The sequence below is a fragment of the Pinus tabuliformis genome, chromosome 3_2, assembly GCF_031772625.1.
Source record: "Pinus tabuliformis cultivar Carrire ecotype Pingquan chromosome 3_2, CPIR1, whole genome shotgun sequence".
Lineage (NCBI taxonomy): Eukaryota > Viridiplantae > Streptophyta > Pinopsida > Pinales > Pinaceae > Pinus > Pinus tabuliformis.
The window spans coordinates 196881094-197169451 of NC_142302.1; the positions used below are offsets into that span (position 1 = coordinate 196881094).

At 39.3% G+C, this 288358-nt stretch overlaps 2 pseudogenes across 1 annotated transcript; one reads left to right on the plus strand and one right to left on the minus strand.

The window, feature by feature from the left end:
- Nucleotides 1-16435: 16435 nt before the first annotated feature.
- Nucleotides 16436-18383, plus strand: LOC149180437 (putative L-gulonolactone oxidase 4 pseudogene; annotated as a pseudogene). The gene is made up of 2 exons (XR_016256697.1): nucleotides 16436-17383; nucleotides 17484-18383. The product of XR_016256697.1 is annotated as a putative L-gulonolactone oxidase 4 pseudogene (transcript).
- A 24826-nt stretch (nucleotides 18384-43209) lies between these two features.
- On the minus strand, nucleotides 43210-209009 carry LOC149180438 (protein argonaute 1B-like; annotated as a pseudogene).
- Between the last annotated feature and the right edge of the window lie 79349 nt (nucleotides 209010-288358).

Here is a 288358-nt window from a genome sequence, read left to right on the forward strand (position 1 = left end):
AATCCTACATGCCCGGCAGTGGGAGATGAGTGCAACTTTGCCAATATGCGAGTTTTGAGGGTGGATGTTGGAGATATCAATACTCGATCCTTGTAGCGAAGAATCTCATCCTTCCAAGAGTAGCCAACTGAGGCATTAGGATCTGATCTCATGTTATTAATGAGTTGGGAGAGAGGGGTGTGAAAATCATTCCTTGCAGGCTTCTTCAATCCAATCTGGTATGGGAAGAGAGGTTGATAGGAGGGTGCTTTCATCCTCAAATTGGCGCGATAAAGCATCTGCTACTACATTGTCACGCCCTTTATTGTAAATTATCTCATAATCATATCCCAATATTTTGGCTAGCCATTTGTTTTTCTGTGGCGATGATAGAAGTTTCTCCAAAAAATATTTGAGGCTTTGATGGGCTGTGCGGATTTGGAAATGCTATCTCAATAAGTATGGTCACCAAGTATCTACTGCATGTAATATGGCCATCATCTCTTTCTCATAAGTATATTGTCCCAGATGTTTCCCACTTATTTGTTCGCTGGTGAAATCCAAGGGTCGACCTTCTTGCATTAAGACAACACCAATACCAGTACGTGAAGCATCACATTTAATCACAAAAGATTTGGTGAAGTTTGGTAGTGCTAATACTAGAGTGGAACACATGGCCTATTTGAAAGCCACAAATGCCTTTTGTGCTGCATCAGTCTAGAGGAAGGAATTTTTCATGAGAAGGTTAGTGAGGGGTCTAGCAATACGACCATAATTGCGAGAAAATTTGCGATGGTAGCCAGTGAGACCCAAGAATCCCCTTAGACTCTTCAAGGTTTTTGGTTGGGGCCTATCTTGCATTGCCTGTATATTTTTGGGATCAACCCTGACACCTTCACGACCCATAATGTGTCCCAAATACTTGACTTCTTCCATGCTGAAAGAACACTTTGACAATTTGACAAATAATTTTTGATTCTAGAGTAGTTGCAAGATCATGTCTACATGACGGAGATGTTTTTCCTAGGTTAGGATGTAGATGAGAATGTCATCAAAGAACACGAGGAAAAAATTTCGAAGATATGGTTTCAGCAAGTGATTCATGAGGCTCTGAAAAGTGGATGGAGCATTACAGAGACCAAATGGCATGACCAAGAATTCATAATGGCCTTCATGAGTGTGGAAAGTAGTCTTGGGAATGTCTACTTCCTTCATGTAGATTTGGTGATAGCCATAACAAATATCTAGCTTGGTAAAGAATTGAGCACCACGTATTTCATCAAGCAGATCTTCAAAAAATGGGATAGGGAATTTGTCTTTGACAATGAGCTTGTCGAGGGCCCAAAAGTCCAGGCACATGTGCCATTCCCCATATTTCTTGAGCACCATGACCACTGGTGATGAATAAGGGTTGATGCTAGGACAAATAACACTTGCTTCAAGGAGTTCCTTGATGATTTTTTCAATTTCATTATTTTGGGATAAAGGATATCGATATGGGCACACATTAGGCAAGTGGGCCCCTAGGACCAACGTGATGCTACGATCATGTTCCGATCTAGAGGGTGGAAGCTGTTTAGGTTTGTCAAATACCGGCTGGTGGTGGTTTAAGACTTGTTGCATCTTAGGATGAATATGAAAAGGAGTAGATTCTATGCCCTAGATAGCATTGAACTGGGTGATGACTCCATGATGGCCCTTTTTCAACAACTTTTCCATTTGATGTGAGTTGATGATAGAAGGAGCCCTTGCTTGGAGTCCACGGAGTGTATGAATGTGGTCATTCTGCTTAAAGCTCATATAACTCCTGGAAATCCATTGTGATTGGGCCTAGTGTGTGAAGCCATTCAGCACCCAAGACAATGTCACAACCACCCATGTTAATCACAAACATGTGGGTCTTTAGGTGGTAGTCTCCTCTTTGAAGTTTAATATTTTCGCATTGGCCTTCACATTTCATTGTACCCCCATTAGAAATAAGGACCTAGAAATTAGAGAATTCCCTTACAAAACAATGAACAACTTCAGTGACTCACTTATGGATAAAGTTATGAGTGCTACCACTATCAATCAATACTAGTATAGGGTGATGTTTAAGAAAGCCTCTAATTTTGAGAGTTTGGGGCACAGAAATGCCCGCCAAATCATGTAGCGAGGTAATTGGTTCATATTGTGTAGCTATGAGATCATTGTCCTATTGGGTCTCCTCAACTTCATCCTCTGGCCCCTCAAGGGGTGGGGCTTCCTTAGATGAGCTATGATTAGTAATATCAATTTGAAATAATTTTGGCTCCTTGCATTTATGCCTTGGGGAGTATTTGTCATCACAGTACTAGAAAAACCCTTATTTTCTTCTTTCAACTATTTCTGTTGGAGACACATTTTGAACCTTAAGTTTTTGGTTAGGGCCCTGAGCTTGGGTGGACCGCCTATTGGCTATGAAATTTGAACGAGTAGACTGGGTAGATAAGGCAAGTTCTACCTCGACAACCTTTTTTCAAGCATCTATCCATGTACGAGGGTGGTGCATTCAAACATGTGCTTGGATGGCTTCTTTGAGACCACTGGTGGAACACTCCAAGTAGAATTCATCTCCTAGACCTTTTGTTCTAAAGGCCAATGTCTCAAAGGCTGCAATGTAGTCTTTTACTGTGCCTATTTGTTGGAGCTTAGTGAGATGACCCAAAAAATTAGATTATCTACCAAAGCGGTCACAAAGGGATTTTGAGAACACTTGCCACATTATGTTCCCGGGATAACATTTCCGATGCCACTGCCACCATTGCCATCTTTCTTGGTCCAAGTAAAGGGCTCCCACACGTAGTTTAGTTTGATCATCATAGATATCATTCAGGGTGAAATATTGTTCCATTTGTGCTACCCATACTACCGGATTAGAGCCATCAAATTTATACATGTCTATCTTGGGTGGTCAAGGGTGGGAATGTTGATCATTTCCATGGAAGTGAATATGATGGCTAAATTCTCCTTCAAAGTGTTCATCGATACTAGGCAGCTCCTGATGATACCCCGTCCTTCTTTTGGTGAATTGTCAAAGCATTTTTGTAATTTTGTCCAGTTGTTCCCTGAATGTCTCCAACGTTGTTTCAAGGCAATCAATATTCTCATTGGCCATGACTTGAGCTCTGGTTTCTACCATGCATAGATCCTGGTTACTTGAAGTCACGCCCAAAAAATTTGGGACTGCCCGAAAATTGAGGCTGACCAGTGAATAGTACCACTGCAATTAGCTCGTTGTCCTGAATATTATGGGCTAAGTCTCTTGTATGCGTCCCGGGGAGGACTCTGATTTTTTTTATTTATTTTTACTCCCCCTAATCAAGACTGCAGTGGCCAAATTATAAAAATATTGATCCTGGGTAATGTCCTGCGAAAATCGGGCCCAGATTGTAGCAGCACCAAGCCTCACTACGCAGAGAGTTAGATCTTCCTACGAAAACCCAACCATTCGATGTGTGTTGTACTATGGCAGAAGAACCCTAACTGGTGGATCTAATTGGGGTGGTGGCGACATAACCCCAACTACTAGATATGAATTGAACTGTGGCAGTAGAATCTCAACTGGTGGATCGGATCTGGGCGATCTTTAGAGAGCCGAGGGAACTATGGTCACAAAGGAATGTCAGGTGGCACAGATTGAAATATACATAAGGGTCCAGCAATAGTACTCGGCCTAATCTTTTAGGGCACTAACTAAGGAGTATCAACCATACCCTTAGCCATACTACTCAACTACCCTATCATACACGCGAGTAATCTTCCTGAGTGTTGTTCTCAGTGTACGGTAGCAGCAAGATGGACGATGACTTATCTATGATGAGGTTTTATGTGAGCCTACAGGGCTTTCGATATACCTAGAGGGTACATGGAAGTGCAGTCCGTGCGTGGTTCTGTCTAATGCGCTACTACTCGAAGGGGTACCCACAGGGGTTACAAGGGAGTCCAACAAGTGTGACCACCTCTTTTATTTCCTACGTGCATGCCTCCCAAAATCCGCAGATTTATGCGCTCAACGACAGATCTTGTGGTTTAAATATGCCAGAACACGTATCTAGCCTAAAACAAAATTCTACAAAATAGAGGTACCACTAGCCTTATAAAGTGCTATGATACCAATTGTTATGCTCTTGACCTGCGAGAACTTCTAGAATGCCAAATATGTGAAGAAATCAAACCCAAAACATAGAATAAATGAGAAAAACAACAAGTATTTTATTATTCAGAGATAAAAGAAATGTTCACTTGCCCCTTTGAGGGGGAAACCTCCAGTAGGTAGAGCTCGATTACAAAATAATCCTTGACATTTCTCAATGGGGAGTCTCTAGCCTCTATATAGGATTCATACATACAATACCATGGGTCATTACCATAGTTCTCTCAATGTCATATATCTAATACAATGGGCTTATCACATTATTTCTAACTACTTGTGGTCCCTTACATGATGTGGGTTAACCACTTTATTTATTAACTATGGCCCGTTTGCAACTAACTGTGGTCCCTTTCTTTAATGCGAGTCAACCACTTACAATTATTAATACAAGCTTTATTGACTCTTTAACTATGACTATGACTCGACCCTATTGGGTTTATTACATAAATAAATGGGTTAGGGTTGGACCCTAACACTACTACTTCTGTCGGGGAAGAACATTTTTTATATTTAGCACATTTAGATGAGACTTGTCATGATGTTGTTCTAACCAAAAAGGCCAAGAAAAATTTATTAAAGTCAATTTTGATAAAAATGTTAATCCTTGAGTTTTTACTAAATTTGACTTGGTCCTTTTATATGATCAAGAACATGATAAGTTAGGACTTTGTAAATTCAAGACTATGTGGCATGACCCTTACATCATTTAATGTGTTTTGGAAAAAGGTTCGTATGAGATGCTTGATTGTGATGGCATTACCTCATCTAAGCCCAGAATTGGACTTTATCTCAAAAATTACTATGCTTATATTTTTTTACCTAGATACTTTGTACATTGTTGTACCACATATATGATGTGTTGCAATATTTCTCCTCTTTTGCAAATAGCTTTTTCCTTTATGTTTCTTATCTTGCATTATTTTTAGTTTGTAGATGTCAACATCCCCTTTACCTTATGTTGGTTTGGTTGACGGTGCTAATTGTAGTATTCAGAATCTTTCTTCTGCTACATGGGAAATCTATACGCCTATTGATAAGTTCGTTAGTCTACATGGAATATGTCTTGGTCATACAACTAATAACATTATGGAATATAGTGCACATAACATTATGGAATATAGTGCACTCATTGAATTGTTATGTGAATCCATTCTTCTTGGTATTCGTCTAGTAGTTGTTAAACTAGATTCTGAACTCACAGTACTACAACTGAGTAATGTCTATTCCAATAGAAGTCCTTCTATTTTAAGAGTATTTTTAAGGGTTCATTTCTTGGAAAAAAAATTGAATGCTTACAATATCAAAACATTATGAGAATTCTAAATACATTAACTAATACATTGACCATCTATGTATTAGATAAAGATGTGTTGAATTTATAAAATCCATAACATTCATACATTGTACAAGATAGGTAACTCAAATAGAAATAGTCTCCATAGATAGCTTTTTCAAAACAAAAGTGTGTAAGACACATGAGGCTCAATGCCTTTATTTATCAAGTACATATTGATAGTATCAAAAATATAATCTAGATCTAAATCCTTGGCACGACGTTCATGATAACATATTATTGCTCGAGCTAATTTTCGAAGCAACCATCTTATTCAATCAAAAAAATTCCCACAATATGCCTTTGATAGTGGCGAGGCACATAAACAATCTGTGTATCTGGTATACCTCGAGTGAATCCCTCAAGGTTATGCTCAATCTACTTGAGTTCTTCAACTACTTCACGATTATTCTCATCCATTATAATTGGATGACCACACCTCTATGGATGTGACATCCCCACTGGTCTAGTTGGTCCAACATATGCGTGATAAATCAATATTAGTCTTGACACGAAACCAAAACATTTGAGAATGAAAACACATAAAAATCAAATATGTTAAAAAATCCTTTTAGTTGAATCGTCCCACTACATCGCTAGAGGAAGTGTTAGGTTTGGATCCCTTGTGAAATATGTCCACGCGTATGGACAATACTCAATTGTGATTTGTTTCTCTCGCAACCAAATGAAGAAAGTAGGAGAAAATGTAACCAGTTGGTCGCCATCATGGTATGCCATCAAATCTACCCATCTCCTCATTCAAGGCTCTCTGGGCGGAGGCCTCTCTACTCTTATCCTTTGGGGACCCAATAATGGAACCCTCTCTGTAGGGAAAAAGGACATTAAAATCGATCCATACTCAAACTATTTTAGTCGACTTTTTCTACACCGGGTAAGCTATTCATGTATGTTTATTAAGATTCCCTCACACCAGTTAAAAACTATTGGTGCCATGCAATCCAAAGCATGCATCATATTGTCCTTTGTGGCCAACGAAGGAGCTACACTCCTTGTAATGTGACTGATAGTAAACAAAATGGTCTTAAATGGGAGATCTCTTACACCCTTCATCTTGATCTTCCCACTACTAGTTCTAGTTGATCTTAGATGAAAATATTAATTGACATATTTTTTAGTGGGTTCACCACCACCCTAATGATCAACTAAGGTAAAATTGGATCCTCTCTTTGAGAGAAAAATCAATAAATAGATATCATCTACCTCAATCATGACATCATGTTCTCCAAACTTGAAATGTTGTCCATCTACATTCCACATTCTCACCAAGAGATCTAATCTAGCTCTCATCCTCGGGATCACGAAGAATTTTGATAAATAACATTCAGAGAGTGCCTACATAGTATTTTCATCATTAGCAACAATTACAACTTGAGCATTGTATTCACTCCTTCCATTCCAACATATTTTTTGGTGAAAAGTATGTCAACATCAAGGAAAAAATATGTTAGATTACAAACATTGAAAATTTTGAGTATTTTTGTGCTAAAAATTAATTTTTTCTAAAATATTTGTAATCAATGTAGCTGGATTTTTCTACACAGTGCATCTCAACACATGCCTCCCTTATGGGCTCTACGTCGATATTGGATCAACATAGTTCCCGATAGGGGAGACCCACGACAATTCGCGAATGATTTTCCCCTTTTTCAAAAGAATGCAAAATGAAAATTTCATTGTTAAAATTCAAAATAAAAATATAGAAATGGAGAAGAGAGTAAGGGCTCTTAGCTATAAAAAACGGTGTTTGTAATCATCCACTAGTTTGTCTGGAATCAACTCCTAAAAATTAAAGGGTAAAAGAGGGTTTTTTTTCTCTAGAATTGGGTAAATTGAAATTTGTTAAAATAAAAATTACTTTTTACATTTTATAGACATAAAAGGCATTTTTTTTTACCATTTATACCTAATTATCAATTATTTATCCTATTTTAATCTACCTTTTGGGAAAATATGATGATTTTTGGCCTAAATGTGTAGATCACATGTTGAATTTGTAATAATTTTTTGGCATGACTATATTTTTATCACTTTTTTAGGCTCATTAAAACTGTATGAAAAGGGAACCCCCTTAGAGTTTTTTTTAAGCTCTTTTCAGACTCTTTAAATATGAAAAGTTTTTTGACCAAACTCGTCTTCTTTCACACTTGTTAAAGTATTTGAAGGGACATCTATTCAAATGTAAGTTTAACCCTTTTCAGACTGAGTAGACTAAGTGCGAAAAATGAATACTTTAGTCAACCATGACTAAAAGAGTTATCACGTGTATTGTTTTACCCTTTTTCATAATCAAGAGACTAAATTTGTGAAAAATAACATACTTGAGTTTTTCTTTTTCTTTTTCTTTTCCAAAATCTCTAAATATGAAAAAGACATCAAGTTATCCCTTCATCAGAATAGTAAAATATAAACTATGAAGGACTCATCCATCATGATGAAACCAAACCACTCCTTCCTAGGGTTCATTGAAATACTTCAGAGGACATATATGAAGGATGAGCTTATAATTGAAGCATATGTTATCCTCCTCAAGCTCATGTAAAATTAAGAGGTACTTGCTTGAAATGGTGGGGGAAATTTTGGAAAGAAATGTATCAGTTATGTGTATATTTAAAAGGAAGAAAATCACTCTTGAACATGACACCCCTTCCTTCTTTATGTCAGGGTTAGGAAATCCACTTTCCTCTTGTTGAAGATACCCTATTGAAAATCTTCATATTAGTCTATGGTCTCATTTTTAGTCAGTGCTACCATGACAATTGTCATGTCATCAATATGTTCAAGAGAAGTTCAGTCTATGTCTAAACTTTTGTAGTCCTGCCTTCTATCATGTCGAATGTCCTTGAGTCAGTACTGAGTCACTCTGCTTTCTTTTACTTTAAATCTTGATACTTGTTTAATGTCGTTGATGAGGGATACATTAAGGCCCTCCAATAATTGATCACACTTCCTATTGACCTCAACATGCTATGGAGGAAGTTAATTTAGAACCATCCAGTACCTTTGAGCATGCATACCTCAAAGGCAAGTTTCCTGACTCTTGATGACAAGTTTACATTACTTGACCTTCGATCAAATGATTCTATGAGTGTTCGCCTTCAGATCATTTATTCACACTTCATAGAATGCACTAGAGTACCTTGAGGGCCATTTTCATTATTGGTGGTTCCTCTTGCATATGTTAACAAGTTTTACCATTCATTAGTAATCAGATGGTTTTTCCCATGTTTGACCTCAAGACATTTATTCACAAGGTTAGACTTGTATTTTGATAGAGATGAATAACATGTATCTTATCTATTATATCTTGGTTGCGTATAGTTTTGATATGACTATGGAGTAGATCCATGATGTATTCCTGGTGGCTATGTTCATAATAAATCATCCAATCATGGATCCACGATGTATGTCTAGTGGTCGTGACTTCGCTTCATTGACATGTATCTTTTAAATTATACTTAGAGTTAGTTGTATTCTAAGTATGGGAATGCCTACCAAAGATGATCATATGATTTTATTTTGTTATAATATTTTGATTGTTGACTTACAAGTTATCAACTAGTTGTTCCTTGATTTGAACCTTCGCATGATAAAGCACTTCAGTCATCATACCCTTTTTACTTTGTACTTTAGGGGGGAATCTGTTACACATTATTTCATTGCATCTAGGTAAATGACGTAAAAATTGGATCTTTCACTCTTCGAGAAACTATTTCCACCAATCCCTGAAGAAAATGGAAGAAATACCTCTCCATGAAAGATAAGTATCCTAGCCTAATTCCTTAAAAAATACTATTTTTGAGATAGTCACAAGTTTCCTCATCATGAACTACGATGGTGCAACTTGTATATCTAATGTGTCAATGTTGCACCTAATTGCACTATAGAGTGCATCGATCTTTTAACATGGGTTAAAAAAAAGTCACAAAACTTCCATTCTAGAAGCTTCATGGAGGTATCTTTTCGATCGATGAGGATATACACTTGAATCCTTACTTGAGTGGTTCTCATCCCTACTAAAGTGGATCTCATCCCTTCCACTGTGGATCTAATCCTTACTTAAGTGGATATCAAACTTCCATACTTGGCCTATAAATATAACATACTCAAAAGGAAAAGGGGTTGGATTTTGAACTCTTGAAATACACTTTCACTTTGTTAAAGTATCCATTGAATGATTTTCAATGCAAGGTTGGAGATCTATCAACATTAAGGCAATGGTTGTAATTGTTTCCTTTCATTTTTAGTACAAAATATGTTTCTTTCCCACGTATGTTGTCTCATTGTACATATGTTTGTAATGAAACTCCTTGATCATCCATTTAGAATATGTTGATTATTTTATATGTCAAATACTTCGATTAATTTTTTGTTGGTGACGTTACAGGTTTTGGCTTAGGGGATCAAAGGCAGAATGAGAGCTACAACAAACAAAGAACAAGCAAGGACAAACTTGATATTACCAAGTATGTCCATGTTTACATTTTCAACAATATTTTATGGAAATATTGTATATTTTTTTGCATTTTTTATAGTGTTTGGTTTCAAAACCTATGGAGATCACTCTTGTCTACAAGAGTGATTTGTCTGTCAAAGACAACTACACTACAATATTTTTGTAATCGACCACCCTTGAGTTAGATTCTGAGTCTGAGGAGTTAATTGCTCAACGTAATTCATAGCAATATTCAGTCAAACAAATGATCAAGAAGAGGACTCCATTGTCCAGATGGTTTGTCAACTTACACAAACAATAAGCACCATAGTGACCCTTTACCCAAACATAAATAAATCACAAGGATTTTCCTAAGTCTCAGTGTAGTATTGCTCAGCTCCAGGAGAAAGCATACATTATATAGGTGGTTTATTAGTTGGATTTTCTAGGCAAGCACTACATGAATCTAGAGTCTACTATACAGGTGGTTTATCAACTGACTGAGGAAGCACATAGGTGGTTTATCAACCCCAAGGAAATCACTTAGTGGTTTATCAACCCCTTTTCAACAAGCACTTTGGTATCTCAACCTTCTCACAAGCACCCTAATGATTTATCATCTCAATGAGCAAGCATTAAGTAATTCAATTCTCCATTGAACCTTCATTTCCAAACCAATCACAAGCACATACCACTGGCCTAAACATAATTACCAGGAATGTTATTCCAATTATAGAGCATTGGTTAGAGGATGTCATTTCCCCCTATAGATTCTTGTTCACCACCACTCCTGCATTATGCGTTCTTCCACCTTTTTCCCTATGCATATTCCCTTTTTTGCTTGTCCCAACTTGCATGTTGACTTTTTTTCAATGCGTCCTACAAGAAGAACAGGAACAACATGGGGCCTCATTCTACATAGACGACCCATAATCCTCTTTAGTGTTTGTTGTGTAAACCATTAAATTTTTCTAGAAAGATAGGTAGGATGCCAAATAAAGGAAGTGATGTAGTTTAGGTTAACCACTACACAAACAAGCTCTCCTCCTCAAATCTTTGAATCTCAGTCCACTCCTCCAGGCATAATTATATTTTTACATAAAATCACATAAGGAATTTCATATAATGATATTTACATAAACGATAGAAAAAAGGCTCCCCAAAGTGTGGCTAGAAGGCTGCTTATCCTCCAAAGCTCAAAAAAATATGTTAATTAAAAAAAAAATTGGAATATTTCCTTGACTAGTATACAAGTGAAATGAGAGATAAATAAAATAACATCTTATTATTATTGATTCAATTGTTATAATAAAATAATTCTCATTTATTTATTAAAAAGGTAGTTCTTCACCTAGTTTATGTGACTTGCCTACTAACTAATGACCAAATTTCGATCATTAAATTCACCATTACATTATAATACAATACTTACATTATAATACGATACTCTTATATTATTGTTGTATGTAACCATACTACCACCATTCCAATTCATACTCAGCGAACATTGAAGAAGGATTAAAAAATACTACAGCACTTATGAGTATTTGTTGAAATCTCGTAGCAAAACCATCCAATATACTCAAAATCATTAACTTGATATATCCACCTTTTGACACAACATAAACTTAGGCTTTAAGTGACGAAAGTAATTGAGAATATGTTTTTTTATCATAATGCCTGAACATAATTTTGTGATCGTTCACATCAGTGTCAAAATATTATCTTGAGAATGTATAGTGGGATGGATTATAGTTCTAGTAAAACAATCCTTATAGCAAGAAAATTCCGTTTTTATACATCTTCCAAGTTTTTTAACCAGTAATAAAGGATAGATATAAAGACACTATTTAGACTAAAAAAATCCATGCTAATATAATATAACCTTGCTGTTTTGATAATATTGTTTGTATTTAGATTCTATTTCATATCAGTTTATATCAATTCCACATACTCCCTTAACCTTCAAATAGGGAAGTGCCTTGTATCATCCCATCACCATCCATTTTAATTAATAAATACGGTTAAAAACACTGTTAAGAGGGAAACAAATTACTAGCGCATTATATAACCCTGGTAGACAACCAATACAGTAATTTCAGATCTCGCTGTATGGAAAAAGGTTACTCCTTTAGTTATATCCATAGAGGGAATCTATACACCTAAGACATATACTCGTCCGAATCCTGCGATGCCAATTTCATATTAGACTGCAAATAATGATCATTGTCATAACATAATGATTATATTGGTCTGTTCCACTTATTGGTTAAACCCATCCATGTGATGGAAATACAAATCATTCATAACAGCATCAAAGGTAGAAAGCTTATAAAAAGCTACATACCTTTATCTCTCTATTTTTATGAGAGATTTTTTGGCATAATTTACAAAAAATTTCATTTGTCTACGCGTTTTGAACCAACCAATGTGGTTCATTGTCAAAACAAGTTGAAGAATCAGATCTAGCTTAGCATCTTAAATAGTTAGATTAGAAGAACACAATGGCTATAATTCATGACCAGATAACGGCTATATTGTCTAACAGTTAGATTTGACCAGGATAGAAAAACCGGATCAGGGGCAAAAACCAATATTTGAATAAAAGTAAAGGAACAATTTATAGTTATAAATATATATTAAACTAAATTAAATACAAAATAAATTAATATAAATTATTATTTAATTATAAAAGTTATTATAAATAGTAAAGTAATTAATAGTTAGTTATAAAAGTTGTTAAATATATAAATATTAGTTAGTCACATTCTTAAAAAACGAGTTAAAAGGACCATGTTAAAAAAAAAGTTAATAATAAATAAATAAATTATTATTATTATTATTAAAAAAAAAACTCGGATGTGGGTGTATCCCAATAACATTAATGGACACCATTAGGATTGCCGGCGCGAGGACTTGTCAGGCGGTGAAATGCGCTTTGATCTAGGCTCATCGCAGACGAAACCTGGCCAGCGTGCATGTTGCAATAAATGGCCCATCAGGCCCAGAGCTGGAAACAGTTGAAATTCGAATGGTGCCTCCTGAACCTTTAGTTCATCCCCCGCTCCTTAGCTATTGTCTGCCGTAGGCCAAATTTTCTTGTAGCAGAACAGCTACAGGGAGACGATGTTGGCACCTCTGTTGCATTGATCTTGGAAATGGGCACCATTTCTCCCACTCCAAGCTCTGCCCTGTAAATCCTGCTCAGGAGCCCTGTTTTCACAACCAGTCTCCCCTCTCGACCGCTTATCCAGTTGATTTGCTCTCCAACCTCACGGGTATGGTCAGGCACCAAATGAGGAGTAGCTATGGAGGAACTCGAGGTGGCAGCGCTCGCCCTCAGGCAGCGCAAAGCTCAGCTCCCCCCTCTCCTCCTCAGCACCAGGAAAACCCGCCTCCCCCCAGGTCACCGCTTAGACATCCCCATACGCGCAGCGGGCGGGGGCAAGGGATGGCATCAATGGCTCCACCCAGTGATTTTAGGCTCCATTCTGCAATTTCACAGCTGCGTCCTGGCCCTGTCCCTCATGCTACCCAATTCAGGTTCCAAAGCCGTCTGAATAGACCCATTATAACTGCCAATGTGACCATCGTCTTAACTGAAGAAGATGAGCTGAACAGTGAACAAGCAAGAAATTCTGAAGAGCACTCACAGGAGGTGAGAATTCCGGAAATGGGAAGGGGTCATGAGAAAAAATTGAAGGACGATGGCCAAAGCTCTAGTCATAGCAGAATGCATGGAGGAGAAGCTCATGAAGGCGACATATAGCGGGCTGGTGGCAGCTCTGTAGGTGCAGCTTTGACGGTGGGGTTTGCTGGCAGCTCAAGTGGCACCCAGCATGCAGGGGAGCCTCCAGGTGGTGCTGAGAAGGGCGATGTGGTGAAGAAAGGTGTAGAATGGGACCAGTATGCCTGCCTCGTGGTCGAGGAGACACCTGACGAGGAAGACAACAAGTGACGCCACGTGGCATCCGTTGCCACCCACGAGCCAGATCTGCCTTCTGCTGATGACGGGTTGGTCCAGTCATTTGATGTTTTTGCTGTTTGATTGTCTGATCAATGGTTTTGTTGTTCTGTTGTCGAGTCCAGAGGTGCTGAGTTGTATCTTTTTCTGGGATCCAAGTTCGAAGTATGGGTGTCCGTTGATGAAAGTTCAAGGTTACATGTTGGTTATTTTTGCAATGTCAAGCGGGTTTCCCCAATTTGGGGCAGTTTCGACTGTTTTGATGAACTCTAGAAACAAAGGTGGAGGTGGGGCCTCGATGTAATTATATTTTTTGTTTTTATTAATAGAATTAGTCTTACATAGAAAAGAAAAAATATATATAATATTTAATTTAATAGTTATTTATAAAAGTTATAAATATGAAAGAATTAGAGTAACCTAAGGGTAAAAAAAAAAAAAAAATTAGTTTATTAGCGCTTAATTTATGCTATTAAGTTTATTTTAATTAAGAATAAAATTAATTAGGATGTTATTTTAACCCTTAATTAAGCTATTAACTAATTTTAAATTTTGAATTAATTAATTAATTTATTGAGGCTTAGGTTACTCTAATTCTTTCATATTTATAACTTTTATAAATAACTATTAAATTGAATATTATAATTTTATTTATTTATTTAAATAACTATTATAATATTATTATTATTGTTATTTATTTATTTATTTTAACATGCTCTTTTTACTCTTTTTTAAAAGAATGTAACTAACAAATATTTATATATTTAACAACTTTTATAACTAACTATTAATTACTCTACTATTTATAATAACTTTTATAATTAAATATTAATTTATTTTGTATTTAATTTAGTTTAATATATATTTATAACTATAAATGGTCCCTTTACTTTTATTAAAATATTGGTTTTTGCCCCTGATCCGGTCCTTCTAACCGTTTTCCGGTCAAATCTAACCGTTAGACAATATAGCCGTTATCTGGTCATGAATTATAGCCATTGTGTTCTTCTAATCTAACTATTTAAGATGCTAAGCTAGATCTGATTCTTCAACTTGTCTTGATGATGAATCACATTGGTTGGTTCGAAACGCGTAGACAAATGAAATTTCTTGTGATTTACGCCAAAAAATCTCTCATAAACTTAATATGGATCACAGAAGCCTCAATTCAATAATCCCTATTTTTGTTCATAGGAATTAGAACATAACACATTTATTCTTGTTAATTATTTTTCCTAACTATAAATATAATTATAAATATTATGAATTATCATAATTTAGTTATCAAATTAGTAAATTAGTAAATATTATTTTTGAGAATGAAAAAATTATCATAATTTAGTTATCAAATTAGTAAGAAAACAATTATTATTGACTATTATCTGTAAATGTAGATTGACGATGAACGAAAGGTCTTTCTATATGTGATTTATGCCAAAGCTCTTCTTATAACTATTAACATAATTATACATATATATAAATTGTATATAAATTTAATTATGCATATTTATATATTAAAAAGTAAATTATTATTATTTTATTTAATAATATTAATTTTTATTTTATGTAGGTGTATCCATTTTGAAATAATATTTCTAGTATTTTTATTTAACTATTGATAACTATTAAGTGGATGGTATAGATTTAATTTATGTGAAATATTTTAATATAATTTTAATAATAATTATAAATCAGAAATAAAGATTTATCTCAAAAGTAATTATTCTTTTTTACTTTTTAAATTAAAATAAAATATCTTATAAATATATGTGATATTAACGTGAATTATGGTTCTTTAAATATATAATATTAATAAACCATAATATTAACTTGTAATATTATAACAAAACCTATTTACAAATTAAAAAATTCTATAATAAAATAAAATAAATTAAATTGCATAATTTTCAATTTTACAATTTCAATTTTACTCATTTTACTTCAATTATTTCCAATTTTATAGTAAAATTATTCATCAATTTATGAGTTTTATATAATATTGTTATATAATTTTTTTTCACTGATACACCCCAATCTTATAATATCTATTAAAAATTTGCAGTTACTCCAACAATAATTTTAGATACTTAAATCAATGTGAAACCCATAATTGACTAAAACTAAATTTGTAACTTCATAACTAATTTTAAAGAGTAATTTACACTCCATAGATAATTTGCAATCCCTAATTCGTAGATTTACATTGACCTCCAAACTCCAATCATATCTTGAAATTAAAGGAAAAACCGAGGGGAGGGTTAATATGATGATCCCGTTTTCCACGCTGTCAAGGAGTTTGTTGTGATTGCAGCCGTTAGGGTTTCCAGGTTTCATGTTAGGTAAGTACAGTTGACGAAAATTAACCCTATCAACTTTACCGCTGTCCTACGTGGCTCCTCGGGATTACCGCTCTTAGGGTCGTTCTATCGCGTGGGTCGGGCCTCGCCCGCTTACTGGAATGTCTCCGACCATTTATATATATACATTACCCATATCATCCGCAAATCATTCGAACAAATGAGTGGGGGAGAGATGGCGTTTTCTCTGAAAAAACCTGTCACACGTATGGCCTTGTGGGTGTGCATCTTGGTTATCGTTTATTTCGTGACACCCGGCGTGGAGGGATGCACCATTTCTCCTCCCACAGTTGTATTTTCAAGAGGAGAAGCGGGGTGCGAAATCTTCAACAACCAAGGCTTTTGGGAAGACCGGGCCCCTTGCAGGGCGGCCGCCGCTGTCTTTCCCACAACCGAAGGAGAGCTAGTGGCCGCCGTTGCCGATGCCGTGAAGAGAAAGCAGAAGATTAGCGTCGTTAGTGGTCTCGCTCACAGCCACACCAGACTAGTTTGCGTGGGGAATGGGGGGCTCATCATCAGCACCAGAGACTACGCAGCCACCCACAAGTTAACCAAATTGCCAAGACGATCACGGTGGAGGCGGGCGTTGTTATGCGTAATCTGCTGGACGAGGCCGCTAAGGCGGGTTTGACATTCCCCACCTCCACCTCCTGGGATGGAGTGTCGGCGGCAGGGTCCGTGAGCACCGGTTCCCATGGCAGCGGCCTTGTGGGTAAGGGTTCCGCCATCAATGAATACGTTGTGGCCATGCGATTGGTCGTCCCTGTGACAGCGTCGGAGGGTTACGCGAAGGTCATTGAATTGACGGAAAAAGATGAGGATCTCAAGGCCGCAAGATTCGCTCTAGGAACTCTGGGGGTCATCTCCAAGATTACCTTCGCTCTGCAGCCCATGTTCAAGCGCTCCGTTTCGTTGAGGTTGGAGGATGACGCTGGCTTAGAGGGTCGTCTCGAGGGCTTCCTCAAGAAATATGAATTTGCAAATATTTACTGGTATGTTGGCCATGGAAAGGCTTTCATGGGACAAATCGATAGAGCTCCCCTAGACATGCCTGGCGATGGGATCAATCGTGCCTCGTACCAGCCCTCCACGGTGTTAAATGTCGAGACAAGCGCTGCAAATTGTGAGTAGTACACAGTCTATATAATTATTGATTGGATATTGATTTGTGAATATTATACATCTTTAGAGTTCTTTCTTGTATTGATTGTTTGGGAATACAGACGAGGCCATCCAAGTAGCGGAGGACTCAAAGAAGCTGTGTAACACAACGGGGAGATCGATGAACAACCGGGTCAGCAGTGGCTCCGGGTTTCTGAACGATGGGGTTCGTTTCACGGGGTATCCCGTGGTTGGATTCAACCATCGAATGATCGCCTCGGGCGGATGCGAAGACTATCATCAGAAGCAGGAGAATCAGTCGAGCTGCACGCCCACCCAGATCGTAGATAAGAACCAGACCATCTGCTCCTGGGATCGCCGAGCGCGCGGAAGATTGACGTTCGATCTGGAAATCAGAGTACCCCTCTCGCGAGCTCCAGAGGCCATCCTAGACATCAAGAAGATCAGAGCTCTGAATCCCGAGGCTCTCTGTGGGCTCGAAGGCTCTGGAATCGTAATGCGTACGATCAAGAAATCGGAGGCAGCTTATTTGGGTCCTGCGGAGGATGTTGTGACATTTGAGATCATTTACCATCGGTCTCAGCAGACCTACGTTCCGACATGGAACATGGACGTTTATCAAGAGATTGAGCAGATGCTGATCGAAAAGCATGGGGGAACTCTGCACTGGGCGAAGTCCGGGGGTCATTTGTTCCAGGGATTGGCGGAGAAGACTGTGAATTTGCAGCAGTTTTTGGTGGTGAAAAAGAGGCTCGATCCCGATGGCCTCTTCTCTAACGAATGGGCTGATGGGCTTCTTGGTATTGGAAACCAAAAGGTGGAGCTCTTGAAGGAGGGGTGCGCTCTGGAGAAATTGTGCAAGTGCCAAGAAGATATTCATTGCGCTCCAAAGGCCGGCTACCTCTGTAAACCTGGCAGAGTATGGACCAACGCTCGTGTTTGCAGAAAGAGCAATTAATTCGATACTTCCCTTACTATTCATATCTTAGACGAGAGGCCACGAAGACCTTACTGCCCCTGTTATGGCCGTTTTTACATGACAATAGTACAATAATATTATTATAAATACATGTTTCAAAATACAATCATAATCCACCCACTAGGTTTTTTCCACTATATTTTTCAAGTAGCCAAAGTGTGACCAACTTCACTACGTAGTAATAATGGGCATTATGAACAAATTGAGGTATTATTGCCATGGATGCCACCTGATTGGTAATAATGGCAAAGACCAGTCATATTTTTAGCTTTTTCAATTATTTATTTTTATAAACCAGTTTCACATAATTGCTAAAGATAATAAATTTAAATTTATTTAAAAATAAAAATAGTTATCTAATGTTATCTGCTGTTTGATCGAAGCAACGAATGAGAATGAATACCCACTCCGTATTTCACAAGTGGGATGTTACTCCATTAGTTGACAGTTGATCTCAATCTCTATCAATAGTATAAGATAATCCATTTCACATTTCACATTACATATATAAAATTATTATTACATGTAATTTATGTGAGGTTTTTTACGAGTATTATTAAAAATAAATATATATAGATTTAGTTTAATTTTGAAATAGTCTATTTTATTGGAATTGGGTGATACAATTTCAAGTAAGATTATAATTTTGGTGTTTTTAAAATATTTTTTGAATGCATAAATAGATTCAACACTCTCAAAAAACTCTTATGGTAGTAACAACTTAAATTACTAAAACAATGAATTATAAAAAAAATCTTGCGACCTTCCCTATGCCCCATCGACATGCCTTCCAAGGGGTGATGTATTATCAAGAGCAAGCTTCTTGGGCTCACTCTCATACCCACCACCACTTGGAAGAAACAACTATCACGTATTAGCCTCATTTAGGATGAGATAGGTCGCATGGAATGTGAGGGAGACTCTGCATGACATCAACTTTATATATTGAGGTGCTCACCAAGTTGGCTTTGGCTAATTGGGTGTTGGATGTAGCATACACATGATGTTACTTCAACTAATACATGTACAATAAAAAAAGGAAAGTGTAACAAAACAAGGAGTTTAAAAAATGGGAAGAAAGATAAACAAATAATCAATCTAGATAGTGGGAGAGCACCTAGTCAATACAGGGAAAGTTACATTACTCTTGGAGGTGTTTTCCCCATCAAAACACCTTTCACAATGAAAATTGTATCAAGGGAAAGCAACAAATTCTTAGGGAAATAATTTGAAAAGATATTACATCAGTCATTATGATACAAGATACCAAGATCTTAAGTGAAAGAATTATTCAAATGGCCCCCCAATGTTAGCAGGGATGTGAGTCTGTTTCCATTGATGCTAAAGGAAGTGCAAGGGGACTAGAAATACTCGGTAACCCCATATACTTGTAAACAATTTGGAGTTCATCGCAAGCATAAATACCATATGAATAATCCATTAAGAAGAGTTGTGATTCTTAGGAAATAACTTCAACTCATTAAACTATTGGAGGAGAAGACGGGTGCGATCATAATATTGGAACTATAAGTCAAACAAATTAAGGATCTCCTTCAACAGTTTCGAGAAACCAATATACCAATGGTGAATGGACCTTCTAAATAGAATAATTATCGTGGAAGGAAACACTAACTTACCACTAGAATAGGTAGATTCATTGTCTTAGAAGCCCTCTTGGAGTAGGATATATTTATTAAATCCTCCATACTTTTGAGTATCATATGTGATCATTTCCCTATTCATTTGGATTTGGATATTAAAGTGACACCCCACAATCATCCCTTCAAATTTGAAAGTTTCTAGTTATTGATGGGCCTCCAAAGTAGGTAAATTATGTTTCCCTTCAATCCACTCACGAGCACATAAAAAATATATTGAACCAACCTTTTGCACTTAATGATACATTGTACTAGCTTAATGGCTTCTTAGAAGATTCAATGAGGTTTTCCATATTTTATGTGTCTTGACATGTTTATCATGCAAGATTTGAAGAGAAATTACACAGATTTCAAGAAATCTAGCATTGGATATATTTTTGGGACTTTTTCCCTATTGCAAGAGATTGTCAACTCAATTGGCTAAGGGCATTTAATGCTCCTTCCTGTTGCTGTGAGGTGGAATATGAACAATATTCCATTTTCTAGGATTTTTTGGAGGGAAATGCAATCCTCCTCTCAAGGAGTTTTCTCCCCACTCATTGTTAAATAAGAGACTCGAGTAGCCTAGTAAAGACATATAGAAGAGTGTGAATAATAGGAGGAAATAATAGATTTGTATTTCCAAACAAGTTTTACAATTCTGCAATGTGAAACTAGTTTCCCAATGAATGAAAGCAGTGTTCTATTTTAGCTCATAGTTTGGCTTTCCTCCAAGGTTTCTGAGGATACTTGGGTTGGGCACACTATAGGAGCTCTAGAGCCATCCTATATTTTTATTCATCATATGCTTAAATATTCATTTTCCATCATTTTTGAAGGTTACCTTTGATAGCTCTTATGCATGGTTAAATAGAAGATTTTATGAACATATTTTTTGTAGGTTATTTGTGTATTTGTCTATAGTAGGATCATTAGTTAATATGATTTCAAATATTTGTTTCCATTCCTTGTAGATAACATATAAGTGCACAAGTGTGCTTTCCATTCATTGTATATAGTATATAAGTGTGCAAGTGTGCTTGCTTTCATTGCAATTAGCATAAGTTTTCATGCCATTTTGCATTCATCAAGTCATTTTATTCAACTATTTTTTTCTTGTAGCAGAATTTAATTAGCTTGATCTCTATGCATATAGCCTTCTTTTGAATGCTTTCACATTCATAAAAATCAACAAAAGAAAGAGATAGTACCTACTGCATATTACCGCTCAAACTAGTAGGGCTCCTATAAGGCAACAACTAGGTCAAGGACAACAATGGAGTGATAGCCCACTGCCACCTCACCTAAGGCTCCCTGTTCTTTAAGGACTTTCATCGATGGGAGGAGACCCGATATAATGAGGATCACGAAGATGAGTGGATCAATGATAGGGTGAAAGGTGATCCTAAAAGCTTATTCACAAGAAATCTCTTGGGATCCATGGAATGTTTTTTTATTGTTAGTGGAGGCCCATGACTCTCTACACACACCCTACATGTGCCAATGTATCCCTCGAGAGGATTAGGACCCCATATAGGGAGACCAAACCCAAAATAGAGACCATAGGTAATCCTACATAAGATCCAATGTGTCCCCTTGTCGTTTAGTACACCAAGTCATTAAAGAAATCAATTAAAAGAGTTTATAAACCATGGAAAATAGGTAGGCACTTCATAATGGCATGCCCTTCCATAGTGGGCTTTGGCATGCGTAAATGTCTCCAAGCTCAAAGGGGGTTTAACCGAAAACCTTATTAGGTGGTTTCCGCTTCTAAAGTGGGTGGTATGTCCATTGTACATCCTTCAAATGGTGGTGGTATGTGATAAAGTGATGGAATGGAGTAGGGTATTGAAAGGGAAAAGTTAGGTCACATGCCATGGTACAAGGGTAACTAATGAAAGGGAAGCCCATACTTGGGAAAATGGTGTGTCAGAGGGAGAAATCATGGTACATGAGTTATCCCAACCTTGATTTTTCCACCCTTCTTCATATGCATTTTTCCTTTTATGATTTTTCTTTGGTAAACTACTTGGGGCTCAAGGGAATGAGAGAATGATTTGTAAAGCATATCAGTGGATACCCCTTTTAAGGTGGGGTAGTTCATCATCCAAAAGGGGTTGAGACAATCATGGGTTCTTGAATGATAGAGGAGACTCATCTAGGGCCTATAGGAACTAGGGTGACAGCCATGGAAGGGGGTAGAGATCATGTATTGGCTTTTTCCCATGTGCTAAATGTGTTTGTCCCGACCATCTTTTGCATTCCGTGGTACAATTTCATGTTGAATGTGGCCAATTTTTATTTTTTTTCATCAACCTTAGGCCTCTTTCTAAGCCTGACCCAAGGTGTAAGTAAGGTGAGGGGGTGGTTGACCCTTTGTGGACCCAGTGGAGGGATGTGGACCCAGGTGAGAGGAGTGATGAATGAGATTATAATGAGTGGAAGGGGGGTGATATATTTGGATTAGGGAGTGGGACTACGTAACCAAAATTAGGTTTTCCCATGTAGTACCATCCCTAAAGGCCAAAGGTCAGTAAAAGAGATCCCATGAGACTAAGGTCTAGGGTTAACATACAAAAGAGACCTAGGGGATAAGAGCACAGACCTAGTCGACTCTTTCTGCCAAATACTCCCATTAATTGATTCACAAGAGTTTCCATGTTAAGTAAACTAAAGCACTCAATCACCAAATGACAAGGCATACATTTAGGTTTGAGAGGCCCACCTTCAAACATATGATCATGACAGATGGGTAAGGAACCACATGGATGGCTTAAGTGGTGGAGAAATGGCACAATGAGATAGCTAGTCGCTGCAAGGGATTGTTTGATGTTAACTGAGGACCATCATGGAGAGAAAAATTCTCCTAGGGATATCACCCACAAAATGGTGGTAACAGATGGCTCGAACTAAGACATGATCTCTCAGATAAGTGGGAAAAGCTACTCGAATGGGAGGTCATGAGAACAAAAAAAATATATTGGTTACCGTAGACCTGTTAGCTGCACATATTAAAGACTAAACACACAGTGAAACATGTTTCTATGGTGTCTTATGATCACCCATGCTCAGTCTTAGGCCATAAAATCAACATCAAAGTAAATATAGTGCAAATTTAATCTAATTTCATCTAATTTTCGATGAGAAATATCATATGATGTTAGTTATAATGATAAAATGAGCATGCAATGCATCCTACCCTAACATGTATACGACAAAGCTAACATTAAGTGTAATAATAAAGACAATGTAGCCAACATATCATCAAATCAATATAAATATTCATGCTTATATTATTACTCATGCACCAAATCCCAAAGCGAATTCAAGCCCAAACATATGGAGGATGTTGTGTGTGGGAGGTGGGAAAATATGGTTTCCATGTGCGGTAAGAGGAATCCCTAAGAGAAAGAACACTAGTCAATATAAAAATGTGGAGCCTTCCATCTACGTACAAAATGGTGGAATGAATGATTATCTTTAAGAACTTATCACAATCATTACTCATAATATTGTGCTTTATAGTTGCCCCAAGGTTGTGATGAGAGGAGAACAAAGGATGACGAAAAGAAGGATTGCAACAAATAGGTTGCTAAAGGTGATGGTGACATTGGAGAGGGGAGATCATGGAGTGATCAAAACCCTGAGGGTGTGTCCAAGGAGTTAAATATCAATGAGGGGCTCTTCCTTGACACTATACTTGGAAGGGGGGAAGGGATCATGGTCACTTGAGATCATATGACAAGGGGTGAGGGAATAACTTAATGAAGACTCAAGATGATGGACAATAGGAAAGGACAAAGGGGAAGGTGAAGTCTCAATGAGATCCCTTACCTAAAAATCCAATTCTAGAGGCTCAAGTGATTTGAACATACTCCCAGAATCATGAGGAATGTAGGTATGAGAAAGGGCTTTACCAATCTTATCATTGTTGGTATCAAAGATAGATTCTTCCCAAAAATGAGAATCAATCATCTCCAATTGCTCCCTTTCATGCAAGGGAAAATGATAATTCTCCTTCCCTAGGTTATCGATGGATATGTCATCATAAAAAAATGCTCGGGACAAATGGATGACCACTCTAAACCTCATCCTCCTTGTCGGTTTCATAAATGGGAGCACAGTCAAATTGAGGACAAACAATTTCCCATTTCTCCTTTTCAATGTCATTTTCCAAGGGGCTAGTGGGATCACCTTCCTCAAAGTTCTCAAAAGGAGAATCATCAAGAGTATTATCCTTGAGAAAGGTAAGGTTAGTCTCAACTTCACTTTCCATAGACTCACTCTTTCCTACACACATGTTATTGGAATCTTCTTTTTCATTGTGCAAACCCAACGATGACTCGTCTTCATGCTCATTACTTAGATTATCAGTTCTTGATCATGCTCGATGAAGGATTCCTCTTGGGTGCTTAATGTAGGGCATAATTTAAAGTGTCTAAGCAAGTCATCAACAAAATCCTCAATAGATGAGATGATCTTAGTTTCATGACCATGCAACCATGAGTTATGATCACCGAGAGATCCCATGAACAACAACATAAGGACATCCTGGTGAACCACTTTTTCTTTTGAAGCATGTGCATTAAATATTTCTACATGGTCAATTATGGAGACTGGATTCACCATCAAACACTAGCACCCCCCATACCATCCTTCATGTGACATGATTAGGGTGGTTGGGGATGCTAGTGATGTCCAAAGAAGTAAAGTCATCAAAGAAAGACAACCTATTTGAGATATACATGTAAATTATGTAGGATTCACCAAGGTGAATTTAAAGATGCCTAAAAAAATGCTTGCTTCACCCTACAAGCATTTCCCTTAAAGTTCAACTAAGAACTAGTGCTTTGTTCTTCCAATGGAGTCGCTAATAATGATGTGTGAATATATCGTATGGGGAACAAAACACACAAGAAAACTACTGGGTCAAGGGAAACAATGGAGTGATAGCCCATTGTCACCTCAGCTAAGGCTCCTTTCTCTTTACGGACTTTCACCGATGGGAGGATGCATAGTATAATGAGGATCACGATGATGAATGGATCAATGATAGGGTGAAAGGTGATCCTAGAAGCCTATTCACAAGAGAGGCTCAAATGTATGGCTGAGAGGCTCATTCTACATCCCAGTATGAGGGGATGTGTAAGTTTGTCCATTCATCCATCACTCTCTAATATAAAAATAAAAAACAAAAAATATGTTGTAAATAGAAAGATAATGTCAACTATAATAAAGAAAATGAATATGATGTAAAGTAGTTAGAGGTTAAACACAATGTGAGTAAGATGTTTAAATCTTATACTTTTCAAAAATAGTTCAACAAGAGATTTAAATAAAGTATTTGAAGATATATGTTAACTAATTTATGTCGATATCAAATTCATATATATATATATATATATATATATATATATAGATATAGATATATATACAAAAACAAATTGTTAAAATAAAATATTTTAATGTTGTCTATATAAAAATATTCAATGTGGGTTATCAATAAAATATTCTAATACCAATTAATATTGACATATACTTAAAAACATCATAATAATAAAAAACCATTTTAATTTGCATGGTAAAATGTTTCGATATACGTGTTATGTAAAATATTTTAATGTCAATTATGTATATATTATATATCATTTAAAAAATATATGTAAATATTGTTGAAACAAATTAAGTTTTTATGGTTAGTACTATATATACTCTATTTAGAATTAAAAAATTACAATTTACACAATGACAAATAACAAGTTGTATTTTTCACTCTAAAGAAGTTAGTGCATGAACAAATTTGATCCCTTTCGGCTCATGTTAGATTCGTACTTAAGATGGATCTATGCGATGAAGGGATTAGGGGAATTCCAAGGGCTAGGGTTTGACTATATGACTTGTCAAGGAGATTCCTAGCCCCTAAAATCCTTGTGGAAATTTGGATTCCAAGTGGTCTTTGTGGATTGATCTTTAAAATGTAATGGGACCACACAGGGTCAAGTGGACCTAGAATTAGGTCAAGGGGATGGAATTGATAAACCAAAGGTGTGCTTGAACTAATTGAGGGGGAGAAATGGATTAAAGGAGACATTTTCTATGAATTTAATGTAATAACCCCAATGACGTCACCAATGAAGGGAAACCTAGGGCAAGAAATAGTCCTCGAGCTAGGGCTTGCAATACCTTGAGATTCCACCATCAGATTTGCTTCAAATTTGGAGGGCCTCCGAAGAAATCACCAACGTAGTTGTGGACCAAAACAAAAGTATTTGGATGGATAGATTGTGAGATAAGTGATGCCCTAGGTGACCTATGTAGGCTAGGCCTAGAAATAAAGGGAGAAGGTGAGAAAAATATGCTTGAAGGTGATCACCTGTGGAAGACCAGTGCCTATTATTTTGGGATAAAAGGATTCAATCAAATTCCAATGATTAGGATGGTTTCATTCAATCAAGGTGGCCTCTAGAACAATTTCGGATGATAATTAGGGCATGAGGAAAATTGCTTCAAGGCCTTTGTGCTTTAATGTGCAATATGTGATGACTTATCAAGATAAATTTCATTGAAATATATCTAGGAACATGCACTTATTCAAAGATGGCCCATAACATGATGTAACACTAATAAAAGACAAATTTATACTCTTTCACCATAGAAAAGCAATGAAATTTCGGCCTAATATAGTGAAAATCCCAACATCATTTATGTGACATAGAAAAGAATGAAAAATAGCATTAATATAGCACTTACATATGATAAAAAGTATATCCAATCATAATCATATTCTAATATAGAAGCTCCATGACAAAAATGAAGATATACAAACATAAAAATTCATCCATCCATCCAATTTCGTCCTGCAAAAAGAATAGCGGAAATATATTAAGAGAGAATGATCAATACAAGTGATGATGAGAGAATGATGTTGGAAGAATCACCGCACATCTATGGAATCCGTAATTTCCACCCTGGAGATCCTAGTTACTGGTTTGGAACGTTTACCAACACCTGTGGGTTTTGGTGTAATAGAAAACCTCTTCATGGTAACAGAGCTTGGACCCAGGTTCGATTCCCCTGAGTTACATTTGGGGGGGGTGTTGGAAGAATCACCGCACCTCTATGGAATCTGTAATTTCCACCCTGGAGATCCTAGTTACTAGTTTGGAACATTTACCAACACTTGCGGGTTTTGGTGTAAAGGAAAACCTCTTCAAATGAATGAACTCATCATCTATTTATACAACATGTAATGAATTCGATTTACCTTATATTGGCCTAATTTATCCCCTAGAATGAAATAAAGTGAAAAATAACAAGTACTTTTGGTGACAAGCCTACCAAATAGCTCGATAATAGAATAAGTATCTCAAGAGGGGAAAATTATCTATAACATGTGTTGTTGGGCCTTAGAGGAGACCTAATGAAGTCCATAGGTGCCATAATGTGAAATAGGACTTCAAAAATAGTGGACAAGTGATTGGCCCTTTATTCTCCAAGTAATAAACTTGTGGTGCTCCCAAATGGATGTGGGGGCACACAAATGTCCTCAATGGTCTTCAAACAGATCAAATATGCATGTAGACCATCTTCAAGGACTATGATGATGATATAAGTGATGCCACATCATCACATAGACCCTGGACCATCTACCAAGTGTATGGTGTAACAGTGGAGTTGACAGGGCATGGTGAACTAGGTGCATATTCTTTGACAATAGGTGAACCATGAGTAATATTTGAATGAATCTAGGGATCTATGGAATGATGTATATTGTTGTGGAGGTGCATGCCTCTCTACACACACCCTACATGTGCCAATGCATCCCTTTGGAGGGTTAGGACCTCGTATAGGGAGACCAAACCCAAAATGGAGACCATATGTAATCCTACATAAGATCCAATGTGTCTCCTTGCTCTCTAGTACACTAAGTCACTAAAGAAAACAAGGAAAAGAGTTTAAAAACCATGGAAAATAGGTGGTCACTTCATAATTATAGGCCCTTCCATAGTGGGCTTTAACATGTGCAAATGTCTCCAAGCTCAAGGGGGGTTTAACCAAGGACCCTATTAGGTGGTTTCGACATCTAAAAGGGGTGGTATGTCCATGGTACATCCTTCAAATAGAGGTGGTACGTGATAAAGTGATGGAACAAAGTAGGGGATTGAAAGGGAAAACCTAGGTCACATGCCATGGTACAAGGGTAGCTAATGAAAGGGAATCCCATACTTAGGTAAATGATGTGCCGAAGGGAGAAATCATGGTACATGAGTTACCCCGACCTTGTTTTATCCACCCTTCTTCATATTCCTTTTGCCTTTTATGATTTTTCTTTGGTTAACTGCTCGGGGCTCAAGGAAATGAGAGCATTATGTGTAAAGTATAGAAGTGGATAACCCTTTTAAGGTGGGGAATTTCATCACCCACCAGGGGTTTGGACAATCTAGGTTCCTAAATGATAGAGGAGGATCATCTAGGGCTTATAGGAACCAAGGTTATAGCCATGAAAGGGGGCAGAGCGTATGTATTGGCTTTTGCCCACATGCTAAATGTGTTTTTCCTGACCATATTTTTCATTTTGTGGTACAATTACCTATTGATTGTGGCCAATTATGCCTTTTCTTTTCTTTTCTTTTGCATCAACCTATGAACATCATTCTAGGAGAGACCCAAGGTGTGGGCAATGAGAGGGGGTGGCTGACCCTTTGTCGAACCACTAGAGGAATGTGGACCTAGTGGGAGGAATGATGAATGGGATTATAATGAGAAGAAGGGGGGTGATATATATGAATCAGGGAGTGGGACCATGCAACCAAAATTCACATTTCCTATGTAGTACCATTCCTAAATACCAAAGGTCAGTAAAAGAGATCCCACGGGACTATGGTCCAAGGTTAACATCCAAAAGAGACCTAGGGGACAAGAGCACAAACCTAGTCCACTCTTTCCGCGAAACTCTCCCATTAATCCATGCCCAAGAGTTTCCATGATAAGTAAACTAAAATACTAAATCACCAAATGAAAAGGCATACTTTTAGGTTTGGGAGGCCCACATTCAAACATACGATCATGATAGATGGGTGAGAGACCACATACTTGGTTTGGGTGGTGGAGAAATGGCACAATGAAAGAGTTGGTGGTTGCAAGGGACTACTGCCTTTTAGCTGAGGACCATCATGGGGAAATTTTTTATCCTAGGGATATCATGCACAAAATTATGGGTAACACTGCACATACAATTTTTGCCCCTCTTAAGTTTTTATGAACCCTGGGTAGATAATTAAAGTTGACCTTGGGAGTTGCAACATTTTTGTTGCAATAATAAGGGCCATCACTTTTTGGAGTTGTTTCAAGGAGATTTCAAAGTATGTACTTCCTTTTTTTAGTTGATTTCCTCTTTACTTAGTTTCATCTCTTGTAAAAAGAAAAAAAAACCCATTAGAATCTTCTTTTCAGAAAATAAAGAAATAAAGAAATAAATTCTTTTCTTTTATGCCTCAAAGAATCAAGGACAAGAAAGGATATTTCTACCAAGAACCTCCACTTCCACAAAAATCTAGTCATTTTCAATTAGCTGAGCCTCCTTCCCTATCCATAGGGACCTTTGTGTCCCTTTTCGATAAGAAAGAGAACATTAGAAGAAGAAACACCCTCACACCCCACCAACACTATGTGTTGGCTTGTTTAGGCCTGACCTAGGTTCGGAGGTGATTTAGCCAAACAAATCCCGGTACTACTGGCCCGTTTGGCAACAGTCCGTGGATCGCGAACTGAGGTCTCACCCAAAGTAGTATGGGAGGGTGCTAGAACCAGGTTTCTACACCCTAGAGATGCCTGATGGGTTCAAGTGGTCTGCAGTTCGACCCTGCATGCACGTCACTACATGCTCTTACCCATTCCTCGCAGCTGGATGTGTTGCCTTCACGCAGCCCTACTCGGGGACCGAATAGTGTTATTAGCCAAGTCCTTACTTGATCTGGATTTAAACAGGAACACAAGAAATTATAGCGATAACCATAAACACAGAGATGCAACAGAAATAATACTTTATTTCATTAATGTAAAATACTGAAATATGCTTACAAACAGGAATGGAAATAAACCAGCTAGGGCGATGGTAACTTATCTCTGAGAAGAGACTTGGTGGCTACATGCCTCTGAACTGCCTTACAATGAGGCTCAAGGGAATTTTTATTATTGAAAAATAAGAACAAACCCTAAACAACCAAAAACCTAACCCGAGGAGATATAACACCAAGGGTTTATGGGCCTCGTTGGGGTGAGTTGGACAACCAACTTCCCGGGGTTGCGACTTGGTCATATTATCTCCGTTTGACGTGCATGATAGCCCATTGGAAAGGTCTCTCCAAGGACTACGACGGAAAAGATGATTTTAGATAATAAAAAAATCGTTCACAGTAGATTTCCAAAAAAACGTCGTTTAGGGCCTCAAAACGGCTCCAGAAGTTTAGGACCCGAGAAACCGCTAAAAATAGTAAACTATGCTATAATTAAGGAAACTGAAAAACTAAAAGAAGCAATGGTGGGGGTCCAAGTGGAATTGGTGGGTGGCCACCAATATCCACCTAGATCATTACTAGTAATCCAATATGAGTTGATTCACTTAGCTTATTTGTGTGCTTCCAGTTATACTTAACAATATTCACAATTCATACAAGTGTGTGCAGTAAAGAAATAGTATATTCGCAAATGATATCAAACAGGTAATAACTCAGAATAGATACAAAGAATTGGTAACAAAAACTTTATTTATTAATCTCTTCTCTAATTACAGACTCGACTCCACCCTGCGCACTCAGTTGCAGACTCTACTAGGCCTCTACACATTCAGCTGCAGAGCCTTTTCCTACTGTACGACCTAAGACACACTTCGCACTTTGACTTAATCTCTAAGACCTTTCATGCCTATTTTCTATTAGATCCGATGTCTCTTTACAACTTAGAGCCTCTCTCTATTTATAAAATCCCATAGTCTACGGACCATGGGTAGGCCGACATTACATTCAAAACTTAGGACGGACAACCCTCTGACTCTTACATACATTTCACACTCCGCGCCTGCAATTCGCAGAGTCTTTACAACCATATCAAGTCAAAAATTGGGCTTTGAGCCCCAAAACATGCATTGGGGGGATTCCATGCACAAAAAGCCCCCAACACAAACATCGTGATTCACCCTCAAGTCACTCTGTCAGTGTGGTGATCTTGGTGTAGAGTCCCTCCAACTATTCTCAAACTGTGTTGACAGTGTGTTGCTGCTTGTTGAATCTGTTGCATCCTCTATTATGATACCTACGTGTCTGGATTGTTTCCCGACATCTGTACTGACATATGTTGTGTATTTTTATAGTCCCGCACCTTTTTCTGGCTCCTCGGAGTGTGAAGACTATGCTTCGGCCGACTAGTCAGATAATCGGCCCAACCGTGTAGGGCTTCAAGCGGCTGCCATTTACTTTTCCTGGGAAGGGTTCTCCATTTAGTTTGACTAGTTGGACTGTGTCTCCATTTGTGACCTCCTTAACCATGTATGGTCCCAGCCAATGCATTTTGAATTTTCCTGGAGATTTTTCAAATTTACTGTCATACAACAGCACTAAGTCATTTAACTTGAAGGTGTGCAATTTGATATGGCGGTTGTGCTAGGATTTTCACGCTGCTTTTGTACATGTTGATGAAACCCAACCAAGAACCTGTAGGTTTTAACCCTGTACAGAAATTACCTGCATATGAATTCTTAAACAAAGAAAATAAACAATGCGAGAGCATAACCCATAAAACACATATGCACAGAGATTTTTCCGTGGATCCCAAAACCGAGACTACCAGCTTGATTTTTCATTATGTTCCTTTCAATGTTACAATACATATTTATACATGCCGAAGCATCCAATACCATGGATCGAAAACCATCGCGTCCAATACCATGGACCGAAAACCATCGCGTCCAAAAAACATGTGCGAAAATCATGCACAAAACCATAGGTGGGTCCGCCCAACCTAACATATGGTCCAAAACCAAAATTTTCGGGGGGGGGGGTTCCCCAAACCCCATAAAGTGGGGTTACGGGTGTCCTTCAAACCCCCTATTAACTACGTGGAAAGAATATAACACAACCCAACAATCTCCCACTTGTTGTTTTTTTTCCACAGGGGGCCACAGGAGAGCTTAGTCATTTTTTCAGCCCTGAGATTCCCATTGCTTCTCTACACCAAGAGAACTTCTCAGAGCTCACAGATTTTGTCAATGCATCTGCAGTATTCTTCAAAGTGTCCACCTTTACCAGCAACACCTTTCTGTCTTCTATCATATCCCTCACAAAGTGATACTGAACATCAATGTGCTTTGTCTTTGAATGATAAGCAGGGTTCTTTGCCAAGAAAATTGCACTTTGGATGTCACAGTCTATTCTTATAGCTCCCTGCACTAACCCCATACTTGAACACAATCTCTGCAACCAAACTTCTTCCTTGCTTACATGAGTGGTTGCCATGTATTCTGCCTCTGTAGTTGATAATGCCACTACAGATTTTTTCTTACTCATCCAACTAACTGCACCTCCAAATAGGTTAAACACATACCCACTTGTAGATCTTCTTTGATCCAGATCTCCAGCCCAGTCTGCATCAACAAAGCCATGAATATCCAACACTATGTCCAATCCTGGTCTTCCTTGGTAGCACAAACCATAATCACTAGTGCCACGCAAATACCTGAAAACCCGCTTCACTGTTGTCCAGTGCTCCTTCTCAGGTTTTCACATAAACCTGCTCAATACTCCCACTGCATGTGCAATGTCTGGTCTAGTATAGACCATTGCATACATCAGGCTACCCACTGCACTTGCATATGGAACACGGGACATGTCCTCTTCCTCTTCTTGTGTCTTGGGACATTGTTCAGCAGATAACCTCACACCTACAGGAATAGGAACCTTCACCGGTTTACTATCCTGCATATTAAACCTCTGGAGTATTGTCTCGACATACTTCCTCTGGTTTAACCAGAGCTTCCTCTTTGACCGATCTCTTTTAATTTCCATGCCCAAAATATAGTTTGCAGCACCAAGATCTTTCATGTCGAATTTGGAGGACAATTGGGTCTTCAAATCCTGGATAATTTCTTTGTCATTTCCAACCAGCAACATATCATCCACATACAAGACCAGATAAATAATACAGTCACTAATTAATTTAAAATACACACAATGATCTGCTTTGCTTCTGGTGAAGCCAAGTCCCCGTATAAATGTATCAAATTTCTGATACCACATCCTTGGTGACTGTTTTAACCCATACAGAGACTTCTTTAACTTGCATACCAGTTCTTTCTTACCCTTCACCGCAAAGCCTTCAGGTTGCTTCATGTAGATTTCCTCTTCCAAATCCCCGTGAAGAAATGTTGTCTTCACATCCATCTGTTCTACCTCAAAATCAAAAGCAGCAGCAACAGATAAAAGTAATCTAATAGAAGTTACCTTGGCAACAGGAGAAAAAATATCGCCAAAATCAATTCCCGACACCTGGGAATAACCTTTTGCTACCAACCGAGCATTATATTTCTCCCCCTTTCCTTCTACATTTGTCTTCTTCTTGAACACCCATTTGCTGCCAATGGGTTTCCTTCCAGCCTGCAACTCCACTAGATCCCAAGCCTCATTTTTGTGCAAAGATGCCATTTCATCGACCATGGCCTCTTTCCAGAGTTTTCCATCCTCTGAATCCACTGCTTCCTTCACAGTTCTGGGATCATTATCAGTAACAGACAAAGCAAAATTTGAATTGAAAGTAGATGGACTATACCTTTCTAGCTGCCTTCTTTCTCGAACTGATCTTCTCACAGCCGGAGTTTGTGGCTCTTCATCTTCTGATTCCTCCTCTGCTGCAGAGTCTGATTCTTCCTCCTTTGGCTCAAACTCTATCTTCTCAGGTTCCTTTGGTTGGACTTCATATTGAATAACATCTTTTACCTCTCTGAACAACACATCTCGGCTATACACAACCTTCCGTGTGACTGGGTTCCAAAGCTTATAACCCTTTAAACCATCCTTGTACCCAATAAAGATGCACTTTTGAGATTTACTATCCAACTTGGTTCGTTTCTCCTTTGGAACATGTACATATGCATCACATCCAAATACCCTTAGATGTGAAAGAGAGGGTTTCTTACCAGTCCATACTTCTTGTGGAGTCTTATCCTCCAACGCTGATGAAGGTGATCTGTTGATCAGGTAACATGTAGTATCCACCACCTCTGCCCATAATTCCTGTCCTACCCTGGCACCACTGAGCATGTTTCTTGCCCTTTCCATCAATGTCTTGTTCATTCTTTCTGTGACTCCATTTTGCTGAGGTGTATATGGAGTAGTCTTCTGCCGTGCTATACCACACTTCTTACAAAATTCTTCAAATTCCTTGCTGCAAAATTCTCCACCATTATCTGTACTCAGCACCTTTATCTTCTTCTCTGTCTGATTTTCCACCAGAGCCTTAAATTCTTTAAACCTGTCAAAGACTTCAGATTTCTTCTTAAGAAAATATATCCATGTATTCCTTGAGAAGTCATCTATGAATGATACATAGTACACAGACTTACCCAGTGATGGAACCTTCACAGGTCCAAACACATCACTGTGCACAAGCTCTAATATCCGTTTCGTCCTCTTACCACCAGAGGGGAAACTCACCCGATTCTGATTCCCATATACACAATTTTCACAGAAATCAAAATCCAGAGAGCTATTATTCATACCTTCTACCATACCTTTACCATGAAGTATTCGAAGGCCCTTCTCTCCAATATGTCCAAGCCTTTGATGCCACAACATGGTCTTCTCTCCAGAGACCACTAGATTCTCTACTCCATTTTTAGGAACCATAGAACTATTGCACCCATCAACAACAGTGCTACCTTGCAGCTTGTACAGAGTTCCAATCTGAAATCCCCGCATTAATATCAGTGCTCCTCGAACCATCTTGCAGGTATCTTTCTCGAACACCATCTTTACACCTGCAACATCCAACTTGCTTACAGAAATCAGATTTCTGGCCAATGCAGGGATATGTAGAACACCCGGAAGTGTTCTAACCCTTCCACCTTGCAACTTCAACTTTACTTTTCCCCGACCAATGATTCTAGCCTTCCTATCATCTCCTAAGAAGACATCACCACCATCGTATTTCTCATACTCGCAGAACCACTCTATATGGGGAGTGAAGTGAAAGGATGCACCTGAGTCAATCAACCATGCCTCATGATCTACATGTGTACTTGAAGAAGCCAAGTACACATCCCCACCTTCATCTGAGGTGGTTTTCACCTCTACAGAAGGAGCATCATCAGATCCCTTTCCTTTATCAGGAGCTTTAGATTTACAATCCCTTTTGAAGTGCCCTTCCTTTCCGCATTTCCAGCACACCACCTTTGTAGGTTTTCCTGGAGATTTAGATCTCCCTCTAGATTTAGATCTCCCACTCAATGACTTATTTTTGTTTCTGTTCTGGGACCGTCCTCGTACAGACAAGGCATCACCATTCTGGTTGTCCATATTTTTCCGTCTCATCTCCTCCGTCAGCAAGGCTGAGACTATTTCATCAAACTACAAAGCAGTTGCATTGCTACCTATTGCAATAACCAGACTATCCCACGAATCTGGTAGAGAACACAATAGACTGATGCACTTATCTTCATCTGAAATTTTAATATCAACAGATAATAACTGACTTACCACAGTATTAAATGCATTCAGATGCTCTGTCACCGAGTCTCCATCTTTCATCCTCAGGTTATACAGCTTTTTCCGCAGGAACAGTTTATTCACCAGAGACTTAGATTGGTACAAAGTCCCTAACTTGACCCTCAAAGCCTTTGCCGTAGCTTCCCCTGATACATTAAGCAATATTGAATCCGAGACACACAATCGTATTGTGCTCTTTGCCTTCCGATCCAACTTCTTCCATTCTTCATCGGTCACTCCCGATGGTTTAGTACTCGGATCTACCGCGATCCACTGATCTTTATCCACCAACAGATCCTCCATCTTGAGTTTCCACAACTCGAAATTCTGACCATTGAATTTCTCAATCTCTATCTTTCCACTGCTCGCCATCTTCTTTCACCACCAGAATCGATCTCGTAGATCTCCCACTGAATAGGGTCTACCACAGGCCCGAGCGAAACCCCTCAGCAACAAAGGCGTCCCCTTGAATCCAAAACAGCTCTGATACCAAATGTAGGTTTTAACCCTGTACAGAAATTACCTGCATACAAATTCTTAAACAAAGAAAATAAACAATGTGAGAGCATAACCCATAAAACACATATGCACAGGGATTTTTCCCTGGATCCCAAAACCAGGACTACTAGCTTGATTTTTCATTATGTTCCTTTCAATGTTACAATACATATTTATACATGCTGAAGCATCCAATACCATGGACCGAAAACCATCGCGTCCAAAAAACGTGTGTGAAAATCATGCACAAAACCATAGGTGGGTCCGCCCAACCTAACATATGGTCCAAAACCAAAATTTTCCGGGGCGCTGCCTCGGACCCCATAAAGTGGTGTTACGGGTGCCCTTCAAACCCCCTATTAACTACGTGGAAAGAATATAACACAACCCAATAGAACCGTTCTTCCTCAAGTTCTTCAAATCGTGCAAGCCTTTCCTCTAAAGCTTCACGGTCCGTCATCCCTGTGAGCGCTGCTATGCGCAGACTAGGTACGATATATTCCATCGACATGACATCTTCCATGCCATAAACTAACCGGAAAGGTGTTTGTCCCGTCAGTTTCTTGCACGTTGTCCTATAAGCCCACAGAACCACTGGTACGCGCAGGTCCCAGTTAGTGCGTCTCACATGGTGGACCATGTTCAATACTTTGCACACCTTGTAAAAGGATTCTATGTGGATCATTATTGGTGTGCTTGGTCTTTCCCAACTTCATTGTTCGTGCCCTTGTCTTTCCCTCTCTTGCTTGTTGTTCCTGTTTTCTATCATGAGGACAGTGTGCGTTCATGCAGGTTGCATACCATATGCATGTACCCATCCGGAGAGGTGGGCGCACACATTGTTTCATCCATCATAGCCAACTTCCATCCACAACTGAGGCTTTCCAAACCATATAAGCATCACCATTCTGCATTCATGCTAGTTCTCAAAACTTCTTTGATGCATACCCCACCATCTTGCAGGCGTAGCGCGCAGTGCCCATTTCAAAGCGTAAAAATGATGTTGTTCTAGAAATTCTATTTCAAAATTGTTTAGGAATTCATCCACCTCTGTCAACCCATCATACATAGGCAGATCCCTTACCTCTGTTTTCATGCAGCACAATGATCTTACCATCATGTTGTAATTGAGCGTGGTTACCTCATGTAACCGGTTCTGCCATCATTCTATTTCCTCATCTGAATCCGATGTGTAGGAGCTTTTGTGCTCCCACGAAATCCTGCCATCCACTATAGGATTCACCCAATCCTGTCCTTGAGCTGTTATCTTGTAGATACAATCTAGATCATCATCGCTCTCGTCGTCGCGCACTAGCTTTGTGTACCGCGATCCTTCCGCAAGGCCTAAAGGTACCACTATGCACAGTGAATTTTTCTCAAAAATCATTTTGCACTTCTTTAAGTTTATCACTCCATTCATGTCAGTGGACCAATCAATTCCCAATAGCATGTGATAGGGATTGCTGTCATCGACAATCTATATCACTTCAAAATCTGCAAGCGTGCTCGCACCTCCGATGTCTACCATTATTCCCTGCAATCTTCCCATCGGTAGGATCTTCTTCTGGTTCACCATTCACAATTGAATAGGGGACCATTGCAACGCAAGCCTGCCCACGCGCTCTGATGTCTGCTTTGGCAATACATTCGCGTCTAATCCTAGATCCAGAATCACTTGATCCATTTCATATTCCCCAATTTGCGTAGTCAATCTCATCTCCCTTCTTGTTCGTGTTGTGTGCTTCTCGAGCTTCCAGACTACGTGCGGTTCATGCAGTCCCTTTACAACCTTGTTGTCGTGCAACAACTTCATGCATGTCTCTAGAAAGGTAGTAAGAATTGATGGGTCCATCTTCGGTTCTAGTTTGTCCTTACTACCTGAAGTGGAGGCCTCCGTGAAGCTCTTCTTAGCTTCCATGAATGTCTCCTTCGTGCGCTCCAAATCGAATTCTGGTTCCTTTGTCGGAGCCTTGCAAACCCAAGCACTCCCTTTGGGTTACTTGCCCTTGTCATCTCCTGTCGTAATACCGCTTTGGAGCATGAGGTTTACATTCAGGTCCTCTTCGCGTGGCTTAGACCTCATTATTTGTAGGTTCTGAGTCGGGGAAGGCTAGAGTATTCCTTTATCGCGCAACCTCACTATTAGTGTAGGGTAGTCCTCTGTCTCATGATCAATCTACGTACAATAAAACATGATGCTCTCGTCAGATTTGTACAAACGTGGGCATATTTCCATGGCCCTCCGTAATTGTAACAAATCAGCTATCTGTGACCCCTTCCTGGTCCCATTCCACCTCGATCTCATCCACACCCTTGAAATCCAGTGCGCACCATCCCTATATTTTGATCGAGGGCTCACGTTTCAGTCTACACCCTATAGGTAGGGGTATGATCCATCATCAACTCATAACTTCTGTAGGTGCACTCATCATGGCCTACTGATCTATAGAAATTATAGAACAACTGCTATGATGTTTGTGTATGCTTCTGCAAGAGATGACAATTATACATAGCATGTTTTCCTCCTATCTGACAAATCGTGCACCATAATGCAGGCAGCATGCTCGGTCCTACTTGTTCCTCTAGTCTTAATGGCATTGGTGCTCCTCCCGCCAAGTAGTTCATGAAGACTAGATAATGGTCCTTGTCATGCCCCTGTCCCTTGCACTTTATGCACCATACCTCCTCCCACGCCTCTAGCCGAGTTGTCCTGTCCTGTTTCAAACTTTGCATTTCGGGACATAAATTTTTCAATTGTACATGGATTTGTTGGACTCCCAGGCTAGGATCTTGTATTGGGGTCTCGTGCAATCTCATTGCAATCTCCAAAGCTTCGACCTAGGTGGATAACTTCTGTTGCAACAATGCTGTCCCTAGATGCAGCGTTAGTGACACTAAAAACCATGCACAGTGCTGCCCATCTGTCAAGGTCATGTTGGCTTCACAGATCATGTGCTTCATCCTCTGATCCAGTTCCTAGGTGGTCTCACCTAGAAGCATCACAATTTCCTTAAACCTGTTAATCGACTATGTCTCTGATTTCAGCCTGCTAAATTCCCTGTTCATCGCAGCTTGGATATCTGCGATCCCTATGTTTGGATTGTCACTGGAGTGCTTAATGTACCATGTTAGTGCGTGATCTTGCAATGCACTTACTAGTGTTTCCCTCTTTATATTGTCATCCATGACTCCTTGTGCTTCCCATAAAACTTTTACCATGAACCAAAATTGGTTCGGATCTTCGTTCCCTACTCCTCTGAATACTAGCAATTTTTTCGCGCTCACCATATTGGACTATGGTGGTGGCGGAGGTGGTGTGGGCACAGATGGAGGTGAATATGGCGAGATTGGTGGTGGTGTAGGTGTAGGTGGTATGCACTGAATTTGCTGCCTTATCAGACTGATCACACTTCTTGGTGAAACTTTTGTGAGCTCTTCCTCGCTTTCTTGCTGAGGGAAAATCAAGGGGCTATTTTCTATATTTGTGCTACCTTCGTTTCTATAGAACCTCCCACTTCACATAGCCCCAAACATCAATTTATTCACATAACCCACTATTCACACAATATCATTTTAATCCAAGTGTTCAAATATTTAATGCACTTACATCGCAGTCGTTTGAGGAAGCGTCATTCACCTCATTGTAGCTAATTAATGTGTCTACCATGGATTTAGTGATAAACCCTTATATAATTCGGTCAAGCCAATGGTCCACAGCACGTGCAATATTATCTTTCAATGCTTCTAGTCTACGCACCGACTCTGGAGTCCACACAATCAGTTTTTCGAGTCTACACCTTCCTTGACTGTCTTCTAGCTTCGCGATCCACTTGTACAACTCAGAGGTGAAGGATTCAAAGAAATTTCATGTATTTCCGTATATAAGTAGCAGTCTAACCACTGTTCCTTTGATACTTACAGATTCCTATTTTCATGCACCGTGAACTCGTGAATCTTTCTTAACAACCACCCTTTAATTTCTTTCTTCATCGGATTCCAGTGACACGACATTAGACATCCCTTATGCAGATCCTGATCCCGACAATAGAACCATTTGATGGCTTGTTGGGGCCTGACACATGTTCGGAGGTGATTTAGCCAAACAAATCTCGGTACTACTAGCCCTTCTGGCAATAGTCTGCGGAGCGTGGACTGAGGTATCACCTGAAGTAGTATGGGAGGGTACTAGAACTAGGTTTCCACACACTGGAGATGTCTGATGGGTTCAAGTGATCTGTGTTTCGACCCTGCGTGCACGTCGCTATGCACTCTTACCTGTTCCTCGCAACCGGAGGTGTTGCCTTCGCGCAGCCCTTCTCGGGGGCCGAACAATGTTATTACCCAAATCCTTACTAGTAATCGGATATGAGTTGATTCACTTAGCTTATTTTTGTGCTTCCAGTTATACTTAACAATATTCACAATTCATACAAGTGCACGTAGTAAAGAAATAATATATTCGCAAATGATATCAAACAGGTAATAAATCAGAAAAGATACAAAGAATTGGTAACAAAACCTTTATTTATTAATCTCTTCTCTGATTACAGACTCGACTCCACCCTGCGCACTCAACTACAGTGGTCCATGCACTCAGTTGGAGACTCTACTAAGCATCTGCGCACTCAGCTGCAGAGCCTTTTCCTACTGTACGACCCAAGGCACACTTCGCACTTCGACTTAACCTCTAAGAGCTTTCATGCCTATTCTCTATTAGATCGGATGTCTCTTTATGACTTAGAGCCTCACTCTATTTATACAATCCCATAGTCCGCAGACCATGGGTAGGTCGACATTACATTCAAAACTTAGGGTGGACAGCCCTATGACTCTTACATACAATTCGTGCTCCGCGCCTGCAATTCGCAGAGTCTTTACAACCATATCAAGTCAAAACTTGGGCTTTGAGCCCTAAAACATGCCTTGGGGGGATTCCATGCCCAACACTATGGATGAAGTTAGACAACTAGAAGTGTTTACATTTCCCATTATAGAAATATATGGAGAAGCTAGAATGAAAAACATTAACCCATCTATGCTCTCAAACTTATATGGGTTGATTACAAAGGATGCTGACACTTTTATGTTTAAGTTTATTGTGGTGTGCCAGACTGATAATTACACCAATTGTGAGCAAAATCTCTAGTTCTTTCCTTCCACTTTGTAGGACGCAACCTTCTGATGGTTTGTGATCCAAGAAGGAATAGAATCACCTCATGGGAACTGATGCATCAAGATTTCAATGAAAAATACTGAGATTACTGCAGAGAAAGGGATACCAAAGAAGAAATATTTAAAATGATCCAAGGAGAAAATGATCCCATGGAAGACTTTGATGACATGTTCCATTTAATTTATAGAAGGGCGCATAATTTCACTTTGGACCCAGACTCTTTAAAATCAGTTCTATTGCACAGAGTCAAGGAAGGTCTAATGGAAACTCTCAACTTGTTGGTCAATGGATATATTTATTAACTCAATTATGATGACATTAAATAAGTAATAAAAAATCATTCAAGAGCCACTGGAAAGAGAGGTAGAGAAAGAAAAATCTCAATGAATCCCTCCTCCTTGATTACTAAGAATTACATAGTAGGTATGTTATAGGAAATGAAAACCAATATATTATAGACACATGCTATGCAGATGGACACTTTTCATATCAAAAGAGAATAGGAGGAAGAAGACATTGCATTAGTCATTCTTCCCCTTAATGCACTAAAAGAAATCCTAGGAATCAATGCCCTTTAAATATCATAGAAATATAGTCTGCATGCGAGAAAAACCATTCCATTGATAAATGTCCATATTTGCTAGTTTTGAAGGTTGTGTACTGAGGAGAAAAAGGGTGCATGGAGAAATTTGTTATTTCAACCAAAAGGGGCCACAAGCTCCAAGGAAATTCCAACAAGGTATGAACTTCCCATGTCCTTTCAATATTAATTATAATACTCACTATCAACTGTGGTTCCCTCCTAATCCTTGACCCTAATCTATGCCCACTCTTTGGCCATATCTTCTTCAAATTGTTGTTCCTCCACTAGTAGAGAAATAAAAATTAGTGACTACAAAAACTACTAAAAATCACATATAAATGACTATGTTTGGTCACGTAACGATTAGTTTCTAATTTACGGTATCTTATCTCTATGACCAATTTAGTTGTATTTAACTTAGTTGTTAATTGGTTGTCTTAATTTTATCATCTAGTAATATATTTAGTTGTGAATTTGGTTATTGAACTAGTCATTAATTTCCACATTTAATAGTCAAACATACAGATAAATGACTATTGGAATTGATAAAATTGTGACTAAAAACAACGACTAAAAAAAGAATATAAATGATTATTAGCGACTAATTTATAGTATCTTATATTGCGACCAACATTTTGGTCATTAATTGGTTTTAAACAATGAATAAAATTTTCATATAAATGGCTATTAGTGGCTAATTTACAATATCTTATCTCGTGACCAACATTTTGGTCATATTTGTTTGGTCATTAATTGGTTTCCTCAAGTGATCATGTAATAATATATTTGGTTGTGAAATGACTAATTTAGTAGTTTCTATTCATTTCATTTAATTTCATTAATAATCATTATAAACGACTAATTTGGTCATTGTATATTCATTTTATTTGTGTTCATTATTAATCAACATAAATGAATTAGTATGATTTTGTGACTATATTAAAAAAATATCATACAATATTCATGCTCATCTAATATGAAAACACACAACACAAATGTTCACACTAAAATTTAATTGTCTCTTCAATCTAAATGACCACAACCAGTTAAAAAATGTCAAATAGTACAAGAGGTGAAAAGCAAGTGATTAAATGTGATCGTAAGTTTTAATCTAGAAATTTACAATTTGAAAGCATCATAGTGATGCATTTGGCATGTCACTCAATTTCCTACTCAACCCAACAAAGGGATTGGATATATAGAACTTAAAAATGGCAAACATTTGTGTACAAAATATAGCAATAAAACATTACTCTCCTGACATTTTCTTTTAGAGCTAGCAATGACCAAATTCTTGTTCTTGTAGGTACATGAGTGCTTTGAGAACCTGAACCAACTTGAGTCATCTAACTACTAGGAACACCACTAGATAAAGAACCATTATCTGATGTTTCAAGCTCCATATAAAACCAAGTCCAAAATGCAGCCAGATGGGTATAATATGATGGGGGTACTGTAAATAATAACAAATAAAATATATGTCAAGGACAATCTCCAAATATATGAACCAAGTATATATTCACGATTTAGCATTGGAGACCTACCTATAGGAATTGAGTGTACACACCTCGCATATCTACCACAAACCAATCAATACAAGTCAACAGGAACCCAATAAAATATTCAAGGAATTATTTTTTTTCTAAATCCGTCTTAATTTAAGGACAAAAACCAACTCCCATTTTTCAACTAGATGAGCAAAAGCATCATTTTTTTGAATTTGAAAAGCAACCAATGCTCCAGAACAAACATAATTTCAAACAATAATTAATATTTATCTTAAAACCAACTACAACTACATAGCTATTTATATTTTCCATCTAGAACATCCAAGTTTTATCCTACTGCTTAAACATGAATATTGTAACCTGAAACTATAAAATTTTCTATATATAGCTTAAAAATTAATAGTTAGAGTAAAGGTCAAAACCGATAAGAAACACACTAAAAATGAATTATAATATTTTGTAAATAGTTTATCTTATCTACACAATGCATTAGGTGTAAAGAGGATGAGGTAGAGATATATGTGTAATAGAGATTGTTAGTTAAGGATTGCAATCCATCAACTATGAATTTGTTTTCACCCAAAGAACATGATAATGGGTAGGTCTATTAGCTCCCTATAAACATCATAAACAAGGATTGGTTAATCTCCCAATCAACATGTTCAATTTTGCTAAGTTGGAAAACATAATAACATATTACTCTCAGAATATATCAACCTATTACCCAACCAAATGGAAAACATAACATCAATAATACCTTAATACCAACATGGCTATAGAGGTAAAAGTCAAATTATCTTGGATGGAAAATTTTGAAGTCAATTATAGTGCTTGGTAGATCATAAAAAAGAACCATAAGCACTAACTCATCTGTAAATTGAAAGGAATCTTACAATAGAATTATGATCAATAGAGGACTATCATACACAGTATTTGACAATTGATAGTTGTGTATTCCATAACAATTATCTTCTTACCTGACAATATGTTTCCACTCTTGTCTATAGAATTTCTATCTAGATGGTTGTTTGCAAATATTCTGGTATGGTGACATTTTTGAACCACCACAAAAGTAACTGGAGGTTCATAATTTGGTTCAAGAGATGCACAAACCTAACATTACCACTAGAAAAATTCAACTCACTGCATGGAGATAGTTGTTTCAAGATGGATAAGATGGATAATATGATAAGATAATTTTATTAATATCCAACACATAACCACAAAATTAGATCAATGAGAGTAAACAAATACATCCAATGCATGTGAAAAGAGGGACTAAAAACTCTTAGATTAATCCTTAATTAAAAGAAGGTAAGGAACCAAGTGCCTTGTTGAAGCCCAAAGAAAGATTCTTAAAATTGGTTTGGCACCAAGTTCCAACTAAGTTTGAATCATGTAACACTAAAAGTAGCATCAACATCTAAATAATTGAGAGTTATTTAAACAAGAGGGACTTATACACCAGAAAATATTAACCTTTCGAATAACATCTAACTCATATAATAGAACTTGATAAACTAACCCTTGTTTACTCTATCTACTCCATCTTTGAAAAATACCAAGTTTTCAATTGTAAAATCACAAAATTGAATTAACAAGCTACCAACCGACCTTGCTGTATTTGTTTTTAAATAAAAAATCTTGCAAGGAAATCAAAGGATTCTTCCCACATTTGTGGATTCCATCCCTAAGTAAACTCATTGGCATAGATTATTATTCCTAAATTAGGAGGGATTCAAACTAGGCACATACATACTAGCATGAACCAAATAATCAAGTTAACCATTGAGATCCCATAGTTAAAATTATTACCTGTAAAATATTATATGCTTTGGCTTGTCTTTAGTATTCATTTGAAATCGAATCAACAATTTCCTGAGAGAATCGATATGATTTCATATTTTAATTTAGAAGCCAAAAAACCATATAGGAATAGAAAGAAAAATATTATAAGAAGAGATGTAAAAGAGAAATTTAGAAAGTCCCCTCCATTTCATGCTTGCAAGTCTAATTCATTCAAGCATGAAAAACACTGAGTCATGTTTGCACATACTTTCTGTTTTTAGTGATAGACGAAAAGATGTATACTTTCTCATGCCTCCAGTTGCAACCACTAGCACACAGTCCTACCAAAGTTTAAAAAGATCCTGAATAAGCTCTTGACAATGTGCATAAGAAAAAAATAAGCATGCATATTTGGTGACTTTTCAATGACCTCCACGGTCATAGAGCCTCACAATAAAGAAAACAATATCATGATTACAAAAAAAATCCAAATTCAACTAGTGGATTAAAGATGGAAGACATTTCATAGAAGGTAATTCATTCCTAATAGTTTTTTAGGAATTTGAACACTAAATTGAACCATATATATGAATAGGAAGCCAAAAACACACAACATTGGCTCATACAAAAGTCCTTAACACATTACAAAAGAAAATTACTCAAAACATAGAATTTGTTTGTATAACTAATAGCCTGAAGAGGCCCCAATGTAAATAAGAATTCAAATGACCTGATATGATCTGATCATTGGCCAGAAACTACTTGTCGGAGCCTAAAATATTTTAATGTTTAAATAAATGCTAGAGTCTAAAATAGTGTACTAACATGCATGGCATGCAAATGTTTTTGAGCTAGAGGTAACTTACATATTAGAGCTTAATATTGCACTATATGTACTAAATCTGAACATTTCTAACTCCCATTATATCAATTGTTCTATAAAACATATCTACATGTTTTTTACCATTGTAATCCTTTCTTCTAAATAAGGTTTCAATTACATGCAAGTGATTGATATTCACGGTCCTCTTTTAAAATTCCAAACTAAAGAAACTTTAAAGGAATACATCTACCAAGTTCATCAGACTTATTTACAAAGAATAGGCTTATATTTGAGCTAGCAGAATATAACTCCTCGTCCCACATTTACCCACTTTTACAAAATATTCATGGTAAACATGAGCTGAGTGTCACTATGATATGACCCAACCACCACGTTCGAGTTATGGAATTGGGGTCGATGAACTGACAAGTTACAACCATCCCATTGGGACTACAAACCACTAAAGATCTTGCAAACCACTACAGGTGTTCAATATATGAGCTGGAACTCTTCTTCACAAGAGAAACTCCCTAACTGCACCTTTGACATTGTGCATGCAGTTGGGAGGCTATAACCACACCCATAGGCCTGCCTTCCTGTGGTTATGACCCAAATTCCTCTGTTCAGTGCATGTGATCATGAGACCTACTCCACTTTTTTAGGCTAACCTCCATACCACTTCACAAAACTGCTTGTAACCTTCCAGAATCAATGATGATAACAATGCAAAACAATGAAAACTTGAGAAAGATCTTGACCAATACATATCTAACACAAGATAGACATTTCGTCAAACATATAGTAAACAAATAAGCTACATCACATGAATCCATATTTGATCATATACTTATGAACTTCATGTTAAAATCACCAAGAAGGAATAATTCCCTCTCAAGTTAGCTGCAACAACACTTGTTAGCCCATGCATTCATCAACCATCCATTAACTTATCAGATCATGAACAAGAGTCATAACTAGAGGACATATTAAAACCAGGCATATAACCAAAATAGAAACTATGACAAATAAACCATAAGATAACAATAATAACCAGTACAAGTTCTCATAGATCACAAATAGGAAAATAACTCATATTAACATATGAAAATTCCAACCAAATCAGGGACTTCGACGTATCACCTGACCATGGATTGGGTTGAACTAGATCTCTCTTTCAACCAATCACCCTCACATCATATTCCAAGCATGAATGTGGAATCATATGGGTTAAACCAAAATTAAACCAAAGAAGATTTAGAGAGGTCACACCACCTCAACCCTCAACCATAGAAATTTCACCTAACCTGTCCAAAAATCACTAATACAAAACTAGATTGATCTCTATCCAAGTTGTCTAGGGCTCCAGAGCATTTGTCCCAACCCACAGGCTCCAGGGACTAGTAACTCAACCCACAACCTCTAGGGAACCCAATTTGTTTCAAGGCTCTAGATAATTTGTTCCAACCAATAGCCATAGGAAACCAAAGAACCAACCAAAAAAACCAAATGGGGAACCCACTACAATGGAAACACATAACCAAGAAATCACATGCATATACCATGCATCCAAAAACTAGGAAGGAGATCACCCATGTGACTTGTTACCTAAAAAGTAAGCCTATTGTAGTTGTTGATCCAATTATCTTATTTTTCTTCCTTTCTTTCCTTTCCTCTCTTTATCCAATCCAAGTGAATGCTAGAATGCTCTAAGGATTCTCCAAGAATGCTATAAGTGTGCAAGAGTATGAGAGAACGAGAGTGTGAAAGGAGAGAACCAAAAATGAATTGAAAAAGGTTGTGAACTATTTCTTTGATGCCTTTTTATTATTAATGTCTCATTTTTTTTCATTTTCCCTCTAATTTCCCTTGCATGAAAATTTGTGTCTCTTCACTTTCATTTTCTCCTGTTCTCCTTTAGTTTTGTAATTAAATGCCATTTATTGCCTATTTTCCTTTGCCAATTTCCATATCCATTATGAATCCACAAGTGATGCCCACTATAATGTTTTCCCACCATTCATCTTGGAATATGTGTCCCATGACCTTGGTCTTATTTTATTTACATGGAAAATCAACCAGGGGTTGTTACAAACTCCTCCCCCTTGGGGGAACACCATCCTCAATGTTCAGTGATTCTTATAACCAAAAAAACATGTTTCCTATGAATATTAATAACACAACTCAATGCAACATTTTCATCATACTAAACTGAATAAACCATGAACACCATACAACATACTTGAGATTTATAACACAACTCGATGCAATATTTACAACATACCACTTATTGGAACTTTATAGAAAAACTCATTGCAATATTTACAATATACATACACATATATAAATATAAAGCAAAACGCATAAACCGAACACATCTACGCAACCAACAAATAAATAAGGATACAAAGCCCACATATGATCAACGGTCGCCCATATAGCTTCATCGGGCCCAAAGTGATTCCATTGCTCTTTAACATGCTCAATTTCTCGGTTCTGGAGTAGGAGTTATTTCTGCTAAAAAATGCACTAAGGTTCTGATTGGAACTCTCCTGCTAGTTCCACCTACAATATAAACTAATCAATCACATGATCAACATCCTACACATATGTATTAAGCAATGAAACATGGAAAACATCATGTAATTTCATTGTTGGTGAAAATGTAAGTTGGTAGACCACTAGTCCAATCCTTTCAAGGATCTCAAAAGGCCCACAATGTTGAGGTGATAGCTTGGCACATGACCCAATCCTCAAGCAACTCCTCTTAGGCTTAATGCAAAAGTGTAACACATGCTCTCCAACCTAGAACTCCTCGAATTCTCTATGTTGATACACATAACTCTTATGCCTATCCTATGATACATTTATATTCCTCTTAAGAACCCAAATGTCCTGCTCCATCTCAGTCAACATATCCAGTCCAATGAACACCCTATTCACTGGATCACTTCAGCTGATAAAAGTATTATAACTTTTCCCATAAAGAGCCTCAAATGGACTCATCTTCAAGGACTCCAGATTCCCATTTTTTTTATGCAAACTCTATGAGTGGATGATATTCATCCTAGTTCCTCTACTTATGCATGATATACATCACCCACATATCCTCAAGAATATTGGTAACCCTCTTTATCTTCCTATCTATATCAAGATGATATGATGTGTTGAAAGATAAATTTGTCCCCAATCCTACAAATAACTCCTTCCAAAATGTAGAAGTGAAGTTGGAACCTCTGTCTGGTATAATCTTCTTGGGAACAACATGAAATCTTATTATCTCCCTAATGAATATCTGAGCTACCTCACTAGCTTAAATAGTAGATTTCACTGCAATGAACTGAGCTACCTTGCTCAGCCTATCAACCACAACCATGATGGAATCATGTTGCCTCAATGTCTGTGATAAACCTGTAATGAAGTCCATAGAAATAACCTCCCATTTCCATTCTAGAATCAGAATAGGCTGCAACAAAACAACTTTATTCTTACACGTTGCTTTCACTTTCTAATAGTCCAAAAATCTTGCGACAAACTTAGCTACATCTTTCTTTAAGTTCATCCAATGATAGAAGATCTTAACAAATGTCAAAGTCTTATGGTATCCTGAGTGGCCTGAATATGGTTTGACATGAAACTTCCTTAAGATAAACTTCTTGAGCTCACTAGTATCTGACACATAAACCATATTCTTGAAAATAACCAACCTATCTACCGTGAGGTGATACTCCTCATCGTCACCTCCACGTTGTTGTTTCAATCTCTTTAATTGGTGGTACCTCTCATCATTTTGTTCTTCATATAAGATCTGCTCCTATAAATTTGTCCCATATGAACTCACAACTAGAATATGATTCACTTGCACTCTCCAATTGAGAGCATATACAACCCTATTCTCTTTTCCCTTGATGTACCTGATCTCAAAAGTCAAACACACTGAGGCTAGCCAACCATCTTGCTTGCCTGGTGTTACACAGTAATTTGTCACTGCCTTCACCCCAGTCCTTCTACTGTGTCATGTGTCCCATTGAATCATGCTCATACTGAACAAATGCTCTCTTATATTGCCAAGTGACCCACTTTTCCTAAGTTTTCTGCCTCATCGCGATCATGGACTTAATATACGCAATGAACAACGGTTGTAAACAGTCTAGCCATGCTTCTAGCACATAAGTACATATGTTTCCCGCGATGGTTCAATTTCATGGTCCGGTGCAAGGCTACTTGCTATCTTTAGCGACGGTCTGACTGGATACATTGCCTACTAGCGATGTTAGCGCTAAAGCTTAGTTATAAACTCACAATGATCCAGATTGGGTGAATTCATTCCAACAGTCGGCCTTTTGGATATCTCCAAACCTAGTCGTTGGCATAGTTTGTGTCACCCTTCCTCCTTTGGTATGGCAGTTCCGTCATTTGTGCTACCTTCCTTGGGGATAAGCTCACTCTTCCACCTTTCATGGAGACTCCTTCTCCTATTTAAACACTCACCATTACTATGATTAGCTAGTTGGTAAATTCTTGGATTGGGTAGTACTGTTAGCGTTTTTGAGTTTAATAGATAGCTGGTGTGGGTGTGGAAAGTGTGGGATTGTTGATAGCTTGTGGAAGGTTATGAAGTGCCCTTAACTTTGTGCTAAAACTTATGAGTGAAAGAGAAACTTTGTATGTTGGCAGATCCATCTTCAAAGAGTGAATGCTTGAGAAATACACTGGTTGGACTCTCTAAGAAGGCTTGTGATGTCAATACTTTGGTTGTAAGCTTGCTCTTATTTCATTATTAATACAATCAATGATGTTTTCCTATGTCTTGTATGTAATTTACTTGATTTCTCATGACTTCTTGACTTTGTGAGTAAATAGATCATTGTTCTTTTTCGGTTACATGCTTTGTTGTATTTCCTTCGCATTGTTTTAGGTTGATCACTCATTGAGGAGAAAGAAGCGGAAGCTAGAGTAGCACAACGGAAGTCCATCGACCACTGGTTGAGGTAAGCCTCCAACTATGATTATTTAAGGAAATCTATTGTTGATCTTTCCTTGTTGTGACTAGACCCACTCTAGGGCTAGAGGGGTTGCCTTTGTCTGTAGAGGGAACACTTTCCTGCATCACAAGTTGGCGACTCCACTGGGGAGTCCTTTGCATGTTTCTTCTCTTGTTTACTCTTGTTTTGATTTTGATTTGGTGTCTTTTGAATTTTGGGGATAAACTATTAATCTTTTGGGTCACCTAGATCGATTTGGGGAATCACTCTATTGTCTGTCAGATTGACTAGTTTTTGTTTGGTAGTTTTTTGTTTGATTGCCATTACTTTTAATATCATCGCAGAAAATACTTTAACAGTCGCGACGTTGTTGCCTATTTATAGCTTTGTACTCGCGATGATATCGGGTTGCTATTTTAATTTCCGCGACGACTCTTGAAATCGAATCGTCGCGGAGAATAGGTGTACTTTCGCGACCGTCTCTAGTTGTCAGTGTAACACTTGCGACGATTCTTGTAAAGTTTTTTTTACAATTTTACCTCCTGAATTCATCAATCTTGTTTATCCCCTATTGTTTCTTGTCTCCCATTAGCTTGTTTTAATTGCTTTTGGTTAGGGTACTATCTCTTTGATTTCATTGAGTGAGTCTTGTGCTTTTAGACCATGTGACCTAGCCTTTTAGAAGTTTCATTGAGAAACCGTTTGCTTGGGTTACTTGTCTATTCAAGGTTCATCCACAACCCTATTATTGATTTTCTTGAGGCTTTTTCACTGCTCCTTTTCTTGCTGGTTGATTTTTAGTGTCGATTATTGAACCAATTTTTTATGTTGATTCAATTTCCTTACTACCAAGCATAGATCACAATTGTTTGGATCGATCAGTTGACACTTTCTTGTTTGTCTCTTCAAATTCAAAAAAAAAAATCAAAAGTTTGCATTCATTTAGCATACAAAAGTGAAAGTACATTTGCATTACGAATTTTCATGTTTGAGAAACTGGAAAGCGAATTTTGAATCTTTCATTAGTAGTATCGATGCATCATGAGATTAGTGTATTGATGCATTGTGTTTCTTAGTGTTTTCATTTACTTGTCTTGGTTTTCTTGGTTTGGGAATGATCTCTCTACCCTCCTGTAGGTAGGTGTTCATTGAAGTGAAAGATTCTTTACTCATTCTAGCTACATCCTAGGTTTTCGATATACATACAGTAGGGCTTAGAAATTGAAACATAATTCAAGATCAACTCTAAAATGAATTGAATGAACTTAGCAATGCATTGGAACATAAGACACACTATTTAGAGGTCTAGGCTAGAGACATGCTCCAGCATCGTTAAACCTAGTCACTATTGCTTTCACTCAAGATTGGGTGATTCCTCCTTCTGTAACTTAATAGCAGTCTGGTACGGAATCGTGCTCCGATGTACCATCGATTATATGTTGGGGAACCCCACTAGGTTATCATCCTATATCCCTAGAAAGCTATGTCTGTCACCTTGCAAACCGTAACGCACCAAACACAACATTCAGGAAGATTGACTGTCGTATGGAATGTCCTTGGTTTTCATATGATCGCCAAGGTGTATATGAATTTTTACGGGATGTTTGGTAAACCTTTTTCTTAGTTTCTCTAGAGCATTCACTTTCTTTCCTTTTCGAACTCCTTAAAAGAAAAGATCCATCTGAGAACTTGTCCTTTCAGGCTCATTAAACTTTGAAAGAGATAGAGTCACCTTTTCGTCCTTTTCTCGACTCTTGAAACATGAAAAGGTCAAGTTTTGTTCCTGTGTCATAAAAATTTACTGCCCACGAAATATTTCTGGTAACAATTCACATTCTTAGTTGTGATAAGAGTGTTTCTCAGGCTCTTTCCTGATGACAACAGTCCCTGAGTCCACCGATCAAGGTCTTCCCCTAGATGGGAACCCTAGTTCGTTTCCTTCTTTTGGCAATGCCACTGCTCCATATATGGCAACATTGTCGTTGCCTGGGTTAACCATCAATTTGCCTGTTTGGTCGTTTTAAACCTCAGTGCTCCTGAGTGTCATGACTCCTGTTCCACCATCTCCTTTGTCTGAATCACGACACGTTGATTCCAAGGTTGAGCTTACACCTTTTTCTTCCCCTATTTCTTCCTCCTCCTCTCCTTTGCCTGGTGAAATTTCCACATCTAATAACCAGGAGACTAAGAAGAAGAAGAAGAATATGAAGAAGAAGAAGAAGTCTGATAAATGTGAGGCCACCTGTGCAGCTATTGCTCTGAGTACATCTCAGGTCGGACCACCTTCTGCTCCTCCGCGGAAGGTTAAGTTTCCTTTTAAATTGTGCAAGGGTGACCATCTTCTTCATGATTGTCTTGGTATTCCTAGGATCTTAGAAGCATGGTCTCATGATCTGGCTCATCCCTCGTCATCCTTTGAAGCTCATGGCGATGCTACCCTATCAACTGGCAATGGTAAGAAGACAGGGAAGATTCAATTCCCCTGTAGGCTATGTGAAGGCAACCATCCCCTTCACCTTTATCCGCTCATGGATAAAGTTTCCTTTGTTTTTAAAGTCTTACAGCTTCTTCACCCCAACTTCCCATTGGTTATCAGAGGCTCTCTTCAGACCCTCTCCCCGTTGACAAAGAGATTGAATTAGATTCTTCTCTTTTCCATCCTCCTCTTTCTGAGCCTGGCTGTGCTAAGCCTGTTCTAGACCAACCATTAGTCAGGGAGAGTGTCAACTTGGGTTCACCACCTGTTGATCACTCTGTTTTGGAAGTGCATTATGCTCATGTTCTTCTCGTCTCATCAGATTATCCTGAGTCTGAAAACGACCCTCCTATCCCTGCTGATCAAGAGGGTCCTCCTTCGGTTCTTGTAGATTAGGGGGGCAATCATACGATTACCCCACCAAGTGGTTCAGTCATTTCCTTTTACTGGAGTCACTTGACTACTTTTTTCCTTCCATCCTATGTGCCTTTTCAGATTACAGTACATGCCTATAATAAGGCAGTACTTGGAACTGTCTTGGATGAGGGTGCGTCTGTCAGTCTTATGCCTTCCACTACTTGGCAAGCTTTGGGCTCCCCACAGCTTGTGCTAGTCACACAAAATTTGTTGGCATTTGACGGAGGAACCAATCAACCTTTAGGGATCCTCTCGAAGCTTCTTGTTACTTTGGGGGGCAAAAATTTATATATAGACGTCATGGTTGTCCAAGGTGTTTTAGATTTTAGTCTTCTCCTTTGCTATGACTATGTTTATGCCATGGGGGCCCTTGTCTCTTCAATTTTCTGTGTGGTTTGTTTCCCACACGACGGAAGAATGGTGAACATAGATCAATTGTCATTCTTTAGTCACCCAGTGCCTTCTGTACCACCATCATCCCCAATTGGTTCTTATCTGCAAGCAGTGCCTTCCTTGCCACAGGTCAATTATGTGGCTACCCATTCTGTCTCTGCCTCTGCTAATGGTCATGCAGATGGTCTCGTACATCATGTACTGGGGGCATTGGAACTTGATCTGTCATTGGTGAATCATGACATGTATTCCTTCCAGAGTGCATTTCTTCCATCCTGCAAAGACCTCTTGGGAGCCATGTTCTCATATGGCCCATGAATAGGAGTTCTGAGGATGGTTCATTTCCTGTATCAGCCTCGTTAAAAAATGAAAAAGGATGTTCCGAGGATAGTTTTGATCTTGTGTCAACCTCGTTAAAAAATGAAACAAGGAGTCCTGAGGATGGTTCATTTCCTGTGTCAACCTCGTTAAAAAATGAAAAAGGAGTGTTCTGAGCATAGTTTTGATCTTGTGTCAACCTCGTTAAAAAATCAAACAAAGAGTCCTGAGGATGGTTCACTTCCTATGTCAACCTCGTTAAAAAATGAATCAAGGCTGAGCATAGTTCCTTGTCTTGTGTCAAGCTCGTTACACAATGAAACAAGGAGTCACGAGGATAGTTTGTTCCTGTCTCAACCTTGTTAAAAAATGAGACTAGGTGTCACGAGGATAGTTTGTTCCTGTGTCAACCTCGTTAAAAGATGAAGCAAGGGTTCAGAGGATAGTTCTTTCACTGTGTCAATCTCATTAAAAAAATGAAACAACTCCCTTTCTAAATTGAGTCTTTGATTAAGATCTCGTAAAATCCAAATCGAGTCTTTCCAAGATCTCGAAATTGAACCTTCATTCCATCCATCTCGTTGAATGCAATGAAGCTTGGGGGGCATGTACCTCGATTTGCGTCGTTATTTTGGGGGCATGCGAACTCATAAAAAGCATAGTTTTTCGTTTCAAGCTTGTGTAAAAATGAAACCAAATCCAAGCAGAGTTCTCCATGGTTCAAGCTTGTGTAAAAATGAACCCATACCTAATTTACATCTCATGATTGTCATTTTTATCCGCTAAATTTTGCTAGATGAGCCTTGGTTGTTTCATTCCATCACCAACATCTCTTTGGAAAATCATGTGCTTTGAATTGTATGTTTTTCCTTCCTAAGGAACTGCAGCGATAAGTGGTTTTATTAGCCCTTCTCTTGACCATTACATGTTTTGAGCAATTCCACCATTGCTGGAACCAGTTGCTACCCTTTATACCACTCGTTCCTCTAGGACGAGTCACCTTTAAGCTCTTTTCTGACTCGTAAAAGATGAAAAGATTGCCGAGTTTTCCCTTTTGACTCGTTAAATGGAACAAGAGGCGGTATACCTTAAGCTCTTTTCCGACCGTATAAACACGAAAAGATTGCTGAGCTTTTGTCGTTTCAAGTTACAAAACGACATGGTTTTGATCTCTTTTCTACTTTTTCGGATCGGGGTCACTAATTACGAAAAGTACTTCTTGATCGTAATGGTCAAGTAGTTCTTTTGAGTATTGTTTTATACTTTTTCGGGCTTGAGAGACACAAATTTACGAAAAAGGACCCCCCTGGAGTTTTCTTTTTCATGTATTTTTCAAACTCTCTAAACATGAAAAAGACTCTGAGTTTTACCTATGTTGGACTTGTTAAACCCTGATGACATTAGACTCGTCACCATGACGAGACTCGAGTGTCTCCTCCCTAGGGCTCGTTAAACTATTACTAGGTTGGATTCGACTGAAGGTCGAACTTATTTTACAAGCATATGCTATCCCCTTCAAGCTTGTTTTCAAAAATAATTGGGGTACTCACCAGCAAATGGTTGTAAATCATCATTGATCATCTATGGCAGCTAGTCACTCTTGAACATCGACACTTTTGCTTCTTGTCGGGTTGGGACATCCATACATCATCATTTATCCTTCCGCAAGTTTGGGTTTCCATTTAGCCTCATTCCATCCGATCTATGCTGTCTCCATCAAGCCTCCGATCCCTTGGTACCTAAATGCTGCCACCCTCCAGAGTCATGTTGCCGACATGTTCAAGAGTATAATCCTTCTGCAGTTTACATCCTTGCCTCCTCCTGTGATATTCTGTTTTTCCATCTACCATTTGTCCCTTATCTCGTGTCGTTGATGGGGGAAACATTATGGCCCTCCTACAATAGGTCACCTCCTGTCGACATCAGCTCATTATCCAGGAGATTGACCTAGAGATCCCCTTTGGTACCTTAGAGCTTCCATGCCTTAATGGCAAGTTATTCACTCCTGACGATCGACTTTCATCATTGGTCATCGATTGGGTGATTCCACAAGTGTTCGACTTCAGCTCTTTCTTCACACTTCGTGGATTGTACTAGATAGTACTTTGAGAACCATTAGCCTTATTGGTGGTTTCTCTCATGCTTGTTAATAGTTTTCATCATTGACCGGTAATCAAGCGACTTTCTATCATGCTCGACTCTAGCACATCCATTCGCATGCTAGAATTTGTACTATGATCGGTTGGATTCATGACCTCGATCTCAGATTACACATGTTCAGGCTGCGTGGATTGGTTCGTGATTACATGACTCATTGATGGATGGCTACGACCATACCTGAGTCTTCATGGATGGCTGCGACCATACCTTTCTTATTATCATGGTCTTATTAGTTGGATGGTTGCGTCCATACCACAGACCTAGTTCGCATGTCTTTTGGATGGTTGTGCCCATGCCTAAACTACATTTATTTCACTATCAGAGATATCAGTTGTACGTGCATGCAGGTTCTTCCAGATGGTGTTCCAACTCAGTCAGTTTAATAAAGAATTTCACCCCTCCCACTCTCTCGGGCTTCATACTTTAGGGGGCATCTGTTACGCAGTAATTTGTCACTGCCTTCACCCCAGTCCTTCTACTGTGTCATGTGTCCCAGTGAAACATGCTCATATTGAACAAATGCTCTCTTATATTGCCAAGTGACCCACTTTTCCTAAGTTTTCTGCGTCATCGCAACCATGGAATTAATATACGTGATGAAAAACAGTTGTAAACAGTCTAGCTGCGCTTTGAGCGCGGAAGTACATCTATTTCCCGTGAAGGTCTGATTTCATGGTCTGGCACGAGGCCACTTGCTATCTTTAGTGATGGTTTGACTGGCTACATTTCCTACTAGCGATGTCAGCACTAAAGCTTAGTTATAAACTCACGATGATCCAGATTGGGAAAATTTGTTCCAACAGTCGGCCTTCTGGATATCTCCAGACCTAGTTGTTGGCATATTTTGTGTCGCCCTTCCTCCTATGGTATGGCAGTTCCGTCATTTGTGCTACCTTCCTTGGGGATAAGCTCACTCTTCCACCTTTCATGGAGACTCCTTCTCCTATTTAAACACTCACCATTGCTATGATCAACTAGTTGGTAAATTCTTGGATTGGGCAATGCTGTTAGTGTTTTTGAGTTTAATAAATAGCTCGTGTGGGTGTGACAAGTGTGGGATTGTTGATAGCTTGTGGAAGGTTGTGAAGTGCCCTTAACTTTGTGCTAAAACTTATGAGTGAGAGAGAAACTTTGTATGTTGGGATATCTATCTTCAAAGAGTGAATTCTTGAGAAATACACTGGTTGGACCCTCTGAGAAAGCTTATGATGTCAAGTATTTGGTTGTAAGCTTGATCTTATTTCATTATTAATACAATCAATGATGTTTTCCTATGTCTTGTATGTAATTTAGTTGATAGCTCATGACTTTTTGACTTTGTGAGTAAATAGATCATTGTTGTTTTCCGGTTACGTGCTTTGTTGTATTTCCTTCGCATTGTTTCAGGTTGATCGCTCATTGAGGAGAAAGAACCAGAAGCTGGAGTAGCGCAACGGAACTCCATCGACCACCAGTTGAGGTAAGCCTCCAACTATGACTGTTTAAGGAAATATATTGTTGATCTATCATTTCTGTGACTAGACCCACTCTAGGGCTAGAGGGGTTGCCTCTGTCCACAGAGGGAACACTTTCCTGCATCACACCTAGAATTCAGATTGGGTTGGTCAAATAAGTAGCTCAACCCACTATGGTCACTCATCAAGATGAACCTCCTGCCAAGAAGATAATGTCTCTACATATTCAATGCATGAACAATAGATACCAACTCAAGATCATGAGTCACATATCTTCGCTCGTGCTCAGTTAGCTTTCTTGACTCATAGAAAACCCCTTTTCCTTCTTGCAATAGGACTCCACCAAGTCCTTCCTTGCAAGAATTTGTACTTCGTACAAACTCCTTATCAGGATATTAAATCCTCAAGATTGGAGAATTTGTAAGAAAATTCTTCAACTTATCAAAAATATCTACACACTATTCAATCCATTCAAACTTCTTCCCTTTCCTTTACAAATATGTGATAGGATAGCCAATCTTTGAGAAGTTCCTAATGAACCGTCTATAATAACCTACTAGTCCCATGAATGATCCGACCTCATCTACATTCCTAAGAGTTGGCCACTCCATTATATATTCAATCTTTTTTGTGTCCGTTGATATCCCCTCCTTGGAAACAACATGTCCCAAGTAATGAATCTGAGACTAAAATAAACTAGACTTGTTGATCTTGGCATACAAATGATTCTCTATAAACAATCTCAACATTTCTTCCAAATGCTTTGCATGCTTTTCCTCATTCTTGGAGTATATCAATATATCATCAATAAACACTATCACAAATGTTTCCAGATAAGGATTCCACACATTGTTCATCTAACACATGAAAGTTCCTACAACATTGGTAAGACCAAAGGAAACCACCACAAACTGATAATATCCATACCTCGTACAGACTGCAATCTTGTAGATGTCTTCTTCTTTGATGTGTACTTGATGATACCATGATCTCATATCAATATTTGAGAACACTTCAGCTCCCTTTATATGATCAAAAAAATCATCAATCTGCAATAATGGATACATGTTCTTAATAGTCAACTTGTTCAACTTCTAGTAATCAATGCACAAATTGAGAGTACTATAACCACCCCTCCCACATTTACCCAATTTAACCAAACTGCTTGGGTAAACATGATCTAAGGGCTACTATGACATGACCCAACCTCCTAAGTAAAATTAAGGAAGTGTATTCAACAAACTGGAGCTTTACTCACCTTCCTTGGGATCTATAGGGCACCTTGGTGCTAGACAACCACTCTAAGTGCCCAAACCTTGAGCTAAATTTCCTTTTTAGCAACTTGGGCCCATAACTACATTCATGACAAGGCCTCCATGTAGTTATAGGCCTCTAACCACATACATAATCCTACTAGGGTGCAATTATGGCCCAAAAATCCTACTTCAAAGGGTGTGGTCCGAGATTTTGAGCCACCATTTCAGGCTAGCCTCCAGACCACTGCCCAAAAATTAGTGAGACTTTCCAAAATGATAAATATGTAAACAACCTCATGAAAATTTCATGTAATGAAAGTTAATAAAGGAAAAACAAGACCACGGTTAAGGGACATGCATTCCAAGTTGAATGTTGGGAAAATATATCCTAGTGGGTATCACTAGATGTGTTTATGGATAAGGAAATTGCAAAATGCTAAGCCAAAGGCATTAAAAGGAAAAAAGACATTTTTGGCACGTTTATTTATGAAAATAAAGGAAAATAGGAGAAAATTCAAGTGAATGGTCACAAGTTGAATGTGAGGAGGAAATTGACAGAAAATAATGGAAAAAGAAGAAAATAGAGGCCTCATTAATAGAAAGGCTTCTGAGGATCAATTGGTAACCTTTTGTCAGTTCAAGTTTTGGAGCTCTCTCATTATTCTCTCTCCCTCTCACTCTTGGTCAGTTAGAGTTTTCTTAGAGCACTCTAGCTTTGGATCAAGGAAGGAAAAGGTAGAAAAGAGAAAGGAAGGAAATAAAGGATAAAAGAAGGAAGAGTAGGATCAAGCAACTTCAATAGAAATACTTGCAGGTAACATATTTCATGTGTGATTTCCTAGATGGTTTTGACATGCATGGATTTGCATGTTTGTGTATGGTTCTCTTTCTTTTGGTGTCATGGTCTTTTCGAGTTATGACAATGGTTTTCATCCTACTTTCCTTTTCCAAATTCCATGGTGTGTTGGGATGTTTATCTCAGTTTTGAGCTTTGGATTTGCTGGATGGATTTCAGAATCCAGGGGAGAGGTGGCCTCAAGGTTCATTCCCAAAGGCCTAGGAATACCTTGACTGATTTTGGCGAGATACATGGTAAAGACTAAGGGAGGAGTCTTGGTTTAGGGCCTAGTGATCCCGATTTGGATTACAGTAAAGCCTGACAGACTGGTCTCAATTTATAGCCTAGTGATTTGGGTTTGGATTGCAGTAAAGCCTGAGAGACTAGTCTAGGTTTAGGGCCTAGTGATCCAATATTGGATTGCAGCAAATCCTAAAGACAATGAGACAAAAAATTTCTCAAGGATAGTGATGGATTTCGAATGCAATTCCAATTTGGTTCAGTTTTATGATCGAAGCACCAATTTTGGTGTGATCATGGTTTGGTTAGGGTGGAGATGGTTTAACCTCTAGATTCCTTGGTCGTTTTTGGATTGGTTTGTCCATGAGATCTCACATTCATGCTTGGAATATGGCATGACGGTGATTGGTTGAAAGAAATATTTGGTTCAGCCATGTCTACGGTTGGGTGCTACATGTTAGTCATGAGCTTGGTCAGATTTGCCTATGATTAATGAAAGCTAAGTTCTCTTTCTTTTGCACTTGCTTATATGTGGATTTAATGGTTGTTATATCTATCTTATTTACATGGATTTATGTTGGTTATAATCATGGTTTATTGGCTGGCTCATGTCATGATTATTTCATGTATTCGCTTCTAATTTTTAAAATGATGGATGCAAGACCTAATTGATATCATTACAATTTAAGGGAGAAGGTGGTGATCCTTCTTGTCATGATTCAAAAGAGTTTTCAGTGTGTTGATGGTGTTGGACCTGCCAACATTCAAGGGATTATCCCGGTATGAATTCCCAACTAGACCTCACACTGTTTGGTGTGGGAGTCCCATCTGGTATGATAGGCCGGTTGCCATTATCTTAAGGATTTGCCTCAACTCTTGCTTTTCAGCACAAGAGAGTGATTCACTTTGTCTTCGAGAAGTGAGGTTCACGTGCCTGGTGAGTGTAAGTGTACTTGTGTTAATGGTTCTTTCACTGTGAGGGGAAGAAGGTGAAGGTGAGTTCTAGGTTGAAAGGGATCAGTCCCAATTCGGCTAGGAACACACAACACAAAGGACATACACAACTTCTAGTGGAGCAGTCAACTCAGATGTGGCAGTCACAACATACAAGGTAAGATAACACGTACATCACTCACGGATTGGTCCGAATGAGTGCAATGGTTGTTACAACAAGGTTCATGTGAAAGGTCTATCTGATGTCTGACAGATCAATTGACATGGAAGGGGACAACATTAAGAACATATACAACAAATTTCCATTAATAGATTATGCATTACAATAAATGAATTAGTTAATATGTAGAACACAGGTTAAAGAAACATGCATTACAAGTGTTAAAGATCAGTCTTACAACAAATACAATACATGTGTGAAAACATGATGGCCCGTTAACAGGCTTCTGAATTAAGCGAAAGTTCCAAGACACATCATTACACCATACATCACTAAACCCGTCATCGGGGCGTTGGAGCCACTACTTACTCCTAAAAGAAAATATTACAGACTTTCTTGGCTATGTGGGATGAGCTGAGGTTAAAATTCCTTTCATGTACAAATGAGGGGGGTATTTATAGCGAAGGGTGAAATTGAACCTTGTGGTTGTTTGACTACCCTCATGATCATTTGAATTCCATGAATTTTCGACTTACATGACTCTATGTTCAACAAGTGGGTCTCTTGGAATTCCACGTTACATCAGACTGATTAACAACGAGCCCATAGTGGAAATGTGGGCAACATGACTCATGACTTGACTCTACATGACTTGACATGACAATGCTGGTACATTCGCGCTACTGCTAGAGTGCATGTTGAGCTACAGTGCTGCTGAGAGATGGATGTCATCATGGTGTATCATATCTTCACCTCCACATGGCGAAGTGTGCAGATTCTTTGATGGTCCTTGGTTCACTTGATGAAGTTTTATCTTGTTGTTATTTGCTTTCATGTTGGAAGGCTTGACAGGATCACTTGTTCATGAAGGTGCATGTTCGTCACGTTGGGTTTATTTATATTATCATATATTTCTGGGTTAGATCTATAACAAGATCTGAATATAGAAATTATTCACTTTATTAATCAAAACCATTAGGGTAGGGCAACACCATACATTCACTCCTTAGGAAGGAGAACACTCCACAAGCCATATGCCTGTTCATACAATATTCCTTGACCTCTCTTAATGGGGAGTCTCTAGCCTCTATATAGGCCTCATACATACAATACCGTGGGTCATTACCAAGGTTCCCTCAATACCATCTATCTAATACCATGGGATTATTACATTATTGCTAACTACTTGTGGTCCCTTACATGATACGGGTTAACCACCTTATTTATTACTATGGCCCATACCATTATTACATTATTCCCGTGGGTACCTCCCTTTGTACTCCATATTATCCCTCCTAGGTATAATACAAATTGAAAACTATCCCATAGTGGAGATGTGGGCAACATGACTCATGACTTGACTCGACATGACAATGCTGGTACATTCGCGCTACTGCTAGAGTGCATGTTGAGCTACAGTGCTGCTGAGAGATGGATGTCTTCATGGTGTATCATATATTCACCTCCACATGGCAAAGTGTGTGGAGTCTTTGATGGTCCTTGGTTCACTTGATGAAGCTTTATCTTGTTGTTCTTTGCTTTCATGTTGGAAGGCTTGACAGGATCACTTGTTCGCGAAGGTACATGTTCATCACGTTCGTCCACTTTGCATTCTTCATTTGTTCGTCCATTGGTGAACCTTTCCATCTGCATTTGCTCCCTGCGTTCATCTCGTTGATCATCTTGACGTGTTTGTTGGTGTACCTATACTTGTAGCCACTAATGAAGAGACGACATCAAATCCAAAACCTCCTAGTCTACCATGACACATGATCATTCAGATGGAGGTGATCAGGAGAGGTAGAAAGGCTGTGATGTGGGATGATGGCTCTGGGCAACTTTTGATGAAAATTGTGCAAGAGTCACTGAGAGATGGAAACAGACAATCTGAGTCAACAATGACTTTCTGCAAGGTTTGGCTCGGCTGGGAGGAAAAATTGTGCAAATTTTGGGAGGGTGAGTCCAAGTTGTAGGAGGGAAAGGTAGGCATGCTCTGCACATTTTCTGGAATTAATAGTTAGTAGGGGTTGGATAGCCAGATTTGCGCAATTTTCTAGAGGAACGGGTTGGGCTGCATGAAGGTCAATAGGCAATGATTGCGCAATTGTTTTGGGGAACTGCCCGAGAGACTGGCATATAGAACTGCACAATTCCTAGAGGTAACTGCCAATTGGCTATTGGGGTCACTAGCAGCCAGAACTACACAATCCCCAAAGGGAACTACCAGTTGGCTGCTGGGGTCACTGGCATCCATAACTGCGCAATACCCAGAGGGAACTACGAGTTGGCTGCTCAGTCACTGGCAGCAGAAGCTACACAATTCCTAGAGGGAATAGGCAGTCTGTTGTTGGAAGCTCCTAGCTAGGAAAATTACACTAAGGTTGGGATACTGGCGTACTGATCATCTCTGTACAATTTCTTAGATGAGTTGATTGATGGGTAGTGGGAGGCCTACTCATGAGCACTGCGCAATTTTTGATATGAACAACTAGTCGACTGTCCGGGTGGCCAACATGAGTGCTTCTTGAGTTGCTTGTGGGCAGCACTGCTTGAAATAACTAGCTTGGTGCTTTCGCTTTGTTATGGTTGACAATTAATCAAGTTGAAAGTAGGGTGATGGTCCGACTATCAATGAGGAGTTTGGTCATTAGAACTTCAACACAAAATATTAAGTGTGTGAATAGTAGAAATATCCATAGGTGATCATATGATCACAAACTCGCATGACTTGATGACGAAATGACTGAACCATCCAAACACACATGTCCAACATGACTCACTGACGGTGCAAGCGACAAGCGTGACACTCGTGATTGATCATTCATGATCGAGACAATGCTTGCACGATAATGAATGTGACTCCATGTGTGGATGTGATAGATGATTTCATGGCGAACACAACAAACACATACGAAGCAAAGACTTTGAGCATAACCAAAACATGGCCATAAGCATGATTTAGATGTCAACATGTAGAGACTTGAGTGCAATAAACAAGCAAGGCGAATGTAAATACTCACACGAGCTCATGGAGTGAACCCTAGTGTGTGCATTCATCAAGTGAAACTCTCCAAGGGAGGCTTCGAAATTGGTGCAGGCCAAAATTTTGGAGGGTGGTTGTAGCTGCTACAATACTTGGCGACACACTAGGAGAACTCCAGCTTCCCTGTTTTGGTTCATTGCTAGCACATGGCCTTCGTCTTTTGGGGAGTATTGAATCATTGTGTAGGTTACTTTAGTTTCCCCACTTACCCCATGGATAGACATGGTTCACCATTTTCCAACTCAATCAAACACAATCAAAAGTTCAGCTTAGATCTCAGTGTTTCGAATATGGGAAGGGTAGTTTAGTTCGCTAGTTGAAGATTTTCAAGGTATAAGTTTTCATCTCTAGTGTTTCTCCACTATGAGCAGGCCTAGACAGTACCTCGATGGAGTCACACAGGAACACACACATTGCTCCATTGCCGGCGAGCCTGGTCAGTAACTCAGTGGAGTTGCATGCTTTACCTCTCTATGTAAAAAGCGTTTCTCTTATTTCTCCTTTGTATTATTATTATTATTATTTTAAGAGAAATTTGCATAGGCACTTATTTATTTTTGGGGCAGAAGAGGGATCCAGACTTATTGAGATCAAAAGAGGTTTCTCCTTCAAAGAAGCATGTAAGACCTCTGACATAGGTTTGCTTGTTTAGATTTTCCCCTTCTCCATTTCTACTAGTTGGGTTAGCTTAAACACATTAAGAAGAAGGCTGAGTACAAGCATGGGGCTTCCCAGTGTGGACACAGGTTCACAGTTGGACCAAATCTTCGTTTATAAATGGTTCATATTTTCCATCAGGACTTCATCTGCTGAAGGTTGTAACCAAGCACAGAGAAAATGGACACAAGATGGGCCAAGTGCTATAGTGTCACAAGTCTCTTCAAATTTCAACCACATACTCTCTTCAAAAGATAGAATGTAGTAGTTGGCAACACTTATTTTCAAAAACAAAAATAGTAATATATCAAACAAACAAAATGAACATGAATAAAAATAGTAAGCAAAATCAAACAAAGCGAAATAAAAGATAATAAGAAAAACAAACCAAATGAAAACAACAAAATAGCAAGCAGATTATGTACATGGCACGGGCGTCGCCCAACCTACTGAAACTAGTGTTTGAGGACTTGGCCGTTGACAGGAAGATTATCAATCCTCCCATTAAGTGATTGCAAATGATATGTGTGTGAGCCAAGGTTCTCGTGGACCAGTGTCGGTCCACCAGGCTCTTCTACTAGAACCTGAAGACCTTTAAGTGAAGACAACACCACTGTTTTAGGTACTGTGTGCAACATCAGCTCAGATGATGGCACAGTGTAGTTGTTTTTATTCCAGGAAGGATTCAAGTTTCTGAAGTCAATGAATAAGAGGATCTTGCTAGATTTATTATTTGCAGGATTTAAATTAGAACAACAAGTATGATGACGAAATTTTCAAGTAATTCAAACACTTCAAATGTTAGTCAATCTTTTCAGCAAAAGGAGGACAAACAACATGTATGTGTTACCTGTTCTTAGCCAAAATGGATTGTCTCCTCTTTTACCTGGAATCTCATGTTGTATTGCTTGGGTGCAATGGGTACTCAGGTCATCATCTACTAGTGTAGACCCATCTCGGTACTGTTTGATCAAGTGGTCAACAATTCTTTGTTGTTGTAGTGTGTAACTTGTACCAAGATTGGCCATCTTCGGATCATGGTGAGTTCCTAGTTTTCTCTGTTTGTTCATGGTGTTGGTCCTTTGTGTGTTTAGCATGAATGCTTCAGCATCATAGTTTGTGACTTCAAACTTCAAAAAACTTGAAATCGCGCATGGTTCATTATTTTGGATGGTTGAGATACACTCAGTCCTTGAGCCATTATGTGTTCCTGATTTTCCAAGGCTCATGGCCCACAGCTTGTCTCTATATGGACCATTCGCCGTGCTGGTACTACTGCTACTACCATTTTTGCTACTACTACTACTATCATAAAAACAAACTGTACAAGTTTCGTTATCATCAGTTGTCTGAGGAAGGAGTCCCAATTGCTTGTTTGATGAGGTTGGGGTTGGTCATGTAAGATAACACTCCATTGTCTTTTCCAGGAAGCAGTTGCCAAACATGAGTTCTGGGAAGGCAAATGGTTTGTTCTCGTTGTTAAGGGGAGTGACATTGTGTTTCATATACCTCTCTGATAACACCCAGATCTGGTTTCATTTGACCTTGTACTGAAGCCACATGTGAGACAAGTCTATGGCAAAGTATCCATTTAGATTGTTGGACCAGTCTCTGTTGAGCAGCAGACCATATGCTTCTGGCACGTCCACAATAACCATGTTGATGCACTGGTGGACTTGACTATTATGGGATAGTCAGATGATCATGTCTTGTAGTTCACCAATGGCTAGTACTGATTTTATATCAATTTGGATGATTCTTGTGGATGTTTCGCTCCATCGTGCATTGATCTTCTTAGCAATGGAGAGCAGCATGACATTGGTTGCCACGCCAGAATCAAGCAAGAAGTTGTGGACATTGTAGTTGAAAACTTCGAATGAAAGTAGTAATGGGGGGGAAACATGAATTTGCTTCTTCCATCCAGAGTGTATTGAGCACAATGGATAGTGATCCAGATGTGTGATTGCTCCCTTGTTTGTGGAGGTCGTGTTGTCTGTTGTTGTTTTTCCTAATGCGCACGGCAGGATATCTTGCTGACTTTGGACTTTGTCTAGTTCAAACAAACTGATATTCGCTCATGTTTTCTTCATGTCATCGACTATGTTGTAATCCATAGGTGGTAGGCTCACCAAGGGGTCCAGGGTGGAATGAATGCTCATGTTGTCTGGCGGACAGTTCTACAATTTGCTACATATGGACATGCTCTTATCCACCGTTGTCTTCCCAGACTTGGTTTATGTTTGTTTCTTTGAGGCAGCTGGTGGGTCGGCCTTCTTTATCCACTATCTCACCTTCTCTTGCATCTCCTCAAGTGTAGGGGGAGCCCCTTTGCTCCTAAGATGGTAAAAATCACTTTTACTTTGGGGTTTCTTCTCGATGTTCGTCTTCGAGACTACTTGCGAGCACTAGTATGTGTTCACCACATGCCTAGAACTTGGTGCTTCATTAGGTGCAACCTATTCATTATCATCAGTGTCTTCCGACTACTCCTGTATGTCTCCATCCACATAGAGTGTATGAGTACAGACAGAGATAACAACTAGCTTCCAATCTAAACAAGAGTTCTCTAGGTGAAATTCTTTACGGAAGGAACAATACTTAGGATCAACACATTGATCGAGTTGGAACATAGGCTTTTGCACAAATTTGGAACCAAACCAGTTTTTGCTTGATGAGTCAGTTGATGAACTACTTGCATGTATTTGTCTGGGCAGATGAATATTCGTGAATGTCTCTATATTCCGTTGCTTGAGTTCAGGCATTTCGGTGGTCATGTTCTTGACAACGTGAGTGAGGGTCTCAATGTCAGTTTCTTCGTCTCTGCCTTTTCTTGTCGTTTCTTGGGGATTTCTTCTCACATCCTTGGATTCTTTTGTTGATTTTTCATCCTTGATGACTCCAATGGTGCGTAAGTCTTTCTCAACAACAATAGCCTCTACGCAACTTTCTAAAAGTGTTGGCTTTGCAACTCACTTAACGAACTACACAATGGTGGTTGGTAGTGCAGACATGTAATAGTTGAAAGTGATGGAGTCATGAGGTTTGGTGTCTACTGCAAATGTGTTCAAAATATGCATAAACCTTTGATTGAAATCTTTCACTTTCTCTTTTCCCTCCCTCAGGCTTCCTAATTCTTTGAGTAGCATGGCTGGGGTCTTATCATCAGCAAAATTTTCAAGGAATATATGTTTGAAAGAACCCTAGTTTTGTATGGAGTTGGGTGGAAGGCTGTGATACCAAGAAGCTGCATGGTGGTCCAAGGTACTTGGAAACAATCTACATGGTATGTCATCATAACGTACCTCAAGGGTCTGCATCTATAGGTAGAAGTTGTCTAAGTGGTCTTCTGCCTTCACCGTGCTGTCAGGGTTGAACGTGGTGTTCATTCTCTCTGCTCGCTTTGATATCTTGTGTAGAACAGTCAAGAGATCCAATGGTCCCTGAGTTATCCATTCAAGATTTGGGTTAGCCATCTCTTCATCCTCTTCATCTCCTTTGAAATATGATGGTTTTGGATCTGAGTCTGTCGGCTCGTCTCCATCTCCACTTCCTCTGCTGCCTTCCCCTCCACCTCCTATACCATAGTTTGATCCCAAGACCACAAGAGTGCCTTGTTCATCTTCAAAGAATATTGGAGGTTCCTCTCTGACTTCAATAGCTTCTTCCAAACCTTCAAGAGTAGCAAGGAATTCTTCTTCCACCAATGATACAACAACCCCTGTGGGAGTGGCTTTTGGCTTCTTATATGTATGTGGAAGATATTGTATGCCTGGGATCAGTCCGATTGCTTTCACAAACTGGTGAGTGATGGGATGGATGGAGAGAAGGTGTTTATATGAAATATCGTTTTCAATTTTGGGAGGTGAGGAGTAACCAACTGATGAGTCGTGAGAGAGGGAGTGCGAGTTATTGCCTTGACTAGATGGTTGATGAGTGAGTACGAGGGGAATTTCAGCCATGATCAAATGGCTTCCCTTCTTCTAGCGCCATAAATGTTGACGGTGCTGGACTTGCCACCATTCAGGGGGTCACCTCAGTATGAAGTCCCAACTAGACCTCACACTGTTTGGTGTGGGAGTCCCATATGGTATGATGGCCTGGTAGCCATTATCTTAAGGATTTTCCTCAACTCTTGCTTGCCAGCATAGGAGAGTGGTTCGCTTTGTCTTCGAGAAGTGAGGTTAGCGTGCCTGGTGAGTGTAAGTGTACTTATGTCAATGTTTCTTTCACTGTGAGGGGAAGAAGGTGAAGGCGAGTTCCAGGTTGAAAGGGATTAGCCCAAACTCAACTAGGAACACACATCACAAAGGACATACACAGCTTCTGACGAAGTAGTCCACTTAGATGCAGCAGTCACAACATACAAGGTAAGATAACATGTACAACTCTCATGGATCAGTCCGAACGAGTGGAATAGTTATTACAACAAGGTTCATGTGAAAAGTTTGTCTGATGTTCGGTAGAGTAGCTGACATAGATGGGGACAACATTAACATCATATACAACACATTTCCATTAATAGATTATTCATTACAATAAATGAATCAGTTCAGATGTAGAACACGGGTTAAAGCAACATGCAGTACAAGTGTTAAAGATCCTTCTTACAAAAAATACAATACATGTGTGAAAACGTACTGGCATGTTAATAGGCTTATGAATTAAGAAAAAGTTCCAAGACACATCGTTACACCATACATCACTAACCCCGCCAGTAGGGCGTTGGAGCCACTACTTACTCCTCAAAGAAAAGATTACAGACTCTCTTGGCTATGTGGGAGGAGCTGAGGTGAAAAGTCCTTTCATGTATAAATGAGGGGGTTATTTATAGCCAAGGGTGAAATTGACCCTTGTGGTTGTTCAACTACCCTCACGACTATTCAAGTATTCACTTCCATGAATTTTTGACTTACATGACTCCATGTTCAACAAGTGGGTCTCTTGGACTTCCACGTTACATCACATTGATTGAAAACGAGCCCATATTGGAGATGTGGGCAACATGACTCATGACATGACTCGACATGACTTAACATGACAATGCTTGTACATTCGTGCTGCTGCTGGAGTGCATGTCGAGCTATAATGATGATGAGTGATGAATGTCTTCATGGTTTATCATAGCTTCACCTACACATGGTGAAGTGCGCAGAGCTTTTGATGGTCCTTGGTTCACTTGATGAAGCTTTAGCACGTTGTTCCTCGCTTTCATGCTAGAAGGTTTGACAGGCTCACTTGTTCACGAAGGCACATGTTTGTCGTATTCATCCGCTTCACATGCTTCATTCATTCGTCCATTGGTGAACCTATCCATCTACATGTGCTCCCTTCATTCATCCCGTTCATCATCTTGACATGTTTTTTGGTGTACCTGTACCTGCAGCCATGATGAGATGACATCAAATCCAAAACCTCCTAGTCTACCATGACACATGATCATTCGGATGCAGGTGACCGGGAGAGGCAATAGGGATGTGATGTAGGATGATGGCTTCGGGAAATTGCTGATGAAAACTGGCAAGAGTCACTGAGAGATGGAGATAGACAATCTGAGTCGATAGTGACTGTCTGCAAGGCCTAGATCGGCTGGGAGGCAAAATTGCGCAAATTTTGGGATGGACAGTCTGATCATCAGGAGGGCAAGGTAGGCATGCTCTGCACATTTTCTAGAACGAACAATCAGCAGGGGTTGGATAGCTAGATTTGTGCAATTTTCCATAGGAACAGGTCGGGCTACATGAAGGGTCAGCAGCAGAGATTGTGTAGTTCTTCTGGGGAACTACCAGGGAGACTGGCAGCCAGAACTGCACAATTTCGAGAGGGAATTGCCAGTTGGCTATTAGGGTCACTGGAAACCAGATCTGCACAATTCCCAGAGGGAATTTCTAGTTGGCCACTGGGGTCACTGGCAGTCAGAACGACGCAATCCCAGAGGGAACTTCCAGTTGGCCGCTAAGTCACTGGCAACAAAAATTGTGCAATTCCTATAGGCAACAAGCTATCTATTGTTGGCTTGGAAATTGCACTAAGGCCAAGAGGCCAATCTGCTGATCATCTATGCGAAATTTCTTAGTTGATCTGACTGATGGGCAGTGGGAGGTCTGCTCATGAGCACTACACAAATTTTGAGATGAACAACTGATCGACTGTCCGGGTGGCCAGCATGAGTGCTGCTTGACTTGCTTGCAGGCAGTGCTGCTCGAAAGAACTAGCTTGGTGCTTCTACATTATTCTGGTTGAAATTCGATCAAGTTGAAAGCAGGGTGATGGTTTGGTTGTCGGTGAGGAGTTTGGTCATCAGAAATTCACTAAAAATGACTAATTGTGTGAACAGTAGAAAGATTCATAGGTGATCATACAATTCAAACACTTGCATGACTTGATGACGAAACGACCAAACCATACAGATACACATGTTCAACGTGACTGACTGATGATACAAGCGACAAGCGTGACACTTGCGATTAATCGTTCATGATCGAGATGATGCTTGCACACCATTGAATATGACTACGTGTGTGAGTGTGATAGATCCTTTCATGGTGAACACAACAAACACATACGAAGAAAATACTTTGAGCATAACCAAAACACAGTTGCAAGCATGACTTAGACATCAACATGTAGAGAATTGAGTGTCATAAACAAGCAAGGTGAATGTAAAGACTCACATGAGCTCACGGAGTGAACCCAAGTGTGTGCAGTCATCAAGTGAAACTATCTAAGGGAGGCTCTGTGTAGGCCAAAATTTTGGAGGGTGGTTGTAGCCGCTACAACACAGTCATTGATGCTCTATTGTATCCTAGACCTATAGGTTGCACTGATGCCAAGTGTTTAACAGAATTCCAGTCATGGTTGGGGATGGTCAGAAGTTGATTTTTGGTTTATTAGTCTTATCATCATGTGTTTGATGGATTATGAAAGCTACAACAAGTTCTGGGCAGTGGCTGAAATTCTGGGCTAGAAAAGTTCCTTAAATTTTACGTATGTTGACACAAGTCTATTGGGGGAAGTCCCTGGACACTGGCTTGCAGGACTTTAAGAGCATGTAGACTTCCTTAGATGCTGGCATACTCATAACATGAAAGTTTCCAGAGATTAAGAGGTCTAAAAGATCAGTGGGACCCAGGGGTAGGATGCCTGAGTGGTTGAGATTTCTCTTGGGGGTGTTGTTTCTGATGTGGAAGGTATGGTTAATGTGTTCCATCGATTCCATTTCCTTAAGGTCACTAAGGTGTTTGAATCCCATCATAGTGGCCTCTCTCATTGTATGTTTACGCTGGTTGGCTAGTTACTTGGGTAGATGTGGGAGAAGGGTGGTGACAGATTGGTATCAGAGCATGGTTGTGCTCTCCTTGGGTGAATATGCTTGTCATGCATTCATGTCAATTGCACATGTGCGATTCATACTTGAATGATTGTTTCATATGCATGGTGTTGGTCATGGTCATAGTGATGTCACCATGGGAATAAGGATGTCATTGTGTGGTGTTTTCATGGGCATATGATTGGGTGCATGTTTTTTTTGTTTGCATATGATCAGTATATAGTGATATGGTTGTGTTGTCATGTATGAGGTCATGGTATGTGTAGTTGATATAATTATGAGTTGATGATCGGACTCTAGCTAGGCTAATGGTTACATGGTTATATGCTTATGTATCATATATATATATATATATATTATGTTATACATGTATCATGATGATTTGATGATCTTGTAGATCAGATATCCTCTCCGAACTATGGTAAGGTACATTGGTTTATTGTGATTTTGTTTAGCTAACATAGTATGCCTTGTAGAAGCAAGATTAAAATGGCTAGCAAAATGGTACACTACAAAGAATCTCCCTATTAATGAAGAGAGTAGTGTGGTGTTGGGCACTCTTTTGATTTTGCAGATACATTGAGAAGCTTGAAGGAAGAAATAAGGAGTTGTAAGGCAAAAAATGACAAAATCATGCAGGCACAAGAGAAATAAGTAGAGGTTAATGGAATACTACTTTAGAGTTTGTCATAATTGCAGTGAAAGGGACCACTTTGAATTAGCCATGAACTAGAGGATAGGACTAATGGGGCATATGGTAGTAGGTATTATGGTGGTCGTAGGTCGCACAAAGATGACATGATTGAAGATGGAAAGCTGTTGGACACTCCATATAGGAGAGGTGATGGACATAGGTACTACTCTAGTTCTGGTTTAGACATGCTTCATGATCATCATTGTTATCATCCTTACAAGAGGAGAGACAATGGATTCTTTCCGAATGAGTTTAAGAAATCAAATCCACCTACATTTGATGGAGAGAGGAATAAGTCATAGGATGCAAAGGCATGGTTTCTTGGTATGAGGAAATTCTTTAGATTGCATGAATATTCAGAAAACATGAAAGTAAGGATAACCACTTTTAGTCTTAAAGGTAAAGAAAATATTTGGTGGGAATATGTGAATAATGTTAAAGGTACACATGAGGATGATTTCACTTGGCATGAGTTTGAGAGACTCTTGAAGAAGAATTATTTTTTGGATAGATACTTTGATGACAAAGACAAGGAGTTTTATGAGTTGTGGGTGTGTTACATGACAGATGACGAGTATACTAGTAGGTTCTTGGAGCTATTGAGATATGCGCCTTACCTCAAGGAGGAGAAGGCCAAGGTTTAGAGATTTATCAGTGGAATACTAGTAACACATAGAGACCGAAAGCCTATATCATTGGAGGAGGCCATCTAAAAGTTGAAACATTTTTATGAGCAATAAACACACAATGTTGATCCTAAGCATGACTTGAAATGAAATGAGAAAGCTAAAATAAAATGGCCACCAAAGTGGTGAAGACCTCAAGATGCAAGTGAGAAAGAAAAAGTAGTCCCTTATAAGAAGTTCAATACAACTGAGAGGGGACATGGAGAGAAGCAGACTAGAGGCATTGGTAGAGAACCATTGCAGTGTTGGATATGTGGTAAGGATCATCATAAGAGGGATTGTCCATAGTATCAGATTGGTGGTAGAACCTAGATCTATAGTGCTCAAGAGGCACATACAGTTGGTGATGTTGGTCATATCATTCCTTGGATCTATGTAGTTGTGGACAGCATGCAGGTGGATCATCAGGCATATATCATTGAGATGGATGGAAAGCTTTGTGATCAAGTTGTTTCTATTTTGATTGATCTTGGATCTAACTATAGTTATATTAATCCTGACCTCGTGGATAAGTGTGGTTTGAGAAAAGAAGTGCATGCAAAATCTTGGTGGGTAAAATTGGCTACAAGTAAAAAGAAGAGAGTTTACCATTGGGTAAGAGCTAGTGCAATTGAGTTAAATGGTATGCCTATAGTAACACATATGAATGTACTACCATTGGGATCGTATAGTGTGCTTTTGGGTATGGATTAGTTGTACCTTCACAAGACCAAAGTGGATTTATTCAAAAATTCCATTGAGTGTGTGGATGATAATGGGGAAAAGAGAACTTTGTAGTTAAACAAGAAGCCTACATCAATGAGGATGGTTACCATTATGCAGGGTAAGTGTAGTTGCAGGAAAGGTTGTGTGTTATTTTACATAAATAGTTATAGTGACAAAGGTAAGGAAGTTGAGGAAACATATGCTTTAAGTAGGTAGTTAGTTCTACAAAATTTTCAGGATGTGTTTCCTGAGGATATTTCAAAGTTGCCACCTCATAGGGAAGTAGAATCTTCTACTGACTTAGTGCTAGGGGCTGCTCCAACATCAAAAGTACCGTACAAGATGAGCATACTTGATTTGGTAGAGTTGAAATTGCAGTTAAAGGAGATGCTTAACAAGGGATAAGTTAGGCCAAGTGTATTTCCTTGGGGTGCACTAGTGGTGTTCATAAAGAAGAAGGATGGTACTCTCATATTGTGCATTGATTACCAACAACTGAACAAGGTAACGATCAAGAACAGGTACCCATTGTCGAGGATCAAGGATTTGTTTGATCAGTTGAAGGGAGCAACACTGATCTATAAGATAGACTTGAGATCGAGATACCATCAAGTACGCATCAAGGAAGACGATATCTTGATGACTACATTAAGGACCAAGTATGGGCATTATGATTTTTTTGTAGTTCCATTCCATTTGACTAATGCTCCATCTACATTTATGTGTTTGATGAATAATGCATAAGTTTTTTATTGTATTCATTGATGACATATTTGTATATTCTAAAAATGAGGAAGAACGTGACGAGTATTTAGCAACAATTTTGATATTACTAAGAGATCATCAGTTATATACAAAGCTTAGCGAGTAAAACTTGTTTCAGAAAAAGGTGCATTACTTAGGGCATGTCATTTCCAAGGAAGACATAGGAGTAGATGCAGAAAAGCTAAGGGCCATCATGGAGTGGGAAGCTCCTAAGAATGTGGATGAGGTGAGTTCATTCATGGGATCGGTAGGTTAATAGAAGAGGTTCATCAGGAAATTCTCATGCATTTAATATCTTATCACATCATTGCAGAGGAAAAGTAAGAAGTTTGAAGGGATGGAAGAATGTGTAGCTAGTTTTGAGTGACTCAAGTAGTTGTTAACACATGCACTAGTGCTAAACATTGTAAATCTGAACAAGGAGTTTGTAGTGTGTACAAATGGTTGCAAGAGAGGACTTGGTGGAGTTATCATGCAAGAAGGACATGTAGTGTGCTATGAATCACGAAAACTAAAATGAGCATGAGCAGAACTATCTACAACATGATCTTGAGCTAGCAACGATCATACATGCATTGAAGATGTGGAGGAACTATCTTCCTGGAAGGAGGTTTGTATTAATGAGAGATCACAGTGGGTTGAAGTATCTGTTTGACCAGCTAAATATAAATGCTATCCAATCTAGATGGGTGGCCACCCTTAGTGAGTTCGAGTTCGAGATCAAATACATCAAAGGAAAGGAGAACCAGGTTGAAGATGCTCTTAGCAGGAAGGTACAGGTAAATCCTATAGCAGTTATGAGCTGTTATGGGACATAGTTACATGAGAGGATCTTGTAGGTAGGACAATGGGATGACAAGTACATGGATATCATGCATAGGTTACAATGGAGCACATGTATAGTTATAGGTATAGGTGTAGGTATAGGTACTAGTATAGGTACAGGTGTGAGTGTAGGTACAGGTGACCAGGATGCAGGCTATCATCTCATGGTAGATGGTTTGGTGAGATTCAGGGACAAGATCTATGTGTCAAATTGCAGTGAACTCAAGAAGCTTATCTTCAACAAGTTTCATGTGAAGTCATATTTGGGTCACCCAGGATATCAAAAGACATTGACAATGGTGAATAAGTTCTATATTGGCTGAATCTAAAGAAGGAAGTGGTAAAGTTCATCGCTAGATGTTTATATTTTCAGTAGGTAGAGGAAGAATGTAGGCATCCAAGTGGTCTATTACTATCTATTATGGTTCCAGAATGGAAATGGGAGGTCATTTCTATTAGTGCCTAAATCTACCTCAGGCTGAGAAAGGCAGGTCTAGGGTAACATCAAACCACACTTAACCTGGTAGCTAGCCCTACCAGGTCGGGAGAGGGCTCTCTCCTTGTCAATCTGAATGATAAATATCAAAGAAGGCTTGAGATGACTAATATGAATACTAATTTTAGGCTAGTTATGTTTTCTCAGAGGATTTTGATTGATTTTAATGGTTGGTTGCTCGATCAGATGGGGAAGACAACTTTGGGTATAGGAAATCAACTCATATTTGTAGAGGTTTCTGTGGGGCGAGGTAGGCAAGTGTTTTAGCACTTTGAAATGAGTGTGTTGGTCAGTCTAAAGACTGGTGAGGAGTTGGAGAGGGCATGAAAATGTCACAAGTCCTCTTCAAATAGTAGAAAACATTCAGAAACTAAATAAACCCCAAGGCAGAGCATTGAAACACCAATGGATTCCACCTTTACACTTGATTCATTTAGTTATTACATAATAAGAGAGATGATGGCACACATAAACATCAGATAAAATGAATTACAGAGAAGAAAACAATGCTAACTCACATTACCACAAGAATCCCACTAAATGTTTCAAAACCCTGGTTTATTTCCTTGCCAAACTAGAGAAGTGATGTACAATAGTGCTCAATGCATCCACAAGAGTCCAACCTTGACAAATGACTAAGAAGTACAAGATATAGGCCTCAAACCACCCATTATAGACATTAGGGGTCGAAACCATGAGTTAAGTATTTGTTTCAACAAGATCTAAACTAGGAACTGAAAAATAGGTAGTGGAACAGCTTGCCTCTAAAACTATGGAAACTGATTCATCCAGTTCAAAACCACCTATATATGAGGTATCTACCTCCTTAAGTCATTTTTCATAATTTTTAAATCAAAGTACATCAATTTACATCATAAAAGTGACCATGATAGAGAAAAAGTCAAACTGGTAGAAAACTAGGCGAAATTTTGAGCAAACAGGCAAAATTGGCAAATTTTCCTCTTATGCGTAGCGCCATTTTTCCTGCTTTTTCCAAGCCACTTTTGGAAGGCTTCCAGAAGTCCAAATTAGGTACCGGATAGCTCATTGGAAAACTTGGTGAGTCTACTTTCTGGGAAAACTTGCATTTGTTGATTTGGAGTCCATTTGCCCCTCCAGAAATGAAATCTCCCAAGACTGCTTCCTGTGTGGCAAAAACATGTCAGAAAGGGCATTTTTAGGTGTTTTTGGCCCTTTTGGAGGTCCAAAACTTGTCAAAAATTCCTAGCCATTTTTGAGAATGCATAATTTTTCATTCTGATTCCAAATATGGTAGCCATTTTGCAAGAAGATTCCTCCATCAAAAGTGTAGCGCCGATAGTGCTACACACCTGTCAGAAAAACCTGTCTTTTGCCTCAAAAATGCAAAAATGTCCAAAACTTCACAAAATTTCTTGAAATTTGGTATGAGTGATATTTTTTAGGTTCTATGCTGGGCCAATGATGCTTCAGCCAAGATCTTGAGCTTAACTTGCTCTTTTTAGCTCCTCAAAGCTCTCTTTAACTTGGTTTTTAGGTACCTTATCCTTGTCTTACAAATTTTTTTCTGGGCCAAATAACGGTAAGCCATGTGTCGCAACATGTTCTTCTCCTTGTTGGCCTTGTCTAGCAGCTTCTCAAGGTGGATATTCACTCTTTCCAACCATGATTCTCGGTCAGCCTCTATTTCTTTCTCTAGTGAAGTTAGCTTGATTTTCCTTCTCTTTTCCAATTGCCGGTTTTCCCTTATGTTTTGCAGCTCCATGTTTGTTTTTTTGTCCTCCAATTTCTTGTTCTGTTGCTCAAGGTAATTAATAATCCATTTATCCCTCTCAAGGTTAAGAGATAAGGCTTGGATCTCAGCTTCTTTCTCCTTGATGACCATATCCTTGAGTCTTGAGCCTTGGGAGCCCAAATCAGTGTCCTCATCCTCAGCCAAAATGAAATCTCTATATTGGCCTTTAGAAGGCCCTTCATCATTCAATGGTTTCTTTCCTCTATCTTGTACCTGCTCTGCTGAAGAAGAAGGCAAAGCCCCTTTCACCCCGAGTGAAGATAGCATTTTCTTGTTGTCTGGAGAAGAGAACGAGACCCCTTCCACCCCTGGTGGAGATAATACTTGTTGGGCAGCAACAAATAGTATCCTTGTTCCTTTCTGATAAGTGGCAAATATTGGCACACCTATAGGTTCAGTCTCATGAACATCTGGCTAGGTTGACGACCCTCCTTCCTCATGAAGCACTGATGGAGTTTCCTGAGGGCTTTTGAATACCTCATGTGCAATGAAAGTATCCCATGAAATATTCAACAAGCTTAGATGATGCAAAATAACAATATTAATCAATGAGAAATGGTAAATGCTACTGAACTGCTGAGGAAGAAGTTTCCTTTGCACATATGTAGCCATCTTCTCAATGTTTCTACATATGAAATACGGGAGGTTCATCATCCTCACTCTAGTGAATTGCATCAGCAATCTAACATGGTAAGTATACAAATGAGAAAACCTCCCCTCACAGGTGAAATATTTGATAATGAGCTTCATGAGTGGAGCATAAGTGTCTTGTAGGTATCTGAAAGGAAAGACCCTACTAATTTTCTTTTGATAACTAGCCTTGATGTAAGGCTCATAATGCTCTTTGCCCACAGGCTGTCCTTTGTTCCACTGTTCACCCACATTTGGAATACCTGTTGTTGCAGCTATGGTTTCAGGTGTCAAAGTGAAGGAAACACCTGCTAAGTTCACTTGGCCATTGTGAAGATGAAGGACAAATAGTCTAGCAAGTTCATGGTGGTATTTCACCCTCTCCACCATCTCACAAAATTGGTAGCCCGACTGATGTTTAAAACATGTTACTACAAGAGGGAAACCTAGTAACTCTATGAGTGTGGTGGGCTCCTCCCAGATGTGTTTCCATCCCTTATGTGGTTTTCTTGGTGCATGTACTTCTTGGGAAGAATCACTCACAGTTTCTTCATCCCTTTCATAAGCTAAATCTGTTTCCTTATTTGCAAATGTGGAGTGTAGAATGATGAGTACGAAGAGATTTTCTTGAAATATAGGTGACTGTTATTTTCTTCTTTGGGATTTGATGGGTTGACTGATAATATAAATGCAAAGGAGGGTTCTGATGATGGCTGTAGGGTTACTAGGGAATGATAGGTTTTGGGAAATGAAAATTAGGGTTTAGGGAATAGTGGGAAATATGTATAGGGTTTAGGGTTTGGTGATAACGGGGTAAGGTAAGTGTCAATGGGAGAGGGAAAGGGGAAGGAAATTGGGAAAATTTAGTGCAAGGGGATGGGATGTGGGAAAATCATACAAGGGAGTAAAAACAACAAGAATGACAAAAACCCTAGACAATTTTGCAAGACAACTTTGAAGCAACTAGGGTTTGATTTTTCACCATTCAAATCACTATGATGGATGACAAAATCTCTTGCTATGGAAGATGGGAGGGTGTACTTACTTGAAGAGATGCTAATTGCAAATTTATAGGCTTTGAAAATCGATGGAAAGAGTTTTTTGAGCTCGGTTGACAGGTGCACTGCACCAATGCCCAGGTGCGTAGCGCCTAGCAAGTGTGTAACATCCATTTAAAATACTTTGGAAAACTTGTGCCCAGTGCATAATGCCTGGCAGGTGCATCAAACCGAGAGAAAACTTGAAATTTGCTGCAACTTTCACTTATTTCTCCTCAAATGTGATTTTTCCTCTTTCTCTCTCTCTTTTGCACAAAATGAGGTCTTCTAACACAAAGGAGCACTTTATATACATTTTGACTTTAGTTTTTCATTTAGAAAAAACCCACTTTCTAAAGTTTCCTTTTCACTTTTCTTTTAAAAACCCTATTTTTGCAGTTTGGCTCTTTTTTTCCATTTGATGGACAAATGCTTGGATGTTTTTGTTTCTTTTACAGTGGCTAGAGTTGGCAAGGTGACCAAGGGCTATAGATGATGTTTTATTACATATGAAAACAATAAAATTACATAATATTTTTACATGAAATAGAAAAACTATGTTTTCACCTCAAAACAAAGTTTTGAGGTAAAAACCCTTTATGGAGCAAATCATCAGTAGAATTTGTGATTTTATGAACTTATTAGACATTCTCATGTGCCTGCGGACCTCTTATTAAACTTTTGAAGACCATGGTGGCAAACCCTAGACCTAATGAGACATGAAAACCCTAAAATGACTTCTGCAAGTGTAATGATAAAAAAATAACTATAAATGACCTGTACATGTGAAAATAGGCCAGCAGGTAAAGACCATGAGGGAAATTTGATAATGAACCACTTACACTAGTTGATCCATGAACTAATGGAATGCAGTTGATCGAATGGGACACCTAAAATGCATGCAAAAAGAGAATTTGATCATTGATGGAAGGATGAAGATACTGACACTAATATTGGCTCCAATGAGGATGGTATCTCCTTGGAGGTGCCAAGAACTACAAATCTATGGAAAGAAGACAATGCCTCTTCCATTGGGTTATGGAGTCAATAACTTCAGCAAACTAAAACCAATATCTTGACTGAAAACTGACTCAATTACAAGACTGAAAATTGGTTTAAAACTGACTCAAACAACCCACACTAAATAACCCAAAACTGACATCAGAGCTTCAGTTTTATAGCCTTCACTTTAGGCCCCAAACTGAATGAATGATGACAATACAAACCGACTCTAAAACTATCTTGAAACTGACTAAAACAAAAAATGACTCAAGACTTACTTAACTGAAATAAGTACTTACAAATATTTTTAATGGCAGCAAACCATCGAGATTTTATGGTTTCAAATCAAAATGACAACCACCTGCCTACTGATGAAATATGTACAATCATGTGAAGTGGGCTTTCCAATGTAGCCAATCCGGCAGATGGCCACATACTGAAATTCTGCTCTCACTTTCCTTGTGTAGATAGGACGATGTACATGTAGGCAACTCACAAAAACAACTGAAACCAAGGCTTATGCTAATGAACTAGGCAACATTCATCTTCTCTAATGCTTGCAAAATAATGTCGAAGGGATCTGGAAAATCTTGAAGCACTAGCTTGTCTTGAGATCCAGCAACAAAAATACAAGTACTCCCTTCATTTTGATCTGAAAGAACAATTGGTTGATGAGTGATAGGAAGGCATAGAGAGGTATAAGCTTCTACTATCTGAATGTTAGCTATGGATTCCTCAAGCATGAGAAATTCTGGCATATTGTCTCTCTTAGGCTCATATTCCTCAATTTCATGGTGTAGGTCATTCTTAAACAAAAAATAATCTTCAAGATTATCAAACATGACAACCTTATTATCTTCATGAAAGAAAATATTATCTGTTCGTTGATCTATAAATCTAATTTCAAGACTGTCATCATTTTCAAAAGAAGAAAAAGTTTCACCATCACCTTCTTGACCATGTGCACACTGAAGACCTGCATAAGCTTGGGTTGTAACCTGAACTTTCAGGAGTCAATCTGTTTCATCTTCAGACAAAGGAGATAATACTTTCTGTTTTGTTTTTCTCAAGTGATTATTGTATTATTGAAATAACATGAAAAACATGAAAAACTTGAATGACAGTCCTTAATTCCCTGGTCTTCTGAAATTTGAAAACACTGTTGATCATCTTCATATGACATGGCAATCAATCAAATATTTGGAACAAAAATGAACCATTCTGTTGTAGGAAAGTGGCGCAGGATGAAGGAGAAGATGATGATCTAGACTGTCGACCAATAAGTAGGACCAGTAGCCCTTAGAAGGTAGCAGGAGCTAGAATGAAAGCCCCATCGGCTTGAGTAGGGAAAGATGTTCAAACCTCTGCCTCCTCAAATGGCAAGAATAGGAGAGAAAGATGTGAAAACCTCCATTACCCAAGCTAAGTTAAGGGCCCATCCTTTACACCTAGAGAACATATTCAAACTCATTTTGCCTCTCCTGATTGTTGAGCCCTGCCTTCCTCTCCCATTGGTCGAGCAACTCAAGTTCCTCTCCCTATCATTTACCACTGAGTTATCAAAAGAAGATTTTTCACTTACTTGAACAAATATCTCATCTTGTTTTTCATAAAATGACTGGATTACCTCCTCATGAAGGCTTTGTGCTAATGAAATGAGAAAACTTGGGTCAATAACTCTGTCTTCTTCATCCCAAATGATCTCAATAGCAGAGCTCTTCTTCATGGGATTCAGAACAAGGTACTCTTCATCATCATGATCTGAAATAGCTGACTTGAATTTATCACATTTTGAAATTGAAACTTGAATTTACTGCATGCTGTCTTCTTCTATGGACAGATTTGAAATAAAACCTTCTCTTTCATCATTTTCCATTGTACTAAGATTTTGATCCTGCTGCAAATTTTCCATAGCATCTTGATAAGTATCCTCTAAGTTCTCTTTATGCTGTTGAAAAGGATTTTCGTACAGAGCCTCCATGATCTCATCATCCATGAAGTCATCATCTTCATAATATTTCTCAAGGTTTTCATTAAAACTGTAAACATGTCTACAACAGTTCTGAACTAAATTTAATGATGGATAATATTCTTTATACCTTTCAAAGAACATGGCATGAAAATCCTTTAAACAATAAATACAAGTAGGCAGCAAACTTTCATATCAAGATCGGGCTTCACCTTCTAGAATGACCATGAATATCTTCATCAAGAAATCTTCAGGAAAATCAACCTTCGACTTGCAAATATGTATGTGAAATCTAACCAGATGTAAAGCAACATCCTTCCTATCATCATCTTTAAACGTAGGCAAATTCCTTTACCAATCTACCTCAGGAATTTTATTTGGAAAACTTGGAATGTGATCTCAGCTCATGGGAGCATACCTTCGAGCAACAAATCCATTTTGATAACAATGAATTCACCAAGAAATTCTTTAGGCTACTGGTTCTTGAAGAGTGGAGTTGCCATAAAAATTCTGAACCTTGAGATTCTTCGACACTAGTGTTGCTAGGTGAATGATTTCAACCTTTCGGTGTCTGATCACTGTCCACCATCAACAATCAAATCTAAACTTGATACAATTTTGCTGAGGAACATAAAACTATGTTCCGCAGTATAGTCGCCACTATGTTAGTGCCTAAATCTACCTCAGGCTGAGAAAGGCAGGTCTAGAGTAACATCAAACCATGCTTAACCTAGTAGCTAGCCCTACCAGGTCGGGAGAGGGCTCTCTCCTTGTCAATCTCAATGAAAATTTATCAAAGAAGGCTTGAGATGACTGATATGAATACTAATTTTAGGCTAGGTATGTTTGCTCAGGGGATTTTGATAGATATTAATGGTTGGTTACTAGATTAGATGGGGAAGGTAGCTTTGGGTCCGGGAAATCAACTCAGATTTGCAAAGGTTTCTGTGGGGCGAGGTAGGCAAGTGTTTTATCACTTTGAAATGAGAGTAATGGTGAGTCTAAGGACTGGTGAGGAGTTGGATAGGGCATGAAAATGTCACGAGTCCTATTCAAACAGTAGAAGACATTCAAAAACTAAATAAACCCCAAGGCAGAGCACTGAAACACCAATGGATTCTACCTTTACACTTGATTCATTTAGTTATTGCAGAATAAGAGAGATGATGGCACACATAAACATAAGATAAACTGAATTACAGAAAAGAAAACAATGCTAACTCACATTACCACAAGAATCCCACAAAATGTTGCAAAACCCTGGTTTATTTCCTTGCCAAACTGCAGAAGTGATGTACAATAGTGCTCAATGTATCTACAAGAGTCCAACCCTGAAAAATGACTAAGAAAGTAAAATATATAGGTCTCAAACCACCCATGATAGCCATTAGGGGTTGAATCCATGAGTTAAAGAGATGTCTCAACAAGATTTAAACTAGGAACTGAAAAATAGGCAGTGGAACAACTTGCCTCTAAAACTATGGAAACTGATTCATTCAGTTCAAAACCACCTATACATGATGTATCTACCTCCTTAAATCATTTTTCATCATTTTTACATTAAAGTACACCAATTTACACCAATTTACATCATGAAATTGACCATGAGAGAGAAAAAGTCAAACTGGTAGAAAAATAGGCGAATTCTGGGCAAACAGGCAAAATTGGCAAATTTTCCTCCTATCCGTAGCGCCATTTTTTCTGTGCATAACACTTTTTCCAACCAACTTTTGGAAGGCTTACCGAAGTCCACATCAGATGCAGGATAGCTCATGGGAAAGATTGGTGAGTCTAATTTCTAGGAAAACTTGAATTTTTTTATTTGGAGTCCATTTGCCCCCCCAAAAATGAAATCTCCCAAGACTGCTTCTTGTGTGGCGAAAAAGTGTTAGAAAGGGCATTTTTGAGGTGTTTTTGGCCCTTTTGGAGGTCCAAAACTTGTCAAAACTTTCCAGCCATTTCTGAGCATGCATAATTTTTCATGCTGATTCCAAATATGCAAGCCATTTTGCAAGAAGATTCCTCCATCAAAAGCGTAGTGCCGATGGCGCTATGCACCTGTCAGAAAAACCTGTTTTTGCCTCAAAAATTCAAAAATGTCCAAAACTTCACCAAATTTCTTGAAATTTGGTATGAGTGATGTTTGTTAGATGCTATGCTAGGCCAATGATGCTTCAGCCAATATCTTGAGCTTATCTTGCTCTTTTTTTCTCCTTAAAGCTCTCTTTAACTTGGCTTTTAGGTACCTTATCCTTGTCTTACAAATTATGTTTTGGGCCAAATAGTGGTAAGCCATATGTCGCAACATGTTCTTCTCCTTGTTGGCCTTGTCCAGCAACTTCTCAAGATGGATATTCACTCTTTCCAACCATGATTCTCGGTCGGCCTCTATTTCTTGCCCTTGTGAAGTTAGCTTGATTTTCTTTCTCTTTGCCAATTGCTGGTTTTCCCTTATTTTTTGCAGCTCCATGATTGTTTGTTTGTCCTCCAATTGCCTGTTATGTTGCTCAAGGTAATTAATAATCCATTTAGCCCTCTTGAGGTTAAGAGATAAGGCTTGGATATTAGCTTATTTCTCCTTGATGACCATATCTTTGAGTCTTGAGCCTTGCGAGCCCAAATCAGTGTCCTTATCCTCAACCAAAATGAAATCTCTGTCTTGGCCTTCAGAAGGCCCTTCATCATGCAATGGTTGCTTTCCTCTATCCTCTACCTACTCTACTAAAGAATAAGGCAAAACCCCTTTTACCACTGGTGAATATAGCATTTTCCTATTGTCTGGTGAAGAGAATGAGACCCCTTCCACCCCTGGTGGAGATAATACTCGTTGGGCAGTAGCAAATAGTCTCCTTGTGCCTTTTTGATAAGTGAAAAATACTAGCACACCTATAGGTTCAGTCTCATGAACACCTTGCTGGGTTGAAGGCCCTCCTTCCTCATGAAGCACTGATGGAGTCGCCTGAGGTATTTTGAATACCTCATGTGCAAAGAAAGTATCCCATGAAATATTCAGCAAGCTTAGTTGATGCAAAATAACAATCTTAATCAATGAGAAATGGTAAATGCTACCGAACTGCTGAGGAAGAGGTTTCCTTTGCACATATGTAGCCATCTTCTCAATGTTTTTGCATATGAAATAGGGGAGGTTCATCATCCTCACTTTAGTGAAGTGCATCAACAATCTAACATGGTAAGTATACAAATGAGAAAACTTCCCTTCACAAGTGAAATATTTGATAATGAGCTTCATGAGTGGAGCATAAGTGTCTTGTAGGTATCTAAAAGGAAAGACCCTATTGATTGGCTTTTGATAGCTAGCCTTGATGTAAGTCTCATAATGGTCTTTGCCCACAAGTTGTCCTTTGTTCCATTGTTCACCCACGTTTGGAATACCTACTGCTGTAGCTATGGTTTCAAGTGTCAAAGTGAAGGAAACACCTGCTAAGTTCACCTTGCCATTGTGAAGATGAAGGACAAATAGCCTAGCAAGTTCATGGTGGTATTTCACCCTCTCCACCATCTCACAAAACTGGTAGCAGGACTGATGTATAAAACATGTTACTACAAGAGGGAAAGCTAGTAACTCTGTGAGTGTGGTAGGCTCCTCCCGGATGTGTTTTCCTCCCTTATGTGGTTTTCTTGGTCCATGTACTTCTTGGGAAGAATCACTCACAGTTTCTTCATCCCTTTCATAAGCTGAATCTGTTTCCATATTTGCAAATGTGGAGTGTAGAATGATGAGTATGAAGAGATTTTCTTGAAATATAGGTGACTATTGTTTTCTTCTTTGGGATTTGATGGGTTGACTAATAATATAAATGCAAAGGATGGTTTTGATTATGGTTGTAGGGTTACTAGGGAATGATAGGTTTCGGGAAATGAAAATTAGGGTTTAGGGAATAGTGGGAAATATGCATAGGGTTTAGGGTTTGGTGATAAGGGGGTAAGGTAAGTGTTAATGGGAGAGGGAAAGGGGAAGGAAATTAGGAAAATTTAGTGCAGGGGGCTGGGATGTGGGAAAATAATAGAAGGGAGTAAAAACAATAAGAATGAGAAAACCCCTAGACAGTTTTGCAAGACAACTTTGAAGCAACTAAGGTTTGATTTTTCACCATTCAAATCACTATGATGGATGACAAAAGTTCTTGCTATGGAAGATGGGAAGGTGTACTTACTTGAAGAGATGATACTTGTAAATTTAGAGGCTTGTAAAATCGATGGAAAGAGTTTTTTGAGCTCGGTTGATAGGTGCACCACGCTAATGCCTAGGTGTGTAGCGCCCATTTAAAATACATTGGAAAACCTGCGCCCGGTGCGTAGCGCCTGGCAAGTGCATCGCGTCGGGAGAAAACTTGAAATTTGCTGCAAGTTTCACTTATTTCTCCTGAAATGCGATTTTTCATATTTCTCTCTCTCTTTAGCACAAAATGAGTTTTTCTAACATAAAGGAGCACTTTATATACATTTTGAGTTTAATTTTTCATTTAGAAAAAGCCCACTTTCTAAAGTTTCCTTTTCACTTTGCTTTTAAAAACCCTGTTTTTGTATTTTGTCTCTTTTTTGCCATTTGATGGACTAATGCTTGGATGTTTTTGTTTCTTTTGCAGTGGCTGGAGTTGGAAAAGTGACCAAGGGCTATAGATGATGTTTTATTACATATGAAAACAACAAAATTACATAATATTTTTACATGAAATAGAAAAACTAATTTTGAGGTAAAAACCCTTTATGGAGAAAATCATCAGTAGAATTTGTGATTTTATGAACTTATTAGACATCCTCATGTGCATGATGACCTCTTATTGAGCTTTTAAAGGCCATGGTGGCGAACCCTAGACCTAGTGAGACCTGAAAACCCTAAAATGACTTCTACATGTGTAATGATAAAAAATGACTATAAATGACCTGTACATGTGAAAATAGGTCAGCAGGTAAAGACCATGAGGTAAATTTGATAATGAACCACTTCCGTCAGTTGATCCATGACCTAATGGAATGCAGCTGATCGGATGGGACACCTAAAATGCATGAAAAAAGAGAATTTGATCACTGATGGAGGGATGAAGATACTGACACTAACAATTTCCATGGATTTCATTACAGGTCTTCCAAGGACAGGGAGACAACATGATTCTATTATGGTCATGGTCAACAGGTTAAGCATGGTAGCTCACTTCATTCCAGTGAAGACTATATATTCATCCAGTGAGGTGGCACATGTTTTTATCAGAGAGATAGTGAGATTACATGGTGTTCTGAAGAATATTGTGTCAGACAGGGATGCAAAGTTCACTTCCAAGTTCTGGAAGGAGCTATTTGTAGGCTTAGGTATAGAGTTGGCCTTTAGTGAAAATTATCATTTGTAGACAGATGGACTGATAGAGAGGGTCAATATGATCTTGGAGGATATGCTGAGGATGTATGTGATGTACTAGCAGAGGAGATGGGAAGAGTATCCTCCATTGGTTGGGTTCTCATACAAAAATGGCTATAAGGAGTTATTGAGGATGAGTCCTTTCAAGGCATTGTATGGGTGGAGTTGTAATACTCCCATCTGCTGGAGTGATCCAGTGAACAACGTACTTATTGGACTAGATATGTTGGTAGACATGGAACAATAAATACAGGCTATAAAGAAAAATCTAGAGGCAACACAAGATAAACAGAAGAGTTATGAAGACCAGCATAGGGTATTCAAGGAGTTTTAGGTTGGGGAGCATGTATATTTGTGCATCAAGCCCAAGAAGAGATCTTTGAGGATTGGATCAGATGCCAAGTTGGCACCATGGTATTGCGAGCTTTTTGAGATCCTTGAATGGATTGGACCAGTGGCCTATCAACTTACACTATCTCCAATAATGAAAGTCCATGATGTTTTCCATATTTCATTGCTTAAGAGGTATAAAAAGGATGTTGATCATGTTATTAATTGGTTTGTATTGCAGGTGGAGCAAGAAGGAGAGTTCCAACCTGAGCCTCAATGTGTATTGCAGTAGAAGCATGTCATGCCCAGGAACATAGCCATAGAGCAAGTTAAAGTGTAGTGGAAGCACTTTAGGCCCGAAGAAGCTACATGGGAGATGGTGGATCAGATGTGGGCTATGTATCGTTCATTTTTTTCTGGTTGAGGCAAAGCAGTTTTGGCTTGATGTTTGGTGTATGTTTTGCTGATGTTTTGGTATATGCATTATATATATGGATGTAACTACTGCTATGATCTAAGTTATAAATCTCCATTAAGTGGTATGGTTGTTATTTTTTCATGTTGTCATGATGTTTTAATTTTGAGAAAATCTTTCATTGTAAATATTGTAATGAGTTAAGTTATAAAGCTCTGTGGGAAGTATGTTTGTTTTTCTATGGTTTTTCTGAGCTCTTGGTGTGGTTTAACACTGAGGATGGTGTTCCCCAAGGGGGTGGGTTCTATGAAAACCCTGGTGAAAAGTTCATGTAGTAAAAGTTAATAAAGGCAAAATAAGACCACAATTAAGGGACATGTATTCCAAGCTAAATGTTGGGAAAATATATCCTAGTGGGCATCACCAGATCTATTTATGGCTAAGGAAATTGGCAAAGGCTAAGGCAAAGGCATTAAAAGGGAAAAAGGAATTTTAGACACATTTATTTCTGAAAATAAAGGAAAATAGAATAAAATTAAGGTGAAAGGTCACATGTTGCATGTGAGGATGAAATTGAAGGAAAATAATGGAAAATGAAGAAAGTAAAGGCCTCATTAATAAAAAGGATTATGAGGATTAGTTAGCCTTTTGTTAGTTCAATTTTTGGAGCTCTCTCATTATTCTTTCTCTCTCTCACTCTTGGTCACTTAGAGTTTTATTGGAGTACTCTAGCTTTCAATCAAGGAAGGAAAATCAAGCAAAGGGAAAGGAAGGAAAGCAAGGATCAAGAAAGGAAGAGAAGGATCAAGAAACTTCAGTAGGAATAATTGCAGGTAACATATTTCATGTGTGATTCCCTAGCTAGTTTTGACATGCATGGATTTGCATGTTGGTGTATGGTTCTGTTGTTTTCAGTGGCATGTTTTGTCAGGTTATGATAGTGGTTTTCAGTGTAGCCTTTTCTTTTCTGGATGCCATGGTTTGTTGGGATGTTTATCTTGATTTTGAGATTTTGATTTGCTAGATGGATTTCGGAATTCGGGGTGGAGGTGGTCTCAAGGTTCATTCCCGAAGGCCTAGGAATCCCTTGACTAGTTTTGGCAGAATACATGGTAAAGCCTAAGGGACGAGTCTCGGTTTAGGGGATAGTGATCCAGGTTTATATTGCGGTAAAGCTTGAGAGACTCGTCTTGGTTTACAGCCTAGTGATATTATATTGGATTGCAATAAAGCCTGAGAGGGAAGGAGACAAAAAATTCATCAAGGATAGTGATGGACTCTAGATGGAATTCGAAGCTTAGTTAGGTTTTGGTGATTGGAGCACCGGTTTTGGTGTGATCGCAATTTGGTGAGGGTGTAGGTGTTTTAACCTCTAGATTCCCTTGGCTATTTTTGGATTGGTTCATCCATCAGATCCCACATTCATGCTTAGAATATGGCACGGGGGTGACTGGCTAAAAGAAACATTCGTTTCAATCATGCCTACATTCACGTGGTACGTGGAAGTCCCAAACATGGTCTGATTTTCATATTATTAATGAAATATTTTTTCTCTTTATTTCACAATTGTTTATATGTGGATTTAATGGATGTTATATCTCTATTATTTACATGGTTTTATGATGGTTATAAGCATGGTTGATTGTCTAGTTCATGTCATGGTTATTTCATGTATTTAGTTTTAATGGCTAAATGATGGATGGAAGACCTAATTGATGGCATAACATTTCAAGGGAGAAGTTGGTGATCCTTCTTATCATATTTCAAAAGATTTTTCAATCATTCATTCTTTGTATTGTATCCTTTACCTGTAGGTTGCATTGATGCTAAGAGTTTGATAGAATGTCAGTCTCAATTGGGGATGGTCAAGCCTAGTCTTGAAGTCGAGTTTTGGTTTATTAGTCTTTTCATCATGTGTTTGATGGATTCTGAAAGTTATAGCAAGTTCTGGGAAGTGGCCAGAATTCTGGGTTAGAAAAGTGCCTTAAATTTCATGGACGCTGGCATAGTTCTGTTGGGGGAATTCCCTTGACGCTGCCTCGCAGGCCTATCAAAGCATCTAGAGGTCCCTAGATGCTATCATGCCCATAGCATGAGAGTGTCGAGAGTTCAAGAGGTCTAAAATATTAGTGGGACCCAGGGGCAGGATACCTGAGTGGCTGAGATGTCTCTTGGGGGTGTTTTTGTTTATGTGAAAGTTATGGTTGACGTGTTCCATCAATTCCATTTCCTTAAGGTCACCAAGGAGGTTGAATCCTTTCATAGTGGCGTCTCGCATCGTATGTTTACCCAAGTTAGTTGGTTACTTGGGTAGATGTGGGAGGAGGGTGGTGACAGATGTGAGCAAAGCAAATCCATTCAAGAAAAACTTAATCAAATACTTGACCTAACCAGGCCCAACCATGAAAGTCATTTCATTAAACACATTGTGAATATGTAATTTATAGGGCATGAATGGACATATGCACATAGGGCTTTGAAATTTATCTGATATTCACCAAGAAGGTCTAAATCCCTCTCACAATATTTGCAATAACATTTGTTAGCTCATGCATTCATTAACCTTTCATCAACTAATCAAAACATATTAAGAGCCATAGGTAGAACCTATTATGGAACCGTGCTTATAACCAGGATAATAACCATGATAGAATAACCATCAAATCCACATAATAACAAGTAAAATTACTCATAAAATGCAATAGAAAAAGAGCTCTTATTAACATATGCAAAATACATTCAAGTCAGGGACTTCCATGTACCACCTACCCATAGATTGGGCTAAACCAAATCTTTCTTTCATCCAATCACCCTTGTGCCATATTCCAAGCATGAATGTGGGACTCAAGACATAAATAACTAGGGCTTCTCAGAGATTAAACCACCTCCACCCTCATGCTCTTGTAATCTCGCCAAAATCAGTCAAGAGATCACATAATCCAACCAATACATAAACAACCAGTGCTTCCCGAAGATTAAAACACCTCCACCCTTAGGCCACCACGATCCCACTAGAACCAGTCAAGAGATCACTAAGCTCAAAACAAGCTTCGATGCCTCAGAATTTCTTCACTAATACCTTGAGGAATTTTCCTGTCTCCACCCACATGTCAATGCACCACAACCCCAAGCATGAAATGTCCATAAACCAAGGACTCCTAAGTCCCTAAAAGTGTTGTTCTAACCCCTAAAGGAACAAGGTCAACAGATTACAGCTTCTCCCAGAAGTTCTCCATGAAAAACTGCTCAGAATTGGTCAAAACAGGATCATTTCAGTTGCTCCACTGGCTAAGTGTGTTGCATCTCACCTAAATACACTGTGAGGGTGCGTTTCATTTCAAAAATCCCTTCTATGGGGTGTCATGGGCGAGAAATGACAAATGGCAGTGTCATTCCGCGAGGTGGAGAGGCAATGGAAGCTTCCAAAAACTTCTCCTGTGACACTTGCCTCACTGAATTCGACCAAGGATGAGTAAGAGACCATCAATCTCCAAGTGGAAGCAAGAAATATCAGAGGGAGTACACTAATCAAATCATGAGCTGACTCATCTCCATTACAGACATCTATATATGGATCCCTCATCCCAGAGATCCAGAGGCTGGAAGTTTGCATATTGTAAGGAATTGCTGTTGGTTTCTTGAGACAAACATCAGATTGTTGGGTGATCTAAGCTTTGTTTGAGGTGAAGAGGGGCTTTTTAGCTGGGAGGTTGATGCTGGGTCAGAACAACTGGTTGTAACTCCTCTTGGCTCTTTCTTGTTTATCAATAAAAGCTATTCAAGTTTTCCTCCATGCTCTTGTGTCATTGATGCTTGCTACATTTGTATGGTCAATTTACATCTGATCCTAGATTGTTTATGATTATAGATCCATGTCTTTGTATAGTGCTATGCTTTTGTGATCTTATAGGTACTTTGTGAAGCTAGGCGTACAAGGGAGCAGGTAGATAAAGACTATCAAAGAAGAGGGGAATCAAATCAGGAGATTAGCGCAAGACAGAGGTTGGTCTTTCTGTTACTCTCTATCTATAATTCATAAAGGAAAAACGAAAGTAGCTTTTCTCTGTTTGTTTCTAAGGCAGCTGTCATACCTTAGTGGGATAGAGCAGTTCTATATAGACACTTTTCCCTGAAACAAAATGGCGACTCCGCTGGGGAAGTATTAGTTCGTTTGTTTATCATTCTTTATTGTCTGTTTCATAAACTTGCAGGTAGTATTCGAACTGCATTTGCCATAACAAATGCAAAGTAGATAACTGCTACTTCAATCCATCTACTGGATCTGTTTATGATTTAAACAACTGATTCAGAAACTATCTGATTGCCCTTGTGATAGCTCTTAGATCCTCCTTAGATCTACCCGTGATTGTTGCATTACTGATTGCTTTTTGCTATGCCAAAACCCAAGAACTGAACTGTAAACTGTGACCCGGAACCCAAACAGAGTCTCGTTTCTGGCCCAGCGCAGGTACTGTTCAGAGAATCTGAAATTCAGCACACTTCCCTAGTGGACAAGGTGCGCTGCATTTCAAATTCTCTGTGTTACAGGTGCGCTGATCAGACTAGGCTGTGTGCAGTTTTGGATTCTGTGATTCATTCTTTCCAATTCTATTCCTGAATTTTGCTGCCTGTGATCAGTATATGTCTGTTTGAAACCCCTTTTCCTTGATGTTATTCCGCCTCCTTTGTACAAAAGAACTGTAGATGTTTTTGTGTGTTTGTTGAGTCATTTACAGTTCTCCTTTGCAAAAGTAGCATAATCGTACTGTCGTCCTTTGATTTGAAACTGTCGCAAGTGTCGATTTCAATCATAGGAAAGAGTTTGATTGCTGTTGATAGTCGATTATCCTGTTACTATTGTTTTTGGTCTGAATTTGTAATTTTTCTAGTGTCGAAAATAAGTATTCATTTCAAAATCGTAAGGTGTTGTGATCGTCTCCATTTTTTATTTCGAAAAGAAACTTGTTGATATTTGTCGCTTGAAAAGAAATTCAGATTTGTGCATCAACTTTATTTTTAGCATTCATATACTAAGAAAGTCGAAAACAAATACATGCATGTGCATTTGCATATAGACAGTCTGATTGGCTTGATTTAGGAAAGTCCATTTAGAGTGTTCTCTTTGCTCTTTGTGAAAAGATTCTATATTTCTTTTCCTTAGTAGCTAGGATTTTCATTGCACAAAGAAGATAAAACGTTTGTTTATCATCTTAGATTGCATTTTAGGAATTACATCTACATCTCGCGGTGAACCTGAAAGGAAAACTTCATAAACAAGATCAACTATAAAATAAATTCAATGAATCTAAAAACGCTTTGGAACTTAATGCACAACATTTAGAAGTCTAGGCTAGAGACGTATTCCAGCGTCATAAAGCCTGGTAACTATTGTTCTCACTGATGGTTGGGTGATTCCTCCACTTTGAGACGATAAGTGCCAGTACGGACTTGTGCTCCCACGTACCGTCGAGTATATTTTGGGAGACCCCAATAGGCTTAATCCTTTATCCATAGGAAGTCGTGTCTTCTGCCCTATTGATCATAAGGCACTGAACACAGCATTCAGGAAGATTGACTGTCGTACCATAAAAAGTATTCTGCAGTTTTGTGATTGGTTTGTGTCATGCGGAAAGAGCCAATTTTGCGGACAAAACCGACCTCCCTAGAAGCTAAGGCTTTCTAGTGACAAACAAGACAAATAAACACTACCTTTCTCTAAATATGCATTTAAGATACAAGTAATAAGGTGATAATAACATACCTTTAGTCCAACGCTTTGTAGTAGTCCAGCCTCGCCGATCCGGATGAGCTCCTCCTTCTCTTCGAAACCTGCATTCACTAACAAGCCAAAAGATTACATAGCACCTAATAAACTTATAAAATAACACATATTCATCATACAGACCAAGGAGTATATGAAACAAATCATGAATAACAATCTGTTGAGAAAAATGAGTTCATTTGCATTAAGTGGAAACAAAAGAAACCATTACAACCTGAGCGTTGGTGTTGTGCAGGTCCCTCCTAAGGTCCAGCAAGAGTTTTCCTTTACTTTGATCAGCTCACCCACTTCCAAATAAGGCTAGGAAAGGATGGAAATCTCTCCTCTCAAGCTCTATAAGGGAGTCCTAATTCCAGCAGCATCTACCCTTAGGAATGTTCAGCTTTCAACCTCCCCTCCCTCTGGCCCAATGCCTGTATTTATAGTGCTCTAGAGGAAGTTAATCAGGTCCACCATCAATGGGATAAGCCCCTCTTTGGATGGGATAGCTCCCCTCTTGATGGGATAAGTTCCTCTTTCATAGGGATACATGAACCATCTGGAGGCGCTCAATACACGTCAAACAAGCTTCTAGAATGCTCTAGAAATGACCACAAGTAACTTTTTTGAAGTGAAACTTGCACCTTTTGACCTTTACGGGAGTACGCACCCACCCCTTTACAGACAGAGCGTACAAGTACGTAGGTGTTGTGAACTTGGGGTGCGTACACGCAGGTAAGGCTAAGAGAAACTGCGTACCCAGAGATATATAGATTTTTAAAGACTTTCTCTCTTTCTTGGAGTTTGACATGAAGAGTAGAGGTATGAGACTTGCCAAGGAGGATAGTATGACAGTTGATGGAGCCATACTAACTGCAAATAGTCATGGTGACAAATTTTAGTGTAACAGATTGCCCCCTAAAGTGCGAAGCCTGTAGTAGATTAGGGTTTCATATCATCTAGGAAGGGTGAAGTACTTTATCATTTCAAGGATTATCTTATGGAGAGCCCAGTCGGAACCTGCAAGTATTCAACACAAAATAAATATATAAGATCATATCATCGCTGAGGTAGGCATTCCCATACTCAGATTGAAAACTTTAACTAAGAAACTAACTACTGCTCTGATACAGGAATGATTTTGCAGTACATCATAATCATAGACTCTTGTAGACACAGTATGGACGCAGCCATCTGTTTATGATTAGTCTACTGTATAATGAATACAAAACTCCTCACATCCTGGATGGTGGAAACTAGATCCAGCGTCTTCATATCTACTTCCCGAACAGGTACGATTCTATCCATGCGAATAAATGAGTTGATGTCGAACATGGTAGAAACCACTTGATTACCAGTCAATGATGTAAACTGTTAACAAGTGTGAGAGAGACCACCAGTGATGTCAATGGTTCTCAAAGTACCCAGTACAATCCATGAGAAGTGAATGAATGAGTTGATGTCGAACATTTCACAGAATCCTTCGAACGAAAGTCAATGATGTAAACCGTCGTCAAAGGCGAGAAACCTGCCATTGATGCATGCAAATTTTCAAGGTACTGACGATTTCTAGGTCATCTTTCTAGATAATGTGCTGATGTCGCTAGAAAGCGACCCGTTGCAGGCAAGCCCACAACACGAAGTCATAGATCAAGTTGAAGAAATGTAGCTGTAAGGACTGACTCAGGGATGGTCGAGATGGATGACGGGTATTTTGCAGATGAATAGTTTATTTGCAGTGACCTCTTGAACACATAACGACACAAAAGATGGCTTGGTGACATTTGACCCAAAGTTAATACCCGACTGAAGACTTTCAATGTGGTTTGATCAACTGTTAGGCAAAGGATTTCCCAACCTAGGTGAATGAAAAAGTGTCGTGTTCAAGAGTGGTGATAAGGTTTCTTCTGAGACAAAGGATAACAAATAGGCTCATTTTTCTCTCTTTTCCCCCACCATTTTTGGCAAGTACCTCTTTATTTTTTACAAGCTGTAGGAGGATAACATGTGCTTGATTATAAGCTCATCCTTCGGATGAGTCCAACTTAGTTTTGATTCGAACCCTAAGAAGGAGTGGTCCATTCCTGTTTGTAATCGAACAGGTCCTTTACTGTGAAATTTTAACGAGTCCAGTATAGGAGAAACTCGAAGTTTTTCAATTTTAGAGAGTCTGAAAAAACTTAAGAAGACTCCAGAGTTGAACTTTTTTGTAAATTTGTGTCTCCCAAGCCCGAAAAAAGTATAAAATAATACTTGAGAGAACCGCTTGATCTTGCGACCAAGGAGTACTTTCATGATTAGTGTCTTTGACCTGAAAAGTAAAAAGTGATCAAGGACACGTCGTTTTATTTCCAATATCGAGTTTGAAACGACAAAAACCCGACAATCTTTTCCTGTTTTTACGGTTAGAAAAGGGCTATAAGAGGACCGTCTTTTAATTCCGTTTTAACGAGTGTAAAAGAAACGCTTGGCAGTCTTTTCATGTTTTAGGAGTCAGAAAAGGGCTTAAAAGATGACTCTGATGTTTTTGTTTGTGAAAAATGACATTTTCCCTGAAAATCCTTTTATCCTGCGCAAAAACCAACACATTACTCATACCTGTTTAAATATAGATAAAAATGCTTTGAAAAATACCTTTTCATGGTGGAAAATAAACAAATTTGACATTTATTTACTCAAAAAACCTATAAAAAGGGATTTTACCATTTCATTTTTACCATTTTACTGTTGAGGAGAGAAAAAGGGCTTTTGGCAAGAAACTTCCCGTGGATATTGCGGAGAATCCGACCGTCGAAACCGAATGCCGTCTCATCAGGTATTCTACAACATCCTCCTTGCATTTCCATCCGTTTAGAATTTGTTTGTAAGCTTTAGTTTCATTTTTTGGAGGCCTTGGGGGTTTCAAGGTCCGCTTTTCGGGGTACGCAGGTGCCCCATGGGTGACCTGCGTACCCCGACATTTTCTCAGTTGGGAAAATGCCGGGCGTATGCAGCTTGCCTTAAGAGAACCTGCGTACAGACGCTCTGTCTCTAAAGGCGGGCTGCGTACCCCGCGGAAAGGATTTTCAAACCCCTATTTCTCCAAAATGAACCAATTTTTTTAATTTTATGGACTCTAACATATGTTTTATGGTGTGTAGATTGCCCACCATGCTTGATTGGCGTGAGAGAGAACACGAAGATGTTGATTTGGCCGCGATTAATCACCAACCTTCCATTGATGCTTTGAAGGCATGCGGTCTTTACAAATACTGGGCCATACCGGGCATGAGGGCCCAGGTGCGCTTTCTAGAGTGGCTGGTTGAAAGGTGGAACATTCAGGATCAGTGTTTTTACATTGGAGGGCACCAGCTCGAGATAGAGCCCTCAGATATTTACTTCCTCACTGGTTTTCCCAAGAGGGGCGAACAATTGACTCTGTCCAGAACTAGGCCGGGTGGCCAGTCCATTGCTAGCCTCCGGATAGAGTGGTGTAATAACCAAAACCAGGATAAGGGGATAGAAATCAAAAAGATATCCCGACCTGAACTTATGGTAATTGCCTTTACAGTTACCAGACTTTGCGGGGCTGCCGCTTTGCACATTGCCACTGGATCCCAGATGCGGATGGCGATTGATTGCTATCGGGGCACCATTTTCAACTGGTACGATGCTGTGTTGGCCAGCTTAAAGGGCCAACTGACTAGGACCAAAAACGGACAGCTGAAGACTTTTGTTTATGGGCCTTTAGTTGTGAGTTTTGCCCTAGAGAGGGTTCCGATGCTGATCCCACAGCAGCTCACTGTTGAGGTTGGGCCTCCCCGAGAGCCTAAGTTGATGCGATGGGTTGCGGTGATGGCCCGTCATCCTGACGAGGGCACGGAGGTTGTCCGATTTAGACCAGAGTATTTTCACTGGTTGGAGAACCAGGTCTTCTCGATACAGGATTTTCCGTATGCCGGAGTTGATTTTCGTGGAGATCCGGACATGGTTCTTCCACCGGGAGAACAGTGGGATGACACAGGTACTTCATTTTTCACAAGTTCTTAAATTATCTATTTTTTTTGTTTTTATATCGTCTCAAAACTGACAGTGACAATTTTCAAAATGCAGATGTAGGCCCACAGCGTCCGGCTAATCTCCGACCTTTCGAGAGGAGAGTACCAGTTGCACCGGCACCGACCCCACAGGACGCGGCCGCAGAGACCTTAGATGAGTTGGAACAAGACCTAGAGCGTCTTACGGCAGACATACCAGAGACGACTATAGATGATATTCCTATTAGACTTCAGCGCTATGTGGTCGCAGTCCCAGGACCTTTTAGGAGGTTCTTGTGTAGGGTAGCCCGTGCAGTGGTGTCGTATAGAGAGCACCACCAGTGATTGGATGGTCACTTTTGTAGACACATGTGACATTTTGGTTTTTTGTACTTATCATTTTTGCCGATCATAAGGTGTTTTTCAACCTATGATCGAAGACGATGTATTTTTTGACACACTCCTATCTATATATATCATTATTACCGGCTTATCTTGTTAAACATGTGTGATGAAATGTTTTTAAATTTACATGTATGATTATCGCAAATGTATGTCTAACATTCGAGAAGCAATTGCATCTGCTAATGTATTTAAAGGCCTTGGAATATGCTGATATTCAATGTAATCAAATTCACGTTCCAAGAGATGCACTCTCAAAAATAACCTTAATAACACTGGATTTCTAATGGCATAGACTCTATTAAGCTGTAATACAATGAGTTCAGAATCTAACCTCACTATCAAACTCTGAATCCCAAATGAAATAGATTCAGACAATAACTCAATCACTGCACTGTATTCTGCAATGTTGTTTGTTGTTTGACCGAGGCTCACCCCATGCATAGAAACTAACTCGTCAGAGGGCGAATAGATAACCCAAGCTGCGGAAGAGATATTCCGTGTACTACGACAAGCACCATCAGCGAATCCAATGTACGTTTGGAGAGGCGTCAACATCTGCAATATCAAGAGTGAAACCAAGATAAGCCAGAATAACGACGAAAAACACACTCTCTAAGCTAAGAACACTGTCTATACTAACAAACACACCAACTAGAAAGAAAAAACTAACCTAACTAAATCTCCATACCCATCATTTAAGCATAATACCTCTTTAGGTAAAGGCCATTTCTGGGTTTACCCAAAGAGTCCCTGTCAAAATCTACCAGCTCATAGGCCCCTTTTGCTAGCTTTCGCTTGAAAATGTAGGGCCCATGCCACATAGGAACGAATTTTCCAGCACCTAATTTATCGTTAGCTTGATCATATAATAGCACTAGGTCTCCTTCCGAAAAATTTCGAGGGGTCACGTTGCGATCATACTGAGCTTTCATCCGTTTTGCGTGAGTCTCGATTGCCAATGCAGTGTCACGTCGAGTCTCATCTAATTGAGCTAATTATAATAAACTCTTCTCCTCTTCGGAAGTAGCTAGAAGTAATTCGACAGCCATTTGAAGTGACAGGATTTCGCATTCAATGGGTAGCACAGCTTCCAAACCATAAACTAGTTGGAAAGGAGTGAACCCTGTTGATGTTTTCACTGAGGTTCGGTACGCCCAAAGCGTGGAAAATAACATGTTGTGCCAATTCGACCAATGAATACCAATGATTCGTCGGATCATGATAACTAAAACTTTGTTGATGGACTCAACCAGGCCATTGGTTTGTGGATAATAAGGAGTTGAGCTATCGTGACGCAAACCAAGCTGGCCTGTAAGTTCTGTCATCATAACGCTTTGAAAATGGCACCCATGGTCAGTTATTATCGCTTGTGGGACACCAAACCTAGCAATAATGTGATTGAATATGAAAATTGCAATTGTCTTGCCGTCTGCCTCGAATGTAGGCATCGCCTTGGCCCACTTAGTAAAATAATCAACCGCAAGGATGATATACGCATGCCCCCCGGCCGAGTGAGGGTTGCATGTAATAAAATCGATACCCCATTTAGAAAAAGGACCAACGGAAATTATAGGGTGGAGAGGAGCAGGTGGTGCACGCATCTTGCGATCAAACACTTGACAGTTGTGGCATTTCTGGACCGCAATAATATAGTCTTTAAACAAGGACGGCCAGGAGTAGCCAGCGTGCAATATCTTTTGGGCTGTGGCATACCCAGACATATGACCGCCACACGCTCCAGAGTGACAGTCATTCAAAACCCTTTCAGCTTCCTCGTGAGTTAAGCAACGACGAAAAACCAAGTCCGCCCCACGGCGATAAAGAGTATCTCCAATAATTTTGTACTGTTGGGACTGGAATCGAATTTTCCGACGTTCCGACTTTGAAACTTCGGGCTGAAAGGATTGGGTCTGGAGATAGACGATTATATCTCCATACCATGGATCTAAAGTGCTGATGAGAAACAAAGATTCGTCCGCAATGGGTTCCTCTGCCACAGTTTCTGTGTCAGCACGTGGGAAGTCACACATCAACTCTGCAAAAACTAAAGATTTCTTAGACGTAGATTTTTCAAATTCCAAGTTGAACTCCTGCAGGATAACGATCCATTTAGAGTACTTTCCCCCTAGCAATTGTTTAGTCAAAATGTAGATCATAGGGTTGCAATCCAAAATGACTGTAGTTTTATGGAGAAGAATGTAGTGACGAAAACGTTGGACAGCTTGAACGGCTGCCAAGGCCAATTTCTCCACATGTGAATATTTGAGCTCAGTAGGATTTAACGTCCGACTAAGGTAATAGATCATATGTTCCGTTCCGAATTCGTCTTCCTGTACTAAGACCATTCCAATGGTGGAATGAGCGGTGGCGAGGTACAAAAAGTAATCCTAGTTGTAGTTGGGAGGATGCAGCAACGGTGCATGGGTCAACGCGTGCTTGAGTGCATCAAAAGATTTCTGAGCTATCTCATCCCAAGAGAATTGAGCGTTTTGTTTCAACAATCAGGTAAAACCCTTGGTAATCTCGGCGTAGTTAGGAATGAATCGGCGTAAAAAGTTTGCTTTCCCCTACAAACTTTGGAGTTGGCGAAGACTCGAAGGAGGAGGCAATTTGATGATAGCTTCTACCTTCGAGGGATCGACGCGGATGCCAGCTTTTGAAACTACAAATCCCAGAAATCGTCCCACTTCTATGCAGAAGACACATTTGTGTGGGTTCAACCATATACGATAATGCCGACACCTCATAAAAATTGCTCGTAAATGGACAAGGTGATCGAGATACGGTTGCACAATGTGTTTGATGTCATGAAATGCATAAGACATTGCCCTTTGAAAAGTGGCTCCGGCGTTCTTAAGCCCAAAAGGTAATTTGCAATAAGAAAATGTCCCCCATGGACAAATGAAAGTCATTTTTGGTTGATCGGCAGGTAGAATATTGATTTGGTTGTAACCGGAAAAACCGTCCATAAAGGAAAATATTTCACCGCCGGAACAATCATCAATTATTTGATCGATATAGGGTGTTGGATAGTTGTCCTTGGGACAAGCACGATTGATATCCCTATAGTCGATACATATTTTTATTGTTCCTTGTTTTTTGTTAATCGGAACAATATTCGATACCCAATCCGTTAACGGGATCGGATAAATGAAACCTGCTTTCAACAGCTTCTCAACTTCTGCTTTAATTGCAGCCGCTTTTCGTGGGTGAATCTGACGCAAACGTTGCCGAACGGGTTTAGCGTCTGGGTAAGTTTTGATCTCATGGACAACAATTACGGGATCAATTCCTGGCATTTCCTCATAGGACCAGGCAAACACGTCGCGAAATTCTTGAAATAGGGCCTTGTATGTTTGAATTTCGTCATCTGAACACGAGGCACCTATATGAATGTGCTCAACAATTCCGGGCTTGACTGAAATGTCAATGGGAATAGTGCGAGAAATGTTTCCCAAATTCAGCTCTGAATCAGGATGTTTCATTGGACTCTGAGCTTCTTTGACATATTCAGCTATAAAGATTGATGAGAAATCGTTTTCAAAACGATCATCCTCAGGTAAAAACGAAGATCTATGATGGAGATCTTCCCATGGTAAATCGTCTACGCACACGACTTCACAAAGTTGCTCGTCCGATGACACAACTTCGGGAAACGTTATTAACTCCGAGGTTGACGTGAAAAGTGATTCCTCACGAACCACATTCATTTGGTCTATTTTGGTTGAACTTGGGTCGGTAAAAGACTGCACGGCTTCATAGGCAATTTCATATGGACTCAAAGGCATTGCATCCCAAATGAGTCTATCTCAGATTCAAAAGGAATGATCCAAGGATCGTCATAAACAATGGTGTCTGAAGTAATCATATGAATAGATGCAAATGAAGACACGGCGTTGATTGGAGGAAAAGGAAAAGTTCCCAGTAAACCGGCACCTTTAACTAATCCTACGCCAACATCCTTGTAAGGGATAGTCGTTTTTCCGACATGCTGGATACTCTCTGAAGAGGCTGGGTCGGATGAAAAGTAAGCTAGCTGGTCTATGGTTACGATCTTTCCATTGTGTGGAAACTTTATTACTCTAAAGACCGATGAAACGACCGCTGTCATAGCATAAGACCAACTTCGACCCAAGAGAAGGTTGTAGTCTAGAGGGGCATCAACCACCTCCACATCTAGACTAACAGTTTTTCCTTCAACCCCTATAGGCAAATCCTATAGAATGCCAAACAGATGGAACCCACGGCCATCAAAGGCCTTAAGAATTGTCGGGGATTGATTTAGTGAAGGAGAACCAAGCGATCTCCAGCACTGTATCGACATAATATACGTGGAGGCTCCCTCATCAATTACAGTCTGATGAATAGGCCTGTTTTTGACTATCACTGGGATCTGGAAAGCCATCTGATGAGGCAAACGCGGTGTACTATTTTCTAGATCAAAGATTATTAGGTTCGGGTCCTGAACATCAACAGTTCCTATAGCCGACAAAAGTAATTTTCGTTGTGCTGGGCATGATTGCAGCACTTCTAAAGCCGACATTGCTGAGGGTGAAACAGCTAAATCCTCAACAATGTTGTAATTCTGGGCCGCTCTGGCATGTGGATTGAAAGCAGACCTTCGAAGTACACCCTTGGCGGGCAGTTTGATTACTAAGTCAGGGTTAGGTTTCTCGATCTGTAGTGGATCGGAACCGAGAGCTGAGGTTGATGGATTTGAATGAGAAGATTCCGCTTCTTTCGATCCATCAACATGACTTTTACTACCATAATCTTGCGATCGAGTCGCAATCCTTACATGAGACATCATCAATATGGGTTCTTCACTGGCATTCGAGGAAGAACCTATCATCTTACTCTCCTGCTTTGGAAATGGATCTTTCAAAACAGTAGGAGTTGGGGAACCCTTGACGATTTTCACAACCTCGGCCCGATGAGGGCAATCTCTTGTAAAATGATCCTCTTCACAAATAAGGCAAGGATATCGAGGTTTGCGCTTTTCGTCATTGGTTTCCGACTTTTTGTTTTCTCCTTTGGAGTCTTGTCTGCTTTATTCTTCTTCTTACCTTTCTTCTTCCCACCGTTTTTTGATTTAGCCGTAGATGACTCTACAGCGTGAATATCAGCGGAAAATTCAGGAGAAGATTCTCCTGTCGGGGAGTCTGGTAAGGTTATAATGGGCGAAGAATTCTTTGAAGATTTCTTCTTGCTTTTAGTATTTACCGTACCAATCATGCCATCAGCAGCATGAGATCCCGAAGGAGCAACAGCGATTTGATTTGACTTTGGAAGATCTGGGATCTTTTCGTGTAACGTACCTGACTAAGTGTAAACTAAGTCAAGGTACTGCGCTTGAGAAATCACTTGCTCCTCAGTAACTACTCTGGCCTTAGCTACGTCTTCAGTAATCTTCGGTAATAATGATTTAACAAACCATTCAGCTAAGATTTGGTCCGGGATAAAAACTTTCACTAATCGCCTTCGACGTCTCCATTCATGTATATGATCGGAAATGTAAGTGGACGTCGACTATTTTAATGAAGTTAGTAGCTCTGTGCCATTATCGTATCTGACCGGCAACTGAAAATGAATTAGGAACGAGGTAGCTAACTGACTAAAATTGTAAAAAGAGGCCCGTGGTAACTCAATGTACCACTTGGCCGCGAGACCAATGAGCGTACGCTGGAAAAGACGTAAGCAGATCGAATCATCCGAGATGGAATTTGAAGCACACCAGAGGTGGTAAGTCATCACATGATTTGACGGATCCTCTCCAGACTTACCTTCGAACTTGGGTATATCACTGGGAAACTTATTTGACATTGGCGGCCAAAACGGAAGATAATTTATTGGATCGTTCGTTAGGCGCGACAAGTCCGGTAAATCCAAAGTTGCGATAAACGGTAATTGCCGATTAGGATCCCTAAAACTTTGGGTCACAAGACCAGTCCCAGGAGGAGGATATCCAAGATAACTTGGAATAGGTATCGCATTCGGGATATTGTATCCTCCTGGAAAACCAGGATTAACCGGACCGTACTGGGGTTGCTGAGGTTGTTGATAAGTGTACCCAGGATACGGTTGATACTGGTAAACTGGCTGTTGGAAAGTAGGCCCGTATTGGTACTGTCCCTAGTACGGTTGATAAATGAATTGTGGTTGACTAGTGACAACCGCACTTAAACCAGGCTGTCCTACAGGCATCTGAACCGTAGTTTGAATCGTGGATCCAGACAATGGTAAAGATGTCTGAGGAGTAGTTGCAGCGACAGTAGAAACTGGAGCTATCGATACTCCAGAAGTAAGTGTGGTGGAAGGAACAGATGTTGCGGTAGTTGCAGCAGTCGTTTGAGATGGAGTACTAGGTGCAATGGGCGACTGAGTAACTACCGAAGGTACAGAAGTTTGAACATTAGACTGGACTGGTTGCTGGGGTGAACCAGAAACTAAGGGTTGTCCAGCTTGAGATGAAAACTGTACACTTGGCTGCAATACCTGTTGAACTTGCGATGGATCCCACACTATGTTCATTCCGGGGTATTGACCCACGACAGGTTGAGGATATTGAGATCCATAACTGGATTGAGGGTAGTATTGATAATTTTTAGGTACAGTTCCCGTACCTTGAACATAAGATTGACCTTGGGGTGGTTGATAACCTTGATTTGAGTACTGACCTTGAGGTAGATACCCTTGAGGTAAGTACTGATACTGGGGTTGACCTTGAGCTATAAATTGATACTGAGGTTGACCTTGGGGTACATATTGAGGCTGGGGTTGACCTTGAGGAATGTATTGTACTATGGGTACATACTATCCTTGAGGTTGCCCCCCAGACGCAATTTGTGTACCTTGAGGTTGCCCCCCAGGCGTTAATTGAGGCTGCCCCCTAGGCGGTAACTGGCCACCTTGAGGTTGAGAACCGGGAACTGAACCTGACATCATGTAAATGTCTCCTACACCCAACGGTTTATTACCATTGTTTCCAGCTAATAACCCATGTTCAATGGGTTGAGGAGATGCTCCCGCAAAAGTACCAGAAAGTGACTGATACCCAGAGGGAACAGAAGGACCGCCGTACAAGAAAGATTCAGGAGATTGAGTGAACATGGACGACTGACCAGACATATTTACAGGAGTATAAATACCTCCAGGCGGATAAGGAGTACGAGGTGGAGAAAAACTTGACCCTGAGTTGTCCAAATAATTAGTTAATGAAAGATACCAAGTAGTGCTTCTAGGAGGACTGTAAAAGATGGATTCACGCTCCCTTAGATCAATAGTAGGTTGATCTTCAAGGATAGAGACGCCAAATTCTTCTTCTGGAGCAAGTTCTTCAAAAGCTATCAAACCAGCAGGAAGATTTTCGGTGATGGCTCTTTCTACCCTAGGTGAATCAGGAGCACTAGAAGTTAGAGTAACAGGTTCAGATATTTCAGGTTCTTCACCTATATCACTAGTAGATGAAAAACTACCAGCAAGCTCGGAAACTGCAACAGCTTCGGGATTATAACCTGTTTCTAGACCTTGGTAATCTGGATGGACTACCAACGACGACTCTCCTTCTTCAGGTGAACCTACTTTACTGCCACTAGGAGTTACAAGGACTTTCAAACCTTCGCAATGACCCAGAACATCTTCAGGAGGTTCGCCCCGAAGTCTACGGGACTTCCTCAACAAATAGGCCACGGTAACAATCTCAGGAGACTTGCCCCGAAGTCTACGGGACTGTCTCGGTAATTCAGCCACAGTTAAAAACTTTTAACTATTGCACACGCAAACAAAGTAAAATCTCAAAGCAAACCGCCTAAAGTCTCTAAAGAACCAAACAAATTCGAATCACACGCCTAAAGAATCTAGGGCGTCAAAGCATACACAAACAGTAGCCTTCCGGACCGAAAACACTAGTTGGTGATGAAGCCCAACATCGCCGAATTCAGTACAGAAGTGGTGGGTGGAACAGTTACCCCGTCAACCTGCTTAATGAATAGACCGGCACAAGTTCCTCCACTTTAACCATCTCGAGTGAAGTGAACCCCCCGGAAAATCCAAGTGAGTCTAGCCGACGTCTGCTCCAGGTACAGTGGGATCTTCCCTCCACCGTCACCTCAGTAGAATCCTAAAGATAATGGTCACTAAGGTTACCAACAACAACAAATATACCTGGGGGAAAAGTCTGCGACCCGATAGCACGCAAGGGCAGAGTAACAAGCTCAATCCCCTTGCCGGCTCCTTGACAATAATCCAAGGTTTAACGACAAGTGACCCTAGGCTCCTCGACAATAATCTGAGGTTTACCGTTTGTAGTACGTGCGTATCTGGCGTCTTTCCCAATGAAGGAGGATTGATCCCCTCACTGGTTCGGACACGGTCTCGTGCTTCTCCTTTAAGAGGAGCTTTCCCAGAGTACAAATGAAACAGTTGGATTTATCCTACCACAAGATGAGCTACTTGTTTGGTTTTACTGTCTTGGAGAGTTAATTACTCTCCTACTCCAAGACACTAGCTTGATCTATATTGTTGTTTCAGAGCCCTAGTAAATAAAATTTACTAAGTTGATTTTACTTTAAGCGTTAATTTTATGGCTTTTCTTTAGGACAAAAGGTAGTGGAGATGAAACTGATGGTGTGTAGACTCGACTGAAATCCACTAAAAAGATGCACTTAGGATGATTTATAATAATTTTCTTTTTCAATGAATTCCCTAGATAAGAGAGTTGGAGAATGCAAAATCGATATAAAAACAACTTTCTTGGCAATGAAAATCAAAGAAACAGACTCTTTATCTTTTCCAAAATATATAACACATGACCACTAATTACTTCACGAAAATTCCTTTTCTTTTCAAAGACTCAAATGCTACTAAAGCAAACTTTTCTTCAAAAGAGTTTTTTTTTTTTCCTAATTAACAAAGCATGTAAAACTTACTTTAACAGAAATCAAAGTTAAAAAATCTATGGCAATCAAATCAACTCAATTTCACACAAAAGCAAATCCAAGAGAAATGCACCTAAAAGTAAATCTAATGAGGCAAAATCCTACCAAGTATGAATCCAGGATGTTTTACTCAGTCAAAATTTAACTAAGGACTAGTTAATGCAGAATCAAAAACCAGTCAAAAACAAAAATCAAAATTTTTTGTTTTTTTCTTAAGAATAAAATTCAAAGTTCAATCAACAAACTTTTTCGAGATTCGGAAAAGAGACAACACAAAGGTAGGTTTCTCACAAGGGTAGATTCTATGAAAGGTCCGACTCCTAAGAAGACTGAAAATACCAGGGAGATCCAAGGTTTTACAACTTCTAAGGCCAAAGTCACTACAGGACCAGTGCAAAAATCAAACCCTAAGGAAAAATCTCTATGAATTTCACTAAAACTCTTCACACTGATGAAACAAGCTTAGGTGAAGATTTATGACAGGAAACCAGTAGATCTGGGTAGAAAAAACAAATTAAAAACAAAATCTAAAAGGCAAAAAAGAAGAAAATTGAAATTTTCTCAATTTTGACAGGGTACGCAGGCAACCTGTTTGCACAGGTGCGTGTATGCTCTGTGCACAAAGCTGCAGTGCGTACAAGTACGCACTGTGCTTAACTCAGAGGGTGCGTACTGCTAGCAAAACTAAGAAAAACTAAAATCTAATTTAACCCTAAGCTAGCCCACCCAAATACACAGTCAAACAGACAAAAACCAGAAAACAAATGACTTTTCTCAAATCAAAGTTTCACACAAAGGAAAAATCATTCACATCAATGGAGTTCCCCAGTGGAGTCGCCATTTTGTCACGCGGAAAGAGTCAATTTTGCAGACAAAACCAACCTCCCTAGAAGCTAAGGCTTTCTAGTGACAAACAAGACAAACAAACACTACCTTTCTCTAAATATGCATTTAAGATATAAGTAATAAGGTGATAATAACATACCTTTAGTCCAACGCTTTGTAGTAGTCCAGCCTCGCCGATCCGGATGAGCTCCTCCTTCTCTTCAAAACCTGCATTCACTAACAAGCCAAAAGATTACATGGCACCTGATAAACTTAAAAAATAACACATATTCATCATACAGACCAAGGAGTATATGAAACAAATCATGAATAACAATCTGTTGAGAAAAATGAGTTCATTTGCATTAAGTGGAAACAAAAGAAACCATTACAACCTGAGCCTTGGTGTTGTGCAGGTCCCTCCTAGGGTCTAGCAAGAGTTTTCCTTTACTTTGATCAGCTCATCCACTTCCAAATAAGGCTAGGAAAGGATGGGAATCTCTCCTCTCAAGCTCTATAAGGGAGTCCTAATTCCAGCAACATCTACCCTTAGGAATGTTCAGCTTTCAACCTCCCCTCCCTCTGGCCCAATGCCTGTATTTATAGTGCTCTAGAGGAAGTTAATCAGGTCCACCATCAATGGGATAAGCCCCTCTTTGGATGGGATAGCTCCCCTCTTGATGGGATAAGTTCCTCTTTCATAGGGATACATGAACCATCTGGAGGCGCTCAATACACGTCAAACAAGCTTCTAGAATGCTCTAGAAATGACCACAAGTAACTTTTTTGAAGTGAAACTTGCGCCTTTTGACCTTTACAGGAGTACGCACCCACCCCTTTACAGACAGAGCATACAAGTACGCAGGTGTTGTGAACTTGAGGTGCGTACACGCAGGTAAGGCTAAGATAAACTGCGTACCCAGAGATATATAGATTTTTAAAGACTTTCTCTCTTTCTTGGAGTTTGACATGAAGAGCAGAGGTATGAGACTTGCCAAGGAGGATAGTATGACAGTTGATGGAGCCATACTAACTGCAAATAGTCATGGTGACAAATTTTAGTGTAACAGTTTGGTAATCCCTCTACCTAGATTTCTAGAGCAGTCTCTTTCGTTCCTTTTCAGACTCCTTAACAGAAAAGGTCCATTTGAGCACTTGTCACTTCAGGCTCATTAAAAATCGAAGGAGACTAGAGTCATCTTTTGCTTTTTCTCGATTCTTAAAAATTGAAAAAACAAGTTGTGTCAAAGCGTCTAAAATTTATTTTAAACGGAATATTCATTACCCTTTCCTATGTTGATCTTGGGTTGAGGAAATGGAATCCACCAACCAAGGAATTCCCCTTGGAGGAAATCCTAGTCCCTTCTCCTCATGGGGAGATGTTGGTGCGCCCCATATGGACACATTGTCGCTTCCAGGACTGACAATTGGCTTGCCTATATGGCTCTTCTCAACCTCTGTCGTTCAGAACACCGCAATTCCTAAACAATCGAATCAGCAACTAGACGAGTCCAGAGTTACCCACCAACCTTCTACTTCCTCTAATTCTTCCTCTCCTCTTTCCTCTTTGCTTGACAGGGCTAGTAAAGCCAAATGTCAAGTACCTAAGGAGAAGAAAGAAAAGAAGAAGAAAGAGAAGAAGAAGAAGGAGCCAAAAGCGAATGGGGGCAAACGAGCGTCGTCTAGCGAAAATCCACACACTACACCGACCAAGCCTAAATCGCCATGTGTCATTTGCAAAGGAGACCACTATCACAGAGATTGTCCTTGCACCCCTTGGATCTTAAGGGATTGGTCTCCTCGTTTGCACAACCCGGTGTCGTCAACCTCTGATGGTCATGTTGAAAACACACCGTCAACTAGTGAAAGTGAAGCCCCAGGACGAAAAGGAAAATATAGATTTCCTTGTAAACTGTGCGAAGGCGATCATGCCGTCCACCGCTGTCCCTTCTTAGACGAAGCTAAAAGAGTTTTGGACGATCGTCTGGTTTCACCGTTACGACTTCCTCCTCGATATAAGAAACTCTTGCCGAGTCCGTCACTGGTTGAAAATCCGGCTGGCCCGCTCAAGTGGTCGGCTGAAGCATCTATCATTGAAGACAAACCATCTGAACCCATACCAGACGAAAGTCAAAAGTTCGAGGCGACAGTTGACTCGGTCTTGCCTTCAGAGGTTCCATCTTCAGATGATACAATCACCGAAGAGAACAAGGATGACACCGTTCAAATTCTTTTCATAAGCACAAACTCCAACGAACATGGGGGCAATTTACCCATTCCTTTACTGCAGGAAGGAAGTTCTTCAGAGTCATACCCGACCGTCTATTCGGTCCCACCTCCAAGCAACCTAGTTGTCTCCTTCAACTGGAATCAACTAGGTAGACCCCGTTTACCAGATAGTATACAATTTCGAAGCATTGTTCAAATGTATAGAATGGTTATGGCCGGCACCATCATAGATGAAGGGGCTTCTATGAGTATCCTTTCCTCAACTACTTGGAAAGCGCTTGGTTCGCCATCGCTTTTGCCTGAGATGAGAAATCTAACAGGCTTTGATAAAGGAACCAGTCGACCATTAGGGATCCTTCCCAATGTGCCCATAACATTGAGAGGGAAAACCGTTCACATGAACGTGATGGTAGTTCAAGGACCCCTGGATTACAATCTACTCCTTGGACGAGACTATATTTATTGCATGAGAGCTATTGTCTCATCACTCTTTAGAGTGATGTGTTTTCCACACGAAGGAAGAGTGGTCAAGCTCGTGGACCAGCTTTCATTCCCCGGATCACGCATAGCAAATAGTCATATACCATCCCTAAATGGTCTTTTCACGCAAGAAATGTCTCAATCTCCAGTCTGTTCGCCCGATGAGCGCGAGTGATTCGGGGGACATGACTGAAACCCAGGGGGCATGCACCCTGGTCTGCTTCGTCAGGAAAACTTCAAGTATAGGGTAGGTTTCTGCGAGAGAATATGACTAGTATGTACTCCCGTCCGTGATTGGAAGAGGGGGTTATTCTAGAACAAGATTCTCTTGTCAAAGTTATGTGGGTGGAGTAGCCTCCTTCGCTCACCTTTGTCTATTTCGGTAGACATCGCCGAAGAAGTGTTTTGTTTATGCTGTAAATAGAACAATCTTTGGTACCCTGTAAGAGGTAGGCCTCTCTCGGTAAAACAAATGTTTTAACGGAATAAAGAAGGGGTAACCTTGAAACTCTGTTTTATACCTGGGGGCATGCAAGACTTTTGGCGTGCAAGCGAAGAGCGACTATTTATTTTTTAAATTTGTAGGTCCTCTAACCCTTTAAACTCGTAGGATTGGTCATTTCCTAACTTGCATAAAGAAAGGATGTGGGGAAAAACTCTAAACATTGTCATTTTATATGAGACATTCTTATCACACGACTGGATTAATCGAGCAGTGTTATCGCAAGGTTCAAGCTCGTTAAAAAATAAACATAAGCCATGAGCAAATGTTTCCCCCCGCGTTTAAGCTCGTTAAAAAATGAACTATTCCCAGGTAAATAACCATTGTGAATGTAGTACTTCAGCGATTAAAGCCTTGGTCGTGTTTGCACCGTCACCTCCACTTTTGCATTGGCCGATCATTCACCTCCATTTGATTGTTTACCCATTTTGAGGAACAGTTGCGAAGAGTGATCTCACTAGCCATCCTTGTAACACTACCATGATTGGAAAATTCCAAACCTTACCTGGAATCAGTTGCTACCCATTTTATCACTCGTTCCCTAAAAGACGAGTCTCCTTTAAGCTCTTTTCAACTGACTCGTAAAATATGAAAAGATTGTCGAGCCATTGGCCTCTCCAGCTTGTTAAAGCGACCGGAAGTGCTATCTCTCCTCTATATTTTAATCTTTTTGGACCTGAGAGATTATTACACAAAAAGATCGAGCGCTTGTTTTGTTTGGCTCGTTAAAAGTATCAAAAATTCATCCCTTCTGTATTGTTTTATACTTTTTCGAACTTAAGGGATTAGATGATGAAAAAGGAATTTTGGAGTTACCTTTACGTTCCTTTTCAGACTCTCTAAAATTGAAAAGGACCGAGTTATCTTTGTCGTTAAACTCGTTAAAAGTGTAATAGCGACAAACTTGTTAATAGACGAGAACGAGTTTAACTATTGCTAGGCTCGTTAAAACATAGCGATGGGTTTGCCAGAAGGGAAAATTATAGAACAAGCATATGTTATCCTCCTCAAGCTTGACAAAAATAAAGAGGTACTAGTCAGCAATGACTGGGGAAATTGGGAAGAAAACTTGAAAAAACTTTGTTGGTAGCAAGTCGTTCTTGAAAATGACACTTCCACTCCGTGTCCGAGTCGGGTTGGGTTGTTTCATTCACCAGTCACATCACCACGGTCCCATCATACCATCCACATTTGGGGTTAATGCTACCAATCCATCACATCAGTGTCGCCAATATGTTCAAGAGAAGTCATTCAGAGAATTCACCTGTGTCTCACCCACTACCATACATTTATACTCCATTCTTTCATGACCACCACCCTGAACCTTATGTCACCAGATCGTTTTCACCTCCATTAAAGTCATTTGCTCCATTCTGTGTCATTGATGTGGGATTCATTAAGGCCCTCCTGTGATGGATCGCTTCTTGTCGACATCAGCTCATTATCCAAGAAGTTGATCTAAGAACACCCCATTCAGTACTTTGAAGCTTGCATGCCTCAATGGCAAGTTTCTCACTTCCGGCGACAGGTTTACATCAATGGCCTTTGACCGAAATTTTTTGTGTGGTGTTCAACGCCAAGTCCTTTATTCACACCACATGAATTGTACTGCAGTACCTTGAGGGTCATTATCATTATTGGTGATTCCTCTCGCGCCTGTTAACAGCTTACATCATTGGCTGGTAATCAGGCGATGTCTTTCCATGTTCGACTCTAGAACAACTTTCACATGGATCGACTTGTACTTCGAGTGAAGATCGAACGAGATTGAAGACCCCGGATCTAGTTTCATCCATTTGGGCTGCGATATGTATTCAAGGAAATAAAGACATCAAATGTACATCATTGCTGCACAGATAATCATCCAATCAAAAGGATGATGGCTCTATTAGAATTATCAGTCTACACTCAGACGATTGTCTGTCCTATGTACATGAAAATGAATTTATAGAGCTGAGCATCGGAATTCCCACCTCAGCTAGATCATGAAAATATGATGAAGATAATGTATTGTATTGTATCTTATTACAGGTCTCCTCCCAGCTTGAAAGAACTTCGAATCCTCATAATAAAGAATTTCACCCGACATCAAAATATTAATGACCTCACGCTTTAGGGGGCAACTGTTATAGACATTTTTGGGCACCACAACCCCAAGCATGAAATTTCCATAAACCAAGGACTCCTAAGTCCCTAAAAGTGTTGTTCTAACTCCTAAAGGAACAAGGTCAATAGATTACAACTTCTCCCAGAAGTTCTCCATGAAGAACTGCTCAGAATTGGTCAAAACAGGATCATTTCAGCTGCTCCACTGGCTAAGTGCGTTTCATTTCAAAAATCCCTTCTATGGGGTGCGATGGGCGAGAAATGACAAATGGCAGTGTCATTCCGCGAGGTGGAGAGGCAATGGAAGCTTACAGAAACTTCTCCTGTGACACTTGCCTCACTGAATTCGACCAAGGATGAGTAAGAGACCATCAATCTCCAAGTGGAAGCAAGAACTATCAGAGGGAGGACACTAATCAAATCATGAGCTGACTCATCTCCATTACAGACATCTATATATGGATCCCTCATCCCAGAGATCCAGAGGCTAGAAGTTTGCATATTGTAAGGAATTGTTGTTGGTTTCTTGAGACAAACATCAGATTGTTGAGTGATCTAAGCTTTGTTTGAGGTGAAGAGGGGCTTTTTAGCTAGGAGGTTGATGCTGGGTCAGAACAACTGGTTGTAACTCCTCTTGGCAATATATTTTTTATCAATAAAAGATATTCAAGTTTTCCTCCATGCTCTTGTGTCATTGATGCTTGCTACATTTGTATGGCCAATTTACATCTGATCCTAGATTGTTTATGATTATAGATCCATGTCTTTGTATAGTGCTATGCTTCTGTGATCTTATAGGTACTTTGTGAAGCTGGGCGTGAAAGGGAGCAGGTAGCTAAAGACTATCAAAGAAGAGGGGAATCAAATCAGGAGATTAGCGCAAGACAGAGGTTGGTCTTTCTGTTCCTCTCTATCTATAATTCATAAAGGAAAAACGAAAGTAGCTTTTCTCTGTTTGTTTCTAAGGCAACTGTCATACCTTAGTGGGATAGAGCAGTTCTATATAGACACTTTTCCCTGTAACAAAGGGGGAGAGATATCAAGCATGGGATTAAGCGGAAGTTCCAAGTTGGTTTCATTGTCATTCTCTTATCTATTATACATAGAAGAAATCATGAATTGCTTTTAACTGTTGTTTCTAGGGTAGCTTCCAAACCTAGAGGGCTAGTCGTTCGAAAAGACATTAGTTTTCCCAGAAACAGAGTGAGTCTCAAGTCAAAAGGGAATATTCCCAACTCGGTTAGAGACATACAACACAACAGGATGTGCACAAATTCTGGAAGAGTAGTTCACATGGATGCGGTAGTCACAAACACATAGTGAATGGATAACACATACAATACCCATCGGAATAATCCACACGAGGGCAACGATCGTTATAACAAATATATGAGAATGGTTATGTCGAGTGTCCAACAGAATAGTCCACACGGGCAAGACAATGTTAACAAATGATACAACACATTTTTGAAAGCATATGTACTAGAAAACCGAAATAGTTTCAACTGTTTTAATATAGGTTAAAGCAACATGCATTAGAAGCATCCAAAGAATAGTCCTACAAACAAATAAATACATGTGTGAAAACATGTTGGCCTATTATCAGGCTTCTGAATTAGGAGAAAGTTCCAAGACACATCGGTACACCATTACATCGCTAATCCGGTAGTGGGGCATTAGAGCCATTTCTTGAACCTCAAATAAAAGACTACAGACTCTCAAGGCTATGTGGGAGGAGCCAAGGTGAAAAGTCCTTTGCATGTACAAATTAGGGATATATATAGCCAAGGGTGTTATAGAAATATTTGGGCACTACAACCCCAATCTTATATGTCGATAAACCAAGGGCTCTTTAACCCCTAAAAGTGTTGTTTCATACCCTAAAGGATCATAGTCAACTGATTATATCATTCCCCAGAAGTTTCACCTGAAAAATCACTTAGAACTGGCCAAAACCGGACCATACTAACTGCTCCACTATCAGGGTGTGATGCATACTGACTCCTACACTAGCTAGGTGCGATGCATACTAAAGAGGCCTTCTGTGGGTTGCGGTGAGCGAGAATAGAGAAATGGCTAAGACAGTTTGCTAAGTGGATGCTCATGGAATCTTCTAGAAACTTCTCCTATGACACTTGCCTCTCTGAATTCGCTCAGGGATGAGTAAGAGATCCAAGAAATCTCCAAGTGGAACCAAGAACTACAAGTGGAATCACACTAATCAAAAACCCAGAGATGACTCACACCCTTGCAGACATCTATAAATGAATCCCTATTCTGAGAGATCTAGAGGCTGGAATTTTTAATTTGTAAGGAAGTGTTGATAGTTTGTCTTTGAGAAGGAGCATTGTATTGTTGGGTGATCTCGCTTTTCATGAGGTGAAGAGGGCTTTGATGTTGGGAGGATGATGCTGGATCAGACAGCTAGGTTATAATTCTCCCTTCTACTTTAATAAAGTTCTTTGAGTTTTCCTTGATATAATCGTGTACTTGTGAATCTTGTTATTTGTAAATGCCATTGTATGTTCAATGTATTTCTGATTCTGCAATGTTTATGATATAATAGATCGAGATGCTTTGATGGAATTCTGTTACTTTGTTTCTACAGGTATTCTCTAAGCGGGACATGTAGGAGAGGATTTGCAAGCACTATCAAATGGGAGAGAAATCGAGCAAGGAGTCAAGCAGAAGATCCAGGTTGGTCCCTTTACTTCTCTCTTATCTATCATACAGAGAGAAAATCACAAATTGCTTTGATTGTTTGTTTCTAGGATAGCTGCCAATCCTAGTGGGATTAGCAGATTGAAAATATCAACTCTAATCAAATAATCAATATTTTAATTACTTGATTATTTATGTGCCAAGGTGAAAAGTCCTTTGCATGTACAAATCAGGGATATATATAGCCAAGGTTGAAACTAAAGATTCTGCCTGTTCGACTTCCTTCATGATTGTTTGACTCACATGAGTCTTCAACTTTACATGACTCTTTAAGTTTACATGTGGGTCTCTTGGACTTCCATGTTACATTACATTGATTACAACAATATGGACCACAATAGTGATGTGGCTGAGATGGCTCATGACATGACTCGACACGATAGTGCTGGTATGTTCATACTACTGGTGGTGTCCATGTCGACCTGTAGTGGAACTGAGTGATGCGTGGGCTCTTGGTGTATCATGGATTCACCTTCGCATGGCAAGGTGTGGAGAATATTCTATGGTATTGGTGTTCACTTGATGTTGTGTGTGCATGTCTCTCATTCACTTGTATTTGGCATGCTCCATGTCTTCATCCGTTCACGAACAAGTCTCAGAGCATGTGCTCCTTGTTCATCCCATTCATTCATGCAACATGTCTCATCCGTGTACCTATATCTGCAATCACTCATGAAGAGCCAACATCAAATCCATAAATCTCCTAGTCTACCATGATACATCATCTTTCGTTTTTCGGTGCAGGTGACTAGGAGAGAGGACAAGGATTTGAAACTTCATAGAACACATTTCAGGCTGGGATGCGGGTTCCTCACACTGTAAAGGAAAATTGTGTAGAAGTCACTGGGAGGCTGAAATGGGCAGCCCGGATCAGCAGTTACTATCAGCGAGATCTAGCTTTGTTGAAGGGCATATCTGCATAAATTTTCCTAGGAGGTAGTGCAGAGAGGAGGGAGGACATTGGCAGTGAAAACTGCACAGAAATGGGAGGTTGGCCTGTACGAGATCTTTGCGTAGTTTTTGGGCAGAGCAAGGTGTCAAGAAGCTAGAGGAAAATCCATGAAAATTTCATAGTTTTTAGGAGGAGCAACAGGTCAGCTAACATGGTGACTAGCTGACAGAAATGCACAAATTTCAAGGACAGTGCAATGACAGGCACCAGGTGCCTGTCCTTCATCTATGCACAATTTCTTTAGTCAGTGGAGGCGAGCATGCTGGTAGCTTCTAATTTTTTGGAGGAGTGAAGCCTGGGGTCACTACTCGATCACACTCTCCGGTTGACTAGTAGGAAGCTTGATAGATTTTCTTACGGGCAGTGTAGATTGAGATGGCTTGCTGAGCAACTTCTGCACTATTTTGGGTGAAAATCAATGATATTGATTCGAGGATTGCACAATACAGGCTTCCTTGGAGGCATACTCAAGATCCGCACAATTCTGTGCAGCATTACATGATCAATGAGGACTAAGACTATACATTGCATCTCAGCAGAGGTCCGATTGTTGGAGGGTGGTCTGGTCGACAAAGTTTCAGCAAAATGACTAAGTGTGTGAGCATATGAACTTGTGCATGCATGACCTTGCGAACAAACACTCAAAATGACTCGAAGACAAGACACCTCGAACCATCATGACATCATACACTCAGTGTGACTAACCGAAGGGTGCGAGAAACAAGCGCGACACTTGAGATGGACCGTTGAATGACTGTGACGACACTTGCACAACATTTCATACAACTTCGAGTGTGAGTGCGACAGACGCTTACATAGCGAATACAAATTGTACACATGAAGACAGACTTTGAACATAGCCAGAACATGAATGCAAGCATGACACTGTGACCAACATGCTAAAATATGTCTGGTGAACAGTTAAGTGATGAGGGCGTGAAGACTCAACACGAGCTCATGGGATGAGCCTGAGTGCTTGCAAACATTAAGGAAAAACCCAAGGAAGGCTCCAAAATTGGACGCAAGCCAAAATTTTGGAGGGTGTTGCATCCACTACAATAGATACACTAGAGAAACATCTCAAACATAAAAGTCTTCATCCACCATCAAACGCTATCCAAATGCAGAAAAAACAAGTCATCTAAGATTCAATAATGCAGCAAAAACTAGTCAGCAAAGCTTCAGTCTTCAACAAAAGAATAAAGGAATTCCAATAGTAAATCATGTTCATTCCAATCCAAGGATGAACAACAACAGAAGCACCAGTCAGAAGGTAAACAATGCCAGAAGATTCTATGATCATAGAAATTTCTTCTTTAATGGACAATGCTTCTCATGTCACAATTTTGGTCATAAGGTTGCAAAACGTGTTGTATACAAAACCATCTTGACTAGAGAAGCAAGAAAACAGAGGAATGAGACAGAAGTCAAGAAGAACACCTATGATAACTTCTCACCTCTTATAGATGAAATTGAATGCTCATTTTGCAATAAATTTAGAAATGAATAATCTAAATGCAGGAGCAAATTATAACTTGTTATCACTCAAAAGTTTTCCTAGAAGTTATAAAAGAAGGAATCATCCGAGGTAGCCACAAATCAATCTTTTAGACTCAGGTTCTAGCCAACTTAAGTCCATAGAGGGCTCTCTCTTTATGATTTAACTTTTTTTTATTAGATTTTAGGCTAGTTCTTAGTGTTCATGAGGATTTTGATTTTAGATTGAAGGTTGGGTGGTGGAATTATTGGAACAGATGGATAGAGCTAAATCTTCAAGCCATTGGGCTATGGAGTCAATCAAAGGATAACATAACTAGACCAGATCATTAAAGGGAATGTTCACAGGGTAGGCTAGCAATGCAAAAGGAAAATCTTCAGGTCTAATGGTTGTGATGGTTCTAACTAGGGTGAAATGGCAATAACGAATCCTTTGACTGGGACCATAATGAAAGAAAGTAGGTGATCATGAATAGAGGAAAATTAAGAATCCATTGCTATAGACCAAGGGGAGAAACTACGGAAGCAAGGGAGTAGTTAAGAATTCCCTAACTAAGATAGTTTAGTAGAAAAGATTTAAAATGTAAATAGTTAAGACAGAGTGCATTCAAGAAATTTATGAAATATCATTCCATGTTATACATTTAGATTTTAGATAAACAAACAAAATTATGGAGACACATAAGAGAAATAATAGTAGACAAGAGAGAATACTTATTTGTATATCGCTTTACACAAGAACCCTGTAAAATATCTGAGCTTTATTCCTTGATCTAGCAATCTAATCCAGTCATTAATACAATAGAACTTAGAATTAAGAGAGAAAGTCTATAGAAATGTCTTAGAATCCACCCAAAATACTTCGAAAATGAAGTATTTATACAAAAAATATTTACAAAATATCTCATAACAATTTGAGATTTAATCTAGGGAATCAAAATATCTTCAAGCATGAAGGTAGGGACAGATGGAAAACTGCATCATGTTGTCCCTTTTATTGTGGTAGTGCTGGCTGTTGCAGTTGAGTTTGAGCCCTTTAAGCTGGCTGATATTTGTACGTTGGAATCATCTTCACTTTGATCTTTCACTGATACTCTTTGAACCTGTTGATCTGTCTTTTACCTGCTTCACTTGGCTATCTTCAGATTTACTGTGGTAATTTTCTGCTGTAAAAATTTTCAAAGCAAAACTGTCATTTTTTCCCACCATTCATCCTTAGGTAACTTTACTTTCAGAGTTCTTCTGTAAATTTTGTCTGCCTCTGTGTATTTAGAAAAATTGGTCTTGGTGACAAATAGATGTTTCACCTCATGTTCTAGGAAAAATAGATTTTCGAAAGTATCATACAATACTTTTCTAGTTGTCAGGGCTTTTATACCTAAACTGTTGGCTTTCTCCTTAGCTAATTTCCTAATTCTGTCAGTGTAGTCCAATTGGGTCATAAGTTTATCATGGATGACCATAGGACTAGGAAGGCCTTTTCCCTCAAAATTTGAAATTTGGCCATGAATTTTTCAATGGCCACCTGCATGTTATGGCATTTTTCTTCTAAGTTAACCATGAGGTTTATTTTGGAAAGAACCTTTTTAACTTCCAGGATGGCTTCAGTCCTATCCTCTATACCAAGCTCATTAGGCTCATGTCTGTTCTTACTATTCAGGAAGTGGATGAGTCGATTTGCATCCTTAGGTTGGTCTCTTAAATCTTCCCTTACTTTCTAGAGAGCCTCAGTGGCTAGCTTTACCAATTCAGTTTGCTCAAATATAACTTGAATTAATGGCCAACTATTATTGATTGAGTCAATGATATTGGCCCATAGCATTTCTTTGGTTTGTCATAGTGGTTTCTGAAATGTCTAATCTTTCTCTAGGAATTTGATCTTCTCACCCATCCTTAGGGCTTTCTGTGTTTCTTCTCTCTGCTGAATGTGTACAAGCTTACAGTCAGTTTCTAAGCTTACCACTTTCTCCTTTAGCCTTTTGAGCTCTATTTCCTGGATTGACTTCTCCTCCATGGCTTTCACTAGCTCTGTTGTTTTCTCTATTGATGTGCCTGCTGCTGTAGATTCAGTTGTGATTGGCAGTGTCGTGGCAGGTGGAGATGTAGGTGCCAATGATGCTGCCAATGTAGAAGGAACTGTTGTTGTCACTATGGGAATGGCAGTTGTAGAAGTGGTGTCCAAGTCACTTTATTTGGAATGAATCAATGTTTCTAACTCCTTCTCTGTTTCATTCAGTTGGTCATTTAGCTTTAGGACGAAGTCCATGAGCTCTTCTTGTCCTTTTTGTGTCTCCAAGACCTTTGCTATTTATGGGTGATGTAATTGTGGAATCTTGAGCTGCTTCTTCAAAGTAGCTATATCTTCATTCTTCTTCTTTATCAATTTTTCAGTGGCCTTTACATCTTTGGGATCGTGTCCCAATTCAATGACTAAGTCCTCTAAGGACTTGATTCTTGTGTCTTTGGCCTGTGAAGAGGTCTTCTCCAATTTCAACTGAGCTAATATATTATTCATGGAGTTTTTCCATTGATGGGCTGTGATGGATTTCCTTGTCAAGGTCGAGTAAAGCATCTCCCCTATCTATTTGTGCAGCTCAATCTGGTCAAGAGGATGTAGTAATATAGAAAAAGGTCGTACAAAACTGAGGAATACTTGAATACTCTCTCATTACTCATCCTAAGAAATTGGTCATGCATTCTATCATCTATGAGCTAGGCATAATCATACATGATAGTAGGAGGTTTTCCTGGAGTGAAAATGGACATGAAGGCTAAGATTATTTCATCTCTATACTCACTGGTGGTATAGCCTAGGATACTAGATATCATTGCTACAATGTCCTGGCCAAATTTGGAAAATATGGTATACACATATTGGGGAGGATCTTTTGGAATATGTTTCACTTCTATAATAAAATTTTGGAACATTTCAACAAGATTTGTAGTGGTTAGCTTGGGGAATCGGTCCAATAGGTCTCCAATAGAATTTGGGGTTAGGTTTTTCCCTAGTTGTAGTTGCAGCATTTCATTGATTGACTCGGTAGTGATGGTGAAAAGTGTGGTTTGGTTAAGGGACATCACTGCTCTTTGACTAGGGATGTAGTTTGCATCGCAATAATGGAAAATTTTTGGAAAGATGTGCACCTCAGGGAATTGATACTTAGGCAAATTAGACTCCCAAAGACCTATTTTATCAGCATGGTTTAGGTATTGGTCTCTATATTGGCATTATACTTTGATAGGGGATTCATGGACAGAGGTGTCCTTGATTTGGAAGTCTTTATCAGCAAGAGGAAGGTGGTCCAGTTCTAGGTGAGGAGTGGAAATTGGTCTGACATCCATGGTAATCGGGGCAACCATTCTCAGTTCGCGTGGATTTGAGAATGGAGGAGGTAAATTTTCAATATTTTAGGGCAATGGTGATTCAATTCTGGGTGGGTTTAAGTTATCAGAGTTTCTCTTTAATTTCAATTAAAAACACTGAGCAATTGGCTCTGAAATTGATAGGGTTTCAGTGAATTATGGTTGAAATACTTGGAATTTAAAGAAAACCGGGTCTGAACCAGGTGACTGGCAACTGTGAACGGTTGAAAGGGCTTCAAGCAGGCTGGAAGGCAATCACGGAGCTTTGTCGTGTCTTCAGGGTGTAATTTTATGTGGGTTGATAGATTCAACGTTCACAAGTTCGTGCATGGAAGTTTTCAGTTAAAATTCACAATAAAATGAATGATTTTGGGCTTTTTGGCTTTATGCGGGAAAGTCAAAAGTGGCGGGTATGGGTGAACAGTAGTTGTTTTGGTGTGTAGTGGGGTGGTGGTAAGTGGTTTTCTTCGCACGGCTTTCGGGTGCTTGATTGTGGGGAGGCCGCTCGATTCCATTCATTGAGTGCCACATCGCCTCGGGGGCCCAGTGGAAAACAAGTCTTTTCGGGCGGGTAACGTTCAGATTTTGGGCCCTTTCGAAATCAATATACCGTCAGATGGGGGGGGGAGAGATCGTGTGGTGGTCGGGTAATGGAGTTGCACGGAAGGTAATGGGGGGGCCCGACAGGCGTTTAAGCACAACGGTTTTGGTGTAATGCGAGATTAAGGCAGGGGTTAAGGTATCGAGTGGGATTTAATTGGGTTTTTTAACTAACTTAATCAAGGATCAATTAGTTAGTGGGTCAGGGGTAGAAAACCTTAGTTTATATAATTAAACTAGGTTGGGATTAATCAATATTGCGGGAGTTAATATATATACAGGAGATGGGTTTTTTGTTCGGGATTTAATAAATAAATTAATAATTAGTTGAACAAGTGGAAAAGGGGCATAATATCCCAAATATATGATATCTCATGTTTTAATGCTTTCCGATAATCACATAAAGACTTAGGATATAGTGTTTTTATGGGTTTTTGATATGAAAATGAGTTATGTGGTGGCACAAATACTTTTCTTAGGTAAAAGTGATTTAACCTTAGGGCAAGAGTATTATTAGGGAAAATGAGGGGGAATGAAGGGAGATGAATTTTTATGAGGGGATTTTAGTACTTATTTCCTATAAGTCATTAAGTCGAGGGTTCGGTCCCTCAAAAAGTCAGAGAAATGCTCTAAGCCTTTTTGATTTAAGGTTTTTAAGTACTCTGAACTTTATTGTGGGAAATTAGTTAAATAAAAGGTGAAATGAATGAGGGAAGTTAATTATTTGCCTTTGGTATTCAATCTCATGCTTGATTTTCCACTTATCTATAGAACTTTCATGATAGAAAAGATAATAAACATGTTCTTGTCTAATCAATCACCATACTTATGCAACATTTCTACTACTTAGCCATATACTCATCCTACCATTTTTTCTTCTCTTTATTAGGGTGCATTTAAGCTAGCAAACCCTTATCAAACATTTTTCTTTTTCTTTACAAAAGTATACTAACTAAATCTAACCTTATTACATTCAAGGGCTCAGATTAAATAGTTGAGCTCCTTTTATTTACTCTACCTATCTAATTATCTACCAAGTTTAAATAGTTTGGACAGATTTTATTCTCTATCTATAAACATGAAATTTAAAACATGAAATAGTCAAGTTTAGAACATTTTGACTATCATGGATTGTGGCAAAGGTCACAAACTGCACACAATCATTTATTATGCATAAAAGTAAATAGTAGTGGCACTTTGGCTTTCTCACTTTCATGGTCTTTTTTCTATTCTTGGGGTTCATATTTTTCATCTTTTTTGACCTTTTTGTTCTTTTTTCCCTTTGATTATTCTTTTAGGACATACCCTATTTATCGTTTTTAATTTTTTGAATATGGAAAACATTTGTAGAAAGCAAACGTATGTATATATTACAGGTTTAATCTTAGCCATTCAAAAATTATGACTCCTATTGGTATAGGAACCTCACAGTGGCTCCACTTGGGGATGACATTTCTTGGTGAAATGTCAAGAACTTTGTAGGCCAATGGCCTTCTGAAATGTTGTGATGTTATCTGCAAATTTTCCTTTGCATATTTCTACATTATTTCTATTTATGACAGTAAAAATTTTGAAGCATAGGGCCTTCTCTTCAGGCTTCAACTCCAAAATTACCATCCAATCAACTCTAGACTTTTGAAAAACATAATATGTACAAATTATTAGTGAAATCAGTAACTAGGTTCAATGTAGTGTTTAAGAATTTGACCATTAATTGGTCCTCCTTCTGCTTCTGTGCCATCCAATTCTCTAAGGAAGAAAGCATTACCCCTGAAAGCATAAATGATATAGGGAAATTTCCATAGGAAATCAAATTTCCCATGTTCACCTTTATCCTCTCTCCTTGAATCCCATTTTAAAAGTTTTTCCCATAGGTAAAAATCTTCTGCCTTAGTCCTTTTATCAAAAGCCTTCTTGATCCTTTCATGCACAACATGAGATCTGATATACACTTCTTCCGTGGTTTGCTGTAAGTGAACTGTTTGGTTGATTCTTCTTTGGATGTCATTTGGTTCAACCTACAACTCTTGGAGCAGCTTCATTACTGGTGGTCCTAAGGAAGATGGGAAAAAAACCTCCATTCCATAAACTAATTGATAAGGACTGGTACCGATGGATTTCTTTTTGGTTAGCCTATCTGCCCATAAGACATTTAATAGCTTTTTGTTCCATGTTTTCTTTTTGTCTTCTAATAATTTTTTGATGATATTTACCAGACTTTTGTTTGAGGACTCTGCTAGTCCATTTCCTTGGGGGTAATAAGCTATGGAATGGCCCAAAGATATATGGTACTTATTACAGAAATCAATCATTCTCATAGATTTGAAGGTTGTTGCATTATCTATGATGATCTTGGTTGGGCACCCAAATCTAGATAGGATGTTGGATTCAAGGAAGGTTATTATAATAGTGTCAGTGGCTTGCCTTGATGGTATGGCTTTTATCCATTTGGTAAAATAATCTGTAGCAGTGAGTATCCATTTGTGTTGGGTAGAGGAAGGTGGGTGGATTTCACCAATGAAGTAAAGACCCCATTGTTGAAAAGGTGCTTCAGCACATATTGGTTTTAGGGGCAGGGGTAAAATATTTTTCTCTCCTTCAAAAATTTGGCATCTAAGACATGAGGTTACAAATTTCTTTACATCAGAAAATAGAGTGGGCAAATAGAAACTCGCTCTGAGAATCTTGTCAGCAATGGTTTTCTAGTAAAGATGTCCTCCACAGTCGCCTGCATGAAACTCTTGTAACACCTTGTCATATTCTTATTTCAATAAAAAGTTAAGAAGGATACCTTCATGATTCCTCCAAAAAAAAGCATTGTGAATTATGAAAAATTTTAAAGATTTCATTTTTAAAAATCTGCTTTTGGTCCTGGATAGTTCAGGAGGAGCTTGTAGATTTTTAAAACATATATGATGTCAGCATACCATGGTGATTCAATAATGGCTTGGCTGATTGGTGGAGTCGCCATCTCCTCCTCATTATCCAATTCTGCAATAAAATTATGTCTAAGGCCTAACAGTTCGATTCAGCCATGAGCTTGGATAAACCTTGGCCTTCGATTAACTTTGTTGGCTTAATTTCTAGGTCATATTCTAATATAGTATCAATCCATTTCCCTCTCTTTCCATCTGGACCATCCTGAGTTAGGATATCCTTGACTACTGAATTGGGGACATAGGCTATTATATGAGAATATAAAATGTAAACTCTAAAATCTTTGATAGCTTTGACCAAAGAAAAAGCTTGATTTTCCATTATATTGTATTTTAAAGGGGCATCTCTTGGGGCTTTGCTAAAAAAGGCAATAGGTTGTTCATAACCCTCATCATTTTTTTGCAGTAGGACTGCAACAATTGTTTTTTCTAAGGCAAAGGAAAATATAATGAAATCTATATCAAACTTTGGACTGATCAAAACTGGAGCCTTTATTAAGGCTAGCTTAATATCTTCAAAGGATTTCTTAGCCTCAACAGTCCATTTTATGGTTGAATATTTCTTCAACATATTGTTTAATGCCTTAATTAATTATGTTAAGTTAGAAATAAATCTTCTAAGAAAGTTTATTTTCCCTAAAAAGACTTGTAATTCCCTTATGCTCCTAGGGTGTTGTATATGTAAGATGGGTTCAATTCTTGCAGGATATATTCGGATACCATCTTTAGAGATTATATGGCCTATCAATTTTCCCTCTTCTAACCCAAATAAAGATTTTTTAGGATTCAAAGAAATTCCATACTTGCTACATTTGATGAAGACCTGCCTCAGATGATCTAAGTGTTGTTTATCAGATTTTGAGAATACATTGATATCATCTAAGTATATTACTAGGAATTCATGAATTTCCTTAGCAAAATCTATGTCCATAGCTCTTTGAAAGGTGGCCCCTGCATTTTTTAATCCAAAAGGCATCTTCACATACATGAATGTGCCCCAAGGAGTAGTGAACGCAGTTTTAGCCTCGTCATCTGGGTGGACTAAAATCTGATTCTAACCAGAAAACCCATCCAATCATTAGATTCTGGTTGACCCTACTACCCATTGTAATATATGATCCATTTTAGGGAGACGGTAATTGTATTTAAGTGAAACTTTATTGAGATTCTTGAGATCAAAACACAATCTGATCTCACCAGTTTTTGTCCTTGTTGGCACCAAATTTGAAACCCAATCAGAGAACCTAATTGGTGCTATTATCTTGGCCTCATACATCCTTTTGATTTCCTTTTCAATAGAAGGCAATAGGATGGGATCAATCCTCCTAAGATTTTGTCTGAAAGGTTTCTGGTTTTCTTTTATGGGGATGGTGTGTTGTATTATGCTATTGTCATAGGACTTGATGTCCTCATAACTCCAAGCAAAGAAATCCTGGAATTCCTTTAATAGTTCAATGTATTCTAGTTTTTTAGTAGGAGGTAAAGATTTTGAAAGTTTGATCAATTTTGGGTTTTCCTTAGTGCCTATATTACACTCCTCTATATCATATTTTAAGGGTTCCATCTTTGGTTTTCTAGGGACATCATTTGAATCAAACAAGTCTTCCAAAGGGGTTAATCCTTTGGGAAAAAAGTTGTCTTTGAGATTAATGATTTCAGAATCTTCGTTAATTATCTCATCAATTTCAACTTGCTTTAGGTTTTGTATATCTAATTTTGTAAATTTAGTGGGAGGGAATCTATCTACCTCTTCATCTTCTATTTTATTAATTTCTATTTTATCTTTAAAATGAGGATCTAATGTTATGTCAATATCTATATTACTATTTACAAATTCCTCCTCTAATGTTAAAAAACTATTTATTTGTTGGCCATTAGCAAATTCTGGCCAGTTTTTCAAGTTATCTAGGATAGTAAGTCTGTGCCTAACCTCAACAGTGTATTGATGGTTAGGTTGGAATGTTAACTTACAAGTGCTAGCAAACATTGCTAAACTATGAGGCTGCATATTATGCTTCCTAGAAATTACAACAACTTTGGTTTCTAGGAAAGTGTTTAGTATTTCTATAATGGTTCCTCTATAACAACTTAATCTACGGTCTTTGGTCATATATATAGCTTTAATTTGATTTATCACTAATTCATAGTCTCCCATAATAGAAACTCTTATAGCTCCTAACTTTATAACTAATTTAAGACCTAAAAGAAGTACTTCATACGCAACCATGTTATTAGTGCATTTGAAATTCAGTCTGTAAGCATGGCCCTCTGGGTGATCGTTCTCCAGATTATAAATCCACACTCCTACTCCTGCTCCTAACTTTTTCACTGATCCATCAAATTCAAAGTGCCATAATATCTCATGTTCATAATTTTCACTATCAGGGGGGAAGAAAATTTTCCTTGTTTGAGGTGTTTTGATCATCGTTTTTATCTGAAATCTCTTGAGTTTAGACAGTCTCTCTTTCAGCTGTTATTGCAATTTCTTTTGGTTCTGAAATAATGTTGTTTGAAGTGGTTTGTTGTGTTTGTTCAACATTATACAAAATAATAAAATCAATGTGAGAGTGCATGGAGTAGATAGGGAAGTTTTGAGGTCTATCCCAGCTGTTGAACACATATTTCATTAAGGTCTTTCTGTACAGCTTTTTAGGTTGTCCAAAGACTGAGATTGTGGCATATGACATGTCAAGTTGCAAATATCCTTGGAGTTTGGCCCCCTATGATCTAGACAAGAGCATGTCATATTTAGGTTAGATGTCAGCTACTACTATATCCATGAGGATAGTCTTAGTAGGGTATTGTACTAAGGAAACACACAAGTTTTTGATTAACCCTAGACACTTTACTTGACTTGAATCAAATGAAAACAAGTCTTTGTAAGGTCTAGTAATATCCAAATTTAACTTTTCCATAATTGATTTAGGCATTAAATTGTGTGAAGCTCTTGAATCTAACATTGCATTATGTAAGATTTTATCATGAATGCTAAGGCTAATATAAAAGGGTGGCATCCCTCCTTCTAATAGTTTGCCATTAACATCAGGACTGAATATAAGCTCAGGCTGATCATCAAACAAGTTAACAGAGTCTTCATTCTCAACCAAGTTTAAGGTCTTGTTTATTTGAGACTTGTAAGTTTCATTTTTAATCAAATCTATTATGGGAACTGAAATTTTTAGTTTAGCTACCTCTACCACCAAATTGAAAGGCAAAGGGGCTTTTTCTGTTTGAGTGTTTGGAATTTTGATCGCAGGATTTGGAGTAGGTTGCTCTTATTTTTCTGCATTTGAAGTCTTTTTCTGTGGATTTTCTATTATGGTGTTTGGAGATTTCTCCACTGTCTCCTTGGAGGGGATTGAATTGGATGGTTGATCATCAGGGGGTTGGTCATTAGTTATATCTATAATGGTGGGACGAGAAGAATTCTGATTTGGTCTAGGGAGGATTTGGAGAGTCTTAGCAACTGGAGTTGTTTTGATTTTCTCAGGTTGATTTAGCACTGTTTTCTTGGCCTGGTCACGAGTATCAGAATTATTTTTACTCCTTAGATTGTATTGTTTGTATACTTAGAAAATGGCATAATCATACCCTTGCTTGTAATCAAATGATTCTCTGGATTGGGTCTGCAATTGCTGCAACATATGAATTTCCTACTCATCTTGGGTCAAAAAGACATTTTCCTCATCATATAATCCCATCAAGTTAATTTATGTGTCTTGTTTAGAGTCTTTTGAATGGGATGTTTCAACATAGTTTTCTTGAAAAGGAGGTCTAATATTCTGATCAAGTCCATTATTCCCAGTGCTTTGATTTTGATTCTTCCTAAAGTTTGGATTTCTCACTGGAGGTGCCTATTGATTATCCCAGTGAGGCTTCCTCTCAATTTTCTCTACTCTATCCATCGGTTTTTTCATACCATTGGTTAGAACATCTATTTTAAGGTCAGAGGGTGAGGATTCATCTTTGGCAGATCCTCTCCTCTTATTCCTAACTCTAGCTCTTTTTGCTAGCAGGTTAGCTTCTACACTAACTGCTACACTTTGCATATCTTCTAAAGTTTGGGGATTTATCTCTCTAAGTTGGAAGGGCATATCAGTATCAAACCCATCAGGAAAATTTATCAGAGCTAAGCCAGGTGGGGTTCTAAGATTGACTAGTATTACATTGTATATATTGTTAAATCTGGTACAGTAATCCTAAACTGTTTCATTTGGTCCTCTCCTGAAGTTTTCATATTCTGAAAGGATTTGCAGAGGGTTCTTTTTCTTTTCCCATCTATTTAAAAATTGATAATAAAATATTTCTAAATTATCTATACTATTATCAAGTAAAGCTCTAAACCATCTTCTTACATCACCAACTAGAGTCTAAGAAAAAGGTCTCATCTGAACATCTCCAATATCAATTTCATGTAATTCAAATTAATCTGTCATTTTGTTTACATGATGTTGTGTTGTATAAGGTCATAGGCCATCAAATTGGATGATTTTGTTCTGGTAGTCTTGTGGCATGGGTCCAAGTGGGGTAGGTAACACAAGATGAGCATATCTATTTGCCACGGCTCTAAGTTGGGCAGGGCTAAGAAGTGGGGTTGGGGTACCAGGAGATGATATAGTAGTCGATGAAGAAGTGGGAGTAATAGGTGATTGATGAGTAATGATAGTTTGGTAGGGAAGTGAAGATATAAATGGATGTGAGGAATGAACTTCAGAGGTGGAAGGTTATAATAGTGAACTAAGGGTAGTTAACACTGGTTCAGAGAGCTTGGGGATCTTAGCAGTAGTAAGGGATGATTGAGGGGAATTTAGAATATATTGATCAATTGAATGGCTTGCCTTTTGGACTTCAAGATTCTCAATAAACTCTGGATCTAGAACTATGCCATCAAGTGCACTTTCAGACCTGGTTCTAAATAGGGAAAGGCCAAATGACTCATCAAAGGGGAGGTATTCTAAAAACAACCACTCATCAAGGCATGAATCTGCTTTGATTGAAGGTATTGGACTTACTGAACTCTCTTGTCTTCTAGATCTTCTCGAAATCAGGTTGGGATTATCCACTACTCGGGTAGGATTTGGATCTGGGTTGGCCCTAGTATAGTGATTTGTCCTTGAAGCCATAGTTTCGAACTTTGCTAATTACTTTGTTTTTATGAAATTTTTGTAAATAACTTCTAATAAGCCCTTCAAGAGGCTTGAAATAAAGATTTGAAATTTCTCAAAGGTTTATTAAAACTGAGGATTTGAGTCCCCAGTATGGTTGCCACTATGTTATCACTAAGGAGCTTCCCTAGAAGTTATAAAAAGAAGGAATCATTCGAGGTAACTACAAACCAATATTTTAGACTCAGGTTCTAGCCAACTTAAGTCCAGAGAGGGCTCTCTCTTTATGATTTGAATTTTTTTTTATTAGATTTTACGCTAGTTCTTAGTGTTCATGAGGATTTTTATTTTAGATTGAAGGTCGGGTGGTGAAATTCTTGGAATAGATGGATAGATCTAAGTCTTCAAGCCATTGGGCTATGGAGTCAATCAAAGGATAGCATAATTGGACCAGATCATTAAAGGGAATGTTCATAGGGTAGGCTATAAAAGCAAAAGGCAAATCTTCAGGTCTAATGGATGCGATGGTTCTAACTAGGATGAAAAGGCAATGGAGAATCCTTGTACTGGGATTAGAATGCAAGAAATAAAGTGATCATGAACAAAGGGCAATTAAGAATCCTTTGCTATAGACCAAGGGGAGAAACTACGAAAGCAATGGAGCAGCTAAGAATTCCCTAACTAAGATAGTTTAGTAGAAAACATTTAAAATGTAAACAGTCAAGACAGAGTGCATTCAAGCAATTTCTGAAATATCATTCCATGTTATACATTTAGATTTTAGATAAACAAACAAGATTATGGAGACACATAAGAGAAATAACAGTAAATAAGAGAGAATACTTATTTTTATATTGATTTACACAAGAATCCTATAAAATATCTTAGCTTTATTCCTTGATCCAACAAGCCAATGCAATAATTGATACAATAGAACTTAGAATTGAGAGAGAAATTCTATAGAAATGTCTTGGGATCCACCCTAAATACTTTGAAATATGAAGTATTTATACAAAAAATATTTACAAAATATCTCATAGCAATATGAGATTTAATCCAGGGAATCAAAATATCTTCAAGAATGAAGGTAGGGATAGATGGAAAACTACATCATGCTATCCCTTTTATTATGGTAGCTCTGGCTGTTGCAGCTGAGTTTGAGCCCCTTAAGCTGGCTGATATTTGTACGCTGGAATAATCTTCACTTTGATCTTTCACTGATACTCTTTGACCCTACTGATTTGTCTTTTACCTATTTCACCTGGCTATCTTCAGATTTACTATGGTAATTTTCTGCTGTAAAACTTTTCAAAGTAAATCTGCCATGTTTTCCCACCACTCATCCTCGGGTAACTTTACTTTCAACATTCTTCTGTAAATTTCATTTGCCTCTGTGTATTTATAAAAATTGGGCTTGGTGACAAACAGATGTTTCACCTCATGTTCTAGGAAAAATAGATTTTCCAAAGTATCATACAATACTTTTCTAGTTGGCAGGGCTTTTATACATAAAGTGCTAGCTTTCTCCATAGCTAGTTTCCTAAGTTTGTCAGTATAGTCCAATTGGGTCAGAAGTTTATCATGGATGACCATAGGATTTAGAAGGCCTTTGTCCCTCAAAATTTGAAATTTGGCCATGAATCTGTCAATGGCCACCTACATGTTATGGAATTTTTCTTCTAGGTTGACCATGGGGTTTCTTTTGGGAATAACCTTTTTAACTTCTAGGATGGCTTCAGTCCTATCCTCTATACCAAGCTCAATGAGCTCATGTCTGTTCTTACTATTCAGAAAGTGGATGCGTCAATTTGCATCCTCAGGTTGGTCTCCTAAATCTTACCTTACTTTCTCGATAGCCTCAGTGGCTACTTTTACCAATTCAGTTTGCTCAAATATAACTTGAATTAATAGCCAAATATCATTGACTGAGTCAATGATATTGGCCCAAAACATTCATCTGTGTTGAAAATAGCAAGAAGAAATGATAAACATAGAAGTGATAAATTTAGTACTGCTAGAAATAGCATTTCGGGATACCTTCCTATTTTAGTCAGTCCCTAAACTAGAATAGTGAAGTAAAATTCGAATTTGATCTTAATAGTTGGTTGTAAAATAATTAATTAATTCACCATGAGTTAATTAGTTGTAGAAAATAAAACATGAAGTCTATGTGGGGACATGCAACAGTTTCTCCATTAATTGAGGAATTTATCCATCAATTAAAGAGATAAGGATGAGTTGTAATTTGAGTTGTAATTAGTTGGCTCAGTTAATTGAGTCAAGTCCAGTTAGATTAATTCAAATAGTTTGTTGAATTAATTATGAGTTCAGTTAGTTAATGCATGCATGCATGTGACTGTTGCACTTCAGATAACTGAATATTCTCTCATAAATAACTCATGCATGTCAGTGCAGACAGAGACCTAGTTAATATCAGATGGAGGGATAGTGTACTATCGGTTGCTAGAATATTCCATGGTGAATATCCCTTGCATGCAGAAGGAATTCTTTCCTTGAGGATTTCATAGTTACTTCTTTAATTTTTGTGAGTGTGATGAGGCCAATTCACACATGTGGCATCACTAGACCCCAAGAAAAACCACGCAAGGAAATAAGATGCTTTGAGGGCTTTAGGGGGACATATACTATGTCTATTCAGTGTGTGAGTTGTATTGTTTGATTGCAGAGATAGAAGGATAGCTTGAGATCTGATTCTTTTTGTAACCTGAAAAATATTTCCACTTGTATGATAATACAGAGATTGGGGTTTTAGTCTGAGGCTTTCCCCGACTTATTTCTTCTGTGTTATGTGTGAATGATTTCTCATTCTCAATTATATGTGTTCTCATTGATCGTGCTCAATTTGATTAAGCTTCCACATAGTTTGTTGTAGAAGTAGATCTTGTATTTTGCTTTAGTCTATTGCATAATCTATTTATCTACAGTTGGAATTTCTACATGGTGTCAGAGCAAAGGTGATCAAGGCAAAGAACAATATACAAGAAGGGAGAAGTTTGAAGTTTGGGGTTCCTGAATATAGAAATCGAGTTCTTATCACATCTTAATTTCACCAATGACATTCAGTGGTTTAAGACTCGAGTATGCCCTTGATGGCAACTTGAATTATATAGCCTGGAAGGATTGCATGGAAGTAGTATTAGAGAATAACGGTCTAAAGGACTTCATTGATCAAGAAGTCCCCAAGCCGATTGATGCTACTCAACTGGAGGAATGGAAGAAATGTGTGGCTAGAGCAAGGAGAATCCTCCTGGAGGGAGTTCGAGACCACATTGTCTCGAGCCTTCATGGGAAGGAGACACCATTTTCAATGCAGAAAACATTGAAAGATCTATATCAAAACAAAAACGATTAGAGGAAGCTGGCGCTGAAAGATAAGCTTCGTAAGATCAAGTGTGAAAAGGGCGACACGATCTCTACATATTTGAACATGCTCACCACCTACAGGGATGAGATTGGAAGTGTAGGGATCATGACCGTTGATGATGACATGGTGAGTCTTGCACTCCTTAGTCTTCCTAAGAACTGGCATAGCTACTAAGACTCGGTTAATGGAAGAGAAAAATTGCTAGATTGGGAACGACTTTGTTCAGATTTGACGCAGGAGGAAATAAGAAGAAGCACCAGAGATGGATCCTTATCGAAGCAAGATGATGAGGAAAATATAGCCTTAGCTAGTAAGGCGAGGAAAGGGAAAGGGAAGGCATCCCATCCCAAATCAGATTCTTCCCATGCTGGGAAGAATATTGACAAATCGAAAGTGTGATGCTTTCATTGTCATGAAGTGGGCAGTTATGCTATGAATTTTCCACAGAAGAAATCCCACAAGGGTTCCTTGAAGGGATATAATGGTGAGGCACTGGCCTCGAAGTTTGAGTTGGATTTCTCGCTTATCACATTCATGGTTTCATCCATGGTGGGATGTTTATGGTACTTAGACAATGGAGCTTCATTCCACATGTCAGGTGAGAAGAATATTTTTAGGACCTTGAAGATAAGGATCTCCAGATGTGGATCGAGATGGGCGATGATGGAAAGTCCTGTGTTTCAGGTGAAGGTACGGTTATGTTTCAGAGGGAGCTTGGAGCTCCCCTCACCCTGACTGATGTAAAGTATTTACCAGTTCTGAAGAAGAATCCTGTGTTTGTCACTATGATAGAAGATAAAGGCTATGATGTAGTCTTTAGTAAAGGAAAGGTATTCCTGAGGCATATTGGTACTGGATAGACAAGCGAATAGGGAGTCGAGTTAAGAATCTCTACAAGCTGGAGGTAGATGATTGTGCTGCATTAAGTTCCAAAGCTGCGATGGTGCAAAGGCAAGATGTTGGTGAGCTATGGCATAGAATACTGGGCCACTTGCACCATGGGGCCCTGAAGACCATGCAACAGATTTCTACCGGATTACCCAAGGGAAAACTTGACTAGACGACTACATGAAAAGGTTGTACCTTGGGTAAGTATGCAAGATCTTCCTTTCCGGATCGAGATAGTAGAGCTGGACCAATCTTGGAGTGAGTTCACTCAGATGTTTATGGACCTTTCTCTACAGCCTCCACCGCTAAACAAAGGTACTATGTTATTTTTATTGATGATTTTTCTCGTAGATTCTGGATCTACTTTATGCGAAAGAAGGATCAAACCTTCTTGAGGTTTTGTGAGTTTAAAGCCTTGGTAGAGAAATAATCTGGAAAGAAAATAAAAGCCTTGTGTAGCAACAATGGTGGAGAGTATGTCTCCCAGAAGTTTAAAGACTTCTGCACTACAGAAGGTATTAAACGGGAGTTGACTGCACCCCATAACCCACAACATAATGGGGTGGCCAAAATGAAGAACATATCAATTGTGGGAGTAGCTCGAGTGATGTTGCATGACCAAAGGCTACCAATTCATTTGTGGGCTGAGGCATGCAATACAGCAGTATACTTGCAGAACAGAAGCCCTCACCGTATACTGGGGATGAAGACACCTATGGAGGCCTTTTCTAGGAAGGACCTGATGTAAGCCACTTCCGAATATTTGGATCATCAGTTTACTGTCATGTGACCAATGATTCCAGGAAGAAGCTAGACCCAACAGCTGAGTTGCGAATACTTGTGGGGTACCAGATACACCCCACAACTATTAGGTGTAGCTACCTTCCACTCAAAGGAGAGTGGTACGCATGGATTTGAAATTCAATGAGTAGAAAGCCATGCGATTATCACTTGAGAGGGACCTCAAGTTGCATGCAGAGGAGGAACTTTCAGTTCCTAAGGAGGAGAGGCCTCAGATTGATGCGGAGTAGTCGCATGCAGAGGATCTAGGAGTGGAGACATCCACTCATGCTATTACTTCCAGAGATGGGTATAAATGCTCAAGAGAAGTTGATAGGTTGATGTTGGATGCGTGGGAGAATGTGGGACAACCATCTTCTCATCACAGACAAAGGAGGTCGCTTGAGCGGTACATTGGGTACATGGCCTTGGTTGGAGAGTGTGTAGATACCAAACCGTCTTCATTCGAGAAGGCAGTGCAGCAACTAGTTTGGGTTGATGCAATGATAGAGGAGTATGACTCTATCATTCGGAACAGTGTGTGGGATGTTGTCCCAAGGCTTTAGGGTAAGTCAGTGGTGAGTTCCAGATGACTTTACAAGGTAAAGCAGGTAGCTGATGGAAGTGTTGAGAAACATAAGGCAAGGTTTGTTGCCCTAGGTTTCTCACAGGTCAAGGGGATCGAATACGATGAGGCTTTTGATCCAGTAGCAAGGTACTCATTGATTAGGTTGATGTTCACACTATCAACTCATATGGGCTAGAAGATCCACCATATGGATGTGAAGACAACTTTCCTCAATGGGAAGATTAAGGAGGAGGTATACATTGAGAAGACAGAGGGTTTTGAGACCTTTGATCGTGAGTTGCATGCGTACCGACTCAAGAGGGATTTGTATGGGATGAATCAAGCACCCCGTGCTTGGTACACCAAGATCGACAGCTATTTCACTGGGTTGGGCTTCACCAAGAGTGAATCAGATGCGAAACTTTACCACATCATGGTAGAAGGTAAACCATTGATCATTGTTCTTTATGTCGATGATCTGATTTTGACAAGTGATGATCAACTGATATAGTCTTGTAAGGAGGACCTTGCATGAGAGTTCGAGATGAAGGACATGGGCCTTATGCACTAATTTCTAGGCATGCAGGTGTGGTATAAAGATGGTGAAGTATTTTTGTCTCAAGGCAGGTATGCCAATGAGATACTTAGGCGCTTCACATGGAGAAGTGCAAGCCCATGCAGAATCCTCTAGCTAGGAACTGGAGGAAGGAGGATGCTACTTTAGGTGAGGTAGTAGCTGCTATTGTTTATCAAAAACTAGTGGGTTCACTTATGTATCTAGTGAACACATGACCTGACTTATGCTTTGCGGTGAACCAGCGGAGTCAAGCTATGGTTCAACTTACCAAGCTATTTTGAAAGGCAAAGAAGCATGTGCTGAGATACCTTAGAGGAATATCTTAGTTTGGATTGTGGTACAGATGGACAAAGGGAGTGAAGCTTCAGGGCTTCACAGATGCGGATTGGGTAGGGAGTCCATCAGACCGAAAGAGCACTTCTAGAGGAATCTTCAACCTTGGTTCAGCTACAATTTCCTGGTACAGTAGGAAACAGAGATCAGTTGCATTTAGCTCAGTAGAGGCCGAATACATGGATGCTAGTCAGGCTGCATGTGAGGCCATTTGGATGTGGAAGATTCTAGTGGGATCATTTGGTTAGAGGATGGATCCAACCGTGATCTACTGCGATAACCAGAGTTGTATCAAACTCTCTGGGAATCCTGTTTTCATGATAGGTCCAAACACATTGATATTTGGTATCACCATCTTCGAGACTGTGTGGTCAAGAGGATCATGTTGTTGCTGTATGTTTTGACTAAGGAACAAGATGCAGATATTTTGACGAAGGCATTGTCAAAATGCAAGTTTGAGTTCCATAGAGACAGGATTGGGGTTTCTGATAATCTCTTTCTTGTTGAGAGGGAGTGTTGAAAATAACAACAAGAAATGCTAAATATAGAAGTGCTAAATTTAGTACTCCTATAAATAGAATTTCGGGATACCTTCCTATTTTAGTCAGTCCCTAAACTAAAATAATGAAGTAAAATTAGAATTTGATCGTAGCAGCTGGTTGTAAAGTAATTAATTAATTCACCATGAGTTAATTAGTTATAGAAAATCAAACGTGAAGTCTATGTGGGGACATGCAACAATTTCTCCATTAATTGATGAATTTATCCATCAGTTAAAGCGATAAGTATGAGTTGTAATTAGTTGGCTCAATTAACTGTGTCAAATCCAATTAGATTAATTCAAACAGTTTGTTGAATTAATTGTGAGTTCAGTTAGTTAATGCATGCATGCATGTAACTTCTCCACTTCAGATAACTGAATATTTTCTCATAAATAACTCATGTATGTCAGTGCAGACAGAGACCTAGTTGAGATCATATGGAGGGACAGTGTACTATCAGTTGTTAGAATATTCCATTGTGAATATCCCTTGCATGCAAAAGGAATTCTTTCCTTGAGGATTGCACAGTTACTTCTTCAGTTTTTGTGAGTGTGATGAGGCCAATTCACACATGTGGCATCACTAGACCACAAGAAAAACTGCGCAAGTAAATAGGAGGCTTGGAGGGCTTGAGGAGGACATATACTGTGTCTATTCAGTCTGTACACTGTATTGATTGATTTCAAAGAGAGCAAGATAGCTTGACAGTTGATTCTTTTTGTAACTTGAACAAGATTTCGACTTGTATGATAATACAAAGATTGGGGTTTTAGGTTGAGGCTTTCCCTGGGTTATTTCTTTTGTGTTATGTGTGATTGATTTCTCATTCTCTCAGTTATATGTGTTCTCATTGATCATGCTCAATTTGATTAAGCTTCTGCAAAGTTTGTTGTAGAAGTAGATCTTGTATTTTGCTTTAGTCTATTGCATATCTATTGATCTATAGTGGGAATTTCTACACTTGTCTATTTCCTAGTGCTTTCTGCAATGTCAAATATTTCTCTAGGACTTTGATCTTCTCACCCATCCTTAGGGATTTCTGAGTTTCTTCTCTCTATTGAATTTGGGCAAGCTTACAGTCAGTTTCTAAGCTTGCCACTTTCTCCTTTAGCCTTTTGAGCTCTGTTGCCTGAATTGACATCTCCTCCATGGCTTTCACTAGCTCTGTTGTTTTATCTGTTGATGTGTCTGCTGCTGTAGATTTAGTTGTGATTGGCAGTTCTGTGGCAGGTGGAGCTGTAGTTGCCAATGATGTTGCCAATGTAGAAGGAACTGTTGTTGTTCCTGTGGGAATGGAAGTTGTAGAAGTGGTGGCCAAGTCATCTTGTTTGGACTGAATCAATGTGTCTAACTCCTTCTCTGTTTCTTTCAGTTGGTCATTTAGCTTTAGGACCAAGTTCACGAGCTCTTCTTATGCTATTTGTGTCTCCAGGACTTCTGCTATTTGTGGGTGATGTAATTGCGGAATTTTGAGTTGCTTCTTCAAAGCAGCGATGTCATCATTCTTCTTCTTTATCAAATTTTTAGTGGCCTTAACATCTTTGGGATCGTGTCCCAATTCAATGACTAAGTCCTCTAAAGACTTGATTCTAGTGTCTTTGGCCTGTGAAGAGGCCTTCTCTAATTGGAAATAAGCTGATATGTTATTTAGGGAGTTTTGGAATTGGTGGGCTATGATGGATTTCCCTATCAAGGTGGAGTAAAGCATCTCCCCTATCTACTTGTGCAGCTCAATCCGGTCAATTGGATGTAGTAATATAGAAAAAGGTGGTATAAAACTGAGGAATAATTGAATACTCTCTCATTACTCATCATAAGAAATTGTTCATGCATCCTATCAGCTATGAACTTGGCATAATCATACATGATAGCAAGAGGCTGTCCTGGAGTGAAAATGGACATGAAGGCTAAGATGATTTCATCTATATACTCACTGGTGGTATAGCCTAGGATACTGTTAGGCCCCTATACTACTAGTGTAACCCATTATTGTTATTAGTGCAACCCACTTATTATATTGATGTACCAATGTAGTTCCCATATTGTTACTATTGTGCCCCATAAAAGCCCACTATTGTTATTATTGTGCCCTTACATTATTATTGTTATGTCGGCTCTGATTATGTTATGACCCCTTAGACTCCTATATATAGAAAGGAGGTCTTTTCATTTTTATCATCCAAGAATTTTTCATTTATGTAATGTAAAGGAGGTTTCCCCCTCGAAGAGGCTGAATTCTAAGGCGCTAATCTATATTTTCTATCTTTTCTTGAGCTGGTTTCATAACATTTGGTATCAGAGCTTTGGATTCTAGGGTTTTGCTGCTCCAAACTCGTGGAATTTTCGCTATCAATTTTTTCCTACGACGTTTCAGAAGCTAAAAGAAAACCCATTTGAGAAGAAACAGCACTGAATCTGGGGTTCAAATTTTAGAACTTTTCGCGCCAGATTTGTAGAGATATGATCTGAGGAACTTGGTCTTTTTGCAGACTCCTGAATTACATTCCAAACAGGTGACTTGGGGAAAATCATCATAACTTTCTCTCTGAGCATCATATTGAAATTTCATAAGAAGGTACAGAAAGAGGACGGACTATAGTTTCTTGTATAAATTTTTTTAGAGCTAAAGGTTGAAATAGTGACATGTGGCACTTCATACAAGTTCGATCTTCTGGAAAGGTCAATAATCAAGTCATCTTGGGAGATTGTGCATAACTCTTTCTTGGAGAATCCAATTTGGATTAAACTGGTGGCATTGGAAAGAGGGCACAAAGGGCTACTATAGATCACTATTTTAGAACTTAAAGATCCAAAAGTATAGAGTTACAGTTGTTTCAATATCAAGATCCTAAAATCAAGAAAAAGCAAGATGAGGAAGTTTGATGACAAGGATCCGGTGAATTGGATAGTTCAGATGGAGCAATATTTTGATCTACATGGTGTACCATTGTTACAAAAGGTATGTATTGCATCTTCATATTTATAACTGGATCAATTTTTATGGTATGAAGGGCTTTTTTCTCGTAAACAACTTGTTACGTGGTCAATTTTCATGGAGGAAATGATAGCACATTATGAGGATACTAAGAGCAACACCTTCTTTAGAGAAACACCACAACAATTGGAAAGACTAAAAGGGCTTTATGACATAGTGGAAAGCAAAATTATGGAAACCAAGAAGCATACCCCTCACAAATATAAAGATGGAAGTGTTGTTTCTCCTAGCCTTCCACAACCTACAAGGGTTACACCACAACAATTGGAAGAAAAAAAGAGAAAAAGGGCTTTGTTACATTTGTGATAGCAAATGCACTAAAGGTCATAAGTGTGCTGAGAAGAAATTATTTTACATAGAAAATGAAGAGGAGGAAGAAAAGGATCAAGAAACATCAAAAGAAGAAGATATACGCCAGGACCCCACCCCAGAGAAAGAAGAAATGAATCAGACGATATCTTGTAAAGCATTGGCAAGAATTACCACTCCTCAAACTCTCAAGATAGAAGGACATATCAAGAAGAAAAAGGTGCAAGAAATGAAATATCACATCAAGAAAGAAGAAATGAATCCAACCATATCTTGTGATTCATTCGTCGAAATTACCACTCCTCAAACTATCAAGATAGAAGGACATATCAAGAACAAAAATGTTCAAGAAGTGAAAGATCACATCGAGCATCAAGAAATCAATCCGACCATATCTTGTAAAGGATTGAAAGAATTTACCACTACTTAAACTCTAGAGATAGAAGGACATATCAAGAAGAAAAAGGTTCAAGCAGTGAAAGATCACATCGAGCATCACCAAAAAGTTCTCCAACTTTTAAAGGATAACGCCACTTCGATGCAAAATCAAACGAAACAACAGGTAGATCAACATTGTAGTGAAAAATGTTTTGATGTAGGTGATTGGGTATTTTTACTGCTACATCTCAAGCAAGCTATTTATGAGAAGGAAATGTTAGCAATACTACATGCACTTAAAAAATGGCGACCTTACCGAATGGGAAGACTCTTCAAGGATGAGGATGTGGAAGCATTGTTTTGTGCTATTTCTATTATCCAACTAGATTGGATAAACGAAGCAAAGGATGAATGGAAGAAGGACGAAGAAGTATGGCCACTTATAAAAAAGATCCCAATTCAAACAATATTTCCAGAAATTGAAGAGGAAGGAAAAATCATATTGGAACCTAGAGCAGTCACAGAAAAAAGAACCCGACAGCTTCGAAAATCGATCAATTTCAGAGTATCTCATCAAGTGGAAGAACTTACCCGCTGAAGATTCCACATGGGAGGACAAGAATTTTATACAGAAGCATCAAGAACTACTCAAGCGTTGAGGACAACACTTTTTGAAGGAGAGGGGCATGTTAAGCCCCTATACTACTAGTGTAACCCCTTATTGTTATTATTACAACCCACTTATTATATTGATGTACCCATGTAGTGCCCATATTGTTACTATTGTGCCCCATAGAAGCCCACCATGATTATTATTGTGCCCTTACATTATTATTGTTATGTCGGCTCTGATTATGTTATGACCCCTTAGACTCCTATATGTAGAAAAGAGGTCTTTTCATTTGTATCATCCAAGAAATTTTCATTTATGTAATGTAAAGGAGGTTGCCCCCTCAAAGAGGCTGAATTCTAAGGCGCTAATCTATCTTTTCTATCTTTTCTTGAGCTGGTTTCATAACAGATACTAGATATCATTGCTACAATGTCCTAGTCAAATTTGGAAAATATGGTATATACATTGGGGGGGGGATCTTTTGGAATATGTTTCACTTCTACAATAAAAGTCTGGAGCAAGCTTTGCAGTGGTTAGCTTGGGGAATCGGTCCAATAGGTCTCCAATAGAAATTGGGGTTAGGTTTTTCCCTAGTTATAGTTACAACATTTCATTGATTAACTCGGCAGTGATGGTGAAAAGTGTGGTTTGGTCAGGGGACATCACTGCTCTTTGACTGGGGATGTAGTTTGCATGGAAATAATGGACAATTTATGGAAAGATGTGCACCTCAGGGAATTGATACTTGGGCAAATTAGACTCCCAAAGACCTATTTTATCAGCATGGTTTAGGTATTGGTCTCTTTATCGATAATATAATTTGAGAGGGGATTCATGGACAGAGGTGTCCTTGATTTGGAAGTCTTTATCAGCAAGGGGAAATTGGTCTGATATCCATGGCAATCGGGGCAACCATTCTTAGTTATTGTGGATTTGAGAATAGGGGAGGTAAATTTTCAGTATTTTAGGGCAATGGTGGTTCAATTCTGGGTGGGTTTAAGTTATCAGAGTTTCTCTTTAATTTCAATTAAGAACACTCAACAATTGGCTCTGAAATTAATAGGGTTTTCAGTGAATTATGGTTTAAATACCCGGAAATTGAAGAAAACTGGGTCTGAACCAAGTGCCTAGAAACTATGAAGGGTTGAAAGGGCTTCGAGAAGGCTGGAAGGAAATCTAGGAGCATTGTGGCATCTTCAAGGTGCAATTGTACATGGGTTGATAGCTTCGATGTTCACAGGTTCATGCATGGAAGTTTTCAGTTAAAAAACACAATAAAACAAATGATTTGGGGCTTTTTGGCTTTATGCAGGAAAGTCAAAATTGGCAAGTATGGGTGAAAAATGGTTGTTTGTCACGTAGCAGGGTGAACAATAGCCATTTTGGCATGTAGCAGGGTGAACAATAGCTATTTTGGCGTGTAGCAGGCTGGTGGTAAGTGGTTTTCTTCGCATAGCTTTTGGGCACTTGGCGGTATTGGGGGGAGGCCACCCGATTCCATTCATTGAGCGCCACATCGACTCGGGGACCCAACTGAAAACAACTCTTTTCGAGCGGGTAATGTTAGGATTTCGGGCCCTTCTGAAATCAACACAGGCCGTCAGATGGGGAGGGGAGAGATTGTGTGGTGGTCGGGTGATGGAGTTGCACAGAAGGTAATGGAGGTTTAAGCATGGAGGTTTTGGTTTAATGAGAGATTAAGGCGAGGGTTAAAGTATCGGGGGGGATTTAATTGGTTTTTTTACTAATCTAATCGAGAGTCAATTAGTTAGTGGGTACGGGGTAGAAAACCTTAGTTTATATAATTGAACTAGGGTGGGATTAATTAATATTTTGGGAGTTAATATATATATGGGAAACGGGTTTTTTATTCAGGATTTAATAAATAAATTAATAATTAGTAGAACAAGTAGAAAATGGGCACAATATCCCAAATATATGATATCTCCTGTTTTAATGCTTTCCGATAATCATATAAAGACTTATGATATAGTGTTTTTATGGGTTTTTGATATGAAAATGAGTTATGTGGGGGAACAAATAGTTTTCCTAGGTAAAAGTGATTTAACCTTAGGGAAAGAGTATTATTAGGGAAAATGAGGGGGAATGAAGGGAGATGAATTTTTATGAGGGGATTTTAGTACTTATTTCTTATAAGTCATTGAGCTCAGGGTTCGGTCCCTCCAAAAGTCAGAGAAATTCTCTGAGCCTTTTTGACTTAAGGTTTTTAAGTACTTTGAACTTTATTGTGGGAAATTAGTTAAATAAAAGGTGAAATGAATGAGGGAAGTTAATTAATTGCCTTTGATATTCAATCTCATGCTTGATTGTACACTTATCTATAGAACTTTCATGATAGAAAAGATAATAAACATGTTCTTGTCTAATCAATCACTATACTTCTGCAACCTTTTTACTACTTACCCATTTACTCATCCTACCATTTTTTCTTCTCTTTATTAGGTTGCATTTAAGCTAGCAAACCCTTATCAAACATTTTTCTTTTTCTTTACAACAGTGTACTAACTAAATCTAACCTTATTACATCCAAGGTCTCAAATTAAATAGTTGAGCTCCTTTTATTTACTCTACTTATCTAATTACCTGCCAAGGTTAAACAATTTGGTTAGATTTTATTCTCTATCTATAGACATGAAACTTAAAACATGAAATAGTCAAGTTTAAACATTTTGACTATCATGGATTGTGGAAAATGTCATAAACTACACACAATCATTTATTATGCATAAAAGTAAATAGTAGTGGCATTTTGGCTTGCTCACTTTCATGGTCTTTTTTCTTTTCTTGGGGTTCATATTTTTCAATTTTCTGGACCTTTTTGTTCTTTTTGTCCTTTGATTATTCTTTTAGGACATACCCTCTTTACATTTTTTAATTTTTTGAATATGGAAAACATTTGCAGAAAGCAAAGGTATGTACATATTACAGGTTTAATCTCAGCCATTCAAACATTATGACTCCTATTGGTATAGGAACCTAACATAGCCAACATCTTAAAAGGAGCAAATATCAACAAATTCTAAGGTATGGAAAAGGAAGGATTTTTAGTCTAAAAGTTGTGGCATAGCATTGTTTGTAGAAGGACAAGAAAATCAATGGTACATTGATAATTGATTCTCAAAACACATGAAAGGTGATAAATATAAACTTATTTCATACAATGCTTTAGAGAAAGAAAAGAATGTCACTTTTGGAAATGATTCACCTGCTGTCATTAATAGTAAAGGTTATATTTTTCTAAAAGAAAACATTAAAGCTAGTAATGTTATGTATGTTGATGGATTAAACCATAACTTGTTAAGTGTTAGCCAGATGCATGACCAAGGAAATGAGGTCATATTCTGATCACAAGAATGTGTGGTTCGTGAACTTGAAATAGCAAAGACCATAATAAAAGGAACAAGAACCCAAAGAAATATGTATATATTGAAAGGTGGCCACGAACAATGTTACCTAGGCAAGGTAGAAGAAAACTGGTTAGGGTACATAAGGTTGGGACACATATGCTTCTCTCAAATAAGAAAATCAAGCAGGCTCAAAGTTGTTCATGATCTACCCTACATCACCATACCAAAAAGTACCATATGTAAGCCATGTCAATTCGGTAAGAAAACTAGAGTTCAATTACATGCCAAAGAAGGATCATCAAGTAAGCCTCTTGAACTTATATATATTGATTTGTGTGGAGTAGTAAGAAAAAAGTCACCTCGTGGAGAACAATACTATATCTTATTCATTGATGACTCTTCTAGAATGTGATGGATCAGTTTATTGAAACACCAAGATGAATCATTTGATAAATTTAAAGTCTTCAAGGCATTAGTTGAAAATGAATATCTAAAAATCAAATGTCTCATATCGGATTGAGGAGAAGAATACATATCAGGTGAATTCTTTGATCTCTGTGAACAACATGGCATAAAGAGACAATTTTGTGTAGCTAAAACTCCTCAACACAATGGCATTGAAGAAAGAATGAATAGAACTGTTCAACAAATGGCTCATGCTATACTTGATGAGTCTGGAACTCTTGACACCTTCTGAGGTGAAGCTACACATACCATTGTAAATATTCTCAACAAGGCTCATGTTTGTGTGAATAGTGATAAAACTCCGTATGAATTTTGATATGGTAAGCCTCCCACTGTAAATCATTTTAGAGTTTTTGGAAGCAAATGTTTCATAAAAAATAATGATGAAAAACTTGGAAAGTTTGAAGCTAGAGCAGATGAAGGAATACTTCTTGGTTACTCATCTAGAAAAAAGGATACAATTGTTACAATAAGAGACTTCGGAAAATTGTTGAATGCATTGATGTTGTGATTGATGAAGAGTGCATAGGTCCCAAAAGGGGATGACGATGATGAATTATTTCTTACATCAAATCACAATGATATAGAAGAAGAAACTAATGAAGCAACACAAGAAGACACATCAGACAAAGAAAAGGCTTCATCCAGGTATTTTCCAAAAGAATCATCAGAAACTAAAATTCTAGGAGAAAATGAATCTGAGGTAGAAACAAGAAGAAACCTTGTAGGATCTTCTAGTTATCTAGCTTTATTATCCACCATTGGACCACAAAATATAAATCAATCTAGTAAATATGAATTTTGGGTTAAGGCCATGAATGAATAACTTGATCAAATTGAAAAGAATGATACTTGGGAATTGGTTCGAAAGCCTCATGATAAAAATGTTATTGGGACAAAATGGATATTCAAAAATAATTTGAATGAAAATAGAGAGGTCATTAGGAACATATATAGCTGGACTTGTTTGTAAAGGTCATGCTCAACAAGAAGGTATATACTTCAAAGAGATATTTGCACCTATAGCCAAACTTGAAGCCATAAGTATGTTTCTTACATTTTCAATTTTTTGAAATTTTAAAGTTTATCAAATGGATGTAAAATATGATTTCCTTAATGGAGATCTAGAAGAAGAAGTATATATTGAAAAACTATATGGATTCATTTTGAGGAATAATGAAAACCTTGTATGAAAACTGAAAAAGGATTTATATGGGCTAAAACAAGCTCCACGAGCATGGTATTATCGTCTTGAAAAATATCTTCAACAATAAGGTTTCAAAAAAGGATTCGTAGAAAACAACTTGTACATAGAAATTGAGGGTGATAAACTACTAATTATTGTTGTTTATGTTGATGATATCATCTTTGGTAGTAATGAAGAATCTATGAGTCAAAACGTTTCTTCTGTTATGCAGTGAGAATTTTAAATATCTTTACATGGGGAAATAACCTATTTTCTTAGTCTACAAGTGCAATAAGAAAAAGATGGCATTTTTCTCTCACAAAAAAAATATCTCAAGCAAATTTTGAAGAAGTATTGCTTTGAATTGGATCCATAAAAACTGTCAAAGGAACCATGACTGTATCAGGTCAGACAAACATCAAAGAATTCAAAACAACGATCAAAAACACCTTGAACCAATGGCAATGGCAGCCAGCATGGAACGACGAGGACCTTGGTCAAAGCGCGTTGACCGAGGCCCATGGAGACTGTGCAGGAGGTCAAAGTAGCCCCTTGGAGCCCCAGATCGAGAAATGGAGGTGATAATCGTGCATCGATGGGCGAACCGGGCCGTAATAGAGTGGCCCCGAGCACTCGAACGCATGGGGAGCTAGAGAATCGTGGGACAAAAGGCAAAAAATGCTAAAAGGACAAAGGTGGGACCTACACTCTAGAAACCCACGATATTGATTGGGGCGCCCTCAAATTGTAAGCAGTTTTGGATAGAAGCAGAGTGATCCCACTCAACGATCGATGTGTGGCAAGAGGAGGAGAGAGAAAACTATCGTTGATCACATGCTAACAGTCGAGAAAGTCAACCGCATGAAACGTGCGTATGGCGTCAGATCTAGAGGCCCCAGATCAGACGGTTGAGGTTGCGCCCGATGGGAGAAGTGGAATCAACAAGGGATTAAGCCGCATTTGTAAATATTTAAGGTCCATTTGATCACCACGGTGGAGAAAGACTTCATCCACGATGCAACTAAAGAAATGAACCAATGAAGCAGGCTGGCACAGTTTAAAAGAGGACATGTGACCACTCCCTAAGCGCTAATGATGACGTCGAATAGGGAACTCTGAGTGCAGCTGCAGAAGGTGATTCGACGGAGGCGGAAGAGGAACTGAACAGACATGGGAATGAATGGCTAAAAGCTATGAACAGAGACAGAATACACAGTCGGAGAACAGTTAGAGAGACAGAGGAACCAGAATCCCGAGAGGAGGATGTAACACATAGAAGAAGACAGTGAAGCAAGGAAAAGCAGAGGGAGGATAGAGGGCCGAGATGAGCAGAGGCAACGTCGAACACCAGAGGCTTGAGAGATCGAAGCCATCCCAGAGAGGATCTTTCTGGACTAAGCACCACATTGGGATCTCTCCACTATAGACTAGAAGGTCACAGAGCTGGTAGGCAAATAGAGTTTGTGCACTATAGTGGCTTGGGGAATCCAAGAACCACCCTGCCAAGCAAACCTGCTTCAGGAGAACTCACATTGAGTCCCTACATTGTAATTCTTTGCTTAAGACACAATAAAATAAGGCCACCACTGAGAGCTAGACCAGAGATGTAGCCCTGGAGAATAGGGTGAACTCCTTATTAAATTCTTGTGTTTTGTGTCTGCTTATTGTATTTCTCCGCTGTCTTTTCATTTAAATGTCTGTTTATTGGCAATCTGATCGATCCATTGCTTAAATAACACATATCACATACTAGCACATGAGTCTGTAATACCTTTATTCAATAAATCTTTAACTGAGGTCACTCATAGGGTGATTATCAAATCAAGTGGTATCAGAGCTCTAGGCTGTAAGGTTAGACAAGCTTATGTTGGTTTAACTGTTGAATGCTCACTAGATCAAAGCTCAAATTAGGAGAAGGAGAGTTGGTGGAAATTAATCCTGAAATTGGGAGAGTCTATCCTCGGAAGACAATGTCAGAGGAAGGTTCTGTGGGGCTAAAACCTCAATTCATAGAAAGTTTCCTAGCTATAAAGTCTATGGTAGAAGAAATGAATAGGGACTTTAGAAAGCATAAGACTGAAGATTCGTCAGGTTCTAAACAAGATAAAGAAGAATATGAGTCTCACTTCCATGACCCCTCCAAAGGAAAAGGGAAAGAGGAAAGCTTTCTCACACCTCCTAATAGCCCTATGCATAATAAGAAAGCATCTTTGATCAAGCTAGATGTTAAATTTGATTTGCCTATATATGATGGAGAGCTAAATGCTGAAAAGTTGGACAATTGGATTAGAAAAATTGATGTGTATTGCAGGTTATAGAACATAGACTCAGACAAGAGTAAGATTCAGCTGGAAAGCCTATGCCTAGGAGGCATTGCCTTACTTTGGTGGGAACGCAGAACCCAAGCTGATATGAAAAGACATGGTAAAACCATCTTTGTCTAGAGTGAATTTGTTTCTGCAATCAAAAAGCAATTCTATCCATTGGCCTACATGCAACAAGCCATGATGAGTTGGAAAACTATTTGATAGTTGAAAGGGCAAAGTGTGCAAGGGTATACTTAAGAATTCAGAAGGAGAGCATTGATGTGATGTATCTGTACAAGCTACTCACCTAGAAGCTAGAGGAAAGAATGGAAATCCAGAAGTTGGGGGACCATCCCAATTGACTGTGAGCAAGAGCAAGGAGAAAAGAAAGCAGAAGTAAGCAAGGAAGGCTAACGCTGCACAAAGAAACAAAGCTTCATGCACTCACTATAAAAAGGATGGGCATGATGATAAGCATTGTTGGATTCTGCATCCAGAGCTGAGACCTATGAAGTCAGAGGGAAAGAAGAAGAAGACTGCTACAGCTATTCAGAAAGATTTGGGGTTAGACTCGGGAGATGAAACAACTATAGCAGCCATAGGTATAAAAGGTAAGAATTTTGAAGCATCTACTAGTAATTCTTCTCAATCTGTTATTGATTAAGAAAATGAGAGAAAATGACATGAGCTTTTTCATATTCGAGTTGTTTCCAAAAATCAAAATATTGATACTTTGTTTGATAGTGGCTCACATGTAAATTTGATTTTTGAAGCAATTTTAAAGAAATTGGGATTAGCAACTACACCTCACAAGAAACCATACCCATTAGGATGGTTGAATGATAAAGCACAACTACAAGTGACTAGACAGCGCAAACTCAAGTTTTCTTTTGGGTCAACATTTTTAGATGATGTTGAATTAGATATAATTCATTTGGATATATGTGGAATTTTTTTAGGAATTCCTTACTTATATGATAGAAAGGATATTTTCAATAGAGCTGAGAACAAATATTTGCTTGTTAAAGATGGATTCGAATACTTTGCAAGCGCTCATAAGCTCAAGAATAAATATACTCTTATAAATTCAGGGCAGATGAAAAGAATGATAGATTCATGCAAACAATTCTTACTGATGGTTGTAAAGGAGAAGAAACCTGATAAAACCAATGTATTTGAGGGCTGTAATGCTGAACAACAAGCTAATATAGAAAAGGTTGTTTCAGAGTATGATGTCTTATTTCAAGAACCTAAAGGTTTTCCACCCAAAAAGGGAATAGTACATGATATTATTTTGCAACAAGATGTTCCATTGCCTAACATTGGAATGTACAGGTTATCTGTTTTAGAGAATGCTGAAATCAAGAAGCAGGTGTAGGAGTTGCTCGAGAAAGGGTTCATCAGGGCTAGCACATCACCATGTGGGTCACCAATCGTTTTGGTGAGAAAGAAAGATGGCTCGTGGAGAATGTGCATTGATTACCGAGCACTGAATAAGATAACAATAAAAAATCGTTATCCCCTTCCTCGCATAGATGATATTTTAAATCAATTGAAGGAAGCTGTTTATTTCACCAAGCTAGATTTGCATAGTGGATACCATCAGGTCAAAGTTGTAGAGAAAGATGCATAGAAGATTGCTTTCAAAACAAAGCAGGGATTGTATGAATGGCTGGTTATGCCTTTTGGCTTGACCAATGCTCCTGCTACTTTCCTGAGATTAATGAATGATGTACTCAGACCTTTTCTTGATGATTTTGTTATTGTGTACTTGGATGACATTCTGATTTTTAGTAAAACATGGGAAGAACATTTAAAGTATGTTAAGCAGACATTAGATGTTTTGAAAAGAGAAAAACGTTATGTTAAACTCTCAAAATGTGAATTTGGAAAAACATCTCTAAACTACTTTGGTCATATAGTAGGGGGAGGTGAATTGATAACAGATCCCCCTAAAGTGGTTGTCATTATGAACTAGCCTAAACCCAGGTCTACTACAGAAGTGAGAAGCTTCTTAGGAGTAGCAAAATATTGGAGGAAGTTCATTTCTAACGTTTCCTCAATTGCAGCTCCCTTACATGCTTTAACAGGATTGAATAAGGTGTTTTAGTGGGGAGGCAAACATCAGAAAGCCTTCGACAACTTGAAAGAAAAGATTAGTATAGCACCTGTACTAGCATTTCCAGATCTACAAAGACCATTTGAGATCGAAACTGATGCCAGTGACTATGCCATGGGAGCAGTGTTGACACAACACGGTAAACCCATATGTTATCATTCTGAGACTTTTAATCCCGCAGTAGTTAACTATCCTACATATGATAAAGAATTGTATGCATTAGTTCAAAGTGTGAAAAAGTGGAAACATTACTTAATGGGCAAAGAGACAGTAATACATACTGATCATCAACCACTTCAATATTTACACTCCCAAACTAAGGTGCAGCAATCAAGACACTACAGATGGATGGGTTTTCTACAATAGTTTCATATAGTCATCAGATATAAAAAGGGCATACATAACAAAGTTGCAGACATGTTATCTAGACCCATTATAAATGCATCTACCATACTTAAGCATAATTCTGTGCTACATAGAACAATATGCTCAGGATATGGACTTTAAAGATGTATATGCAACTTTGAGTCAAGGAAAAAGAGTAGAAGAAGTGGACTATCATGTGAAGGACCGACTCTTATATCATTGTGGGAAACTCTACATTCCACAAACTGAGAGAGTAAAGATAAATAGGGAAGCACACACTTCTCTAATATCAGGTCACTTTGGGGTAAGTAAAACATTTACATAGCTGCAAAGGTTCTACTATTGGCTGAAAATGAATGACACAATTTCTAGATATGTAAGAGGGTGTGCTATGTGTGCTAAAAGCAAGCCCAACAATAGAAAACTAGGCTTGTACTCTCCATTGCCAGTTCCTTCTCACCCTTGGGAAAGTGTTTCCATGGATTTTGTTGGAGGACTGCCTAAATCTAGGAAAGGTCATGATTATCTATATGTTGTTGTGGATAGGTTCAGCAAAATGTGTATTTTGATACCTTGTAATATACAAATTACAGCTGAACAGACTACAAAATTATTCTTTGAACATGTATGGGTTAGTTTTGGATTACCCACTTCCATTGTATCTGATTGAGACACTAGATTTGTGGGGAAGTTTTAGTCGAGTCTGTGGGAACTGATGGATACCAAACTGAAGAAAAGCATAGCTTTTCATCCACAAACAAATGGCTCGATAGAAGTAGTTAACATGACAGTGATCCAGTTACTAAGAGGATATTGCAGCAAACATCCTAAGCTTTGGGATGAACACTTGTGTTATGTGCAACATGCTTACAATAGAGCAAAACACTCTTCTACACAAAGATCTCCTTTTGAGACCTGTTTTGGTTTCACACCAAGGTCTCCTTTAGATTTTGTCTTTGGTAAAGATACCATGGTTGAGAGACACAGTGATGTGGACAGGGAAACTAGGTTTGTTGAACAGATCCAGGAGATCCACCACGTAGTACAGGAACAACTGGAAAAGAGCCAAGCCAAGTACAAGGCTAGGCATGATAAGCATCATATGGGGCATAGTTTTCAAGTTGGAGACCAAGTCTGGCTGTATATCAACAAGGACAGGATGCAAGGTGAAGGTAAAAAGCTAAAGCTTATCAGGTATGGACCCTTCAGGATACTTGAGAAGATTGGTGAAAATGCTTTTCGCCTTGATTTACCAGCTTACATGCACATCTACTCAATCGTAAATGCAGACTGCTTGAGATTGTCTGAACCTTCAATGATTGAGGACCCTGAAGAGCAAAGTCAGTTTCCTTCTATAAATGACTTGCTACCTGAATATCTTAATGAATTACAGGAAGACACAGTGTTGGACAGGAAGGTGAGGACAACACACAGGGGAGATGTGGAGTACCTGAGAATTGGGCTCATAGGTTCAAAGCCAAGCAATGCAAAGTGGATTGAGATTGGACAGGTGAGAAAGCAATACCCTCACTTAGTCGATGCTTGAAAACCAATTTTTGGTGGTCCAAAAGCTTTTTTAGTGGGAAGGTCGTGATCCAAATTGGATCCATAAAGACTGTCAAAGGAACCATGACTATATCAGGTTGGAAAAACATCAAAGAATTCAAAACAACAATCAAAAACACCTGAACGAGTGGCAATGGCAGCCAACGTGGAACGATGAGGACCTCAGTCAAAGCATGCTGACTGAGGCCCATGGAGACTGCGAGGGAGGTCAAAGTAGCCCCTGGGAGCCCCGGATTGGGAAATGGAGGTGATTTCTAATCATGCATTGCTGGATGAACCAGGATGAAATGGAATGGGCCCGAGCACTCGAACACATGGGGAGCTGGAGAACTACGGGCGAAAAGGCAAAAAGCGCTAAAAGGACAAAGGCAAAACCCATGCTCTAGAAACTGACGGTATTGATCAGGGTGCCCTAAAACGGTAAGCGGCTTTTGATGGATGCCGAGCAATCCCACTCAATGATCGACACGTGGCAAGTGGAGGAGAGATAAAACTGCCGTTGATTTCACGCTAACGGTCGAGCAAGTCAATCGTGCGAAACATGCGTATGGAATCAGATCTAGAGGCCGCAGATCGAACGACTGAGATTGTGCCTGATGGGATAAGCAAAATCAACAAGGGATTAAGTTGTGTTTGTAAATATTTAAGGTCTGTTTGACCACCACAGTGGAGTAAGACTTCATCCACGATGTAATTGAAGAAATGAACCGACGAAGCAGGCTGGCATGGTTTATAGGAGGACATGTGGCCACTCCCTGAGCACTGATGATGACACCGAATAGGGAACTCCAAGCGCAGCTGCAGAAGGTAATTCGACAGAGGCGGAAGAGGAACTGAATAGACATGGGAACGAATGGCTAAAGGCCATGAACATAGATAGAATACACAGTCAGAGAACAGTCAGAGAGATAGAGGAACCAGAATCCCAAGAGGAGGACGGAACACAGGGAAGAAGACAGTGAAGCAAGGAAAAGCAGAGGGAGGATAGAGGGTCAAGCTAACCAGAGGTAGCGTCGAGCACTAGAGGCTTGAGAGATCGAAGCCATCCCAGAGAGGATCTGTCCGGACTGAGCACCACATTAGGCTTTCTCCACTGTAGACTAGAAGGTCACAGATCTGGTAGGAAAATAAAGTCTGTGCACTCGAGTGGCTTGGGGAATCTAAGAACCACCCTACCAAGCAAACCTGCTTCAGGAGAACTCACATTGAGTCCCTGCATTGTAATTCTTTGCTTAAGACACAATAAAATAAGGCCACCACTGAGAGCTGGACTGGATATGTAGCCCTAGAGAATAGGGTGAACTCCTTATTAACTTCTTGTGTTTTGTGTCTGCTTATTGTACTTCTCTGTTGTCTTTCCATTTAAATGTTTGTGTATTGGCAGTTTGAATGATCTGTTGCTTAAATAACATAGAACACACACCAGCACATGAGTTTGTAATACCTTTATTCAATAAATCTTTAACTGAGGTCACTCATAGGGTGATTATCAGATCAAATATGGGATGGAATATTTCAAACCTATATGTACTCCCATGATGATATGATGTAGCCTTAGTTCTAATGATGATTCTCCCATAGTAAACCAACCAGAGTATAGGCCTATGATTGGAATGCTTCTTTATCTAATAGGTACCAGACTAGATATCATGCATGCAGTTGGGATTGTTGGACATTTCCAAGGCAATCCAAAGGAATCACATCTTCAGGCAATAAAGAGAATATTCAAATATCTCCAAGGAATACAAGACTTTGGTCTACGGTATCCAAAAGATGTAGGTCTTACCCGTCATGCATATATAGATGCAAATTGGGCTGGAAATGTTGATGACTAGAAAGCATAATGGAGGTGCATTTTACATGGGGCCCCGATTGGTATTTTGGTTCTAGAAGAAACAAATTTCCATTGCCTTACCCACAACTAAAGAAGAATATGTGGCTGCTGCATCTTGTTACACACAAATTCTCTGGATGATGAAAACATTACAAGATATACAAATCAATTGTTCTCCACCCATATCCATCCTATGTGATAATACGAGTGGTATTAGTATTTCAAAAAATGTTGTTATGCACTCCAAGACCAAACATATTCCAATTAAGTATCACTTTCTATGAGGACAATTTATTGAGAAAAAGTTTAAATTGGAGTATGTTTTCTCCAAAGAACAAGTTGCTGGTATATTTACTAAACACCTTCCCAGAGAAGCATTTGAATATCTCAGATAGAAACTGGGAGTTGTCTCTGCCTCATTTTGCTACTAATCTAGTATGCTCAGTCTAGAGGTGAAAATTTACAAGGTTGCTGTCTATATGTGGGTTTCATGAAGTATACTAGCGTATATACGCGAATTTCTTTGCAGAAAATCGTGTATGTTTTTCTCTGATAGAAAAACAGTGGGACAAACTCAATATCATCCTCTGACATGATTCTGACTCCTATGATTTGGATTTTCTTGGTCTGGTGTTGATGGGTACATTTTTCTGATATGACATTGAGTTATATTTTTCTCATTGATATTTATCTGATTGATGAATATGCTTTGATGAATGAGTTGTTGAAAATGAACAGGTTGCACAAGTTCAGGGGGAGCATTAGCCTTGCAGAATATAATGCATTGTTAGCATTCTGGTTGCTGAATTATGCTACTATTAAGATCTTTTGGTCTCAGTTATTAATGTCATATATATCATTTGATGTAAAGGTCATCCTATGATGTAATAATTGTCATATTCAATCATGTATGGACTTTATGATGTAATAATTGTCATATTTAGTCATGTATGGAGTTTTGAGGTCATGTCAAATATGTATCACCACTTAGGTGGGTGATTGATGTAAGTATGAGTATTTTGTGATAGAAAGGTCATACACAGTTGAGTTATAGAGTCATGTTCTTCAATTGAAAATATTTTTGAAGATTCAACATGCGTTTAGGGGGAGCATGGATAGTATAGTGCAAATCAGATCCAAACGGGGAGATTTGATCCACCGTTTTCCCTTGATGTCAACGAGGGAGAATATATTGGTGTTTGAATAACAGTTTTTTGATGTATCTAACAAGTTTATACAGGTTGATGTGATCAACATCAACATGGTTGCCATAAAATCGAAGGGGGGATATTTTTGGCATTATGATGCATGTCTTGTCCTTGATGGAAACTCAGATGGATCCGCAAGTCATTTCAAAGGTGATAGAATGATGGAATAGAATACCATAAAGATGGGTCAAAGGTTTACATATCAGAATTAGAAGTTTGATACAGGTGAATATTTGAAAATCTATACGTGGGTTCGTCAAGGCCAAGTTGCATATACATGAGAGTTTGGTGAAGAAAAATAGTGTATGGTTTTTGCACCATGGTATTATAAATAATAGGGGTCTCTACCATGGTATTGGCCCATAGTAATGAATGTGACAACAGATATTGATCCTGTCAAAGATTACCACCAACAATATTGTAGTTTTGACCTGTGGTATTGGATAAGGGGTAAATTATATAAGGAGGTGAATATCAAAGTGTTAAATGTGCATGTGAAAGGGTTTTTGATGAATACTTCAATCTAAAGTATATTTGGATTGTAAGGGCCATAATTTTCACATAGATCTGAAATATTTATGCACCAATGAATACAATGATGGATCAAGATTATGCGACCTGAAATGGCTTTCCATTGTATGATCCTCTCATGAATTGACTAGATCTAAGTACTGAAGCATGTTTTTATCTCTGAATGTTATGATCTGGGTCTTTTTGAACTTCTGAAGAGCTGCAAAATTTTAGGTCAAAATTTGTAGATCTATACGTAGGTTGGTCTCTATAAAGTCGCATATACACGCAAGATCGCTTCTTCCAAGTCGTGTTCATAAAGTAAGGGTTTCTATTCATAAATGACTAATCAACCTGATCTGTGCTACTACTTCTCTACTGTCTGCCAATGATGTCCTCATGTTGGTCTGTGTTGAGTGATAATGTCTGAAGTAGAACTGATTGAATGATAAAGTTGAATTTGTTTACATGTTGATTGGTTGAAAAGATTATTGATGCTGCTAACTGTATGAGGCTTCTATAAGCTAACATAATATTTCAGAATATCTCTTGTCAACTTTGTGTCTAATTCAAAATTACAAGTTTTTTGTATATTAAGATCTATAAGCGAATTTCTCTACAGAAAAGCACGTATACACGCGGGTTTCCTTAAGTGAAGTAGCATATATATTTTAGCATTTGAATGATCATCGTTGCATTTGATTCTATGTGTCGATGCAGTATTCTGAGTTAATTTCTGTGTACTAGTTTTAGTGATCTGAGTGTTCTAGATGATTGTTTGAGTTTTGATTAAATCGACTGGGTTTTAGTGATTGGTTGATTCAGTTGTGTCAGAGATTGATGATTGTATTATAGTGTTAAGTTATAATTTAAGTGTTGATATTGGATCTAGTTTGAAAATTTATGAAACATGGTCCACAAATGTTGTTGAGAGTTGGAGCCTTCAGTGAGGAAGTCGAAGCTTCCTGCCAGTAGTAGATGGTGACTAGATCAGGGGGTTGGAGCTCCCTTCTAGTAAGAGTTGGAGAACGAGTGATGGTTGTAGCCTTCAGCAAGTGGGTGCCTACGTACTGGTATGAGTCTGCATCAATACAAGAATGTAAGAGTTTTTTGATATTAATAAGTTTTGAAGATCGAGACAACAACAATGGTGGTTTTCTCCCACATTAGGTTTCCACCTTAAATCTTGGTTTTCATGTGTGTTACTTATGTGATACATTATTTTGTTCTTACTGCACCTGTTTACTATTTAACAAATGCCTGATAAATCTCTTACATTCTGGTTCAAATTTAATAGATAAAGAATTAGTTCTTTTACAAGTTTACTGAGCATACACTATTTTATAACAGTTGCATATATACGCTAGTTGGGTTCAATCAAGTTGTGTATACATTTCAGAAAAGAAAATTATTAATTTATATTGTTAAAGAAGAACAATATAAAAAATACCTTCAAGCCTATGAACACCATTAGCAGATGCCTAAAATCAATAGAAGATCCTATAGATCCTAAATTCCATAGAGGGGTTTATTTGGTTCCTTGTTCTTGTGGAAAAACCTACATTGGTGAGATCGGTTGATCAATCTTAACCAGGATTCAGGAGCATGTTGCTGACACCAAGCATAACCGTTCCAAAACCTCAACTTTGGTTGAGCACTCTAGTAAAACAAATCATCACATTTGTATTGAAAACTCATGTGTTGTGGCCAAGATTGATCGTTATCACCATAGGAAATTTAGAGAATCTATCGAGGTAGAAAAGAACCCTAACAACCTTAACCACAATGATGGTTGGAAAATAAGTGATGATTAGATTCCCACTCTAACCTATGATTCCAACTTCTCCTAGCTACTCCTTGCCCTCTTATCGCTAAATCTGGCCTTTCAAGGTCTTCCATAGAGTATACCATACCTAAAATTCATTCAAATATCTTAATAATAAGCAATAATTAAAAAAAAAAGTTTTATTATTTCAATTTAATTTAATTTAGTTTAATTTTAAGTTTAACTAAAACTTTAGTTCAATTCAATCCCATTCAATTTTAATCTAAAAACTTTATAAATTAATTAATAATAATTAATAATGAAATTACTAAAGTTTATAGACAATATTACTTTGAATAAGTCACTCACAAAAAAATTGGATAGTAATTATTATTAATAAAATAAAATGTTAATCTTCAATTTAATTCTAAATATTTTAATCTTCATTCAAACATAAATTAAAAATTAAAAATTATATTTAATTTCAAAAATTAAATTCAATGTTAATTTCAACCTTAAAAAATAATAAAAATTAATTAATTTTGCAGAGAAATTAGTGGGTTTAGTTTGTAATCATTAATTAATATTAAGTATTAATGATCATTGCTTTAATCATTCATTGTAAAACTAAAAATAAATTTAAATAACCTAGTAATATAATTGTCAACAAATAACAAATAAAAACTCACTTATTAATAATTAATTTGTGAATTAACCTTTCTTTAAAACTCAGAAGATAGTAAAAATTAAAACTATAACTAAAAAACATTATCAACTTAAGAAATTAAAATTAAAACTAAATTAAATGATTATTATTAGATTCACTCTCTTCCCCACAGAATTTGTTGCTTGTCATTCATTCCCATCCAAATCCTCACATTTATTTATAAGCAATATTGAGTTTTGACTTATTTACTCATGGATCTATCCTGATGATGAATCATAGAGGATGGTTCAAAACGTCGATTCCAAAAATGAATGTGATGGCTCTGAAAGATAACGCCACACAAAATATATATTACAGAAGCCTCAAATCAATAATTTTCACCCTGTAAGGGAGGGAGGAATTACAAGAAGTTCTTACATTAGAACGATTCAGATCACTGATTGCAAGGAAGAAGTTAGATCTCACCTTTCTCAAACATTATAGAGACGACTCAGTTATTCCTTCATTTTCCTGCATCAAACACAACCTAAAAAACTCCATAAATAATGACATTTTCACTAAAGCTAGCCAGTCTCTTATCATTTCAGAAATCAATATAATCTGTGCTGAAATTAACCTATTAAGTAGGAAAACTCTCAAAATGCTCTTAAACTTATATAACCACATTGATCTAGCACTCTGGTCTAGAAAAGATGTCTGCTCAGCACTAAAATCCCTTAAAATTGAAGAACAAAAGTGCTTCAAGCAAGCTCTAAAATTTGAAAAACTAAATAAGAAATCAATAAGCTATCCCAACTCTATGACAACCTTTGGTGAACCTCAGTCTCACTCCAATAAATTATGCATAGATCTCCTTTCTAAATTCACTCATTTTGAATGAGCCTAGGCCTCCAACAAACACCCCTCACAACTCGTTGGAAGAAGAGCCCATCACTAAGGCATCCAATGTTATTCCTTCAATCAAATGTGTTACCAGAATTAGGGACGATATGGTGTCACAAGTTGAAAAAAATTATAAAAAGGTCGAGTTCTATAGTAGACAACACGTCTTTGAGGATTGGGATATAAACAACCTATTATAAGTATTTTGATGAAATAACTAATCCTCGAGCGATAGCTCTTGTAGCTGTTTCAGAATCTGTTAAGCAAAGCGACTACATAACTATCTCTCAAATGATTATAACTAATCCTCATGCGATATATGTTGTAGTTGTTTCAGAATTTGCCAAACAAAGCGAGTCCAACACCTACGATGATCCTGATGCCAAGAATAATGATAATACAATGTCACAAGTTGAAAAAAATACAAAAAGGTCAAATTTTGTAGTAGACAACACATCTTTGAGGACTGGGACAGCAACAACCTGTGATAAGGATTCTGATGAAATATCTAATCCTCGACCAATAACTATTGTAGTTGTTTCATAATCTACTAATCAAAGTGAATCCATAACTATTCCTCGAGTGATAACTGTTGTATCTATTTCAGAATCCACTAAACAAAGCAAGTCCAACATCTACGAGGATCCTGTTGCCAGAAATAATGATAATACAATGTCACAATATAATATGGGATAGATTACAAAAAGGTCGATGGCACATTCTGTAATGGACAATGTATCTTTAAGGATTAGGACATCCACATCGAATAACAACACCGACAATAGGGCTTATGGTGGAAGCATTAATGATGGTAGGGAATCACGCCAAGATCAGGTTGCATCTAAAGAAATTAAAACATTGACATCGAATGCTGAGAATCTTAGCAAGAATATCGCGAATCTCTCCAACATTGAGATTGACCAATTCACTCTAGGTCTCCTTTAAAGAGGCTTGAATTTTTCCATTTCCCCTCATACCATACCCAAAGGAGACATTCTATGCAACATTGAGTATGGGATCAAGTATTTACGAGATAACATTAAATAAATTGTGAGACAGGATTGCTCCATCACCCTTAGGAAAGCCCAACCACCTAGAAGAAACATTTCCAAACAAGAATATCTTGCTTTCAAGACCCTAAACCGAAACCCTAATATTTTGTTTTTGAAAGATGACAAATGTGGTGCGACTATTATAATGTAAAATAATGATTATGATGAGAATATGTTGGACCACTTGACCAATAGCGGCTTTTACATCAAATTAAAAAAGAATCCTATAAGAAAGATATCTAGGAATGTTAATAACTTGATAAAATTAAGCAAAGAACACAGCATTGAAAATATTATTGAAACCAATCCCTACACCCCTAGGATTTATGAAGCCCCTAAAATACAAAAAGAAGGTATCCCCATAAGACCCATTGTCAACACCATTGGAGGTCCCACTTACCATCTAGTGAAATATATTGCTAAGAAACTCAAACCCATGGTTGGGAACACCAGTTCCTTTGTCAAAGATTCCAATCACTTCATCAATGAGACAAAGCAGATAAAGCTAAACCAACATGACATCTTGGTTAGTTTTGATGTAAAATCTCTCTATACTAACATTTCCATAGATGAAGCCATGGAAGTTTCCCATAAAATCACTGGTACCGACACAACCAAATTAGTTGAAATTTGTCTAAAATCAATCTTTTTCAGTTTTAAAGAGGATATATATGAACAAACTTGCGGTGTAGCTGTGGGATCACCTCTGTCTCCCATCATTGCTAATATATTTATGGAAGACTTTGAAGCTAAATAAATTTTGTCATCCCCATTAAAAATGAAAATTTGGAAAATATTTGTTGATGACATTTATATTATTTGGCCTCATGGAAAAGAAAAATTAGACATTTTGCTGAAGCACCTAAATAGTCAATATGATTCTATCAAGTTTACAATGGAGGTGGAAGAGGATGGTAGTCTGCCCTTTCTTGACATCTGTTAAGGGATACATTCCCCTAGGGTCTTGGGTTGATACCCTAGCAAATCAGAGGTTATTTACAAAGAGAAACACACATTCCATACAACCATGATGCTAGTATAAACAAATTACATGAAGAGGGGTGCACCTGGGGGTCCTTCATTTGAGAAGATCTAGTTAGGGTCCAAACCCTCTTGGAGTTCCTTTTAGTCCTTCAACCCGCAAAACAAACAATTCCAGAAAGTACAGTAGTATATTGACCAAGCATCATAAAGAAATCGTCTTCACAACATAAGGAAAGGTAGTTAGTTATACAATTAAAAACAACCATTCACATATGAATTATAACATTGACATCATGAACATGAAGAAGATTTATATCAGGAACAAGACAAGTGTTTCTTTTATTATAAATAACTAAAGTACAGAAATGAATGATTTCACCTGATTTGTCCTTTCGCAGGCTCCAATCATCTAGTCTCAAGCCTTCAACAAACTCCTTCGATGACTTACTCCATGATCTCTCAAGTAGTAGAAAGACATCATCACACAAGGAAACAAGGGTTTACTGTAAATGGGAGAAGTGCTAGAAGCACAAGGATCTTCAGACCTGGTCAGGGAAAATCTCAGAAGAGTGATCTTTCTCTCTATTCGCTCCTCCCCTAGGCCTTCCCATTGAAGCCTTTTTATACTTCTCCCAAAGTAGTTTTTTAGTTGGGAATTCGTTGGGAAGAGTTGGGCCATGGGCACTAATAGTTAATCAGCAGGTAAAACTCACGATCTCCGCCAAAAATTAACGAGTTTTAATTTTTTTAAGTGTTTTAAGACATATACGTGGGTTGGGTATACATATACCCGTGTACACATGCGTTTAGCTCAGGGCAATGTCGCGTATAGGGAGTAAAACATTGTTTTTTGAATATTTGGACCAGGTCTGGAAGGAGGGGTTTCCCTAGGCCATGAGTGTAGCATCAAAAACATAAAGAGTGAGGTTTGGAGCTATAACAGATGCCCCCTAACATATGAGGTTAGAAGGGGTACATGATGGTTGAAATGTATTAAGCAAGTTCATGGAAAGGAAATCTGCCAAAAACTGAGAAGGACTTCACCAGAGTTCAACCTGCCAAGCCACAACAAGAGATCAGAAAGAAAAACTGTTTGAGGTGGGCATACCCATGCTCAGAGAAAGTAAATCATGTCCAAATATCAAGTACAAGCGGATCCACTAAGTATACAAGTATAAAGAACTGGAAAATACATAATGGATCATTTGATCATGATCGAACAAGTACATGGCTGAATATCACATATAAGAATATCAATGATGTTGAAGAATGAACCGGATCACTGATATCAAATACTGATCACAAAAGGTACGAAATGGACATGATGGAGTAGGATGGTACTACATTGTAAACTCAGGTGCCAGCATATAGAATGTCGCCATGAATGACTGCAACATATAAGGTAGAGTGGTATCAAATAGCAGCAATAGGAACAACTGTCAAGTGACCCAATGAATGTTGATGCAACCTGAGCTCTTCACCGACCACCGTGGTACATTTCTACACCATGGGAATAAATGAACTGGAGTCGACCTTGTGAGAAATCATTTGATTACCGGTCATTGATGTATACCATTAAAAATGCGAGACTACTCACCGATAATGATAATGAGCGTTAAGGTACCCAGTACAATCTAACAAGTGTGAATAGATTAGCTGGAGTCGAACACCTGTAAGAATCTATCAATCAGGAGCAATGATGGTTTCCCACTATTGATAGCAAAGGATCTGCCACTAATGACTGCAAACCCCAAGGTAATACCAAATGGACTCTAGATCTTTGCCCCAGAGCAATGAGTCGTAGTCAATAGGGACAAATCCACTAGAAGGAAGGCATTAAGGCATCCTTCATCAATCTAGCATGAGTGTAACCCATAGGCCAACAATGTGGAAGGAATCAGACGAAAAATATGTAGTAACCCAACCAAAGCACGTTTCCAGCATACGCAAGATGTGGCTAGCACACGACAGAAACCCTTTGAACCAACCAATAATGAAAGTTGATACAGAGGAAAGGTATCCACCAATAGGGTAAAATGGAGACCAAGGTACTGCACAAATCCCAAAGTGTGATAATATAAGCTGATGTCGAACACAAGGGAAACCACTTAGTCAAAGATCCATGATACTGATTGATGCTGAGCACAACGTGACCTATCAATAATGAAAATAGGGCCAATTGCAGCTCTAGGCCTATCCTCAGAGCAAGATGTCGTTGTCAATAAGGACAAGACCCGCTAGTAAGAAGTCAATGGGGACCTTGTTAAACTGGCAGGAGTAAAGGACCAATATAGCTGATGTGATGATAGACATGATACTGACAACTAGGGATGGCCGGCTGAAAAATGAGTCAAGAGACACCGCTGAGAGGCCGACTCAGGCTAACTTCCCTTGAACAAAAGCACGACTCAATGTGACTATGTGGCATCATATGATGACTCTGTATAAGTTCGTCATGCAGGAGGCATGAACGAACCCTCCATATAATTGGAAGAGATAACCAATTGGGGGAGAACTGACTCAATAACAAGGTTAAGGCGTGCCTAGGTCAAACTAAATCCCACCCAAATGGAGGAGACTTTGCTTTGAGTGCTTTGTTCAAGGGCGACACGACTGACTCTAGCTACCAACAATAAGTGGAAATATTGTCCCGTTCCCGCTCTTTTTTGGAATATATAATTTTCTGTCTTTTTCTTTAAGCTGGAAAAAGCATAAAAGAATGCTATAGTACAGTGGAAAGAACGAGTGTCGGTGAAACAAATGATCTAGTTCCTGGAATTGGAACGTTCCTATGCTCAATGCAGGGAGGTGAAAACTGGTCAAAGACACTCAAAGGTGTGTTCCTTCCACGGGTTAAGGTGTGTTAAGTTGTAGAAGGCAAGGTCATGCAAGTTTGATTTTGCAGTAGTCATGGTCAAAATTTGGCTTAAACATGAGTCCAAGTGAAGCTGGCTTAAGGCCAAAAGGGTGCAAATGGTCAAAATGCAATGCAGTAGTACAACTCAACACAAAGGAGCCTATAGGGTATAAGGACAGAACGAAGCGAAGAAGCAAAGAAGAATGAGTCTTCATTGCATAAGTCATGGCGGGACTACAAAGTACTCTCGAGCCTACTCAGATCGGAGCAGCATGGGCAACAAATGTCAGTGAGGTGATAACTACGATGCCCATGAAAAGGATGGCTCTACCATCATGTGATGATTAAAAAATCGGCGAGTGAAAGTGGTTTTCGAACCATAACATGATGGGATTGACCATATGGCAAGTGTATTGACAAATGGAGGCTAGCGTGCATAATGCAACAGAAAAATGGCTTCCCTAACCTATATGCCAGTGAGAAAATGATACCTACCATGACGGGTCAGCAGTCATGGAACCGACTCGAAACTATCGAAAAATGTCCAAAGTGTCCTGAAAATCAGACCGTTCTCGATGTTCCAAGCTCCTAAGTTGAAAGTTACATGAGACCAGACAAAATCAAGTTTTGAAAAATTAAATTTGCATTTTCAAAGCCTATAAAATAGTTTTTGGACTCACTATTTTCACCATTTGAGTTTGAGAGTAGAGGAGTGGAGCAAAAGGAGCAAACTTTTCCATACGCCAAATTCAACCGTTCGGATCCTTCCAAAATCACCAGGTAACCTTTATACTTGTCTTGCATTCAATTGTGACTAGTTTTAGAATTTTTAATTTAAGTTTTACCGTTGATTTTTTTTGTCAAAAATTTCACCGCGGCATATACGCGAGTTGGACATATGAAACTCGCGTACACATAGGCCCTACACAGGACTATGTGTAAATGGACCCACGTATACATCGTGAACATTTCAAACAAAAAAACTAACGGTCTAACATCATTTTTTCTTCAGGATGCCAGTCACTTAGCAAGAAAGAGAGCATACCTCAGTGGATGACGAGGTTATGAATGATCCCAATGCTTTGGATGCCTTACAGGGATGTGGTTTGCTAAAATTCTTCAAAATGCCAAATATGAAAGCAAACACACGCCTACTTGAGATGCTCATTCACTACTGGAGCATCGAGGATGTTTCATTTATGATTGACCAGATTCCACTCAGGATAGAAGTGGAAGACATTTATTTCATCACAGGCCTTTCCCGGAGGGGAGAGTTAGTACACTCCAGGGGCAGGACATGAGGCAGTCTCTCGATCGAGGACTACGTACATATATATTGCCCGGAACATCCAGAGAAGATTGGAAGTCAAATTACAATCAAACATATGGAGAGTCTATTGTTGAGGATAATATTGTTAACTATAGCTAGAGTGGACGGATCAACTTCTCTGCACCAGGCATCACGGTCAGCCATGAGCTTGGCGGTAGATTGTCTCACCATTGTATTTGACTGGTGTACTCCCCTTCTGGCTAGCCTTAAAAGCCAGCTTACTTCCATCAAGAGAGGGCAGACCAAAAACTTCGGATATGGGACTATTTTGTGTTCTTTCATTTTTAAGAGGGTCCCTGCACTTCGACCTAGAGTACCGGTTTCAATCAGCACCCCACAAGATCCACGAATGGGCAGGTGGGGTGACTTGATGAAACATCTAGGAGGTGGGGACGTCCCACAGACTTCATTTTACGATGACTTCTTCTCCTGGTGGAAGCAATAGATCATCACCGTAGATGACTAACCTTATGCTGGGTTGGATTTCCGAGGAGATCTCGATCTAGTATTACTACCGACCACAGCATGGGGCGACATTGGTAAGTTTTTTTTGATTTTTTGATTTTTTATATTTTTTAGTTTTTTTGTCAAATATAATAATTAATTTTGATAAATGTTTTTGAGATGATTCAAATGATTAACATGATGATCATGTTCCAGATATTGGGCCAGTGTGACCAGATGAGTTCCCACGGCATAGACATCGTGGCCGAGGGGCCGAAGAGGCAGCTGCAGACATAGAGCGACTGCTACACATAGTTCAACAACATTTGGTGAGACTCACTCACGGAGTACTGATGGCGGCCGTAGAGGATCTTCCTGTAGATATGCAGCGTCATGCAGTTGGCATGCCACGTGACTGGGTTCACACTCTTAGGCATGTGGGCAATGCAGTAGTTGCCTACTTAGCCGCCCATCCTGAGCTGGGGCATTAGATGTACTGGACATGATTATGGGAAATTGAGTCCCAATTTTTGTATATTATTTTGGACACACTTATGTACACTCGAGATGTTTTATGATATATCTATATATATATATATATATATATATATATATATATAGTTCGAATTTTTGATGCTTGATTTTATTCTGTTGAATGATTGATGTGCCAGTCTAATGCTTGATTAGTGATAGAATTAGCTAACCAATTATGAGATCTTGGAATGTGAAAATAATTAATGTACGTAAATTATCTTTGCAACAACCTCACCCTTAAATACTGGCGATATAAACATGGATCCCTTACCCGATAAATGTTATTCAATTGTGACACTATCAATTGTGAATCAAGATAGACTACCAACGAATTAATTTCATAAGAAATAGCTTCGGATAGTAAATTAATGATGGCAGTATACTCAGCCATATTATTTGAAGTGGAACCAATGCATACTCCCCTTGACACTATCAATTGACGAGTTGGATAGTAGAGTACCCAAGTTGTGGAACCGAGATTCCGAGTGTGTTGACTAGCACCATCGGCGAATCCAAAATAGACCAAGTCATCCATCAACACCTGCCACAGGAGACTAAAAAGTGTTGATATCAAAAACTCTCGATGAGATATATACAAATATACAAAATGTACAAAGAATCCATTGCCTAGCTGCTACTTAAGCAAAGTACTTCTTGAGGTAGAGCCCATTTTGGGGCTCCGCCAACTTGTTTCCCTCAAAATTGATTAACTCATATGACCCTTTTTCTAAAACTCATTTAATTATGAAGGGACCGTACCACATAGGCTTGAACTTTCCTGCCCCCATGGTGCCCTTATCTTGGTCATAGACCAAGACAAGGTCGCCTTCAGAAAAGACTCGAGGACAGACAGCTTTATTATACTGCGTTTTAACCATTTTTTTATGAGCCTCATTGATTGTGGCGGCATCTCAACGCTGCTCATCGAGATGTTCCAAATGAAGGAGGCTCTCTTCGAGACTAGAAGTCTCTGGAAGGAGCTCAACAACTAACTTAAGAGATGGAATTTCACATTCAACAGGAAGGATAGATTCCATCCCATAAACTAACTGAAAAGGTGTAAAACCAGTAGCAGTCTTTACAGAGGTTCAGTATGCCCACAGAGCCAAATACAACATAATATGCCAACTGGATCGATTTTTGTCATTTTTCCTTTGCAGGATCCTCTTAAGAGTTTTGTTGACTGCCTGGACCTATCCATTGGGCTCAGGATAATAAGGAGATGAATGTTCCTGTCGGAAACCCAATTTGAGAGTCAATTATGACATTAGTTGATTTTGGAAATGACTGCCATGGTCAGTGACAATCTCTCTCGGGATACCGAATCTTGAGATAATCTGATTAAAAAGGAACAATGTTGTCGTTTCACTATCGTTTTTATAAGTGGGCATGGCCTCAGCCCACTTCGTAAAGTAGTCTACAATCACGATAATGTACTTGTGATTCACCGCTAAAGGCAGATTACAAGTTGTAAAATAAATACCCCACTTAGTAAAAGGACCGACAGTGATAATGGGAAAAAGAGGAGCTGGATGTGTGCGCATCTTCCGAGTATAGATTTGATATGGGTCGCAGCGTTTGATTGCTTCAACACAATCTTTGAAGAGAAAAGGCAAAAAATAGATGGCACGTAAGATACGCTGGGCTGTAGCAAGCCTTGAAAGATGACTACCACAAGCTCCACTGTGGCAGTCATTGAGCACTGACTCTGATTCTTCTAGGGTTAAACAATGCCGAAGGATTGAATCAACCCCTCAACAGTATTATGTATCACTGATGATAACATAATTCTTGGCCAGATGACGTAATTTCCGGCCTTCATCCTTAGAGAAAGCAGAGGGAAACTTCGAAGTCTGGAGATAGACAATGGTATCTCTGTACCAAGGGTCGAGTGAAGAGATGAGGAATAAATGTTTGTCGGGAAAACTTTCCTCATAAATAGTATCCTCTCCACAAGGCATCTCGAAGATTAACTCAGCAAAAACCATGGATTTCTTAGACTTGGCGGACAAGAACTCGAGATCAAATTCTTGTAAAATGACTATCCATCGAATATATTTTCCCCCAATCAATCGTCTATTGAGGACAAATTGAAATGGATTGAACACCGCTAAGACAAAAAAATTTCGTAGCAAGATATAATGATAGAGCCACTAGACAACATAGATAGCTACCAAAGCCAACTTCTCAACCAGAGAATAGCGAAGTTCAGGACTTATCAAGCCTCGGCTCAAATAATAAACCACATGCTCTGTGAGAGCATCATCTTCCTAAATGAGAACCATACCAATGGTTGATTCTGCTGCAGTGAGATATAAAAGGAAGTCCCTACCATAATCCAGTGGACTCAAAAGCGGGGCAAAGACCAATGCCTTTTTCAAAGCATCGAATGACCGCTACGCAAAGTAATCCCACACGAATGGAACTCCTTTGTGTAGCAAATGCGTAAACCCTTTAGTGATCTCGACATAATTTTCTATAAACCGTCTTAAGAAATTAGCCTTCCCTTGAAGGCTTTGAAGTTGCCGAATTGAGGACGGGGGAGGCAACTAAATTATTGCCTCAACCTTGAAGGGATTGATCCAAATCCCTTCATTTGACAGGATGAACCCTAATAGCCAACCAGATGTAACTGAGAAAATGCACTTATTGGGATTCAATCAGATCTTATAAAAATGACATCGCTCAAAAACCAATCGAAGATGACTAGGATGATCAGTTCTCTTTCGAGAACGAGAAGCTAGATCATCCAAGTATGCTTCGATGATATGTTTAATTTCATGGAAAGCATATGACATGGCCCGCTGGAAAGTAGCTCCAGCATTTTTAAGACCAAAAGGCATCTTTCTGTATGTGAAGGTACCCAGGGACATATAAAAGTTGTCTTATGTTGATCTTCAGGACGGATAGAGATTTGATTATAACCGGAAAAACCATCCATGAAGGAAAAAATCTCATTACCAGCACACTTGTCAATAATCTGATCAATGAATGGCGTGTGGTAATTATCTTTCGAACAAGCCTTGTTTAGGTCTCTAAAGTCGATGCATACTCAGATTGTTCCTTGCTTTTTATCCATAGGGACTGGATTAGAAACCCAATCGGTAAGAGGAACAAGGTATATAAAACCCGCCTTGAGCAGCTTCTCTACTTCAACTTTAATGGTTGTTTCTTTCCTAGGATTAACCGGTTGAAACCTTTGACGAACCAGCTTGGCATTTTCATACGTCTTGATCTCATGTTGTACTATGGATGGATCAATGCCAGGAATTTCTTCATAAGACCAAGCGAATACATCTCGAAATTCTTTAAATAGGTCGGTGTAAATTTGAATTTCCTCAAGGGAACACTTGGTTTCGATGAAGAGATTCTCAATCACGTTAGGGTTCCTAGAGATGTTTATAGATATCATTTTTGAAATCACCGACATATTATCTTCGGCACGAAAGTGTGCTGGAGCCAAAGGATTTGATACCATACAAACATCACTAGTAAAGAGCTTGGAGAACCTAGATTCTACTTCCTGCAATGGAGGAGGAAAATATGAACGATGGTGTAAGTCTTCCCAAGGTCAATCTACACCCGTCATTACTTCTACGATTGCTTCTTCAAAAGGTAAAACTGTATCTAAGTAGTCTAAGGCAGAGGTAGAATCAAGGATCTAGGCCGGGGCCACATCACCATCTAGCTCCTCCTTAGAAAAAGGAGTAGAGTGGTCGTCTACAAAGTTAACAATAGACTGGTATCTAAGCTCAACTACAGACATAGGGAATGCCATTCCATTAACTTGTCCTTCAGCTAATGTGGTCGTAGGTGAAGGCAAGGTCCAAGGGTCTGAAAAATAATGAGTTCAGAAGAACTCTTTTCGAGGAGACTCCTTAGATGATGAAACGACATTGATTCTAGTGATAGGAGAGGGAAGATCAAAGGTACCCATCAATGAAGAATACATCCCAACTCCTAGATTCTTAGTAGGCAGATGAGGGTTATCCACTAAAGGAACAGTAGAGTTAGAAGTTGCTTGAGGATTGACAGGACAATAATCCAATTGATCAAGCTTAATGATTCTCCCTTCATGAGGAAAGCAAATGACACGAAACAGAGTCAAAACAACAACGTCCATTTCGTATGCCCAGTTCATTCCTAAGAGGAGATTGTAGTCTAGGTTAGCATCAATGACTTCTACTTCAATATTAACAACCTTCCCCCCAACACATATGGGAATGGCTAGGATAATCCCATGTGGCCTATGAGAATGTCCATCAAATGCAGTCGGGAGGGTAGGTGAAGGAACAATGGAAGGCAATCCAATAGTCTTCCAGCATGACATCAAAATGATGCACGTGGAAGCTCCTTCATCAATAACGGTACAAAAAATGTTAATTTTCTGGTATGTAGACTTTATTTGGAAATCCATATGATGAAAGAGTCTCTTTTTGACATTTAACATGTTTAAAGTGAGCACTAAAGGGTTAGTTGGATCAACTGCCCTAATCGCCAAAAGTAAAGCACTTCATTGAGCTAGACACGACTAGAGAACCTCTAAAGTGGACATGGCGCATGGAATCTGAGCCAGATACTCAACAATGGAGTAATTCTGGGTGGCCCTAGCATTAGGATTAATAGTCACGCATTTAGCAGAACCTTTCGGGATCTGTGGTATAGTTTCGACAGGGGGTCGCTCAATATGAAGGTCGGTATTTCCGAGAGCAGTTTTGTCCTTGGAAGTTTCAGCTTCAATGTAATCACACAACCGAGTGGCCACATGGACATTAGAACCCATCTTGAAAACATTTGATGATTTTTCCCCTTCCTGGTTGCCCCCTGCGGAGGTACCAGGGTTTGAATTCACGCCAGCAAGAAGTTGCTGCCCTTGGGGAAAAGGGTTGGCTAACACAGCTTGAGAGGTAGAAGTGCCTTGCTGCCCTAACAAGGGCTGAGCATCTTGAATCTTTGGGCAAAGATGAATTAAATGGTCTCCATTGCATAACTTGCATGGAAACTTGGCTTTCTTTTTAGACTCATTTCTACCACCACCAGTATTATTGCCGAATTTATTTGTTTCAGTCTTCTCATCTTGACTCTTTTTTTGAACTCATCCTTTCTTCTTCCCATTGGAATTTTGATTTCCTTTGGGGTTGGAAGATTGGATGGCATTAACTGAAGAGGGTTGGGAAGACGAAGGGTTAGACGATGTGACCTGGTTGTTAGAAGCAGTTTGTAAAGACAACTTCTGCAATTGGCTCAATAGGTTCACTGCATTTGTGTCTACCAACCCAACAATACCATCCGCGTGGGGACCTGGCTTTGACTTGGCTATATCAACCTTAGTCCCGGAAGCATTAGGCAAGATTTTTTGTAGAATCCCATACTGAGAATAAATCAACTCTAATTGCTAGGCCCTAAAAATAGCTTGCCCCTCAGAATAGATTGTGAACAAGGAGACATCCTTAGAGATTTCAGGTTGTAAAGATTTCAAAAACTATTCGAGATGGTATTCTGGAGGAATCTCTGCTTTAATGAGCCTCTTTCTCCGTCTCCATTCCTGAATGTGATCAGAAATGTGAGTTGTTGTATCCTGATAGAAATTGGCCAGAAGTTCAGTTCTGGCATCATAACAGACGGGCAACTGGAAATGATTTAAGAAAATATTAGCTAAGTCGATGAAAGATGTAAAGCTGCCTCCTCGAAACTCTAAATACCACTTGGCTGCATTACCAGTGAAGGTGCGTTGAAAAAATCTCAACCTAATCGAGTCATAAATAAGGGAGTTTGATGAGCACCACAGATGGAACGTGGTTACGTGGTCGCCCCGGTCTTCACCACCCATTCGCTTGAACTTTGGAATGTCCGAAGGGAGTTTGGTTGGGACTGGAGGCCAGGCCGGATTGTATTTGATTGGATTGTTTGTTAATTTCGTGAGATCTGGCAAATTCAATGTTGCTAGAAAAGGAAGCCTAGGAGGACCTTGGGGATTCCACCCAAACTAGGCAGAGTTCCCAAAGTTCTGAAAAGATTGGCCTCGATTTTGGAAGGCACCAGGTTTCCTGAAGTAACCTCCAGAACCAGCTGAACCAAAAGGCAAACCTTGTGATCCAATGAAACTCGGAGTTTGACCAACTCTGGTCGAAAAACCTCCATAACCGGCGAAGATCCCTCCTAAAAGATTATAAGGAGTCGATAACCCCTGATAAGGATTCCACGCAGAAGCTAAGGGAGGAATACTTCGAAACGAACTAACTGTGGAGCACGGCATATTCCCTTGTTGGCCGAAAAACGGATTCCCAGTTCCTATGCCACTAATCATAGGGTTAGTCCAACCTTGAAAGGGATTATTGCTTTGTCCTATGGCGGAAAAAGGCATAGATCCTATCGTCAGGTTGGAATGTGGTATATGACCACTCCCAAAAGGAAAACCCTGAAATGAAGCCAATCCACCCATCATGGATGTGGAGGCACTAAATGGAACTGACAAAATACCCTGTGAATGGGTGCCAAACGGAAAGAATCCAGTACTAAAAGCATTGGCTTGGGAATTTCCATTTGTAGAAGGAATGGTGGTAGACCCAACCAAAGATTTGCTAGCAAAAGACCCAAATAAATATGCAGAAGGGATGGAGATAGTTCCTCCCCCTTGTACAGATGTTGGAGTCAGCATAGTTGTATCACTTGAGGTAGAAGCCATGCTTCCAGTAGTAGCCATCAATGGTAAGTGCGTAATATGACCTAGACTTGACAGCCTATGTGTTGGATACCCAACGTATTGTAATACTTCTGGATATCTAGAAGGTAAGGGAGAATTCAGAGCCACTAACGACTCTTAAAATTCTTCTACTTCTATGTTATCTTTCGATTGAAAGAGAACTCGAGAAAGAATTGTAGTGTTCCTCTCTTGTTCCACGGAAGTACTAGGCCTGTTTTGAACACTAATTTCCCTGTGAGAAGGATCAATCCTCAATGTGTCAGCTGCCACGGGATGAAACCCATCGGCAGTATTACCTCTGTGCCTTCTAGGAGAAGGCTCTAAACTTGGTGGTGAAAGACCACAAAATTTTCGAGACCGTCTAGGTGATCGTTCAACCACTTTGAATTTTTTATTAAGTTCTAGTTAAAGACTCAAGAGAAAATGAAAGCTATGCCAAGTAAGAGCATAGAGCACACACTAAAAAGTCCCTAAAAGATATCAGCCAGTCAAACAACCTTCGAGTATTTCCACTCTGGGTGATGAGCACCGGACACCAAAATACAATAAGGTGAAATAAGGGGCCTTCCAACGATAGTTTGGGATAATGATGGCCCAATCCTACCAGTGAAGGTAACAGAGGAAGTTATGCTGACCTCCTAACAACAACCTACGCCGGTGCAAGCCCCCAAGCTTTGCAAGGGTGCCCTCCGGTAGTACTATTGAGAGTGATACAACGTCAACCTCAAGTGCCACGAGATTCCCCTCCGCAGGCACCTATGTAGATCCCTAGGAGTAGCAACTAAGGTTACAAACTCATATCAGAAGCCAAGTAGAACAGTCTTGAGGTTAGATCCGACAAGTAGGAGAGGGGGCATCTCTCTTCCTTATCTTCAAAAACACTCATGCTTAACTCCCATATCCATAGCTTTCTTGGTCTCCCTAACACTATCGGATTTTCACTCACTATTCAGACTCCTAGGTTTGACAGTTTAAATGGCCTTGGAGAGTTTTCTCTCCACTCGCCTAATCCAAGGCCCTAAAATATCCTAAAACTTGTTGGTGTGTCTAACATGATAATTATGAAAAGCTCTAGTATATTTTAATTAGCGCTTGTTTTTAAATGGGCTATTCTTAAGTCAAGGGATAAGCGGAAATGAAACTTGTGGTGTTTTGACGCAAAAGAAATTAATGAAAACCAAACTATATGCAAATGCACTCGTTTTTTTCTTCGATGAAAGAAATTTCTACTAGGTTCAGAGGAACTTCAAAGAAAGCAACACATTTTTCTTTTCTTTTCTTTTACTCAAGCTTCACACTCACAAAAGTTAACAAAACTATGGATGTCATAAAAAGATGTGCAAATTTATCCAAATGCAATGCGTACATGCTGATGCAAGACTTAAGACTACTCTAAATCAAGAAATGCAAGTAACTTGTTTATCGATATGATTTGCCATTTAAAATGTTTAGATGGAATATGAGTTGCTAATGCTCATTTTCATCTCTACACTAAAAGCAAGTTTCAAGACAAACAAAAATGCACTTTCATTCACTAAAAGAAACTAAATCAAAACTAAGTTCAAGAAAGAAAAACCAAGTTTTCAAGAAGTTTTCTTCAAAAGCGAAAACAAAAACGTCTTTTCAAAAGTGCTCTCAACAACACTGAAACTTTATGATTGAAAAATTAGAAACAAAACACTTTGCAAGCTGACAACACAAAATGGATGAAAACTCCACAGAAAAAATGTGTTTCAAGATGCTCTTAACAATCAAAAGTAGCAATAAGAGCTTGGAAACAAAGACCAAAAGATCAAAAAGACATTTTTCAAGAAAGTGTCAATCAACAACTTTTAGAAAAAAAGAAGATGGTCACAAAAATGTAGTTTTGACAAGCAAACAAAAAGGTCACCAAAACAAGATTTGACACAAAGATTGAGATTAATCTTCCTTCCATGAGGAATTAGAGCAGCCAAGATTCCTAGCAGGAAATATTGCGTGCTTAAAAAAAACGATGACACTTGCAAAAACAAATAAGACCAACACTTTTCACAATCAGAGAGAATTTGAAATCAGATACTTGCTGTAAAACTAAAGACTGACACAGAAAAGTAACTGTTCAGGACTGAATTAGACTAGTAGACAGACCTTCAGAAACAAAAAGATTTGAAAAATCTTGAAAATTACAAGATATACGCGACTGTGTTAGTGCACAGCTGCGTGTATACGCGACTCAGCCTAAGGAAACATGCGTATACATAGGTTTACTTAAGGAAACATGCGTATATACACTTATGTAAACTAGAAAAACAATGTATATAAAAGATTTCAAGGAAAAACAAAAAAAATAGTCTGAAGAAACTGATCAAACTTACAATTCAAGTTCCTACAAGAACAGACTACACAGTAACAGCAAGCAAACAGATAGCTAAGCCCTGATTGGCTTGAATAAACCCAAACTAGGAACAACAATACTGTTGTCCCCAGTGGAGTCGCCAATTCTGTTAAGGGATAAATTCCCCTAGGGTCTTGGGTTGATACCCTAGCAGATCAAAGGTCATTTACAAAGAGAAACACACATTCCATACAACCATGATGCTAGAATAAACAAATTAAACAAAGAGGGGTGCACCTGGGGGTCCTTCATTTGAGAAGATCCAGTTAGGGTCCAAACCCTCTTGGAGTTCCTTTTAGTCCTTCAACCTACAAAACAAACAATTCCAAAAAGTACAACAGTATATTAACCAAGCATCATAAAGAAATCATCTTCATAACATAAGGAAAGGTTGTTAGTTATACAATTAAAAGAAACATTTCACATATGAATTATAACATTGACATCATGAACATGAAGAAGATTTATATTAGGAACAAGACAAGTGTTTCTTTTATTATAAATAACTAAAGTACAGAAAGGAATGATTTCACCTAATTCGTCCTTTCACAGGCTCCAAGAGGAACCGTCCTTCGGATTCGTCCAGTCTCAAGCCTTCAACAAACTCCTTCCATGACTTACTCCATGATTTCTCAAGTAGTAGAAAGACATCATCACACAAGGAAACAAGGGTTTCCTGTAAATGGGGGAGGTGCTGGAAGCACAAGGATCTTCAAACCTGGTCAGGGAAAATCTCAATAGTGTGATCTTTCTCTCTATTCTCTCCTCCCCTAGGCCTTCCCGTTGAAGCCTTTTTATACTTCCCCCAGAGTAGTTTTTTAGTTGGGAATTCGTTGGGAACAGTTGGGCCACGAGCACTAATAGGTAATCAGTGGGTAAAACCCGCGATCTCCACCTGAAATTAAGGAGTTTTAATTTCTTTTTAAGTGTTTTAAGACATATACGCGGTTTGGGTATACACAGACCCATGTACACATGCATTTAGCTCAGGGCAATGTTGCATATAGGGAGTAAAACACTGTTTTTTGAATATTTGGACTAGGTCTAGAAGGAGGGGTTACCCTAGGCCATGAGTGCAGCATCACAAACATCAAGAGTGAGGTTTGGAGCTATAAATACATCCTAATCAAGAGAAACCAGGATGGCTCTATATCTCACCTAGTCTATCGTAAGAAAACCCACACAGAACATTATCTTCATGTCAACTCTCATGTTCTCAACACTTTAGCAACCAGGTCTCTTTTCATTTCAAATCACAATCATTTTGAACAAGAGAAGAACCATCTCATGAATGTTTTTGAAAATAATGGATATAGTAGACACCAAGGAATCAAAGCTTTCAAGAAGGCAGAGAATCCTAAAAATAGACAACCAAGGGATGATTACACTAGTAAGGTCCACCTGCCCTACATATTCGGCACCACTCATAAAATTGCCTATATCTTAAATAAGAACAATATAAAAACCACCTTGAAGCCTATCAACACTGTTAGCAGATGCCTGAAATTTGTAAAATATATAATAGATCCTAAATGCGACAAAGGGGTTTATTTGGTTCCATGTTCTTCTGGAAAAACCTACATTGGTGAGGCCGGTCGATCAATCTTAATCATGATTCAAGAGCATGCCGCTAACATTAAGCATAACCGTTCCAAAACCTCAGCTTTGGCCAAGCACTCCAGTAAAACCAGTCATCATATTTGTATTGAAAACTTGTGTTGTGGCCAAGATTGATCATTATAACCATAGGAAATTTAGAGAAGCTATCGAGATAGGAAAGCACCCTAACAATCTTAACCGTGATGATGGTTGGAAAATAAGTGATAACTGGATTCCCACTCTAACCTCTGCTTCCACTTTCTCCTAGCTGCTCCCTTCCCTCTTATCTCTAAACCTTGCCTTTCAAGATCTTCCCGGGATTATACCATCCCTAAAATTCCTTCAAATGTCTTTATATATATATATATATATATATATATATATATATATATATATATATATATATTTAATTTAATTTTAAGTTTAACTAAGATCAATTCAATCACATTCAATTTTCAGCTTAAAACTTTATAAATTAATTAATAATAATTAATAATGAAATTACTAAAGTTTATAGACAACATTACTTTGAATAAATCACTGACCAAAAAATTGGATAGTAATTATTATTAAAAAATACAATTTTAATCCTCAATTTAGTTCCAAATATCTTAATCTTCATTCAAACAAAAATTAAAAGTTAAAATTTATTATTAATTTCAAAAATTAAATTCAATTGTGTTAATTTCAACCTTAAAAATAATAAAAATTAATTAATTTTGTAGAGAAATTAGAAGGCTTAGTTTGTAGTCATTAATTAGTATTAAGTATTAATGATCATTGCTTTAATCATTTATTGTAAAACTAAAAAACAATTTAAATATCTTAGTAAATATAATTGTCAACAAATAAAAATTCACTTATTAATAATTAATTTGTGAATTAAAATTTCTTTAAAAGTCAAATCTAGATAGTAAAAATTAAAACTATAACTAAAAAACATTATCAAATTGAGAAATAAAAACTAAAACTAAATTAAATCATTATCATTCGATTCACTCTCCTTCCCTCAAAACCTGTTGGCTTCCATTCATTCCCACCCAAACCCTCACGTTTATTTATAAATGCTATTGAGTTCTAACTTATTCGCTCAGGGATCTATCCTCATGATGAACCACAGATGATCATTCGAAACATCGATTCGAAAAGTATGAATGCGATAACTCTAGAAGATAACTCCACACAAAATATAGATCGCAGAAGCCTCAAATCGATAAGAAAATTATTATTGTAAGTTTTTAAAATATTGATTCACCCCACGCGCGCCCCCCCCCCCCCCCCCCACCACCATTATTTTTCCCAACATAAGTGTGAAATGGTATGAAAGAATAGATAGAGATTCAAAACTAAACTGACAAAAGCTAAAACTAGCAAAAGATGTGAACGGATCCTCAGAAACCATTTTATTATTGAGACCTCTATTTTCTTCAATTTCCCTCTCATACAACCCTATGACCTTTCATCTCCCTTTTCTCCTTTTTTCCTTTATTTTCATAAATAAAATCACAATTAATGCTCTTTGCCTTTCCAAAGCCTTTGCCAATTTCCTTAGCCATAATAAACAACAAGTGATGTCCACTAGGATGTATTGCCCAACATTCAACTTGGACTACATGTCCCATGATATTGGTCTTAGCTTTTCCTTTATTAACTTTGTTACATGAAATTTTAACCCAAGTTTGCTACAGACTCCCCCCCTTAGGGGAACAACATCCTCGGTGTTCCATGACACCTATGACTAGCAAGACTACTGAAAACCAAAATAGACTTCCCCTTAGCTCAATGCAATATTTACAATAAAAACCTGCTGAAAAGAAAAACCAACATGACAACCATACTGCTTATTAGAGCTTTATAGCACAACTCATTGCGTATTTACAATAGAAACCATACATACATATGTATATACCAAAAATACTTTGCCTCAATTGGAAATTAATGAAGGATACATAACTTGCATCTGATCAACCATCTACCATGTAGCTTCTTGGGGGCCAAAGTGCTTCCACTACACTTTAACTTGTTCTATTGCTTTGTTCAGAGCATCAATTATTTCCACTGCAATATGCACTGAGGTTCCGGTTGGAATTATCCTTGTGGCTCCACTTGTAATACAGATCAGTCAATCACATGATCAACATCCTTCACATATATTTTAAGAAATGAAACATGGAAAACATCATGAAATTTCACTATCATTGATAATGCAAGTCTGAAGGCTACTGGTCCAATCCTCTCAATGATCTCGAAAGGCCCACAATACCGAGGTGCCAACTTAGCACATGATCCAATCCTCAAGGTTCTCATATTGGGATCCATGCACAAGAACACATGCTCCCCAACCTAAAACTCCTTAAATGCCCTGTGTTAATCTGCATAAATCTTCTTCTTGTCATATGCTTCCTTTATATTCTTCTTGATAACCTACATTTCTGATTCAATCTCTGCCAACATGTCTGGTCCTATTAGTACCCTATTCAGTAGATCACTCCATTTGATGGGAGTATTAAAAATCCTCCCATAAAGTGCCTCAAACAGACTCATCCTCAATGATTTCTGATACCCATTATTGTAAGAAAACTCAACTAGTGGAAGATACTCCTCCCACTTCCTCTTTTGGTGCATAACATACATTATCAACATTTCCTTCAGAATCTAATTAACCCTCTTTGTCTTTCCATCTGTTTGCAGATGATAAGATGTACTAAAGGCCAAATTCGTACCCAAACCTGCAAATATTTCCTTCCAAAATCTAGAAATGAACTTGACATCTCTATCAGATACAATCTTCTTAGGAATACCATGAAATCTCACTCTCTCCTTGATGAAGACTTGAGCTACCTCACTAGCTGAATTAGTAGACTTAACTGGAATAAAGTTAGTTATCTTGGTCAACCTATCAACTGTTGGGTGTGGAGTCTGATTATCTTCTTTATATAGAGGTATCACAACATCGGATGCTAGTTCATAATGTGGTGGCAACACTGCCCGTAATATTTTCACTGCAAGGGGGGTTCACAGGAGGGGGCTGGATGCGATCATTGGGATCCCCCCCTCGTGAAGGATTGAGGGCAGCGACCCGAAGCTAAAAATTGTTGGGTTGTGTTATATTCTTTCCACGTAGTTAATAGGGGGTTTGAAGGGCACCCGTAACACCACTTTATGGGGTCCGGGGCAGCGCCCCGGAAAATTTTGGTTTTGGACCATATGTTAGGTTGGGCGGACCCACCTATGGTTTTGTGCATGATTTTTGCACATGTTTTTTGGACGCGATGGTTTTCGGTCCATGGTATTGGATGCTTCGGCATGTATAAATATGTATTGTAAAATTGAAAGGAACATAATGAAAAATCAAGCTGGTAGTCCCGATTTTGGGATCCAGGGAAAAATCTCTGTTCATATGTGTTTTATGGGTTATGCTCTCGCATTGTTTATTTTCTTTGTTTAAGAATTCATATGCAGGTAATTTCTGTACAGGGTTAAAACCTACATTTGGTATCGGAGCTGTTTTGGCTTCAAGGGGACACCTTTGTTGCTGAGGGGTTTCGCTCAGGCCTGTGGTAGACCCTGTTCAGTGGGAGATCTGCGAGATCGATTTTGGTGGTGAAAGAAGATGGCGAGCAGTGGAAAGATAGAGATTGAGAAGTTCAATGGTCAGAATTTTGAGTTGTGGAAACTCAAGATGGAGGATCTGTTGGTGGATAAAGATCAGTGGATCGCGGTAGATCCGGGTACTAAACCATCAGGAGTGACCGATGAAGAATGGAAGAAGTTGGATCGGAAGGCAAAGAGCACAATATGATTGTGTGTCTCGGATTCAGTATTGATGAATGTATCAGGGGAAGCTACGACAAAGGCTTTGTGGGTCAAGTTAGGGACTTTGTACCAATCTAAGTCTCTGGTGAATAAACTGTTCCTGCGGAAAAAGCTGTATAACCTGAGGATGAAAGATGGAGACTCAGTGACAGAGCATCTGAATGCGTTTAATACTATGGTAAGTCAGTTATTATCTGTTGATATTAAAATTTCAGATGAAGATAAGTGCATCAGTCTGTTGTGTTCTCTACCAGATTCGTGGGATAGTCTGGTTATTGCAATAGGTAGCAATGCAACTGCTTTGCAGTTTGATGAAATAGTCTCAGCCTTGCTGATGGAGGAGATGAGACGGAAAAATATGGACAACCAGAATGGTGATTCCTTGTCTGTACGAGGACGGTCCAAGAACAGAAACAAAAATAAGTCATCGAGTGGGAGATCTAAATCTAGAGGGAGATCTAAATCTCCAGGAAAACCTACAAAGGTGGTGTGCTGGAAATGCGGAAAGGAAGGGCACTTCAGAAGGGATTGTAAATATAAAGCTCCTGATAAAGGAAAGGGATCTGATGATGCTCCTTCTGCAGAGGCGAAAACCACCTCAGATGAAGGTGGGGATGTGTACTTGGCTTTTTCAAGTACACATGTAGATCTTGAGGCATGGTTGATTGACTCAGGTGCATCCTTTCACTTCACTCCCCATAGAGAGTGGTTCTGCGAGTATGAGAAATACGATGGCGGTGATGTCTTCTTAGGAGATGATAGGAAGGCTAGAATCATTGGTCGGGGAAAAGTAAAGTTGAAGTTGCAAGGTGGAAGGGTTAGAACACTTCCGGGTGTTCTACATATTCATGCATTGGCCAGAAATCTGATTTCTGTAAGCAAGTTGGATGATGCAGGTGTAAAGACGGTGTTCGAGAAAGATACCTGCAAGATGGTTCGAGGAGCACTGATATTAATGCGGGGAGTTCGGATTGGAACTCTGTACAAGCTGCAAGGTAGCACTGTTGTTGATGGGTGCAATAGTTCTATGGTTCCTGAAAATGGAGTAGAGAATCTAGTGGTCTCTGGAGAGAAGACCATGTTGTGGCATCAAAGGCTTGGACATATTGGAGAGAAGGGCCTTCGAATACTTCATGGTAAAGCTATGGTAGAAGGTATGAATAATAGCTCTCTGGATTTTGATTTCTGTGAAAATTGTGTATATGGGAAGCAGAATCGGGTGAGTTTCCCCTCTGGTGGTAAGAGGACGAAACATATATTAGAGCTTGTGCACAGTGATGTGTTTGGACCTGTGAAGGTTCCATCATTGGGTAAGTATGTGTACTATGTATCATTCATAGATGACTTCTCAAGGAATACATGGATATATTTTCTTAAGAAGAAATCTGAAGTCTTTGACAGGTTTAAAGAATTTAAGGCTCTGGTGGAAAATCAGACAGAGAAGAAGATAAAGGTGCTGAGGACAGATAATGGTGGAGAATTTTGCAGCAAGGAATTTGAAGAATTTTGTAAGAAGTGTGGTATAGCACGACAGAAGACTACTCCATATACACCTCAGCAAAATGGAGTCGTAGAAAGAATGAACAAGACGTTGATGGAAAGGGCAAGAAGCATGCTCAGTGGTGCTGGGTTAGGACATGAATTCTGGGCAGAGGCGGTGGATACTGCATGTTACCTGATCAACATATCACCTTCATCAGCGTTGGAGGATAAGACTCCACAAGAAGTATGGACTGGTAAGAAACCCTCCCTTTCACATCTAAGGGTATTTGGATGTGATGTATATGTACATGTTCCAAAGGAGAAATGAACCAAGTTGGATAGTAAATCTGAAAAGTGCATCTTTATTGGGTATAAGGATGGTTTAAAGGGTTATAAGCTTTGGAACCCAGTCACACGGAAGGTTGTGTATAGCCGAGATGTGTTGTTCAAAGAGGTAAAAGATGTTATTCAACATGAAGTCCAACCAAAGGAACCTGAGAAGATAGAGTTTGAGCCAAAGGAGGAAGAATTAGACTCTGCAGCAGAGGAGGAATCAGAAGATGAAGAGCCACAAACTCCGGCGGTGAGAAGATCAGTTCGAGAAAGAAGGCAGCCATAAAGGTATAGTCCATCTGCTTTCAGTTCAAATTTTGCATTGTCTGTTACTGATAATGATCCCAGAACTGTGAAGGAAGCAGTGGATTCAGAGGATGGAAAACTCTGGAAAGAGGCCATGGTTGATGAAATGGCATCTTTGCACAAAAATGAGGCTTGGGATCTGGTGGAGTTTCCGGCTAGAAGGAAACCCATTGGCAGCAAATGGGTGTTCAAGAAGAAGACAAATCCAGAAGGAAAGGTGGAGAAATACAAAGCTCGGTTGGTAGTAAAAGGTTATTCCCAGGTGCCGGGAATTGATTTCAGTGATATTTTTTCTCCTGTTGCCAAGGTAACATCTATTAGATTACTTTTATCTGTTGCTGCTGCTTTTGATTTTGAGGTAGAACAGATGGATGTGAAGACAGCATTTCTTCATGGGGATTTGGAAGAGGAAATATACATGAAGCAACCTGAAGGCTTTGCGGTGAAAGGTAAGAAAGAACTGGTATGCAAGTTAAAGAAGTCTCTGTATGGGTTAAAACAATCACCAAGGATGTGGTATCAGAAATTTGATACATTTATACGGGGACTTGGCTTCACCAGAAGCAAAGCAGATCATTGTGTGTATTTTAAATTAATTGGTGACCATATTATTTATCTGGTCTTATATGTGGATGATATGTTGCTGGTTGGAAATGAGAAAGAAATTATCTAGGATTTGAAGACCCAATTGTCCTCCAAATTCGACATGAAAGATCTTGGTGCTGCAAACTATATTTTGGGCATGGAAATTAAAAGAGATCAGTCAAAGAGGAAGCTCTGGTTAAACCAGAGGAAGTATGTCGAGACAATACTCCAGAGGTTTAATATGCAGGATAGTAAACCGGTGAAGGTTCCTATTCCTGTAGGTGTGAGGTTATCTGTTGAACAGTGTCCCAAGACACAAGAAGAGGAAGAGGACATGTCTCGTGTTCCATATGCAAGTGCAGTGGGTAGCCTGATGTATGCAATGGTCTGTACTAGACCAGACATTGCACATGTAGTGGGAGTATTGAGCAGGTTTATGTCAAAACCTGGGAAGGAGCACTGGACAGCAGTGAAGCGGGTTTTCAGGTATTTGCGTGGCACTAGTGATTATGGTTTGTGCTACCAAGGAAGACGAGGATTGGACAGAGTGTTGGATATTCATGGCTTTGTTGATGCAGACTGGGCTGGAGATCTGGATCAGAGAAGATCTACAAGTGGGTATGTGCTTAACCTATTTGGAGGTGCAATCAGTTGGATGAGTAAGAAACAATTTGTAGTGGCACTATCAACTACAGAGGCAGAATACATGGCAGCCACTCATGCAAGCAAGGAAGCAATTTGGTTCCGGAGATTGTGTTCAAGTATGGGGTTAGTACAGGGAGCTATAAGAATATACTGTGACAGCCAAAGTGCAATTTTCTTGGCAAAGAACCCTGCTTATCATTCAAAGACAAAGCACATTGATGTTCAATATCACTTTGTGAGGGATATGATAGAAGACAGAAAGGTGTTGTTGGTAAAGGTGGACACTTTGAAGAATACTGCAGATGCATTGACAAAATCTGTGAGCTCTGAGAAGTTCTCTTGGTGTAGAGAAGCAATGGGAATCTCAGGGCTAAAAAAATGACTAAGCTCTCCTGTGGCCCCCTGTGGAAAGAAAACAACAAGTGGGAGATTGTTGGGTTGTGTTATATTCTTTCCACGTAGTTAATAGGGGGTTTGAAGGGCACCTGTAACACCACTTTATGGGGTCCGGGGCAGCGCCCCGAAAATTTTTGGTTTTGGACCATATGTTAGGTTGGGTGGACCCACCTATGGTTTTGTGCATGATTTTCGCACATGTTTTTTGGACATGATGGTTTTCGGTCCATGGCATTGGACGCGATGGTTTTCAATCCATGGTATTGGATGCTTCGGCATGTATAAATATGTATTGTAACATTGAAAGGAACATAATGAAAAATCAAGCTGGTAGTCCCGGTTTTGGGATCCAGGGAAAAATCTCTGTGCATATGTCTTTTAGGGGTTATGCTCTCGCATTGTTTATTTTCTTTGTTTAAGAATTCATATGCAGGTAATTTCTATACAGAGTTAAAACCTACAAAAGTAGATGTAAAATTGCCTTGTAAAATGTTGTAATTTCGTAGTCAATCTGGGCCATTATTAGGCAGAGATCTGGCTGTTGAAGTTATGTTTAATTTAGGTTTTTTTTCCCTATAAGGAAACCCCTCACTATATATGAGGGAATTGTGTTGCGTCTATGTAGATCAATATTCTGAGTGAGAAAGAGAGAGGATATTGTGTGAGAGCGAAGAGGGAATCATAGTGGATCTTCTATAGGTTGTATCTCTTCAATTTGTTGGATAATATAAAAGGAAGGACTAGCTATTTCTTCGTGGACGTAGCCCAAATTGGACGCACCACATATATTTGTGTTTCTCTTGTTTTATGTATTTTCTAATGTTTATGTTTATGCAATATATTTTATGTGTTCCATTTCTCTGAAATACATAATTTTCTAACATCAATCACAACCATGATGGAATCATGTTGTCTAGATGTTTGTGAGAAACCTGTGATGAAATCCATGGAAATGACCTCCTATTTCCATTCAATAGTCAAAATCGGTTGTAGTAAACCACCTAGGCACCTACACTCTACTTTTACTTGTTGAAAATACAAACATCTTGGCACAAAATCAGTTGCTTATTTCTTCAAATTGAGTCAATAATTGAACTTCTTCATAGTTGTTAGAATCTTCTGATATCTCGGATGACTTGAATATGGATTAACATGAAATTCCCTCAAGATAAACTTCCTGAGTTCATTGTTATCTAGCACATATATCCTAACACTAAATCTCACTAAACCATCTGCTGTGAGATGATAATTCACATCCTGATCACCTATACCCTATTGTTGTAACATGTGCTTAAGTTGTTGGTACCTGTCATCATATCATCCTACGTGTAATATTTGATCCAGTAAATTTGTTCCATATGAACTTGTAGTTTCTATGTGATTCATATCCGCTCTTCTACTAAGAGCATCTGCAACCTTGTTCTCTTTACCCTTGATGTACATGATCTTGAAGTCAAAATCACTGACCATGGCCAACCATATAGCTTGCCTAGAATTTATAATAGGTTGGTTAAACAAATATCTCAGCCCACTATGATCACTCATCCAAACAAACCTCCTACCAAGAAGATAATTCCTCCACATCTTCAATGTATGAATGATCGCTGCTAACTCAAGATCATATGTCACATAGTTCTACTTATGCTCATTCAGTTTCATTCACTGCTAGCATACCACCTATCTCTCTTATATCAAGAATCCACCAAGTCGTCTCTTGTAATCATATGTACTATTAGTGTCAGTCTTTGCAGCCTTCCTACAGTGATCAAACATGCTCTTACAAAGCGATTTTAAGGTGTCAAGGTCAAATTTTGTCATTTCAGTGAGTCTTCAAGTAAAATTTGGTCACTAGGTATTAGGTCTAGGGTTTTCTTTTACTCCTTTCGAAGTTGTCCAAATGTCAATCCATGTCACCATTCAACTGAGTGTACCATCATTCAGAGGGATGTCATCATCATTTCAGGTTCCAATGGGTTATTTTACACCTTATTCATGCTTCAGTTATGCCTAGATAAGGTTCATTTCTCTCTCCTAGGGTTTTGAAGGTAATTTATCTTGGATGGTCAAATCATCAGCAAAAATTGTATCCTGATGTTCATAAACCTTACCCTATCCTTAATGTACCTTATTAAACACTTCCCATCACTGATATCCCTCAAATTCCTCATTTTCACACAAACCCTAGTTTCTTGCTACAACTTGACAATTTTCTAGGCTAGTCCTGTGCTTTTCCCTTTTGGACCCCTTCCCCTCACTCAATATTTAAAATTAAACTTTCCCCTACTTCATAACATCCCTCCCTATTTCCAAAAATTTTCTCAAGAATTTAGAAGCCCCTTATCCCCTTCATTCATTTCGACAAATCCCCTGTTCTACACATCAGGATAGCTTTTACTCCAATGATGTTTTTGAGCAAGAAAAGATGAATTTGGAAAACCTGAGAGAGGTTTTTGTCTACAATATGCAAAAGAAAAAAAACCTCCTTAACTTTTTACACAGGTGTCATGGTTTTAGAGAAATTTCAAAAATACAGTTGTCTCAGGAGAATTGATGCACCTTTGAAGTGACCTTGGGAAAATCAATATTTCTCCTAGCTTGGTTAGCCAAATGACTCGATGGATGAGCCAAATGTTAACTAGACAAAAATATCTTTCCAATGAGCTATCATGAGCTCATGTTTGGGTTGAATAAGACCTTCAAACATTGATTGCAACAACACTCTGCCTTGAGGCAGCCTCATTTTGCACATTTTGACCAGTGTTGGGAGATTTGACATTTAATAGGGAAAACGAACTCCAAATTGAAAAATTCAAGTTGGGTTGGAAAGCATACTCAGCAATATTTACAACAAGCTATCCCATGCCCAATTTGGACACTGGAAAGGCCTCCAAAACGTGTTTGAAAAAAGGCACTACACATTCATCCAGCTCGATGCATTGGGCGGTGATTTACAGTGTAATTTTATAACTGGTGCTACGCATTGGGACATTGCAGCGCATAGGTCTACAAAGCCTGAAATCCATCCAAATCTTCCTCCAAAGCTCCAAAATTACAAATTCTTCATTCCACGAGTAATTTAACACCTCCATAATTGCCAATATATGAGTTTCCATCAGTGTTTATGGTGTTTCAATAGGTTAAAAACAAAACCCTAGTTCCTTGCAAAGTTGTGTTGAGAAAATTGTCTAGGGTTTGTAAAATTACAGTTTTTCTATTGTATCCACATTTTCATTTTTCTCTCACTACATTTCACTCATATCACTTTCCCTCTCCTCTTTTATTCACACTCACCTATCCCCTTATCCCTAAAACTAAAAACCCTAATACCTAATCCCACTATTCCCAAACCCTAATTTGAATCTCTAAACCTTATCACTCCCTAAAAGCCCTACAGCTAGCATCAAATCCTCCCCTCACCAGTCCCACTCATCCATGGATGAAAAACATAAAAGAAAACCAGGCAAGTAGCAAAGAGAAGGAAAACCATGTTGACAACACTTGAGCAAGAAATTCAATTTGATTGTGAATCTTTGCTTGAGAGGACAAACATGCACTTAGAAAGAATGCTAGAGAAGGCCAACAATGAGAAAAACATGTTGAGGAACATGGAATACCACTACTTGTCAAGAAATATGGTGTGAAAAGCAAGAATCAGGAATTTGAAGGCCAAATTGAAGAAAGCCATGAGGAAGAGAAAAGAGAAAAATAGACTCCAGATCTTGTCTAAGGCTTCCTTAGCACAACATAGCACTTGACGAGGAAAACTCAGCCCAAATTTCTTGAAATTTGGGAAACATTTTGCAATTTTGAAATTTTTGGCCTAAAAAACAAGCTTTTCTGCCTAATACACTGCGCCACCGGTGCTACGCATTGAGTTGGCTAAGAATTTTTCAAAATGGCTTGCATTTTTGGATTTTTCATGGAAAAATATGAATGCCCTCACATGGCCAATAAATTTTGACAGGTTTTGAGCTTCCAAAAAGGTCAAAAACACGTCAAAAATGACCTTTCTGCCCGTTTTTGGACACATAGGAAGCAGTGTTGGGAGAACTCAATTTTGGATGGGAAAATGGAGGCCAAATTTAGAAATCCCACTTGTTTTGGAAAGTATACAAGTAGACCTTTCCAAAAATCTCACTTGGAGAAAATTTGGTGCATAGGAAGGCCTCCAAAATCAGTTGCAAAAAGGCACTATGCATAGGGAAATCAGCCCAGCGCATTGGAGGAAATTTGCTCATTTTGGCCAAAAAACTTTGTTTTTCGCCTAGTTTCTTCACAGTTTGACTTTTCTCTTTCTAATAGTCAAAATCATGATGTAATTTAATGTGACTTGATATATTTTGATGTAATTATGCTAAATTTTCACTCATAGAGGTAGATTCATCATGAAAAAGTAGTTTGCAACTGAATGAATCAGTTTCCTAGGTTTTAGAGGCATGTTGTTCCACTACCTACTTTTCAGTTCTTAGTTTAGATCTTGTTGAAACAGCTCCTAAACTCATGAACTAGACCCCTAAAGCCTAGCATGATTTTTTTTATGCCTATATCTAGTAGTTTTTCAGTCATTGAGAAAGGTTGGACTCTTGTGAATGCTTTGAGCATTATTGTACATTCATTTTTAGTAGTTTAGCAAAGGAATTGACCACGGTGTGCAACACTTTGGGACACTTTGGGATTCTTGTGGCATGATAATTTGGTATTGTGTTTCCTTTTGTAATTTCAAGTTTATATGTGTTTTATGTATGCCATTATCTCTCTTTATTTCATCTTAACTAAATCAAACAAGGAAAAAGGTAGAATACATTGAATTTGCCGTGCTCTACCTAGGGTTTGTTTAGTTATCTATGTTTTTAGCTGTTTGAAGAGGATCCCTTAGTCTTTCATGCCCTCTCCAACTCCTCACTAGTCTAAAAGCTCTCCATCTTACTCAATTTGAAGTGCTAAACCATTTTCCTACCTCGCCCCATAGAGATCTCTGCAAAATTGTGTCCATTCCCCGCACCCAAATCTGCCTTTCATATTTGAGCTAGCAAAACAAAATTAAATTCATTCAAACACCTCTGTACACATACCTAGCCTAAAATTAGTCTTTATATCAGTCATCTCAAGCTTTATTGGCCATATTTTCCTGAGATTGACAAGGAGAGAGCCCTCTCTCGACCTGGTAGGGCTAGATACCAAGTTAAGCATGGTTTGATGTTACCTTAGATTCTGCCTTTCTCAGCCTGAGGTAGATTTAGGCCCTAACATGTACATAGCATGAACTATTTATATGGATCTATAATATTTAGAACTAGATCATTTGTAAGAAATTGCTTCAACTAGTCAAAACTAGCTGCACATTCCTCCATCCATTCAAATTTTATTACTTTCCTGTACAAAGATGTAATAGGATAGGAAACATGTGAAAAGCTCTTGATGAACCTCCTATAATAACCTTCTAACCCTATGAATGATCTAACTTCATCCACATTCCTGCGTGCTGTCAATTTCATGATAGCTCTGATATTTTCTAGATCCACTATTATGCCTCCCTTGGAAACAACATGTCCCAAGTAATGTACCTATGTCTAAAAGAAACTGTAATTACTAAGCTTGGAATACAACTGATGCTGTCTTAGTAATCTTAATATCATTGCTAAGTGTTCTACCTACTCTTCCTCATTCTTAGAATATGTCAATATATCATCAATGAATACTATCACAAATTGTTCTAGATAAGGATAAAACACACTATTCATCAAACACATGAAAGTAGTTGGAGAATTAGTTAAACCAAAAGTAACTAAAACAAATTCATAATTCCCATACCTGGTCCAGAAAGAAATCAATATAAATGTCCTCTTCTTTGATGCATACCTGATGATATCTTGATCTCAAATCAATCTTCAAGAACATTGTTTCTGCCTTCAACTGATCAAACAGGTCATCAATCCTCGACAATAGACATTTGTTCTTGATCATCACCTTGTTCAGCTACCTATAACAAATATAAAACCTAAGAGTACCATCCTTCTTCTTCACAAACAACACTAGTGCACCCCACAATGATACAATTGGCATAATGTATCCATTGACAATCATTTCCTTCAACTACAACTTCAATTCCACTAACTCTGGAGTGCTTATCATGTAAGGTGCCTTTGATTCTAGTGTTGCTCTTGGTACCAACTCAATAGAGAAATCAACTTCTTTATGAGGCGGTAAATTTGAAATCTCTATTGGGAATACACCTTAGAACTACTGCAAAATTGGATACCTCTTCAAGACTTCTGCATCGTCAACGTCCTTACCTTTATCACTAGAAATATGCATTGCGAACAATACACACACCTTCCTGCAACTACGCTTTGCCTACATAGTTGTAACCATTTTCACCAATGTAGGATTCTTCTTACCTTGCAATATTCTCTTCTCTCCATCATCATCCAAGCACTCAATATCCTTCTCATTAAAATCCACCTTAGTCCTATGAAGGCACAAGAAATCCATACCTAGGAGCATATCGTACAAACCCAAATAAAGCAGAATTAGATGCTTTGATAGTACCTATAGCTAGCTACACCAACCAAGACTCTACATGCACTTCTTTTCTCAAACCACACTTCTCCACTAAGTTAGGATTAACATAGCTATAATTAGATCCAGGGTTAATCAAAATGGAAATAACTTGATTATAGAGCTTACCTTCCATATCAATAATGGATGCTTGGTGATCTTCCTTCTTGTTATCAAATGCTGCATAGATTCGAGGAATGCTCTGCCCAACATCCCCAATTGTCTCTGCCTCCTATGCATTGTAGATTTTCGGCCTACCACCCTAATACAATGGAAACTACTTCTTGTGATGATCTTTACCACATATCTAGCACTGCAATGATTCACTCCCACTACCCTTATTTTGTTTCTCTTTAGGCTAGGGCCCATTTCCCTTTTCTACCGCATTAAAATTATTGTACAGAGAAACATTTTCCTTCTCACTTGCATCTTGAGGTCTTCCCTACTTCGGTGGCCATTTACCTGTAGTCTTGTCATTCCCTTTCCAACCTTGCTTAAACTCGGTCTTACACTTCAATTTATCATAAATGTGCTTCAACTTCCCAATGATTTCTTCTAGTAACTGAGGCTCATCATACTCAATCTGATCCTTAATTCTAATGGAAATCCACAGATAAATCTCTAAAATTTTGTCTTCTCATCATTAAGATACAACACATACCTCAACAAATCGAAAAACTTAGTCATGTACTCTTCATATTTCATAGATCCCATCTTCAACTCATGGAACTCCTTAGCCTTTCCAACATAGTAACTCTCTGGAAAGTATTTCTTCCTGAAGAGTCTCTTAAATTCATGCCAACTCAACTCTTCTATCCTGATGTCCCTAACACAATTCACATCTTCCCACCAGATGTTTGCTTTCCCTTTGAGGCTGAAAATAACTATCCCAACCTTCATGTCCTATGTGTAATCATGCAACTCAAATATCTTCTTCATTCCAAGAAACTATGCCTCTGCATCTTCTGGCTTCTTCAAATCTCCATCGAATGTAGGTGGCTTGTATTTCTTGAACTCATCCGAAAAGTATTCCCTGTCACTCCTCTAGTAAGGATGATAGCCATGATGACCATGATACTTATTTGAGCTAGAATTAGAGTAGAACACATATCCGTTATCTCTTCTATCAGGTGTAGCCAAGAACCTCCCATCTCTAACTATGTCATCCATGTCTAAGCTGTTCCCACCATGATACCTTCTACCATATGCCCATTAGTCCTATCCTCATGTACATAACTGATTTGTGGTTGTCCCTGTATCTACAAGTCTGATAAAATCTGAAGGATAACGACATTAACTTGTGCTTGCTTCTAATGTGCCATAAAAAGTCTTTCTCCTGACTAAATTATCTTGTCATTAGCTTCTTTGCAACTTCATATTTCTGCCTTTAAACTTCTCAAGGTGTCTTCTATGTTAGGAGAGTACCCATCTCTTGGCTACTCATTTGATCTATTAGGGGAGTCGTGTGAACTGTAATCCACCATTTTTCTAGTCATCGCTAATACTATTCTTCCTACTAACATATCATGTCATATAAACCAAATCTAACATAATAAACATACCTCAGTGAAGTTTAGGGGAGGATATCTCATTTGCAAAACCAGTCTAGATTAGCATGATACATGTATATACATAATCATATCAATAAAATGACATCACACATTATAATACTAACTACATACAATGATCTCATGCATGAAAACCATAACCATGACAATTCATTCATAACAACCATATAGACACTCAGATGCATGCATGACAAAAACATTCTTCCCATTCAGTCCAAGAATTTTAACCATGCCCTGATACCAATCTGTAACCACCCTTCCCACATTTACCCACTTTAACCAACATGACAAGGTAAATATGAGCCGAGAGCTATTATGACATGACCCAACGTCCTAAGTATACTTAAGGAAGTGGATTTGGAAATTTGAAGCTTTAGTAACTTTCCCTAGGAACTACAGGACACCCAAGTGCTAGACAACCACACCAAGTGCCCAAAACATGAGCTAAACTTCCTTTTTAGTTACCTGGGACCACAACCAAATGCATAAAAAGGTCTCCATGTGGTTATAGGCCTATAACTACATGCATAAGCCAACCAGGGTACAGTTATGGCCTAAAGCTTCCAGTCAGAGTGTGCGGTCCCAAATTCTGAGCCACCATTTTAGGCTAGCCTCCATACCACTGCATAAAACTCAGTGAGGCTTTCCAGAATGACAAATAACATCAGGAAAAATCCATTTACACAAAAATTGATCAAAGAATTGAACTAACCAGATCTAACCATGATAGTCATTTCATCAAACATATTGTGAACATGTAATCTACAGTTCATGAATGCATATCTAAACATAGTGGTTTGAAACTTATCTAAGATTCACCACGAACACTTAATGCCCTACTGTAATCACTACAATAACATTTTTTGGCTCATGCATTCATTAACCATTAATCAAATAGTAAAAACATATCAAGACCCATAGCTAGAAACTATTATGGAATCATGATTATAACCAACATATAAAAAGGATAATAGCCATGAAAGAACAACCATCAAAGCCACATAATAAAAAGTACAAGTACTCATAAAATACAATAGGAAAAAATTCTATTAATAACATATGAAAAATCCAACCAAGTCAGGTACTTCCCTGTACCACTTGACCATAGATTAGGCTAAGATAAATCTTTCTTTCAACCAATCACCACCATGCCATATTCCAAGCATGAAGTTTGGAATCAAGACATAAACAACTAGGGCTTCCCGGAGATTAAACCACCTCCACCCTCATGCCTACGTGATCTCACCAAAACTAGTCAAGGGATCACATAAGAAAATTAATACATAAATAATCGAGGCTTATCGGAGATTAAACCACCTCCACCCTCAGGCTACTACAATCCCACCAAAACCGGTCAAGAGATAACTAAGCCCAAAACAAGCTTGGATGCCTTAGAATTTCTTCACCAATACCTTGGGAATTTTTCTGTCTCCAACCACATGTCAAGGGCTTACTGGAGATTAAACCACCTTCACCCCTAACCCTTGGGAATTTTCCTGAGACCACATCACCCGGTTCCAAAATATTTCAGCAATCCAAGCTACAACCAAATAAAAGAACCCCATCATACCATGGCTATACAAAAATTGCAAGGCAAGGTTGAAACCACTATCACACCTAAAAAAACCCATGTCAATGACAACAAAAGAACCAAATACACAAATTCATGTACCATGTGTTAGTGTCAGTCTTATCTTCCTTCCACCAGTGATCAAATATGCTTTTACCAAGTCTGTCAAAAGTCTCAAGGTCAAATTTTATCCTGTCACTTTTACAGAGTAAAATTTGGTCATTGGCTAGTTGGTCTAGGAATGTTTTTGTTCTTTTTGGAAAATCACACATGTTGGTATCCTACCTCACTCAGATGAAGGTGTCATAATAAAAAGAATCTTTTCATTATATCAGTCATCATCATCACAATTCCATTTAGTCTCAGGTCTTCATTAAGTCATTAGGGTTTCAAGATCCATTATCATCATGCGTAAATCCAACATCAAATAAATCATGACAAGCAGATCTTTGACTTTAGCTCGATGAATTTTCATAATTTCTTCATGATTTCACTTTCAAAGGTTCCAAGAGAAGAATTTTTAGTGTTCAAAAGGTAAAAATGCAGCACAAGTTTCAACTCTCCAAAGTGACTCAGTCTTAGAGGTGAAAAATTAGTATTTTAAAAGGTTTGTGGGGCCCATTTCTTTTCAAGGGGGAAACATACTTGCCTATATAAACTCAAAAAGCTGCAAACTCAATTCATTTTCCTTCTATTTCCCTTTTTTCATCGAGCCCTCTCCTCCATTGGTAAGAAAAACTCGGGTTTTTTGACAAGTTTAACAAAAAATTGAAGGCACTGCACTTCCAAAGACTCCTTTGCACTTTTGAGGCCAACGTTGTGCTTCTGGACATTGCGCTGTGCTTTGGCACTGTGCTTCCAAACATTGCACTTCGCTTGTGCCAGAGTAGCCCGAAACATTCTAGAAATCGCCCAAACTCAAATTTGAAGCTTGCAATTTACTTGCTAATCTAGAATTGTCTACAAGTAAGTGTTACACAGTAATTTGTCACTGTCTTCCTACCAGTCTTCCTACTGTGTCATGAGTCCAAATCATCCATGCTCATGCTCTCTAATGTTGCCAAATGACCCCCTTTTCCAAAGTTTCTGCATCATCGCGACTTTTGTAAAAATAAACGCGCTGATGAGCGCTCCAAAATAGAATGAACGCGCTGCCAGCGCGGAAGTACATGTGATTCCCGCAATGGTCGAATTTCATGAGACAACGCGACTGTTGCTTATATTTGATCGTGCTGACATGACTTTCTTCGTTATTCAGTAGCGATGTCAGCTCTCCAGTGCAGTTATGCACCCACGATGATCCAGTCTGGGCGAGTTTGTTCTAACAACCGACCTTCCAGATGCATCCAGACCTGGTTGTTGGCCGTGTATATGTCGCCCTCCCTTCTCTGGCATGTCTGTTTCGTCATTTAAGCCACCTTCCTTGGAGATAAGCTCATCCCCCCACCATTCATGGAGACTCCTTTTCCTATTTAAGCCTCCACCATTGCTATGAGCTGCTAGTTTGGAATTCATAGTGTTTGGAGTGTTGCTGATAGTGTGTGAGCTTGATAGGTAGCTGGTGTGACAAGTGTGGGATTGTTAGAGAACTTAAGGAAGGTTGCGAAGTGTTTTGATCTTGTGTAAACTTGTGTGAGAGAGAGTTTTGTCTTGGGAGATCTACCTCCAAGGGTGAATGCTTGAGGAACTTGTTGGTTGGACCCTCTTGAGAAGGATTTGACGTCAGAACTATGGTTGTATTCTTCTTTGTTTATTAATAATAGACGACTATCATTATGGTTCCACTCTTAATGTCTTTATGATGGTGTTTGAGTTATATCCTTTCTGACTGATATATAGTTGCATATATTGGATTTTATGCTTGTGCTTGTATCGTTCTTTGCATGTGCAGGTGTTCGTGCATGAGGATCGTGAGGATTGTGACCAGACGGGGCAAAGGAACGGGAGCATCGACTCTTCTACAAGTATTAGCATTGGAATCCAGGTAGGTCTTCATCATTGGTCTTTAATTTGCAATTGGGAACCTGCGTGTTAGCATTGTTTGATTGTTTCTAGACCCTATTTGGACTAGTAGGGATCGCCTCTGTCTACAGAGGGGATTTACCTCCACAACAATTTGGCGACTCCACTAGGGACTTTACTTTGTTGTTTGATTTGTAAACTTTAAACGGAGCCTGAAGCACGGCCAGATAGCCTTCGAAACGCTATTTCTCTGCATTAGCAAAGTAGATCAATGCCACTTCAGTCAATCTTCGGTTTGGTTTACGAACTAAACAGCTTGGAGCTGGCTTTTGTCCTTTTTGTTCATTTTTCCTTGAGTTTGTTTTTGCTCTCTTTTCAAATTTTGGGGATTAGTTCTCTGTTTCCTGGTTTCCTGGTTCTGTCTGGGGGATGCCTTGTTTGTTTAAAGACTGATTGTCTTGGTTTGGGAGTTTTTGGCTTGATTGTGGCCCTTTTTGAGCATCATCGCGGTTTATAATTAAACAGTCATGCTGTCATCGCGCAGCCCTTTCTGTGACCTCCTTATCATCGCGTCAATACACCAAATAGTCGCGATGGTTTTGAGAGTCGAACCATCGTGGGTAAGGCGTGTACTTCCGTGCTGACATTGCATTGTTTCTATGCGTAGTTCTTTATCAGCGCATTGTTGTTGTGTACCACCCGTGTTGATTCCTGTAGAATTGAATTTCTTCAATTCTGCCTCCTGAGCCTATTGGTCTTGCTATCCCCTGCTGTTCTCACTTGGTTTTTAACTGGTTTTCACTGTCTGGAGATTGAAGCACTCTCTTGTAAGTTTGTTGAGCGGATCTTACCTTTTGTCTTGTGACCTAGTTTTATCATTCCAAGTTTGTTGGATCAGCTTTGCTTGGTTACTCGTTTGCAAAGGGTTGTTTACTGCTTGCTCTTGGTTTGGTGAAGCCTTCCTCTTTGCTTGCTTTTGCTTGGTTGTTTAAGTGATTGTTGTTGAACCAGTCTTGACATTGTTTTGATTTCTTTTCACTACCCAGACACGGATCATAGTTGTTTGGGGTCAACCGGTTCTTTTCACATTTGTTTGTTATTATTTCTCAAAGTTTGTTTAATGCACTTTGCCATCAACAAAAAGAAAAATATCTTTTGCTTTGTATTAGTTAATGAGAACTAGAAGCTTTTCATTTTGATTAGTGATTAGTGATCTCAAAGAAAAGTTTGTGAATTTCCACTAGCTGCATTAGGGAAGCTATTTGTTGTTTTGTGATCATTTCGTTTGCATGAAAGCCCTCAAACCCTCTCGTAACTAGCATTCATCGAATGGAATGACATATTTTGGCATATAGTTTGCATTTAGGCAATATTGAGAGATTTCATATGGTAAGGCCTGAAAACCGAAACCTAATACAAGATCAACCTTAAAATGAATTGAATGAACTTAAAAACGCATTGGAACATAATGCTCACTATTTAGAGGTCTAGGCTAGAGACGTGCTCCGGCGTCGTTAAACCTAGTCACTTTTGTTTCACTTAAGGTTGGGTGATTCCTCCTTCCGTGACACAACAAGTGGTCTAGCACGGATTTGAGCTCCCACGTACCGTCGAGTATATGGGGAGACCCCACTAGGTTATCATCCTTTATCCATAGGAAGCCGTGTCTGCTGCCTTACAAACCGTAACACACCAAACACAACATTTGGGAAGATTGACTGTCGTACGGGAAGTCCTTGGTTTTCATATGACTGCCAAGGTGTATATGCAGTTTTACAGATTTGTTTAGTAAACCTTTTTGCCTAGTTCTCTAGAGTAGTCACTTTTGATCCTTTTCAGACTCCCTAAAAGAAAAGGCTCATCTGAGCATTTGTCACTTCGGGCTCATTAAACATTCGAAGGCGACTAGAGTCATCTTTTTGTCCTTTTCTCGACTCTTAAAAGATGAAAAGGTCAAGTTGTGTCCTTGCGTCTTAAAATTCATTTGGCTGCGATTAACATTTACCCGGTTAGATCTTGTTTACGTTAGTTTGAGTAGGGTCCTTTCTCGTTAGTTTCCCTAGGATTTGTTTTGAAGTTTGTCATCCTGGCTGAATCATCGATCCCGTCTCCCGTTCCAAGTGATCAAGGGTCTCCGTCTTCTATTGCTCCTGAGGTACCGGTGGTGAGTGATACTCTCCCTGTTATCCCGAGTATCCAACTGATTAACTCTCGTGCTCCAGACGACGAGGCTTACCAAATTCACTAGAACCCATTTGGGAGCCTTACGAAGACGATATTCCTTTTACCCCTCCTGGTGTTTTGACCCCAATGTCTTCCTCTGACATGGATGATACATCTCCTAGAGTGAGTGAGACACCTGTTTTTTCAAGTATCGAAACTCCTATACCGGCCACATCCCCGGTACCCTCACACTATAAGTCTTTGAGGGATAATGTGGGTACTAGGATCCCCTCTTCAAGTACCATGTGGGATCTCCACATCACTCCCACTACGGGATCTTTTGTTTCACAAGTTCACAGTACACCCGTCACTTTAGTTCCAACTATTCCGACTATTTGTGTAGCATATTCAACACCGGTTGTTAGTGCCGTTACGGCATCTTCAGCTGTGACTACTGGTGCTGGTCCGTCTCACGGCCTAGTGAGTAGTGGCCAGCCGGCACATACACCCAGAGTTGTTCATCCTGCACAAAGTGCACCGCCCTCTTCTGGTCCCACTCCAAGAGGGGGGCCATATGATCAATATATGCAAGCTATCCAAGATCCGAGCTCGCAAGGTCCGTTTTATTACTACGATTCCACTGGTCAATACCTTTATCTTTCCATGCCCTTGCCTACTTAGCCTGTTGTTGAGGTCTCGGTGCCATTATCCGTTGCTTGGGGTGCCACCACTTACCATGGTGGCCAAGCAATGCCTGCACAGCTTCAGGGACTGCCTAACTAGGGCCAGCCGTCTTACGTGCAAACCCCCCAAGGGCAGCAATATTACGACCAGTCTTACCCAGGGCAACCTGGGGGCCAACAAGGACAACCCTATCAGGGGCAACCTTCGGCCGTTGGTGGTCCATCTTTCACTTATCTTTCTCAACCTTCTGGCAATTCGGGGCAACCTGGTATTCAACAAGGTTACCCGTCTGGGCAACCAGGACAAACTTACATCCAACAAGGTCAACCTGATGTCCAGCAAGGTTATCCATCTGGACAACCAGGACAACCTTATATGCAACAAGGACAACCTGGAATCCAGCAAGGGTACCCTTCTAGGCAGGGCGGTCAGCCTTACGCCCAGCCTAGTCATCCATCTGGACAAGTTGGTCAACCTCAGGGTCAACCGGCCATCCAGCCCGCTCAGCCATATGTTCCGCAAGGACAACCCTCGGTTGTACAAGGACAACGTAATACCCAGCAAGCTCATCCTTCTGGGCAAACGAGTCCATCCCAAACCCAACCAGGACAACCTTCCGGCTTAGATGGTCCAAGCTCAACCTGTTCAAGGACATCCTTCTCGGCCCCAGACTCAAACTGGTCTTCAGATGCAAGCTGGGTTGCAATCCCAACCTTCTTACCAAGCGCAGCCTGGTCACCAGGCTCAGTATGGAGCTCAACAACCGTATGGTTACCAGCAACCCCAGGGGCAAACTGAGTTGTCCCCGCATCAAAATTATCAACAAATGCAGGTCACTCCTTATCAAAATTATCAGCAACATTATGTTGCTCCTGCAGGTCAAGTAGCTAATCCATGGGGTGCTGGGGGGCAGATCCAGAGTCAACCGTCTGGTTATGGATAGAACCCCTATGGATAGAATCCCTATGGGCAGAACCCTTATGGGCCGAGCCCGTCCAGACAAAGTCCATGGGGGCAACCGCCACTTGGTTGGAGCTCTGGTATTACCACTTATCCACAGCAACAGATGTCCTTCAATCCTGAGTTACCTTTCTTAGCAACATTAGAACTGCCAGATGTGTCCAAATTGACTAATGATCCCATTCTTCATAATCCATATTGGCCACTAGTTCCAACCAAGATACCCGGTGATTGTCCCAAATTCGATGGCAAAGCTGGAGAGGACCCTCAAGCCCACGTCACGACCTATCACCTTTGGTGTTCGTCAAACTCGTGGCTTGATGATTCCATCCGGCTCCGCCTTTTCCAAAGGACTCTCACCGGCTCTGCTGCTAAGTGGTACATTGAGTTGAATCGTGAATCCTTTCAAGATTTCAACTTGTTGGCAATGGCATTTCTAACTCACTTTCAGTTGCCCATTCGGTATGAGACAGGAACGCATCTCCTCACGTCTCTTAAACAGGACACGGCCACACATATATCTGATCATATACATGAATGGAGACGGCGTCATCATTTGATCAAGTTCTGGATTCCTGATCAGCTCCTGACCGATTGGTTTACAACCTCCTTTGTCCCCGCAATTGCGCGAGACATTGCTATGGAGCTTGTGTGACTGAAGAGAAAGCTATCATGCATGCTCAGTACCTCGACTTAGTTTATTCTCAGTCAGGTACCTTATATGATTATTTTCCTGATGCCCCGAGACCCGGAACATCCAAAGCTCCGCCAAAGCCATCTGTTGACGATGTTATTGGCTCTGTAAATACATCTTCAAAGAAATCATCCGCGAACCCTGGGAAGCAAAAATCAAATGCTTCAAACGAAAACACTTCTCAGGGTCAATCTAATTCTGGAAATACTTCCGAGGTTAACGCTGTCCAGTCCACCACAGTGGATAAATCCTCGAAAGGAAAGAAGAAGGGGAAAGCTAAGAATAAATCTGAACATCCCAGGCAGGACTTCCCTAAACCTCCACGAGAGGAAGGATCCAAACGTAAACCCAAGTATCCTTGTCTTATCTGTGACGAGGATCACTATACTAAAGACTGCCCCAGGCAGTCCGAAGTTACTCGATTGTTGAAAGGTGCTCCGGGGACTCCTGCTGTGCTCAAAGAACCTTTCCCCTCACAACAAACTCAAATGGTGGCTGACCCATCACAACCCTCTTCTTCATTTGGCTCTCAAGTATTTATGGCTGGGACGATTCCCATCCACATCAGTACTTGGGCAAAATAATATTCGTCGCATGCCGGGAAAGTGCCTGAGGTCCCCTCCAGTGCTCCTCCATCCAGTTCTGGTCCACTCCATATTGAAAGACCTAGCACTGAGACGCCCATCCGACCCCCGCCAAAAGGTGTACTCTAGAAGTCTTCTTACAACCCTAATGATCGTGCTGCCCAGCACTACAGCATCATTGAGGACTTAGCTCAGGCTCCGTCTGCTATGTCCGCCTTAGAAGTGCTCCAGAGCTGCCCATCCCAGAGGAAGTCCTTGCTATCGGCCATCGGTGGCATAGACTCGGCTGACTTAGATCTGATTTCTTTTAATCTCGAAGACCATATGCCGATACTGCCTCACCAAATCGCTTTCCTCATACAAGTCATTATCAATATTAAAACAATTCATCGTACAGTCATTGATGAAGGTGCTTCGACTTGCATCATGTCTGTTGCCTGTTGGAAGGCTATTGGGTCTCCGATGCTGAGCCAGTATCCTACAACATTGGAAGCCTTTGACGGAAGAGAGTCTCGTCCTTATGGTATCCTCCAACAGTTGCCCATTTCTTTGGAAGGGAAGACGGTCGAAGTAGAGTTTGAAGTTGTCGATGCTAATATTACTTATAACCTCCTCCTCGGACGTAGCTGGACATATGCCATGCAATCTGTGGCTTCATCTCTTTTCCATGTCATTCGTTTCCCTCATCAGGGGAAGATTGTCACCGTGGACCAGCTATCCTTCTTCGTCTCCTCTTCCGAAGGCAACGTGCCTTTCATGGAGCATACCTCCAAATCATGTGAGAATGTGGGAGCTGGACTCTTTAAAGATCCCACCATGATGGGTGTCTTTTCCCTCCCACCTCCTAATCTCGCCCCTATTAATATGATTTCCGTGCGCTCTGACCTGTGGGTTCTTCCTCCAGATAATCAGATAGAATATTGGGGCGATATGATGCCGTTGAGTCCCGCTGAGCTCAACTACGTTGAAATCATTGCTGCATCGGCTCCCCCTCCCGAACCTGCTCCTCCGAGCAGGGTTCCCGACTCGTATGTTCATTCCCCTTGGCTTGGAGATGACGCTACTTCGGATCCGTTAAAGGAAATATTTCCTTCCGATGAAGCCATTATCGAGACCATGTCTCTCGAGGAACCTCCTTGGTCTGATCATCACCACCGTTCCTCGTTTCTCCCTGCCCATCAGGAAATGATCACCTGTCTCGAAAGGTTTGCTCCTCGTCTCCCATCTCAGCCCCTTCAAACACCTATCCAAGTTTATCAAGTGTCATCTGAAGGAAATATGGGAAACATCATGTAGACCCAACCCATCGACATCTCTGTGAAACCAGGGATTGTCGAGCACATTCACATTGGAGTCCCTTGTACTCTCGAGGAAATTAAGCTCTACACCGATCTTTTTTGCTAGTTTCGTGATGTCTTCGCTTGGTCCTATGACGAGATGCCCGGCATTGACCCTAGCATAGTGGTGCATGAGATACCTAAGTATCTGGGTGCTAAGCCTGTTCGCCAACGTCTATGCCCCGTGCACCCACGAAAGGCTGCAGCCATTAAAGCAGAAGTTGAAAAGCTTCTCAAGGCTGGTTTCATTTACCCCATTCCACTGACGGATTGGGTTTCTAACATCATCCCTGTGAACAAAAAATAGGGTACCATTCGAGTCTGTGATGATTACCGTGACATCAATCGGGCCTGTCCTAAGGATAACTTCCCCACACCCTTCATCGATCAGCTCATTGATGAGTGTGCGGGGAGCGAAATCTATTCATTTATGGACGGTTTTTCTGGGTATAACTAGATCAATATTGCGCCCGCTGATCAGCATAAGACTGCCTTTATCTGTCCTTGGGGCACTTTTGCTTACAAGAAACTCCCTTTGGGTTTGAAGAATGCCGGTGCTACCTTCCAACGTGCAATGTCCTATGCTTTTCATGACATTCGTCACATTGTACAACCGTACCTGGATGAACTACCAGCTCATTCAGTCAAATGCCAGGACCATCCTTCCCATATTCGTGAAATCTTTCTCCGCTGTCGACACTACCGCATCAGGCTTAATCCTCATAAATGTGTCTTCTGCATTGAATCAGGCAGACTTCTCAGGTTTATCATCTCCCGAGAGGGCATCCGTCTGGATCCCCTCAAAGTCGAAGTTATTCTGAATCTTCCTCCCCCTGCTTCTTTGCAGCAGTTGCAGAGCTTGCAGGGCAAAGCAAATTTCTTAAGACAATTCGTTCCGAACTATGCCGAAGTGGCTAAAGGCTTTACACGGTTATTGAAGTGAGATACCCCTTTTCATTGGGATGATATTGCTCAAGAGTCTTTCGAGCGTCTCAAGGGTCTCCTTGTTTCTGCTCCATTATTGCGATCTCCGAATTACCATCGCGATTATACTCTGTATTTGGCCGCCGCCGATACCACTATCGGCATGGTTCTCGTGCAAGACGACGATGATGACACTGAGCATGTCATATATTACCTTAGTCGCAACCTTTTAGACACGGAAACTCGATACGCTTATGTCGAGAAGTTGGCATTGGCCACCGTTTGTGCCGTCCAACGTTTCCGACATTATATCTTGATGCGTACCATGACTGTGATTTCTGATTGCAACCCGATGACGTACATTTTGTCACGTCAGTTACTAGGGAGAAAATACTCAAAGTGGATCGTCATCCTCCAAGAGTTTGACTTGGAATTCACTGTTGCCAAGTCTAAGAAGTCCCTGGTCTTTGCTAAGTTACTTTTCTCTTTGCCATCTCCTTCCGCACCGTCTCACGCAGAGGACCATATCCTAGATGAAACTCTATTCCTAATCAGCACCCTTAATCCCTGGTATGGGGATATCATTGTATATCTGCAGACGTCCTCTTTCCGTCCCGCTGTGTCCAAGGATGCTCGGCGACGGATCCGTCATCAATCTCAACCCTACCATATTATCGGGGACACCTTGTACCGTCTCGACGTTGACTCCGTCCTCCGCCGATGTCTAACTCTCGAGGAAGCTGAGCGAGTCTTGAATGACTGCCACTCTGGCGCCTGTGGTGGTCACATGTCCGGATATGCCACAGCTCAAAAAATCCTCCACACCAGTTATTTCTGGCCCTCCATTTTTAAGGATTGCATTCTTGCCTTCCGTTCGTGTCACGCGTGCCAGATCTACCGTGGAAGATTTGTTCGCCACCAGCTCCGCTGCACCCTGTTGTCACCAATGGCCCTTTTGCAAAATGGGGCATTGATTATACGACCTGTAACCCTCACTCGGCCGGGGGGCACGGGTATATTATCGTTGCCGTCGATTACATTACAAAATGGGTCGAGGCGATGCCCACATTAACTGAAGACGGCCACACAGCGGCGCAGGTTTTGTTGAACCATGTTATTTCACTATTTGGAGTTCCTTAGGCCATCGTCACGGATCACAAGAAGCATTTCCGTAATCACATGATGACCAAACTAACAACCCAACTAGGCTTACGACATGATAGTTCGACCCCGTACTATCCTCAATCCAATGGCCAGGTTGAAGCCGTCAACAAGATTTTGGTTACGATGCTTCAACGTGCCATTGGCATGCATAAGTCTAATTAGCATATGATGTTGTTTCCTGCCTTGTGGGCCTATCGAACCTCTATGAAGGATGGCACCGGTTTCACTCCATTTCAATTAGTTTACGGACTGGAGGCTACCCTTCCTATCGAATGTGAAATCCCTTCGTTAAAATTGGCCATCAAGTTTCTTCCCAACACTTCTCCGGTAGAGGAACGTCTTCTTTACCTAGAACGGCTAGACGAGACCCGTTGGCTAGCCTCTCTAGCTATCGAAGCACAGAAGGAGAGGGTTAAAACTCACTTCAACCATACCATCCATCCCCATTCCTTCGTTGAGGGAGATCTAGTCCTGTTATACGATCAAGCGAATGGCAAGCTGGGGGCAGGCAAACTCGAGCCCATGTGGCTAGGCCCTTATATTGTAAAGAGAGTTTTGCAGAAGAGGGCATATGAGCTAGTTGACTACGAAGGTAATCCTCTCGATAAGCCCCGCAACGGGCTGTACTTGAAAAAGTACTATGCATGATTCCATGCACTTCGGTTTGTGCATGCGTGTGTTTTAGCAAAGTGTGTTGTGTGTGTGTGTTTTCATGTTTTTGGCTTGGTGTGAAGGCGTGATTGCCACTTATTGTGCCTTTTGCTTCTTGTGCAGATGCCTGGTGCACCTTATGTTGGTTTCGCTGACAGTGCCTACCGCAGCACTCGCAATTTGTCTTCTGCGCCGTGGGTGATCTACGATCCTCATGGTGAGTTGATAGATCTTCAAGGTGTGTGTTTGGGTTGTACTACAAACAATGTCGCTGAATATAGTGCTGTGATTGAATTATTGGCCGAGGCAATTAATCTCAATATTCGTACATTGGTTGTTAACCTGGACTCTCAACTTGTCGTCCATCAGCTCAATGGGCGATATTCCGTCAGAGACCGTCACATTTTAAGGTTGTATTTACGTGTTAAATTGTTAGAGAGGAATTTTGATTACATTACATATCAGCATATTCCACGACGATTAAACACATTATCTGATGCATTGGCTAATCATGTATTAGATAGAGATTTGCATAACATATAATCGAAACATCATACAAGCAAGCACATAAAAGCACAATAATAAACCATAGGAATATATATATATATATATATATATATATATATATATATATATATATATATATATATATATAAATATATATATATATATCGTGTGGCGCACCAAGGGGCTCAAAAATAAGTGTACATGTCTAAATAAGGCCTGTGTTCTTTGTACATCTGAGACACATGTCTCTCAAAAATCACCAGTAGGAAATAAAGACCTAGATATCTATTGTGATGGGTTGTGCTCCCTATACTGCACAGCAGCTCGGGCCACCCGCCTCAAAAGGTGGTGCATCCTAGGTTCTACTCCCACTGTATGGATCTGAGACGCTATGGAGACCTCCTCTATCCCCTGGTAATCTGGAATCCCTGTCAACAAGCCCTCGAGGTTCTGTATCACGGTCTCCATCGCATCATCTCCTGGAGGAGCCAGGGCTAGAGCTCCAATGCCCTGCGCTTCCCTCCGTGCCTCTAGAGCCAGGCCGAGGGGTCTCGTCGGTCCTACATCTGCATACCATAGCATTCGTCATTAGGACATGTACATGAAAAAATCAAAAACATCATAAAAAGAAAAAAAGAAAAAAATGAGATCAAGTGTCTTACCACCGTCATCCCACTGCTCTCTAATAGGCAGCTGCATGTCTGGGTCTCCACGGAAGTCTAGGCCAGCATACGGGCAGTCCTCCACATAGATAGTCTACCACTCCAACCACTCTCGGAAGTATACCCCCCATGCCACTGGTCGACCGCCACCTCCTCGTGGCATGACATGGCCCCATCGAGTGGCCCTCATCTCGCGAGGCCTGGTGGGTCCAAGACCATATCCTGCAGTTGCAATGTTGGCACCCGCTCTAGCATGAGCGGGAGTAAGATCGATCCATAACCAAACTGCTTCGACTCACCACAATGGCAGTTGGTCAGTTGTCCCTTCATGTTTGCCGCTACTGCCTCTGCCTAGTTAAATATGGTAGGATTCAAGCATTCGAGAGCCAGTCGGAGATGGGTCTTCGAGGCCTCGTGTTGGGCCTGGGAGCCTGCTGCCTGTGTCACCATGAAGAGCATAGTTCGAAGGATGATGTCCTCCACCGTAGGAATTGCAATCATTCCGCTCTGCGACTTGCGTGCCCGTGAGCACACCTGAGCCATCAGCATGTCTAGAGTATCACCACCAGGTCGTTGCCCCTCCAAAATAGGCCTCTCACCTCGACGTGACAACTCGGTCAAAAAATAGATGTCTATGTAATCAAAATCAATGTCTCGGCCTCGGATAATGAACTTCCCATCAGTAGGATTCCAGGCCCTGATCAAGAGTTCCAGAAGGTCAGGCTGTGCCCGCAAGCGTGGAGTTAAGAAAAATTTAAGCAATCCGCACCCCCGTAATGCATTTCGGCACCCAGCATCAGCAAAAACCGCTATGTCCTCGTTATCGTGAGCGCGTTCCTGCCAAACGAACGCCATTATACCCTGCATAATAAAAAAAAATTCTTGAGGGCCCTGCTTACAAAGTTTCACACGTTAATTTTATCAAAAAACTTGTTGCGTGGCGTCAGCGCGACTGTTTTTAAAATAGTCGCGCTAATAATGGGCACCTTTGATATTTTTTCCGGGTTAGTGCGGAAGTACATCACTCTTCCACGCTGATCTGGGAGTGGCCTGTGGAAGTTTTTTTCGGTCAACGCGGACCCGATAGGGAAATCTGCGCTGGCCGAGAGCGGAATGCGTTTCAAAAAATCTGCTCAAACAACCACTCCCCACCGTTAAACTGCAGAAAAAAGACTTCAAAATGGAGTGTAAGGCAAGATGTATCTACCTGGAACTGACTTTAGGATGGATGATGCATGTACGAGGTGGAATTTCGCTTGTCAACCTAAAAGCTCCAAGTCGCTCCACAAAGCTCTAATGGTAACAATGGTAAAACAATTTGTTTACCCCCCCTATTTATGGTTATTTTTGAAGATTAAATATTATTTTTCATAAATATGGGTTTTTATGATGGTTTTTACCATATGCTTGGTTCCGATATAGTTTTTTTACCATGTTTTTATGCACATTGGCTATATTATCTCGAACGGGTTTACGTGTGCGGTGTTCCTTGTGCAGGATTTCAGCTGGTGGAATTACGATAGTTCTATGTGCACTTGGTCCCGAAACGTCGTATTTAAGCTCTTTTTTGACGTGAAACAAGAAAATATAGCCGAGTCTCCCTTTCAACTCGTTAAAAGAAGCGAGAGGCGGTCGCCTTTAAGCTCTTTTCTCAACCGTTTAAACTTAAAAAGATTGCCAGGTTTTTGTCGTTTCAAACTTGTTATTGGCTACAAAACGACATGCTTCTGACTGCTTTTCTACTTTTTCAGGTCGAAGTCACTACTTACGAAAAGTACTCCTCAATCATACTGGTCAGGCGGTTCTTTCGGGCATTGTTTTATACTTTTTCGGGCTCGAGAGACACAACTTTACGAAAAAGGACCCCCCTGGAGTTCACTTTTCTGTTGTCTTTTCAGACTCTCTAAACAGGAAAAGATGCCGAGTTCTTCCTTTGTCAGACTCGTTAAAACTTAATGACATCAGATTCTGTCGAAATGACGCCTTTCAAGCATATGCTATCCTCATCAAGCTTGTCATCAAAAAATAACCGGGGTACTCACCAGCAATGGTGGGGAAAATGGAACCATAATCATTGTCGTGTCGGCAATATGTCGCTCTTGAACATGGCACTTGTCTGCATTCATGTCTGGGTGGGAACATCTCATCTTTTTTTTTGCCTCCATGGGTTTGGGTTATCCTATTTGGCCTCTCATCTACTCATTGCCTTGTCGTCATGACGCCTGATCATTTAATGTCAAATACTACCAAGTCCACTGTAGTGCCGCTGATATGTTCAAGAGAAGTTGACCTCTGCAAGAATATTTGACCTCCCTCTGATACCTCACGCAAAATATCTTATCCTTTCTCTTTTCCCTGATGATGGATCCCATTTGGGATTCGAAACGTTGGTGTAATATCTTATCCCGGTACGGAGGGGATACTTGGAGTGAAATCCTTGCACTTGAAAGTGTTAGGGTTAGAATAAAAAGAAGAGCTTCAGATCTACATTCCCTCCATCTGGCTCTTCTTTTTATCATCTTTCTCTTCATCTTTCTCTTTTCCCTGATGATGGATCCCATTTGGGATTCGAAACGTTGGTGTAATATCTTATCCCGGTACGGAGGGGATACTTGGAGTGAAATCCTTGCACTTGAAAGTGTTAGGGTTAGAATAAAAAGAAGAGCTTCAGATCTACATTCCCTCCATCTGGATCTTCTTTTTATCATCTTTCTCTTCATCTTTCTCTTTTCCCTGATGATGGATCCCATTTGGGATTCGAAACGTTGGTGTAATATCTTATCCCGGTACGGAGGGGATACTTGGAGTGAAATCCTTGCACTTGAAAGTGTTAGGGTTAGAATAAAAAGAAGAGCTTCAGATCTACATTCCCTCCATCTGGCTCTTCTTTTTATCATCTTTCTCTTCATCTTTCTCTTTTCCCTGATGATGGATCCCATTTGGGATTCGAAACGTTGGTGTAATATCTTATCCCGGTACGGAGGGGATACTTGGAGTGAAATCCTTGCACTTGAAAGTGTTAGGGTTAGAATAAAAAGAAGAGCTTCAGATCTACATTCCCTCCATCTGGCTCTTCTTTTTATCATCTTTCTCTTCATCTTTCTCTTTTCCCTGATGATGGATCCCATTTGGGATTCGAAACGTTGGTGTAATATCTTATCCCGGTACGGAGGGGATACTTGGAGTGAAATCCTTGCACTTGAAAGTGTTAGGGTTAGAATAAAAAGAAGAGCTTCAGATCTACATTCCCTCCATCTGGCTCTTCTTTTTATCATCTTTCTCTTCATCTTTCTCTTTTCCCTGATGATGGATCCCATTTGGGATTCGAAACGTTGGTGTAATATCTTATCCCGGTACGGAGGGGATACTTGGAGTGAAATCCTTGCACTTGAAAGTGTTAGGGTTAGAATAAAAAGAAGAGCTTCAGATCTACATTCCCTCCATCTGGCTCTTCTTTTTATCATCTTTCTCTTCATCTTTCTCTTTTCCCTGATGATGGATCCCATTTGGGATTCGAAACGTTGGTGTAATATCTTATCCCGGTACGGAGGGGATACTTGGAGTGAAATCCTTGCACTTGAAAGTGTTAGGGTTAGAATAAAAAGAAGAGCTTCAGATCTACATTCCCTCCATCTGGCTCTTCTTTTTATCATCTTTCTCTTCATCTTTCTCTTTTCCCTGATGATGGATCCCATTTGGGATTCGAAACGTTGGTGTAATATCTTATCCCGGTACGGAGGGGATACTTGGAGTGAAATCCTTGCACTTGAAAGTGTTAGGGTTAGAATAAAAAGAAGAGCTTCAGATCTACATTCCCTCCATCTGGCTCTTCTTTTTATCATCTTTCTCTTCATCTTTCTCTTTTCCCTGATGATGGATCCCATTTGGGATTTGAAACGTTGGTGTAATATCTTATCCCGGTACGGAGGGGATACTTGGAGTGAAATCCTTGCACTTGAAAGTGTTAGGGTTAGAATAAAAAGAAGAGCTTCAGATCTACATTCCCTCCATCTGGCTCTTCTTTTTATCATCTTTCTCTTCATCTTTCTCTTTTCCCTGATGATGGATCCCATTTGGGATTCGAAACGTTGGTGTAATATCTTATCCCGGTACGGAGGGGATACTTGGAGTGAAATCCTTGCACTTGAAAGTGTTAGGGTTAGAATAAAAAGAAGAGCTTCAGATCTACATTCCCTCCATCTGGCTCTTCTTTTTATCATCTTTCTCTTCATCTTTCTCTTTTCCCTGATGATGGATCCCATTTGGGATTCGAAACGTTGGTGTAATATCTTATCCCGGTACGGAGGGGATACTTGGAGTGAAATCCTTGCACTTGAAAGTGTTAGGGTTAGAATAAAAAGAAGAGCTTCAGATCTACATTCCCTCCATCTGGCTCTTCTTTTTATCATCTTTCTCTTCATCTTTCTCTTTTCCCTGATGATGGATCCCATTTGGGATTCGAAACGTTGGTGTAATATCTTATCCCGGTACGGAGGGGATACTTGGAGTGAAATCCTTGCACTTGAAAGTGTTAGGGTTAGAATAAAAAGAAGAGCTTCAGATCTACATTCCCTCCATCTGGCTCTTCTTTTTATCATCTTTCTCTTCATCTTTCTCTTTTCCCTGATGATGGATCCCATTTGGGATTCGAAACGTTGGTGTAAAAACTCCATTACTGTGGGTTCTCCGATCAGAAATTCAAATAACACAAACCACAGATCTCTGAAATCCAATATCTTATCCCGGTACGGAGGGGATACTTGGAGTGAAATCCTTGCACTTGAAAGTGTTAGGGTTAGAATAAAAAGAAGAGCTTCAGATCTACATTCCCTCCATCTGGCTCTTCTTTTTATCATCTTTCTCTTCATCTTTCTCTTTTCCCTGATGATGGATCCCATTTGGGATTCGAAACGTTGGTGTAAAAACTCCATTACTGTGGGTTCTCCGATCAGAAATTCAAATAACACAAACCACAGATCTCTGAAATCCAATATCTTATCCCGGTACGGAGGGGATACTTGGAGTGAAATCCTTGCACTTGAAAGTGTTAGGGTTAGAATAAAAAGAAGAGCTTCAGATCTACATTCCCTCCATCTGGCTCTTCTTTTTATCATCTTTCTCTTCATCTTTCTCTTTTCCCTGATGATGGATCCCATTTGGGATTCGAAACGTTGGTGTAAAAACTCCATTACTGTGGGTTCTCCGATCAGAAATTCAAATAACACAAACCACAGATCTCTGAAATCCAATATCTTATCCCGGTACGGAGGGGATACTTGGAGTGAAATCCTTGCACTTGAAAGTGTTAGGGTTAGAATAAAAAGAAGAGCTTCAGATCTACATTCCCTCCATCTGGCTCTTCTTTTTATCATCTTTCTCTTCATCTTTCTCTTTTCCCTGATGATGGATCCCATTTGGGATTCGAAACGTTGGTGTAAAAACTCCATTACTGTGGGTTCTCCGATCAGAAATTCAAATAACACAAACCACAGATCTCTGAAATCCAATATCTTATCCCGGTACGGAGGGGATACTTGGAGTGAAATCCTTGCACTTGAAAGTGTTAGGGTTAGAATAAAAAGAAGAGCTTCAGATCTACATTCCCTCCATCTGGCTCTTCTTTTTATCATCTTTCTCTTCATCTTTCTCTTTTCCCCGATGATGGATCCCATTTGGGATTCGAAACGTTGGTGTAAAAACTCCATTACTGTGGGTTCTCCGATCAGAAATTCAAATAACACAAACCACAGATCTCTGAAATCCAATATCTTATCCCGGTACGGAGGGGATACTTGGAGTGAAATCCTTGCACTTGAAAGTGTTAGGGTTAGAATAAAAAGAAGAGCTTCAGATCTACATTCCCTCCATCTGGCTCTTCTTTTTATCATCTTTCTCTTCATCTTTCTCTTTTCCCTGATGATGGATCCCATTTGGGATTCGAAACGTTGGTGTAAAAACTCCATTACTGTGGGTTCTCCGATCAGAAATTCAAATAACACAAACCACAGATCTCTGAAATCCAATATCTTATCCCGGTACGGAGGGGATACTTGGAGTGAAATCCTTGCACTTGAAAGTGTTAGGGTTAGAATAAAAAGAAGAGCTTCAGATCTACATTCCCTCCATCTGGCTCTTCTTTTTATCATCTTTCTCTTCATCTTTCTCTTTTCCCTGATGATGGATCCCATTTGGGATTCGAAACGTTGGTGTAAAAACTCCATTACTGTGGGTTCTCCGATCAGAAATTCAAATAACACAAACCACAGATCTCTGAAATCCAATATCTTATCCCGGTACGGAGGGGATACTTGGAGTGAAATCCTTGCACTTGAAAGTGTTAGGGTTAGAATAAAAAGAAGAGCTTCAGATCTACATTCCCTCCATCTGGCTCTTCTTTTTATCATCTTTCTCTTCATCTTTCTCTTTTCCCTGATGATGGATCCCATTTGGGATTCGAAACGTTGGTGTAAAAACTCCATTACTGTGGGTTCTCCGATCAGAAATTCAAATAACACAAACCACAGATCTCTGAAATCCAATATCTTATCCTTCTCTGTCTCATGTTGATGATGTGGGAAACATTATGGCCCACCTTCGATCAAGGTCACTTCCTGTCGACTTCAGCTCATTATCCAGGAAGTTGACCTAGAGACTCCCTTTAGGTGCCTTGGAGCCTGCATGCCTCAATGGCAAGTTCTTCATGTTCGACGCGAGGTTTTCATCATTGGCCTCCGATCGAATGATTCTGCGGGTGCTCGACGCCAGCTCACTAATTCACACACCATAGATTGTACCTATAGTACCTTGAGGACCATTGTCATTATTGGTAGTACCTCTCGCGTCTGTTAATAGTTTTCATCATTGACTAGTAATCAGACGATGTTCTTGCATGTTTGACCTCAACTCCTATATTTGCATGCTTGGACTTGTACTTTGTTCGGGTCGATATGGAGCGCAAGACCCTGGATTTTGTCTATTGAGATCCAGGTTGCGATTCTGTGGATTATTATGATCATTACATGCTCATTGATGGATGGTTGTGCCCATACCTGAGTCTTCATGGATGGCTGCGACCATACCTTTATTATCATCATGGTCTCATTAGCTGGGTGGCTGCGTCCATACCACAGACCTCTTTCGTATGTCTTTTGGATGGCTATGCCCATGCCTAGACTACATGTACTTGATTATCAGAGATATCAGTTGTTCTTGCGTGCAGATTCTTCCCAGTGGTGTTCCAGTTCAGTCAATTTCGTAAAGCATTTCATCCCTCCCACTCTCTCGGGCTTCATGCTTTAGGGGGCATCTGTTACACAGTAATTTGTCACTGTCTTCCTACCAGTATTCCTACTGTGTCATGAGTCCAAATCATCCATGCTCATGCTCTCTAATGTTGCCAAATGACCCCCTTTGCCAAAGTTTCTGCATCATCGCCATTGTTGTAAAAATAAACGCGCTGATGAGCACTCCAAAACAGAACGAATAGGCTGCCAGCGTGGAAGTACATGTGATTCCCGCGATGGTCGAATTTCATGAGACAGCGCGATTGTTGCTTATATTTGATCACGCTGACATGACTTTCTTCGTTATTCAGTAGCGATGTCAGCACTCCAGTGTAGTTATGCACCCGCGATGATCCAGTATGGGCGAGTTTCTTCTAACAGTCGGCCTTCCAGATGCATCTAGACCTAGTTGTTGGCCTTGTATATGTCGCCCTCCCTTTTCTGGCATGTCTGTTTTGTCATTTGATCCACCTTCCTTGGAGATAAGCTCATCCCCCCACCATTCATGGAGACTCCTTCTCCTATTTAAGCCTCCACCATTGCTATGAGCTGCTAGTTTGGAATTCATAGTGTTTGGAGTGTTGCCGATAGTGTGTGAGCTTGATAGGTAGCTAGTGTGACAAGTGTGGGATTGTTAGAGAACTTAAGGAAGGTTTTGAAGTGTTTTTATCTTGTCTAAACTTGTGTGAGAGAGAGTTTTGTCTTGGGAGATCTACCTCCAAGGGTGAATGCTTGAGGAACTTGCTGGCTCGACCCTCTTGAGAAGGATTTGATGTTAGAACTACGGTTGTATTCTTCTTTGTTTATTAATAATAGATGACTATCATTATGGTTTCACTCTTAATGTCTTTATGATGGTGTTTGAGTTATATCCTTTCTGACTGATATATAGTTGCATCTATTGGATTTTATGCTCGTGTTTGTATCGTTCTTTGCATGTGCAGGTGTCCGTGCATGAGGATCGTGAGGATTGTGACCAGCCAGGGTAAAGGAACGGGAGCATCGACTCTTCTACAAGAACTAGCGTTGGAATCTAGGTAGGCCTTCATCATTGGTCTTTAATTTGCAATTAGGAACTTGCGTGTTAGCGTTGTTTGATTGTTGCTAGACCCTATTTGGACTAGTAGGGATCGCCTCTGTCCGCAGAGGGGATTTACCTCCACAACAGTAAGTATATTACTTCACCTAACTTTTTCATTTAGCAAGATGGATCAATCACAATATTTCCTCATCTAGGGTTTTTAGTGAAACTATCATGAAATGAGCTATGGTTGATGATGGCTAGTCTAGTTTTCATATGCTAAACATATAAATTTTTCTTCCTACACCTCTACACATGTTTAAAATACATTTTGAACCACTGAACCAACTACAAATCATCAAATTACTTCACCAAAAACTAAACCCTAGCTCATTCCTAAGCAATTTTGATAGTTTTCATAGAAACTTTGTTTTCCATTTCCCACAAGCACTCCTTTCCTTCATTTCACCTCATTTGAGTTTCATGAGTTCCTCATAGTCCCTATCCATCTCCAAGAATTTCTCTTAGCATTTTTTCCACTCCACCTATCCATCATTTCATTTTTCACTCATCCCTCACTGTTTTTTCTTATTTTCCTACTGCTAGGGTTTTTGTCATCATGGAAGGAGATCTTCACTAGAGAGGAAAAAACCATAAAGGAGGAAAATTCTTAGATATGAACCTACCAACTGCAATGAAATCAATACATCACCCTTCATCAAGCAGTGTTTTGAAGATGTGAGTTGTCTAGAGTTTTGCAAAAGGGTGTGTGAAGTTGGTTTTCATGAACAATTGACAGATTGGATCACCACTCATTTGAAAGGAGAAAGTGTTATCATTGTTGTAGTTGAGTTCACATTTTCAATGGCTGCTATTTCACTTGCTATAGGGATACCAGATCATGGAGAGTACTAGTTTAAGGGCATGAACTTAGATCTTGAACATTATAGGTCTTTCTTGAAAACACCATATAAGGAAACCCATACACATGTCATACCTTTTAGGTAATTGTTGGAGAAGTATGATCCATTGATGAAAGTTGTCATGAAATTTTCACATGTGAGGGAAGGATTTCTAGATTGTATACCTATCACATCCAGCTTCTAATGCAATTTACAACTTAGAAACCTCTCAACATGTGAAACTATTTGTTTAGAAGCCCTCTCAAGGTGTTTGAGAAGGTACAGGTGAGAAAAAGAACACTATCCTAGTCTCTTTCATCATAGTTTGATCAAAACTGTTTTTCTCCATCAACTTGCAGAGAAAAACATGACATGGGATTCTTTCTTGGAGACAAATTTGAAATGGCATGAGTCTAATGTTTCAATTCAGTATCCAAACATGCGAGCACAACAAATGGAGGTTGGATCCTCAAGCAGATTAGTGGGGGTTCCTAAAGCACCTATACCTAAGGTGACTAGGATGTACCAAAGAGGAAAAAGTCTTGTGTTTACTTCTCATAGCGAGAAAGGGGACAAGCATTTTACATCAACAAAACAGGGGTCACTAGTATAGGATAAAGATTTGATTATGCATGAGTTTGAGTTGGTAGACTTGGAAATAGAACATGATCCCTCAAGCATGAAGCAAACTATCAAAGAAAAACGCTCTCAGATCAAAGAACTCATGAACAACATGGCAAGGGCAAGTTTTGTCATCTCATTCCTAGAACAAGAAAATAGTCAGCTAAAGGCCAAACAACTTATCATGGAAAAGGAGCAAACTAAACTATTGTAGCAAGAAGGCAAGGGCAAAGATGTATTGGAGATAAATGAACCTAAAGAAACTAAAGGACAAGGCAAGAAAAAGAGGCCAAGAATCAAAGAGCTCAAGAAGGCATTGAAAGAGGAGAAAAAACACATCTTGTTGGATGAAGAGCTAGAATTGGAGGACAAAATTGGCTTAGAGGTTAATGAGGGTAGGGCATATTGGTTAGATAAGGTCAATGATCACTTGGAAAAGCTTCTTGACAAGGCCAATATAGATAACTAGCTATAAGGCACATGACACATCACTACCAGACCAAGAATGTGATTTGTAACATCAAGGTCAAACAACTGGAAAACAAGCTCAAAGAAACCGTAAAGGACTAAAATGAGAAGGGTAGCTTAAATATGATTGCTAAAGAATCCATGAGGGCATAACATAACTAATGTTGTAGCTATTGACCAATTTTGGAGAAATTCTGAGCATTTTTGGTTTTTTGGCTATTTTGGTGCTTAATTTAGAAATTTGGCCACTCACAAGGCATTGCGATTTTTCCTTAGGCACTCAAATCACAAATTGTTTGTAGTTTTAGAAAGCCCATGGAATACTCTAAAATCCCATTTCATTAGATTTTCTAGAGAGAGACCAAATGTTGAGAAAAAGAGGAAAAGTGGTCAAAAATCAGCATTCTGGCCCTCTTTTTGATAGGCGCCGCACTTCTGGAGTAACCTTGGGAGAATGGATTTTTGAAGGCCTTCCCATGGGTAATTTTCAAACGTTCAAGGTGTTATGGAAACTAGAATTGAAACTCTAGTTTCTTGTTCTTTCAGATATTCATTTGGACCTCAGGAAGGCAGCTTAAAGTGGGATCAAAGTTGGCACTACACTTCTAACAATTTCTGTGTTTTTCATTTAAATTTCACTTAGTAAATTTCCTAGTTTTCAATTTGACTTGGTTAAAGTCAAAACTCTTGATGTAATTAAAGTTAGTTCGAGGTTAGATGATGTAAGAATGAATAAATGGACATGATAGGTAGTTTTTTTGGTTTAATATGCCTCGTTAAGGAAGTAAAATCCAAATCAAAGTCTACAAGAAGTGTTTGTATTTGACCTTCTCACTCTCACCTGTTGGTTGAGAGAACCTTGGAATCAGTTCCACCACCTAGGAATTCAAATCCTGAATGTGGGGAAGTGGTTCAATTGAGTCTATATGTACTATTTATCATTCAGAAAGAAGGTTTGAACTTTTATGGAGCAAGCTTGTATGCTAATGCTTTCTTCAGCTAATACAAGAGCAGTTGTAGCTATATTTCAGGAACTCTAGTTTAGTGAGTCTATGGTGTTTGTTTCTTCTTTCTATTAGTTTTAATGGATAAATCATCTCTCTTTACATGCTTTATGTTCTTCCTATGAGTTTCTTTGCACTTATATAGCCATGAATCTTGAAATTAAGATTTTTTTATGTGGAATTCATAGTTGTGTTTCCCTTCTTCTAAAGCTAATCAATTCATGCCTTCACATGCTCACTAGTCTCTTTTAAACTCACAAATCTATGCTACATTGACAAACAATCAAATTGCACCATAACACATTGATATCTAGCTCCTATGATACTTATTTCTATGCACTTTAAGCCTAGACCTAATTACTTGTTCTAAACCCTAGTCCAAAAAACTTAATTCACAAATACTCAAAACAAGCTTACATATCAAGCCTAAAACCTTGTTCTTTACAACTTTTCATTGACAAATCCTTTTGAGATATTACTCTCTGGCTCAGTAGGGCTAGCTATTGAGTTGAAAGTGGTTCGAGGTTACCATTTTTGATTTCCTCCTCATCCTAGGAAATTGTAGGGGATAACATTTTTGGCATTGTTGTCAGGGAAATGATTGATAAATCATTCCTTGGAAATATTTTAGATCTTTCAAGAGAACTGGTTATGTAGTTTACAATTTCCAGTATCCAAAGATAGGCTGATTTTACAAATTTCATGAATCTTAAGGTGAGACAAAATTCTGGCTCCTAAAAGATATACCAGGTCAAATCCTGACCCAAATCCACCTTTTATTGTTGAAGATCCTGAAAAACTACTCAGAAAACTTAAGTTACCTATCACTAAAAGTGCAGTTCGAAAAATTAAAAGAACAACTTCTCTACCTAGAAATCTATTTGCTTTTGAGCAGCCTCATTTTGATACTCAATTAGAATTGTCTCTTTCAAGGTAAAAATATGAGTCTTGCATTTCTGAAGTAATATCTGAACCTCTTCAATTTGAATTTCATTCTCATTCTTCAAAATCTCTATCTGCTAGAGTTGAGCACAGTTGTGGTTGAGTTTTGACAAACTTCAAAGTCTTGCTGACCAGCTCCAATCACTACTAAAAAAACCTACATTCATTATCAGATTGAATACTTAATTGTTGTCTCATCCTCTACTACACCTCCAAATACATCTACAACATCTCAAAGTACATAAGCCACCTCATCCTTTCTTCCACCACCTCCATCAGTGTCATCATCTTTACCTACACAACCCATTGTAGTACCTCCACCACCTCCAACAATCATGGCATGATTTTCACCTCTCATGCTACCTGCTAAACTTGTTTCTTTACCTTAGAACTATGGTCAAAGACTTCCTCTATTTGATGGGAGCTCAGAAATCATAGCCCAGCATCATGTTGAAAAATTGAGAGATTTTATTGATGTGGAAGAAATTGATGAAGATGATGCTAAGATGAGAATAATAGCTCAGAGTTTTTATGGAGACGTGAAGAAATGGTTTTCCAATTTGGCTTCTAATTCTATCAATAATTCTCAGAGACTGATAGAATTGTTCTTAGCATGTTGGCAAGAAAAGAAAAATCCACTACAGATTTTGGCTAATTACAATTCTATGAAAAGAAATCAGAATGAGACTGTCCAAGAGTTCACAACAAGGTTTAATTTGGTATACAATTCTATTCCTGATGATATGAAGCCTCCACCTCGTCTAGCACTTCTCCATTATCCTGATTCTTTTGACCCAAACATGGAATATCATCTCAGAGAGAGAGACCCTGCAACTCTTGAAGAAATGCAGCGAAATGTAGTAAGTGTCGAAAATAATCTGCTCATCAAGAAATCGAAATCAAAGCTTGAAAGGACTGAGAAGAAAGTTATTTTTAAAGAAGAACCTTCATCATATTTAGATGTAAAGCTTGACACTTTGATCAAAACCATGGAGAGAATGATAGATAGAATATCCATAACTGATCGACAAGTGGAGCCTTCGGTGAGGAATCAGAACTTTCGTGGCCAACAACAATAGTAGTTCAAAAATAGATAGAAAGAGCAGTGAAATCAAGATCCTCAAGGTCAAGTAAGATCTCCATTCCAACAAAATTATACTGAAGACTAGGAAGAAGATGAAGAGGAGATTGTAGAAGAAAATCACTTCTTTGAAGAAAATGAGCTGCCTACCTTTTTTTACAGAAGAAGATCAGTTTTCTAAAGAAACTTTCATACCAAGTGATCAACAACTTGTACTTGCAAGTGATGATCTATGGGCTATTCAAACTGAATAATATCAAAGAGGATATCGGAATTCTCTTAGTTATCTGCAAAAGTAGTACAACTTGAGGAACATAAATGTACCTGTTACATTGAATCAGAAGAGGCAAAATCTATAGAAAGGCACACCAAGCAAAGAAGAATCTCCTCCAAATCAGAATAAAGAAAAATAAGTTGTCATATTGAACTGGGATAAAACCAATGAGGCAGCTACCAGCAATGTGAGGAAAGATAATGAGTTTAAAAGTGAAAGTCATAAGAAGGAATTTCAAGCTAAAGGGAAAATTGAAAAGAAGGACATTGCTGCAAAGGAGGTAGAAAAGAAATCTAATCTTTTTAGTTTAGAAAATGAAATTTCTAAGTTGAAAGTTTAAATTCCTCTCATTGAATTAGTGAAGAATGATAAATATAAGTTTCAGATTGCAAAAATGCTTAAGGTTGACCAGATGTCAAATACAGTGAATGTGGCTGATGATGAGCCAACAATATTTTTTGGTCCAGCCTTAAAATGAAGTCTTGAAGATAGTGAAATTCCACCTTTTTATATTAGTCTCAAACTTCATGTCTTTATCCTCCATAACTCCATGCTAGATTCTGGTGCCTCACATAATCTTATGCCTAAAGTCATCATGGAAAAACTAGGAATGAGTATCAATCGACCTTATCGTGACCTCTAGTCTTTTGATTTGGGTAGAGTGAAATGTCTTAGCCTCATTAAAGACTTAGTAGTGTCCTTGGAACAAATTCTGGCCAAGAATGTGCTGATGGATGTAGTGGTTGTTGATATTCCTCCTAGGTTTGGTATGTTGCTTTAAAGGTCTTGGGGAGAAAAACTAAAGGGCACTCTACAACTTGACTTTTCATATGCTACTATCCCAGTATTTGGGCATCTCAGAAAACTCTATCAGGAAAAGAAGATGAAATTCATGATCAATAGTAAGGAAAAACCAATAAATCACCCTATACATGATGTGCACACTGACCTTGATTCCTTCAATTTGTTTAGTGACATGAATTCAGTCAATGATGAAAGTGAGCTTATAGAAATTTCAAAAGTTCCAGATGTTATAACCAATGTGCAAAAAGATATCACTGCTGAAGGAAAAGAGATGAATGAAGAGTGTTTCCAGCTAGTAAACCCTCTTGAAAGGATTGATGAGGTAGTGCAAAAAATAGAGTGTCTTGAGATAGCCAGCCATCCTCGAAAATATCAGATAGCTCAGGCTTCAGAAATCCTTTTTCCGAATGAGGAAAATGGTCTTTGGACCATGGAGTTTGATGGTGAAATGGGAAAATAAGGAGTTGCGATTGGTTTTTGGATTCATGGTCCACTACATCAGTCATGTAAAATTCATTGTAATGTAATAATGAGTTTTTACAAGTTAGCTTTTGACTACTCAAACAATGAGGGGGAGTATGAAGCATTGATTGTTGGCCTCAAGATTCAAAAGAAGTTGAGAGCAAAGAAAATTTATGTTTATGGCGACTCTGAATTGGTAATCAAACATGTAAAAGGGGAATACCAAGTCAAGCATCCAAGAATGAGTGCCTATCACAATGTTGTACTCGACATCCTGAAAACTTTTACAGAATATATTTTGTCCCTTATTCCTAGAACTCAGAATGTTATAGCTAACTCTCTTGCTATTGCAGCCAGTATGGTGAATATTCCTATTCACTCTAATCATAAGTATTCTATCCATTTCAAACATCACCAATCTGTCCCTGATAATATGAGATTTTGGCAAGTGTTTTGGGATGACAAACAAATCAACAATTTTCTGCAATTGGAAGGAGATATTCATAATTCCCTCATTGATGATACATCCAATATGAATGATCCGAAGATTCAACTAGATGAGATTTCAAATATTTCAGCTAAAGGAAAACAACATTCCAAGAGGTCTTGTACCTTTGGAAGAGTTGTTTGATCATGATGATGTTGCAAAAAATCCCACCTTGGTCCCCACAGAAAGAGGTATTGAAGATGTAAACATTGGCACAGCTAACAAGCCTAAGATGGTCAAACTATCATAATCCTTATCTCCTGAAATGAAAAGTAAGTACATAGCTTTAATGAAAGAGTTTTCTGATGTATTTGCTTGGGACTATTCAGATCTAAAGTTTTATGACAAGAATATCATTCAACACACCATTCTAGTCAAGCCTGATCAAAAGCCATTTCGCCATAAACTAAGAAGGATTAATCCTAAGCTGCTTCCATCGATTGAAAAAGACGTAAATATGCTTTATAAGTCTAGTATCGTAGTACCTATTCGATTTTCTGAATGGATGTTTAATCTAGTGCCAGTAAGAAAGAAGACCGGGGAGATTCGTCTCTGCATTGATTTTAGAAATTTAAGCAAAGTGTCCCTAAAAGATAATTATCCCTTGCCAAAGATGGATCATTACTTTAGAAAGTAGTTGGATCTTCCAGGATGCCATTGGTAGATGGATATTCCGGGTACAATCAGATTTTGGTGCATAAAGATGATCAACTGAAATTTTCCTTCACAACACCATGGGGTACATTCATGTACACCAAGATGCCATTTGGATTAAAGAATGCAGGGGTTTCAGCGAGCTATGGACATAGCTTTCACCAATGAAAAATATGTATTTCTGGTTATATATTTAGATGATCTCATAGTATTTTCCAAGTTTGATGGAGATCATTTACATCATTTGAGAATTGTTTCTCAGAAATGCAGAAAATTTGGCATCTCACTCAATCCAAAGAAGAGCCTATTTGCCATGGAATAAGTTAAGATGTTGGGCCACATCATCTCTAAGGATGGAATTTGCATTGATCTTGCAAGAGTGCAATCCATTCAGCAATTAGATTTCCCAAGGAACAAGAAACAAATTCAGTCTTTTAATGGGAAAATCAATTTTTTGAGAAGATTCATCCCTAATCTAGCTGAACATTTGAAAGAGATGGCATACATTCTAAATAAGTGCAGTGAGGTAAAGTGGTCTTTAGAGGCTAATAAATCATTTCATGTAGTAAAATTTGCATTATACACTACTCCTATTTTGATTAGTTGAGATTATACTTCACATTTCATTATCTTTTCATTTGCCTCTGAGCATACATTAACAGCAGTCCCAATGAAAAAGAGAGACAAAAAAAATGAGCAGTTGATAGCATTATTCAGTCACACCATAAGAGATGCAGCATTAAGATACAACATCATTGAGAAGTAGGCCTTGGCATTGGTGAAAGCTCTCAAAGATTTTCAATTTTATATTCTGCATTTTCACACCATTGCATATGTTCCCACAGCAACAGTGCAAGAGATTCTTGTGCAAACAGATCCTGAAGGCAGAAGGGGAAATGGATTGCTGCCATGCTGGAGTATGATTTGGAGATAAAGCCCATAAAGCTCATCAAGGGACAATGTTTGGCTAAGTTGATGGCTGAATCTAATCTACATGCTCTAGACATCAATTTGATGATAGCACTTTCTAAAGAAGAGGAAGAAGAAGACCAATACTTACAGGTGTCTAACATGTCCATATCATCTCCATGGTATTCCAACATTGTTTATGCCTTGCGGCAATTAAATCCTCCACCAAAATTTCCCAACCATAAAGATAGATCCTTAAATTTGAAAGCTTCAAATTATTGTATTCTTGATGGTGTTTTATACTAGAAAGGTCCTGGTGGTGTGTTGTTGAATTGTTTGGTAGAAATTGAAGCAAAGGATGTGATGAAATATTTTCACAAAGGAGACTGTGGTAGCCATCACTTTTGCAAGACTATAGAAAATAAGATCTTGATGGTTGTTTTCTATTGGCCTACTTTCTTTTATGATGTTTATAAAATAGTGATGAGCTATCATGAATGTCAGATTTTCCAAGGGAAAAGAAAACTTTTTCCATTACCCTTGCAGCCCATCTCAATTACATCTCCTTTTCAGCAGTGGGGGCTTGACTTCATTGGTGAGATCCATCCTTCATCGTCTGCACAACACAAATGGAGCTTGACAGCCACATACTACTTTACAAAATGGATTGAGGCAATCCCAACTAGGAAAGCTACTAATTTTGTTATCATTCAATTTATGGAATCTAATATCTTATCTAGATTTGGATGCCCGTAGAAAATAATCGCTGATAATACTACTGCCTTCAATTAAAAAATAATGGTGGAGTTTTGTGCTAAGTACCATATTGTATTAGGAAATTCCATTGCTTATCATCCGCAAGGGAAGGGTTTGGCCGAATCCTCCAACGAATCTTTGATTAACATCATCAAGAAAGTTTTAGAAATGAACAAGAAGAATGGGCACAAAAAGATGATTAATGCTTTATGGGTAGACAAATTTAGTACTAAGAAATCAATAGGTATGTCTCCTTTTATGTTGGTGTATGGGATTGACACAGTTTTTCCTTCATCTCTTGCTGTCCCCGTCATGAAAATTCTGCAAGAATTGGACAATGAAACCAATGATATGCACAAAAGGATAAATCAAATGATCCATCTACAACAAACTAGAGTGGAAGTTTTTCATAACACCTCTAAACTTTAGGAAATAATCAAAAATATCTATGATTGCAAGACCAAGGAAGCCAATTTCAATTTGGGAGATGTGGTTCTTCATTGGGATCCTAGAAATGAAGAAAAACGCAAACATGGCAAATTTGAGAATTTCTGGAAAGGACCATATAGAATCTCAACTTTCAAAGGAAATAATGATTTCCTACTGGAGGAAATGAATGGATAAGATTACTCAGGAGGAGCGATCAATGGTAGGCTTCTCAAGCACTACCATGTTTGAAACAAGTTCTGAAAATGTTCATCACCATTGGACATACCAGTGTCTTTTTTATGTTCTAGTATTTAAGTGGCTATCATAGGAGTTTGAAGCCCAAGGAGAAGGCCATAAGGATTCTTTGATCAGCTAGTATGTTTATTTTACTTTTACAGTCCTGTCATGTCAAATAGTCTGTCAATTTTCAGTTTCAGCTTAGTTTTTTGCATTTTGACTCCATTGCCCAACGAATAATGTTACTTGGTATACGGTGTTCTTGTAACCTCCAAGGAGCTTCCATCCCTAGCTGGAGCCAATGTTAGTGTCATTCTTATCTTCCATCCACAAGTGATCAAATATACTTCTACCAAGTTTGCCAGAAGTCTCAAGGTCAAATTTTATCCTGTCACTAGGTTTACAAAGTCAAATTTCGTCACTGGCTAGTTGGTCTAGGAATGCTTTTGTTATTTTTGGAAAATCACACATGTTGGTCTCCTACCTCATTCATATGAATTTGTCATAATAAGAAGAATATTTTCATTATATCAGTCATCATTATCACCATTCCATTCAGTCTCGGGTATTCATTAAGTCATTAGGGTTTCAAGGTCCATCATCGTCATGTGTAAATCCAGCATCAAATAAATCATGACAAGTAGCTCATTGACATTAGCTTGATTAATTTTTAAATGTTCTTCACGATTTCACTTTCAAAGGTTCCAGGAGAAGAAGTGTTAGTGTTCAAAAGGTAAAAATACAGCTCAAGTTTCAACTCTCCAAAGTGATTTAGTCTTAAAGGTGAAAAATAAAATTTTTAAAAGGTTTGTGGGGCCCATTTCTTTTCAAGGGAGAAACATACTTGCCTATATAAACTCAAAAATCCTAAAACTCACTTCATTTGCCTTCTATTTCCCTTTGTTCATCAATCTGTCTCCTCCACTGGCAAGAAAAACTTGGTTTTTTTAGGCAAATTTAGCAAACAATTGAAGGCATTGCACTTCCAAATATTGCGTTGCACTTCTGAGGCTGACATTGCGCTTCTAAGGCCGGTGTTTCGCTTCTGGAAACTATGTTGCACTTTCAGACACTATGCTGTGCTTGTTCAAGAGCAGCCTCAAGCCTTCCAGAAATCGCACAAACTCAAATTTGAATCTTGCAATTTTCTTTCTTCCTAATCTAGACTTGTCTACAAGTAAGTATATCACTTAACTTACCTTTTTCATTTAGCAAGACGGATTCAAGCACAATATTTCTTCATCTAGGGTTTTTATTGAAACTATCATGAAATGAGCTAGGGTTGATGATGGCTAGTCTAGTTTTAATATGCTAAACATGTAAATTTTTCATGCTACACCTCTACACATGTTTGAAATAAATTTTGAACCACTGAACCAACTACAAATCAACAAATTACTTCACCAAAAAATAAACCCTAGCTCATTCCTAAGCAATTTGGACATTTTTCCTAGAAACTCTATTTTCCATTTCCCACAAGCACTCCTTTCCTTCATTTCACCTCATTTGAGTTTCATTAGTTTCTCACAGTCCCTATCCATCTCCTAGAATTTCTCTCACCATTTTTTCCTCTCCACCTATCCATCATTTCACTTTTCACTCATCCCTCACTGTTTTTTCTCATTTTCCTACTACTAGTGTTTCTGTCATCATGGGAGGAGATTCTTCACTAGAGAGGAAAAAAAACCATAAAGGAGGAAAATTTCTCAGATATGAACCTACCAACTACAATGAAATCAATACATCACCCTTCATCAAGTAATGTTTTGAATATGTGAGTTGTCTAGAGTTTTGCAAAAGGTGTGTGAAGTTGGTTTTCATGAACAATTGATAGATTAGATCGCCACTCATTTGAAATGGGAAAGTGCTATCATTGCTGGAGTTGAGTTCACATTTTCAGTGGCTGCTATTTCACTTGATACATGGATACTAGATCACGGAGAATACTGCATTAAGGGCATGAACTTAGATCTTGAACATTATAGGTCTTTCTTAAAAACACCATACATGGAAACCCATACACATATCATACCTTTTAGGTACTTGTGGGAGAAGTATGCTCCATTGATGAAAGTTGTCATGAAAGTTTTCACATGTGAGGGAAGGTTTTCTAGATTGTATGCCTATCACATCTAGCTTCTAATGCACTTTACAACTCAGAAACCTCTCAACATGTGCAACTATCTATGTAGAAGCCTTGTCAAGATGTCTGAGAAGGTATAGGTGAAAAACAAAGAACACTATCCTAGTCTCTTTCATCATATTTTGATCAAAATTGTAGTTCTCCATCAACTTGCAGAGAAAAACATGACATGTGATTCTTTCTTGGAGATAGCTTTGAAATGGCATGACTCTAATGTTTCAATTTAGTATCCAAACATGCCAACACAACAAATGGAGGTTGTATCCTCAAGAAGATCAGTGGGGGTTCCTAAATCACCTAGACTTAAGGTGCCTAGGATGTACCAAAGAGGAAAAAGGATCATGTTTGCTTCTCATGGCGAGATAGGGGCCAAGCCTTCTACATCAGCAAAATAGGGGTCACCAGTACATGATAAAATTTGATTGAGCATGAGTTTGAGTTGGTAGAATTGGAAATAGAAAATGAGCCCTCAAGCATGCAGCAAACTATCAAATAAAAAGACACTCAAATTAGAGAACTCTTGGACAACATGGCAAGGGAAAGGTTTGTCATCTTATTCCTAGAACAAGAAAACAGTGAGCTAAAGGCCAAACAACTTGTCATGGAAAAAGAGAAAACTAAACTGTTGAAGCAAGCAGGCAAGGGAAAAGTAGTATTGGAGATCAATGAACCTAAAGAAACTAAAGGACAAGGCAAGAAAATGAGGCCAAGAACCAAATATCTCAAGAAGGCATTGAAAGAGGATAAAAAACACATCTTGCTAGATGAAGAGCTAGAATTGGAGGATAAAATTGCCTTATAGGTTAATGAGGACAGGGAGTATTGGTTAGATAAGGTCAATGACCACTTAGAGAAGCATTTTGAAAATACCAATAGAGATAACCAGCTACTAAGGCACATGGCACATCACTAATAGACCAGGAATGTGATTTTTAACATCAAGGTCAAATAGCTAGGAAACAAGCTCAAAGAAACCCTAAAGGACCAAAATGAGAAGGGTAACTTATAGATGTTTGTTGAAGCATCCATGAGGGCCTAACATACCTTATTTTGCAGCTCTTAATCAATTTTGGAGAAATTTTGATCACTTTTTGTTTTTTGGCTATTTTGGTGCCTAATTCATAAATTTGGCCAGTCACAAGGCGCTGCACTTTTTCCTCAGGCACTCAAATCACAAATGGTTTGCATTTTTGGAAAGCCCATGGCATCCTCTGAAAACATATTTCATTATATTTTCCAGAGAGAGACTAAATTTTGAGAAAAAGAGGAAAAAGTGGTCAAAAATTAGCATTATGGCCTTCCTTTGACAGGTGTTGTGCTTCTGGAGTAACCTTGGGAGAATGGATATTTGAAGGCCTTCCCATGGGTAATTTTCAAACCTTAAAGGTGTTTTTAAAACTAGTCCCGAGAGTTTAGTTGACTGTTATTTCAGAGCTTCATTTGGACCTCAGGAAGGCACCTTAAAATGGGATCAAACTGGGCACTGTGCTTCTACAAATTTACGTGTTTTTCATTTAAATTTCACTATGTAAATTTCCTAGTTTTCAGTTTGACTTGGTCAAATTCAAAACTTTTGATGTAATTTAAGTTAGTTTGAGGTTAGATGATGTAAGCATGAATAAATGGACATGATAGGTAGCTTTTGTGGTTTAATAGGCCTCATTAAGGAAGTAAAATCCAAATCAAAGTCTATAAGAAGTGTTTGTATTTGACCTTCTCACTCTCACCTGTTGATTGAGAGAATCTTGAAATCAGTTCCACCACCTAGGAATTAGGCTCCTGAAGGTGGTGAAGTCGTTAAATTGAGTCTATATGTACTATTTCTTATTCAAAGAGAAGGGTTGGAAATTTGTGGAGCAGCCTTGTATGCTTATGTTTTCTTCAGCTAATACAGGAGTAGTTGCAGCTATATTTTAGAAACTCTAGTTCAACGAGTCTATGGTGTTTGTTTCTTCTTTCTATCATTTTTAATGGATAAATAATCTCTCTTTACATGATTTATGTTCTTCTTATGATTTTCTTTGCAGTTATATAAATAGAAATCTTGAAATTAAGCTTTGTTTATGTGGAATTCATAGTTGTGTTTCCCTTCTTCTAAAGCTAATCAATTCATGCCTTCACATGCTCACTAGTCTCTTTTAAACTCACAAATCTATGCTACATTGACAAACACTCAAATTGCACCATAACACACTGATATCTAGCTCCTATTATACTTGTTTTTGCATACTTGAAGCCTAGACCTAATTACTTGTTCTAAACCCTAGTCCAGCCAACTTAATTCACAAATACTCAAAACAAACTTGCATATCTAGCCTAAAACCTTGTTCTTTATAGCTTTTCATTGAAAAATCCTTTTGAGAGATTCCTCTCCGGCTCAGTAGGGCTAGCTACTGAGCTAAAAGTGGTTTGAGGTTACGTTTTTCAATTTCCTCCTTAGCCTAGGAATTTGTAGGGGATAACACCATGCATTCACAAACCAGTTGGGAAATCATGCATGCAACCTTTTACCTACAAGTATTCCTATTGAGGCTACTTGATACCACTTTTCTTACGTGTCCTCTTCTTTCCTTATCCTCCCTTATCCTTCCTTATCCATCCTTTTCTTTCTCTCTCCAATTTTAGAGTGCTCCAATAATACCCTAAATGTGCAATAGCATGAGATAATAGAGAGAGCTCCAAATCTGAACTGGCAAAAGATAAAACTAGCAAAATCTATGAAATGATCCTCATAAGCCTTTTTATCATTGATATCTCTATAATCTTCAATTTATTTTTCTTTCAATTTCCCTCTCATGCAACCCTATGACCTTTCATCTCCCTTTTCTCCTATTTTTGTTTATTTTCATAAATAAAATGCTAATTAATGTGTCTTTGCCTTTCCAAAGGATTTGTTAATTCCTTTTCCAATTTCCTTACCCATAATAAACATCAAGTGATTCCCACTAGGAATTTTTTCCCAACATTCAGCTTGGAATATGTGTCCCATGACCTTGGTCATATATTTTCCTTATTAACTTTATTACATGAATTTTTAACCTGGGGATGTTGCATGTACTATCCTTCTTCTTTACAAGCAATACTAGTGCACCCTGAGGTGACACACTTGGCCTTATGTATAATTTATCAAGCATATTATTAAGCTGCAACTTCAATTCCACCAACTTTGGAGTGCTCATATTGTATGATGCCTTAGATGTTGGTGAAACTCCTGACATCAACTCAATAGAAAATTTCACTTCCATATGAGGAGGAAAATCTCAAATATCCATAAGAAATACATCTTAAAACTGTTTAAAAATAGGATACCTCTTCAGGAATTCATCATCCTCAGCATCCTTCCCTTTGTCACTAGAAATATGAACTACAAACAATACAGATCCTTTTTGGTGATTATGCTTTTCCTGCATACTTGTAACTGTTCTCGCTGATGTATTCTTCTTCCTTCCTTGTAAGATTATCCTTTCCCCATCATCATACAAACACTCAATAGCCTTGTCATAGTAGTCCACTTTTGTCCTATGAATGAAAAACCAATCCATGCCCAAAAGAATACTATATGATCCCAAAGGAAGCACATTTAGAGGCATAGATGTAGGCATACCATTCAAATCAAATGCACAAGATCTCACTCAGTGATGAACTCTTCTCTTGGTCCATGGTTTGACAACCCCGAGTTAAAAAAATCCATATAATAATGTTGATAAAGGAAAAATAATAATGAAGGTCACAGGAAACATATTCCAAGATGAATATTGGGCAAAAACATAGTGATGAGTATCACTTGTGATTAGTTAATGGCTATGTAAATTGGAAAAGGAAATGGTAAAGGATTTGAAAACACATGAGGTATTTATTAGCATTTTATTTATGAAAATAATGGAAAATAGGAGAAAATAAGGTGAAATGTCACAAGTTGCATGTGAGGAGGAAATTGAATGAAAATAATGGAAAATTGAAGAAAATAGAGGCCTCAATGATAAAAAGGATTATTAGGATCAATTCACAACTTTTTTCCATTTATATGGTGGAGCTCTCTATTCTATTCTCTCTCTTCATACTCTTGCACACTTAGATTTTCTTAGATCACTCGTGGAGTATTGTGGCATACTTTGGATTTAGAGCAAGAAAGCAAAGGAAAAGCAGGAAGCGCAAGGGGACAACGTGACTAGCATGTACAATGGGTTTTGCTTGCAAGTACTTAGTTGCATGTATGATTTCCTTGCTAGTTTTGACATGCATGGCATATTCATGTGGTTCTTTGGTTATGATCTATCATTGGCATGAAGGATTGCCTGGATTGACAGTGGTTTTTCCTAGCCTTTCCATTTCTTGTATAGCCATGGTGTTTCAGGTTTTACGTTTTGTTTTTTGGTTGGTGATCATGTTCCTTATGGCTGTGGGTTGAGTTATTAGTTCTTGGAGACTTGGTTTGACAAATGTTTTGGAAGACCTGTAACAATTTGGGTTGAGTTACTAGTCTTGGAAACCTTGGTTGGAAAATCACTATGGATCCCTTAGTGGGTTGAGTTACTAGTCCTAGAAGCCTTGGCTAGAAAAAAGCTCTAGATCCTAGTGACAACTATGGGTTGAGTTACTAGTCCTAGAAGTTGGGTTGGAAAAAATGATTTGGAGCCTGAGAAAACTTGGATAGAGACCAATATGGTGATGTTTAGTGATGTTTGACCGTGAGGTGGAATCACTAGTTGAGGTTTGGGGAGGTTTGGCCTCTGGAAGCCCTCGCTTGGTTTTCTTGGCTTATTCCATGAGATCCCACATTCATGCCTAGAATATGGCACAAGGGTGATTGGATGAAAGAAAGATTTGGTTCAGCCCAATCTATGGCCAAGTGGTACCTGGAAGTCCCCGACTTGGTTGGATTTTCATATGTTAATAAGATCTCTTTTCCTCTTATGTTCTATTTGTAAATGTACTTATTATTATGTGGATATGATTAATGTTCTATTATTGTTGTTTACCTGGTTATATGTTGGTTACAAGCATGGTTTTATGATAGTCTTGAGTTAAAGTTCTCATCATGTTTTGGTTATTAGATGAAATTTTAATGAGTCAATGGCCTAATAGATGGTTGTGCAACTATTGTGAGAGGGCATCAGACCTTATTGATGACCCTTAGATAAATATGAGACACCTATGATCATATATGTAATTATGACCTCTATATTACATGTTCATGACGTGTTCGATGAAATTTCTATCATGGATATGCCTAGTTAGGTCAAGTTCTTGTCTAAGTTTTGTGTGAAAGGATTTTTCTTGGTGTCAGTCATTGTTCTAGAAAGTTTCATGAAGTTCTAGGTAGTGGTATGGAGACTAGCCTGAACAAGTGGTTTAAATCTCGTTGTTGCTGGCACAGAGCTATGTGAAAAGGTATGCATTTTCATGGAGGCCTTGTTGTGGGAGCGAATAGAGGCTTATAGTCAGATGGGGGGATTTTCATCGGAGCAACTCAAGATTTAGTTCAATTAAAAAGCAAGTTAACTCAAGGGTTGGGCACCTGGAGTGTTTGGTTATCCCCTTGGGGTCTTGTAGCTCTTGAGGAATGTTAGTTTGGTTTTGGTTTGTTGATTCCACTTCCTTAAATGTACTTAATGAGTTGAATCATATCATAGTAAATCTTCGTCACATATTTACCTCGGTGGACCAGTTAGCTTAGGTAAGTGTGGGAGAAGGTTGTTACATCTATATCCAATTGCACCAACCAAGATTCTGTATGCTCTTCTTTATTCAAGAAACACTTATCCACCAATTCTGGACTGAGATAACTATAGTGATTTATAGGATTAATCAAAATGGAAACAACTTGATCACAAATATTACCTTCCATCTTGATAATGGATGTCTAATGATAAACCTACCTATTATCCACCACTGCATAAATCCAAGTAATACTCTGACCAACATGTCCAACTATCTGTGCTTCCTGAGAATTATAAATTTGAGCTTTCCACCCTGTTGTGATGGGAACTCACTCCCGTAATGCTCTCCACTACAAGTCCAACACCTCAAAGGATTCCTGCCATTATCCTTATTCTACTCCTCAGGCTGAAATACATGTCCTATGTCTACTGCATTGAACTTATTATAAGGGGCCACATTCTCCTTGCCACCTACATCTTAAGGTGTTCCTCACTTCTTAGACCACTTTCCTTTAGTCTTCTCATTGCCTTTCCAGTCCCGCTTTGTCTCAGAATTGTGCTTAGACTGGTCATAACAATGTTTCAACTTCCTGATGACTACATCCAATGACTGAGGCTCATCATAATAAATCTCATATTTAAATGCTAAAGGAAATCCATTGATGAATATTTGGACATTTTTCTTCTCATCCTTGAGGTAGGGAACACACCTCAACAACTCTAGAAACTTGGTCATGTACTCTTCATCTTTCATGGAACCCATCTTCAATTTATAGAACTCCTTGGCCTTTCCATCATAATATCTCTTTGAGAAGCACTTCTTCCTATAGAGTCTTTTAAACTCATGCCATCTAAGCTCCTCTACCTTGATGCCTCTGACACACTTCACATCTTCCCACCCGATATATTATTTTCCCTTGAGACTGAAGATCACTATCTTATCTTTCATATTCTCCAAATAATCATGTAATCCAAAGATGAATAACAAAATGGTAGACTATAGTTCACGAGATGCTTCCTATAGATCAGATGAGAAACATGGTGATTGATACTCTCCTAACATAGAACACACTTTGAGAAGTTTTAAGTCATAAATAGGAAGTTGTAAAGAAAATAATGATCGAATAATTTAGTCATAAGAGAGACTTTCAAGGGCACAGGAGAAACAAGCAAGGTTAATACAGTCATCCTTTAGAGCTTGTCAGACTTGCAGAGACAGGGACGACCACAGATCAATTATGGACCAAAGGACAGGACTAAAGGGGCATATGGTAGCATATCTCATGATGAGCACAGGTTGGATAAATATGACATAGTTAGGGATCATAAATTATTGTATACACCTAGTAGATGAGTTAGTGGACATGGGATTCATTCTAGTTCTGGTTCAGATAGGTACCATGGTCATCACCACCATCATCCTTATAGGAAGAGTGACAAGGGATATTTACTAGATAAATTCAAGAAATCAAAGCCACCTACATTTGATGGAGAAATGAAGAAGTCACAATATGCAAAAGCGTGGTTTCTTGGGATGAATAAGTTCTTTAGATTGCATGATTACTTGGAGAACATGAAGGTTAGAATAACTACGTTTAGCCTTAAAGGAAAATCATACATTTGGTGGGAAGATGTAAATAATGTCAAGGGAATTCAGGAAGATGTTGACCTGGAATGGGTTCAAGAGACCTTTTAGGAAGAAATATGTATCTAAGATATACTATGATGACAAGGAAAAATAATTCTATGAGTTGAATATGGGATCCATGACCGATGAGTAGCGCACTAGCATATTATTGGATTTATTGAGGTATGTGCCTTATATTAAGGAGGAGAAAGAAAATATTCAAAGATTAATCAGTGGGTTTCTGGTAGTATTTACAAATAGGATTGATTTTGATGAGCCTAGATAATTGGAGGAAGCCATCAGAAAGCTAAGCCATTGTTATGAGAAATTGAAGCACATATATGAGACTAAGCAGGATTGAAACGTTAATGAGAAGAATAAAGGGAAATCAGATAAGAAGTGAACAAGACCTCAGGACATAGGTAACAAAGAGAATATAACACTGCCTTAGAAGTTCAATGCATATGACAAAGGACAGGGATTTTGGTATGAGGAGAAGAATAAGGGTGATGGAAGGAATCCCTTGCAATGTTGGACTTGTGGAGGAAAGAATCATAGGAGATATTGTCCACAACATCAGGGTGATAAAATTCAGATCTACAGTGCTATAGAGGCACAAATAGTGGATGATGTTGGACAAATTACTCCTTGGATCTCTGTAGCATTGGATAATAGGCAAGAAAATAACTAGGCATCATTATCGATATGGATGATAAGCTTTGTGATCAAGTTGTTTATATTTTTATTGACCCTGGATCTAATTATTTTTATAAATTAATTAATAGAGTAATGAAATGCACAAAATATTGGGTAAACACAAATACCGAAACATATAAAACAAGAGAGACACATACGTGGTTCACCCAATTTGTGGTACATCCATTGAGAAACAGCCAATCCTTCCTTTTATATTATCCAGCAAAATGAAGAGATACAACCTATAGTAGATACGTTGTAATTTCCACTTCGCTCTCACATAGTATACTCTCTCTCTCTCTCTCATGCTCATAATAATAATCTACAACCATAATAAAATTCCCTCACATAAACCAAGGCGGTGCATTCTAGGGAAAAAACCCTAAATTAACATAAATTCTACCGTCAATTGATCCACCTAATGAATGACCAATATTTAATATGAAATTAAAAAATTTCTCAACGCGTTTTTCATCTATTTTTAGCTTTTGGGGCACTATCGTTGTCACACGGAAAGAGTCGTTAGTGCGGACACAACTGACCTTCCTAGAAGCCTAAGAATTTCTAATGACAAACAAGACAAATAAGAGCAATCCTTCCCTAAATATGCTTTTACAATATGAGAAATCAAGTGTTTAGATCCTACCTGTAATCCAATGTTGTTGTAGTAGTCCAGCTTCGTTGATCCGGATGAGCTCCTCCTTCCCTTCGAAACCTGCATTCACTAAAAATCAAACGATTTAATAGCACCTGAATATCACATAAAATAAAACATATTTAACATATAGACCAAGGAGTATATGAAACAACTCATAAATAACAAATTGTTGAGAAGAATGGACTAATTTGTATTAAAAGGTAACAAAAGGAACCATTACAACCTGAGCCTTGGTGTTGTGCAAGCTCCTCCCAGGGTCCACAAGAGTTCTCCTTTACTCTGATCAGCTCACCCACCTCCCAATGGAAACAAGCAAAGATGGTAATCTCTCCTCACAAGCTTCTACAAGGAAGTCCTAATTCCAGCAGCATCTACCCTTAGGAATGTTCAGCTTTCAACCTCTCCTCCCTTTGGCCCAATGCCTGTATTTATATTGCTCTAGAGGAAGTTATTCAGGTTCACCATCAATGGGATAAGCCCCTCTTTGGATGGGATAGCTCCCCTCTTGATGGGATAGGTTCCTCTTTGGTAGGGATACATGAACCATCTGGAGGAGCTTCATACACGTCAAACAAGCTTCTAGAAGGCTCTAGAAATGACTACAAGTAACTTTTTTGGAGTGAAACTTGCGCCTTTTGACCTTTACAGGAGTACGCACCCACCCCTTCACATACAGAGCGTACAAGTACGCAGGTATTATGAACTTGGGTTGCGTACACGCAGGTAAGGCTAAGAGAAACTGCGTACCAGAGATAATTGACTTTTAATGACTTTTCTTTCTTTCTTGAAGTTTGACATGAAGAACAGAGGCATGAGACTTGCCAAGGAGGATAGTATGACAGTGGATGGAGCCATACTAACTGCAAATAGTCATGGTGACATTTTTTAGTGTAACAGATTGCCCCCTAAAGTGCGAAGCCTGTAGTAGATTAGGGTTTTTATGATCTAGGAAGGGTGAAGTAATTTATCATTTCAAGGAGTATCTTGCGGAGGACCCGGTCAGAACCTGCAAATATTCAACACAAAATACATATATAAGGTGATATCATCACTGAGGTAGGCATTCCCATACTCAGATTGAAAACTTTAACTAACAATCTAACTACTGCTCTGATACAAGAATGATTTTGCAGTACATCACAATCATATACTTTTGTAGACACAGTATGGACGCAGCCATCTGTTTATGATTAGTCCACTATATAATGAATACAAAACTCCTCGCAGCCTGGATGGTGGAAACTAGATCCAGGGTCTTCATTTCTACTTCCCGAATTGGTACGATTCTATCCATGCGAATAAATGAGTTGATGTCGAACATGGTAGAAACCACTTGATTACCAGTCGATGATGTAAACTGTTAACAAGTGTGAGAGAGACCACCAGTGATGTCAATGGTTCTCAAAGTACCCAGTACAATCCATGAAATGTGAATGAATGAGTTGATGTCGAACACGTCACGGAACCCTTTGATCGAAAGTCAATGATGTAAACTGTCGTCAAAGGCGAGAAGCCTGCCATTGATGCATGCAGACTTCAAGGTACTGACGATTTCTAAGTCATCTTTCCAGATAATGTGCTGATGTCGATAGAAAGCGACCCGTTGCAGGCAAGCCCACAACACGAAATCATTGTTCAAGTTGAAGAAATGTTGCTGTAAGGACTGACTTAGGGATAGTCAAAATGGATGACAAGTATTTTGCATATGAATGGTTTATTTGCAGAGACCTCTTGAACACATAACGACACGACAGATGGCTTGGTGACGATTGACCCAAAGTTAATACCCGGAAACGGTTGAAGACTTTCAAAGTGGTTTGATCAACTTTAAGGCAAAGGATTTCCCAACCCAGGTGAATGAAAAGTGTCGTGTTCAAGAGCGGTGATAAGGTTCTTCTGTAACAAAGGATGACAAATAGGTTCATTCTTCTCTCTTTTCCCCCACCATTTCTGGCAAGTACCTCTTTATTTTTTACAAGCTTGAGGAGGATAACATATGCTTGATTATAAGCTCATCCTTCGGATGAGTCCAACTTAGTTTAAATTCAGACCCTAAGAAGGAGTGATCCGTTCCTGTTTGTAATCGAACAGGTCCTTTACTGTGAAATTTTAACGAGTCCAGTATAGGAGAAACTCGGCGTTTTTCAATTTTAGAGAGTCTGAAAAAACTAAAGAAGACTCCAAGGTGAACTTTTTCGTAAATTTGTGTCTCCCAAGCCCGAAAAAGTATAAAATAATACCTGAGAGAACCGCTTGATATTGCGACCAACGAGTACTTTCATGATTAATGCCTTTGACCTGAAAAGTAAAAAGCGATCAGAGGCATGTCGTTTTATTTCCAGTATCGAATTTGAAACGACAAAAATCCGGCAATCTTTTCGTGTTTTTACGATCAGAAAAGGGTTGTAAGAGGACCGTCTTTTCATTCCATTTTAACGAGTGTAAAAGAAACGCTCGGCAATCTTTTCATGTTTTAGGAGTCAGAAAAGGGCTTAAAAGATGACTCTGATGTCTTGGTTTGTAAAAAATGATGATTTTACCCTAAATTCCTTTTGTCCTGCACAAAAATAACACATTACTCATACCTGTTTAAGATGGGCAAAAATACATTGAAAAATATCTTTTCATGGTAAAAAATAAACAAACTTAGCATTCATTCATCCAAAAAACCTATAAAAAGACTTTTTACCATGTCATTTTTACCATTTTACTGTTGAGGTTGAGAAAAGGGCTTTTGACAAGAAACTTCCCGTGGACTTTGCGGAGAATCCGACCGTCAGAATCGAACGCCGTCTCTTTCAGGTATTTCACAACATCCTCCTCTTCAATTTCATCCGTTTAGAATTTCATTTCAAGTCTTAGTTTGATTTTTTAGAGGGTTTTGGGTTTTAGGGTCCGCTTTTCGGGGGACGCAGGTGCCCCATGGGTGACCTGCGTACCCCGACTTTTTCGTATATGGGAAAAAGGTCGGAGTACACAGCCCACCTTCAGAACAGCTGCGTACCGCCGCTCTGTTTTCTGAACGCGGGGTGCGTACTCCGCGTAAAGCGGATTTTCAAACCCCAAACACAAAAATCAACCATCAAATTTTTATTTTATGAATTCTAATCAATGTTTTTTGGTGTGTAGATTGCCCACCATGCTAGATTGGCGTGAAAGAGAACACGAAGATGTCGATTTGGCCGCAATAGGTCATCAACCTTCCATTGATGCTTTAAAGGCATGCGGTCTTTACAAGTACTGGGCCATACCTGGCATGAGGGCCCAGGTGCCATTCTTAGAGTGGCTGGTTGAAAGGTGGAATATTCAGGATCAATGTTTTTACATCGGAGAGCACCAGCTCGAGATAGAGCCCTCCGACATATACTTTCTCACTGGCTTGCCTAACAGGGGCGAGCAACTCTCTCTATTCGGGACTAGGCCGGGTGGCCAATCCCTTGCTAGTCTCCGGCTAGAGTGGTGCAACAATCAAAACTAGGATAAGGGGATAGAAATCAAATACATATCCCGACCTGAACTTATGGTAATTGCCTTTACAGTTACCAGACTTTGCGGCGCTGCCGCTTTGCACATAGCCACTGGTTCCCAAATGCGGATGGCTATAGATTGCTTCCAAGGAACCATTTTCAACTGGTGCGATGCTGTGTTGGCCAATATGAAGGGCCAACTAACCAGGGCAAAGAACGGACAACTGAAGACCTTTGGATATGGGCCTTTAGTTGTGAGCTTTGCCCTAGAGAGAGTTCCAATTCTGATCCCCCAGCATCTTACAGTTCCATTTGGGCCTCCTCGGGAGCCTAAGTTGACGAGATGGGTTGCGGTAATGGCCTGGCATCCTGATGAGGGAGCAGCAGTTGTTTGATTTCCTGATGGTTACTTTCACTGGCTGGAGAGCCAGGTCTTTGCGATTCAGGATTTTCCTTATGCCGGAATGGATTTTCGCAATGATCCGGACATGGTTCTTCCACAGGGAGAACAATGGGACGACAGAGGTACTTCATTTTTCACAAGTTTTTAAATTATCTATTTTTTTGTTTTTTATATATCGTCTCAAAACTGACAGTGACAAATTTTCAAAATGCAGATGTAGGTCCACGGCGTCCGGCCAATCTCCGGGCTTTTGAGAGAAGAGTACCAGCTGTACCAGCACCGGCCCCATAGGATGCGGTCGCAGAGACCTTAGACGAGCTGGAATAGGATCTAGAGCGTCTGACGGCGGGTATACCAGAGACGACTATAGACGATATTCCTATCCGACTTCAGCGCTATGTGGTCGCAGTCCCAGGACCTTTCAGGAGGTTCCTGTGTAGGGTAGCGGGGCAGTGGTCTCGTATAGAGAGCACCACCAGTGATTGGCCAGTCACTTTTGTAGACACATGTGACATTTTTGGTTTTTTGTACTTATCATTTTTGCCGATCATAAGGTGTTTTTCAACCTATGATCGAAGACGATGTATATTTCGACACACTCTTATCTATATATATATCATTATTACCGGCTTATTTTGTTAAACATGTGTGATGAAATGTTTATAAATTTACATTTATGATTGTTACAAATGTCTATTTAACATTCGAGACGCCATTGCATCTGCTAATGTATTTAAAGACCTTGGAATATGTTGATATTCAATGTATTCAAATTCACGTTCCAAGAGACGTACCCTCAAAAACAATCTTAATAACATTGGATTTCTAATGGCATAGACTTTATTAAGCTGTAATACAACGAGTTCAGAATCTAACCTCACTATCAAACTCCGAATCTCAAATGAAATAGATTCAGATAATAGTTCAATCACTGCATTGTATTCTGCAATGTTGTTTGTTGTTTGACCGAGGCTCACCGCATGCATAGAAACTAACTCGTCAGAGGGCGAATAGATAACCCAAGTTGTGGAAGAGACATTCCGTGTACTACGACAAGCACCATCAGCAAATCCAATGTACGTTTGGAGAGGCATCGACATCTGCAATATCAAGAGTAAAACCAAGATAAGCAAGAATAACAACAAAAAACACACTCTCTAAACTAAGCACACAGTCTAAACTAAGTAAACATACCAGCTAGAAAGAAAAATTAACCTAACTAAACTAACTGAATCTCCATACCCACCATTTAAGCATAATACCTCTTTAGGTAAAGTCCATTTCTGGGCTTACCCAAAGAGTCCCCATCAAAATCTACCAGCTCATAGGCCCCTTTTGCTAGCTTTCGCTTGACAATGTAGGGCCCATGCCACATAGGAACGGATTTTCCAGCACCTAATTTATCGTTAGCTTGATCATATAATAGCACTAGGTCTCCTTCCGGAAAATTACGAGGGGTCACGTTACGATCATACTGAGCTTTCATTCTTTTTGCGTGAGTCTCGATTGCCAAAGCAGCGTCACGTCAAGTCTCATCTAATTTAGCTAAGTATAACAAACGCTTCTCCTCTTCGGAAGTAGCTGGGAGTAATTCGATAGCCATTTGAAGTGATGGGATTTCGCATTCAATGGGCAACACTGCTTCCAAACCATAAACTAGTTGGAAAGGAGTGAACCCTGTTGATGTTTTTACTGAGGTTCGGTACGCCAAAAGCGCTGAAAATAACATGTTATGCCAATTCGGCCGATGAATACCAATGATTCGTCGGATCATGATAACTAGAACTTTGTTGATGGATTCAACCAAACCGTTTGCTTGAGGATAATAAGGAGTAGAACTATCATGGCGTAAACCAAGCTGGCTTGTAAGTTCTGTCATCATAATTTTTCGAAAATGGCATCCATGGTCAGTGATTATCGCTTGTGGGACACCAAACCTAGCAATAATATGGTTGAATACGAAAATCGCTGCTGTCTTGCCACTTGCCTCGAATGTAGGCATCGCCTCGGCCCACTTAGTAAAATAATCAACCGTAAGGATGATATACGCATGCCCCCCGACCGAGTGAGGGTTACATGTAATAAAATCGATACCCCATTTAGAAAAAGGACCAACGGCAATTATAGGGTGGAGAGGAGTAGGTGGTGCGCGCATCTTGCGATCAAACACTTGACAGTTGTGGCATTTCCGAACCGCAATGATACAATCTTTAAACATGGATGGCCAGAAATAGCCAGCACGCAACACCTTCTGAGCTGTGGCATACCCAGACATATGACCGCCACATGCTCCAGAATGACAGTCATTCAGAACCCTTTCTGCCTCTTCATGAGTTAAGCAACGACGAAAAACCAAGTCCGCCCCACGACAATAAAGAGTATCTCCAATAATTCTGTACTGTTGGGACTAGAATCGAATTTTCCAGCGTTCCGACTTTGAAGCTTCGGGCCGAAAGGATTGGGTTTGGAGATAGACGATTATATCCCCATACCACGGATCTAAAGTGCTGATAAGAAACAGAGATTCGTTCGCAATGGGTTCCTCTGCCACAGTTTCCGTGTCAGCACGCGGGAAGTCACACATCAATTCCGCAAAAACTAAGGATTTCTTAGACTTGGACTTCTCGAACTCCAAATCGAACTCCTGCAGGATAACGATCCATTTGGAGTACTTGCCCCCTAGCAATTGTTTAGTCAAAATATAGATCATAGGGTTTCAATCCAAAATCACTGTAGTTTTACGGAGAAGAATGTAGTGACGAAAATGCTGGACAGCCTGAACAGCTGCCAAGGCCAATTTCTCCACATGCGAATATTTTAGCTCAGTGGGATTTAACGTCCTACTAAGATAATATATCACATGTTCCGTTCCGAATTCGTCTTCCTGAACTAAGACCATTCCAATGGTGGAGTGGGCGGCGGCGAGATACAAAACGTAGTCCTGGTTGTAGTTGGAAGGATGCAGCAACGGTGCATGGGTCAACGCGTGCTTAAGTGCATCAAAAGATTTCTAAGCTATCTCATCCCAAGAAAATTGAGCGTTTTGTTTCAACAACCGGGTGAAACCCTTTGTAACCTCGGCGTAGTTAGGAATGAATCGACGTAAAAAGTTTGCTTTCCCCTGCAAACTTTGGAGTTGGCGCAAACTCGAAGGAGGAGGCAATTTGATGATGGCCTCGACCTTCGAGGGATCGACGCGGATACCAGCTTTTGAAACGACAAATACTAGCAATCGTCCCACTTCTATGCAGAAGACACATTTGTGTGGGTTCAACCGAATTCGATAATGCTGACACCTCATAAAAATAGCGCGTAAGTGGACGAGGTGATCAGCTCGATGTAAAGAATGAGCAGGCAAATCATCGAGATACGGTTGCACAATGTGTTTGATGTCGTGAAACGCGTAAGACATTGCCCGTTGGAAAGTGGCTCCGGCATTCTTAAGTCCAAAAGGTAATTTGCAGTAAGCAAATGTCCCCCAAGGACAAATGAAAGCTGTTTTTGGTTGATCGGAAGGTAGAATATTGATTTGGTTGTAACCGGAAAAACCGTCCATAAAGGAAAATATTTCACTGCCAGCACAATCATCAATTATTTGATCGATATAGGGCGTGGGATAGTTGTCTTTTGGACAAGCACGATTTATATCCCTATATTCGATGCATATTCTTATTGTTCCTTACTTCTTGTTAACCGGAACAATATTCGATACCCAATCCGTTAACGGGATCGGATAAATGAAACCTGCTTTCAACAGCTTTTCGACTTCTGCTTTAATCGCAACCGCTTTCCTAGGGTGTATCTATCGCAGACGTTGCCGAACGGGTTTAGCGTCCAGGTAGGCCTTGATTTCATGAACAACAATGGAGGGATCAATTCCTGGCATTTCCTCATAGGACCAGGAAAACACGTCGCAGAATTCTTGAAATAGGACCTTGTATGTTTGAATTTCGTTATCTATACACGAGGCACCTATATGAATGTTTTCAATAACTCCGGTTTTAACTGAGATGTCAATGGCAATAGTTTGGGAAATGTTTTCCAAATTCAACTCTGAATCAGGATGTTTCATGGGATTCTGAGCATCCTTGACATATTCATCTGTAAAAATTGATGAAAAATCATTTTCAAAGTCATCACCCTCAGGTAAAAACGAAGATCTATGATGAAGATCTTCCCATGGTAGATCGTCTACACTTAGGATTTCGCGAAGTTGTTCGTCAGATGACACGACTTCAGGAAACGTTATCCGTTCTGAGGTTGATGTGAAAAGTGATTCCTCACGGACCACATTCATTTGGTCAATTTGGGTTGAACGCGAGTTGGTAAAAGACTGCACGGCTTCATAAGAAATTTCATATGGACTCAAAGGCATGGCATCACCGAATGAGTCTATCTCAGATTCAGATGGGACAATCCAAGGATCATCGTAAATAATAGTGTCTGAAGTAATCATATGAATGGACGCGAATGAAGGGTCTGCATTGATCGAAGGAAAAGGAAAAGTTCCCAGTAAACCGGAATCTTTAACTAATCCTACACCAACATTCTTGTAAGGGATAGTCGTTTTACCGACATGCTGGATACTCTCTGAAGAGGCTGGGTCGGATGAAAAGTAAGCCAGCTGGTCTATTGTTACGATCTTACCATTGTGTGGAAACTTTATAACTCTGAAGACCGATGACACAACCGCTGTCATAGCGTAAGACAAACTGCGACCCAAAAGAAGGTTGTAGTCTAGAGGGGCATCAACCACCTCCACATCCATACTAACGGTTTTTCCTTCAACCCCTATAGGCAAATCCTGTAGAATGCCAAACGGATGGAACCCACGGCCATCAAAGGTCTTAAGAATCGTCGGGGATTGGTTCAGTGAAGGAGAACCAAGCGATCTCCAACACTGAATCGACATAATACACGTAGAAGCTCCTTCATCAATTACAGTCCGATGAATAGGCCTGTTTTTTACTATCACTGGAATCTGGAAAGCCATCTGATGAGGGAGACGTGGTGTACTATTTTCTAGATCAAAGATTATCAGGTTCGGATCCTGAATATCAACAACTCCTATAGCCGACAAGAGTAATTTTCGTTGTGCTGGGCATGATTGCAGCACTTCCAAAGCCGACATTGTTGAGGGTGAAACAGCTAAATCCTCAACAATGTTATAATTCTGAGCTGCTCTCGCATGTGGATTGAAAGCAGACTTTCGAAGTATACCCTTGGCGGGCGGTTTGATTACCAAGTCTGGGTTAGGTTTCTCGATCTATAGTGGATCGGAATCGGGAGCTGAGGTTGATGGATTAGAATGAGAAGATTCTGCTTCTTTGCCATCAACAGGATTCTTACTACCATAATCTTGCGATCGAGTTGCAATCCGTACATGAGACATCATCAATATGGGTTCTTCACTGGCACTCGAGGAAGAACCTATCATTTTACTCTCCTGCTTTGGAAATGGATCTTTCAAAACAGCAGGAGTTGGGGAACCTTTAACGATTTTCACAACCTCTGCCCGATGAGGGAAATCTCTTGTGAAATGATCTTCTTCACAAATTAAACAAGGATAGCGAGGTTTGTGCTTTTCGTCGTTAGATTCCGACTTCTCTTTTTTCTCCTTTGGAGCCTTGTCTGCTTTTTCTTTCTTCTTGCCTTTCTTCTTACCACCGTTTTTTGATTTAGCCGTAGATGACTCTACAGCGTGAATATCGGCGGTAATTTCAGGAGAAGACTCTGCTGTCGGGGAGTCTAGTAAGGTTATTATTGGAGAAGAATTCTTTGAGGGTTTCTTCTTACTTTTAATATTCACCGTACCAATCATGCCATCAGTAGCATGAGACCCCGAAGGAGCAGCAACGATTTGATTCGACTTAGGAAGATCTAGGATCTTCTCGTGCAACGTACCCGACTGAGTGTAAACTAAGTCAAGGCACTGGGCTTGAGCAATGACTTGCTCCTCAGTAACTACTCCAGCCTTAGCTACATCTTTAGTAATCTTCGGTAATAATGATTTTACAAACCATTCAGCTAAGATTTGGTCTGGGATAAAAACTTTCACTAAACGTCTTCGACATCTCCATTCATGAATATGATCGGAAATATAAGTGGAGGTCGACTGTTTTAATGAAGTTAATAGCTCCGTCCCGTTATCGTATCTGACCGGCAATTGAAAATGAGTTAGGAACGAGGTAGCTAACTGGCTAAAATTGTAAAAAGAGGCCCGTGGTAACTCAATGTACCACTTGGCCGCGAGACCAATGAGCATACGCTGGAAAAGACGTAAGCGGATCGAATCATCCGAGATAGAATTTGAAGCACACCAGAGGCGGTAAGTCATCACGTGATTGGACGGATCCTCTATAGACTTACCTTCGAACTTGGGTATATCACTGGGCAACTTATTTGGCATTGGCGGCCAGAACGGAAGATATTGTATTGGATCGTTCGTTAGGCGCGTCAAGTCAGCTAAATCCAAAGTTGCGATAAACGGTAATTGCCGTTTAGGATCTCTAAAACTCTAGGTCACAAGACCAGTCCCAGGAGGAGGATATCCAGGATAACTTGGAACAAGAATTGCATTCGGGATATTATATCCTCCTGGAAAACCAGGATTAACTGGACCGTATTGGGGTTGTTGAGGTTGTTGATAAGTGTACCCAGGATACGGTTGATACTAGTAAACCGGTTGTTGGACAGCAGGACCGAATTGGTACTGTCCCTGGTACTGTTGATAGGTAAATTGAGGTTGACTTGTTACAACAGTACTTAAACCAGGCTGCCCTACAGGCATCTGGACCGTGGTTTGAATCGTAGATCTGAACAACGGTAAAGATGTCTGAGGAGTGGTTGCAGAGACAGTAGAAATCGGAGCTGTCGATACTCCAGAAGTAGGTGCGGTAGATGTTGCAGTAGTTGCAACAGTCGTTTGAGATGGAGTACTAGGTGCAATTGGCGACTGAGTAACTACCGTAGTTACAGAAGTTTGAACATTTGACTGGATAGGTTGCGGTTGCTGGGGTGAACCAGAAACTACGGGTTGTCCAGTTTGAGGTAACAACTGTATACTTGGCTGCAACACCTGTTGACCTTGTGATGGATCCCACACTATCATTCTGGGGTATTGACCCGTAACGGGTTGAGGATACTGAGATCCATAACCGGATTGAGGATAGGATTGATAACTGAAAGGCACAGTTCCCAAACCTTGAACATAAGACTGACCTTGAGGTGGTTGATAACCTTGACTCGAGTATTGACCTTGAGGTTGATAACCTTGGGGTAAATACTGATACTGGGGTTGATACCCTTGAGGTAAATATTGATACTGAGGTTGACCCTGGGGTACATATTGAGGCTGGGGTTGACCTTGAGGCATGTATTGTACTATGGGTACATACTAGCCTTGAGGTTGCCCCACAGACACGATTTGCGTACCTTGAGGTTGCCCCTCAGGCGTCGACTGAGGCTGCCCCCTAGGCGGTAATTGGCCACCTTGAGGTTGAGAAACGGGAACTGAACCTGACATCATGTAAATGTCGCCTATACCCAACGGTTTATTACCATTGTTTCCAGCTAATAACCCATGATCAATGGGTTGAGGAGATGCCCCCGCAAAGGTACCAGAAAGTGACTGATACCCGGCGGGAACAGAAGGACCGCCGTGCAAGAAAGATTCAGGAGATTGAGTGAACACGGACGACTGACCAGACATATTTACAGGAGTATAAATACCTCCAGGTGGAAAAGGAGTACGAGGTGGAGAAAAAGCTATCCCTGAGTTGTCTAAATAATTGGTTAACGAAAGGTACCAAGTAGTACTTCTAGGAGGACTGTAAAAGATAGATTCACGCTCCCTTAGATCAATAGTAGGTTGATCTTCAAGAATAGATACGCCTAATTCTTCCTCTAGAGCAGGTTCTTCAATAGCTATCAAACCAGTAGGAAGATTTTCGGTGATGACTCTTTCTACCCTCAGTGAATCTGGTACACTAGAAGTTGGAGTAACAGGTTCAGATACTTCAGGTTCTTCGCCTATATCACTAGTAGATGAAAAACTACCAGTAAGCTCGGAAACTGCAACTGCTTCAGGATTATAACCTGTTTCTAGACTTTGGTAATCGTGATGGACTACCAACGAAGACTCTCCTTCTTTAGGTGAACCTACTCTACTGCCACTAGGAGGAGTTACAAGTACCTTTAAACCTTCGTAATGACTCGCGACATCTTGAGGAGGTTCACCCCGAAGTCTACGGGATTTCCTCAACAATTCGGCCACAGCAACAACCTCAGGAGACTTGCCCCGAAGTCGACGGGACTATCTCGGTAATTCCGCCACAGTTAAAAACTTTTAACTACTGCACACACAAACAAAGTAAAATCTCAAAGCAAACCACCTAAAGTCTCTAAAGAACCAAACAAATTTGAATCACACGCCTAAAGAATCTAGGGCGTCAAACCAAGCACAAACAGTAGCCTTCCAGACTGAAAACACTAGTTGGAGATGAAACCCAACATCGCCGGATTCAGTACAGAAGTGGCGGGTGGAACAGTTACCCCGGCAACCTGCTTAATGAATAGGCCGGCACAAGTTCCTCCACTTTAACTGTCTCGAGTGAAGTGAACCCCCCAGAAAATCCAAGTGAGTCTAGCCGACGTCTACTCCAGGTACAGTGGGATCTTCCCTCCACCGTCACCTCGGTAGAATCCTAAAGATAATGGTCACTAAGGTTACCAACCGCAACAAATGCACCTCGGGGAACAGTCTACACTCCGACAGCACGCAAGGGCAGAGTATCAAGCTCAATCCCCTTTCCGGCTCCTTGACAATAATCCAAGGTTTACTGACAAGTGACCCCTGGCTCCTCGACAATGGTTAATCCGAGGTTTACCGTTTGTAATATGTGCGTTTCTGGCGTCGTTCCCAACGAGGGAGGATTGATCCCCTCACTGGTTCGGACACGAGCTCGTGCTTCTCCTTTAAGAGGAGCTTTCCCAGAGTACAAATGAAACAATTGGATTTATTCTATCACAAGATAAGCTACTTGTTTGGTTTTGTTGTCTTGGAGAGTTAATTACTCTCCTACTCCAAGACACTAGCCTGATCTAAATTGGTGTTTCAGAGCCCTAGTAAATAAAAGTTACTAAGTTGGTTTTACTTTAAGCGTTAATTTTATGGTTTTCTTAAAGACAAAAGGTAGTGGAGATGAAACTAGTGGTGTGTAGACTCGACTCGCAACCACTACAAAGATGCACCTAAGATGATTTATGCTACTTTTCTTTTTCAATGAATCTCCTAACTAAGAGAGTTGGAAAGTGCAAATTTTATAGGAAACAACTTTCTTAGTAAAGACAATCAAAGAAACAATTCTCTTTATCTTTTCAAAACATATAACTCATGACCACTAATTATTCTACGAAATTTCCTTTTTCTCCCAAAAGTCTACAAATGCTACCAAAGCAAACTTTTTCCAAAAGAATTTTTTGTGTTTTTTCTATATCAATAAAGCATGTAAAAACTATTTATCAAATGAAATTTAACAAATCTAAGACAATCAAATCAAATTCACTCAAAAGAAAATCAAAAGGAAATTTACCTAAAAGCAAAAAATAATGAGGATAAAAGCCTACAAGGATAATTCCCGGATGTTTTACTCAGTCAAAATGCAACTGAGGATCAGTTTATGCAGAATCATAAACTAATCAAAAAACAAAATCGAAATCTTTTTGTTCTTTTTTCTCAAGAATGAAATTCAAGGTTTTAACAAACAAACTTTTCGAGATTCACAAAGAGAAGACACAAAGGTAGGTCTCTCACAAGGGTGACTTCTATGACAGGCCCGACTCCTAAGAGGACTGAACAAAACCAAGGAGATCCAAAGTTTGACAACCTCTAACGCCAAAGTCACTACAAGACCAGTTAAAAATCAAACCCTAAGGCAAAATCCCTATGAATTCCACCAAAACCCTCGACACTAATGGGACAAGTTCAGGTGAAGATCTCTGACAGTAAACTAATGGATCCGGGTAGTAAAAACAAAGTAAAAACAAAATCTAAAGAGCAAAAAGAGAAAAAATGAAATTTTCTCAAATTTGACAGGGGTACGCAGGTGATCTGTTGACACAGGCGCGGGGACGCCCTGTGCACAAAGACGCAGTGTGTACAAGTACGCACTGTGTCAAACACAGAGACTGCGTAATGCTGGCAAAGCTAAGAAAAATAAAAATCTAAATTGACTCTAAGCTAACCCACCCAAATACACAGTTAGACAACCAAAAATCAGAAAACAAGCGGTTTTTCTCAGACCAAAATATCAAATCAAAAAGAACTCAAACACATTCATGGATTCCCCAGCGGACTCGCCATTTTGTCACACGGAAAGAGTCGTTAGTGCGGACACAACCGACCTTCCTAGAAGCCTAAGACTTTCTAATGACAAACAAGACAAATAAGAGCAATCCTTCCCTAAATATGCTTTTACAATATGAGAAATCAAGTGTTTAGATCCTACCTGTAATCCAACGCTGTTGTAGTAGTCCAGCTTCGTTGATCTGGATGAGCTCCTCCTTCCCTTCGAAGCCTGCATTCACTAAAAATCAAACGATTTAATAGCACCTGAATATCACATAAAATAAAACATATTTAACATATAGACCAAGGAGTATATGAAACAACTCATAAATAACAAATTGTTAAGAAGAATGGACTAATTTGTATTAAAAGGTAACAAAAGGAACCATTACAACCTGAGCCTTGGTGTTGTGCAAGCTCCTCCCAGGGTCCACAAGAGTTCTCCTTTACTCTGATCAGTTCACCCACCTCCCAATGGAAACAAGCAAAGATGGTAATCTCTCCTCACAAGCTTCTACAAGGAAGTCCTAATTCCAGCAGCATCTACCCTTAGGAATATTCAGCTTTCAACCTCCCCTCCCTTTGGCCCAATGCCTGTATTAATAGTGCTCTAGAGGAATTTATTCAGGTCCACCATCAATGGGATAAGCCCCTCTTTGGATGGGATAGCTCCCCTCTTGATGGGATAAGTTCCTCTTTGGTAGGGATACATGAACCATCTGGAGGCGCTTCATACACGTCAAACAAGCTTCTAGAAGGCTCTAGAAATGACTACAAGTAACTTTTTTGGAGTGAAACTTGCGCCTTTTGACCTTTACAGGAGTACGCACCCACCCCTTTACATATAGAGCGTACAAGTACGCAGGTATTATGAACTTGGGTTGCGTACACGCAGGTAAGGCTAAGAGAAACTGCGTACCAGAGATAATTGACTTTTAATGACTTTTCTCTCTTTCTTGAAGTTTGACATGAAGAGCAGAGGCATGAGACTTGCCAAGGAGGATAGTATGACACTGGATGGAGCCATACTAACTGCAAATAGTCATGGTGACATTTTTTAGTGTAACAATCGCTGAACCCTTGCTAGGGGTTGGCTCATAAATGTTTTCACCAGCCCCACATGGACCCCCCTGAAAGTGATTAAATGGGTGATGTTGTCGCCCCATTAAGAGAAAGGATCCACCATGAATGAAACAAAAACCTATAAACAATCAGGAATATAATCAGGCTTCACACCCAAAAATCTCCCACTTGGAGAATGATTATAGCAACTCCACTGTTGCTTCACTTGTTGGGCAATGCTTTCACTTTGGACCTAGTTTTTTCTCATATTCATCATCATAATTGAATACCAATTGAAACTGATAAGGATCTTAGTTTCTCTCTAGTTAAAACTTTTGTTAACATGTCTGCAGGATTCTAGCTAGTGTGTATATTTTCCATCTTCAACTGTGCATCTACCAACACTGACCATATGAAATAGTACTTGAGATGTATAAGTTTAGTATTGTAATGAAATATTGAGTTATTTGCAAGATGAATGAAACTATGGTTGTCACTATATAACCTTCCCATATCCTACTTATTTCCCAACTCGTCCATAAACATTCTAACCAAATCATTTCTTTACTAGCCTCTATAGCAGCAACATACTCTGCTTTCGTTGTTAAAAGTGCAACAATGAAACCCAATTGGCAACTATTCCACCTACAACAAACACACACCCTATGGTGCTCCTCTTATTATCTCTATCAACTGCCATATCTACATCAACATATCCTTGTGTTAGGACTCCATATTGTCTACTTTTGACCTTGTATTTTGTCATTATATTACCCTCTTTAGCCCATAAGTTAAAAGCCTTGATAACATTTTGACCTAGTTATTCCAAAGGTATGAAGTAACTCTCCTCATTACTATAAGTTTAATTATTCAACACATATTCATGTTATCTTTATAATTAATCTTTGGAAGTTGACTAAGTCGCTGACAATTGATGAAACTGTTTAAAGTCTGCAGAATTATAATTCACAGTTGCTGGAACACCAGAAACAACAACTCTGCAGTTGCTGCCATACTAGAAGCAGCAACTGACTAAAGCGGGTAAATCCTCATTTTGCAATGGCTGAAACATCTGGAACAGCAATTGCCTAGCAGGAGCAGTAACCGTCTGAAGCTGTCAGAACAATACATTGCAGATGTTGATATAGCATGATCAGCCACTGTCCAAAATTGGCAAAACACAGTCGCAGACATTAGAACACCAGGAGCAGCACGAGAACTTCACGGGAACAGTTAAGATTTACCAGATCAACAACAATGGTGGAATAACCAAGGATAGTATGAGGATCTCAAAGAGATGGTCGAGGTCTACCAGCTTTGCAACAGTAGAAGGATCTGATTAACAAAGATGATAAAATTACACACTGTTGTAATAGCATGTTGTAACAGGAACTGATTTCCTATTTTTGTACAAAAGGGTCAACTAAATGGGTAATGACAATCTATTGTAATAGATGTCTCCTCTATAAAGAGGAGACATCTACATTAGGGTGGTAACAGGGGGTATTGTATTACAGAGCAAGTCTAAATCTTTATTGTAACTTGACATTTTGGCAGATGAATAAAACATTGTTCTGAGCATTTTTACTTAGTATCTGTGTCCTGGGGAATCTTGTGAGAGGGACAGGGCCCACCTTCTTCACAAGATTCACCCATTTCTTTTCTGTTGAGGTGTGTGTGACTTCTATGTGGCATTGCTTCTGATATTTCCCTTTGCTGAGACTCTGTTTTCTTAATCAATTGGCGCTGTAAAAGAGTGTGTCACCGGTGATTAGGAATTACAGTGTGCCTTGGCAAATTGGTCACAGGGGCAGGTGCTGAACATCCTTACCCTGAGGATAGGGTCCTGATCCTCTGTTACAAGATAGCCATCATTTCTTTCAGCAGATTTGTTACCTTTAGTTAATTGTTTTCATTTCATTTCTGCAATAGATCATAACTGCTGTAACACGGAGTAAGGGTTTGATAAAAAGTAGATTTATTTATACTACAACTTTTAATACTTTTAGAATTAAGTGCATACAGTACGAGGTCACCTTTGAAACAAAATGACTTTCCCGGGTTGACAATTTAATGTGGTACTCGACTGTTTAATAAATAAACAATTCGAGCAGCCAACATTTTGGCGCCGTTGCCGGGGAAGGCGATTGAAAATTTTAAATATATTAACATGTTTTTCTTTCTTTTAGAAAGACAGGATGCATGAGAGGACACAAGAAGGTTAACCATTCAGGCAGCAAAGGCAAAGGAGGAGGAAGAAAAACTTTTATTGACGATATTATTTCAAAAGCTGAGACATCCCAGAGGCTAAGCTCTCAGAGGCCACAGATCCAACACTCTTCTCAGACAGATTTTCAGACAGAGGAAGTAGTGGGGCCAGAGAGGGTTCTAGAACCATCATAATACACTGAAGAACCAATAGAGGAAGTTAAGGTGGAGGAACTAGTGCAGGACATTGAAATCCCAACATAAAACTCCGAAGACCGGGCAAGCGCATCAGGGAAACAACCAATGGAGGGTAACAATGAAGGACTTTTCGGTGGAGGACGCAGAATAGAGGGAAGGGGACAAAATTCTCTTTCCACCCTGGAATTCCCCATTGGAGATCTCCCCAGAGGTGCAACTCCTATGAAGAATATCCCTCTTTCAGTATTACCCAACTTCCATGGGTTATCCACAAAAGATCCTGATGAATTTCTTTTTGAATTTGATATACTGTGTAGAAGCTATGACTATATTAATTCTGCTCAGAAATTAAAATTGTTTCCAGCTACATTAAAAGGGAATGCATTAAGATGGTTCATGAGCCTGGGAGCTCATGTGATTACAACATGGGATCAGATGAAGGAGAAATTTTTGGCTAAATACCAAGACTATTGTCGAACAAGAGAAAGAAAGGAGGAATTATTCAAGATGACTCAGAAAGAGGACGAAAGTCTAGAAGACTTCGTGGAAAGATTACAATATAACTTACAGCGATTTGATCATCCTGAGATGAGTAAGGATATTCTCAAGTCAATACTGCTAAGAGGGGTACGAGACGACTGTTTAGATATGTTAAACATGCTCGGAAAAGGAGACATATCTAAGGAATCCTATGATGAGATTATTGATCTCTATAAAAGATGTTCAAGAGGAGCAGCAAGCAGACCAAGGAACAAAGACAATACGTATTCAAGAGTCCAGAAATCAGTAAGTGGAGGAGCAACATGGGCCGAAATAGGTAACTTACTTGAAGAACTTAAAACTGAAATGTTAAGCTCTTTTTCTTCACAAATTGATACCTTGTAGGTTAAAAAGAAGTAGCTAGAAGCAGAAGCTGCTCTGGCTATTTTCTGCTCTAGATGCAGGGAGAAATACCCACTAAGGGAATGTCCCTTGGACAAGGTACCAATTTGCACTATCTTTGAAAAGGACCATGAGACCCAACAATGCCCTTCTCTGCCAGGAATAAAAGCAGCACTGCAGCCAACTGAAGAGGAAGCTGAAGCAGTGTACCTCCTCACATAGAGAAGACAATGGCAACCACGAGGACAAGGTATGAATTCTAACATGCCATTTAACCGTTGGAATAATCATCCTCCTTTTCAAGAAAATTACCCAACCTTCAATCAAATGCAGTACCCACCCTTTAATCAAATGAATTTCCCACCCATGCAGCAACCGAATCCTCCTTTTGTTGACCCTACAATGTGGAATCCCTGGGCTTTACGGCAACCCTATCAATGGAACCCAAGTTGGACAGCTCCACAGATCCCATTTCCAAACCAATTACCTCAGTATCAACAATCTCTCTCCTTACCATCAAATGTCCCACCTAATAATCAGACAATAAGACCTCAGCTGCCTGTACAACCTAACCCCAACCCGAATAATAATAAAGCTCTGCAAGTAATTGATGTTCAAAACCAACTAGTTTCCCCTCTGCAATGCAATGACATTCATTTACGCTCAGGAAGAATAATTGAACCCATTATTGATGACATTACTTCTGATTCTGATAAAGAAGAAATCAGAAAAGAAAAATCATCTAATGCTGAAACAGTTGGATCATCCTCTAATAATAATGCTGAAATAGTTGAAACATCCTCTAAAAAGACTGCTGAAGCAGCAAAGCCACCATTCCCTGAACGTTTAGCTCTTACCAAAACACTTGAGCCACCTGCTTTTAATTTGTTAGGAGAGTTGCAGAATTTGTACGTTAAAATTCCACTTCTACAAGCATTAAGAGATGTACCGATTTATGCTATAATTGTTAGAGATATTTGTATTAAGAAACCTGGAAGAAAAGCTAAGGACCCCCTCACAGTTCATGTGATGGGCGATCTAGCTGCTCTAATGTCAGAAAAAAACCCCCCTGTAAAATATGGTGACCCTGGTCACCCTATAGTTACAGGGCAGGTTGGTAAAACCTTTGTTTCTAGAGTTCTGGTAGATCTCGGTGCTGCAATAAACATCATGACACTTGAAACAACACAGTTATTGCAGTTAAAAATTTTTATTAGGGAAACCCCAACCATTCTAGAGTTGGCTGACCGCTCCACAATTAAACCTGAAGGATTCATTGAAGACCTGATAATTTCAGTGGAATCTTGGAACTACCCAGCTGATTTTGTTGTGCTACAGACCAAAAATAAGTTGGGGGGTCATCCATTGATTTTAGGAAGGCCTTGGCTGGCTACAGCAAATGCCTTCATTAGCTGTAGGTCAGGATCAATGACAATCTCTAATGGATCTGAAACCAAGCAGCTTACTCTGTACCCTCATGCCACACCTATGATTAACAATGATAATTCAGTATGGTTAGATTATGAGGACGATGAAACTCAACCCATTTTGACTGTCGGACAAGCCCTAACTTTTAAAGATTCAACCGAAGATGAATTAATTAGTAGTTTTATTTCTGAACCTTCTTCGGTTAACTCTGAATTACATGATCACTTAACTGCAATCTTAGAATCTGAATCACAGCAGAATCTTAAAACTGAAAACTTGTCTCAGACATTAGCTGACACCCCCTCCAAAAGTATAGCAGTCGAAATCGAGCCTGGCAAAACATTAAATATAAACCCTAACTTAATAGATGCTAAAACACAACAGTTAATGAAGTTACTCCACGAAAATAAACAAGCATTTGCATGGGATTACACAGATATGAAGGGAATTTATTCTGAATTATGTACTCACCGAATTTATATTAAAGAAGGATCCCGCCCAGTCTGCCAACCCCAACGACGAATGAATCCCAATCTAAGGGAAATTGTGAAAGAGGAACTTCAAAAATTGTTGAATGCAGGATTCATATATCCTATATCTGATAGCGAATGGGTTTCACCATTAGTGATAGTACCTAAGAAGAATGGAAAATGGAGAGTATGTGTGGACTATAGAGCTCTGAATAAGGCTACTCAGAAAGATCATTTTTCCTTACCATTTATTGATCAGGTGCTAGATAATTTGGCAGGTAAGAGATTCTTTTCCTTTTTGGATGGGTTTAGTGGTTATAATCAGATCAAGATTGCACCCCAAGATCAAGACAAGACCACTTTTACTAGCCCATGGGGAACTTTTTCCTATAAAGTTCTTCCATTTGGACTATGTAATGCCCCAGCAACATTTCAAAGGGCAGTGATAGGAATTTTTTCTGATATGCTTAATGATTCCTTAGAAATATTTATGGATGACTTTACTCCTTACGCTGTGACTTTTGAAGATGCCTTACAAAATCTTGAAAAAGTACTTAAACGGTGTATAGAAGCACATCTTGCCTTAAGTACTGAAAAATGTCATATGATGATGAATCAAGGTATTGTTTTGGGACATTTCATTTCATTCCTAGGAATTCAAGTTGATCCAGCTAAGGTACAAGTAATTCAGACTTTGCCTATCCCAAAAACACAAACTGATGTAAGAAGTTTTTTAGGACATGTTGGATATTATAGAAGATTTATCAAAGATTTTTCTAAAATAGCTTCTCCCTTGTTTGTGTTACTTATGAAAAATGCTGAATTTAAGTGGACTGATGATTGTCAAAAAGCATTTAATGAACTTAAACATCAATTGTCTACAGCTCCCATTTTAAGAGGACCTGATTGGTCACTCCCCTTTCATATATCCTCTGATGCTTCAGACACTGCAATAGGAGCTGTCTTGGGTCAAGAAGAGAACAATCTTCCCTATGCTATCTATTTTATTAGTAAAAATATGACCCCTGCTGAACTTAATTATACAGTCACCGAGAAATAATTCTTAGCAGTTATTTATGCTATTAACAAGTTTCGACATTATATTACTGGTTACACTACTTTTGTGCATACTAATCATTCGGCCATTAAATATCTAATGAACAAATCAGTTACAAATGCTCGAGTTACCAGATGGTTATTATTATTACAAGAATTTGATATCCCAATTGTAGATTGGCCAGGTAAAGAAAATGTAGTTGCTGATTTTCTTTCTCGATTAAAGACTGATGAAAATATTCCAATTGATGATTCTTTTCCTGATGAATATTTATTTGCAGTATCTGCTCACTCACCTTGGTATGCAGACATTGCCAATTATTTAGTTACATGAAAACTACCATCACACCTATCGCACAGAGAGAAAATGAAGATCGTTCAGCAAAGTGCTAGGTACAGCTGGATAAGTGGGTGTCTCTTTCACACAGGACTCGATCAGGAAATTCAAATATGCATCAGAGAAGATGAATTTTATGATATACTGAAGGCTTGCCATGATGACCCTTCTGGAGGGCATTTTGCAGACAAAAGGACAGCACATAAAGTTCTCAGAATGGGTTACTATTGGCCCTCACATTTTAAGGATGCAAAGAAATATGTTAGGGCTTGTGATAGCTGCCAGAGAATGGGCCAGCCTAATCGCAGGGATGAAATGCCTCTTAACCCCCAGGTAATACTTGAACCTTTTGAAAGATGGGAGCTAGCTTTTATAGGTCCCATCAATCCTCCATCCAATCAAAGAGTTTATATACTGGTTTGCAGAGATTATATGACTAAGTGGGTAGAAGCTAAGGCACTTATAAAAGCTAATGAAGAATCTTTGTTAACTTTTTTATTTGAAGAAATCTTTGTTAGATTTGGTTTGCCTAGAGAACTAGTCACAAATGGAGGACCTCCTTTTAATTCTCATGGCTTCAAAGATATGCTCCAAAAATATCACATTAAGCATAAGATGACTACACCCTATCACCCCCAAGCAAATGGGCAAGTGGAAAGTACAAACAAAGTCATAGAAGCCATTTTAACAAAGACAGTCAAGGAGAATAGGAGGGATTGGTTTCAAAGGTTTCCTGAAGCATTATGGGCTTACAGAACTACTTGGAGAAACACTATTGGTTTTTCACCCTATGAATTGGTCTATGGTAAAAATGTTTTTTTTCATGTGGAATTTGAGATCAAAACCTTAAGGACTGCTTTAGCTGTTAACCTTGATTTGACAGATGCACAAATAGCCAGGTTGCAGCAACTTCAAGAATTAGATGAAAAAAGATTGGATGTCATCCATCAAACAACCATGATACAACAGCAAAGAACTAGGTGGCATGACAAAATCATTAAACACAAGCAATTCCAAAAAGGTAATTGGGCCTTATTGTATGACTCCCATTTTGAAAATTTTCAAGGGAAATTAAGAACAAGGTGGCTAGGACCTTATGAAGTAGATGTTGTTTTTCCAGATGGAACAGTCAGACTCCTAACAATTGATGATAGCAGAACACCATTATTAGTGAATGGGTATCGACTCCGTTTGTATCAATGGCCTATTTCTAAGGAGGATTTCAAAGCCACTTGCATGACAGAAATACACTATATCTTTTTGGGGGAATCTGCTATCCCTCAATGCACTTAATTTCCTGTTTATGTATTTATTTTTAGATTAGATTTTTTTCAAACTAATAATCCCTGTCAAGTGTTGCCATGTTATAATTAATTATTTTGCAGATTTTAGTTTTAAAGGATCGTTGAGAACGAAAATTCCAAAAGAAACAATTTGTAGCCTGGGAACATCTTTCAGACCATAAATCATTTCTTTCATATTTCCTGTTGCTGCAACACCATTTCCCATTGCTGCAACACCACTTCCCGTTGCTGCAACACCATTTTCCTGTTGCTGCAACACCACTTCCCATTGCTGCAACACCATTTTCATGTTGCTGCAACACCACTTCCCGTTGCTGCAACACCACTTTCTGTTGCAACACCATTTTCCCGTTGCTGCAACATCATTTTCCCATTGCTGCAACACCACTTTCCGTTGCAACACCATTTTCCCGTTGCTGCAACACCATTCCCCGTTGCCCTTAACACCAATCTTTTTCATTCTTTTACCAACTTCCTCATTTGTGTTCCCGAAAAATGAACCATTATTCTAATGGAACATATCATTCATCATCAAAGGAACCAGCCATACACCCCGATAATTACATTTCTCCATTACTACTTCCTGCCAATAATAAAGACCGCCCGTATTTTTATAAGTTTAGACCCTTTTTAATAATTATTGATCCAGCAAAAGACAATATAAGGCTTTATAGCGCAAACAACTAAAGGTAAATATAAAGGTACGCATTTTTAAGTGTGGGTATTAAATTATAGTTAATGTGGATACATTGATACGACTATCGAAATCATTGTACTACCAATCAGATCATTCGGTCGTAGATTTGGGGGGATTACAAAAATATTGTTACGATGACATAACACGTCAATCACCGCCGCCCCTAATTCTCCCGGTAGTATTTAAGTCACCTCGACTGTACTGTACCGTGTCATAATCTCATTTGCAACGGTTTACTCTGTCTCGACCTCGGCTACTTGGCTCTGCACTGTGTTTGTTGTCTGAACCAGCAACTATGGGAGGAAATCTAATTACGCATGAACCTGGTTCAACAGCATTGCTGGAACTCTACCTGGAAGCCTATCAGATTTTTCTTCAAGCAGGATGGGTAGAGTATTTCAGAAGACTGTCGGATTTTAGCTCACAGCAAGTTCTAGAGTTCGCATGCAACTTAAGAGAAGGATTTTCCATCGTCCAGGGAGTGCAAATTCCGGTGACAGAAGAAGCTATAGCCCAAGTCTCTGGGTTACCAACCATTGGTACGCGCTGGTTTAGTAGAAAACATCTTATTCTGAATGCGCAGCAAGACTTTCTCCTACCAGGCGAACATATTGAAGCCAAAGGCAGAGGGGTCGCACTTCGGTCACTGCCCACACCGTGGCCAAAGGTTGCGGAGTTCGTTAAGTAATATTTGACATGCGAAGGTCGTTATCAAGTAATTTACCAACACGACTTCGTTTTGTTAAATCATTTGAGGCATGGTCAGTTAATAAATATGCCTTATTATCTATTGGGTTTTCTAAAAAATATGTCATGTTATACTGTAAATGCAAAGCATCAGCTCCTTTCCTTGAAACACCATCGCTTAGCCCAACTTCTGGTAAATAGAGGCTTTGCTCTCAACCACCCACCCCCCCTTGTTAATCCTCCTCAGCAAGAAGAGGAAATTCCCCAGCAAATACCCCAGGAAATTCCCCAACAATCAGAGCAAATACACCAGGAAATTCCCCAACAATCAGAGCAAATAAACCAAGAAATTCCCCAACAATCAGAGCAAGTATCCCAAGAAATTTCCCAACAGGTGGTTGAAAATCAACAATCAATAGCAGAAACACCCCTACAGAGGACCCCATCCCCCAATGAAGCTCAACCATCCACCCCTGTACTCCATATTTCCACCGATTATTCTGATGATAATAAACCCATCATCTCTCGCAACAAGAAAAAGCAGCAGGAAATTGAAACCCCACCAAAAAGAAGAAGAACCAAGGCTTCACTTAAAGAAGCTGTTATTGTCGATAGTTCTCCTATTTTAAAGAAAAGTAGTGGTAAGAGAAAAATCACTGATTTTCCTGTCTCCTTACGAAGACGAAAAACAGGATCGTCTGTAGCAACTGAAACCATTATCCCTAGTTACCCACCCATCATCCTAAAATCCCGCATCCTAACAAGCCCTAAGCATTCATCTCCCTCACCCTCTGCTACTGAAATGCAAAGCATTGACAGTTTTGTGACATTATTTTCCTTAAAAGAGGCAGTTGTTACATAAGAACCAGCTGCCGAAAAATCCAAAATAGACACCCAAGATGATATTGGGCAAGTGGCTGTTACACAAGAACCAGCCACTGACCCGACAGGTGATACACAAGAACCACCTGTTGAGGAACAAGAAGATAATGACCTGCATGTGGATGATACACAAGAACCAGCCATTGACCCAACAGGTGATACACAAGAACCACCTGTTAGGGATGTGTTGGGCCTTAGTTTTGGTCTTATTTTTGCTCAAAGAAACTTACTTATCCATCTATTTTCCATCCATTTTCCCTCCATTTATCCCATTTTGATGTATATTTGATATCCATTCAGGTATTTAATTTTAATTTTTCAATTTCTAAATTTTTTATGAAAATTTGGTTTTTAGTGCAAAATTGGCAGATTCAGAAATTCCCGTAATAGCTCTATGGTTGATATGGTTGCAGGACACTTGGGCATGAATGGAATGCATGTATGGACAGATTGGGAACTAGGACTAAGCCAACAATGCTTAGTTCGAACAGAACAAGCTTTATTAGGCCCATTTGGTGCTAGTCAACCATGACTAGTCATGCAGGAATCCCATAGAAATAGGGCAGTTTTGAGATTTCATAGGAATGGTCATCTTTCTTGGGATGGGGATAATGAATTCGACTTAGATAGGTGGATGAGAGTAGATGGGTTTGTTTGAGTAAATATAGATCAGTTTGTTCATGAGACTTCTTATTTAAAGCCAAAACTTTGATGGCTTATGTATTGATTTTGTGATATACTTTTATGTTGTGACATCTTTGGATTGAGGAGTTAATTTGAAGACTTGTGTTATTATTATTTTGCTGTGCAATGCTATGGATATGTGACTGATTTAAGCTTATGATATCACCTCTCAAAGTGTGCAAGGCAAGGGTGGAGGGTCCCCATTCCAAGCTAAGTACACTTCCTTGTTAACTAGTTTCATTTCCTTGTAATCTGGTTGATTGTAGCACTAGTTTTTCAAAGCTTTATTTTAGTTTTATTTATGGTTCATGCATAGTGATTGATTTCAATAGTTAATAGCTTATTCATCACTTTATTGAGTTGGAAAAACAGGTGTTCAAGCTGGGCATCCCTTCTGCTAAAATGATGAATCAAAACTAGTTTCTTTTGTTTGCATGCAAGTAGTTTTATTTTCATTAAGATTTGGATATTGAGATGAATGAATTATGATGGAATATATTATGTGTCTCTTAAGTTAAGAGCTTCTTTCATTAATAATTTATCCATCTTAAGCTTTTGGTTTCGATCTCTGATTCATTAAGTGATAATTGAGGTGAAGGTGGACTTCTTGAGGTCAAGAACCCTTTCAATATTTCTCTCTTTTTAAGCTGATTGAATTAGAGTTATAAGATGTACTACTTTTAGCTTTTGAATAGCTTATCTTTCAAGGTTTGATTATATTTGATCTTCACATATAGTGAACTTGCCTCAAAGCATAAACAACCCAGATTGATAAGAAATAATTGTGTTAATTTAGGTACATAAATTAGCTCAACATTTTGGCAACGTTGCCAAGGAGGCAAATATCGGCGTAGTCAATAGAAAGATAAATTTCAAAACACAAAAACGTTAGTTACATTCCATTTAAGTTATGTTTCTTTATGCCTAGATATTGAGATCCTCAAGGTATATTTATCAAAAACCCCCCACAAGTAGAAATAGGATCATCACACACTCCAGTTACTGGTAATCCAACAATTGAGGAGTTGGTAGAAAAGCAAAGAACTGGCCAAAGATTAACCTTGATTGAAAGGAAAACTTTGTTAGATTGGGAAGCAAAACAAAAACAATTCTCCACTTCCAGAAAACAAAAAGAAAAAGGAAAACAACTTGTTTTTCCATCCATAAATCCTCCTATGTTCCAACAACTTGAAATTCCACTTGAAATTGAAATAAATCAAACAATGGCAGAAGAGGGACATGGATCCGTTATTCTCACTCCTGAACAACAAAGGGCTGAATATGAAAGACAACAAAGAGAATGGAGAAGAAAGAGAGAGGAAGAGGCAAAACAAGAAAATGATAGGAAGCTAGAAAACGACCGGAAAAGACAAGACGATGGACTTGATCAAGAAACTACTTTTGGTTTTCCGATAGTAGATACAAGTGCAATATTGGGAGAAGAAGTAAAAATGAAAAATATTCCACCTTCTGTATTGCCAAACTTCTATGGAATGTCTACAGAAGATCCTGATGCATTTATGTTTGAATTTGATATCCTATGTAGAACATACGGATATACTGATGACATTCATAAACTTCGTCTTTTCCCTTCAACATTAAAAGCAGCAGCTTTAAAATGGTTTATGGGTTTAGGAGAACAAACAACAGCCTCTTGGGATGATATGCGAACTGTCTTCCTTAAGAAATATCAAGCTTATTGTAGATCTAGAGATTCAAAGGAAGATATTTTTAGAATGACACAACAAGAAGATGAAATTTTAGAAGAACATTTGGAAAGATTCGCATATAATCTTCAGAAATCTAAACAACATTCCCTAACTCAAGAAACTGTTCGCACAATCTTTCTCAAAGGTGTAAGGGATGAATACCTTGACATTCTGAATGTGATGGGTAAAGGAGATATTTTAAACCTTCCATTCGATGAAATTGTCGAGTTATGTCAAAAATATTCTAGAGGAAGATCAAAAACCGGAAGAAGGGAAGTAAGTTCAAAAGCAGCGAAGCCAGCTGTAGGAGGGATAACAAGAGCTGAAATAGGAAGTCTATTGGAAAATTTCAAAACAGATCTCTTGAGTACATTAGGGACACAAGTAGATGTGCTAAAGGCAAACAAGAAGAAAGAAGAACAAGAACAAGCTCTAGCAATCTTCTGTTCCAAATGTAAAAAGAAACATCCTTTGAGAGAATGTCCTTTGGATAGTATTCAGGTTTGTGGTCTTTGTACATGTCAGGCGGAAAGAGTCGATAGTGCGGACACAACCAACCTCCCTAGGAGCCTAAGACTCTCTAGTGACAAACAAGACAAACAAGAGCAATCCTTCTCTAAACATGCATTTACTATATAAGAAATCAAGTGTTTAGATCCTACTTGTAGTCCAACGCTGTTGTAGCAGTCCAGCTTCACTGATCCAGATGAGCTCCTCCTTCACTTTGAAACCTGCATTCACTAACAATCAAATGATTAAATAGCACTTGATAATCTCATAGAATAAAACATATTTAACACATAGACCAAGGAGTACATGAAACAACTCATAAATAACAAGTTATTGAGAAGAATGGACTCATTTGCATTAATAGGAAACAAAAGGAACAATTACAACCTGAGCCTTGGTGTTGTGCAAGTCCCTCCCAGGGTCCATCAAGAGTTCTCCTTTACTTTGACAAAGCTCACCCACTTCCAAATAGAACAAGCAAAGATGGCAATCTCTCCTCACAAGTTTCTAAATGGGAGTCCTAATTCCAGCAGCATCTACCCTTAGAAATGTTTAGCTTCCAACCTTCCCTCCTTCTGGCCCAATGCCTGTATTTATAGTGCTCTAGAGGAAGTTATTCAGGTCCACCATCAATGGGATAATCCCCTATTTGGATGGGATAGCTCCCTTATTGATGGGATAAGTTCCTCTTTGATAGGGGTACATGAACCATCTGGAGGCGCTCAATACACGTCGAACAACCTTCTAGAATGCTCTAGAAATGACCAAAAGTAACTTTTTGAAGATGAAACTTGCGCATTTTTACCTTTACAGGGGGACGCACCTGCCCCTTTACATACAGAGCGTACAAGTATGCAGCTTTTGTGAACATTGGGTGCGTACCCGCAGGTAAGGTTGAGAGAACCTACGTACCCAGAGATACGTACCCAGAGATAAATACATCTATAAAGACTTTCTCTCTTTTTGGAGTTTGACATGGAGAGCAGAGGCATAAGACTTGCCCAGGAGGATAGCATGGCTGTTGATAGAGCCATACTAACTGTAAATAGTCATGGTGACATTTTTTAGTGTAACAAATTGCCCCCTAAAGTGTGAAGCCTGTAATAGATTAGGGTTTTGTATTATCTAGGAAGGGTGAAGCGCTTTATCATTTCAAGGATTATCTCGTGGAGAGCCTGGTCAGAACATGCAATTTTCAACACAAAATACATGTATAAGATTATATCATCACTGAGGTAGGCATTCCCATACTCAGATCAAAACTTTAACTAACAGACTAACTACTCTGATACAGGAATGATCTTGCAGTACATCATAATCATAGACTTTTGTAGACACAGTATGGGCGCAGCCATCTGTTTATAATTAGTCTACTTAGATAATGAATACAAAACTCCTCGCAGCCTGGATGGTGGAAACTAGATCCAGGGTCTTCATTTCTACTTCCCGAATTGGTACGATTCTATCCATGCGAATAAATGAGTTGATGTCGAACATGGTAGAAACCACTTGATTACCAGTCGATGATGTAAACTGTTAACAAGTGTGAGAGAGACCACCAGTAATGTCAATGGTTCTGAAAGTACCCAGTACAATCCATGAGATGTGAATGAATGAGTTGATGTCGAACATTTCACGGAATCCTTCGATCGAAAGTTAATGATGTAAACTGACGTCAAAGGCGAGAAACCTGCCATTGATGCATGCAGACTTCAAGGTACTGACGATTTCTAAGTCATCTTTCTAGATAATGTGTTGATGTCGATAGAAAGCGACCCGTTGCAGGCAAGCCCACAACACGAAATCATTGATCAAGTTGAAGAAATGTTGCTGTAAGGACTGACTCAGGGATGGTCAAAATGGATGACAAGGTATTTTGCAGATGAAAGTTTTGCTTGCAGGCCTCTTGAACACATAACGACACAAAAGATGGCTTGGTGATAAACGACTCAAAGTTAATCCCCGGAACCCGGCTGAAGACTTTCAAAGTGGTTTGATCAACTGTGAGGTAAAAGATTTCCCAACCCAGGTGAATGAAAAGTGTCGTGTCCAAGAGTGGTAATAAATTTTCTTCTGAGACAAAGGATAACAAATAGGCTCATTCTTCTCTCTTTTCCCCCACCATTTCTGGCAAGTACCTCTTTATTTTTAACAAGCTTGAGGAGGATAACATATGCTTGATTATAAGCTCATCCTTCGGATGAGTCCAACCTAGTTTTGATTCGAACCCTAGGAAGGAGTGGTTCGTTCCTGTTTGTAATTGAACAGGTCCTTTACTGTGAAATTTTAACGAGTCCAGTATAGGAGAAACTCGGCGTTTTTCAATTTTAGAGAGTCTGAAAAACTTAAGAAGACTCCAAGTTGAACTTTTTCGTAGATTTGTGTCCCTCAAGCCCGAAAAAGTATAAAATAATACCTGGGGGAACCGCTTGATCTTGCGACCAAGGAGTACTTTCATAATTAGTGTCACTGACCTGAAAAGTAAAAAGCGATCAAGGACACGTCGTTTTATTTCCAGTATCGAGTTTGAACCGACAAAAACCTGGCAACCTTTTCCTGTTTTTACGGTCAGAAAAGGGCTATAAGGGGACCGTCTTTTAATTCCGTTTTAACGAGTGTAAAAGAAACGCTCGGCAATCTTTTCATATTTTAGGAGTCAGAAAAGGGCTTAAAAGATGACTCTGATATTTTGGTTTGTGAAAAATGACAATTTTCCCTCTAAATCCCTTTGTCCTGCACAAAAATGACACATTACTCATACCTGTTTAAGATAGGAAAAAATACATTGAAAAATATCCTTCCATGGTGAAAAATGAACAAACCTAGCATTCATTCATCCAAAAAACATATAAAAAGACTTTTTACCATGTCATTTTTACCATTTTACTGTTGAGGTTGAAAAAAGAGCTTTTGGCAAGAAACTTCCCGTGGTCGTTGCGGAGAATCCGACCGTCAGAATCGAACACCGTCTCTTCCAGGTATTTCACAACATCCTCCTTTTCAATTTCATCTGATTAAAATTTTGTTTTAGGTTTTAGTTTTGGTTTTTGGGGGGTTTTAGGTTTTAAAATCCACTCTGCGGGGTACGCAGGTGCCCTAAGGGTGACCTGCGTCCCCCGACCTTTTCCCACACAGGAAAAAGGTCGGGGTACGCAGCCCACCTTCAGGCCAGCTGCGTCCCGACGCTCTGTGTCCTAAATGCGGGGTGCGTCCCCCGCGAAGGGTGGAATTTGAAACCCCAAACCCCAAAAATAACCATTTAAAGTTTCCCAAACTAATTCTAATCTTTGTTTCTTGGTGTGTAGGGCACTCACCATGTTGGATTGGAGAGAAAGAGAGCACGAGGACGTTGATTTAGCTGCAATTAATCACCAACCTTCCATTGATGCCTTAAAAGCATGCAGACTATATAAATACTGGGCCATACCTGGCATGAGGGCTCAGGTGAGATTCTTGGAGTGGCTGGTTGAGAGATGGAACATTCATGAGCAATGCTTTTACATCGGAGGGCACCAGCTCGAGATAGAGCCCTCTGACATATACTTTCTCACTGGCTTGCCAAATAGGGGCGAGCAACTCAATCTAGCCGGGACTAGGCCGGGTGGCCAATCCCTTGGTAGTCTCCGGGCAGACTGGTGCATACCCAATCAAAACCATGCGAAAGGCGTAGAAATCAAATACATCTCTCGGCGTGAACTCAAGGTTATAGCTTTCACGGTTACTAGAATTTGCGGTGCAGCCGCTTTACATATTGCCACCAGGTCCCAAATGCGGATGGCGATTGACTGTTTCCAAGGCACCATTTTCAACTGGTGTGATGCTGTGTCGGCCAATATGAAGGGCCAACTGACTAGGGCAAAGAACGGACAACTGAAGACCTTTGGATATGGGCCTCTAGTTGTGAGCTTTGCCTTAGAGAGAGTTCCGATGCTGATCCCTCAGCAACTCACTGTTGATATCTTGGGTCCTCGGGAGCCAAAGCTGATACGATAGGTTACGGTGATGGCCCGGCATCCTGACGAGGGCGCGGCAGTTGTTCGATTCCCTGATGGTTATTTTCACTGGTTAGAGGACCAGGTTTTTGCGATCCAGGACTTTCCGTATGCCGGAGTAGATTTTTGAGGTGATCCGGACATGGTTCTTCCACAGGGAGAACAATGGGACGACAGAGGTACTTTATTTTTCACAAGTTTTCAAATTATATATTTTTTTTGTTTTTATATATATCGTCTCAAAACTGACAGTAAAAATTTTCAAAATGCAGATGTTGGTCCACAGCGCCCAGCCAACCTCCGGCCTTTTGAGAGGAGAGTACCAGCTGTACCAGCACCACCCCCACAGGATGCGGCCGCAGAGACCTTAGCCGAGCTGGAACAGGATCTAGAGCGTCTGACGGCGGATATACCAGAGACCACCATAGATGACATTCCCATTCGACTTCAGCGCTATGTGGTCGCAGTCCCAGGACCTTTTAAGAGGTTCTTGTGTAGGGTAGCGGGGGCAATGGTTTCGTATAGAGAGCACCACCAGTGATTGGCTAGTCAGTTTTGTAGACACATATGACATTTTTGGCTTTTTGTACTTATCATTTTTGCCGATCATAAGGTGTTTTTCAACCTATGATCGAAGACGATGTATATTTTTTGACACACTCCTATCTATATATATATATCATTATTACCGGCTTATCTTGTTTAACATATGTGATGAAATGTTTTTAAATTTACTTGCATGATTATTGTAAATGTCTGTCCAACATTCGAGAAGCAATTGCATCTGCTAATGTATTTAAAGACCTTGGAATATGCTGATATTCAATGTAATCAAATTCACGTTCCAAGAGACGCACTCTCAAAAACAACCTTAATAACACAGGATTTCTAATGGCATATACTCTATTAAGCTGTAATACAACAAGTTCAGAATCTAACCTCACTATCAAACGTCGAATTCCAAATGAAATAGATTCAGATAATAATTCAACCACTGCACTGTATTCTGCAATGTTGTTCGTCGTTTAACCGAGGCTTACCCCATGCATAGAAACTAACTCGTCAGAGGGCGAATAGATAACCCAAGCTGCGGAAGAGATATTCCATGTACTACGACAAGCACCATCAGCAAATCCAATGTATGTTTGGAGAGGCGTCGACATCTGCAATATCAAGAGTAAAACCAAGATAAGCCAGAATAACGACGAAAAACACACTTTCTAAGCTAAGCACACTGACTAAACTAACAAACATACTAGCTAGAAAGAAAACCTAACCTAACTAACATTCTCCATACCCATCATTTAAGCATAATACCTCTTAAGGTAAAGTCCATTTCTGGGTTTACCCAAAGAGTCCCCATCAAAATCTACCAGCTCATAAGCCCCTTTTGCTAGCTTTCGCTTTACAATGTAGGGTCCATGCCACATAGGAACGAATTTTCCAGCACCTAGCTTATCGTTAGCTTGATCATATAATAGCATTAGGTCTCCCTCCGAAAAACTTTGAGGGGTCACATTTCTATCATACTGAGCTTTTATTCGCTTCGCGTGAGTCTCGATTGCCAATGCAGCGTCACGTCGAGTCTCATCTAATTTAGCTAAGTATAATAAACGCTTCTCCTCTTCGGAAGTAGCTGGAAGTAATTCGACAGCCATTTGAAGTGATGGGATTTTGCATTCAATGGGTAACACAGCTTCCAAGCCATAAACTAGCTGGAAAGGAGTGAACCCTGTTGAAGTTTTCACTGAGGTTCGGTATGCCCATAGCGCTGAAAATAACATGTTGTGCCAATTCGTCCGATGAATACCAATGGTTTGTCGGATCATGATAACCAGAACTTTGTTGATAGACTCAACCAAACCGTTGGCTTGCGGATAATAAGGAGTAGAGCTATCGTGGCGCAAACCAAGCTGGCTTGTAAGCTCAGTCATCATGGTGTTTTGAAAATGACTCCCATGGTCAGTGATGATTGCTTGTGGGACACCAAACCTAGTTATAATATGATTGAATACGAAAACTGTAGCTGTTTTGCCACTTGCGTCGAATGTAGGCATCGCCTCGGCCCATTTAGTAAAATAATCAACCGCGAGGATGATATACGCATGCCCCCCGGCCGAGTGAGGCTTACAAGTAATAAAATCGATACCCCATTTGGCGAATGGACCAACGACAATTATAGGGTGGAGAGGAGCAGGTGGTGCGCGCATCTTGCGATCAAACACTTGACAGTTGTGGCACTTCCGGACTGCGATGATACAATCTTTAAACATGGACGTCCAGAAATAGCCAGCGCGCAACACCTTCTGAGCTGTGGCATACCCAGACATATGACCGCCACATGCTCCAGAGTGACAATCATTCAAAACCCTCTCAGCCTCTTCGTGAGTTAAACAACGTCGAAAAACTAAGTCTGCCCCCCGGCGATAAAGTGTATCTCCAATAATCTTGTATTGCTGGGATTGAAACCGAATTTTTCGACGTTCCGACTTTGAAGCTTCAGGCCGAAAGGTTTGGGTTTGGAGATAGATGATTATATCCCCGCACCACGGATCTAAAGTACTGATAAGAAACAAAGATTCGTCCGCAATGGACTCCTCTGCCACAGTTTCTGTGTCAGCACGCGGGAAATCACACATCAATTCCGCAAAAACTAAGGATTTCTTAGACTTGGACTTCTCGAACTCCAAGTCGAACTCTTGCAGGATAACGATCCATTTAGAGTACTTGCCCCCTAGCAGTTGTTTTGTCAAAATATAAATCATAGTGTTGCAATCCGAAATGACTGTAGTTTTACGGAGAAGAATGTAGTGACGAAAACGCTGGACAGCTTGAACGGCTGCCAGGGCCAATTTCTCCACATGCGAATATTTTAGCTCAGTGGGGTTTAATGTCCTACTAAGATAATATATCACATGTTCCGCTCCGAATTCATCTTCTTGAACTAACACCATTCCAATGGTGGAATGCGAAGCTGCGAGGTATAAGAAGTAGTCTTGGTTGTAGTTGGGAGGATGCAACAACGGTGCATGGGTCAACTCGTGTTTAAGTGCATCAAAAGATTGTTGGGAAATCTCATCCCAAAAGAATTGAGCGTTCTGTTTCAACAACCATGTAAAACCTTTAGTGACCTCGGCGTAGTTTGGAATGAATCGGCGTAAAAGGTTCGCTTTCCCTTGCAAACTTTGGAGTTGGCGCAAACTCGAAGGAGGAGGCAATTTGATGATAGCTTCGACCTTCGAGGGATCGACGCGAATGCCGGCTTTTGAAACAACAAATCCCAGCAATCGACCCGTCTCTATACAGAACACACACTTGTGGGGATTCAACCGAATTCGATAATGCCGACACCTCATGAAGATTGCACGTAAGTGGACAAGGTGATCAGCTCGATGTAAAGAATGAGCAGGCAAATCATCGAGGTACGGTTGCACAATGTGCTTGATGTCATGAAATGCATAAGACATCGCCCGTTGAAAAGTGGCCCCGACATTCTTAAGCCCAAAAGGTAATTTGCAATAAGCAAATGTCCCCCATGGACAAATGAATGTCGTTTTTGGTTGGTCGGCAGGTAGAATATTGATTTGATTATAGCCCGAAAAACCATCCATGAAGGAAAACATTTCACTGCCGGCACAATCATCAATAATTTGATCGATATAAGGCGTAGGATAGTTGTCTTTTGGACAAGCTCGATTTATATCCCTATAGTCGATACAGATTCTTATTGTTCCTTGTTTCTTGTTGACCGGAACAATATTCGATACCCAATCCGTTAACGGGATTGGATAAATGAAACCTGCTTTCAACAGCTTCTCGACTTCTGCTTTAATCGCAGCCGCTTTCCGAGGGTGAATCTGACGCAACCGTTGCCAGACGGGTTTAGCATCCGGGTAGGTCTTTATTTCATGAACAACAATGGCAGGGTCGATTCCCGGCATTTCCTCGTAAGACCAGGCAAACACATCGCGGAATTCTTGGAATAGGGCCTTGTAAGTTCGGATTTCATCTTCTGTACATGAGGCACCTATATGAATGTTTTCCTCAATTCTGGGCTTCACTGAAATATCAATGGGAATAGTGCGAGAAATATTCCCTAAATTCAACTCTGAATCAGAATGTTTCGTTGGATTCTGAGCATCTTTGAAATATTCAGCGGTAAAGATAGATGAAAAATCATTTTCAAAAGCATCATCCTTAGGTAAAAACGAAGATCTGTGATGGAGATCTTCCCATGGTAGATCGTCTACACTTAGGATTTCGCGAAGTTGTTCATCAGATGACACGACTTCGGGAAACGCTATCCGTTCTAAGGTTGATGTGAAAAGTGATTCTTCACTGACCACATTCATTTGGTCGATCTCGGTTGAACGCGAGTCGGTAAAAGACATGACGACTTCATAAGCAATTTCATATGGACTCAAAGGCATAACATCACCAAATGATTCTATCTCAGATTCAGATGGGACGATCCAAGGATCATCATAAATAATGTTGTCTGATGTAATACACGTAGTCTCTCCCTCATCAATCACAGTCCGATGAATAGGCCTGTTTTTGACTATCACTAGAATTTGGAAAGCCATTTGATGGGGTTGACGCGGTGTACTATTTTCTAGATCGAAGATTATCAGGTTCGGGTCCTGAACATCAACAGCTCCGATAGCCGACAAAAGTAATTTTCGTTGTGCTGGGCATGATTGCAGCACTTCTAAAGCCGACATTGCTGAGGGTGAAACAGCTAAGTCCTCAACAATGTTGTAATTCTGGGCCGCTCTCGCATGTGGATTGAAAGCAGACCTTCGAAGTACACCCTTGGTGGGCGGTTTAATTACTAAGTCCGGGTTAGGTTTTTCGATCTGTAGTGGATCGGAACCAGGAGCTGAGGTTAATGGATTAGAATGAGAAGATTCTGCTTCTTTACCATCAACAGGATTCTTACTACCATAATCTTGCGATCGAGTCGCAATCCTCACATGAGACATCATCAAAATGGGTTCTTCACTGGCAGTCGAGGAAGAACCTATCATCTTATTTTCCTGCTTTGGAAATGGATCTTTTAACACAGCAGGAGTGGGAGAACCTTTGACTATTTTCACAACCTCGGCCCGATGAGGGCAATCTCTTGTAAAATGATCCTCTTCACAAATAAGACAAGGATATCGAGGTTTGCGCTTTTCGTCATTGGTTTCCGACTTTTCTGTTTTTTCCTTTGGAGCCTTGTCTGCTTTAGCCTTCTTCTTTCCTTTCTTCTTCCCATCGTTTTTTGATTTGACCGTAGATGACTCTACAGCGTGAATATCGGCGGAAAGTTCAGGAGAAGACTCTCCTGTCGGGGAATCGGGCAAAGTGATTATAGGAGTAGTTGAAGCCTTGGAAGACTTCTTCTTACTCTTTGTATTCACGATACCAATCATACCATCAGCGGCATGAGATCCCGAAGGGGCAACAGCGATTTGATTCGACTTTGGAAGATCTGGAATCTTCTTGTGTAACGTACCCGACTGAGTATAAACTAAGTCAAGGTATTGCGCCTGAGCAATGACTTGCTCCTCAGTAACTACTCCGGCCTTAGCTACATCTTCAGTAATCTTCGGTAATAATGATTTAACAAACCATTCAGCTAAGATTTGATCCGGGATAAAAACTTTCACTAGTCTTCTTCGACGTCTCCACTCATGAATGTGATCAGAAATATACGTGGACGTTGATTGTTTTAGTGAAGTTAATAACTCCGTGTCGTTATCGTATCTGACTGGCTGAAATTGTAAAAAGAGGCCCGTGGTAACTCAATGTACCACTTGGCCGCGAGACCAATGAGTGTACGCTGGAAAAGATGTAAGCGGATCGAATCATCCGAGATAGAATTTGAAGCACACCAGAGGTGGTAAGTCATCACATGATTGGACGGATCCTCTCCAGACTTACCTTCGAACTTGGGTATATCATTGGGCAACTTATTTGGCATTGGCGGCCAGAACGGAAGATATTGAATTGGATCGTTCGTTAGGCGCGTCAAGTCTGGTAAATCCAAAGTTGCGATAAATGGTAACTGCCAGTTAGGATCTCTAAAACTCTGGGTCGCAAGACCAGTCCCAGGAGGAGGATATCCAGGATAACTAGGAACAGGAGTCGCATTAGGGATATTATATCCTCCTGCAAAACCAGGATTAACCGGACCGTACTGGGGTTGTTGAGGTTGTTGATAAGTGTACCCAGGATACGGTTGATACTGGTAAACCGGCTGTTGGACAGCTTGCCCAGGTTGGTACTGCCCGTGGTACGGTTGATGAACAAATTGAGGTTGAGTAGTGACAACCGTACTTATACCAGGCTGACCTGTAGGCATCTGGACCGTGGTTTGAATCGTAGATCCAGACAACGGTAAAGATGTCTGAGGAGTGGTTGCAGAGACAGTAGAAACCGGAACTGTCGATACTCCAGAAGTAAGTGTGGCAGATGTAGCGGTAGTTGCAGCAGCCGTTTGAGATGGAGTACTAGGTGCAATTGGTGGCTGAGTAACTACCGAAGTTACAGAAGTTTGAACATTTGACTGGACAGGTTGCGGTTGCTGGGGTGGACCAGAAACTACGGGTTGTCCAGCTTGAGGTACCAACTGTATACTTGGCTGCAACACCTGTTGACCTTGTGAAGGATCCCATACTAACATTCCGTGGTATTGACTCGTAACAGGTTGAGGATACTGAGATCCATAACCGGATTGAGGATAGGATTGATAGTTGAAAGGTGCAGTTCCCATACCTTGAACATATGACTGACCTTGAGGTGGTTGATAACCTTGACCCGGGTATTGACCTTGAGGTTGATAACCTTGAGGTAAATACGGGTACTGGGGTTGACCTTGACCTTGAGGTTGATACCCTTGAGGTTGATACCCTTGGGGTTGATACCCTTGAGGTTGCCATCCTTGGGGTAAATATTGATACTGAGGTTGACCCTGGGGTACATATTGAGGCTGGGGTTGACCTTGAGGCATGTATTGCACCATAGGTACATACTGACCTTGAGGTTGCCCCCCAGACACGATTTGTGTACCTTGAGGTTGCCCCCCAGGCGTTAACTGAGGCTGCCCCCCAGGCGGTAATTGGCCACCTTGAGGTTGGGAAACGGGAACTGAACCTGACATCATGTAAATGTCTCCTACACCCAATGGTATATTACCATTGTTTCCAGCTAATAACCCATGATCAATGGGTTGAGGAGATGCCCCCGCAAAGGTACCAGAAAGTGCTTGATACCCGGTGGGAACAGAAGGACCGCCGTGTAAGAAAGATTCAGGAGTTTGAGTAAACACAGACGACTGACCAGACATATTTACAGGAGTATAAATACCTCCAGGTGGAAAGGGAGTACGAGGTGTAGAAAAACCTACCCCTGAGTTGTCTAAATAATTGGTTAATGAAAGGTACCAAGTAGTACTTCTAGGAGGACTGTAAAAGATAGATTCACGCTCCCTGAGATCAATAGTAAGTTGATCTTCAAGGTTAGAGACGCCTATTTCTTCCTCTGGAGCAAGTTCTTCGATAGCAATCAGACCAGTAGGAAGATTTTCGGTGATAACTCGTTCTACTCTTGGTGAATCTGGAACACTAGAAGTCGGAGTAACAGGTTCAGATATTTCAGGTTCTTCGCCTGTATCACTAGCAGACGAAAAACTACCAACAAGCTTAGAAACTGTAACAGCTTCAGGATTATAACCTGTCTCTAGACCTTGGTAATCTGAATGGACTACCAAGGAAGATTCTCCTTCTTCAGGTGAACCTACTCTACTGCCACTAGGAGGAGTTACAAGGACCTTTAAACCTTCTAGATTACTGGGGTCGTCTCGAGGAGGTTCACCCCTAAGTCTACGGGATCTTCTCAACAATTCGGCCACAGAAACAACTTCAGGAGACTGGCCCCGAAGTCTACGGGATTGTCTCGGTAATTCTGCCACAGCTAAAAACTTTTAAATACTACACACGAAAACAAAGTAAAATCTCAAATCAAACCACCTAAAGTCTCTAAAGAACCAAACAAATTTGAATCACACGCCTAAAGAATCTAGGGCGTCAAACCAAGCACAAACAGTAGCCTTCCAGACCGAAAACACTAGTTGGAGATGAAACCCAACATCGCCGGATTCAGTACAGAAGTGGCGGGTGGAACAGTTACCCCGGCAACCTGCTTAATGAATAGACCGGCACAAGTTCCTCCACTTTAACCGTCTCGAGTGAAGTGAACCCCCCAGAAAATCCAAGTGAGTCTAGCCGACGTCTGCTCCAGGTACAGTGGGATCTTCCCTCCACCGTCACCTCGGTAGAATCCTAAAGATAATGGTCGGTAAGGTTACCAACCGCAACAAATGCACCTGGGGGAACAGTCTACACTCCAACAGCACGCAAGGGCAGAGTATCAAGCTCAATCCCCTTGCCGGTTCCTTGACAATAATCCAAGGTTTACCGACAAGTGACCCCTGGCTCCTCGACAATGGTTAATCCGAGGTTTACCGTTTGTAATACGTGCGTGTCTGGCGTCATTCCCAACGAGGGGGGATTGATCCCCTCACTGGTTCGGACACGAGCTCGTGATTCTCCTTTAAGAGGAGCTTTCCCAGAGTACAAATGAGACAATTGGATTTATTCTATCACAAGATAAGCTACTTGTTTGGTTTTGTTGTCTTGGAGAGTTAATTACTCTCCTACTCCAAGACACTAGCCTGATCTAAATTGGTCTTTCAGAGCCCTAGTAAATAAAAGTTACTACGTTGATTTTACTTTAAGCGTTAATTTTATGGTTTTTCTTAAAGACAAAAGGTAGCGGAAGTGAAACCAATGGTGTGTAGACTCGACTCAAACCACTACAAAGATGCACCTAAGATGATTTACGCTACTTTTCTCTTTCAATGAAATTCCTAACTAAGAGAGTTGAGAAATGCAAATTTTATAGAAAACAACTTTCTTAGTAAAGACAATCAAAGAAACAATTCTCTTTATCTTTTCAAGCATACAAACATGACCACTCCTTACGTGCACGAAAAACTCTTTTTCTTTCAAAACGCTTCAAAGCTACTTGAAATAAAACTTTTCAAAGGAGATGTTTTTGTATTTTCTCTTGTTTAATAAAGCATATAAATCTATTTTAACGAAAATCAATCTCAAAAGCTATAAAATCTATGAAAACTTGACTCACAAGCAAATCAAAAAGAAATTTACTCTAAGCAAACCTAACGAGGCAAAAGCCTACAAGGATGATTCTAGGATGTTTTACTTGACCAAAATCAAGTCAAGGACCAGCTAATGCAGAATCAAAAGACCAGTCAAAACAAAACTCAAATCTTTTTGTTCTTTTTGTAAAATGGAATTCAATACTTAATCAACAAGTACTTCGAAATTTGCCAAAGAGACCACTCAAAGGTAAGTTTCTCTCACAGGTAGACTTTATGACAGGTCTAACTTCTAAGAAGGCTGAAAAAACCAGAGAGATCTAAGGCTTGACAACTTCTACCGCCAAAGTCACTACAAGACCTACTCAAAAATCAAACCCTAGGGCTTAAACTTCTATGAAATCCACTAAAACACTCAATGCTATCGAAACAAGTTCAGGTGAAGATCTTTGACAAGAGACTAATGGATCTGGGCAGTAAAAACTAAGAAAAAGCAAAATCTAAGAGAAAAAATGCAAAAAATGGAAATTTCTTAATTTTTAGCAGGGGACGCAGGCAACTAGTTAAGCCAGGTGCGGGCCCGCTCTGTGCACACAGCAACAGTGCGTACAAGTACGCACTGTGCAATACTCAGAGGGTGCATCCTACTGAAAAAACCAAGAAAAACTAAATTGAATCTAACCCTAAGCTAACCCACCCAAAAACAAAGTCACAGAGCCAAAAACCAGAAAAGAAATGACTTTTCTCAGATCAAAGTTGCATACAAAGGAAAAGACTTTCACATCAATGGAGTCCCCAGTGGAGTCGCCAATTTGTCAGGCGGAAAGAGTCGATAGTGCGGACACAACCAACCTCCCTAGGAGCCTAAGACTCTCTAGTGACAAACAAGACAAACAAGAGCAATCCTTCTCTAAACATGCATTTACTATATAAGAAATCAAGTGTTTAGATCCTACCTGTAGTCCAACGCTGTTGTAGCAGTCCAGCTTCACTGATCCGGATGAGCTCCTCCTTCACTTTGAAACCTGCATTCACTAACAATCAAATGATTAAATAGCACTTGATAATCTCATAGAATAAAACATATTTAACACATAGACCAAGGAGTACATGAAACAACTCATAAATAACAAGTTATTGAGAAGAATGGACTCATTTGCATTAATAGGAAACAAAAAGAACAATTACAACCTGAGCCTTGGTGTTGTGCAAGTCCCTCCCAGGGTCCATCAAGAGTTCTCCTTTACTTTGACAAAGCTCACCCACTTCCAAATAGAACAAGCAAAGATGGCAATCTCTCCTCACAAGTTTCTAAATGGGAGTCCTAATTCCAGCATCATCTACCCTTAGAAATGTTTAGCTTCCAACCTCCCCTCCTTCTGGCCCAATGCCTGTATTTATAGTGCTCTAGAGGAAGTTATTCAGGTCCACCATCAATGGGATAATCCCCTCTTTGGATGGGATAGCTCCCTTATTGATGGGATAAGTTCCTCTTTGATAGGGGTACATGAACCATCTGGAGGCGCTCAATACACGTCGAACAACCTTCTAGAATGCTCTAGAAATGACCACAAGTAACTTTTTGAAGATGAAACTTGCGCATTTTGACCTTTACAGGGGGACGCACCTGCCCCTTTACATACAGAGCGTACAAGTACGCAGCTTTTGTGAACATTGGGTGCGTACCCGCAGGTAAGGTTGAGAGAACCTGCGTACCCAGAGATAAATACATCTATAAAGACTTTCTCTCTTTTTGGAGTTTGACATGGAGAGCAGAGGCATAAGACTTGCCCAGGAGGATAGCATGACTGTTGATAGAGCCATACTAACTGTAAATAGTCATGGTGACATTTTTTAGTGTAACAGTACAAGCAATCATTCCACAGAGAATTGTGTAAAATTGAAAGAGTTACAAATTAACTCAATGGGAGAAGTGCCAGGGATAGAAGGTTTCTATTATGTTGCACCAGGAAGACCATGGCAACCTAGGATGCCTCAACCAAATCAGCAACAATTCCCTCAACAAAATTATTCCTATCCACCTCATAAGCCTTGGACCCCTCCAATGCCATGGCAAGCTTGGCCTCCACAACAATATTCACAACAACCTGCACAAGGTTGGAGAGGATATGGTCATGGAAACCAGCAACCACAACAGTATCAACAACATTACCAGCAACAATACCAACAACCATTCGCATATCCACAATATCCGCAATCCATACCCTTTCAACAACAACATTCTGTATATCCGCAATCCATCCCATTTCCACCACAGAATCCACCATCGTTGTTGACCCAACCACAAAAATTACAGCTACCAACAAATCAACCCAGACCAACTCAACTACCAGCCCAACCAATGGCCAATCCAAATAATAAGGTGGATAAATCTGCATACACTGTGGAGGAAGCAGCATGTTTTCCTACATATTCGATCCTTCCTCTTAATGATGTCCATCTAAGGTCTGGAAAAGTGCTTAAAAAGGATTCTCCTCCAATTATAGAAGAACCAACTGAACAAGGAGAATCACCTGAAACATCACAAACTGAGGTACAAAATCGGAAACGAACAAATGTTACAACACAAACACCACCTTATCCTGAAAGGTTAGTGGAACAACAAAACCAAATAACCCTTCCTAAATTTGATATCTTAGATGAGTTAAAAAATGCTTACGTAAAAATTCCTTTGTTGAAGGAAACTAAAGAAATACCAATATATGCTAAAACAAAAAAGGAATTATGCATCCGAAAATCAGAGAAAAAGAAAAAGGATCCTACTACAATCCAAGTCATTGGTAAGTTAGCAAGCCTCATGTCTACACAAACCATAGTAGAAAAATATATTGATCCTCGTATCCCAATGGTCACCATATCAATAAATAATTTCTCCGTACCAAATACATTAATAGACTTGGGAGCAGCTATAAACGTAATGACAATGGAGACAATGAAAACTTTGCAATTAAACAACATTAGATCAACTTCTACAATCTTGGAACTAGCAGATAGATCTAAAGTTGTTCCTGAAGGAATATTAGAAGATATCATAGTCTCCTTGGATTCATGGGAGTATCCTGTTGACTTCCTGATCTTGCAACCAAAGACAAACTTGGGAGGACATCCTCTAATATTAGGCAGACCATGGTTAGCTACTGCTGATACCTTCATAGGATGCAGATCTGGAAGCATGATTATTTCACATGGAGATTAAAGGAAACATATCACTCTTTATTCACCTGCACAATCCACTTCTTTAGAATCAATACTTGAAACTCAAGAAAAGCAGCAACCAAAATCAGTTTTAAGTATAAATCGATTCTTTGATTTTAGAGAAGAAGAAGAGAATGAAGATTTAATGGACCTTTTCATCTCAGAACCAAGTATCTCAGAGCAGCTTAGAGAAGCCCAATATGAAGCTGCAAATAAACTTTTGAATCAATGTTTTCAGGAAACTTGTACTGTTCAAACTTTGCGGAAATCTTTTATAGATATCTTTCCTGTAAACACAATCTCCAATCCTACAACAAAAACAATTGAGGTATATCCTGGAAAACAATTAAACATTGGAAATCAATTGCAATCAGCACAAGAGCAAGAGGTAATTGCACTATTACAGAAATATTCAAAAGCTTTTGCCTGGGATTATACTGATATGCAAGGAATTCATCCTAGCACATGTATCCACCACATCTATACAGATGACCAACTTAAACCTGTAAGACAACCTCAAAGACGAATGAATCCCATGATGAAGGAAATAGTGAAAGAAGAACTGCAAAAATTGTTACAAGTTGGATTCATCTATCCTATTTCAGATAGTCAATGGGTTTCTCCACTGGTTATTGTGCCAAAGAAAAATGGAAAATGGAGGGTATGTGTAGACTACCGAGAATTAAACAAAGCTACACTCAAAGATCATTTTCCTCTACCTTTCATTGACCAAGTGTTAGACTCATTAGCTGGCAAGAAATTTTTCTCCTTCTTAGATGGGTTTAGTGGATACAACTAGATAAGAATAGCAGAAGAAGACCAAGACAAGACAACATTTACTTGCACATGGGGAACCTATGCATATAATGTTTTTCCATTTGGTCTATGCAATGCACCTGCAACTTTCCAACGAGAAGTACATGCAATATTTGCTGATCTAATTCATGAATGTGTAGATCTATATGGATGACTTCACAGTTTACGGGAACACATACAATGATTGTTTAAAAAACCTTGAGAAATATTTGAAACGATGCATTGAAACAAATTTGTCATTAAGCAATGAGAAATGCTATATGATGTTGACAGAAGGAATAGTTTCGGGACACCACATTTCTGCTTCAGGAATAAAGGTGGATCTAGCCAAGATCCAAGTCTTAGTGAATTTAATGCCTCCTACAACACAGAAAGAGGTAAGAAGTTTCTTAGGCTATGCAGGCTATTATAGACGATTCATTGAAAACTTTAGTAAAATAGCCCAACCTCTGTTCAAACTATTAGCAAAAGATATTGAATTTCACTGGACAAATGATTGTCAAAATGCATTTCAAATTCTGAAAGAGAAACTGTCAGTTGCCCCCATTCTTCGTGGGCCAAACTGGTCTTTACCATTTCATATCTCAACTGATGCATCTGATACCGCAATAGGTGCCTCTCTTGGATAGAAAGAGAACTTGTTCACTTATGCAATATACTTCATAAGCAAAAATCTAACACCTGTAGAAATGAACTACACAGTCACAGAAAGAGAAATGTTAGTTGTTATACATGCAGTAAATAAATTTCGGCACTATATAACAGGATATCAAGTTTTCATTCATACTGATCATTCAGCAATCAAATAATTGATGAATAAACCCATCACTAATGGACGAATAACAAGATAGTTACTGTTACTGCAAGAATTTAATATCACAATACAAGATCGGCCAGGTAAAGAAAATCAAGTGGCTGACTTTCTGTCCCGCATACACTCACCCCCTGATCCAAATCCGGTTGTAGATAACTTTCCAGATGAACATTTGTTTGCCATCACAGTCAAAATACCATGGTTTGCAGATATTGCAAACTATTTATCATCTAGAAGGTTTCCAGCTCAATTCACTAAAAAGAAAAAATAAAAAATTGTTAGAGCAAGCTCTAGATATACATGGGTCTGTTAGTGTCGGTCTTGAGCCCTCCATCAGTGATCAATAACTCTTTGCATATGCATTTATAGGTGTCTCATCAGTGTCAGTTTTGCATCCCGCTAGGCATGCCATAACACTGAATGGAGGAGCTGGTCTTGGTCCCCTTCTTGGCTTTGCTGGATCAGGTCATATAACAATGTAATTGAGTCATGCTTGTTCTTGTTTTTGTCTTGAGGTCCCATGGTCTTAGGTCTAGGGTTTCGAGTCAAAATCATTTCAAGGTCATGAGTCATGGTCAGTAGGTGCCCAGCAAGCCGGAAGGAGTCTTGTACATATGTTTCATTATCATTTTCTTCAGCTGCAGCTCATATCATGCCTTGGATTTAAAAACCCTGTTTTTAAGTCCAAGGCCATGTGGAATTTGAAAAAATAAAGAAATTTTCAAAAATTTGTAAAAGTGCCGGCAACAACCCTAGTTCCTTCACTACAGTCCATCGGGCGGTCAACCTGCAAAAAGAACGGAGTCAAACGCATCCAAAGAGCTTATTTCAGGACAAAAAGACTCTAAACAGTGTTAAAGAGAAAAGCAAGTTCAAAACATTAGAAAGTGGGTTCTAAAGTTAAATTTTTTTTAAAATGAACCTATAAAAGCTATTATCCCTCTCTAGTCACTCTTATTGTGCAAATGGAAGTCAAAAATTCGTGTTAGAGGCAAGAGAAGGCAATTCGGGCAAGTTTCTGCAAATTACAAGGGTTAAACTGGTGCGCGACCAAACCACAGGTGTGCGCGACCACCTGGATGGGCGCGACCAAACGGAGGCCAACGCACAGTGTTAAATAACACGGGCGCGACCAAACGGAGGAGCGCGACCATTCTCAGAGCGTGCGCGACCAAAAACTCTGTCTGCCATAAAACTCACTCAAACGCCAAAATCACCCTCAAATTCTCTCAAATTGTTAAGGTATGCCTATTTCGCATGTTTGGTGATGGTGTTAGGGTTGCAAAAGAAGATTATGGCCATGGTTATATGCAAGAAATCCATAAAAAGATAGGTTAAATGATAGTTGTTTTTTGCAAGCAATATGTGTGACAGTTTGTTATTTTTCAAGGCAATTTTTCCTTTATCCCTCCATTTATTTTCCCATACAAATTACATGTGTTAACATGTCAAACTTATTGATCTCATTTGCAAGTCAATTATATAAACACTATCCCCAAAACTTCTCAAACCCTAGTCCCTTCTAACCCTACAAACCCTACCTTTTCCCCATGTATAATGATCAAACCCTAAACACTAGTATACACAGCAAATTATATATGAAATGCACAGCAAAAGAATGAAAAGAAAACAATGTAAAAAAAAAAAAAAAAAAAAAACAAAAAGAAAAGTGATGACAAGGCATGCACACAAGAATTGTAAAAACAGTAAAAATTGTTACTTGCATAGCCTTAGAAAAAAATAAAGAAAATGTCATCTTGCTGTATGATGTCAAGGACTTGAAAGCTGAATAAAGTCATGACAAAATTCATTTAAATGTACAGTTGCATAGTTATCAAAAGAAGCAGTCTTGCTGTGTTAGGGTTTTGTATTAGCATGGTTTTCATCCCCTTTCTCAAAACTCTGTTTTTCCCTACCTATTTCCCTATGTAAACCCCAATTCAATTGCTTGTCCCTTCAGTTAAACTCCCTAGGCAATTGAATGTCCCTCCCTATGATCAAAGCACACAGTCAAACCCTAATTCCCCATGGTAAAAGCATGATGAAGCTGCCACTGTCCTAAATGAATTGCTGTTACGAAAATTAGTTGGCAGTGATTATTAAAAGGGTTTCACTGTCCCCCCAAACCTAATTCCTAATATCCTCTCTTTTCCATAATTCCCAAGTTACCAATTCCCTCTCCCTTCCATTGTAACATAATCACAGCAATCCCTTTCCCTTCTTCTTACAATCTAATACCCAAAATCCCTGTTTCATATTAGCATCAAATGGTCATTTCAAAATGTGGAAAAAACAGAGTATGCTCATGAAAGATATTTGAAGACAAAATATAAAAGCAGCAGCTTGTTAAATGTTTATGATTGATGCTACCCTATTCCCTTATACTTATGCCCTCATTCCCTCCATGATGAAAATCTATATTGTCCTTTCCCTTGGTGATCATAAAACATATTTCCCTAATACAGTATTCATTTGCAAATGATGAAAGATGGAATGACATGTTTAGCATTATGTGATGTTTTCCTTCAGAATTCCCTGCTTATATATATATTTTTTCCCTTTCCTATATGTAAATTCCCTCCCCTAACATATCCCTCATGATGTTTCCCCTTGAAAACAGCATACTTCACAGCATTTTGCAGGCAGGGCAGCGGTCATTTTGACTTGTTTATTCCACCTTTCTCAATAACACCATGTCAACCACCGAGACTAATGAGCAAGGTGATGACCGGTCATCATCTACTGAGATTGAGATACAGCAGAGGCCTCGTAGGGGAGGCAAGGGTGGTCACCACAGGAGGGAAGAGCCCACATCATTGACAGAGTTGCAGGCTTGCCCATTGGCAGTGTCTTGTTTTCAGCATATGGCTTGTTATCAGTTTTGTGAGAGGCTGTCACACATTCAGCATCACAGAGAGTTGGCCCGGTTGTTTGTCCTACATCTCCATGACAGGCAGGTCACCCTTGCAGGGGTGAATTTTGTGTTTTCTCCAGAGGCTATCACAGAGGCTACCGGGATACCCAATGTGGGTGAGGTGTGGCCGAAGCGTAAGTGGCTGGACCTAGTATACTATGAGCCATATGTCAGGCCTATCTATGTGCATAACTTGTCAAGGAACTTTCCTATCAAGTTCCTCCGAGCAGAGTATATAGATATCATGAGACTCATTATGCACTACCTCACATGCGAGGGGAGATTCTCACGGGTATTTTCTTGTCATATCCGCATGCTGATGCACTTCACCAGAGTGAGGATGATGAACATCTCGGCATACTTATTTCATGACACTCAGAGGATGGTCTCTATCTTTCGGAGACAGACCCCAGCACAGCAACTTCGGAGCCTATGCCATCATGGTCTTATCCAGCTGGTTGTTTCTCATCAGCTGAGCCAGCAGGGCATTTCTTGGGCAGATTTTATCTCCCGTGAGTTCTTCACACAGCCACAGCCAGAGCCAGAGGCAGTTCATGAGGAGGGAGGGCCATCACATCAGCCCGAGGTTAGTATTCCGAGACATGTGGTTTCTTCTCCTCGGGTCACTTATCAGAGAGGTCATAGGACCTTATTTGCAGCAGCTCGACGAGTACTTTCTCCACAGCAGGTGGAAGGGGTCTCGTCATCATCTTCAGAGCAGCGAGTGTTATCTCCACACCAGGTGGAAGGGGCCTCGCTTTCTTCATCGGCACAGGCAGTACGAGAGGGCAAACAGCCCATGGTTGAGGATGAGGCAGTTGGCGAGGCACATGATGATTTCACTGGTCGTGATGCTCATTCTCCTTCCTCTTCAGATTTCTATGAGCTCATTAGGCAGAGAGAGGAAGAGAACCTTGTGTTGCAGCGGAAGCTTGAGATGGCTCAGTGGACTATCACTTATTTAGAGCAGCGAAACAAACAGCTGGAGACCGAGAAGGAGTTGGATGAGTTATGGAGG